This window comes from Aethina tumida, chromosome 1, assembly GCF_024364675.1.
Source record: "Aethina tumida isolate Nest 87 chromosome 1, icAetTumi1.1, whole genome shotgun sequence".
NCBI lineage: Eukaryota > Metazoa > Arthropoda > Insecta > Coleoptera > Nitidulidae > Aethina > Aethina tumida.
The window spans coordinates 79,394,784-79,647,684 of NC_065435.1; the positions used below are offsets into that span (position 1 = coordinate 79,394,784).

General features: G+C 35.5%; 18 protein-coding genes and 2 long non-coding RNA genes across 27 annotated transcripts; 12 read left to right on the forward strand and 8 right to left on the reverse strand.

Annotated features, from left to right (window-relative positions):
- Nucleotides 1-5,382: 5,382 nt before the first annotated feature.
- Nucleotides 5,383-6,830, reverse strand: LOC109604916 (cylicin-1). The gene is made up of 8 exons (XM_020021471.2): nucleotides 6,741-6,830; nucleotides 6,557-6,694; nucleotides 6,449-6,505; nucleotides 6,245-6,388; nucleotides 6,048-6,161; nucleotides 5,874-5,981; nucleotides 5,669-5,812; nucleotides 5,383-5,592 (listed from the first exon to the last, which is right to left on the reverse strand). Exons 1-8 carry the CDS (start codon nucleotides 6,780-6,782, stop codon nucleotides 5,437-5,439), a joined length of 903 nt encoding a protein of 300 aa, XP_019877030.1. The 5' UTR covers nucleotides 6,783-6,830; the 3' UTR covers nucleotides 5,383-5,436.
- Nucleotides 6,831-18,336: 11,506 nt separating this feature from the next.
- On the forward strand, nucleotides 18,337-20,032 carry LOC109604914 (coiled-coil-helix-coiled-coil-helix domain-containing protein 10, mitochondrial). 2 transcript variants are annotated; one of them, XM_020021468.2, is made up of 3 exons: nucleotides 18,337-18,484; nucleotides 19,390-19,775; nucleotides 19,837-20,032. In XM_020021468.2, exons 1-3 carry the CDS (start codon nucleotides 18,426-18,428, stop codon nucleotides 19,845-19,847), a joined length of 456 nt encoding a protein of 151 aa, XP_019877027.1. In that variant the 5' UTR covers nucleotides 18,337-18,425; the 3' UTR covers nucleotides 19,848-20,032. The 2 variants fall into 2 exon arrangements, with proteins under 2 accessions (XP_019877027.1, XP_019877028.1); XM_020021469.2 differs by lacking the exon at nucleotides 18,337-18,484 and adding an exon at nucleotides 18,909-19,090.
- A 74-nt stretch (nucleotides 20,033-20,106) lies between these two features.
- LOC109604918 (uncharacterized) lies at nucleotides 20,107-25,228 on the reverse strand. The gene is made up of 5 exons (XM_020021473.2): nucleotides 24,991-25,228; nucleotides 24,608-24,933; nucleotides 24,420-24,549; nucleotides 24,158-24,365; nucleotides 20,107-24,098 (listed from the first exon to the last, which is right to left on the reverse strand). Exons 1-5 carry the CDS (start codon nucleotides 25,029-25,031, stop codon nucleotides 20,232-20,234), a joined length of 4,572 nt encoding a protein of 1,523 aa, XP_019877032.2. The 5' UTR covers nucleotides 25,032-25,228; the 3' UTR covers nucleotides 20,107-20,231.
- A 114-nt stretch (nucleotides 25,229-25,342) lies between these two features.
- On the forward strand, nucleotides 25,343-26,476 carry LOC126265257 (non-structural maintenance of chromosomes element 3 homolog). The gene is made up of 3 exons (XM_049965967.1): nucleotides 25,343-25,724; nucleotides 25,783-25,975; nucleotides 26,029-26,476. Exons 1-3 carry the CDS (start codon nucleotides 25,452-25,454, stop codon nucleotides 26,367-26,369), a joined length of 807 nt encoding a protein of 268 aa, XP_049821924.1. The 5' UTR covers nucleotides 25,343-25,451; the 3' UTR covers nucleotides 26,370-26,476.
- A 233-nt stretch (nucleotides 26,477-26,709) lies between these two features.
- Nucleotides 26,710-37,678, forward strand: LOC109604910 (uncharacterized). Its single transcript, XM_049961099.1, has 14 exons — nucleotides 26,710-26,804; nucleotides 26,865-26,944; nucleotides 27,000-27,148; nucleotides 27,199-27,389; nucleotides 27,445-27,566; nucleotides 27,624-27,850; nucleotides 27,903-28,278; nucleotides 28,337-28,482; nucleotides 28,534-28,637; nucleotides 28,692-28,911; nucleotides 29,068-29,283; nucleotides 34,720-34,928; nucleotides 34,982-35,171; nucleotides 35,244-37,678. Exons 1-14 carry the CDS (start codon nucleotides 26,773-26,775, stop codon nucleotides 37,617-37,619), a joined length of 4,638 nt encoding a protein of 1,545 aa, XP_049817056.1. The 5' UTR covers nucleotides 26,710-26,772; the 3' UTR covers nucleotides 37,620-37,678.
- Nucleotides 29,368-31,754, reverse strand: LOC109604912 (uncharacterized). The gene is made up of 2 exons (XM_020021465.2): nucleotides 31,546-31,754; nucleotides 29,368-30,529 (listed from the first exon to the last, which is right to left on the reverse strand). The coding sequence occupies exons 1-2, from the start codon at nucleotides 31,577-31,579 to the stop codon at nucleotides 29,574-29,576; spliced, it is 990 nt and encodes a 329-aa protein (XP_019877024.2). The 5' UTR covers nucleotides 31,580-31,754; the 3' UTR covers nucleotides 29,368-29,573.
- Nucleotides 37,679-38,477: 799 nt separating the features above from the next.
- LOC126264271 (uncharacterized) lies at nucleotides 38,478-39,700 on the reverse strand. Its single transcript, XR_007547028.1, has 2 exons — nucleotides 39,007-39,700; nucleotides 38,478-38,948 (listed from the first exon to the last, which is right to left on the reverse strand). It is a non-coding gene; the product is annotated as an uncharacterized LOC126264271 (long non-coding RNA).
- Nucleotides 39,701-39,743: 43 nt separating this feature from the next.
- Nucleotides 39,744-41,187, forward strand: LOC109604913 (ragulator complex protein LAMTOR4 homolog). Of its 2 annotated transcripts, XM_020021467.2 has the most exons (3): nucleotides 39,744-39,854; nucleotides 39,910-40,213; nucleotides 40,561-41,187. In XM_020021467.2, the coding sequence occupies exon 2, from the start codon at nucleotides 39,922-39,924 to the stop codon at nucleotides 40,207-40,209; it is 288 nt and encodes a 95-aa protein (XP_019877026.1). In that variant the 5' UTR covers nucleotides 39,744-39,854; nucleotides 39,910-39,921; the 3' UTR covers nucleotides 40,210-40,213; nucleotides 40,561-41,187. The 2 variants fall into 2 exon arrangements, with proteins under 2 accessions (XP_019877026.1, XP_019877025.1); XM_020021466.2 differs by lacking the exon at nucleotides 40,561-41,187 and having other exon boundaries at nucleotides 39,910-40,347.
- Nucleotides 41,188-42,112: 925 nt separating this feature from the next.
- On the forward strand, nucleotides 42,113-42,653 carry LOC109604915 (cytochrome c oxidase subunit 6A, mitochondrial-like). Its single transcript, XM_020021470.2, has 2 exons — nucleotides 42,113-42,287; nucleotides 42,346-42,653. Exons 1-2 carry the CDS (start codon nucleotides 42,176-42,178, stop codon nucleotides 42,573-42,575), a joined length of 342 nt encoding a protein of 113 aa, XP_019877029.1. The 5' UTR covers nucleotides 42,113-42,175; the 3' UTR covers nucleotides 42,576-42,653.
- Nucleotides 42,654-47,313: 4,660 nt separating this feature from the next.
- Nucleotides 47,314-49,553, forward strand: LOC109604909 (uncharacterized). The gene is made up of 6 exons (XM_020021463.2): nucleotides 47,314-47,594; nucleotides 47,650-47,811; nucleotides 47,861-48,721; nucleotides 48,775-48,964; nucleotides 49,049-49,389; nucleotides 49,438-49,553. Exons 1-6 carry the CDS (start codon nucleotides 47,529-47,531, stop codon nucleotides 49,534-49,536), a joined length of 1,719 nt encoding a protein of 572 aa, XP_019877022.1. The 5' UTR covers nucleotides 47,314-47,528; the 3' UTR covers nucleotides 49,537-49,553.
- Nucleotides 49,554-49,606: 53 nt separating this feature from the next.
- LOC109598675 (G protein-coupled receptor kinase 1) lies at nucleotides 49,607-118,737 on the reverse strand. Of its 2 annotated transcripts, XM_020014580.2 has the most exons (15): nucleotides 118,012-118,734; nucleotides 99,440-99,516; nucleotides 80,656-80,729; nucleotides 59,006-59,107; nucleotides 58,805-58,879; nucleotides 58,692-58,753; nucleotides 56,158-56,209; nucleotides 55,738-56,095; nucleotides 55,536-55,677; nucleotides 55,296-55,470; nucleotides 55,135-55,235; nucleotides 54,919-55,081; nucleotides 54,671-54,839; nucleotides 54,369-54,607; nucleotides 49,607-53,967 (listed from the first exon to the last, which is right to left on the reverse strand). In XM_020014580.2, the coding sequence occupies exons 1-15, from the start codon at nucleotides 118,122-118,124 to the stop codon at nucleotides 53,803-53,805; spliced, it is 2,067 nt and encodes a 688-aa protein (XP_019870139.1). In that variant the 5' UTR covers nucleotides 118,125-118,734; the 3' UTR covers nucleotides 49,607-53,802. The 2 variants fall into 2 exon arrangements, with proteins under 2 accessions (XP_019870139.1, XP_049817729.1); XM_049961772.1 differs by having other exon boundaries at nucleotides 55,135-55,470; nucleotides 118,012-118,737.
- A 113-nt stretch (nucleotides 118,738-118,850) lies between these two features.
- On the forward strand, nucleotides 118,851-123,035 carry LOC109598668 (HEAT repeat-containing protein 6). The gene is made up of 15 exons (XM_049961771.1): nucleotides 118,851-119,089; nucleotides 119,145-119,393; nucleotides 119,445-119,672; nucleotides 119,726-119,941; nucleotides 120,104-120,364; nucleotides 120,415-120,602; nucleotides 120,656-120,876; nucleotides 120,927-121,210; nucleotides 121,264-121,492; nucleotides 121,546-121,706; nucleotides 121,759-121,881; nucleotides 121,933-122,057; nucleotides 122,110-122,344; nucleotides 122,398-122,691; nucleotides 122,744-123,035. The coding sequence occupies exons 1-15, from the start codon at nucleotides 118,931-118,933 to the stop codon at nucleotides 122,990-122,992; spliced, it is 3,222 nt and encodes a 1,073-aa protein (XP_049817728.1). The 5' UTR covers nucleotides 118,851-118,930; the 3' UTR covers nucleotides 122,993-123,035.
- Nucleotides 123,036-123,364: 329 nt separating this feature from the next.
- On the forward strand, nucleotides 123,365-133,466 carry LOC109598664 (protein KIAA0100). The gene is made up of 25 exons (XM_049961065.1): nucleotides 123,365-123,479; nucleotides 123,529-123,655; nucleotides 123,723-123,926; nucleotides 123,986-124,258; nucleotides 124,312-124,467; nucleotides 124,580-124,801; nucleotides 124,857-125,470; nucleotides 125,517-125,647; nucleotides 125,700-126,137; nucleotides 126,196-126,554; nucleotides 126,605-126,727; nucleotides 126,788-126,964; nucleotides 127,021-127,264; nucleotides 128,764-128,928; nucleotides 128,985-129,379; nucleotides 129,428-129,776; nucleotides 129,825-130,186; nucleotides 130,248-130,367; nucleotides 130,419-130,632; nucleotides 130,687-131,243; nucleotides 131,300-131,805; nucleotides 131,864-132,011; nucleotides 132,224-132,724; nucleotides 132,794-132,898; nucleotides 132,960-133,466. Exons 1-25 carry the CDS (start codon nucleotides 123,421-123,423, stop codon nucleotides 133,017-133,019), a joined length of 6,609 nt encoding a protein of 2,202 aa, XP_049817022.1. The 5' UTR covers nucleotides 123,365-123,420; the 3' UTR covers nucleotides 133,020-133,466.
- On the reverse strand, nucleotides 127,556-128,702 carry LOC109598674 (uncharacterized). The gene is made up of 4 exons (XR_002191502.2): nucleotides 128,332-128,702; nucleotides 128,157-128,275; nucleotides 127,765-127,964; nucleotides 127,556-127,712 (listed from the first exon to the last, which is right to left on the reverse strand). It is a non-coding gene; the product is annotated as an uncharacterized LOC109598674 (long non-coding RNA).
- Nucleotides 133,467-135,238: 1,772 nt separating the features above from the next.
- On the reverse strand, nucleotides 135,239-166,846 carry LOC109598670 (mediator of RNA polymerase II transcription subunit 13). Of its 4 annotated transcripts, none has more exons than XM_049961067.1 (20): nucleotides 166,721-166,846; nucleotides 158,880-159,228; nucleotides 142,997-143,320; nucleotides 142,650-142,940; nucleotides 142,232-142,580; nucleotides 141,840-142,046; nucleotides 140,730-141,158; nucleotides 140,493-140,673; nucleotides 140,159-140,425; nucleotides 139,826-140,102; nucleotides 139,475-139,768; nucleotides 138,818-139,408; nucleotides 137,811-138,757; nucleotides 137,556-137,745; nucleotides 137,267-137,496; nucleotides 137,015-137,206; nucleotides 136,354-136,910; nucleotides 136,013-136,293; nucleotides 135,620-135,953; nucleotides 135,239-135,561 (listed from the first exon to the last, which is right to left on the reverse strand). In XM_049961067.1, exons 1-20 carry the CDS (start codon nucleotides 166,787-166,789, stop codon nucleotides 135,429-135,431), a joined length of 6,492 nt encoding a protein of 2,163 aa, XP_049817024.1. In that variant the 5' UTR covers nucleotides 166,790-166,846; the 3' UTR covers nucleotides 135,239-135,428. The 4 variants fall into 4 exon arrangements, with proteins under 4 accessions (XP_049817024.1, XP_019870134.2, XP_049817023.1 ...); XM_020014575.2 differs by having other exon boundaries at nucleotides 138,818-139,411; XM_049961066.1 differs by having other exon boundaries at nucleotides 138,818-139,768.
- Nucleotides 166,847-167,027: 181 nt separating this feature from the next.
- LOC109598671 (39S ribosomal protein L50, mitochondrial) lies at nucleotides 167,028-168,393 on the forward strand. Its single transcript, XM_020014577.2, has 4 exons — nucleotides 167,028-167,167; nucleotides 167,321-167,418; nucleotides 167,850-168,172; nucleotides 168,228-168,393. The coding sequence occupies exons 1-4, from the start codon at nucleotides 167,108-167,110 to the stop codon at nucleotides 168,347-168,349; spliced, it is 603 nt and encodes a 200-aa protein (XP_019870136.1). The 5' UTR covers nucleotides 167,028-167,107; the 3' UTR covers nucleotides 168,350-168,393.
- Nucleotides 168,394-168,488: 95 nt separating this feature from the next.
- LOC109598672 (sesquipedalian-1) lies at nucleotides 168,489-170,103 on the reverse strand. The gene is made up of 4 exons (XM_020014578.2): nucleotides 169,843-170,103; nucleotides 169,598-169,786; nucleotides 168,935-169,057; nucleotides 168,489-168,879 (listed from the first exon to the last, which is right to left on the reverse strand). Exons 1-4 carry the CDS (start codon nucleotides 170,045-170,047, stop codon nucleotides 168,731-168,733), a joined length of 666 nt encoding a protein of 221 aa, XP_019870137.1. The 5' UTR covers nucleotides 170,048-170,103; the 3' UTR covers nucleotides 168,489-168,730.
- Nucleotides 170,104-170,303: 200 nt separating this feature from the next.
- On the forward strand, nucleotides 170,304-173,921 carry LOC109598673 (ATP-dependent DNA/RNA helicase DHX36). Its single transcript, XM_020014579.2, has 8 exons — nucleotides 170,304-170,778; nucleotides 170,830-171,182; nucleotides 171,235-171,435; nucleotides 171,569-172,103; nucleotides 172,153-172,944; nucleotides 173,018-173,301; nucleotides 173,365-173,769; nucleotides 173,835-173,921. Exons 1-8 carry the CDS (start codon nucleotides 170,500-170,502, stop codon nucleotides 173,908-173,910), a joined length of 2,925 nt encoding a protein of 974 aa, XP_019870138.1. The 5' UTR covers nucleotides 170,304-170,499; the 3' UTR covers nucleotides 173,911-173,921.
- Nucleotides 173,922-180,305: 6,384 nt separating this feature from the next.
- On the forward strand, nucleotides 180,306-229,469 carry LOC109598676 (uncharacterized). Of its 2 annotated transcripts, XM_020014582.2 has the most exons (9): nucleotides 208,854-209,081; nucleotides 209,558-209,615; nucleotides 225,168-225,714; nucleotides 225,773-226,028; nucleotides 226,086-226,268; nucleotides 226,350-226,700; nucleotides 226,766-226,912; nucleotides 226,971-227,247; nucleotides 227,302-229,469. In XM_020014582.2, exons 1-9 carry the CDS (start codon nucleotides 209,054-209,056, stop codon nucleotides 227,483-227,485), a joined length of 2,031 nt encoding a protein of 676 aa, XP_019870141.1. In that variant the 5' UTR covers nucleotides 208,854-209,053; the 3' UTR covers nucleotides 227,486-229,469. The 2 variants fall into 2 exon arrangements, with proteins under 2 accessions (XP_019870140.1, XP_019870141.1); XM_020014581.2 differs by lacking the exons at nucleotides 208,854-209,081; nucleotides 209,558-209,615 and adding an exon at nucleotides 180,306-180,679.
- Nucleotides 229,470-229,603: 134 nt separating this feature from the next.
- On the forward strand, nucleotides 229,604-232,573 carry LOC109598669 (polypeptide N-acetylgalactosaminyltransferase 3). The gene is made up of 6 exons (XM_020014574.2): nucleotides 229,604-229,866; nucleotides 230,450-230,590; nucleotides 230,653-230,934; nucleotides 230,994-231,163; nucleotides 231,217-232,301; nucleotides 232,362-232,573. Exons 2-6 carry the CDS (start codon nucleotides 230,457-230,459, stop codon nucleotides 232,500-232,502), a joined length of 1,812 nt encoding a protein of 603 aa, XP_019870133.1. The 5' UTR covers nucleotides 229,604-229,866; nucleotides 230,450-230,456; the 3' UTR covers nucleotides 232,503-232,573.
- Nucleotides 232,574-252,901: the final 20,328 nt, after the last annotated feature.

Here is a 252,901-nt window from a genome sequence, read left to right on the forward strand (position 1 = left end):
CACTTCATGTGAGGCCGTTTCGCAGTGATTTCGGCCTTCAATCGCTTCAATAATGCGCTGTTATACTAGCTGTTGATGGTTTTTCCTTTTTCGAGGTAGTCCACAAAGAGTATGCCATGACAATCCCATGGGAGGGCCCGCCGCTACTGACTTAATCGACAGTCGAGTTTCGGCCACCATGAAACTCTCGAAACCAATATTTCACGGTGTAATCTGAGGGAGCATTACCCCATAATATTTATCCAACTTTTCTTTCGTTTCCTTCGCTGTTTTGTTTCTCAAAAAATAATGTTTTATGAGAGAACAAAAATCATGATGCTAAATACGTAACCAAAAATCAACTGTCAAAACAAAATTAAGTGCTGTATCGCGCTGAAATTTGACACGTCGGTCTAAATATGAATGGGCTGGGCTATAAGGCATCATAACCTTTTTCGCGATAGCAGCGCACCTAGTAAGTCACGATTCTTTCTAAACAAAAGTTTAAATATAGTATATACGTTTGCAGGAGAAATTATACGACTTAATACTTTTTGATAGGTTTACTAATTGACGATTTATAATCAGTTATTAATGGATTTTTAATCGAATATGTTACTACCGCAATGGCTCGTTTATTGTTCACCATTTACAATTTCTTCTGAAACAACAAATAAACATTAACAACACATCTCTTGGAAACAAGAGAGATGTTGAGTAAGCAATTTTAACGGAATGTTAAATTGCAGGCTTTAAACTACATAATACAGGTTGAATTAACGAAAAAAAATGATAACACAGTTACTCTTCGTTGTTTCCAAAGAAATTACTGTTATAATTCTTAAAAAAACAACTAATTGTGTGTTCATTTGATTTGTATGGAAATGTTTATTACTAATCAGATTTTTATTTATTACTAGCTGTACTCGCGACTTCGTCCGATAGCGTGTTGAATACGATCGTTTTTTAGACGGTGATCTCGAGATTCCAAAGATTCTTGAGCCCTTAACAATGAATGATGCGGTCTATCTAATTGTAATCGTTCATTCCTCTCAGAACTACTCTCATTCGACCTAGACATGGACATCCGTAATCTACAATTTGTAAAACGACTTTCCCGTCGCAATCTTTGGCTTTTCGCCTTTCTCATGTTTTTAGAGAGAAGGTAAAAACGGAAAGCAGTAAAAGTGTAACAAAATATTTTAAATTAATATAAGATAAGATAAGAAGAACGAATCGGTGGAATTATAAAAGATAACCTAACCTATCAATCAAATCAAACTATCAATCAATCGTTGGTGGGAGGCTCCCGACGTGACGGACCAGTGGTGGCATGCGCGTGAGCTGCGCGTGAGCTGCGCGTGAGCTGCGCGTGAGCTGCGCGTGGTACTGGACAGTACTTGGACATTGCAACATTAATTTATTTTTCTAAAATAAAAGTAGTCTAAGTTACTCCTTATTACATCAACTACCTGCCAATAAAAGTCCCGTCAAGATCGGTCCAACCATTTCACAGATTAGTCGGAACAAACAGACAGACAGACAGAGAGACAAAAATTGTAAAAAATGTTATTTTGGTATATGTACCGTATTTATATTCATATGCATGTAGTAAAAAACGGTTATTTCAATATTACAAACAGACTCCAATTTTATTTATATGTATAGATTTTATCAATAAGGAATTTTATATTGTTAGAATGATAATAAAATATTTATGGAAACTATGAGTTGTTTTCTTAATTAAATTTTTGATTACATACATTAATTTATTATAAAAATAAAAAAGAAAATAATCACTTAATGACACTGATTTGTTTTGTTTTGTATTTTTACATAAAAAACTAGAAAATTACAAAATACTTGTCGTACAAGTTTTTCTTATTAAAAGTAGTATAATGTAAACGTAAACAAATATTATTCTGAAATCTATTCGAAAAGTGATAACACATAATAACATAATACGACACAATCAAATAAATTGCTATAACAATTTTCATTTAATTTTTTTGCTTATTTATTTAACGATAAATATTTGATAAAGTTACAAAACGATTATTGATTTGTTTATAAACAACACAAATATTATTATTTGATGAAGGTCAGTAATTTTTTATGATAAAAATCACTTAAAGATAATCGATTTGTCTAGTCATTTAAATATTACAATCGTAGAAACTGAAACAACACGATATTATATTGTATTATTAGCAGTTGAAAATCATTCGATAACCAAAAACCACAACGTCAACGAAATTACGGAAAATCAATCACGTTCGTCAGCCAGAAAGAAGGAAACATCAGATCCAATTAGTATTCCGTGTTTTTCCCGCGTCCCGACAATATATTTATTTTAACATTCGAGATCCGAATTGCGTCTCATTAAAATGCATCGTTATCATCCATTCGTCCTTCTTATCAACAATCAAGGACGGTCGGGCGTTTTTCCGCAACGTTCATTGTCACTTGTCGCTGTTTTTATAAGCGATACCATTATTTTCAGGTTGTCGCGCATAATTTATCACCGACGGGTGAATCAACTTCTGACAGGTCTATGAATTTTTTTTTATTTATAATATTTTATATACAGTTCACATAATAAATATTAGCTTCCTTTATTCCACGTTGGTGACGTGTGAATTTGGACTCTAAGAACCAAAGAGAAAACAATGACTAAAAGTATTTCTAAAAAAATACTGGTAGTATTCCGTTACATTCCAACTAACTAACTAATCTTTCGCCGAATTCCACATGTTCTTACTAGAATGTTGAGCCAAACGAATATACTGATATTGATAACAAAGTTAGTTATGGATTTTCATTAATGGCCACAATTGTTTGACTACGAATAACATACGAATACAAGGTCAGTGTGTTAGTACACTATCAGTTTGTTGTGCTGTAACTGTGTCATAAAATTTATTGATATGTTGTCTGTCAAGCGGATCTTGTGACATAAAATTGGTCAACCGCACGAAAAAATTTCGAACGCATAACTTTTTTTACGAAATGCATTATTCTTCAAAGTTTATTTGTGTTCCATCGCCGCGGTCATCGATTAGAACAAGTTTTAACTGTTAAAAGACAACAGATTCGTTCTTTTTCATAAACCTCAACAGTTATAAATTTATATTATTTATAAATGGTCGTTCCACATTAACATATGGGTGAAAAGTCCCGGGCCTAACATATAAATAGTGCTAGTTTTATTGCATTCACATCTTTTTTAATTAGTACTAACCTTCAAAAGACAGCTGTTAAAATTTCATGAGTGATGCTACTTTTGTTATTTTCAAAACAATGGATCAAAAACAATTTCGCGTTTTAAATTTACTCTGCTTCTCGATGGGAAAAGTTACCGTTCAAGCGAAGCAATGGCTTAAAACAACAATGAAACAATGATGCAGAACGCAGAAGACGTTCAAATGAAGCGGTAACATCAGAAAACATCAACAAAAATCCACAAAATCGTTTTGAATGATCGAAAAGTAAAGTTGCGTGAGTTAGCTGACATCGTAAAGATATCAAAAGAACGTGTTGGTTTTATATTCCATGAGCATTTGACTATGAGAAAGCTCTGTCCAATGTGGGTGCCGTGTTTGCTTACTGTTGATCAAAAACAAGAATCTGTAGATTTTGAGCAGTGTTTGACCATGTTTCAACATAACAAACTGGAATTTTTGCGTCGATATGTGACTATGGATGAAACATGGATCCATCACTTCACTCTGGAATCATCGTCATCTGAGTGGACAGCAACTGTTGAACCTTGTGCAAAGCACCTGTAACCACAACAATCGGCTAGAGAGGTTATGGCCTCTGTATTTTGGGATGTTCGTGGTGTAATATTCATCGACTATACTACTACTAAGTAGGGAAGTACCATCAACAGTGAATATTATATAGCGTTATTGGAGCATTTGAAGGCCGAAATTGCAAAGAAACGACCGCATATGGCAAAGAAAAACATTTTGTTTCATCAAGACGACGCAGCGTGTCACAAATTACATAAATTGAATTTCGAATTGCTCCCATATCCACCGTCAGATTCGTCAGATTTGGCTCCCAGCAACTACTTACTGTTCGCCGGTAAGAAATTTCGCACGAATGAGGAGGTTATCGCTGAAAGTGAGGCATATTTTGAGACAAAAGTGGTATTGAAATGTTAGAGGTAAATAAAGTACACAAACGATAAATAATACCACCACTAAATAATACTAACTGTAAATTACTTATTTTATTCGGAAATTTAAATAAAAAACTGATCTGAAATTAAAACACAATGATCGCGATCTAATTAATCTTCAATAAGGGTTTCCTGTTGGCAACGGCACCCGAACCGATTACCACAGACGCTCACACCGAAAATTATGTGTCTAATTGGCCAATTTGTCGGCATAATTAATCGGATATGTGCCGTCGATTTGAAAAACGTTAGAACCCACACCGCGCCGATTTTTCATAACAGCAAACGTAATAACTGTTCGGTTGGCATTACGTGCAAGAAACGCTTTAGAGAAATTCATGACGTAAGGACTTTCACTCATTTTTTTATATTAACAACGTTGCACGCGATCCTGTCCGATTGACAAACCGTAAGGGTTAATTTTGTTCGAAAATTTCGAATGGTGCATCGAATGGTTTTTGACAATAGTCCAACTAAATGAAGTGGCACGGTTACACAATTTGGCAGCGCAATTCAAATGCCAAGGATGTCCTCGCTCATTACTCTGATTCAGTACGAAAACAGTTGGTTTAAAAATAAATACGCTGCATCCATTGTTGATTTTTTGAGAAATGTGCGGCAACGTTTTCCATTCAGTTCTGTTGAGATCTTACCCATCGAAATGGTTAAAACATCACCTGCTTTAATTGAGTTATAACACAATAAAGATTATGTAACGCCTTAACCTTGGATTTTTTCAGCAAGTTTTTTTTTTTTAAACGAACCTTGAATATACAGTTTCACCATTACAATTGCAGTTTATCGAAAAGACTTATTTTTACTGACAAGCAAGAAGCACTACATTTAGTTGGTCGGGGAATCCAATAAATTTACAAACAAGCGTAAGTCGATTATGGGAAATCGACAGACGTAGAATCGTATAAAAATTCCCGCGTTCCGACCGCTTAAAAATAAATTCGTAGCCTCATTCATCGCTTCCGTAATAATTTACTACAATGCTACAACCACGTGGAACCAGTTTTCAATCGCGAAAATATGACTTGCGCACGTCGTATCCCATGATGCAACTCGCGGCGTGGGTTGAGTCACCGTGCTACTGCAGACATTTCGCTTGCCGGTGAAAAATCACGGTTTCTAATTCGATTTTGACCTAATATTTCTTTCTTGTTACGCAACATTTTCTCTACCATTTTAGATTTTCGACTAGAATACCCAACCAAGATGTTAAACAGTTTTATTTCAGCAAACATGCAACAGAATAAAAAATTTCATCATTTCTTCCTGCTTTCCTTCTCGGCATCTTTGCTTGAACCAGCTTGTGCATCTTTCAGAGTTTTCGACTTCACATCACTGCTGCTACGTTTGGCCTTACTCTTCGAGGATGATTTCAACTTTCCCCTGGACAATATCACCAATCCACTCGATTCCTGAAAAAATCGACCAGGTGAAATTTGACACCTATACAAAATCACAAGCTAAGCAAGTTCGGTAATAAATACGAACAGAGTCTGTCGAGTATCTCGATGGATTTATTAAACTGAGAATCTGTTCGTCGAGTGTACTGCGTCTGGTGGTTGGATCTCTTGGTACAGCCTTTTCGCTTAATTTCTCTTTCGTGATTAGTGTGTAAACGTCAATCGTATCGTCCTGGAAAATTGGAACGTTGGAACATTTTCTGTTCGTTTTATTAATAAGTATATATTTTTACTGATGCATCTGCTTCAGTTGTACGTATAACAGTCACATCCTCATCGAAAGTGCTTCTTCGTTTAACGTTTTTGCCTGACGACTCACGATCGACATTATATGCACCATGCTAAAATTTAAATTACTATGGCTAAATTTTGCAAATTCTCAGTTCAATTTTAAAATTATTACTAACAAAAGGGACGTTATATTTTTTTGAGGACTTTTCATCCTCTAAACTGCTTCTTGCCGACGAGCTTGCTCTATTGCGTGATTTGAATGCTGATTTAATGTAGTCGTCGGAATCGTCCTAAAATTTAATGTGAAAAATTGAACTTGCTTAACCAGTATTCTGGAAATTCTGCTCTAATTTTAAAATTAAGTAATACTAACGGATAAAGAGGATTTTTGTCTACGCTCCACTGTTTTTACCATCTCCTCGTCTTGCGTACTTCTTCTACCCCCTTTTTCTTTTGGCGTTGCCTTGCTTTTTAATTTATCTTTTGTTATCATGTGACGACCATCTTCTTCATCATCCTAAAATTTATAGATTTATAGATTTATAGATTTACAACGAGAGGAGAAGACTGTACTAACAGTACTACTGCGCACTTGCTCCTTCGACTTGGAATTTTTACGTTTCGGTTTTTTATTCTGGAATGTTTGTAATATATTAATTTATTTTTTAAATTCATTATACCTCACGTCATCTTGTTCTTGATCATTAAAATGAATGTTGTAATTGTTTAAGGTAGTAGGGGCGGTACATAAAGAAACCACCTGATCTAGATATTCTCTAGCATTGTATTTCAAATTAAATTTATCCTTTACGTCTCGAAATCCCTACAACAATACGATAACTTTTTAACTCATTAAATTTTAAACTAACCTGCGGAATGTAGAAACTTTGAACATCTGAAAAACAACTCATTCTTCACGAAATAATTTAATGTTATCCGTTACGTGTTTGATTCCATGATAATTTCCTTAGATGTGTGACATATGCTGTCAAGTTGACATGACACATGACACATGACCCCTGCTTAACCCACAGCTTAACCGTGACTATTTACAAACGTTCCGATTTAATCGTTCCTTTGCAGGATGCGAAGCGATTAACAGCAAGATAACCAACGATTGCACAAAGATTTGAACCGTTTTAACAAATTGTAATTTGTATCTAACCTTACACTGATCCTATGACTCACCGTTTTCTGCGGTCTAGTAGGCCGGGTCATTGGCAATTTTTTTCAATCGGCCAATATTAAACAAACGAATTAATCGGTGGCTTGATGCAATAAATTAGGCGAAAAAACTAGTTATTTTTTGATTTAAATATATTTATTGTTTAAGATCAAAGGAGATCAAAGGATTCGGTAGTCAAAATTTACTTTCCTCTGAATTAATCGAGATAGAAAAGGAAGATTCTGGTTTTCGTTATGCAAATTCAACCAGCTTGAAAAAAGTGAAACTCCTTTTGTGTCATCAGTTAATTGTGGACCAGTTTCGACTCCTTGAAGAATATCATTGCTATAATCCGAGTGGAAATGAGCTAAAAATACGCGGGCCAGAGAAAGTATGTCGGAAATGTGAAACTTTCACTTACATAACGCACATGCAATCGATCTTTTTGGCATTCGGTTAAACCTTATCAGTTCAGGAATATTAAAAAAAGCGTATGATACAGGTAGCAAGTTGGGTGTTGCAACGCTAGTTTTCTAAAATCTACAAGATTACTTAACTTTAATTTCAATTTTTTGCAACCAAACAATTAAAAGCAAATCATAAAACGGGTCGAAATTAAAAACGAATCAAACCAACATGCGTGAGTGACGAAATTTGTCTTTTGTTTCGGAACAAACGGTGAGGAAAGCCAAACTAAATTCAGGTTAGATAAACAATGACAAACCAACTGGAAATTCAGACGCCTAATTACCCAGTTAAAGGGTCGGTGGTGTGAAGTTCGATTTATTTAATGCGATAATCGATTTGTTAAGTGTGAATTAGATGCGAATCAATATTATCAGATTGTGTGGTTTCTGTCTTGTCTATGGCAATGGTAATTTGTTTTTTCTTGACTTCCTTATATTGGTACTTAATATAATTTCTCAACCTCCGTTGTACCATTGTACCGCTTAATACTGTCTTTTATTAATAGGTACTCTTATTTGGATCCAACTAACAACTAACGAATTTTTTATTCATGAGCCATTGTTTGAGGTTTGAGAAGAGATAATAGTCCGATGGAACTAAATCTGGCAAATAAGGTGGATGGGGAAGCAATTGAAGCCTTAAATCGATGGTCTTGTGTGCCGTTTTGCAGCGAAGTCCACGAAGAGTTTGCCATGATGATCACATCGGAGGACCTGCCGCTACGGACTTCATCGGCAGTGGAGTTTTGGTCACCATGAAACTCTCGAACGAAAATCATGACCACACCTAGTATAGCACATACCATATATTCTTTTAGTAATAATCAAAATTCAATTTTTAATTGAAAATAGAGTAAGTCAAAGTTCATGGGTTGGGTTGAATTATTTTTTACATTAGAAAAAAATATATTCATACTTATATACATACTTAATAAAGTGTTGATAAAAGGTTCCCTGACAAAATTGCAAGTTTATTTTTTCAAAATTTTAATTAAACAAAGCTTGTTTGCACTTTAGCTTCTTTGACTAATACTTCATTGTTAAGTAATATATTTATTTCCTTTTAATCAATCAATTCATAAGTTAATGATGATCGGAATACGAGTAATCAAATTTAATTTTCATTTTGTTGTACGTACAGCAACTTATCAATATTTGATTCTAGATCAAGTCGAATCAGATTTCATGACTCAAGTATTTTTGCATAACAGTACACATCAACAAACCCCCCCCCCCCCCATGTTCAAGCACATTTTCAATTATCTGGTTATATTTTCACATATGTAGTTATAAATAAATCACATAAAATTAATAGTCGGTCGTGCTCTGATAAATTGATAAAAGTCAGCATCATTTTAAAAAATGCTCTCATAAATATTTATGTGGGAAAAATTACTACAGATTGTCTGCGACTCAAACGATTTAATTGTCCAATTCACCTTTATAAAGTGTCTAAATGTCAGGTTCATTACTAAACAAATAGTCCAAATAATGTTGAAGGTTAACTAAAACAAAAAAATTGGTAAAATGGCGTTTTTCGATTTCCATAAAAGTAAATAAAATTGTACTGTACACCACTTATTAATGTAAACATTTAGTTGTTTGATTAATATTAATACACACAAAACGAAAAAAATGTTTGATTGCTTACTTCCGTAAGAGGCCTTGATAAATTACCCATTCGTCCAGTAAATTCAAATAAAATAAATCGTATTTGTGTTAAAGGCATGGAGGTTAATACCTGTAATTGAATTGCAAAAACTCAGTTTCAGGAGACGGTTTCTGTGCAATTAATTTATAATGGAAACGGGTAATTAATTGAATTTGTGACAATTTAAAGGTTAATGTTAATTAATTTATTTTAATTTGTCTGAATATAGGTCGTAGGTATTTTGGGGGCTTAATAATATTCACAATTTGTAAAAATGTTTTTATTATCGCATTTTAATCAATATGGTATAAATGTTTGTACTTTTGAACTAAATTATAATAGTTAAAGAACAATATATTGATGGTGATGGTGATGATGATGATGATTCTTAATTTTCCTCGTCTTCCTCGCATTCTTCCTCCTGGACTCCATCGAGCTTATCGTACATCTTCTGATACAAACTGGCTCTTGGATCATCGTGCCTTATGACAGTGTACTCCATTTTATGTGGTCTGTGATCGCCATCTTTTTTATAATACATTTTAATACTGGTACCAATGAAGACCAATCCCATTAACCCCATAAAATGGGACCCTACTACTTCAGGCCAGTCGTTCCACAAACGCATGAAATGGGTTTTAACTTTTGCCATGCTCAAACCTTCAACGCAAAATTAAGTGTCAAAATGATGATGCGTTCACAGATTGACAGATATATTCAATATTGTGGTTTCGTTGTTTGCTAGTAACAACTTGTTACCAACTTTACATGACGTTTGTTGCAATAAAGAAATTGAGGAATAGTGATAATGAAAATGCGGCTAATTCGTTTATAGATGCAATTAGAATTCGCATCGTGGAGTCTTCATTACGGACACCGCATTGTGATGATACCATTTCTGCCATATTTGTAGAGCAACGGTTGCGTAGATGGAATGGTAATGTTGTTGACATTGTGCAACTACAAACCTATATTATTTTAGACGGGACTTGAATACATCGATATAGATTTGATTCGATTTTATCGTTGTTAGGAAAGACGTGCGGTGCTTTTTACCCATTACCGAGTGATTCTCGACATCGGACGGCAAAATTGGGACGAATGTAACATTGGCACAGATACCTAAATATCGAAATTACAAATATTTATTTACTACCGTTGGGTATTTACTTCCACTCACGACTTAATTGTGTGATAGTGCTAATGAAGTACAGACGAAAGTAAACGGTTTCGTTTTTTAAATTTTATGACTGAGAGTTATTTCGCACCTTTGTTCTATTCCTATAATTTACTGAGAACTTACGTTAGATAACTACTGTGTTAGAGAGACCCTGAATAAACAAACACGTCAGCTCTTTATAAATATTATTTGTATTCTAAAATTATTCCAACAGGGAATGTGACATCATAAAAATAACATAAGCCTAAGTAAGAATTATCTACCTGTATAAATATTAATATTATTTTTTATTAGACAATGCCTTTTGCTTATTCCATCATATGCATTTATACGGCAAGCATAATACTTAGTTTTTATGCATATAGCTCTTTTTATGCCTTCTTTACTAACCTTCCACACTCAAGGATTTTATGCAAATATTTTTTCTGTGTATTTTTGATAAGCAATTACAAAATAGCATCATATAAGAAATTTAATTAACTAACTAGCAGATGTAGATGTAAAACTGTTAATTGGAAAGATTGCATAAATATAATTAATAATTTGTATTGGATATAAATTAATTTATTGCGGAAGTTCATAAAGAAGTTTATGAATTATTAGTTTCTATCAGTTTTAAGTGGTATTTCTAGATTAAAATGCAGTTAATTTTTAAGTTAAGTATGAGTATGATGAATATATATACATATATCAATATTAAGAATAACGCATACAAATAATTTTGTAAACAAATATTAATTGTTAATACAGACAGAACAGTATTATTTTTAACCATAATTTTATTAAATTTATTTGAAGCTCATTAGGTTTGTAATATTTAATTAGATCAAAATCATCCAAAATTAATGTCTGTAAATATTGTCTAGACATTAAACATAGTGTAAATAAATAACAGAATTTGTATTACACGGTTCTGTGATTCTGTAATTTACATAGATATTTGGCACAGGTCATAACAACTATTAGTCGCCTTATTAACAATTATAAAAAATCGAAACGGAAAAAACAAACAAGTCTAAAATACTTTCCGTTCAAATATATTTCTGTTATTCAAGTCTATTTACATTACACTATACAATGAATAGCTAATCTATTAATGAAATTAAAATTTGCAACTGCATTGCGTAACGGTCTTTTGTTCTTTTTACATCGCTCTGTAACAGATTTATGTTAAATATGTCGGACAAGGATTTTATTTAAAAGTATATTTCAATTCAACAAGTTTTAATAATGGTTCTTAACTGTATTTCGAAATTCAAGATACACGTCTTTAACACTAACTCAGTTTTCCATTTAACACAAAATTTACAATAGCAGTAAGCGCTTATAAACAAACACTCGAGTGCACCCAGGAGGCTGTGATGTGCTAGAACTTAAATACTCAAGATGTGATCTCACAATACCCCTTGCCGGAATTGCATATTATTCTTCCCAACATTACCTTAGAATAGAAGGGAAAATCTTTTAAAGACACCTCTAGATGCCGATCTGGGCTCGGACATAACCACAAAGTGGATATATATTAGGGAGGACTTACTTCAGACACTGTTGATAAATGAAGGGGTTAGCCAAAAAAAGGAAAGAAGAAGATCTTTGGAAAGCAACGTATAACATTATAATTATAACATCTGAATGCGGGTATTGCATGGTAAGGAGAGAGGACGAATGTAAGTACACATAGAGGGTGACACTACCTAGGGCCACAAAACACTAACACTCTAGGTCTTCCTGATGAAATTTACATTTACATTTACATTTACACGAGTAGATATAACACATATTAATTTTCATGAAAGTAAAAATATTTTTTCTTATGTAATTAATGTTTAAACTAAGCGGCTTCTTTGCTTTGGCATTTAAAAAATGAAAGTACCTACCAATCCTAAGATAAATTATAAATAACCTAAAAAAACGCACTTTCACATACATGGCGCCCGCCGGATCCGACCATATCTTTTAATGACCGAAGCAGAACAAACAAAAAAAAACTGTTAACATCCTAAGTTTGGATTGAATAGACGTGGGGATAAAGTGAATGGTAATTCAACGTTAATTGGGACTAACATTTCAACTACCTTCTATGACATAAAAAGAAACAGGTTCTCTTATAAGTAACTCAAATCGCACATCCAATTGTGTAATTCGCATTTATCTCAAACGGTTAATAAAATTAAGTCAGACGAATTAAAATCTTTATATTTTAGAAATTTCAACGATAAAACAGGCAGGTGTCAGCAATAACACAGAGGCCACTTGTAAATGCCGTATAAGATCAATAAATAATTCAGATCAACGGTCTGACCAGGCCGCACCATGCGGAAACGTAATTTTTTCAGTCGGTCACCTTGATGACCGACCCGAGCGTTTCCAACCACCGGTGGGCCATGAATAAATTTTCGAATTCGCGTCGAACATGAATTGTGTGTCTAGGTCCAGGATAATTCGACTGAAAGAAAGCGAAAGTGAAATTTGTGTCCGTGTCCAAGCGATTCAATGTCAACATTCGCTAAATTAGTTTCATTTTTGCTATTAGGAACTTTTGCGTTCTAGAGATGGCAGCACGTTGGGCGTCACAGTCTTCGGCAACCAAGACAACGTGTTATGTTACAGTGTTCTAATGAGATTCTTTAAGAAACTTATTATTTATTAATCAGACTTATTTTGCGTTGAATACAAATAAAAGAAACGTATCACGTAAATAGAACAAATAATATGAGAAACATTTATCGATTCGGATTGTGTAAAATTCCGTGAATATTGTAAACACGTGTATTTCCACATTCCCGAATTTATTTATTTGACATGTTGTAAACCTCTAAAAATAAACGACAATATATTTACGTCAAAATATGAACATCATATAAGGTTCAACAACATTTCTATTTAACTGCGTAATATAAATTAGAGAAATTGGTTATAATTGATTAATTAAAACGGTAATAATTTGTGGTTATAATATGTATCCTTTTTATCAATGGAAAACACGTATTAAAAAAGAAAAACATAGATAAATCATAGTATTTGTCCGGACGTGAGATATAACATAATATTTATTTATTTGTACTTATCAATCACTCGAATCAAATATAAATGTGCAAATTTGTTGCAAAGTTTACACTTTTGCAACTATACCAAAAATATATCAGTTACAAACATATTATTTCTAGATTAGAAAATATCAAACTTAATTATTGTGGTAGCTAAATAATCAGTTTCCAAATGTGTTTTTAAAAGTGATAGATAGCATTTTTTGTAAAATTCCAATAGGGCAAGAGAAGATGTGGAAGTAACGTGGAATATTTTAAGGATTTGCAAAAAAATAGTTGATAGTTGAGTAATACAAAACCTCTCGGAACAAATCCATTAACAAAAACTTTCCTTTTTTACATCGCCCAGAAACCAGATATTCAATTATGAATATGGGAATCGCCATTTTCTGTGTTTTTTTTTTTATTAAAACAACTAATATTTTACATGTCGTTACATAACATTTGTAACCTTATAAGTGTAACGAACTGTGCAGACCTTCGATAAACGATTAAACGTTTTTGGAGGCCGCTAATCAGAGTCCGAATTTCGGACACGGGCTATGATCTTCCAAAGACATTGAGCGGCGAAATTCTGCCTGGAATATCAATAAGACGAGCTGACTCCACGTGGTGCTCCGAAGATCCACGTGCGGGCGATATCGCGCGTCTAGTAGTAGATTTCAAGTTTTTTTTATGACTGTTGAGATGAGTCATGCTCGGTCGGAAATGACAGGAAACGAGATTCCCCACGTGGTCTGCATTTGGTTCCCACAACGGGCCTTCTCATGTTCTTGACGCATATCGACGTTCTTATCGGGTATCGGGCATCTATATACATTTGTCTATTTTTGGTAAAGTCAATATATGTTAATAATTGCATAATTTTAATTCACGGTAGATTCACGTTGATGTACATAGTAAAAAAATAAATGGCATTTGTTATCAATCGGAATTGTTTGAGGTCAGATATGCACAAGTGTGATAACGAAACTGCGTCGCAAATTTAGCCAAAATATTAATATATTGTGGTAAATCAGCTGATGGATTGTGTAAAGAGACAATCCAAACAGTTCAAAGTATTTGGACTTCTTAGAATTTTGATCCATTACTTGCAAAAATTAGTATTTATAACTCTACAAATACGTAATTCAGATTACTAATATGTATGTAATATTATTTATATTAATCATGTTCGGAATATTGTTCAATCTTTCACAGAACTAGGTCCATATCTGATATTCTCGTTCACTTTACATATATTATATCCTGATTTAATTAATTTAGTTGATCAGGAAGCATAATTTTATGTAAAGAGTACGAGCTGTAATTTAATTACTAAAACTGAAATTTTAATAGTAGCAAAAATCTGTTTGAAAGACTCATTATGAAAAAATAAGGGAGTAATTTTTGTTCCTGAGACTGATCGTCTAGGGGTTCAGTCAAATCAGAGGGTTATACGAGTGTTGAAGAACGCAAAACTTATGCACATTTTTATTATAAAAATTAATTTATTATATTAAGTCACGAATGTTTCCATTTCTTTCTTCTATTTCCAAATGTTCTTAGAAACCCATAAAATAAAAAATTCCTTAAAATCAATAAATTTGACTTGAAGCCATATGTTTAAAAAACAAAATGAAAAAACGATTTTACTGTTGTTACATTTATTAAAAAAAAAATTGTTTAATTCTACCCTTATAAAATTTCTACTTTTTTTCCTGGTTATTTTTTTTAGGCAAAATTGAAGAAATTTTACTAGCAAAATTAACTAACATACACCACTGGATTAACCACCCTCTGAAAACAATTAAAAATTATATTCTTTATTTGAATATTTTTTTTTTTAATTAAGTAGTCTATGGATTAAATTCAAAAATAGCAAAATTTATTCTATTTTTCAACAATATTGGAATATTATTCTAATAATACTATACTAATTATACTATACTTAAACTAATATTCATAAAACTTCGTGTTAGAATTAATGAATTATGTGCGGAAATTAACCCAGAAGAATTGAGAAGTATAACTACGAATTTAATAAAAAGATATAATAAATGTATTGAACTAAACGGTGTAATTTACTTACTTAGTGTAAGTAAATAAAATTTGGGTGTTAAGAGTATTAATATAAATATAGAATATTTCAATATTTCACTGTTTATTCCATTGTTTTAAAAAATTAATTCATAAGAAAAATATGATTTTCAATTTTTCCACAGAATTATATGCCTGTTTTTTATGAAATTTGGGTATATACTCATTTCAGAGGGTGCTTAATCCAGTAAAAAATTGCTAGTATGATTTCTTCAATTTTCATGCCTATAAGTACTTATTGCCATGCTTTACATTTACATACGTTGTAATCGGACAAAAAATACAAATTTTATGGAGGAGTTCCGCTTTCAAATGGGCCACACTGTATTTGCAATGTGGTCTAGTGAAAGCGTGGAGCGAGTCATTACAAGCTGTTTGTTTGTCAGGGGGCGAACTTTAGGCTTAAAAACATAGCAAACCCTCCAAATTTCTTCAAATAGAAATGGAGATCAAATGATACATAATACCTATTTAGTTTTTGAAAGTGGATCCACTGGATTTAAATCTGATAGCAAACTTATTTTTTATAAAAAATTACAAAATCAATTTTTTTCATTAAAATTAAATTTTAAATATAAATGGACCACACTGTATGTGTTTATTTCAAGAAGTCTTCAGAGTTATAAATAATTATTGTGCTTTAACTCAACAATTACCTATTTTTAAGTGGTTCATAATTTTTTAATCTTGAAATTCATATGTTTTGCACGTATGGAGTGTCACGTTACAAGATGGACATTTTTCCAAATAGACCTGTTTTAATTTTCAAGATGAGTATTTCAATAATAATAATATCGTAATATTTTTACATTCAAATTATTCAGTATAAAACGAATCGAAATATTTTATATACTTTTAGACAATTAAAATATAAAAATGAACTTCATAATTATCTAGAAGATTATTTTAAAATTTATAATTATATTATATCATATATACTGCGTCAACATAATTTCTTGAGCCTTATTTAAAATTATACAAATAATCTCTTTAAATAAAAATTAACAAACACTCTGGTCCAATCAAGATTTAGTACACAAAATGTTTCCTTCAACCTTCTGTGGCGCCAATTAATTTTTATTCCCTTAAACAGAACCAACCAACAATCCATTCATATTTGGCTCCAGTTACTAAATAACTTCGCAACATTTTCAATGTTTAATCAACCAATGACTCATTAAATGCTAATTTTGAATTTAATAAATGAATCATTCAATTTTCTAAGTTAACAACATTATGCTTCTCTCGACTGTAATGTCTTTAAACAGACTCTCTGATTTACACCATTTGGTTTGAAGCAACTGGTTGGACTAGAAATATTTGACGTGTATTTGTGGGTGTGTTACAGCGTCGAAAGTGGTAATGCATCGTCTCTATATGTCGAAAACGTATAAAACGCCGGCGAAGTTACGGACATAACGGTGAACTCATCGCCGTTTAACATTCTGCACGGTTTATAAAAAAAATGCCGAACATGGACGTTGACATGTTTCGTGGAACGGACGTAAATGGAAGATTATTAGAAACTAATGTTGGGAAACTCACGATTGTGAAGAAACGAATGATAAATTAAGCTGTTATCGGTACCTCCTCCTTAAAACAATGAAACCGGCGTTTATATATATTTATATTTTAATAATGGTTTATCGCGGTTTCAAGGATCTCCCATAAATATTTAACACATTTCAAGCTGTTTCTGTGAAGGTAATCGGTATTGATAAAACGTGAGATGTGTCATTTGCATATGGGCACATTAAGGTTTAAATAAACGATAAAATCGCGTCAAGATTGACGTCTGATTTTTAAATGAGAAAATTGAATGCCCCCGATAACTATTCAAATGGTGTACGGTTGGAATATTTAATCATTATTATGTACACTTTTCCCTCTTATCATTTTCCTGTTCGAATATTGATATTGGTAGGATGTTGTTGTAGACGTTCCATAAATATGTGAACAGAAATTGCTGTATTTCTAATAAAAGCAAAAAACGAACTAAAATATTAATTGAATTCAGATTCATTATTTTATAATTTATGAATTATTAGCATCATAAAGTGATTGATAATCATATGACAAACAAACATATATAATGTTTAATACGATATATTTAATTGAAATTAAATTAAAGTAAAAAATAAAATTAATTTTTAAATATTGTAAATGCTAATATAGAGTAACTTGTCTCTGGCGTAAATTTGAAAAATTAGGTCCCTGTGAACATAAACAATGTCTGTAAGCGTAAATATGAATGCAGCAGCGAGTGTGGAATTTTATATAACTTAATCAGTAAATAAATTCTCGAGGATTCTAAATAAATTGAACAGATGACAAAAGTGAAAGTCCTTTCTATTCAATCATTTTTTATTACTTGTTTGATATATTGAAGTTTGTTGAATTAACATTGCGAAATTGTATATTAAATATTGCCTCGCATGTGAACATACAAGAGTTAATTAAATTTCTCAAGGTGCATTATCAAATTATCTAGCCGATGGCTATTAGCATGATATTAACATGCTATTAGTTTAATAATTAATTAATTGTAATTTTTAATATTCGATAAAGCATAAATTTTAAATACTATGAAGTGTTGACACCTAGTGTCTAAATAAATAACTAACATATTTATGTTTAAAGGTTTCTGTAATAAATGGTTTTATGTAAAGAAATTTAATATCAAATTCAGTTTCAGTAGATGTCGCACCTAGATTTTAATTTAAAAAAATTTAAAGTGGTGTCATACTTAAAATTTATTTCATAATTAACCATAATGCACTGAATATTTTTTGCTTATTAATATTATTGATTTTATAAGTATTTTTCATAACTCCCTGTATAAACAATAAACGAACTCAGGGAAACTGTCATAAAAAATACATAACTACATTGTTTATATAAAATTACAAACACGTAAATATTGACTGACGTCTTTTTACACTTCCTTCAAATTCGTTACCGTACAATGGGACGCCAACAGAAGAATGCTACTACCCCCGCTACCAAACAAAGAAGGAGTTATTCGTAAGTATAATAGTATAATTTTTCACATGATCTGTTAAATTTAACAAACAAACAAATATTTACATCATCCGATGTCACCTGATTTTAAGAAAGAGAGATTGAGCCAAAAAATTCCTTGGCACATCCCCAGTTCCGTATTAGGATATGAAACACAATTCAAAATAATTACACGTGTAGTTATTTACATAAAAATTTTACTAATCATGATTTGGAACAACAACAATGTGACGAAACATATCGCAAATTATCGCAAAAACAGAAATAAATCCTATCGGATTATATTTTTAACCCTGGTTGCGCCCCTGTTTCGCGACCTTTGTCCCTTGTGACGTTCCAATAAAATTTATCCAAGAAATGATCGATATGTTCCGTCTTTGTTTGACACATTAGACAAATAGCTAACGTCATGCGTAGAACGTCCGGAAACTTTCTAGAAATTATCAGACGTTTATAAGACAGCTACCAGGGGCTATTTTTACGTAATAGTACCTCAAATCTTTAAGCGAAAGCAGGCTCTATTGTGATAATTGTTTATTAAGGTTGTGATCTAGTTAAATTTCAATAAAACATGCCAAGACGTGGTCGTGCTTCTCCATCACCCTCAAGGTAAGATTTTTTTAGGTTATGTCAATGAAAAAGTGTGGAAATTTTCGATTTATGTTACAAAAAGGTTGTATATTTTATGTTGTAATTAGATGATATTAAATATTCGTATTTACTTTTATGGCACTTCTGAATATACAGTTTTTAAGTTTCGAGTCAATTTAAATTGGAAATAAATATTTGAAATTGTCATTTCAGAATACTAAACTACAATCACATAAATAATAACATCAGTCCCATGTGATTCACATGTAATAATACATGAACATAGATGTTTATACAAAAACCCTTATTGTTTTCAGGGGTGGCAATTTGCCAGCTCGTGCACCCGCACCGGCTCCGGCCCCAGCTCCTGTTCAAGCAGCTCCAGCCCCATCTCAGGGTCCCGGTCTTTTCGGTCAAATGGCCGCCACAGCTGGTGGTGTTGCTGTTGGTTCGGCAATTGGCCACACTGTTGGGGCTGCAGTTACAGGAATGTTCAGCGGAGGCTCTAGTGAACCAGCACCTGCCCCAGTTCAGCAACAAGCCCCACAACAGCAATATGCCCAGGCAGGTGCTGGTCAAAATGAACCAGCTGGACCTTGCGCATGGGAGATCAAGCAGTTCTTACAGTGTGCCTCCACACAATCTGACTTGACCTTGTGCCAGGGATTTAATGAGGCCATTCAGCAGTGCAAAATTAAATACAGTAAGTGCCTCTATTTACACATTTTTTCTGAGTTATACTAATTTGTTTACTTTTGTTTCAGATGTTGCATAAAGTAGTAGTACTAGCTAATTTTAGTATTATTCAGATCACATTATTTTATTTAGATCAGATTGAAAGCAGACATGGGTCTATACCCTTAGTTCCTGGATTTTTTTTACTGTTTATTATATTTTGAACAAAATATTTTGTTATAGATTATGAAGGAAGATGTAATAATAAATTTCAAATGAATGTTACTTCATGTTTTATTCAACGAATCATTCGCGCAATTTAATTAAAATTAGTTTTAATATAATAAATAAAACCAATATAAAAAAATTATCATTTAATCTTAAAAATTCAATGCAAAAATATTTTACAATTAAAAAATTACATTAACTAATTCTATTATTATCACCTAATTACAATAAATTGATGTTTTAAATGTTATGTAGTTTATACATCCTCTAATATACCCTTAATAGTGTTTTCAAATGACGAAGATATTTTCTTATGAATGTGTATACTGCTTTCCAAGTCATTTACCATTGCATTGAATTCAGCTATGTCTTGTTTCATTTTTGGGGTATCTCTCTCTTTACTTAAAAATTTCGACACCTTTTCTAGAGTCATATCCAGTTCAGTGCTTACATCCAATATTGGTTGTTTAATAGGACTTCGTTTATTCTGCTCTTTGATTAGTTCTCTTTCTATTGTAGATTTAATTACTGGATTATTTACGTAATACCAATCGCCATTTTGATAGTCATTCAAAATATTTGCATCATACACAACCACATACTCTTCAAAAACAGATTTATTATAATATTCGGTGCATTTCAAAGACAAATCTAACTGGTTCAACAGTTCCAATCCAAGAACTTCTACCACATCTGTCCACATAACACATTTTACGTCATTAAAATTCTCTTTAGGGTCGAAATATCTCAATAAAACACTCATAATTTTAAAAAATACTTTGTTAAAGTCCTTGAAAACTTCTTCACAATAACTTAAAACATTTAATTCCAATTCGCTCTGCGTTTTTGGCGGCCATATAAAATCATAATCAGGTAACTTGAGACTGTCCAAAAGTTTCCCCAATCTTCCATAATATTTTTCATCTGTCCAAAAGTCTGGGAAATATTTGTAGTTGCAAGGCAAGAAATCCGGTACATTATTAGTATACTTTTTGAAAATGACTGGAAAAGCATTATACTCCTGGCAAGCCTTATTCAAAATAATTTTTCTTATATTCCCCAACCCTTCATTATACAACTTTATCACAGTTCTGGGATTTCTTAGGCAAGTTCTGTAATTCGAGTTCCATTTGGCAAAACTATTGGCTTTTTTCCAAATTTCGAAACATAGATGCTTCATAATGAAGTTTTTGAAAGTGTCCAGTTCTAATGGTGGCGGTTTTTCAATTTTGCTAGCTAAAAATATCAGTCCCTCCTCAATTACTCCCATCAAATTATACGGCACAAAATAATCTACCAAAATTACATAATCAGAGACGATCTTTTCAGTGATTAAAGCCTTCAGTTTGTTTTGACTTTGAGGATCGTACTTCTGCAAAACTATTACCACTGGTATTTTAACAAATACTCCATAACACTTCAAGACTTCTATGAGTCTTTGCTGTACATGGGTATTAAAATCATCGGCGATAAAAATAATGCCATTTGAGTCATGACTCTTAACTTCATGTCCTTGTTGCCTCTCGATACAATATGTAACGCTCTGCGAATAAGCCTTTGAATGATCGATAAGAATTTTACTGCCATCTTGTGACTTCCATTGAAAGAAGCTATCGAGCGTCTCTTCAATCCTTGTTAAACCATTATGTAATTCCTGCTCGTCTGGTAGTGAAATGGTAACCTTCCAAAAAATGTTCTTTTGCAAACTCAAGCCGAGATCATAAAAACGCTTGGCTAAAATCGTGTAGGTTAAATTCACAAGATTAATCTTGTTTATCCGTTCCTCGGCAAGCATATTAATATCATCGGCTTTGCCTAATCTGTATCTACGCATCATTTGCAACGTCAAATCCTGATTGTATGAATACAACTCGTTAGCTTCTTGTCGCACGGACTTTGTGCCAACCCACAGAGGACAATTGTCAACAGCTTTGCGTTTTCTTTTATTCTTTACCACATTCTCTCTCCATTTGTGTAACATGCCTCTGAGCAATCGATCTCGGATTCTCTTATTGATTTTCTGTAGTGACTGTGTGTGAACTATCTTTTCGACCGATAGCAACATGTCAGAGATTACCATTACCACAGTGTTACTGATTTCTAAGTTTCGTTGACGTTCCTCTTCTTCCTGGAGCAATCTTAGATGACGCATCTCCTCTTCCTTACGTTTGTGCTCTTCCTCAATAACACGTAACCTTTCAACTTCTCTGAGTCTGGCTTCCTCCAATAGTCGCTTTTGTTCTTCTTGTCGTTGTCGTTGATCCGCTTCTCTTTTCAACCTTTCTGCTTCTTCAACTTTCCTTTTCAGTTCCTCTTGCCTACGTCTCTCTTCTAATTTTCTTTGCTCTTCCTTTTCTTTTTCTAAGCGCTCCTGGACTAGTAAGTGCTGTTGCGCCACTCTTTCTCTCAACATCTTCTGCTCCAACAGTCGTTTCTCATCCAGCGTTTTCAAATGGTTTGTGTTTTCATGTGGTGGGGTTATAGGCATCCTAATTTGTGGTAAGTTGGATGCAGCTTGGGATTCTAACGAAGTACCAAACATTCCTGTAGAGGTTTGTTCTGAAATATTGATTGGAAATGCAAAACCGCCAGTTTTTGTAATAGGTACTGAAGAATTCCCTCCAAAAATGTTGGAAGCATTTGATGGCAAAGTACCAAAAATTGACTGACTTCCTGCTGGCCTAGAAAATATGTTTTCTTTGGACGGTTCTTTATAACTGGGTGCTCGTTGCGCCTGTTCTTCATATAAAGGCATTCTGGAGGACGCAGATTGTTCGCCGAGAACAGAATTTGTTCCTTTTGTTTGTGGAAAAATGTCTTTAGCAAATGGTGATTTATCAGTTTGTCCAAATATCGAACTTTCTTGCTTCTTGTCGCCAAAATACGATGTTGCATTCATATTGAAGAAGCCACCATCGCCAAAGAAGTTCTTTGTACCATCAGGCTTGTGAGAAATCCCAGTTTTCACTGTAAATTCTTTTTGTTGCAATTTTGGTGATTCTGTTTTTCTCATAAATAAACCTTTACTTTCATTACTGTCGTCTTGCGACATATCAATATTAGGTTCAAGTCGGATATCAGCCTCACTAATATATTTATTAAATATTAGATATCCTCTTTCATCAAAACTGTTTTGTGGAATATGCGTTTCATACAGTTTTGGAGGCAGGGGCTTTCCACAGATAACCTCCCCAACAGAAGACAACCTTTTCTTCTCTATCAAATCAGATCTGTCTAGAGTGTAGGGAAATTCAGGCATTATAAATGTGGTCTGGTCCAAGATCAAATATGTATCCATTTCAATTTTCAACCCATGACTGATGAAAAAATCTGCAGCCGACTCCGCATCATCGAATCCGAGGACGCGCACGAGTTTACTGAGCGGATATTGAACGCTCATAGATCTATTTGAGTAAGACCTGAGGAGAGTTTCTAAAGCTTTGTTACGAACTTGGACAAAGTATCGCATCAAAACACATGCGTTCAAATATGTGGTTGTTTTAACGAGTTTAAAGAACCTTACGTAATTGTTCTTGTCCAAAGCTGAATACACGTCCATGGCAAATTTTACTTCTGGCGACCTTTGAATATCAGGTTTCAACTGTTGTACCTCCCACATAAAATTGCCATCATTTAAATTGAGCAAAATAATGTAGGCTCTGAATTCCGCTTCGTTGGGACAAGACTCGCCTTTCAAATGTAAATCGTGGTACATGTACTTCAAAGTTTGCAAACATTTGGTTAGATTTTCAGTGTTGATCTTCTGATCAAACACTGCAGGTTCTTCTGCAACCAGTCTGGCTGAACAATGAATGTGAAATCTGGCGCATTGTTCGACCAGTTCGACGGATCCTTGACAGCACATCTCCTGTTGAGTGATGTCCTTCCTAATACCCCGGGTGCGGTCCCACAGAAAGTGGTACCAGTCGCCTACGTTCACATCGGGACTTTCACACAATTCAACGATACGATGCAGCAAGTAGCCCATAGTCATTTGCAAGACACTTACGGGGCGAAGTTCGAAAGGAAGAGGAGCTTCCTGATCAGCTGAGCTTCGAGAATACTGCTTTACAGCCAGTCTAGGAACCAGGCCACGTCCACCCTCTTGTTCATACAGTGCCACCTAAATTAATTAATAATACATGTTTTTATGTTTATGATAATGTAAATAAATATATTAACCTGATGTTTGGTTTCTCTCATAAGTCTTTCTTTCTCTGGACACATGTCGGGACACTCTCCAACTGTAGGACCACTTGATTTGACGTTTTTCTTTCTTAAAAGTACTCTGATGATTTTATCTCTTGCATCTAAACATCTGAATTTTTCCTCAATTGTTGTATTTTGCTGTTTTATCCTGTTTATCAGTTCAATTTGTTCTGCAGTAAATCTAAATAATACAAGTAATTAATTAATGTCCCTACTTACAATACACACGTTTTACCCAGATTTTTCAACAGTCCTTTTTTTAATTGGTAGTTCTAATTTAGTTATAGGTTCAAGGTTGTTCCACACTCTTTTTAATTTTGGAGCCATTCTATTCATTAACTTTTCTGAGATTCTAGACGTATCAACTAAAATTATTGTTTTTGGTACAATTTTCAGTACATGATGTTTAAATCAATAACATACCATTTGATCTGGTGATAGAAGGACCCCCAGCCATTCCATCCAGTTCCGCTTGTACATCTGTATCGTCGGTATAACGAACCGGATTGTTCAAAACAGTTTTTTTTTTCCCAGGTGATGTTTTCTTCTCTGTAGATACAGTGAAATGCTGGCCTTTATATTCACCAGCGTTTTGTAAAGCATTGTGCAAACTTTTTTCACTATCATATTCAGCAATTATTGTTCGGGACATTTTTCTAAAGGTGATTTTTTTAAGTACTCCGAATTTTCGAAAATAAGTTTTGGCTAGAGATTTGTTGGTCATGAAGTCTTCGGGATAGTCAGTTACCCTACAAAAATGTTAAATGATAACTAATATTTATAAAATTATAAATAACAAACATTACCATAATCTGTACAATTTGATAGGTTCAGGACTTTTCTCCATTGTCGATATTTAAAGGTTGTGTGGATTCGACAATGCTAATTTTGTATAACCTCACTCACTGTAGGTATTTGCACTACGCATTATAACAGTTACAGCTACATAGAACACCTAGGACTCTCAACTAACAATATTTTGATAGTATGTTCAGTTGTTTTCAATTTACGTCATTAATACTTTTGATAACGCCAAAATAAATATATTTTTCATTAATGATAAAAATATATTCTTTTTGACGCTAATATATTTGAACTACTATTCTTTTAATGTTTTACAAACTTTTCATTAACAATACTATTTTGGCGCCAGTATATCTGAACTACTAATTTTTCAAGGTAACAGAACATTACAAACTTTTTGATAATAATAACAATTTATTGGAAGCCCTTTACTGATACTTTTTTATTTGATTTGAACTATAAAATGTCACGGAAATCATCGCTTTCACAACCAACTAAGAATACAAGACATGTCAATAAAGGTTTATCACAGCGAACAATTACGAGTGCGTTTGCTGAATCAGATATCAGTGATGCCGACTTGCTGGAATATGCACACAATGTTGTTCGGTACATATTGTTTAAAGGAGCTGAATCCTGCTTTATTGGAAAAAAAGAAATACTTAAAAACGTCATGTTTAAATATGGTAAATATTTCGAGAAAGTCATGGAAAAAACTATTAGTATTTTGCACACGGTAAGTATTAAACATTTAACACTTCAATTATATATTATCATAACAGCTTCTTTTTTAGTGTTATGGATTTAATTTATTGGCAGTTGATGCTACAAGTCAAACAAAGGGTTATATACTAAGTAATGCTTTACCACAAATTAGTGCACTGAGAGATTCTGAATATAATGAAGAAATACCAGATGATGCAAACAAGGTATTATTGTTGCTCATTCTTAGTCACATTTTCATGTCCACTGAATCTGTTACAGAAGGTAATTAATTACACCATATTATTAACATAATAAATATAAATTGTCTGTTTTAGCTTCTTTATTTGGATTTCTAAATAAACTGGGCATAGACGTGAATGTGAGTCATGAAGTATTCGGAAGTGTTAAGGACTGTATCACAAATGATTTCATCAAACAAAAGTATTTACAAACTGAGGAAGATACAGTAACCAAACAATTACATTATATGTGGGGCATACGGTCTGAGAAGGAAATATCTAAAATGGATGTACTCAAATTTGTTTGCAAAATGTGTAATGATAAATCTCCTGAAACATGGGATTATCAGTATTCTGTAGCACAGCAACAACAATTTAAAAATATTAAGATTACTCAAAATGAAGAACCTCATGACGACGAAGACAACGAGTATTAAAATTATATATATATATATATATATATATATATATATATATATATATATATATATATATATATATATTATTTTATTTTAAAAGTTTAGCTAATAAAATTTTATACAAGTTGAATTGTTTTAATAATTTGTTTAGGGTTATTTATGCTGTGATTTCTGGTAATATTACTTAAGTTGGTGGAACTGTTGTGAAATGTGTTGAAACCTCTAAATTATAAAATTTTTCTTTAAAATGAATTTAAATGATAAATTAACTTATAGAGGTGGAACAAAAATAAATTTATATCAGTCAAAGAGAGTTGAAAGTTTTAAAAAAAATGTCTTGAACATAAATCTCGCAGAAAAGAAATTACCTTTGAAGGTTTCAAATAAAAAACCGTTCAAAACTGAAAGCGACTCATCCCCAATGACGTGTTTAAACTGGGGTAGATCAGTGAAGTACGCATATATTAATTGAATTAAATTTTAATATTGAATTTTTCTTGAATAAAATTTTAGCACATTCAATGCTTCATCTGTACACACCTCAGGAGGGAGCTCTAAGACATCCTCATATCCAGAGTACAAGGTTGTTGTAGGTACTGTAGGTTCAAAATAAAGTTAAACTTAAATAAATTTATTACAATATTTAAGCGATTACTGAGGGTAGAGGAGAAGCCAGATGCGAAGTAGGCCTTGCTGTCATTAACATAAACTACCCCGCTTTAATTCTTTGTCAAACCTCGGACACTCACAGTTACATAAACACCCTGACTAAAATCAACGTCTTCAACCCCGTAGAGGTCGGCACCGTACTTCCATTCGATTCATATAATAATTACGCTTTTCTCAGGTTATAGTACCCAAAACATTTATTGAAACTTTTGCCGGCAATCGATTAGTTGATGCAGTAAAAAAGTTCTTCCCCCACATTAAAATCACGACCGTCGCAAGGAACACTTACAACAAAAACCGCGGACTTGAACGTCTTCAAGAACTATGTCCTCCATCACTGAACTCCATCATCCTAATCGTTAAGCACAAGTAATTTTTGTCATATTAAGCATTTTGGGGTTGTATGAAATTGAAGTAATTTTAGGTATTACGCCCTGGCCGCTGTCGCGGCTCTTTTAGCACACACATGTATGTCCTACCACACATATTATGCAAGTGGTACTTTGAAAGTTGATTATGAGGAGTCCGAAGGATATTCTTTTATAGGTAAACAAAAACAAATCGTTTTTCCTAAATTCATTCCTGTGTGATGTGAAATTTTAGATGTTGCCACTGCAGATCGTTTAGAGCTGCTCACAAGTTCCCAACCAGGCCAAGCGACTAAATACTCGAGTCTTTTGGGCGTTCTAAATAAGTGTTTCACAAAAGTTGGCACCCGGACTCTACGGTCCGCCATCCTGCAACCTCTTTACGACGTCCAACTCATCGAAGAACGACTGAACTGCGTGACTGAACTTGTAAATAATCGCGAAATGGCGCTCTCTTTACAGGTATGTATTCTTTTTTCAATTTCTACACGTTACGAATTGTTTTGCTTTGTAGCAAGTCTTGCAAAAGGTTCCGAACATCGATCAGTTATTATCGATCGCATTAATTATACAGGACGACGTGCAAAATCCCTCAAATCGGCACCTGAACTACATTCTACTATTAAACACAATCGTAGATATAGTAAGTCCTCTGAAAGAAATATTGAGCAAGGCAAAGGAACATTTTTTTCTGAGCATTGCGCAGTTCCTGTCTGATAAGTGCTTCGTCGATATGAAGGACATGGTACGAAAAATGATACATGAAAATGTTCATCCCGTATCCGGCTCGTCGGGAATTCACCAAAAGTGCTTTGCTATCAAACCTGGAATTAATGGATTGTTGGATATTATTAGAACTACTTATTCTGAAAGAATTGATGAACTGAAAGGTTTAAAAAAAAGTATATAATAAATATATATAATAAATTAAATAACTCCTTTTTATAGATTATGTTAAGACACTAGCGGAGAAATATGCTTTACCTTTAACATTAGGAAACAATGTTGCTAAAGGCTACCATATTATTTTAACGTTGAATAAACACCAAAAAAGTACCATAAAAATATCAGATCTCCCTTCTGTATTCTTTCAAGTATGTTACGAGTTGATATCGCAGTATTTTGCCCTAAACGTGCATTTCCAGGTAAAGCGATTGTCAGGTAGTTTTACCATGAAAACAATACATTTAGAAAATTTATCTACCAGAATCGAGGATATATTAATAGACATTCTCAGAATCAGTAACACGTAAGGATAAAATCCATCAAGCTTAGTTCTGTTTTACATACTATTTATTTTTAGTATGATTTATCAAATTTTAATTGATTTAAAACAATACATACACGTTTTGCATCGTTTGTGTGATGTGATTGCACATTTGGATATGATTCAATCCCTTGCAGAGGCCAGTGTCAATTATAGCTATGTAAGACCCAAATTTTCTGAACATACGGAAATTGTGCACGCGTTCCATCCTCTGTTGGATTTTTTGTGTCCAGTCAAACCTGTTGCTAATTCTATAGTAAGTCAGTTAATTTAAGTAGTGAAATACTGGTTTGAGGGAGGGTTCATCCCAGATAGGGTAGAGATGTCATGGTAGGTAGAGATCGTAGTGGACTAGTAGAACACATAAGTTATATGCAAAATTTTTAAAAATTACAAACAACATTGTTTAAAGGTTGCAAGTAAAGAGCATAACGTGAACATAATAACAGGACCAAGTGGTTCGGGTAAAAGCATCTTTATCCGGCAAATGATGCTGCTGCAAGTGATGGCCCAAATAGGATGTTACGTTCCCGCTGAATCTGCTACTTTTCGACCTGCCGACAAAATGTTCTCGCGTATTTATCTTGAGGATGACATGGAATTTGGAGTCTCTTCATTTGTGTTAGAGGTAAGAATTGTTGAGCTACTATCCGTTATAAATGTAAATAAAATTCGTTAATTACATTTAACGACGGTGAAATAAAAGTCGATGTTAACACTTTGTAACTTTATTCAAGGAACATATAAAAATACTTCGTGGTACTCAACTCAGTAGGGAACATCATACTAATGTACAACGTCCTATTAAACAAATAAATAACCTAACATAATTTAATATAAATCAGTCTATATATAAATATTTATACAAATAAAACATAATTCCCATTGTCTCCAAGTTAGTTAAAAAATTTGCTTGCTCTACCTATTTTGCGGCACTGAATAATTATGTACATTTTGATAATTATGCGTTTGAAACATGTGTTGATTGAATAAATTGTAGGCGCTAAGGTAGTCGGCAGGAGGCATAGGGTTGTTTTTAGTCGACAACACAGTAGACTGTGGATATTTAGTCCTATTACTTTGTTGTTGTTGCTGTTGTTGTTTTGACTTTTCCGTTTGGAGTTTCCAAAAGAAGTTTTGAACAATATTCTTCGGCCAGATCATCGTGTACTTTGTTTCGGGCGGCAGAAACTTTTTAATTTCCTCAAATCCAACAACCTGACACTTCTCCGCCGCGTAGAACTCTTGTCTGATCCCTTGTACCTTGCAACAAAACTTCAGGTAGCTCAAATCCCAGCCGGTGAGATATGTCGCTTGGTTCTCCAAATATTCGGCCGCGCCTTCGAAGTAAAACATCGGCGAGTATTTGACACCGTCTACTAAAACGTAGGGCACCGGGGGCTGATCGTCCATCTGTATAAAACCGCACCGAGCCCTTTCCATGTCCACTTTGTCGTCGGCCGCGTTCTTAATGAAAACGAACAGTTCATATAACAACTCCACATCTTTCAGCTTCAACAGAAAGTCATTCACCGTAAACGGATAGTTACCGAAGAGTCCGTTGCAATGGAAAACGTTAATCTCGTTCAACAGTCTGACCTCGGCGTCGGTCAGGTGTACCTGGTTGATGCTGAAGCACGAGTACACCTCCTTGTTGCACAACACTTTGAATTGTTGCAGCAGCTTCTGTTCGGCAATCCGGATCGCGGTGTATTTCTCTCCCTTCCTGATTATATAGGGCAGATCAAATTTGTCGATTTTTTCCCATCCGAACTTTCCCATCACCGATTCCATGTCTATGCGATCGTTTAACATCTCCAGGCTTATGTTGGGCAAGGCGGGTGGTGGCATCGATCCTTTCGGATGTTTCATCTCTGAAACACATAATTATTGTTTTAATTATTTCAAATTAAAATAATTGGCGTTTTTTAATGATATAGATCGATAAATAATAATAATGTATTTGATATCGACAGATTACAGGTTACATTGTTAATGTCGCTTGGCGCCATTTGATAAATACTCTTTGATACACATGTCAAGGACGAATGTTAAACCATATTTTACAAATTTATGCTAATTTCTTGAACCGTTTTAATGGAATGTTGTTACTTTATATTGCGACCTCTTCCTGAATCTTGAGAGTTGTAGAGTTGATTTTAAATTACAGTACAATTTTCAGATAAAGAACCACATAATTTACAAATTACTTATACGTTGCGTCGAGTTCAAGACATAGCGTGATAATCTTGGAGGAACACATTCATGAATTTTATAAATATTTTACTTTGAATTGAATCAATATTTAAATAATGAACAGCGAAAGCGAATGTTTTTCCTAGTCAGGATAGTCATTTAAGAATAAGATTAAGGTTATTTCGACAGTGTTAGTTAACTTTATTAATTACTGAGAATAACGTACAAAAACTTTTTTATTTACGTTATTTTTTAGATTAATTAATATAATTTAATTGAGTAAGAAGTAAGAGTAAAGATATACACGCCATCAAAGCTTTTAGTTTTTATACTTGTATTCAATAAATTTTAATAAAATTTTAAAAAAATTCAAAAAATTCATTATTATCTAATCAAATATCTAATTATTTGTAGAATCTTTTGAAAAGTAATATTTTTTTATTATTGTGTACGCATAAAGTATATAAACAATAAAGACGCACATTAGAATTCATAACAAACGTTTAGTTCGGACTTTTGACGGTTAGGTACACAATGTCACAATCCACAGTGCCGTACGCCGCTGGCGTCGTTTTCTCAACGGCACAAAAAGTCAATAAACTTAAAAACGGTCACCAAATCCGCACTAATTTTTCAATATTTTTACTTTAAACGAAACGGGCAAGTATCAGCGGTTAATTGCACAAAGACTTACCTAAAGAGACCGCAGGCAGTGAGCCGCAAAACATGAACGAGCCGCGCGAAAACAACAACCAAACACACACGCCACTCGACCCCACGGTCAGTTCAAAACACCGACACAACGGCTACGCGGCTATGACGCAAAAACGAAACGGGTCCTCTTTATAACCTCCGGTGCCGGAAAGTAATATAGACACGCAACGCGCACTCTGTCCTCTCAAAACTATTTTCCCGCTTTATCCCTCATTTTCTATATATAGCGCCAAGGTGACCCGAAAGAGGCGATGTTTTTGGCCTGCGCGGGACCAGTGCGCAATCCCTCTCTGTCTGGCAAACGCGCGGGAAAGAGAGGTCGCGCTGCGCCTAGCAACAGCGAAAGGTGGGGCGCGGTGCGGGGAGGCGCGGCGAGGCGCGGGGGGACAAGGGCGACGCGGGGCGTCGAGGGGGGGGGTACCGTCAGCTGTTCGACGACCGGACAATGGAGGTGGCTCAGCCGATGGTCGGAACGAACCGCTCAGTGCGCAGACGCACCACCAGGAGGTTCCGGCCACTGAATCTGGTTTGTGGAACCTCAACGTTTCGATTGTGTGTGGGGAATGTTTGGGTATTTTGTCGTTACCTACAAGGGGAAGGTTGTGATCTGTCCGGAATTCTCCGGATATCATAATTTCGGTGACTGTGATACGATATTGGTTATGCGCATAAATGTATGCGCACACATAATATTTTGTGATTTCACGCAGCTGACTTTCTTTCTCATTGTTAAAAGTGACTTATATTAATAAAAATTTACCTGTATCGGATTATACTGATATAAATTAAATATATAGGTGATGACTAATTGTAACAATATTAATAACATTCTTACAATTAATCTTAAACAGGAAATAATTATTTCCTACTCATTTCTTGATTATTCACTAAAATTACTTACACCACATTTAATTGTAGTTGTAAGTAATATATAATCAACTTTTAGTTAAACGTCATAATTTCCAAACTACTGCGTGGTTACGTTTTGCATTGATTGGCGCAGTCGATATGGTACAATGTGGTACTCAATAGTTCTTTTTTTATGCATGGATATTTCCAAGTGTATTTCATGTTGTTTTAACAAACGTAACAACAATTCAATTTGTATGCATATTTCTTTGATCACAAACATCAACATCTAGCTGATTCATTCAACATTTCAGTCAGATTAATTTTTCAGTGTGCACACCTTGAAACTCTGTATTGATTTCGGTTGATGGTAAAAGTACCTGTTGGCTGCGCAGGTCTAAAACTTCAAGGCTGATCCACAGACACGATCGATACGAATTCCAAACGTTTTCTCCCCTTCTAATTACTGCCTTTGTTCCGACGACGTTTCGACACTTTTTCACTTCGCATCATCAGATACACACTGTTAAATATATTGACATTTCTTTTACTAATTATTAATAATACTACTACTAATACTTGTTGTTAGATCAACTACTAGGTAGTTGTTATTTGGTAAACATTTTTACGAGGTATGTTTAAGTAAGTTGAAGTTAGTTACTTCATAAACATTTATAACTTACTTATCTATTTTTTAATCTGTCAACAACTATTTTATTATTTTCCTTAAAAAAAATAATTAACCGTACATGTACAGCATGTGCTAATTTAAGGAATAACGTTGCATTAAAACTAGTTATTACTGCCTCGTGTACGTACATTTTTACCACATCAAGATAACAATTATTAGATATTGAAAACAGGTTCCGCTGACGCCTCGAATGCACGATAAACATACGCTTGCTATTTACAATTATTGTTTATAAACCGACATCCAGAATTCAAAGTTCACCGAAATCGTATTTCGTGTCAGGCTAAATTGCTGACGAGAAATTGTTAGACTGGCACGGAATTTGATGATGGAGGAGAAGGTTTTGCGCGCATCGAAACAGGTTCCACTCTTCAAGGTCGACGGCCCCGATGACACGTGGAACTTTGAGGCTCGATACTATTTTCGCTTTGGAATTGAGGCTCTAACAGTGTTGTTGCGTTTGATATTATGGTAATTTGAATGCTGGAGTTATAATATTATTATCGGTTGGAATTTTAAGTAGGTCAATGGTTTAATGACCTATAATATTGCGCAGTTATGTTTTCCATTTAATAACATACTGTAGCTTGTTTCTGTGTTGTGTAACGCTGAAGAAATTCACATTTTTTTATTTGAGAAATGTCTGTTGCAATGCCAATAGGCTACTCTTTTCTTATCATTATATTATAATTTGACAGGATCGTATAATTCTGACAATAGATCCGCATAGTAAATAAACTGCTAAACTTTAAATGCATTTACTTGTCAACCAAAAGAAAAAAAAAACAGTGGTGAGTCACAACGAAAATTACGACATGCGGTGCCTTGAGTCACATTGTGACCTCAATTCACCGCCAGTTAATCAACTTTCTAATCCAAGAAAACCAGATTTCAAGGACTCTTTTCCACAGTTTCACAACAAATCATAATTTATTCTTGATACCAGCCCAGCAACGATAACGAACCAATTGTATTGGTAAATATAATCGGTCGTTTGCCTAATGTGATTCAACCGTACTGATGATGTATGAGGAACAGAAACGTTGTAACGTTGTTCAGTGTCGAAGCGACAAAAGTCTGAGCTTTGATTCACATGAAAAACATTAAGCTCTCACACACACGCAAATAAACAGCCTTGACTAAAAATAAAACGAAACGCTCGTAAATTACTGTATTTGTTTTTATCCAAATCTAAAACGCAAAGTATTATTTATTCTGAGTACAATATTTTATAAACATATTAGAGAAAAAAATTAGAATGACAGAAGCGAATTATACCTGAATCTTTCATCTTTCTTTCAAGAATGATTCACCACCATTGTTCGGTTCCCGGAACTCTTTATCTAATTTTGAGATAGAAACGCTGTGTGAACCTTGAAACGTTTTCAGCTCGGGTAATATAACAGGCAGTGGCGTGCGCTGTGAATAACGAATAGATTTCAAGCATGCTAAACGAATTAAATTAGATTAAATTAATTTGTTAGAAATTGTTGGACCTACATTGTTTTCATTGTAAATATGAATTTGGATGAGTGCATATATAATGCAAAAGATTAAATAAATAAGTTATGAATGATTAAAAATTAAATCTAAATTAAAATGTGCTGTTTGCAGATGAAAGAAATTCAGTACATGTTAACCGCAATGACACCGAATTCCCTAATAATAATCGACGAACTGGGAAGATCCACCTCCGTAGAAGAGGGTATGTCAATGGCGATTGCAATCTGTGAAAAGATCGCCACTTTTCCCGCCTTCTTGTTCATCACCACCCACTTCAGCTCCCTGTCTAATATAAACGACATGTACCTAAACATTAAAACGTAAAATTCTGATTGATTACCTTAACTTCTATTATTGAGAAGTTGTATTACAGTTGGCAGATGGAGACTATAATCACGGGGGATTCACCGTCGACAACCAAGCTCGATTATAGATATAATCTGAAACCGGCTCCCACATCGATAGATCAGTATGGGGTGTATATGGTTAGGAACGTTTGGTCTGATGAAGTGGTGAACTTCGTTGAGGACACGTTACAGAATATTACGTTCAATTATCAACAAGTATGTCTGTAAATTTTACTTTAATATTTTGTGTAAATATTATTCTTTTTTCAGAATTTGAAAATTACAAAGATCGACGAACGGATACGCCTGAAGTACGATCTCGAAGCAAAATTGCGGCTATTGAAGAAAAAGGGAAAATTGACGCGGGCGCTATTGAACAAATATTTGAACGAGTATCAAAACGAATTGGAAAAACACAACTTTACTTTTGTTATAGAAAGCCAGTGTTACGTTTCCAATTCGACATATTCGACATCGAATAATTTAACATTCCCAGGGTGCAACGAGCTAAATAATACTGATGTAGCATATACTTCTCAATTCACTCAAAATTCCATAGATACAGTGCATTATCAAAATCTATCAAAATTTTTAAACGAGAATTCGCAAAATTTAGAAGTAATTATACCAGAAATCAGCCTTAGTTGCCAAGATTTCGGCCAGAAAGTTGTCACTGAAAGCAACAACAATATATTTATTGAAAACAAGAGCACAGAATGTTCTGTTGACATTTGTAACCTCGAGGCTTTTGCTCTTCCTCTATTAAGAGACCACACAAAAACGTCAACTCCACAAATTAAAGAAGTTGAAGCACCACAGAAAACCAGAATTTCAGAAACTCCTTCAAAGGACGACGTTTTTGAGGAGACCTTGATACAAAGCGAATTGGAGATTTGCAGTCAATTGCTCTCAAACTGCAGCAGTTTTGACGAGGGTATCATCAATCAAGACTTGGAAGATAATATATGTTGTAACGGATCAATGGAGAATGATCCGAATGATGATGTTTCTCAACAAGAAAAATCTTTGCTTTCATATAAGGAGAAAATTTTTGATGAGGCCATTAAACGAGCAGCCAGTTATGAAGGAATAACTCCACGGGAGACAGAAATTATTGAAGAAGAATTTTATAAATACCGTGGGCAATATGAACACCATATTATTCCAAATGTTATAATCCTGATGGGTACAAATGACAAAAGTGTATCTGTTAATAGCAATTCAGATAAGTCGCTTTATGAAAATTTTTCAAATGAAGTCAGCGAGTATAATTTTACAAAATTTAATGAATTTAATGTAGAATATAATACAGATCCGAAAAAATTTGGAAAGACAACTTCATCAATTTCTGCCAATAATAACAAATCATCCATTAAGGAGATAACAAACTTAATAACAGACACTGCAGGTTCTAGTGCAGATAACATATCTCCAAAAGAAATCAGAAATAATCTGAGCATAACTGAAGGTCTCAGTATGATTTCGAGAAAAAGATTGCTAACCAACACTGAACCCTCATTTGTAAATAAATCAAATAATTCCTTAGTCCTGTCTAACAAGAAACGAGTTAAAATAGAAAGCACACTAACAAGTTCTAAAAGTAAAGAAAATCAACTGTCATTTGAAAAAATGACCGTATTAATTACACAAGATCCAAACAAAGTTAATGGTTATACAGATCTCGTTGCTTCCACTCCGGTAAGTTCTAAAGAAACTATGCTAAAACAAAACTGGCGAACAAATGACATGAAAATCAAACAGAAAGGTATCAAAAATAAGTTTGTGCCACCGATGAAATTAACATCGAAGAATATTAAAGAACAGTTCAAGGAACAAGATAAAAAATTGTTGGAGATCAGCCCAAATGCGTTCGATTATTCGCGGCATCTTCTTAATTACGTCAATAGACCATCTGTTAAGCAAGTTATTAATCAACGTCCGTTGGTGCACGCGATGAAAACGGTAGCTGGAGTGCAAATAACGTCGGTTGAAACTAAATCGAATAAAAAGAGGAATATGGATATTCAGAAGGCCTGGTCCAATGAAAATTTTGACATAACTATGTTTAGCGATGAGAACGCTAAACTTTTCGAAGACTTCCTAAGCTGCAAAGATAATGATATACAAATGTTCAATTTCAAAAAAACTAAAGTCTCTCTATTTGCATCCAGTGGTGCAAATAATAATGTATTTGAGTATTACAACAAACATAGAGAAGGTGCACAGTCTACAGTTATGTCTAAAGATGAAGGAAGTTTGGGTTTTTATATGAAGCCCTTGTATGATGTAACAAACACAAATCTGTTTGGGAATATCAATGTTAAACGTTCCAATTCTAGTGATATTTTTGGAGAGTCGTCAGAAAACTTACCTTCTAGCGCTAATGATCACCAATTATTAAATAATATGACAACTTACCCTTCATACACTTCAAACGTATCTATAAATGTAGAAATGGCCAAACATGGTAATTCTTTGAAAAAATTGTCTCTTGAAGGTGTTAATACTGCACCAAATGATTCGCAATATGTAGCAAGCAAGCGCTACAAAAATAATATAGAAGGTTTTCACAAAATTATAAATAACTATTTAGATGATTCTGTGATGAACACAAAAAAGAAGAGTATTTTTGAAGATACTCTTGATTGTGATATGTCATTGTAATTTTCTTACACCTTTCATATTAAACGTTCATAAATATTGTAACACTTACGCTACTCGAGTGATTAAGAACTATTTAAAATTAAAGGAACATAATAATAATGTAATTTAAATAGAACAGCTTTATCATTTTTTCAATCTTCTTAAAACAGAATATAAGTATTCAGTAGTACCTTTTATGTTGTGAATATATTTGAAGCATTATTTAAAAATTTGTGTTATTTTTGATCTTAGTGGTATTACCTTTAATTATGTTACTCATATTATTTACTTACCTACTTACTTAATTGAATTGTTCATATCTGCAGTTTGTATTTCAGTACATACACATCAGCAGTGACATCGGTGATTTTACTATCACGAATCAAAACAAGTAGTGTCTGCTGGGAAGAAAATGTTCACATCATCTTTCTTTCAAAAAATACATTCTCCCTGATCTGCTACTCAAAGCTGATGTGAATTTTTTTCTTCAATATGTACATTATTAAACTTATGCCTCCAATTTTCATATGTCCTCAATGGGTAGGCAAGCTGAAGAAATATTGAGGCAAAACATTTCATTAGTAGTCGCAGTTGAACAGAAGTTTGTTCACCTTGTATAAGCAGCTACACTTTACCTTTATACGTTATCAAATTAAATAACGAATCGACAACCGGGATGAGTTGTGATCTGCGTTCCATTTTGTTTTTAAATTAAATTTAAAATTACAAATAAAATATTATATTTTCAGAATTGTATTATTGATATCTGTATTGTTACTTATTGGTATGTTTATTTATTTATTTTTTTTTTTCAAAAAAGTTGTTAATAATAGAGGAGGGGATATCACCACATCTTACCAAGAGGGAGGGAGATCCAAATTTAAGAAAAACTGAACAGATGTATTTATAAATACACACATGTAACAGAACAACAGCTCCGATGTGTAACATACTTAAGTCACGGTAGTTTGAAAGGTTCCACAGGTTGTCGGTTTTCCGCATCGCATCAAAGGAACTGTTGCACTATTTTGCAAATACCAAAATGTTCACGTCGGTTGTACGCAACCAGACTAGTTTCCAGAAAAGTGCGATACAGTGCTGTCGTTGTGAGTATACGGGACATTTGTAACAAAGCGATGCTGCGTTGCGGTATTCTGTTATATTCGTTGATTTATTTGGAATATATTTTAATTGGGGTATGCTATTATGCACACATGCCAACGACTATCGTTGCGCGTCCTCTGGTGTGTTATCAGTCTTCCGGTCATTGAAACCTTTGGTTAGTTAACGGGAGTGAATTTACTTGATATTTAAGCTGATGCACGAATTGCCCGTATCTAGCAGGGACGTCTGAAATGAAGAATTATATTTCTGAGAAAGATCAGGTGTGCGGTCGGCCAGTTCGTACCGATTTGTGCAGTACGCCGAATCCCATATTTCACTGTGCGATCCGTGAATCATACCTAGACTCCACGATTGCCCCACGATTGACATTTCCTCTTTATATAACATAACATAACATAACAGAAAACTATGACAATCTGTATGTGAAAATTTGATTACAATAAGAAATATTTACCACAATTAATTTTTAAACCGACACTAATAACACAAATGTCAGAGGAAATGCTATTACATGTAACAGACATTAAAATGTTACCTCGTACTCTTTGGCACACCCAAATGAATTGCCAATTTACTAGGGTTTAATTTCTTCTAAGAATTCTGCTTACGAATAATTAAAAATTCAACTCAGTGTAACAGCCAATTTGATCAATAGTATACAGATCCACTCTGCAAATTTACATACTCGAACTCGGCTACACCTTTCGGCATGCTGCGAATGAGTCTTTTCAACAATATCCCACATATATCGTATTCCATCTAGAATGTTTTCGATGTGTCCCTTCAATAAAGCTAAAATTGTATTGTAACGCACTGAAATTATGTTGGTAGTTCTCGCAGATTTTCTATGCGCAGGCGCATTACCATCAAGAAATTAATGCACTTTTACTGAATGAATATTTACCCCAAGATTCAAAACAATTTACATGGTCTCCCGTAATATGCACATGCGTAAGAACTAAAAAAGTAAAGAATCATTATTTCCAGTCGAAAGCAACACCGGTTATTTACGGTCGGACATTTGTGTTGGCAACAGTGACTCTCATGTTTTGACGTATGGTTGAATGTTTGACATCTGTACCATCATTTTAAGGGAAAATGAAAACATTCGTCCAAAGGCAGTTTTAACAGGTAATACTTCATGCTTCCCACAACTGCGGATTACTAATCAGCCGTAATTATGTAGTTTCGTGTGGCTATGGATCGCAAGTTGAATCACAGCGGTTATTTGGTGTTAAACGAAGAAGGAGCAGTTCTGTCATCGTCTGGAGATCTGGAGAATGACGAGCGCACCGCCAACGTCATTATGGGGTTGGTGAATCTAACATCTCAGGTTGATTCCAGTGCTTTTCCTCCTGAAGAGGGTTTCAAAAAATTGTCCTTGGTTTACGACGACCATTGTTACATCGTCTGTTTGTCCAACAAAAAGATACACATTGTCAAGAAGAGCTTGGAGAGTCCTGAACCAGTCACATTGTCTGCTTAGGACGGTAGATATGGATATTATTTTGTATTTTACTAAAATGAAGTATATGCAGATTTTTATTTTGTGTGGGGGTATATTATTTTCTTTGTATCAGTTGTATATTTTGTTTAATGAGATTGAATAAATAGCTTTTTCGAGTTTTCATTTTTAAAAGAGATTGCAGATTTTACAGGTAGGGCAGAAAAGATAAGACTGTTGGATATATTGAAAATCAAAATATTTGTATTGTTGGAAAATAATGTTATATAGTTGTCACGTTACAACATGTATATGTTTAGTAAGTTTAAATAAACATTAGATAAAATCAATGATGTTTTGTAGAATACAATGTGTCATTTTTTTATTTTACAGGCTTGGCAAAAAAGGTGGGACCATGTATAAATTAGTTGAAACAGTAATATCGGTTAGTTAAGAGTCAACAGCATCTTAAATTAAAATCGACAAGTTCGTTAAAAACATCAAATACACCTGATACTGTTTAATTTCAGTAACTAAGTATGGAATTTTTCTTATATTTAATATATAAAGATTGTTTTGGTTTAGTTATTTTCTTTGTGAAACTATTCCTCATTTTTTATGTCATGTTAATTTAATACAAATATTAAGATCTTAATTCTGAATTATTTTTAATATTTATTTGTTTTGTAACAACAGTATTGTCACATAGTTTAAGATGGAGAATATATTGTATTATACAAAAGTAAAATACATCCCAGTTTGTATTATTTGTGGGAATGTAATTCTAGCCTGGTACAACCTTTTGAGTTGGTTTGAAGGTTTATTGAAGTCCTAATTTTAGGATTGATAATATAATGTATAATGAAAAATAATAATACAACAAACCTGTATTATAACAATAAATGATATCTCCGATTTTATATAATTTAAAATCATGTTGATTTAGATCAATTTAGATATTTAATTAAATAAACATTTAGAAATATGTAAATATATTTTTAAATAAATTCATGTACTATATTTATGATTTTTAACATTGAAATAATTAAGCACGTTAGAATTATGAATTAAATTTTAACTTAATTGTGTATATTTTTACTGACGATAATTTTGTAAGTTAATATGGGAACTAATTTTGAAGTACCTATTACTGGTTTGTTTGACTGACAAAACAGTAAGAATAATTGAAATTTACATATTTTATTGTACTCTTTATTTATTTGACCTTTTGGGAATGTAATCATAGGTTGATACAATTTTATTATTAAGTTTAAATATTCACAACAAATGTTAATTTTAGGGAACACTTTAAATTTATATGAAGATATTTTTGATAAAATTTTATATTTAAAATTTATTACTTTTTACAGTTACTCAATAAGTTATAAATAATAATTTTATTATTTTTTATACTTCAACCTTGCTATATCTGTGTATGTTTAAATAAATTTATTAGATAAATTCTTGTTCAGTTTATTTTGTTGTTTAATTTATTGGGTTTTATTGGACATAATTGGTTATTTTATTACTAATAATTTTAACTTGATATTATTAAAAAATTAGTGGAAAACAAATTTTGAAGTAATAAAACTTGGCTGGCTGTTTGGTTAACAAAAATAATGTATTGAAAAAATTTAAATGTGAGGTCGTTTATTATGAAATTGATTATTTATTTGACTCAAATGGACTTGCTGCCGTTTTTCATTTTAATTGCTGTTTTTATATTATTATTCGATTTCCTAAGATGAAGAAGATAATAAAATAAATGTAATGTCACAAAATTATGAAAGTTTTAATATATTCATAACTGTCAGTCTACAATCGAAAAATAAAAAAGAAAAATTAACATATTTTGTTGTAGATTAAAAGTTTAATTTTTTAAAAGTTGTTACAAAAATTTGGAACATTTGAACTACTGTTTTCCACTTCGTGATTCTCGCATTGACAGTTGTGACATTTGCGCGTTGAGATCTTCTCTTGTATCAGTTTTACTTTGAGATTTGGCGAAATGGCTGCAATCGTAAATCACGCATTCCGCAGATACGTGCAAACTACTGCCGCCAAGGCAGCGGGCAACGTTAGGGTTGTCGGTCCTTCTGCTGTTTCCGGTGGCCACGAAGGTAAGAATGATTTGTCTCTCTTTTTAGGTTATATTATTACATAATTAACAATTTGAAGGTGGCTACAAAATCTGGAAGAAATTGACCTTCTTGGTGGCTTTCCCATCCATCGCTTTATGCGGAGTTAATGTCTGGTTAGCCCACCAAGCCCATGGTCATGAACAGGCTCCCTTCATCAAATATGATTATCTGAGAACCCGTACCAAGCGTTTCCCATGGGGCGACGGCAACAAATCCCTCTTCCACAACCCCCACACTAATGCTTTGCCTGACGGTTATGAACACTAAATAATTAATTGTATTTAATAGTATGAATATAGTGTAAACACATCTTATTATAATAAATTACATAACTTTTAAACTAAACGACTTTTTTGTTACATAGTGTTAAGTTATATAAGGATATGTTGGATTAAGGTAGGTTATTTGGTAGAGCTTTTGGTTGTGAGGAGGCAAGCAGTTTCAATGAATTAGCCATGAAGGATTTTCTTAACATCGAATCTACTTGGAATCTGACAAAGAAATGTAGAAAATTAATTGTTTTTATAGTATTGCATAATGTGTTTCAATATGAATGTATAGTATACAATTTTCCTACACACACAAGCTCTTCTGTTCAAAATAAGATTTCTTGTAATTTTGTTTTACTTGAGGCAATTATTGTTGTTCCTTATGTATTTGTTACACATGTTACTTTGCATATTTCTCGCTCATATTTTTATAATTGAATTTTATAAAAGCTTAAAAGTTGTCCCTGGGTAAATAAATACATTTATTTTTAATGTATATTTTTCATAAATCATAAAATAATAAAAATTTGGTATATTGGTAATATTGCCACGATATTCCAAAAATACGTATTCTAAAATTCTCAAATAAAATTAAGTCTAGACTAATTTTATAAATTACATGATTTTGTGATTTTGCAGGTTCACATTTAAAATATTTAAAATACAACAATCCTACTATGTAGTGATTGCTACGAACCTCTTTATTTTTCCCTTCTCTTAGGCCATGATCTTCGGATCGGTGCCCGGAGTGAGGTTTTTAGTCGGTTAGTCCGGCACTGCGTCTTGTAGATTTCCCCCTCTTTGTTCCAATAAAAAAAAAATAAACCTAAAATACTCTACAACTTTTTGCTCCAAATTCGACTTATATATATTAAACTGTTTCAAAAAAATCGACAAATTTGTTTTTTTCTTATTTATATCGAAAATCTTGTTGGAAATGGTAAAAAATCGTAAATTTTAATTTCCTGTTTAAATAAGACGGGAACGGTGTTCTCTTGGATTTTGAAATTTTTTAACTTTCGTTAGAGATAATATTTCAAAATGACCAAAACAGATTTTTATAGAAAATTTAACGCTTTACAAAAAATGTCTCTTACAGTTTTTTGATATATTCATTTTTTCAAAAGTTATTTAACATCAAAGTTGGACCGATTTAAAATTTTGACATTTTTCTCATTTTCTGACGCAACCATCAACTTTATAGGAAAATTTTATATGACATTTTTTGTAGAGAATTCAATTTGCTATAATTTATCTCCGAAAAAGTTTTAGATATTTTTTACAGATCATAAGTTACCTGCTGAAAACTAAAAATTTTATTAAATAAATGTTATTTTACTGCTTAAAATTAAGCATTTAATTTAAATAAATAAATTTTTACTAAAAAAATTGATTGTTTATTATAATCAAAGTAGTATATATCGTTACACTAACAGACTTTTACTACAATTTGGCAATTTGACAATGAAGAGCAATTACAATACTATATATAAATCATGACCAATGATCACATAATAATTTATTATCCCAATTGCTTACAACTAAAAAGTATGACTATATTTTAAAATATCTATAATAAATAATAAAAAGCATTTAGTTAATGAATTCTCAAACAAGCGAAATAATATACAACATATTTTATACAAGTTACATAATATATAACACTGATATTTTCAAATAGTTTAATGGAAAAGTAATGTTGTATATCAGGGGTGGCCAGCTCCTTGATAGTCCGAGCCATTTTCCATAATTTGAAATGTTTCGCGTATTATGCAAAAAATGTATTAAAAAAATTTGTTTACTAAAATTACACTTATTGAAAAGTACAAAATATGTGTATTGAATTAAAATATTAAAAATTAAACATTTATTTTACTTCTCTTGATAATTCTGGAATGAAAAGGGAACGGGGGTACATTTATCGAGAGCCACAAATAATCCTCCAAAGAGCCTCAGGTTGGCCACCTCTGCTATATATTAATAAAATCATAAATATCTTAGTTTATGTCAATAGGATTAATTTTAATTCATAACATGATGAGAGAAAAATAAAGAATTTTTTTTTCTAATTTTATACATTTTTATTAGTTTTTATAAATAGGGCTATTTTATTTAATTTATGACTACCTGTGATAATAATTTACAAAAACTAAGTTTCTTTAATTTAGTCAATCTCTAATTTTCTTAAGAAGTGTTTCCAAAATATGGGTTTTACGGCCTACATTTTTTTGGGGTTCTGGGCGGGGCTTAGCGAGAGAGGGTCGCAAAGGATTTTGTTTGGAAAGTGGTAATGCCATTCTGCAGCCGACTGTACAATACATTTTGTAAAGTTTGTTTTTGTCATTTGTATTTTTTAATGATATTAAACTGTCCAAATATTTTGTCAACCAATCCTCAATGAAGATTTGTAGACAATCGACTGAAAGCCGTTTACTTTACTCTTTATCAGTTCATTTCTCTTCGCAGCTACAAACACTACTTTTTGTGAAAAGAAGCACGAATGGAGTATTTTTATTTGCATGGTTTACAATTACAGGTTCTACCTCGATGTAGAGGAGTAGATGTAAGTCAACTTCTACCTAGGAACCCAAATTATGATACACTCAAAGCACAATACAGTATGTAATATACTGTAGATTATTATTAGCTTATAAATGGACATAGGTTTGGTTGGGCGAAATGTAATACCGGATGAGTAAATGCCGAATGTTTTTAACAATTTCTTTGGAAATGTGGTTTCTAACATATACGATAAAATACCAGCTGCTGAAGCAGATCCCATATATGCCATGAGTACCAAAAATATCACGGAAGTTTTCAGATTTAGAGAGGTTACATTTGTTGAGGTAAAAGTCACAATAGACACGTTAAAAAATAGCAATGCTCAAGATATTTATGGACTAAATATTGAAGTCATTAAATCTATTAAAAATCACATAGTTACTCCTCTTACCAAGTTAATTAACCATTGCACTAGAGATAGACCAGACTGTGTAAAATCAGCGTTGGTAATTCCAGTGCACAAAAAAGGTGATCACCATGATAATAATAATTACAGGCCCATTTCTATTTTACCCATTTTTTCAAAGATCTTCGAAAAACTTTTGCTGGGAGAAATTTTGAATTTCCTTGATAGAAATAATGTTTTTTGCTCAAATCAGTTCGGATCAGGGGTTGTCAACATCTGATGCAATATTTAATGTTGTTGCTAATGTTATTGAGGCCATTACTATGGTTTATTTTTGTCTGTCCAAAGAATTCGTTGCAACAATGAAACGTCTAATGAAGTAAGGATATCCATTGGAGTTCCTCAGGGATCGCTCCTTGGACCGCTACTATTTTTGATTTTTAATAACGAACTCCCTACATTCTTAAATGAGTTGGACGTTACTCTGTTCGCGGATGATACCTCTTCGGGATTAGAATCATCATCACTGATGTGGTAAGTTCTAGTCAGTAACATTTAAATCACGCTAAGCGTTGGTTTAATATGAACAAACTGTATTTAACCGAGAAACTGACCCAAGTCTCTGTTCATAACACAATTCTGGGTGTTACACTGTTTTGGGATAAATATGTGGAATCGGATCCAGGTAAACATTGTAGGAACATATACCTGCTGAGATATTTGGTCCTCTTGTTGTCTCAGTTGGTTTTGAGGTCTGCCTGTTATTCACTAGTCAATTCTCATCTCGGATACGTGGTTCTTTCTAGGGGACACTCATCGGGAACGTCCAGGTTGTTGGACTCCAGCGATGTGCGGTGAGAGTGTTGGACGGGCTTGCTTATGGGGAAGATTGCAAACATTGTTGTTAAGGATTATTTGTTGAATAAGTGTTTTTACTCAATATTGGAATATTTTTGTAATAATTTTAATGATTCGATAGAAACCTAGCTTTAAGATAATTAGTTTTATACATTGTAATCTGAATTTTAACTGCACACAACTGTTTTACGTCTGTAAACTGTTTGGATCTGATACTAATAAATTACTTAATTATTTAAATTCACCCAATGGGATGAATTCTACCTGAACCCTTAGAAAACGTCAATCTATGATTCTACCTAGGTGTGTGTTATCAACGTTTTGTGTTTAGTTTTTTATTAGAGTTCTAGTTTCAAATCTGCATGTGTGATACACCATTTTTTGCATATTTAGACAAAACGCCGAACATATCAAAAAGACAGCAATGTAGAAGAATACGTAACCGAGTTAGACAATTTGAAAATGAAGTGTCCAAGCTGAGAAATAATTCACACAATCACAGTATGAATTTCCATTGAAAACAGTGAAAAATATTCAATTATTTGAAAAAAAAAAAAATGCGAATTTATTTGTAAGTATTTAAATGCATGAAAATCGTATATTTAAAATTATTTAATTCGCATCATATATGGTAAAGAACTACTACTCTTTTTTATTCTAATTTAGCAAATTTGTAGTTATTCTCATTTTTATTATAATTTGTAACAGTCTTGTTGTTTAATATTTCTTGTTTTGTAGTCAATTTGCTTTTAATAAACATTTTTTATATAAATAAGATAAATAAACATCCCAGAAAATTTACTGTTGAATTAAATAGAACCTAGGATAGTCAAGAAATATTCCGTGAGTTTCGCATAAAACACCCTAACTTCTCTGGTAATTCCTACTTCACACTGTTACCTCCTTTGGTAGGACATTTCGCGATCACTGGGATGTTTATAGGCATTCCATGAGAAGTCTAATGTGACGACGTGTGCCGGTTGGGTTATAATCCTATACTTGTTGGTTTAATTAAATTGCCAGGAAGTCTTGTGTGTTATTTATAAACAATATTCGAAGTGGCTGATAATCCTGGCCGTGCTTTGGAACTTTAATCGATAACTAGACACGTTAAAATGTTATATCGATAACGTGACGAAACTAATTGTGGCAACGTACACTTGACAACCCAACCATTCAAATAAAATGAATGTAACGAGTAAGACCGGTTTATTGGCCAGTCCCACGAAAAAGACGAATAGGCCAAACAAAGTGAGTTACTAGTTACATGTTTACTGATTTTTAACTTAAATTCATTTTTATACAGAAGTCTATTGTTCAATTAACAGCAATTGCTAAACCTGCGCCGTTTGTTCTTAAACCGTTCGCCGGTTTATTCAACCCTTACCCGTACGGATGTTCTCTTCTTTGTAATCACCCGACAGATAACGAGGCTAAAGAGCTGCTGAAAAAGGCTAAGGACTCATGGGTAAATAACTATTAGGTTTTAGTTGTTTTTTTAATTTTTGCTCTTGTAGTTCGTTGAAGGAAGAAACGTTTTACTTGCGGAAGAAATCGAAGCAATTAAAGCAAGCTTAGAGCAACTTCAAGCGACACAAGCAATTGCCAGAAACACAAAATTACCCACAATAGAAAGCGTGCCTGAGGAACTCTTCAGAAGATACACTGAAACAGACTCTAGACCTTTAACACCGGCACCAACTTTAGCAAGCGCCGTCACTAGAGCATCGGGTTCAAGAAGATGCGTGACACCGGATCCGTTTCCAACAACTCAAATAAGAGAGAAAACTTTGCTCGTTCTTGATCTGAGAAGAAGTCACAGTCAGGAAACTTTGTCTTATTATGGTAGCTCATCGATTCTGGAGCCGCCTCTTATTAAAATCCAACACGTACACACCAGAGCGGGCAGTATTGATAAGTCTCCAGACAGTCAAAATATTGAACTCCCTTTCCTAGGTGGCAGACCGAAAAGTCCCAAAAAGTATGAAGTTGCAAAGGGAACTGAAAGTACTGAAGCCCAACCGGAAGAAAACGTGCAGAGTGAGGAGGAAGAAGAGGAGGAATATGTAAAACGTCGAGGGAAAAGACGAAGAAAACGTAGGGATGCTTCACGTGGTCCTCCGGCCTTTCAGGTGTCGCTTGATCCTGAAACGCAGGTAGGTACACATGGTGGAGTCGAGTCGAGAGGTACTAGCGCCAGACCTTCGTTAGTGTCAGGAACGCAAATAGAAGATGTTATTGAAATTGTCACTAAAATGAAACCTGCATTGATGACTTCGAAAAGTTTAGATGTTGATTCGTTTTTGGACGTGGAAATATTGAGGCAGTTACGAAGAGAACTGAACGAGGAAATTGCTGACACAGAACTTAATGATAAAGTATAATTTAATTAATTAGTCTGTGGTAAATATATATTAAGAATGATTTTTAGCGAAGGAAAGCATTGAAAGAGGTACTGAAAACTGTTTCGAAAGATAAAATCGTGTGTGAGGAATTGTCTATATTGCAAAAAGAATTGAAAATACCAGCCGTGAATGCAGATCTGTGGATTTCTCTTCCTAGAATTTTTACCAGATCTAGTGCTAGATTTGAATTGCCAATGGCTGATGCATCTTTAAATGGTATTGAATAATAATAATAATAATTTATAAATTATTTATAAATTATTATTATAATTATTATAAATTTATATTTAATTTTTGCAGCAATGACTCCAATGGATTATGTGAAAAATCACATTTACACATCTAATTCTAGAAAATTATTATATAATTGTGTTTTCACTAAATATAAAAGCGAATTCGACTTCGAATTGGAAAATGAACGAAAAATATCAGGAAGAGTGTTACAACAAGCTCTAGATTTAATGATGGGTAAACCGATGAGTGAATCTCAGAAAATTTATATAAAGGATTTACTTTGCTGGGACGATAGAGATGAATTCGATTTTAAAACATTTTGTGGTATTTCAGCGTTATGTGAGAGGCTTTTAGCACCGGAATATTGTTCGAAGTTGCCAGACAGGAACGTTGATCCCTGCCACGAGGTAAAAATGCAAAATTACACCGAATTGTGTTTAAAATAAGCTTTTCAGATTGAAATAGCAGATTTTGAGACTTTGGCCAGAAAACTTCATGGTCAGAACGCCAGTCCCAAACTAGTAGATATGTTATATAAGATTAAAACCTATTAGTTTTTGTAAATAAAAACTTACCACATTATGAAGAGTTTTATTACGACAAGGGAAAATAAATTTCAATGAGTATGAGTCTATAAACATGACTTTAATGCATTATGTACAACACTGACATCTAACAACTTAAACTAAACTTAAAGAGGTAATAGATTTCTATGTATTCTTCTCTTTAAATAATCACTATACATATATGTTTATAATTGCGAATAAAATAATACCCGATCAAAAAATAAAGTCTATTATTTTTCTGAAGTTCAGTTTGAGTCTCAACAGTTTTTAGAATACCATTTATATTTCATTCACGCGCGTATTCCAAAACAGAAATTAAAAAAGCAAAGCTCAAAAGAAAATTGGTCGGTTTAGACAACTCTTTTATAATGATGTCAATATTTTAAATTCAACACTTGTTTTGTATCACTTTGTTCGGTTAAAAATGTAATTATTTATACATTCTTAAATGGACCTTTCATTGATTATCACTCAAAAGTACCAAAAAAATTCAGCGCTTTATTAATTATTAAAATACAACATCGAAGCTTATAATTATACGAAGTGCTTCTTTTGCTGTATTCAGGGCTCTAAATACAGCAGAAATTGGCTCTTCACAACTAACATTAACACCTCTATTCTAAAATAGTAATCGGAATTACATACTTTAATAATCTATACTACTTCAATATTAAGACAATATTTGCACGCTGACTTTTTGGACTAACAGTTTCTCTAATAGAAAATTTATAAATGTAATGATATTGTTAAAGTTTAAACTTGATCAACAGAATGAAGGTTGTATTGTATTACATCAAATTTTCTAAAATCCCTACGGGGTTCTTTATTTATTCTGTATCATATAATAATTTTTAGGATTACCTGTATTAACAGCGGATCTTTTTTTATTTTTTAGATATTTGCAAATATATTATGCACTATTTTATTAAAAATTTTGCTTAAACCAACCAATTCCTTTACAATACTGATTGAATAGTTTATACTCGTATAAAAAATAATAATGTGGAATTTAAAGACATCAATTTTTAAGTAATTTTGGCCGAAATCTATGCTCTAAGATCTTTAAATTCGTTTACTTATTATATACTTTGATTTTTTCTTGTTCTTAATTTATAACCCATACTCAAAGCTTTTGTCCTTTCATATACATGTATAGTAATGATTCTTCTATCTTAAAGAATTTGTTATATAAAAAATCAAATTATATATAACAGTAACAAAAAACATATAAACTATTTGCGAATCTATACATCGAAACTAGTGATTGTTCATTTTATTTTGGAATTATGAAAATTTAAGAAAAACACTCAGACATCATCCGAGGACGAAATCGAAAATCTATTCAAAAGCATTTTAATTTTAATTTACTTTTTGCAATAGATTTTCACTTTTGTCCAAATTGGCATGGTGGAGTGTAAAATATCATTTAAAGAATTTTCTTCAGTTCAAATATCAGATATAAAAAATCATCCACTTAAGACAATGGCACAAACATTTAAATTTCACACTCTTTACAAAAATGTACATTATTTTAACATGAAACGTGACCTTATTAAAACTTTACGAATTTTAATAAAGTGGCAAAAATTAGTCCGACATCTGATCTGATATTAATATTAATTTAAATTTTAACTGGTACCTATTTTAAATGTTTTAAACTAATTATTGAATATATTGTGAATATTTATATTAATATTGCACTTTTGGTCGTTTTTCAGATGCAAAACACTTATTTTTCACGTTAATCATTTTAAGAACAAATTATTAAATGTGTACAACCAACGAATCCCTTAAGTAAATACTAAAACTGTTTTAAGATCTGCTACAATTAAATATTAAATATTTTCTTTAAACAACAACATTAATATAGTATAAAGTTTCTGTTCTAAACATGACTAACGTTTATACAAGGTTTAGAAATATAACCAAGTTATACAATATTGGCTATATTTTGTACATCTTGCAGTAATAACCTAATAAAGGCCTACAATTTTTGATACACAATTTTGCGATATAATCTGTCTAAATTGATTGAAGTGAAGGTATAAGAAATAAAGATTGTCCATGCATATTTGAATGAAAAAGGGTAATTTTACAACCGTGATATATCAAACAGTAATTTGTTAATGCGATTTAATATGTACTGATTTTGATATCACAAGTTGGGGTTAAGAAATTTTACTATTTGAAGGAAAAATAAGTAAACAATACAAAAAGTTATATAAATATTGTGCGGTGATATTTTATTATAATATTTGTAGTATAAGTATAACTTATTTTTCCCAATGATTTTAACATACTCTTATCTCTGTTATATTAATATCATTCACAGACAGATAAATATACCCTAAAGGAATCTAAAATTTCTACACCCTCAGTTTTTCAGTAACAAGATATTTTTATATAATGTACTAGTGATTATAAGTAAATGACGACAAAACTAAAATAGGCATTAAATACGTGGGAAATAGAGAGAAAAATGGTGAGTTGGATAGTTCCTTTTGAAAACATGCATCTTTTGACGAACATTTCTTTTTTAATTGGTAATTATATACAAAAATGTACAAATTATTTAGAATTTCTAAATACATGGGATATTTATTATTATTACTTCTGCAGCAGAACGTATTCGCATAACATCCAAGGCGCGCTTAACCTTTTCAAATAATAACTAGCTCATAATAAATATATTACATAAATTATAAACTCGCGCGTTCCAGATATTATGCGGGTATAGGTTGGTATTAGAAACCAAAGGAAAATACAAAGCTTATTATTTACATAGATGACTTGACTTTAAAACTAGACATACAGTCAGGGCAAATTGGAAGAAGATCGTGACGAAAGAAAGCCAAATTTTTTTTGATTTTTGATTAACAAAGAGTAGAAACACGTCACCGCAAACTTTTTGAACGGGTTCTTTCACTAAAAAGGCCCCACAAGTTTAAACAAAAATTATTTCTTGGCAGTGTTATAATATAGTTTTCTACGTTTATATTATGTTATTATGTTTTTACTATTTCTGACTATCCCAGTTTACATTTGTTCCTATACATCCGGTTTTTCAGTCAAGTACTTACAAATTTGCTGGCATAGACAAGCTAATCTATTGACTTCCATTATTTAGCTTGGTGTTGGTACCAGTGAGAACTTCTTTGTTCAGGAATATACAATGCATCCAGGGAAAATCAATTGACGATTTTCGTAGGATCAATTTGACAATATTATAATTATTTAAATAAAATGTTAACTGTTCTGTGAATCTAGTGGTGGTCGAACTGTGATCGATTGGTTTCTAGGATTAAATCTGGGAAGTTGCAAGTATGAGCAATCAAATAATTTGTTCACGTCCTTCGATTTATTGTCACCGTTCGACCCGGTTTATTTGACTAGAAACGACTTGTACGTAAATGAACAAATGCAAAATTGCATGGAATGTAGTTTCTAATTAACTATACATGTGCCTATGTGCCAATGTTTTTATGTACGACTTAAGTTAGATATAAAATTATTCTCATATAAAAAATATACATTTTCGAGTTTAAATCCGACTGTTCACAGCTCATAAATTATAATTGGGGAGTGTCTAAACAGGAACAAAATTACTCTGTATATGTTATGTATGTCTATATTATTAAATAAATATAAATAAAATAATGTTGAAATTATATAGTAGTATTAATATCACTAATACTGTATCGTTTTGGGAGACTGTAGAAAATAAAATTATCAAAAAGGATTATTCCTGTGTAGACCTTGTTGAAAAAGTGATTAATTTGTTGATTGAAAATGATCTACAACATGTGCCATTCACAGAACAGTCAATAAACAAAGATATTTCATACGTAGTCTACCGATACAAGTACCTGTAATAAAGCAAAAATCTAAATATAAATAATATAAATAATAATAATAATAATAATAATAATAATAATAATAATAATAATAATAATAATAATAATAATAATACAATACATTTACATAATTGTCATGTTAATACAAATCGTCACGTCTACGATTAGAATTCTGTGGTAAAAAAATTGGTTATCCTCTTTCGATGGTATAACAAAAATAGGGAACAATAAATACAAAATAGTGCCTAGACATTCATTATTATTCATAAAAATTTTCATGTTGTTTCCTAGAGATCCTCGCTAAAAAATTGTTTTCATATTTCTTATAGCCTGTTTAAATCACTTAGTTTATCCTACGCGAAAGACAGTCGCGTGGATAGTGGATAAACCGCCTCCATTCTTAGTTGCCGTTTGTGTTGCGGTGCGGGGCGATTATCGCATTTTTGTTGTTCGAATCGGTGCCATAGATCTTGCCCGCCTTCTTCGCCATCGACCCCAGTAGCTCCTGCGACAGTTTGTGCGCCGATTTGAGCGACTGCAACCACTCCTTTAGGCCTATTTCATCCTGAAATTCAATATTCGATATTTATTTGCATTTGGTTAATTGTTACTAGACAAAAATTAGCATTCAATTACATATCCTACGGTTAGTTGTTTATACGCTCCAATTTAATCAATCAACGAATGCAATTAATTTGATTGAATTGTTTCAAGAGATTTCCTTTATTAATTCACACCTTTAAAATGAAATATATGCGATGTACTATCGCGTTCATAAGTGGTCTGCCACTTCAATGACGTCAGGCCGTAAACGGTCACATTCTGTATTACCGTGCACTGCCGAGACGGTAGTGCACGGTAATACAGAATGTGACCGTTTACGGCCTGACGTCATTGAAGTGGCAGACCACTTATGAACGCGATAGTACTCTTTTACAGCTTCAATTCGATTTAGAAACCACTTACGGGATTCGTGAGGACTATTTTACCGTCGCGCATCCGTACGACGATGCAGTTCTCGTTCTTGACCTGAACCAGTTCCGGACTGACTTCTTCGACCTGATCCATAAACACCATTTCCGGTTTCGCAGAATCCGGATGCAATTCAAGTCGGTTTGGGTACAGTTTAGCGTAACGCATCTGCCAACTCGACGACCACGGACCGCCCAACTTTTTGATGTAACCATGTAATATACAATCGGATTCTACAAATGATTTTAATTAAATATACATAAATATAAAAACAAGTCGTCATTCTCCAAGTTTACCTTTTTCGTCCAAATCATATAATTTTTTCTGTTTCGCCTTTTTCTTATGCTCAGTTTTGTCCGCTTCGAAGTTTATCGTTTCAAAGACGGTTTCGGCAACTTCGTTCTGCCACCTCTCCGAAATTACCAGCGGGAAATTCTTGTACAATTCCTGATCCGAATCAGTTAGCTGGTAAAGAAAAAAGAAATACAAAAAATTCGTTAGTGGTGATTAAACAATATTTAACAATAATAATTATTATAACCACCTTTATTCCTTTGGTGTCTTCTTCGTCGAAGGATCCGATGTCGAAGGCATCTGCAGCATTTACTTCCCCTCGAGGCGGAATCAGTGGTGGTGTGTACTTTTGCAGATACACCTGTTGCCAATCTATGCCGGCAAAGAAAGGATGGTCCTTGACTTCGTCGGCCCTTTAAATAAATCGTATAAAAACTAATGCAAATCTAATTCGAGTAACACCTACCCGTTGCCTTTGCAACCGAGTCTTTTTTCTATGTCTCTCTGTAACAGACCCTCCAGCAACGATTTCAACTCTTTGCTAAACGAGTCCGGCAACTCAACGTTCTGTAACAGGAAAACACTGTTTAGCAACCGTGTGTTTGCGAGACAAAAACGGTGACTTGCCATTGTTAACGTCATCCTATCTATTTCATGTTTGTCTTTGGTTTTATGTTGGCGAAAAGGCGAGTGACCTTTCAGCAGTTTGTACAACATGCAACCGAAACTGAACCAGTCAGCACTCGAGTCGTACGCCGTGCCCTTTGATAATACTTCTGGTGCCATATAACCGTGGGTTCCTCTGTAAATGTGTATAAATATAAGAATAACAACTGAATAGAACAGAAGTTGTTTTCATAAACTTACACACTAGCATGGGGTTTTTTCTTAGAAAAATCACAGGCTAACCCTAAATCGGATATCCGAACATGTCCGTGTTCGTCTAGTAGAATATTTGCAGGTTTTAAATCTCTATATACAATATACCTCCTATGCATATGTTCCAAACCTGCGTAAAACAACAACATTTGAATAAACGATTCATCATCACGCAATAATTAGAACTGACCTAATATCACTTCAGCAGCATAGAACTTCATCTCCGACTCGTTGAAGACGCCGTGCTGACTGAGATGGTAGTGCAGATCGCCGCCGTTCATCAAGTCGAGTATGAAGCAGAGTTTATCGGGCGTGTGAAACGCGTACGTCATGCAAACGATGAACGGACAATCCTGGCCGGTGCTGACCAACGATAGCATGATCCGTTCGTTTAGTGCCAACGTTTCGCCCTGCTTCATCTTGATGCGCTTCTTGTCCAGACACTTCATTGCGTACATCTTGCCCGTGTCCGCTTTCCGGCAGCCGTACACCTCGCCAAAACCTCCGCGGCCGATTATCCGGTGCACGCTGAAGTCGTTCATTGTCAACTAAATCAATTGGTTTATCAGGGATGTCGCTCTTTAGAACCACTTGCTAAATTCTATCTTACCTGAATGTTTAATTCTAAATTTTTCCATTGACAAAATCTAGTATATTTATCACTGAAAATAAACGATAATTAATAGAAGATGTATTTGTAGATTTCAAATTTCATATATCTGATTTAAAAATGGATTTCAATCAGTCATCGCAACACGATATATATAAGTGCATTAAATTCTTGAAAATGGAAACATTTCAATATTATACGTTGCCAATGAAGCATACTTGGTCGCCTAAACTGATTCGATTTTAATTCGCACTCCAAATGTAATTAGTTTAATTGGCTGACTTTTAGTATTACATTACTCAGACCCAATTTCCTGGCACGTATCCAAACGACAACAATTTGAAAACTCCACATCTCTAATTTTTTTAAACTTTCAATTTAATCGTTGAAATATAATATATTTTGGGTCGCTGTGTAGTAAGTAAGTATAAAAAATTTCAACAAAGAGTACTCCTAATCTAACTAGGCACAGTCCACTTCTGTTAATTCAAACCTTCGATAATTCGAACCTCTCTATAATTCAAAGTTATCACGAGTTTCCTAGAAAATCCCCTTATATTTCGAACTAAATTAATACATTTTTATGCAGTTGGTAACAAAGCGACGCGTTAATTCGAACTCATCGGCGTCAGACACTCGACAATTCAAAGTTGCAGATAGAAAGAGAGAGACAAGTTCCAACTTGTATCATCGTGCACGAGCCTTTGTTTTTGTAGTGATTAGTTTGACGTACACTTCTTCACGAATTGGTTTGTTTAGTTAAGTTTCAGTTACTGTTACTCTTTCGTTGGTTGTATACAGATTAAATAAAAGTTTGTGTTAGTTATGAGTCTTAAAAAGTATAAATGCTTGACGTTTGCTGAAAAGAAGAAGTTAATCGTGGAAAGTAGAGGGAGGAGAGAAGAAAAGTGATGTTGCAAAAGAATTTAAGATTTCTCTGAGTACTCTCTCAATCATAATAAAGCACAAGAAGAAAATTTATGGTGCTCAAACTGCTGGTGTACGGAAAAAAACTACGAGAGGTAAATTTCGTCGTCTGGAAGAAAACCAGGTCATTTAGCTAAGACAGTGTAGAGGACAAAAAGTATCTACTAGCGGAAACTTGTTAAAGGAAAAAGTAAAAGTGTTTGCGTCTACTCTAAGCATCAAGAACGTTGCGGTAAGTGAAGGGTGGCTTACAAATTTCAAAAAGAGAAACGGAGTTGTGTTTAAAAAAGTTTGTGGGGAAAGTGGAAGTGTTAATGATGAAATTTGCTTAGATTGGCATGGTAAATTGAAGACATTGGTCTAAGGGATCATCTATAATTTTAAGACGTTCATACGAAAAAAAATTGTTAAGCTCGTTTTACAACCTCGGGTATCACGGTTCTGACGGCTATTTTATTAATTGACAAGGCATGGAGAACCGTAACACCCCTAACGATTCTCAACTGCTTCAAAATTTCCGGTTTCATAAAAGGAAATCAGGAAAATCTTCCAATAATTACGGATGATGAAGCACCAGCAATAGAACCACTAGTTGACATCAGCGTTGACATTGTTCATGTGGATGAAGATGTTGCTGTCTCAGGTTCACTAACTCACACTGGCGAAATTTTTTCTGCTACAGATACAAATGTAAAAAGAAGATGAATGAAGATGAGGACGATACATCGGAACCTTTGGCAGAGGAGTCAGTTAAGGAAGCAAAAGCCACATTTGACACCCTACAAAGCTTCTGTCTACATAACAAAAGTGATGAAAAAGCATTTCAAGCACTTTTTCTTTTAAAAAATGTTATTGAGTAGCCTGAGCAGCAGCAATGTGCTTTGAAGCAAGCATTATGAATATGTACATGTATGTATGTACCTCTTAACTTTTGTCATTTATTTGTAATATTTTAAGAGTCCCGCGAGTTTCGAATTAACGAGAGTCGACTGTATAAGATTTCTGCGCAACGAACAACTTTGTTTATTTTTAGTGTTGGTTTCAATCAGTTTCCTTTTCATATATTTACTTTGGCACATACCACAATTTCATTCTTGTACATACTTTATAACCATTTTACTGTTTAACAGACTTCAGTATAAGTAAAGTTTGATCGTTGAGCTGTTTTCATAGTTTCGTAGGGTGGTTTTTTAGAAATTCAATTAAGCACGGATAATTCCATAATTCCCGGAACATTATTACAATTTCCATTCGGTCGAATCGGACGACCGCTAATAAGATAGTGGTCGTTTCATGTTTGCCATTAATTCGATATGCGAACGTAACAAGGGCTCATTGGAATGTCGGTTTGGCCGTTTAACAAAACCGGCTCGTGTTTGTTTGTTGTTCGGGCCGGGACCGAAACATGCGTAACCAAACGATTGTTTGTTGCGATCGATGTTTGTTTATCGCAAATGGTTGCACAAACACGATGCATCAATGTCCTTTACACTTAATTTTATTACAGCTTCTAATAATAGTGTTGCGTTTCCTTTACATAATTACGTTTTATAATCTATAAACAAGTTTATTTACTTATTTTTTACCTACAAAATTGGATAACCTACCTTTCTAAAAATTTTTTGAAGGGTTCATCCCTTAAATGATTATAGATTTCTTCTATGTAAGGCTAAAACAAAAGTGACGTTAGTAAGTAACAAAACTACAAAATAATACCTACTTCAAATAAAGTAACTGGAAATTCATTTCTAATTAGATGTTGCTGAACATGTTGAAGACAAGACATTGAATAATCCTGTAATATGAGAAAATTATAAATGTATAATCTGTTCTTCAGTTTTAGCAATCTTATTAATTCAATAATTGAAAATAATGATTCGATCAAATAATCAAAGATGACGAAAAGTATCCCACAACTTACGTGTGATCTTGACAAAAGTTCCTTCATGATGAAGTTGTCGTAAATGTCCTTCGCTTGCTTCTCCCTCTCTTCTGGAGTTTCCAGCTTCTCGTACGTTTTTATCTAAAATACAAAGAAAAAGCAATGTATAAGAAAAGAAAATCAATTAAATAAAAATCTGTTTTTAACTCATTACCGAAAATCAGTTTATATAAATGAGTGTTAATGCATTTGATTAAAATGTTGAAAATATGATTTTACAGTAAATAAATTCAAAATATTTAGAACAAGTTTAATTCCAGGATTAAATGGCAGTAATTCCGGCACCTACCCTTGTCCTCAAATTTTTGCGAACGTTAATTGCTTCAGAAACTGCAAGCATCAATAATGTGATGTAGTTTTTAAAAATAGAAAATTTCTCAGCACCTCTATCTATCTTCGTTCGAAGAATGGAACTTGATTAGTTTTTAGCCGTATGCTCGTGCCAATAAAAGTTCTGACCGAAGACGGGTTAAAGAGTGGCATATGAAAGGACGTCATTAAAATGCTAATAAAGCCGTTGAATCGAAATCCGCGAACTTGCTTTCCCCGATCCCTTTTTATCGAATTAAAATATATCCGACTACCGTTGCTGTTGTGTTATTACTTGAATATGATTAAAATTAGAAATAATCAGAGTGAAAGGACAAGACTGATATTCAATTTCGAATTATTTAAATCCACGTAGACCGGCAGATTTCCATAATGAGAATTTCCTCTTAGTCCATACGGTTCATGCATATTTATTACCTGGAGACGAGAGGAAAATTGTATTTTTAGAGCCTTTCATAAATGCAAAATGGCAGAGAAGGAATCGGGATCGGAGTCTGGCAAGGTGCCGAAATTATTATCCGGTTTAATCCCGGAATGAAACTATAATTGGAAAATTGTTGGGAATATGGGGATTATTTGCTTTTGAAACTCGTTAAATTCACTTCTGTGTTTCGCAAACTATAATTATCGTCCGGATTATTATAACATTCGTCTACGCATTATGTTCAAATATTAATTAGTACAAATTGTTCGATTTAATGCTTCTACTTTTACCTTTTGAAAATCATTGGATTTATTAATCTACAACTTTGTATTTTAATCCTTCCATAAATGATTAAACTAAATGTTTATTAATTATTTTTGACTTAAATAAATAAATAAATGAATCAATATAAAGGTAATTGCCACAAAAAGGAAGTAATAAAATAACAGAATATTATAATATTCTAAAAGAATCAATTATAATAAATAATAAATAAAAATAAAACAAAATGAAAATGAAAATGTACGATCAGCTTTTCAGTGAGCGTGTGGGATTAGAAGAAAGAGTATTAAAAACTGTGCGAATGTTCAAATGTGAAACAGTAAACAAATGTTTACAGATGTATTATTGCAGCAGACTCGCATAATTATTTTTTGACAAATTGAGAATATTGTTCTGTTCACATTATGAATTTCGAATATGACGTTAATGTTTTACTGTTTTACAATTATATTTATTATTGTTTAATTTGTTCAATAACATCTAATTATGATATTATATGTTGGTAATTAAAAATTATATTCATATCATTTGAAAGAATTACAGTTTTTTTACTATATCGTATTTGTAATTAAAAGTTTATAATTTAAGTAAAATAAATAAATTCAAAATTAATATATTTCACAAAAACAAAACATTTTAATCAATAAATGTGCATTTTAACAAAATATTATGTAAACAAAAAAAATGGAGCATTAATATACATAACTACAAAATTATAAAATACAATGGGTATATATAACTATAGATCTCTCGCTGATCGTACCACATCCATTTTGAATACAGCTAAAATGTTTCTCAGTACAACTGAAATATCTAAATTTTTTATGTTTAATTTATGGAATATTTTCTAATTTCTTTTCTATTTCGGGATATAGAAGTTAAATCATAAAAAAATGAGAGACTTAAAAAATTATGTAAACTTGTTATATATTTATATTATGAAGTTTGAGCGTCAAAGTTGTATTATCATTTTGCAAACAAATCTTGTCACCCGCTATCGCTAAGCTCCGCACAGAACCCCAGAAATGGTACTCAGTAGGTCATCGAAAATTGGAAAAATATTTCTAATCTAATCTTAAATATTCCAGTGGAACCTAATAGAGCGGATATATAAAATATAAGAATATGGATACAGAAATATACTTCTTCCTAGAATTAAAAATATAAGATAAGATTAACTCACTGAGATATTGTTTAAGAAGCCATGCGACTAAAAATCGTGTACAAAATTTGCCAGAAGTGGCATGATATTTGATCAATATGGTCCAACTATGTTAAATCTATTTGACAAATAGTTTTGAAGAGAATTATTTTGTTTTGTTATCATAAAAATATTATTGCTCCTTATCGACTAAGATACAATAAAATAATTTGAATTTATTTTAACTCAATAATTAGTAAACAGTTCTGTAACATTTATAAAATAACATTAATTAAGTTAAGTAAAATTGAGATAAAATCAATGAAATAAATTAAATAAGAGTAAACTTTTATTCGATGTTATAAAATTTTATCGACTAACAAGTAAAAAATATAATTTCATGGTGTATTGTTTTAAATCAAAATATAAATACTAAGTTAGAGATGTTACACAAGTGTTATAAAACTATCGGGTTAATTTATGCGAGATCTGTACCTTAGGTTGGTAATGCCATTCTGAAAGCGACTGCACTGACTGATTCAATATGGAAAAGTAAAAAATGGACATGTGAAGTTTTCGAAACTCGAGAGACTCTTAAAATATTACGAATTATCGAGTGTTTGAAATATCAAATGGTTCAAATTTTTTTAGAGAAAAGACATAAAATTTCTAATTATTGAGTGTTGATAATCAATTATTATTTATTAACTGCTATTCTTTAAGAATGACGAAAGTTAAGAGGTACATACATACAGTCGGCTGCAGAATGGCATTACCACTTTGGAAACAAAAACCTATGAGACCCTCTATCGATAAGCTCCACCCAGTACACCAAAAAGAGGTATACAAGGGACAGATATAGTAAAAAAAGGATGAATACTAATTGCGGTAAGTTATAAAATTTAAATGAGGGGCCACCGAAATTTGGAAAATATGCTTAAAATTGGATTTGTGGAACGAAATTTTTACTACTAGTACTAGTTAGTAATCGTTAGTATTTTTAAACAAAATTAATGAAAATTTTGTACACTTCATCTTTTGGTGTAGTCGTGTTCGAAACAGTCTAATCATAATGAAATGAAATGAAAACATAAGTTAAAACGGAGAAAATTTTAAATAATCCAGTGAAATCTATTAGAATCGATATATAAAATATAAGAATGTGGATACAGATATCTCCTTTTCTTAGAATTTAAAAATTGTAATAATAATTGGGATTAAATATTATATACAATTATATATTAATTAAAACAAAATGTCTACCTAATTTTTTGAGACTCTGGCTGAAATAATTCTATTGATATAATTCAATTATACCGACACAACACTTATTTGACAAATGGTTTAAAAAACTGTTTTTTTTTATTTTATTGTATATTATATTTCGTTGTGTTACTATAAAAATATGTCTTAAATTAAAATTGTATATATTTCAAATTTAGGAAAATAATATTGCTTTAACTAAATCATAAATAATAAAATAATTTGAATTTATTTTAATTTAATAATTTGTAGAACATTTATACGATAATATTAATTTTGGATATTAACTAAAGCAGTGACAGATCAGTATTTGTTAATCTTAGTAGAATTGAGAAAAAATCACTATTACAAGTGTACAACCCAAATAATGGGGTTACTTCACCTTACAAGATGTTTACCTTAAAAATACACACCCTAACTCTCATATTCAGACCGCAAACGAAACTGGACCTTAGGGTGGTAATGCCATTCTGCAGCCGACTGTACATGTATATATGCATAATGTGAATTAATTAATCTTTCAAAAGAACTCTGTTATATTGGTTTGCATCAAAGCATATTGCTCAGACTGGTTTTTCATCACTTTAAGTGACACCTCTGCCAAAGGTTCTAATGTATCGTCCTCATCTTCATCGTAGCCTTTTTTCATTTGTATCTGTCGCAGATAAAATTTCGCCATCGGTTAGTGAATCTGAGACAGCAACATCCACTTGAAGAAAGTCAGAAAAACTCTCACCGCTGATGTCAACTAGTGGTTCTATTGCTGGTTCTTCATCATCTGTAATTATTGGAAGATTTTTCTGGTCTTCTTTTATGAAACCAGATTTTTTGAAGCAGTTGAAAATCGTTAGGGGTGTTACAATTCTCCACGGCTTGTCAATCAGTAAAATGGCCGTTAGAACCGTGATATTCGCAGTTAGCTGCTTGTCGAGAGGTTGTAAGTGGAGCTTAAAAATTTTTTTTGCGATAGAACGTCTTACACTTCCACTTTCCCCACAAACTTTTTTAAACACAACTTCATTTATCTTTTTGAAATTTGTAAACCACCTTTCACTTGCCGCAAAGTTTTTGATGCTTAGAGTAAAAGCGAACTCTTTTGCTTTTTCCTTTGACAAGTTTCCGCCACGTCTTCTTCAAGATAACGTACTCTGGCAGTTTGAGCAGCATACATTTTCTCCTTGTGCTTTATTATGGTTGAGGGAGTACTCAGAGGAATTATAAATTTTTTTTGCAACACCACTTTTCTTCTCACCTCCCTCTACTTTTTCGATTAACTTCTTCTTTAGGACTCATAACTAACACAAACTTTTATTTAATCTGTATACAACCAACGAAAACAAACCAATTCGTGAAGAAGTGTGTGTCAAACTAATCTCTCTCTCTCTCTCTCTCTCTCTACAACTTTGAATTGTCGAGTGTCTGACGCCGATGAGTTCGAATTACCAAGCGCATAAAAATTTATTGATTTAGTTTGAAATACAAAGAGATTTTCTAGGGAACTCATGATAACTATGAATTATAGAGAGGTTCGAATTATCGAAAGTTTGAATTAACAAGGGTCGACTGTATATTACTTGTAGTGACGCTAAAACTGATTCAAAAAACACTAGGTCCAGAAAAATGAGCCCATCACCTTTGTGTTTTTCAATTTTTAACGTATTACAACTAATTTATTGTAAAAAAAAAAGAATAAAAATGAGTCAACTTTTCTTAAGACATATAATCAAATGTTTCCGAGTTCGTTGGCTCCGCGCGTCGCTCATATGCATTTGTACGTCGGGCGTGCAACGACACGATGTGTTGCACGCACGCTACGACGAAATCAATTTGCCCCCACGTCTCGTATGCCACCTGTTGATTTTAAGTGGTGCAGTTTAAGGATCTGTTTGCTTTTTTAATTGAGGCGAGGTGCACGAATCGGCGCTCGGCTCGCTAATTATTTCGGTCGGGCACTTAAAATAATCCGTCGTCGTTTCGGAATGAACTAGGGTTAGTATTTAGTAAACTAGATATGGGTAATTGCGCCTGAATAAACTGGTGAATAAGTTAATTGCAGAAATATTTGCATTGTTAATTAATTAATTAAACATACAATGACATATTTATTACATGACATCCAACTATTGTATATTACAAAAGGAAAAACAAAGAGGATTCATTGGTTTTTGTTGGCCGTTTATCTTCGGTCGTGGCCTTTCTAGTTCGTAAACCTACAAGACGAGAATGAATAGTTTTCAGTGCAAAGGAGCGAATACGAAAATGGCTTTAACGCATTATATAATTGCGCCTTGTTACAATGTGCTTTCGGTGAACTTTAATGGTTCGGCTACGATCAAACTACAATTAATCTTCGGTTTTGGACTTAATATTTAGTTTGTCTGAAGCTGGAGATTACAATTTAGTTTCGTTTTTAGTTTTTATGAACCATTTTCGATAGGTTACGTATATCCTGTTGTTGGTAAGGTCATTCTTTGGATTTTCTTTGTGCACTTTCTGGAATTATGAAGAGTTTACAATAGCTTTACCGGAATGAGTTTTCAGCAACGTGAACATGATATAATTCATATACATTCTTGCAGCACAAAGGCAAAATACATTCCTAAAAACTATGCTGCAAACTCAATTGCAATTACGACCGTTGGGAATTAAGCACTTTACGAGTTATTCATTTCTCCAACTTATTTTCTTCATTTAATTTCCACTGAATTGTCCTTAATTGTTTTCTTTCTCAACGAGAGAAAGGAGAATTTGTTCACAAAATAATTTAAATATTTTGGGCATTGTACTACTAGGTGGGGTGAAAAGTAACCTCCTTGTAACCTCCTTGGGAATGAAACAATTTTTTTTTCATTTTATTCAATGTAGTCCCCTTTCAGATCGATACACATATTCCAACTTTTTGATCTTGTCCGAAAAGTAATTTTCCGAGAGGTCTGCAAAATACTCTTCCGAGAGCTGAATTTTTTATTGATGATGATCTTTTGAGGTTTGAGAAGAGATAAAAGTCCGATGGAACTAAATTTGGCAAATAAGGTGGATGGGGAAGCAATTGGAGCCTCAAATCGATGCTCTTGGATGCCGGCGCATTGTCTTGCAAAAACAAAATTTCTTTTCGTTTCATGTGAAGCCGTTTCGCAGTGATTTCGGCCTTTAATCGCTCCAATAATGCGCAGTAATACTCGCTGTTGATGGTTTTTCCTTTTTCGAAATAGTCCACGAAGAATATGCCATGCCAATCCCACCAGAGGGCCTGCCGTTACGGACTTCATCGGCTGTGGAGTTTCGGCCACCATGAAACTCTCGAAACCAATATTTCACGGTGTAATCTGATAGAGCATTAGCCCTATAATATTTATCCAACTTTTCTTTTGTTTCCTTCGCCGTTTTGCCTCTCAAAAAATAATGTTTTATGAGAGAACGAAAATCATGATGCCAAACACGTAATAACAGTAAATAGCCTTATCTAGTCGTTTTGTTATTTTTAAAAGTTATTAGTAAAAAGTTCTTATTGTAATCAATAAGTAAAATAAATAAATAATTACGCATACAAGGGCACGCAAAATAATCGACTTACTGTTGATCAAATTTCAAATCAATTCAGATTCAACCATGAAACAATTGAGTGGAGCTTTCATGGAAATTTCATCAGCTGTTACTTAGGTATTTTTCATTCGAAACGAGTTTAGTACCGTTGGATGCCTAATTGAATTACCTTTCTAACGAAATATAACTCATTTCAGTCGGGATTGATCTTCATTCAAGACACTAGTTTAAGTATAGTACATATGTGAAAAATTGGAATACACTGTTAACAGTCAATCCATAATTGGTCAGTTCAAAATTGTTTTATGTAAGGAATGTTCCATTAGTACAATATAAAATATTTGCATAATAATAAGTTTTAGTTTAATAACTAAAACATGCATAGACGTAATAATATTACGTATTAATAAGGAATGTTAAATTTCATTATTTTTCGGTAACCATTTAAATTATTAAGTATTATTTTTTGAAATAATGTTTTTCTTTACTTTATGACTATCTGAATACGTCGGTTTATCCAAATTTACAACGCAGTTATCTCAATTCAACAAAAACCTCAGTTCGATTTATCTGAAATTTCCATAATATTAAATAACATAAATTTCATAATTATATGTTAAAAATAAAACAGTATTATGTGGTTAAATCACAAATCGGTCTTTAAAAGTGGAATATGAATTAGGAGAATAATTTTTGTGATTTCCGTAGTGAATTTTATGGTAATCTAAACAAATATATGATTAATAAAAATTTCAAGTAAAATGTGAAACGGAGAAGTTTTACGATCTAATTTAGTTAAAATATGAAAACTATTATTATTATTAACTACGATAGCACGAGAAAACGGGTTTAGAAGTGGTGTTCTGGTGGTAACTTCAACCGTAAATAATTCCTCCATTCTTCTCCGACACAAAAGCCTCGAGTCTTAACATTTATCTGAGCTAAACACAAACCAAAAGTAATCGCCACTTCAGCCACTTCATTCAGATTTTCTATAATATAAATATAAACTACTACAACTACTACTAGTTGGAATTGAAATATTTCGAAACAACTCTGCGCTGAACTCTGTATATATTTCGCAACTACTTGGCGCGAGATGCTGATAAAAAGTTAATGCTACATTAACATACATCCCGCAGGACCTGATCCTGAACTTTAATAGACCGTCCCGCATTTTAAGTGAATATAAATTAAAATTGGGGCTTCGCTTCGGCATATCTAGAATTGTTCGAGCGTGCGATAATTAGGCATCGGGACGATTATAAGTCGTGTAAGTCGTTAATCAATCAATTCACAATTTGGGTCACGGTGATAGAAAATTACCAGCATTTAATCGAGGGCAATTAGTAAAATGATAATGCCACGAAAATATAAATTATGACACACCGTCCGAAAATAAAGCCGCACATTTTCTTCTGGGTTGTAATAAATTTGTCCAGAAGAGAATTATTCAACCCGACACATAAAACATTTAGACAAAATAAATAAACGTAGCCATAAAGCGGCATGCACGGATATCACACGTTTATGGATGTAATAAAGGGTGAAATAAACCGACGAATAATAACAAATTTTACGATTTGAAACCATTATCCCGATTAATATGAATGATTTGAAATATGTGAATAACGTCGATACTCACTGTAACTACACTGTGAATCGACATTTTTGTGTTTGCTTGTGTCTGTTTTGAATGAATTACAATATGAATAATTAAATAATTAAAGGACGTTTTTGACAGCATTTCATTTTAATTAATAATTTGTTCAAGGAAACAAATGTTTGACATATGAAAAATATGTTAATAAATGATTATTTTATAGATAATTTTTAATCAAGAAAGCACGAAGGTCTACATATACCGCCTTCCAAGAACAAGGCTTCCGAAACGCGAATCAATAATACGCCGTATTTATTTCTCTTCTCGAAATTATAACCTACGCTTAAGCGCACAATGAATAAATAAAGGTGCACGGAAACGGGGGCGCGTTTGATCAAAAAGTGGAAACGCTGCGCCACACTGGTTTATTAATGTCTGCGTGCCGCGAATTAGCGCCCCTTTGTGCCAGCTAAACGCCGTTGCATTTTTAATTTTCCATTATGGAAGGACGTCCCGGAGATATCGGAAGAAATGACGAAATGGGACGCGCGACCTTATCTCTTAAAGTATGTACTGCTTGTATTCAATTCCGGTATATGTAATATTAATTATTTTATCTCTTATAGTTTTATGTTTATTCTAATTTTAATCAATATAATTTTATTCTTTGAAGAACTGCTAAGGAAATGTTTTTTTATTTTTCATTGGACAAAATTATAACTTACTATAACTTTCTATCGAGTAGTTTATCAATACTCCATATTGTTTATTCAGTCGATTATTTATCAGCAGTCTTTTAGTCTCCCAAGACCGAGAGAAACCAGTATGTCTACTTGCTAAGAAATTACAGTTAAATAAGGCAGTCGTTTCCTTTATTAAAATAATTTGTCAGAATTTGAAAAACTTGAAAATAACTGAATAATTCGTCTGTTTGTCTGTCAAAAAATAGTCCGACCCTGTCGTCAACTGAAATTAAAGCCAACCTGGAGGAAATGGGACTTGCTGAAAGTAGTTTAAGGACTGTGAGAAGAGTATTTAGTGAATTTGACCTCAGATATACTAGAAAAATAGAATAAGAATATATTATAATTCATATAATACTGTATAAAACAACAATAGTAAATTAATATTATTTTAACAGTTTCTATAATAATGACCACTATCGTAATAAATTGTGAAACTAAAATATGGCCCAGTTTATTTATAAATTTTTATACAGTTATGCCACGTACCGACGGTTTCCTGCGCGCAGCAAAGGGACCTAATTATTTGGCTCCCGACCAGTGTGGACGTGTTTTTTGTTAATATGACTTTAGATTGATTAAAACACTAAATTCCAACCAAAAATATGATTTATTCCAACAAACATACATTAACTTTCGACATTTAAAACTTGACTGCTTGATTCTTTCTTAAAAACTGCCCCGTTTATATTGTCGATGATCAAATTTAAACAAATCCTTCAGATTTGTTTACAAAACAAAATAGTCAATATGAGTACGTCGCAAGTTAAATAAGTCTTAGGTAAGTTAACAGTTTAAATAAAACTTTATTTTTAACAATTTACACTGTCAAGCTTAGATGTTATTTTTCCAAAAATTTATGTCAAACTGCCATCCACTCTTTTGAATGGGCCTATTTAAAATAGGGAATGTTTACATAAACCCCATTAAATGATATTCTTAATTAGTAAACAAAAACATTCCCATGCCTGAACCACTTAGAAATAAATTTATTTAAATTCCCGCTACCTGTGATGTCGTAATACTTTTCGAAACGACCAATGCCCGATAATTACGGAAATCTAGTACGCGAATGTGTGCGACTCTTGATGAGTACGATTTGCTCTTGGGTTTCAACAGTTCAACAGACAAGTGTCTAGAAGGGTAACAAATTCTTGGTATGAAAATTTCATTTATTATACTTCTTGTTAAAATTATACCATTGTAATAATATCTATATTTATTTTATTTGTTTGTCTGTTGTCTTTTACACAATATGATCTCGTAAAACAGTTTTATTAATTTATTTATGATATTGTGTCATAATTTTAGTTCACTTCAAAATTATTATGTGAGAATTATTGTTCAGAATTATATCATTTTTTATGTTTCTGTTTACGTACGTTAAATGTTTTACATTAATTATTGAAGTATTTATTTATATACTTCTTTATATTGTCCATAAAACGTTGCAAAAATGACTCCGAGTGGATTGTTATTATGTTTATATGTTTATGTATATGCATATTTATTATTTGTGTTGTTGTAGATAACTGATTAAGAGATCTCCTTTTTGATGTTCTTCAAAATGATACATAACGATGAACTGTAACTAAATTCATTTAATTTGATTAGTTATAAATAATTATAATTAAAAGACATATTATATCGATAGACATAAACATTGTTTGTAAATTTGCTTTGCTGTTTTAAACAAATACGGGTGTGATGATATCAAATATGTAAATAAATCAAATTTGTTAATTTTATTTGTGTTATACGTATTTAGAATTGGGTTACTATTGTAGCGAGCAGCGGCTTAAGCAACAGCGCGCCAGAAAATTCAGGAGAGTCCCATCTCTGCCGACAAACGCTGAGTGCAGCGTATAAAGTTCCAGACTCGATAGAGATCGAATATCCTAGAACAACGGGTTGAGTATATAAACGCACGCTTGACCAACAGAAGGCAGAGAGTCACACTAGCAAGCGTAATAACGGGCCATTGGAAATAAATAACCATAAGGGGGTTGAAAATAAATAAATCAGTGCCGTAGATATAAATAGCTAAAAGTAGTGTGTGTTAGTTTTTAAGTAATTGTAAATATAGTTTAGTTTAATTTAGCATCGGTTTTTAATTTTCACACTGTCCGAACCCTTGAAATTGTTACACTATTATATTTCCTAATTATTTTCGTATCAAACATAAAGAGGGTTCCTAATAATTCTAGTTGATGACGTGGCCATTTCTTAGTCCTTTACGGTACCCCGATTTATACATCATGTCGATTTGCTCATCACCTTATAAAACGTCTATATACAGACATAGGTTACTCATGGTGGTCGCTCTACCTTCATTGAGACACGTCGAGGTGAATCAAATCGGATACTAATATTTAAACATAAATGATTTTTGAAAAATGTGTCCTATAATCGCTGTATATCCTTATCATAGGTAAAAAATAACGAATAACTTTAATTAGAATCTCATCTTCTTTTTTTAAACAAGACATGAAAATAATCGCGATCGTTAAATAATATGTTATTTGAATAAAGAGAAATCGCAAGAAGGTTTATTAGAAATTATCCATATCAGCGGATAACATAACCAAAATATATAAAGAAAATGTACCATTCCGACCCATCATTAGTACTCCTGAATCACCAACATATAGCTTGGCAAAGTATCTTACCAGGTTGCTACAACCTCATGTTGGAAACACCCCAACATTTATCAAAAATTCAAAGATAAGCTGGTCAGTTTCGCCGTAGTGTCACTTTTCACTAAATTTCCTATCAATGAATCCTTAAACATGATATCAGAAACATTCCCTATATTTCCGTACGTACCTTATTGAAAGCTATTTCGTTTCGAACAATAAACTCTACGAACAAATTGAAGGATTAGCAATAGCCTGTCCCCTTAATTCAGTAATCGCCAATTTCTTTATGGAAAAGTTTGAACAAAAGCGATTGAGACTTTCAAACACAAACCCTCTGTTTGGTATCGTTAGGTAGATGATACTTTCGTGATATGAAAACATAGACAAGAAAAACTAGATTAGTTTCAAAAACACTTAAACTCTCAACATAACAATATGAAATTCACAATGGAATTGGAGAAGGAGAACCAAATACCTTTTTTGGATATTTTAGTATAAAGAGTGGGTGAAAATCGAAAACCTACACACACTGATCGATATCTACATACTATCTAACCATTATCCTAGTTAATAACACGCGGTCATTAAAACACTAACAGAACAAGCCAAAAGGACATGTGGCACACACCACCTCGCTGAAGAACAAGAACACTTTGAAAAAACACTACAAGCCAACGGATACAAATGCTCAGAAAAGATCCACCTAGTGAGCTCATGATTGGTAAAGCTTTTCTTCCATACATATGTAAAGTTATCAATAGAATTGGAAAAATCTTATTAAAACATAACATCTATACTGTTTTTATACCAACAAGAAAGATTCAACAAAATCTCAAATCTGCCAAAGATAAGAGAGACCATCAAACAGCTTCTGGGATATACCGCATACCATGCTCTTACGGGAAAGTATACATCGGTACTCCAAAACGTTCAATAGGGACTAGGATTAAGGAACACAAATGAAACTGCAAACTAGGACAATCAGACAAGTCTGCTGTAGCTGAACATGTAATGTTAGATGCATGAATCATAAGATAAAATTTCAAGATACAAAATTGCTTGTCTCGGCAACTGGATGTCACAACAGAATGATTAGGGAATCAATTGAAATCCCTAAACACGGAAATAACTTCAACAGAAAATAAGAAGCATTGAATCTTGATAAAATATGGAGACCAGCCTTCAAAAACACCAAAATGGTACATCATCGACATCGACAATGAATCAAAAGTTGAAACGATGGTAATAAGTAATAAGTATAATACAATAATAAAGTATATATTGTAATTATTTACACATATTGAGATGTCGTCTATTCACATACCAGGTTTCCATCCATCTTGTAAATTGTCACAAGTATGATTAACTGTTGTTTGTTTACTATTTGTAATTATTTGTTACCTTATCTTTTACGTATTTTGGAGTACTTCTCAACTTCCAATAAAGTAACAATCATATATAACAATTTCAACAAAATCGAAAGAAAAAAATTTCAACAAAATTGAATGATCTCTAATAATGGTCTGTTTAACATGTCCCATAATATATAAATTAATTAATATCAGTATTTTATATTTAATAAAATATAAAAAATATTTGAAATATTTGATTTATTAATTGTATACAAAAATAAATAAACATCTTCGCATTCGCCATATTTAGAAGAGACTCATTTTTAAAAAATATTAGTATATCTGAAATAATTATGAACACTGAAAAAAATTATGTATATTCAATTGAAATAAATTTATCATATATGTAATTTTTAAAAGAAAATTAAATAAACAATTTATAGTTAAGTTGAGAATCCAGTAACGCATCCACCATTTCTTTAAATTTTTGCACATTTTAAAAAAAATATTTAAAAATAATCGAATTACTACTAATGTTACTAAATATTTTTCCTAATTTGTTGCAAATCTAATTTACTGCAAGATCGGTCAATTAATCACAATGATCAGTATATTCAGGTTTTTACTATTATTCATAAAAAATTAACAATAAATCAAATATTTCAATATTTTGTGGTGTAACCTTTGGCTCCTATCACTGCTTGACATCTTTTACACATATAATCTACCAGTTTCTGTAATGTGTCAACAGGAATTTGTTGCCATTGTTCCTCTATGGTTTAAAGAAATTCTTATTTACTTTTGATGTTTTTTATTCGGAATACTAGTGCTCAGTAGATTTTAGACTGAGACGACCATTCAAGTATAGTTTTTCTTTAAAAATTTTAGACGTGTGGTTGGAATTTTTGTCTTGTCTCCAGTATGACCTGGTATTGAAAACGATCTATTTTACCTTCCACTTCCATCAAGTATCCAATTTTGAATCAAGAAAAGCATCCCCAGACCATAATGTTTAATTCTAGGAATTTGACATTTAAAATAAAATCGTTGTTCCATTGGTCGTCTCACAAATGTTCTATTATCCAACCCAAACAAATTAAATTTACTTTCGTCACTCAACGCCAGGAGGTGTTTTTCTTTGATTTCCTCCCTGATTTTTTGATGTTTTGCGTGTATCTTTGAGGGAGTGGTTTTCCGTGGACGTCCTGGCATGCGTTGATTTTCAACTACACCTTGAGTGCGGAATTTACACAGAATTTTCGAAAGAGCACTCTGAGTAATATTTACGAAAGTAACGTCACATTGCGTTCGGCCACTTTCACAAAGTCAACTACTCTTTTCCTAAATTGAAGTGAAAAGTACAACTGACCGCAATTAAAATAATATTCCATACTTTTTTCCAAAGACCAAGTCCAAGAAAGCATCCAATAAATACAAACTGGCAAATTTATTTAACACCATCACAACAAATATGAAAAACCCCAATTTCTAAAAATATTCCATTCTTTATTCCACTACTGTATGAATAAAATGAGCGCATTCGCCATTTTTGCAACAAACATATATTTACTTTCACTTAAAATAAATATGAATTATTTAAAGTAATTGTATGATTATGTACATATGTAATAAAAAACAGCAATTACAACTTATTTTGATACCCTTTATATAATAATAATTCTTATTCGAATAGAGTTAAGTTAGATAAATAACGAACAAGAAATCCTTATACAAATGTGATTGAACTACCAGCTACAGGTACAAGTAACAAGTAATCGTCAAATAGAATTATTTCTGAATAGAGTGTTCTCGACAGTCGCACCAAGACAAGCCAAGACAAGCCAAGACTTCTTCTCAGCTTCCCTGATGGAGCTTAACTAAACTTAAATTTCTACGATTAAATATGGTGGTGGAATGCTTTTGTCGATTCAAAGTTGGATCCTTGATTCATGTGGAGGAAGAGATACCACTTTATTGGATATTTCAACAATAAAACAATGGCAAATTCACGTCTAAAATTATAGTAGCTGAATGGCCGAACAAAAAACACCAAAGCCAAACATGAACTTATTTAAACTATACAGGAGCAGCAGTGGTAACAAATTACTGTTGACACATTGCAAAGATTGATAGATTATATGCTTAAACGATAGAAGCCTCAGGTTATTATTAAGTATTAATAAAATATTCCACACATTCTTCCAGATCAAATTGATTCTTTATTAAAAAAAAAGTAATAACCTGTGAATATAATGATCATTGTGATTAATAGATCGATCTTGCAGTAAATTTGAGTTGTTCAAAGTCGCAACAAGTAAATAAATAATATATTCCCCCACTGTATTATATATATATATATACCGTATCAAAAATGATGAACGTGTCTACTCGCATATTGAGACGGAACATCAATACCCCTTTGTAAACAAAAAGGAAAGATATACCTGCAATTATGTGGGCGGGCCGAACTGACTGGAGGGGATCATTTGGTTTTTGCTGCGTTTAGCATGCGGTTCGTCTCCGCAGACGTTGTTTTTAGTATATTTTATTTAATTTTTGGGATACATTTTTATTTTGAAAAAAGTAGTTTATTTTTAGAATACTTATTTTTGTTTTTGATATACCCTCAAAAAATATTTCATTTTACAGATTGAAAACTATACGAAGTTACGGAATTTAAATGGAGCATCCGAAGAACTCAAACTACATCCCTACGCATACGGAGAGTTACTAAATGCATTCGCAAAGATTAATTTACATTGTGCGCCGGCGCGCACCAGCACGGCGCATTGTCTCTGAGAGTAGGGATTCTTACTACCGGGCAAAACTTTACTCTCTTTGTCGTGCATCCATCTCTTACAACAACCAGACACGAAGAGCATTTTTCGTACTGTATATATACCGTATCAAAAATGATGAACGTGTCTACTCGCATATTGAGACGGAACATCAATACCCCTTTGTAAACAAAAAGGAAAGATATACATGCAATTATGTGGGCGGGCCGAACTGACTGGAGGGGATCATTTGGTTTTGCTGCGTTTAGAATGCGGTTCGTCTCCGCAGACGTTGTTTTTAGTGTATTTTATTTAATTTTTAGTTTATTTTTAGAATACTTATGTTTGTTTTTGATATACCCTCAAAAAATATTTCATTTTACAGATTGAAAATTATACAAAGTTACGGAATTTAAATGGTGCATCCGAAGAACTCGAACTACATCCCTACGCATACGGAGAGTTACTAAATGCATTCGCAAAGATTAATTTACATTGTGCGCCGACGCGCAGCAGCACGGCGCATTGTCTCTGAGAGTAGGGATTCTTACTACCGGGCAAAACTTTACTCTCTTTGTGCATCCATCTCTTACAACATCCAGACACGAAGAGCATTTTTCGTACTGTATATATATACATATATATATATATATATATATATATATATATATATATATATATAATATGTGTGTGTGTGTGTGTGGCGTATAGACGTACATATTAGTTGCTTTGAACGATCTCGGGGTTAATGGTAATTTAACTGATGATGTTTACCACCTCTAAAAGTATCAATTGAAGCCATTAAAAATAGACAAGGGTTCAAGTTATTCTCGGATAATTGATCTACAAATAAACTAATTACACTCATACACACACATACTTGCTAATTGAATTATGTACATAAATAATTATAGGTTTTCAAACCAAATAAGTGTTTATTGACATGATAATTGTGTGTCCAAACAAATAGACACGACAAGAAATGATAAAGTTGTAAATGTTTAATTTCGAATCGTAAGTAACGTTGAAGTTGAAATTAAAATAATTTTGATCGAAAATCCGATTGCGCAACTGTAACGTGACATTTTTATCTGTGCATAAACCTTAGAACGTAGAAACGTTCCAGTTTCCAATGACAAAAGGGCGACGCCACCGTCGCCGCCCCCACATATTACATGCCACCCGATACATTCATCCGACGTTATCTGCGACAACGCGATACGGCGCCCTCCGAATAAATTCCCACAGTCTTGCGGTCCTTTTGTTTATTCACCGACTTATCATTTCATCCCGCGTGTCCGTGTCTGTACGCAGTGACGAATCGATTTCGTTCGTTCCGTTGCAACGATACAAAATTATAACTGATTCAAATATTATTAATTTATATAATTTTAAATTAAAAAATCTCAAGCCTTGTGTACTGGTAATTACCTATTTCGTTATTCGTGTTACCACGGTAAACATCGCTAATGCATATTCATGAGGAGGGTTTTATGTTACACCTCTCAAATTCTATCATAAAAAGACTAAAAATAGGTTTTGGACGTCAGAATGAATATAATTAAAAACAATGTCTGAAATAAACTATTAGTTATTTCGAGATTTTAAGAACGTACAACTTTTATTAATTAACTTTAATTGATTTAAAATTAAATTAAAAAATGTATGCTTAAGAAAAACTTTAAAACCATTGTTCATAGAAATTTTATATAGATAATTACATTTTACATGAATATTTCCTTGTAAATTCATAAGCTTAATTTCTATTTATTTGAATATTTATATAAAGGAGGTAACATTCTGTATAATTATTAGGTTAAAAATTTCTTCCATAATTTATGCTCTTTTTAGAAATGAGTATTGCTAATTATGTTTTTTAAATAAAGTTTTAATTTTATTAATTAAATTTAAATATGAAATGAATTTTGAGATGAGAAAGAGCTATTTCAAATTGAACACCAGCTAAATTACAATTCTCGGAAAATTTAAATTAATGCCCAGAGCTCATTTACACAAATCCCAATTATTACTACTTCACAATGTAACCCACGCAATATTTATAAAACAAACCGATCGGTAATCGATTCGTTGAAATTAGCAACAGGACATCAAAGTTATTTCGAGCTTTGAGCAAAACATCCAAATTCCAATTAAACACAATTTACTACAACAAATGCGTATTATATTAATTATTATACAAATCACAATTAAAATGAATAAATACATAAATTAATAAAATAAAGCGGAAAAATGACGAGAGCCGTTTATGCGATAATAGAAAGAATGCGTATCAATTTGTACGATTACGATTGGGATTAATCAAAAAACAAAGCGTGAACGAACGGAAAATATGTCCGAAATAAATAAGGCGACTCGAATTCATACCCCCGACGTCTGACCTTTAGTCAAGCGATTGACGTGTCCTACGTCGACGACGTCTCCCTTATTCCCTTATTATCGAACTCGCTTATATTCTTCCGGCGGGATCGATTGCTTCACATAATTTCGCATCGTTTTTCACCACAAACGAAACGAAGTGTGCCCAAAATGCTACTCAATAAAAAAATATAATTAAAGTGAGACGTTAACGGAAATCGTTTAATAAATACACAAATATTGGGTAAACAAACACGTACACGTACAAAACAATGTTTGTAAATATTTTTTGTACCCTCGCGGTTAATTGCGAAAGATTAGCCTTGGTGCAATATTTATCTTATCTATCGGTATTAGAAACTATTGATTTTGCGAGTCCTCTTGATATTGGCTTTATCGACGTTTAATACACGTAGTTTGAATGACTATATTGAATTATTGATTGTGAGAATAAATATATAATAAGAATGCTTAAAATACATTGATACAAACATTGATAAAATATCATAAATCTAATAAAATAAGGAACATATCAAATTATAAGTGTAAGTGTAAGTTGTTTACGGTTACGGCTTACGCAAAAGTTTAATAATCATGGTTTTGGTAGAGATTCGAAGAGTCCGAAACGTCTAAGTTTATCGTCTAGACACTCGAAACAATTTTAACGAGACGATGACGTGCCGAAAACGCCGACTTATTGCCACAGGACACCGGCGCTGGTGTTTTAATAGCTCCCCTGTCACTTCGCGATGTCGAGCTATTGTGTTATTATGTTAATTATCGGCGAGCGGACGCATAATTACGCGTTCTTGTGCGTGGCACACGAACACAACAAACAAAATCGTCGAATAGAGTCGGCACTCAAGTCGTCCCTGATGCGTTCCCTTGTCCATCCGAATCCGAATAAAAGAATAAAATAAAATAAAATAAAATAAATAAACTGGCAGGACAATTTGCCTGTAACAACATCCCGGAGATCGTCATCCGAAACGACCCAATTCACCAGATAAACGACGTTGTCCACGTTTTAATCCGGACCGGATTTTAGGGCCGGACCTACGGATTAACGCGGACCCAACTTGACTCGACGAAATTTGATGTTAGACAACATCGAACTAGAGATGAATATTTACAGTCCAGTCATCTTAGTCAAAATTATATTATTCTATACTTATATTTTGTCATCTCAAAACTTGTCTCAAAATTAACACATAATAGGATGGCCGCAACTTAAAAAGTCAGAGGTCAAAAGTCACAAAAATCGATTTTTTCAACATTTTTTTGAAGTATCCCGTTTCCTATGGGTTTTACGTTACTTGTATTTCTTATCAATATTGTAGAGAATTAAATTGTTTTCAATTTTTGTTTTAAATATTTTTTCATACGTCGAACTGTTGTCGAGATTGAAGGTAGAGAGCGCGCGGCTAGAGTATTGTTTGAGGTCAACTGGTAGTCTTGATCGAAAATACGTAGTATAGAGTTTATAAAGTATTGCTGAATATATAATTATCATTTTTTATTAATATCATTAGAGTCTGGTGCACTTGTACAATATGTTGGAGACAATGCCGATGTAAATGTCCAGACTCTTGATGGTAACAACACTTTTCATGTTATGGCGAAGATTAAAATAATAATTCTCTGTCCTCTACGATGAACGGATACAAAAATGCACAACCAAACCAAGTGTGAAAGACTTGGCAGCCATGTCACATGTATCTCTCCAAGTCTGAACAGATGACTAAAAATGACAAGTTATGTTTCTTTCTTTTATTGATAATCCCGCCAGTCACGTAGACACTATTTACACAACTTTACATTGTGCTCTCGATATTAAGTCACATGGACAAAAAACGTGTATGATTATTTTTGATCTACCCCTCTACTCTAAAGCACGTGAAATTGTAGCTGCACCAGATGCTAACTCACCATTATGTACAATAGTTGTAATATTAGGAGGATTTCATATGCTGAAGTCTTTTCTTGGAAGCATAGGGTACATAATGGACAGAACTGGACCCGAGAAGCATCAGAGGCCATACATTATTACGACTTGCATTATCAATGATAATTTTTAAAGATATGAAGACTGAAGATGGTACTTTGGATCAGTTAATAGAGCAAATAACTTCTCGAGATGTTTCCTATTAAAACATAGAAGGGTACCGCGTACGCAACTTCCTGCGACATTTCTGAACAAACTGGATGAATTAAAAGTTCGAGGTCCAACCCGGGCTTTTTAAAGAACATCTTGATGTAGTGCTCAAAATGCTGCTGTATTTTTACGCCAGTGGTCATTTCTTATACGTAAAAACAGCACGCTTATATCTTCAAGTTATGCTGAAGAAGAAACTTTGGATGAACAAACTTTTGAGAATTTTAAAAATGGATTTTGCACCGTGAAACGAACAGAAAAATGCAATTCTGGTACATGGACAGATATGGTAATTGAACAAAGTCTTATGAAATCAATTAACACAGAAGGAGGAGTACCTCGTGATCGAAGTACAAAAGAAAGTGTTTTGTGTAAATGGGTCTATGCTATGCGTGCTACAAATACTATATGTGAAAAAATAGAAATTAAAAATAGATAAGTCAGGTAAAAAATGACTGAATATAATGTAATAGTTAATAAAAAATGCTAATTAAATATTTGGCAATAATTTATAGAAGTAGCATAAAACCCATAGAAAACGAGATATTTCCAAAAAATGTGCAAAAAATGTGAATTTTGAGACAAGTTTTGAGAAGTCAAAATATAAGTTTATACGAGTTTATAGCTGAGTATCTCGATTTCCGAAGTGAATTCCCTATAATGATTGGACTATTATGTAATATTTTACCGAGATGAGACAGGACGATACGATATTATTAAAACGGCATTCAAGATTAGTTAATGCCCGTGGTCCCGGCAATAACAATCTTTTCACGAGTGGAATCATTTTCGAAGGATCGATCGCCGAAACGAGAGTGACAGCGTAATAGACCGTACGAATTGTATTCACGCACTCGATCGGGGGACCTGGGATCCGGGGGACAGTATTACAAGCGTCCTAATAAAATCTTTAGCGAGACCTAGTGGCGTGTCCTTTACCTCACCGGTTACGTAAACAATGTGTAAATGGGTTTTTATAAATATATTGCTCCCGAGCTCACCTCTTCGTAGAATCGGAGCTGCGGAACGTCTTCCTCCGAGAGGTTTTCGCAAAAATCCTTAAACAGTAAATATCCTGCAACAAAACAACAAAAATTACTCATAATTGAATTAAGATGATCGTATTAAAATAACAATAAAAATTAATTTCTAAATAAATGAAAATTCAACAAATCTAATTTAGACGAATTTCCAATTTCGAATAATAATAATAATTTATTAAATTAAATTTTCATTCAGTACGTAGATTTTAATTATATGGTTGATTTACACTAAAAAATAAACTTTAATCAATACTCACACTATCTAATTGCTACTGCATCATTTTCAAATTAATTTTATGCGGAATTCGATTTCAAAGTGTCGCTGGGAAATGTTACAACACTTTTGGATCATATAACACGTTGACTGAAAAGTCCAAGGCCTAACAAACAAAACACGGTTTTTTTTGCTCAAAATTATCTTTATTCATCAACGTAATCTCCATCAAGAGTAACGCAATCATTCCAGCGTCGCTCTAACATTTCAATAACTTTTGTAAAACGATTTATCTTTTGCCTCAAAATAGGCCTCAGTTTCAGCGATAACCTCGTCATTCGTGTGAAATTTCTTACCGGCGAGCATTTTTCTGAGGTCTGCGAATAGCCGGTAGTCGCTGGGAGCCAAATCTGGCGAATACGGTGGATGTGGGAGCAATTCGAAGTTTTGATTGATTTGTGACACGATGGGTTGTCTTGATGAAATAAAATATTTTTCTTTGTCATATGCGGCGGTCGTTTCTTTGGAATTACGGCCTTCCAATAACCAAATTCTCCAATAACCCTATATAATATTTACTGTTGATGGAATTTCCCTTCTCAAGATAGATAAAGAATATTACACCAAGCACATCTCAAAATACCGAGGCCACAACCTTTCCAGCCGATTTTCGTGCTTTCGGGCGCTTTGGACGACGTTCACCAGTTGCTGTGCACTCAGATGACGATCGTTTTGATTCCGGAGTGAAATGATGGATCCATGTTTCATCCATTATCACATATCGACGCAAAAATTCCGGTTTGTTACGTTGAAACATGGCCAAACAATGCTCAGCATCATCAACACGTTCTTGTTTTTGGTCAACAATGAGCAAACGCGGCACCCACTTTGAACAGAGCTTTCTCATAGTCAAATGCTCATGTAACATAAAGTCAACACGTTCTTTTGATATCTTTACGATGTCAGCTAACTCACGCAACTGCGTTCTGCATCATCAGTGTCTCTACGACCACGTTTGAAGTCAGCAAATCAATGTTTTATTGTTTTTTTCTGATGGAGCGGAGTCCCCATAATAGTTTTCAAATCATTGCTTTGCTTGAACGATATTTTTTCCTACCAAGAAGCAGTGTACAATTAAAACACGAAATTGTTTTTGATCCAACTACTGAACCTACTAAGTGAAAAAGAGGTAAATGCAATTTGTGGAAATTTACCTACTAAAGATTAATGAAAATCTATGTCTTTCCTTAAATAACACTAGTTTACAAATTGGAAAAAAAATCTGCTTTTTATATCCCAATTTGACATTTTTTTTAATTTCCCGTATTAGTCCACCGTTTTTGAGTGTCTAAGTCAGTTTGTTGAGAATATGAAAGGCAAACTGATTATAGTAAAACCAGTTTAATTAGTGTAGTGTAATCTATAATCTTCACAAAAAATTGTATTCATTGTGATCCGCCGGTAATATCCAATACCTAATAAAATATCCTGAAAAATAATGTGAATCGTGCAGGTGAATTTCGATTTCGACGGCCACAGTGACACTCCATTCGCCAATTATCGTGGCGGATCCCCCAAGATGAAAAGAGTCTAGGGCTCCGGAAATTTATTGCGACGGCCCTCACAATCTCACTCCGGGGGAAATGCATTTTTCAATGGATTCGGAGTACAGCTTTTTTAATATATAAACAAAAATTCATCAGCATGATAGGGATTACAAATGACTTCTTACTGTACCGGCGTCAATCATTTATTTACACATATTATATATATAACAAATTACCATCAACTTTTCGCTCGTATAAAGTGGTTTTGAAGGCGTTTCTATCGGAATTGATAAATGATATAAGGATTGCAGTGTGCTGCATATAAAATCAATATAAAAGTGAAATGGAATAAATGCAAAAGTTTTATGTGTTATCCCCTCATTTGTTACTGCCCGTCTAGAAATGGTTATCCAGTTCTAAAACTAGTTTACGTGACAGGATTTTAGTCTGTTCAATATGCCACAAAACGTGGAAACTTGTTTTATAGCTCAGTGCCACAAAATTCTATAATACATAAAAAATTACGGTTCTATTTAAATAATTATTAAATAAATTAATAAAAAAAAAAAAAAATAATTATTTATTAATTCATTAATAAATTCAAATTAATACAATATTTAGGTTGACCACTCTCATTATGAAATTAATTAATTAAGTCGTTCGTTGCGGCGAATTTTTTATTTATAAAACAATTTTAAAATAGGTTTGGAGTAATTAGTGATTAGCCGTTGGCGCGCGCATGTCGGGAAGCAACCGAGAGATTAATTAAATTGTTTGCTTTTAAATGTATATCCGATGAACAAACTAATTAAGAAATAATTATGGCTGAATTGTTTGAACGAATATTCCGCCTGTGTTTTCTAGGTAAAATTCATTTTTTCTGATACATTTCACTATGGATTCAGTAATGGAAGTTCAGTAATGTAGATAAATTGATAAAAAATGTAATTACGTGTTAATAAATATGTATTAGATCGATTATATTGGCGGAAGTAACTGTGAAAACAATTTATATGCATTATCTTAGTTTTTAATGTAACCTGAAATTGCTATATTTATGCTCTTATAATTACGTCAAATTTAATGATTTTTAAATTAAAATAGCTTAGCATTGTGTTTAAAATAGTAAATTAAATTTTAGACAATTGAAAAATAAAATAAAATAAAATAAAATAAATAATTTAACCGTCCACAAATTAATTTCAGTTGGTAGATTTTTCTTCCAGAAAGTGCATTTATTCGAATTGCTGATAAAGCACAAAGAAACTGAGTAAATTTCCACCGAAAAGCTTTTCCTTGTCGCAATGTATTAAAACCGATGGGGGTATTTATAAACTAAAGTGGTCCAAAATTTCACCCTTCGCTTTATTATCTTCTCGTTCACTCGCAGTGTGCGCCGACGCCTTGATCGGTTATTTATTTACGGCATATTTTACATACCGTCCAAAAATAAATCAAGAGTTTTGATAACACCAACCTGCTTTCATTAGTACGCACAGCATACGCGTTCGGCAGTCGCAAAAACCGTTGACGGAAGAAGATCAAAACTGTCGCTCATTAGCAGCCTTCAAGGCTGTGTAATTTTAATTAAAATTCTTTGGTCCTAAAAACATCGGCGGTTATATCTCCTCATCCATTTTGGTGTATTGTTTCAGTATTCATTGTGGGCGATATAACTGATTTGAATAGACAATTCGACATAATCTAACAACATTCACACGTTCGACCCCCGGGAAAATGTACACAACACTCTAGGTATTCCGACTGCGCCAATCCACATCCCCACCCGCAAAATATTCAATTGGTGCATTATTCTGCACTACTTACTCACGAGCCAATTTCTGGGGAACGTGCCCCCATCATTATTTCATCTCACGTGCAACTCGCCTCTCCCGTAAATGTTTAATGCTGCTGTGGAATGGAAAAAATAACGGGCGAAACGGTGTTATTGAAACGGATCACTTAAATTATTCCGGCGACTCTTTTAAAGTGATAGTCCGGGAGCGAACCGTTCATTATGCGATGCACTCCAGGGGGGAGGAAAGGTTTCACGTAGGTCGATACTAATTTTAGTATCTCTGATCTGCTGCATTGACCAGACATTTTCAACTCTCCTTTGCTGGAGGTTAGTCATAACAAGTTCAGGTAATTAACCACTTTTATCAACTCTCGATTTCTCAGTATCAATATTTTTAATCTTTTGATTTCATTTTTGGATTTTAGATTTCCAAAATCCTATTCATTCTGATTCAATCCACCTTTTCGATTTTTTATTACACATTCACATTCAATTAATAATCCAATTACATGGTTTAGTAATTTACCTCTGTTTCGACAATACAAATTTCCAGCTGGGTCTATTTGTAATAAATACAAATTACCTCCAATTTCTCATTAATATAAACATTTTGTTTGCAGGAAAATCAGGCGGCAACAGTTGAAATTAATATTTCCATTAATACAAGTTTAATTAATGGCTGAATGTGTAAATATTTATCAGAATGAAATAATTTAAGAATCGTTTAGGGAACGAATTAGAAACGTGCGCACTTGCTATTTGATATTTGATGTTCCATGTAAATTGAAAGTGAATCTGTCGTAGTGCAATCTACTTGCAATGTGCAATGATCGTCATTGTACAGCAGGTCCGCAAATCAATCAGCGATGTTGTCTTTGAACCAGTGTCACTTGCAGTTTTGGAAACAAAATAATTATTGTCGTCTCAAGAACAATGGGGAGTCGCGTGTCGGAATCGGTAATAGGTCTCGTTAACGAGCACTCGTTCGTCCCGTGATTGATGTGCCTCGCTCTCATCTTTCCATGGGATTAATCGGTGCATCCAGTCTGTGCGCGTGCATTCCGATCAATTGCCGACGGCGATGGCCGCCTTAATGGCCACGAACCAAACGATTTTAATTATGAGTTATTGCACAGTTACGCTTTGCAATTGAGATCATCGATGTTTCTTTCCACTTGGATTGTAATTGGGTGTGATTGAAATGTTTTTCATACAAACGCGGAGAAAACAAAAGCGGTTATATAAACACAAAATAATCAATGCGTTAGTCTGGTATCTGAAGTAATGTCTTGTATCGGAAATGCCCTCGGCTTAATATTTATAGAACGTAATTTCAAAACGAGAATAAATCCGCTGAAACAAACGAGCCAGTTAATAAAGAACAAACGTCGAGGTGTATTTAATAAACAGCAACATTTTGCAGCACAATGAAATGCAGTGGCTTGCACGGCAAATATGCATGCGGCATATCCTACTTGGAAGAGGGTGGTGGTGGGTGGTGGTGTTTGGTGGTTTCTCGTGTAAATGAACGTGTATCGATTTTACGTTGTTGCATAAAACTTCGTCTTGTCAAACATCAAAATAATCGTTAATCCCGTCGACGAGATGAAACTAACCGGAAAATACCAATTAGTCGGTCCGACGAAACTGATTGCTGCTACTTGGTTTTGCTTTTAATAAATCTCATCAGGATTGACGCGCCCATTTCATCAGACAACTTCCCGATTCAAATCGTTTCTCACTTTAATTCGGCGGTCGTTTGATAAACTAGCAATGTTAACATCAGTAGTCGTAGTTTTTGGACGTCCCAAACGTTCATCGTCTCCCAAGCTCTTACGGCCACGTTTAAATTCAGCTGCCCAAAATTTCACTGTGGTATATGATGGTACAGCTCTATATTCCATTTTTTCCATTTTCACAAAAACACTCACATCGATTCACTCAAACGACTGTCAACTAAAAACTGCGTGTCGAAAATGGCTGTAACATTGACGAGTGCCGCCTTCTTGGAGTTGAGGTCTGAAACTTTTCAGACCACCCTCGTATTAGCATCGAAATTCGAAGTCGCACAAGGCTTGGCGCAAATAATGGAATATTATGCAAGTGTCTGATCTGATTTGATGCCGGTTCCGTAGCCGATGCGCAAACCGCATTGGTGCCTTGATGGGGTAACGTTAACGTTCTACTTGTCGGAGCCGGTTCTTCGGTGGATCCATTCGGAGTGTTCACGATCTTTGACCCACTTCACCGTATAAAGGGCATATTAACACAAAAGCGTATTAGCCGAACAGATTGACTTTCGAAAAGTTGGAACAATCACATTATCCCATCCCGTAGTATTGTGTCACGCGTCCCACCCCACCAATCGAACCAATCCAACCGAATTCCAGTTGCGAAGGGCCACAACGGTTTAACCCAGTGTCAGTCCCGATGTTTAATCGATGACAAGACAATGGCCGACAGATTTAAACCCCCCATCGAATTTTGCGACCTGCTCCCGCCGGCCAATTAGCTGAAAGTTATTGAGTTAACGGTTCCGGCTGATGTTTACAACAATTCGGGGCCTGTTCCGAATTAATGGGGGGCGGTCGACAAACAATTAATCACATTCACACCGTGCGCCAAACTGGACCCGTTCCGTTCGAATCACTACAATCGGTTACGGTTACAATGTTGCAACGGGGATCATATTAGCACCGACTTAATTTATTCACTTCCACACTTTGACACATCCACACATCCTCTTGAAGTAAGAATGTGTTCTACAAGTGGGGCATTATCTATTATGTCATTGCTCGCCCTTCGAACTAATTCCGAACGTGCATTCAGGGTTGAAACTTGCTCAGAATCAGATATGATACGTCTAGTTGGATATTCCATTACGTGCATTAAAGCGCGAGTTTCCAGGAGCTGAACTGCACTTGATTAGTGTTTCAGATAGGATTGATTTAACGATGCACTGCATTACGCTTGAGTACTTTAATAAAGTAACTTGTAACTTATTCTTGTTCAACAAACGAAATATATGTTATGCAGTTTCCGAACTTGTGAAGGAATAGCTCAAATTGTATGTATGTTACTGTCATAAAAGTCGATTTTAAGTGCCCCTTAGTGACGACCCACATGCAAGATTTACAAATAAACATATTTTAGAAAAGCACACAGAACTTGACATGTAGATAACGTATCGATTGGAAACCATTGTCTAAATGGACGTTTATATTGTTTGGAAAAACTAACGATAAAGTATGTCTCTCTCTTCGCTACCTCCTCAATAAATTGATTATTAAGTTAAAGAATAATATCACTTTTCATTTCAGTTACGGTTTTCCATCAAACAAAACCTACAGAGGTTTCGCATCATAAACCTACATTTGGTCCATTAACCGGGAAAACTAGAAGTGCAGTTTCTTTTTAATTGCGAAAACCACAAAACAACAAATCGAGGACGATATTAAAGGAGGACCGCGGCTAATGTACTATGACTTCTCCAGAGAAAGTTAATCTCCTTAAAAACTAAGGCCATAAAACCTGGCGACTTCCCCCCAATACGCCATTATGGACCAACTTATAATTCGCCAGGGCTTCCAGAGGATTTCACGAGGCGGATCGATTACGCGGTCCATGAAATCTATTTATTTATTTTTTTCTTTCTTTTCATTTCTGACAACATTGACCCCGGATTACTTAAAAACCGATCCAATGCGACCGGATTTGTTTCCACAAAAATTTACCACTATTGCTGTGTTGTCTTTGGCGACAATCACGAGGCATGGTTCCTCCTGTCCACGCGCACACGTAACATAACATAAAACATTCCATAACAGGGTGATCCCCTAAAAAACGTATTCCCGGGCACCCGCAACTTTAAAGCTCGCGGCTTACAGATATTCGCCCTCTCTCTCGCTTGCCATCCGGCGAAGTGTGTGTCTATGGGCGCATTATTGATCTACCGAGTTAAGAAAACGTGTGACGGCATAAAAGAGACATGAAACACTGCCGGGATATTAGGGGATGATATTTTCATGTTCCCGTATAAACTATAAGTGCGATAATAGTTTGTCAACGAAACAAGATGGAAGTAGGTGGGCGTTGAAGGTCTCAACTTTTTTAACTGTAAAAATTATGTTGTTAAATGGATTTTAAAGTTTTCGATGCGGAAGAGAGTTCCTGTAATTAATAAAACTGATGTTACGGATGAATTTGTAAAGTATTAAATGTTGTGCCGCTCCAACTTAGTAATGTTCACGATATAAAGTGGCAATTAATGCCGTTAAACTAGACGAGTTCGCAGAGTCAGGAGGCACTGTATATTAAAACTGTTGTTGAAATTAAATACGGTGATAAATTTATTTCGAGTAAGTTGAAAAGTTTTCCATTTTCTACCAGATCTAAATTATTGTATGATGTTATATTTACAAAACTTAAACTTACTTAGATACTTATATATCTAAAATTCTATTTTTTAAATATCAAACACTCTGAAAATATGATATACTTTTTTATTATTTCATTGCTATTATTTTAATGTGTAAAATAATAATTTTAATAATCATTTAAAATTTATAATTTTATACATTAATTAATTACTAAAATAAATAAATCTTAAAGAACTACAGACAATTACTCAATTAATATTACATTCAAATATAAAATTTGTGATTCATATAAATCGTATTAAATCGTATTAATTATAATGAACTATTAGAACACTAGGGATTACTTAATAAATTGTTATTTATTCAAATATAACAATGAGTGGAACATTTAAAAATAAATTAAATCACAGAAATAAATTATCACAAAAAGCCATTAACAAATAGCTATAACTATAACAGCGTTCTTAAATAAATTGTATGTGTTGTCTTGTAGAGGTGCCAATATTAAAGAATTATAAATATTTGTTTTAAACATATTTTTTATGATTAAGTAGGATGAAAAAATAAATAAATTTAATCCTAGAAGTAAATAATTACAAAGAAAACGTTTAACAAATAAAACTATAACTTAGTAACTTTATCGTTTTTCCAATTTTTTTACGTTTTTGAACTTAGGTGTGGGCTACCCATATTGCTCTGAAAATGTCACATAATATTCATATATTATATTGTTGTTAAGTAGGGTTTTATTGAAAATTTAAATCATCATCATCATCTACCTTATGCTTTCGAACATATCAAATGAAGTTAAGAGTAACTTGATTTTCAGGTGGTGAGGAAATCTTAGAAGTGGGAGTGACTTCTTTCAAAAAAATTATAAATTATTTCAAATGTGTTCATTGTGATGCTGAAATACAAAATACAACAATTACAATTTAAGTTTAAGTTGCTATAATCATTACCATTTATCTGTATTATTATAATAATATATTGTACGTTGAAATGAAAACGTAAATAAATTGTTTGTTGATTTCAGCGCAATTTTTGAGATGTTTGAAAATTTATAACTCAGATCCAAGCTCGAAACCGTAGTTGAAATTTTCGAGGGTTGTTAGACTAATTTATGGCCGTATAATAACGAAATCGTGACAATTAAGGAAAAAATGCAGACATCAACAGAATACGCCCCACAAAAAATATCACCAGTTATTAACCTTGAAAGGTGTAGATTTGACAGTATTTTGAAAAAATCGGCGTCCAAATCGTTCACCCACCTGCGCACACGAACACGAATTGTAACAAAAGAAATTATTATCAATAAGAAGTTAAACCAGTCAGAATAAATAATAAATTTTGTTCCGACATACAAAATGAAAAATATACAATTTTTTTAATATCGAGAATAACTCCGCCTCTGCTTTCTATACCAACTCGTACCCTACGTGGCATACTTATTACCAGCTCATCCAGATTTTTAGATTTTGATCTGAAGCGTCCCATAATTCTGAAAAAAGCTGTCTTAATTTTCTGACAGTATGAGCACGGCGCTGGCGAGAAGTTAATGATCTTCCAAGGATATCTCAGGCATGTTCTATGCAATTCAGATCAGGCCACAAGACTTCAATTTGGACATTTTCTAAGTGGTTAAGAACATACAACCCGGCTCTGTGCGATCTAGCGTTGTTAACCAAAAATCGAAAATTTGGTTTCAAATTCCATCGATATCCTTCTATCACTAAATACGCTAAATCTGCTTTCATTTGTAAACATCAGAGTATTCCACTTTTCATACCACAATTCTCTTTTCTGAAACCAAGCTAATTACACTGCATGATGGGCAGGCTGTAAGGGTAGTCGCCTTATGGGTCTCCTGCAATGGAGCTCCGCAATTTAAAACTGTCCTTGGGCTTATATGACGTCCAGTAGTCAAAATCAGGTCTGGTCTGAGAAGTGTGCAGTTTCTTATTGGGACCTCTCGTGCTTCTCTGATTAATAATCACAATACGAAGTCTCTGCATGATAGAAGAATAGAGAGAACCAACAGAAATTGGTTGTTAATTATTGAACAGTTAAGTTAAAATCAAACTGGAAATGTTTTTCTGGGTTTGGTAGACTGGAAGTTAGACTGGTTAATGGATCACTTTGTTTACCATGACATTCTGTAGAATCATAAAACCCAGACCTCAATCCAATCGAAAACCTTTGAATTATTATTATTATTATTATTATTATATTGAAAAGCTACTAAAATCAATGAAGAAATGATGTTTAGAAGTTATTAAAAATAATGGGTATGCTGCTAGATATAAAATAAAAGAAGGCTAAATGTACGTAAGATATGAGTTACATAAGTTTCCGAGGTGTGTGAGTCTAAATACCTATCAATACTAATTTTACTAGTCCAATGCTAATATTAATATTTTTTTATTGCACAACATTTACTCGAGTTCATAGCTCACCAATAAATGACGTCGAAATGGGCCTTGGACCAGCAAATTTTTGGCTTACCCACGTCATTGCGGTGCCGGTTTAATAACTCTGGTTAATTTGAATTTCAGGAAGTTGATCACTGCGCGCTTTTGGACCGCGTTAAAATAATTGCAACGTGGCTTAATTGTGGTCCCCAGTTCTGCACAAACATCAAACAATAATGTTAGTAGTTTGTGGACTATATTGACAACTGAGAAAACATGATTTTAATGTCGACGAGATAATAAAAGGAAACAAACTTCCCATACAACACCCAGTATAATAATAGGGGCGGTAGGTGTTAAAAGAAGCGTTACGCCCGTGCGCGGGAACAATGGACCGTTCTCCAGTTTTCGAAATCTACCTCGTGTAATGACGCGATTAAAAATTATTAAGAGCTGCGAGATTAAAAATTTTTGCAGCCAGCTCCAACGGTTATATTTCACACTAAATATCAAAAACTGTAGAAAATATAGTTTCACCCAAGAGTCAAACATCTTTGTAACAATGTTATGTTAATTATAGAGCTCATTTTGTTTAAGATTTCAATAACCTGCGACTTTCCTTGAAATGATATTTACAAAAACCAGACAAGGTTTGTATAAATATTTAATCTGCTTTTTTTCAAATACTCTAGTTCGATTCAAAAGTTTGGAACTATTCCAATACGAAGTTTTTGCTATACGAATCTAAGCACACCCAAACTGAACTCATCATTTTACTTTCACCAACTTTTCAGGAGATTCAGTTTAAATGTCAATAAAAAAGTAATTGTTTTTCTTTGGACAATTACACAACAACTTTACACACAAAAGCAACTGTTGGGCCCATTAAAACAGAAGAATGATGCAACGTCCAATATTCCGTTTCTTTTAACAATTTTAATAAATTCACTCACCGTTCAAAATAAGGAGACTTCTAAACAAACTTCATCTTTATCTTTTAATTAATTCAATATGCAACTTGATAGGAAGTTAGTTATAATAAATGATGACAGTCTAGCAAAACATTTCCTTTGTAAGTCTTAAATGAAACGGGCTCGTCGTTAACACTACTTTAGAATCAACTTTTCCTCCACCTCTTACAGAATAACTTGTTAATTACTTCTTTTATTATTATTATTATTATTATTATTATTATTATTATTATTATTATTATTATTATTATTATTATTATTCATCAGCGAACAAAGTCATATATAATTAAAAAAGAAGCGACTTGATAACGTCCATTCTAACGCGTACAATTCAAATTTCCATTTTATGCACCGAAAGCTACAGCTTCCATTGTATTATTCCGCATCGCAATCGTCCCGACGGCGGTTCGTTGTTGTTTTTTTCGCATGAAAAATTTCATTAAAAATGCATTAGACAGTGTGTCAGTGTCTGCATGTGTGTGCACTCGTAATAAAAGGGCCGATGGTTGGCTCGATGCCTGACTTATTTGATTTGATGAAATGAAAATGGTCGCGGCTTGAAAGACAGGAAGGAAGGTTGTTTCCAGGTCTCCCGTTTCAGCTTGATAAAACTCTGCGTGAGACATATATCTGTAAGAAATTGTTTGCTCCTTGTGCCATTTGTCTGAACATTAATTACTCTTTATTTATTTATTGGCTTTATTAAGGTACTTAAGCTAATTATAACAATTGTACTAACGTTCCTGATTTGTCTTTATTTACTGTTTCATTCTCATTTCTTCTCGTGTTAATCACAGTTAAGTTTTACCAAGAAGGTTTGATAAGCCATTAATAGTAATATTAAAATTACCACAATTGTGATGTAAAATAATAGAATGCTGGCCTTTTCGTCGGGTGTCGCAGGTTCTAGAGGTTGGTCAGGACGAGAAGGGCATGGTGGACATCTTGAAGCTTCCATAATTATACGATTTCTTGTTTGCGTTTATAATTTATACTTTAAATTTACATTTTTTGTGTAAACGCTGAAAATTTTGACAACGGTTAGTGACAACTGACATTCAAACCTTAACAAAACAATCAGTAATGTTTAAGAAACGCCAAAAATTTATAAATGTAAGTTTAACGTCTATGTGAAATTATGTGGATAAACGCATATACTTTCGACATCATTTTCGTATTGTTGTCGCTTGCAATTCTATTTTTCATATACATTCGCATAGATCCTTGGACGGAATCTATTAATGTAACAGTGTATTAACTAACTGTAAGTGGTGCCACCAACATCTCATCTAACATTGTTGCAAAAGTCACAATCTTGTCAAAAGCGTCCAATCAAAATTCTTGATTACCAAACATGAATGCCTCTAATTGCCCCTTCAACGCCCAACCCGAGCTGACACCCCAAGAAAAATCCGTCAGATACTTGCTGATTATCCTGCTCGTCACATTGCTGATTCTGTGCATAATGATTTACGCCATATTTTTCCAAGACCAATCCTAACACAATTGTATCACCTAAGAATCTCAAAAAATAAACGATGTGACTTTTACGATGTATTTTTATTTATCATAACTAATTATTTGCCTTTGGTCCATAAGAATTGCCAGTCTCATGTCAAAAATCAAACAAAAGTGCTAGTGACAATTAGGTATAATTTTTGTCTCCAACTATGACAGGATGAATTGGATTAAAGAATGTGGTTTAGAAATAGTATTCCTATTGATATCGTTTCTGATCTTATTTCTGATGTACTATCTGACCGATTCATTTCAAGAGGAAGTTGGCAGAAAGGTGTATTGAAAGCTGTCAATCTACTAGTCAAAATTTCGACGTGAACAAGCCAAGATGTTCGATCTGTTCCTCCATCCAGACCGGCTAAGCCCACAACAGAAATCGGTGAGGTACCTGCTGACAATCCTCCTCGCCTTCCTCATCATCCTCATCCTGATGGTGTATGTAGTGTACTCAAAAGAAAACTAGAAATTAAACCGTGCAACCAACCATTTTGTTGTTTTTATAGCCTACGGATCGTTTTTCACTTTTTCCGATTTATTTTTGGTGCTGCAATTTAATTACAGGGCAGATGTTCAATCATTTTCGAACCGAGACTGTTTATCGTCTGTGACAGCAGGCAATTTGTTTCGTCCCATGTTTCACCAATACACCATTCATTACTATGAAGGGAATATTTTAATTTCAATAAATGGAAATGTTGCTCTCTCAATAAGTGTGTTTGAAGTGCTGTTGTCGATTTTAGTTAATGCAATTTAAAACGATTAAAAAAATATGATACAATAACACAACTTTTTACCTCAACTTTATCGTCCTGATTACATTTATAGCAACAAATTAAAATAGCATTTCCTGTTTATTTCCGATTAGTACAATTATACTTGTGTAACTTTTATCTCATTTCTATTTATAATTCTTCTAATAATAAAACATATATTAATAATGGAACAATGGAAAACCATGTTCACAATACTATTTTTAAAAAACTCAATCGAGTAAAGTAAATGAGGTAATGAATATTCGTCTAGGATAATCCTTGTTTCTATTGAGAACACATTTAAGAAACTTAACAGTCCAAAAAGAAACAAGTCTCATTAATGCGCCAGTCTAGACTCGTTCAATTGGATAAACACGAACAAATCCTTCTCGATCGTTTTTTCTGACTGGTTCAATACGATTTTCTCGGTAATTGCAATGTTTTGTTTTCGACTGGTCCAATACGTTTAACAAATTTACGTTTATACCAAATTCTGGCCCGTGTCCAGAAACAATCAAAATGCACAATCTATCCAAGTTGTTTACGAAAAAAACTTAATTGCATTTACAAGCTGTGGGATTATGTAAACCGTTTTTTACGCGTTACCTAATCCCACATTAATTAACACAATCCTTTTCGTCAATTCCGATTCAATTTCTTACCTCGTTCACAAATCAATTGGATCGATCACGATCGGTGCCTGAAATTAAAGGCGGGCAAATTGTCCGGGTATAAAGAGGTGCACTCTCATTAATGACGAAAAAAAGAAAGGAAAAAATCTGGATCAGACACAGTGTTGAGTTCAAAGAGATTCCTTCAAAGGGACTGGCAACGGTTTATTTGCCGCCTTCGGATTTTACATCAGAAACATTAAATTATGTGGCGCACAAGTTACGACCCCCCACAACCCCACGAATATAAGGAGAAAGAGTTAATTAATATTGAGAATCTTAAGAATAACGAATGATGCGGATTTATCAACAGGCGATGTTCATATAATATGTTTAAAACATTCTTCATTCATCTTTTCCAAGAACTTCCTTAAGGGCGGCGTCTCCCTGTGTTAAATTCCCTATACACACGCCGGCGACGACTTAGAACAAAACTCATAAACTACGGAATCAATTTATTTCAAATTTTGGGTAACATAATTTTGAAGTCGTAAATATTCTTTAATAACTCAGAAATTAATTGTCAAAATTGGGCCATTTTTCCCATGTTTGTACAGCAAATAACTCAAGAAATAAAGAATATTTTGGTAAATGGAATATGTCATGTCAAAGCTTAGATATTTAACAAGATTGTACAGTGACAATTTTCCGATAAAACGATTACGTTTTTTAGATTTGCTTCGAATTAGCAAAGTAATAAAATTTCATACGTAGTCCGAATAATCATAGAAATCTGTAAATATAAGTGATTGTGGCGTAGGAAGGGGGGTAGGAGTATGTCTTGTATTCCACTCATTATTCATAGATGACCTATTGATTGAACGTATTTAGGAATATTTCTACATTTTTATAACAGTTACCATAGCAATAAAATTTGGAATTACTTCGTTTCATAATTATGCAACCAATTTCAGTATTACAAAGTTAATTAACCATTCAAATGTATGTGATAAATATATATTTTTATTTTTATCTGGAAATCTAAAGAGAAATTAAAAACAAAACATTAAATATAATACAATATTTTTACTAGTTTACTACTGAGTAAATTTGGTTATTTGAAGGGTAATTTATAGAAGGAATGCTATGTAGTAAAATATTTTAGAAAATATGAATATTGTGACAAATACAATTAAAAATTAATTAATTATATTAATATAGCATCATAAAAATAAAAAAATGAATAAAACAATTTACCTGTATTATTTTACAACAAATTACACTTTGACATACAACTAAAATTAGACTAATTTGTTTCTCTGCTTTCTTCAATCACCATAAGCTGCTTCATAAGTGAAGCAACCAAACCCTATATTCGATACAATTGATTTTATAATTTATTTCTGTGTCCAACATCGTCCCTTAAAACTAAAAATGACTAGAAGTCACCGTTTATCAATACAAATTAAACAACAAGTTCCGGAAGGGTAAAAAGCAGAGTAAAATGGCAGTAAATTTAAATTTAAACAAATCGATCATTTCGAAGATGATTTCCAATTTTAACAGAACGTATACACCGGAAGGAATTCTGAAAATTAGTAGTACACTTTTATCAGCGCATCACGCAATCAAATAAATAAACGAAGTCAGCGTGTTGGTGAATAGCACAAAACGAAGACTAAAAGGAGCTAAAAGGTCTCTATTGTAGAAATCCTGCAAATAAGCCCTTCATTTCTGCAAATTATAGAGCACCGAAATTACTTTTTGCAAGAGAACATGTGAACTGGACAGATGGGCAATGGAAAACAATTTTGTTTTCCTATGAAGGTCGGCTCCAATTATTCAAATCTGACGGCATTTCATAAGCGAGAGGACCAATTAATGAAAGGTATAATGCCAAGTACACTAGACCAACTGCGAAGCATGGTGAAGGAGGCGTTTTTTCTGGGTTTGGCATGGGACCCCTGGATAAGTTAGACGGGATAACATGCATGTCGTCTTGTTTATCGTGACATTCTGTAGAATCATATGCTTCCATTTGCCAAAGGTAATATGAGTTTAAGGTGAACCTTCCAGCGCAACACAACACGATCCGAAACACACGTCTAAGTTAGTTAAATAATGGTTCGCTTCTCAAGGAGTACGTGTAATGTCTTGGCCAGCACAAAACCCAGACCTCAATCCAGTGGAAAATCTTTGAGAAGAAATTGATCGGAAAATCCATGCAAAAAGGCTATCAAATTTGATTGAGCTCTACGTCACATTGAAAAGTTGAACATCACTCAAATAAAATTTCGAACGATTATATTGAAAAGCTACTAAAATCAATGAAGAAAAGGTGTTTAGAAGTTATAAAAAATAATGGGTATGCTGCTAGATAATAAATAAAAGAAGACTAAATGTACGTAAGGTTGTTTTATTTTAAAGTTGCTCTACTTTTGACTTTTGAATATTTTTCAAATATTAATGAATACCTAATTAAACCCACTAATAAACAATTATATCGGTGTATTGTTTTTATCAAACATACTGCATAACTGACAATAATATGGAGATTTAAACGTACACTTTTATCAAGTGTAACAAATTGCTCTACATATAAGCAATAGTGTATATGCTGAATCGTCCCCCTCGCCTTGACCACTTAAATCAAATACTATCCGAATCGAAAAAATTCCATCTGTTTTGTTGATGTTATCACAATTTCACTTATATTTCAACACATAAAAATACACGCAGGCCATATGAATTGACTTGTATCACTCATCACTCTGAAGGTGCGAATGTATTTTTCGTGGCGTATATAGTAAATGAAAATTCAGAGCTAGGCTCACTATACTACACAATCAAAATCGAAACAAAATTACAATATAATCATTTTTTAATTAATAATTGATTGTAAATTGATATTCGTATATCATATTTATACTTGTTTATATGATAAAATGTGATTGGTTTACAACAATACGACAAAAAATCACAAACAAACTGAACATTATTATATATTTAATATATATATATATATATATATATATATATATATATATGTACTTTATAAATTTCATAATGTATTTACAACCAGTAAAGGCCTCAGAAAGGTATCGGGCTCATAATTTCAGGAAATGTTGGTACTCATAAGATACTTCGAAGCTGCAAGTTTCAGATCTTTATCTGTTACCGTTTCTGAATAAATAAAAAAATTCTGAAAATCACTTAAACTTCGAGATTTTTTTAAAACGGTACGTCACATTGAAAAAAATACTTTCCCGTTTCATGCAAAAAATTTTGCACACGAACATTTTAGAACTGAATGTTTATTTAATTTTGTGGCGGCAGCACCTTACGAGGTATGTTTTGTTTTGCATCTTTTTCTGGTCGAAAGTGTGATGATTCCTTTTGTAGTAAACGTCACTCTTCAAACCACCATTAACTAAATATAAAGTGGCAGTGAACCGTTGTCAAATTTGACGATCGCACGCGGTTTTTTCGACGAGAAAATTGCAATGTCAGCTTCGCACAATTTATGCCAACCGGAATAAAAAAACTGGGACTTGTCTGTCTTATCTAGGGCCGTTTATCGACAACAAGGGGATGAGATTTATGCGTCCGACCTCTAACTAGTTCACGTGATATTTTTCTAACAGATGAACTTAGATGAGGAATATAAAGTGTAGATATAAAAGGTAAAAAAAAAACGTTTTTAAGTTAGTTTAGAGAAAATTGATAAAAGACTTGAAGAAAGGTGAAAATGAGACGTGGAATCCATCTCGTGCACCACATTTTGAAAATACGAGACTGGTTAATGTTTTAATTCATTGTAAAACGCGATATCGCCACAAAAAATATCGGCGTAATTCTTAAAAGCCCGAACATAAATTTCTAATTCCTTTCAGCTTTATTACAGACAGATTTGTGAGGAAAAATGAACGTCCCGAGCTATGATCAACGTCGTGGATTTCGTTAGTTTTTGCTCTCCAGAAAAAGTTGATAAGTCATGCGTTTCTCCCGAGGTAACAACCAATGAGCGTGGATCGTGGATTGTAGATCGTTTCAGTTTTCTATGCTTATACAAACACAAAGATTAATTTTTATTGTCGCCACGTTGGCTCGTAACCCGAGACTTTCCTGCAGTGACAAAGTGAAAATTACGGGCGGCGTCTCGATGCCATCTCGGTGTCTCTTTATTGCTTGCAAGGAACCCGTTATCTTTATTGTGATTTTTTTATTCCCTCATAAAAACCGTCTATTCGTAAGACACCGGCGTTGTTGGTCGCAAATTGCTGCGAAACTTCAGCCCCAAAGCAGATGATGATGGGAAAAAAGTGCTACGTTTTAATCACGACGTCAACCAGGAAGACGTCGAATATCGTACTGGACACTTGCCGTACCGCGAGATTGCGAAAAGATGACCCTTAAACGGCGTGGGCGAGCAACGTACTCAAAAAATACTTGCAGGAGGTCTCAGTTAAATTAAAACACTCCGAAATGGGTCACGGTCCGCTAAATCCATAATTGCTATGAAGGTGGTGGAGGCTTACCTAATGTTTGATGAAAGATCTTGTCAAAATTCACTTCGTTCTTCTTCTCCAAATACTTGTGCATCACACTCCTCACACTGAAACAAAAGTTACGTCAATCATAAATGCAATAAATGTAAGACAATAGCAATTAAAGCGTCACGCCACCGGAATAAAGAAAGATAAACCTTGGAAACTAACACAACAAACTGGATTAAGCATAATTTCAGTCGCCCTAATAAAATAGAAAAAAAGTTAAGAATACGTAGCGAAATTTACATTCAGTTTACATTCGGCTCAGTTACAAATGGCTTCGAGCTCGGCACGAAATTAGAGAGTCCTGCGAGGTAGAAGCCAGACGCCGACGGAGCCTCCCTTTGTGCGGTTTGATATATGCGTTTTCCCGGCAACGAGATGCCGTGTCATTAGTTTTCCACGAGCGGAAAATTATGATACGTGCGAGATTATCGTCTCGCCGCGAATTAACAGTTTGAGAGGTGCGTGGGGGGTCGCGTTTAAGCCGCAAGGCTGTTTTTTATCCCGACACTTAATTGGATGAAAATTAATTCCCGCGCACCGGGTATAAACAACGTGGCGGTTTTTACATTGTTTATACATGTAAAATGGGCGGTTTGGGCACGATAAAATTTTTGCATATTAATTTGATTCTATTAAAAATGCCGTGCATTAAACGCCGCAGTCGAATCGCGTCCAAGGACGAATCGAAAGCACGGATTTAATAAAAACAGTTGCATTTAAACATGGAGCAACGGGTTAACTTTATTTGCACGTCGTTTCAATTATTTGCGAAACGCAGTTTAATTTCCTAAATGGAAATTAGAAACTTTAACAACACTCCGTGTAACTCGAGCAAATGTAATTAACGACTACTATTCATTTTATATGGAGTTAGTGTAAAAAATCTCTTTTCGAGTCTTAATTATTTTTATCAGCCATCTATTGAAATATGGGCTGTACTACTTGAATTGAATTACAGTATATGTAACTTTTTCTTTTTTACTTCAACTCTTCAACTTATTAATTCAGACTTACCAAGAGTTAACATCTAAACCATAGTTTTCTGTATTAATAAAAAAAATTAGAGACACAGGGCAAGTGTTCGAAAAAATTAATGCCAATTTGGAGGAAGTTTAATTTAAAGAATGTGAGAGAAAAAAATTAGTGGGTGACAACACAAAATGTTATACCTACACACTGTGAAACAGGGTGGTGGTTTAATTATAGACTGAGAAAGCTTCTCTACTTCTGGTGTAGATCCTGCTCATCGTATAAAAGAACACATGGACCGATTTATGTACAACTATTTAAATTAACAACAATTTGCTTCATCGTATTGAAGAAACGATGCTCCATCAATGTTTTGATACAAATTAAATAGGTCATCCAAAATGAGTTTGTTAAGAATGTTGATGAATAATCATTATTTTTGAATTATCTTATTTTTATTTGTGTTATTTAAGTAATTCATATTTTATATTTATAAAAACAAAAAAATCCGATACGTATCAATATATATAATATACACTCGATCTTGGATAAGATGAACCACGAATTGTCAGAAAAATGTGAGAATATCAGGGCTTCGAGTTTAAAGAAAACTCACTTTTTTATTTCTAATATACCAATTAAAGCTATATTTAAGATATTTCATTTGATCTCAGAAAAAGAAAAGAACATTTGCCGCATTTTTATTATACTTTCAATTTGGCCGAATAGATGTTAATTTAGTATCAAAGAAGGAGTTTTTTAATCTATTTTCAATATTTTATATCTATTAACTTGATTAATTTTATGAATTAGTTTATCTGTTCTCTTTTAATGATATCATTTAAATACTGCATTTGAACACATACACTCATCAAAATCCTTCGAACAGTTAACAACAGAATTTTGATTTTGCCATACAGTCTATACGAAATATGTGTGAATTAACTGCTAAATTATTTTAAAAAAATAGTCAAATGCTAATTTTTTTCAAAGTCATTTATAAAATTTTCTTTTTCTCAATGATTATTTGTAAGAATACGCAAAATTAAGTTACATAAGATGATTAGGATATACATAGTTACGGTAATACAAATTAACTGCAACTTTGGAAGAAGCTTAAAAAGCTAATAAAAATTTTCATGTAATTAATTTTGTGAATTTTGATGAAGTAAACATAAGTGAAGAACACAGTATAGCATATAAATTTAATGAATATTTTACTGAGAATATAAAACAACTATACAAAGTACATTGTTCTAAGAAATAAACGCACCTCACCAATAATAATTGATTGTTATAAATATTTTCTGAAAACGGAATTGAATTTCATTTGGTCCTAATTCTCCCAAACTTCGTGTAGAAAATCCTGCACATACTCTATGTTATTAGGACGGTTAGGATAATCGCCTAAACGTTTCTCAAGAATGTCCCAGATGTGTTCTATTGGGTTGTGCCATAGCATTAATCCTTAACGTCAGTAAGACAATTTCGGACAACATGGGCTGTATGTGGTAGTGCATTATCCTTATTAAGGGGCATATGGCACGGTGGTGAACCCCCACCAAATAAGGTGGTTACAAGGTCTCCAGCAAAATTTAGCAAGGCTTTGCGATGATCCACGGTTAAGGTCGGGCCTCAAGTAAGAACCAATATCTTCCCCAAGTCGTTGTGCAATAGTTTCAATACTTATTCGAACCCCTACTACCTTTTCTAACTGATACTGTAAACTTGTTGTAGTCACAAACTGGTTACCGGAAATATACCAGAATCGGTAATTTCAAATAACAAAAAAACTAAATATCTTGTAAAAACGTTTACACACTTTTTAAAAGAAAACAAACAACGTACTATTTACTTAAATAGAAAAATATATTTACAAAATTATAGGTGGTACGTTAATTTTCACTATTTACAATAGTAAAGACGTCGTTAGCAAATTGTGTATTTCCACAAAACCTTTATGTAGTGACTACAGACCTATAAATATTGTGCATACAATATTCATAAATCTGTAGTCGTTACATAAATGTGATAAGAAACCACATAATCAAATATTGTCACAAAAATAATATAACTGAAAATAATCAAAGTAGTGGTCAAAAGTATAGAATAATTTTAAAAAATTGATCATTTTTGTTAATCTCGGTTTATTGAAAATTCTTTATACCGCTTTAAGATACCATAATAGAACTGATATTTAGAAAGTGGTAAATATTTTTGTCAGGTAATGTATTGTATTTTTGATGTTGAACATTAATTAGTCTTTAGTATGTAAATCTTTACAAAAACAAATATTTATCTACTGATAAAAATTGGAAAAACGAATTGTATATTTTGGTAGTGTAGAGTAAATCAACGCCAGATTCCACATAAGAATTAGTAACGTATAGGTTTGAAAAAATATGTCCAAACGGAACCGCAAAATTCGAATGGAGTTTGTAGAAATATATCTTGGCAAACCATAAGCTGCTCCTTGCGAAAAATAATTTACCTAAATCTAATCGAACATCTATAGCAGCATCTGTAATTAAAAATTCGACAAAAAAAAAACATCACCACCAACAAATGGTATACAAATAAATCTAATGAAATGAAAAATAAATTTACATTTATTTCAAACTTTTGAAATTATATTAGTAGTTTTCCTGAATTTCAGGAGAGCTTTTGTGGCTCTGTACTTAACTAGTTTCTAAATTACTTAACAAATTGATATTAAAGATTTAAATTTAATAACTGTATTTCATCCGAATTAATAAATGAAACTGGTGTTCCACATGAACAGGGCTGGGTTTTATTCAACTTGTACAATAAATGATATTGTAAAATATTCGTATGAGTAATATTTGTATGTTTGCAGACGCTATAATATGATCTCTAAATGGATCTGCAACAAATATTTAAATATTAATCTAAGTTTATGTTGATAGACGAGCCTTATAAATTATCAATATATAATAATATAGATATTAAAATATGTTAATGATAATGAACTTGAGAAATAAAAATTAAATACCTAGATGTGGTTATAAATAACAACTTAAATTTCAAAAGAGAATTATGTTTTAAAAACAATATACAAAAAGAATTATTTATTTAGGTGAATGGCTTACAACTTATATTTTTTTTAAATAACATAATATTAATTTATAAACCAATCATTGGTCCCTAATCTGATTATGGTTTTTCAGTTTTGTTTAATGTAAGAATTATATCAATTTCAGAAACTATAAAATATATGCATTCTCACGTATTTCCTCATAATATTGAAGGCTTACAAATATACTCCAATGAAAGATATGATGGGGGATTATGGTTCATAAATTTTAAACAAAGTATTATTCTTAAAATATTTGAAATTGTTTATAAAATTAAAAACCAGATTACACCATTATATTTATATAGAAAAATAAGTTATGTTATTAGCACTAAGTAAGAAAATCGCCTTATTGGTACAACCCCGTGGCTCCGCAGCGGTATTCAGATGAGAAAAGCTGAGGAATTTCTCTCGAAAAATAACCGTTTTTTTTTATTTTTGAAATGAGGCGTATATCTTGACCGTAAAGGAAAAGCCTACATTGAATTTCAGTAACTGGGACTATCAAATCCAAAATTTTTACATGCAGAAATTTCGGGCTCTTCCCATTTAATTGTTATGGCATTTTGACGAAGTACGTGGTGCAGCTTTTCTCACCTAAGACATTCTGGTTCGACAGGAAGAAGCGACAGGTTGTTTTGACTCGTACTCAAATTAAGGAGGCAAAGAGGAAAGAAAAATTGATCGGAAAATCTATGTAAAAAGACTGTCAAATATGAATGAACTCTGCGAAGAAGTTCAAAATCACTCAAAAGAAATTTCGAAAGATTATATCGAAAAGCATTAGCTTTAGGTCAAAATCAATGAAGAAAAGGTGTTTAGAAATTATTAAAAATAATGGGTATGCTACTAGATACTAAGTAAAAGAAGACTAAATGTACGTAAGGTTGTTTTTTTTTTTGAAAGTTGCGTATACTAAATAAAGTTATTGTTATTATTATTATTTTATTAAGTCAATTATTTAGTTTTTTTTTTTCAATTAGTGAAGTATCGGGTGAAAAGTAATGTTTGATGTAATTAATTAGCAACTACAATAATTCTAGTGCACAAAATTATTGATCATACTATATTCGGTATGTTGACTAAAAATTAAAAGGCATTAAACAAATGTATTTTCAGCAAAAACAAAACTTATTATGTTTGTTATGTGTGGATGTAAATTTGCGTCGCATTTACGTTTCAAACGGCGTGAAGCTAAATTGCGGGAGTTAATGATCCGACGTGGCCGTCAAATTTCAAAATAAACAACAACGTTGGAACGGGCTAATTGTCGACGGGGCATAATAAAGTGAAAATTTTTGTTCCTTCCCGTAGAAACAATATAAAATAACAGCATACAATAAATGTCCACCCTTGTCGTGGAAATCACATATACACGCGCCAAAGGTGACGCGGAAAAGGAAGCCTCCGTTGCTGCTGTATGAAATATGTTCCCGTAGAAATGCTGGCTAGGAGAAGCCGGGGACTTATTAGGCGAAATAAATTCACTTTTTTTTTAGCACACGAGTGTGCGATAGAATAAAATGTACTCTTTTGGTTCGCAAATATGGTAATTATTAAATGGTTAATTAAATTTCTGATTGAAATATTCATGGTGAATAATAACGAATAACTAATACATTCTCAAGAGGTATTGATTACGTACCATATTTAATATAGGGGCATTTTTATTAAACCGACCGTTATTAAAATCTATGATTCTTTGGTTATCAATAGAAACGGCAATATTATGAATTTATTTATTTTTTGATAAGTTATAGATAATTTACACTTGAAACAACATCAAAACATAGCCGATTCAGATAATCCATGGAATCACTCAAAAATAAACCTAAATGATTAATTTTCTTCAAAATTTATAGCAGGAATAGAATTAACAATCATCGTTTGTCAGAACCGAAGGTAAATTTTATAAACAAACTCCATATGTTTCTAATTAAACGGCATCGATCGGGCAATTATATACACAAAAGGCGGGAGCACATAAAGCAAGATCGAATTCAATATTTATGTTGGGCAGATACAAACGTATCTATTTTAATCTTAGTTCAATAATCAAAAAACGGGTCTAATTATAGACGATGGCACGCAGTTATCCACACGGCCTCCGTTTGCAATGGAAACCTCATCATTAGCCATTGTTTCATTCTCCATGTGCGATTAATTAATTATTCATTTTTTTTCGGGTTAATATACGTTGGAAACAGGAATTACACGGAACAATTTACAGCCCAGTGTCACGGAATTGCGCGTCTTTTAGTGGCCGATAAGTTTACCGAATAATAATATTTCGATCTGATAAGGTATGCGTCAATATTTAATATTGTTGTATCAATAATGGGAATTTTCATAAGGCAAATCAACACAATCGTCCTTGGTCTTATATTTGTAACCGACACTTCCTTTTGCATTTTATTACTCGCTTCGGATACTCAATTTTTTTCGTTACTTTGCGTTTAACATATACGAGGGTGGTTGGAAAAGTTTCTGACCTAACAATGATTCAACAAGTAACAACTTCTTTAGCCGCGTTGGGCACTTTTTGGTAGGGGAAAATCTTATGGGTTCGTGTCACCGACATGCTCATGAGTGGCGCACGTGCAGTGTGTTGTGCGCTTATACCAGCATATCTGTAACTATACAGCTGAGGTATAGTTTTTGTTTGATTATTATTTGAATGGCCAAGTTCAATGATCGAAAACTCAGTACTACAAAATATAAAACGACAATCGATGCCGTTTTTACGCGATACATAGATACATTTGAATGAAACATTTTCATTTCTTACTTTAGTTACCATAAGCCTATTGTATCTTTTTTAGAACAAAGTACTGTTGAAATTAATGATGACAATGATGCAAACAATTAAAATAATGATAAAAATCAAGTACATTGAAATTTAAGTAAATACAAATACTATCCATAAATAATATGATTGTATAGTAATTGTTATTTCAATTGAATTGTATTTATATTTTGTCATGATCTTGTACAGCACGTAATATATTTGAATAATAAGAAACCACATAAACATGCATATAATTGTTGCTCGAAGTGTCAATAGATGTGAAAACCAGTTTGATGTTGATAATTTTAATTCAGACATTATGAAATTTCAAATTTTAATACTAAAAGTTCTAAGTTTTTAGTTCTATCTACTGACTTCTCCCAGCGATGTTGTTCACAAAGGTGATTCCCTCCTCATTTGTCCTCCGAGCGCAGTTTTTAGATGAGGGAACAAAAAGAGCTAGATCTGGTAAGTAAGTGGATTTTTGCAATGGCAACCACTGAGGTTCTTTTTCTGCAAATGTGGCCTTTTTTTCCTTAATTTCTGCCTTCAGGTGGCCAAGTAATGATGCGAAGTATGCCCCTGTAATGATTTTTCCTTTTTGAAGATAATCAATTAAGATAATTCCATGACTATCCCAAAAAACAGTCGCCGTCATTTTCCCAGTCGAAAAAACAGTTTTTTATTTCTTTGGAGTCGGTTCCCTCTTTGCAGTCCACTGTTTTGACTGTATTTTTGTTTCGGGCGTATAATGGTGTATCCAAGTTTCATCTAGAGTAATTAAACGGCGTCAAAACTCAGACTTATTGCGCCTAAACTGCACTAACAGAGCGTTGGAAATGTTCATTCGAACGTCAGCAAACGCGGCACCCATCGCTCGGATGGCTTTCTCATGTCTAAATCTTGATTTAATATATGACAGACACGTTCTATGGACATTTTCATTACCTCTGCTATCTCTCTCACTTTAATTCGGCGGTCATCACGTTCATCACCTCCTCGGCTTTTACGGCCACGTTTAAATTCAGCTGCCCAAAATTTCACTGTGGTAAATGATGTTGCAGAATCCCCATACACAGAGTCTAACTGATCTTTGATTTGGGTAAGCGTATTGCCTTTCAAAAACAAAAATTTAATAACAGCCGAAACATTGGTGAGTAACTACGATCACTAACTTTTACTGACGAGTGCCGCCTTCTTGGGGTCGTTTTCAACTAATAATATTTATATATTTTTATTTCTTAACTGAGTGGCCAATTTTTCTTTATAATTTGTCCCATGCTAAACAGACATTTCCTTAAAACAAAATAATATTTCAGAAATAGAACGTCACTAATCGACAACTATATTACCGTAGAAAATACATTTCATTTAAATCTTTAGACTGAAAAGACTTTTAGCATTTAGGCAAGTAACTGCCGTCAGTAAGGAACAATGGAAGTACATTGGAGTCTGAACGTGCCCAAATTTATGCACATACATTTCGTTGTTGCACGTAAAATCTCATTGAGACGATATCCTACTGCCACTCGATTTCGTTTCCTTTTTTACGTGCGACAGGATCATACAATAAATGCAGGAGCCGATTGGGATCGGTTCTTGTATTTGAACGCCGCGTCGATATTGATTTCGAGTTTCGTTACTAAAGTGTACATATTGAAATGTAATATAATCATGTGATTTATAAAAATAACTTTCGGCGCAATGTAAATACGGTAAGCCATAAAAGAATCGACCAATCTCGGAAAAATTATTCGAAATTCTATCCGTTATTGTCCCGAGATGGACAAGTTACCGCCGCAAAGGACCCTTTTCGAATGGCGAACACCCATAAATGCAAAACTGGTGCCCGCACACAACCCCTTTATATGTAATGAAGTGGTCTTGGGACGACATCGACCACAGTTATTTATACTTTTGTTTGCTCGGATTTTGTCTCTATGCGTTTTTATCTAAACCGTTAAGCGAAAATTGAATCCATCTATAGAATGATTCCAAATGAATTTAATAAAGGTAATGGTATTTTTCTTTTACATCATACAAGTATCCAGTTTCGGATTAAAAATGTCGAGACATATATTTCATTCATTATAAAATTATATCGAACATAAATCCATTCTACGGCCCGTCCCAATTCACCGAACCCACATTTCGGACAATTTTATACGCAACACGAGAACAAAGCAAGTCGAATTTGTTACTGAATTAACGGTCGGATCGCGTCAAAATCGACGGGACATAAATCGGCCTAGTCTAGAGGGGCCACGTCTCATCTACCGTGACGGCACGATGTAAATAATTCGGTCGTGGCTCGATCGCATGTCACAAAATCCCTTTTTCTCCCCCCGTGATTTCTCCAGTAATCGATTCGTTGCAATAGCAATGATAATGACAGATTTTGTTAAGGGATGGAGACATGGTAGACGTGTCAACAATAGGCAACCGAGATGGCACTGTCTTGGCTGACTTAATGAAACCATCTCCAGAAACGCAAACAGTCTCGATGTTATTTCAAAAAAAGTTGTGTGAAACAGCTATTCCGTATTGGATAAGGCTGTAATTCTAGAGGTCTAATTATTCTGTTTCATTCTCAGTTTGTCGAAGAACTAACTTAGATTTTCAAAATAAAATTGGTTAGATAACGAAATTTGAAAAAATAGATGCGACAATTATTATGATTAAGACACTAACCAACTAAACAATTTACAGTCTTTTTGCATGGATTTTCCGATCAATTTCTTCTCAAAGGATTTCCATTGGATTGAGGTCTCGGTTTTGTGCTGGCCAAGACATGACAAGTACTCTTTGAGAAACGAACCATTCTTTAACTAACCTAGACGTGTGTTTCGGATCATTGTCGTACTGGAAGGTTCACCATAGACTCATGTTATCTTCGGCAAATGGAAGCATATGGTTCTACAGTATGTCACGATAAACAAAATGATCCATTATCCCGTCTAACTTAACCAGTGGGCCCATACCAAACCCATAACACCTCCATCATTTCACAGTGGGTCTAGTGTACTTGGGATTATACCTTTCATTAATTGGTCCCCTCAAATATGAAATGCCATCAGTTTTGAATAATAGGAGCCATTAATCAATACAAATAAAACAATAAATTGTAGAAAAGTTCCGGAATGGTGAGGAGCAGAGTAAAATTGCAGTAGATTTAAATTTAAACGAATCGATCATTTCGAAGATGATTTCCAATTTTAACAGAAGGAATGAAATGGAAAAAGTTTTGAAAAGTCGTATAAAACTAAGATTAACAGAGCTGTGGACAGGAAAAAAAACCCTTGTTCGCAACACTTTTATCAGCGCATCCCGCATAAATCAAAAAATAAATGAACTCATTGAGTACCATAAAATGAAGACTAAAAGGAGCTGGTCGCTATGGTAGAAAACTAGCAAATAAGCCCTTCAATTCTTCAACCTATGGAGCAACGAGACTATTTTTTGCAAGAGAACATGTGAACTGTACAGATGGCAATGGAAAACAATTTTGTTTTCCGATGAAAGTAGATTCCAATTATTCAAATCTGATGGCATTTCGTGGGTGAGAGGACCATTTAATGAAAGGTATAATTCCAAGTACACTAAGCCCATTGTGAATCATGGTGGAGGAGGCGTTCTGGTTTGGGGATGTTCTTCTAGGTTTGGCATGGATCCACTGATTAAGTTGGACGGGATAATGGATCGTCTTGTTTATCGTGACATTCTGTAGAATCATATGCTTCCATTTGGCGAAGGTACCATGAGTTTAAGATGAACCTTCCAGCACGACAACGATCCGAAACACACGTCTGTTAGTTGAAGAATGATTCGCTTCTCAGGGAGTATGTGTAATGTCTTGGCCAGCACAAAACCCAAACCCCAATCCAATGGAAAACCTTTGAGAAGAAATTGATCGGAAAAACCATACAAAAAACTGTCAAATATGAATGAACTCTACGAAGTTCAAAATCACTCGAAAGAAATTTCGAACGATTATATTGAAAAGCTGCTAAAATCAATAAAGAAAACGTATTTAGAAGTTATTAAAAATAATGGATATGCTATTAGACACTAAATAAAAAAGGTTAATTGTACGTAAGGTTGTTTTATTTTATAGTTGCTCTACCTTTGACCCTTGAATATTTTTCAAATATTAATAAATACTTAACTAAACTCACTAATAAACCATTATATTGCTGTATTGTTTTAATCAATGGATATTTAAACGTACCCTTTTATCAAGACAAATGAAAATTTGTAAAATTGCTCTACGAATGAGCGATAGTGAGTTAACAATGATTTTCCATGTCACAAATTGTTTGCCATTGAAAAAATAACGTGATATAATTAAAAGAATTATAACAAGAGTTGTTGAAGTTGAACGAATAAATCAAAATTAAAGTTATTATCAAATAAACTAATTTGCTTTCCCTTTTATTATGTTTGATTGTGAGCATAACTTCACGCAACAAAACACCTAGCAAATCTCCAGACACCAGCCAAACAATTGCCCGACTACAACTTTAGTGCCAATCAAATCTGGAGTGAAAGAATTAATAACATTACTTCCACGTAAAAGGACGAAATTTCTTTCCTTGTCCGTTTCGCGTCCGGGGTTAAAGAGGACATTTATATGCAGGCCCGTGTAACTCGCAAAACAATTCATTCGTGGTGGCTTATAACTTCATAAATAGAATTTTAAATGAAATAGGCCGTCCCGTGGTCAGAACACCCTCGAACGTCACGAAAACAGCGCTTTCGCGCGACTAATTAAATACCATGTTTTTCCTTTTTTACGAACACATTGTAAATTATTCGTTTAACCGTAATTTAGTATTTTAATGAGTTGTGAATGAACCATCCGATGTTAATGGCCAAGATACTTCCTGAGTGTTTGTTATTTTTCGAACGACTCGTAGCTTATTCACAAATTACCTTTTATAGTGTTGTTTAATGGCCGTATTATACAATTCTTGATAAATTAAAACGTTAGCGAGTATCTAAAGGTTGTCATAACCAGGCTAAATACGGCACCAATTGCATTTTTATTACGCATGCCACAACTGGTTGTCGCAACAAAAAAATTTTCGTGCCTTTTTCTCCACCGACTCACGTTTTTTTCTGCATTTACGCATTGTGCAACGTGTGACAAACTATTATGGATTATTTTTTTCACTTCTACCGCATTAATTAATGTCACACACACACAATGTCATTTTTTTAATGCATGTGTAGTGTATCAAAAATATAAATGGAAAACACTTCAATTGCATAATAGCGTGATTATTAATCGGCCATGTGTTTAACGTTTCGATACGCGATCGCGGTTTGAGCCATCAATCCATGGGGCTCTGGATCTTGTGACCGGTTAACGCGAGACTGACGCAAATCGACGGCATCCTCGAGATAGCACAAGAGATTCCGACCACTTATGTGTTGGTAAACAGATTCTGGCAGTGTTGCCTAGCCAGTTACTCGTCAGAAATGTACCAACAATGTGCCTCCTTGTTCATTTTTCTCCTCCTGCTTCCGGACCGCACGAGTGAACGAAAAAAAAAAAAACATATTTACTGAAATATTACACCACTCGCGACACACTATTTATCCACTTTATTTGATTAGATGTAAAGAATACGGGAGGAGTTTGTTTAATTCCCCACTTACATAATTAGTCACTATTTATGGTCGAATATGAAATTTATTTTTTGGCTATATTCTAAATCCTGGAAAATATCCCCATACCATGTGTTCGAACAGACATATACTAAGACTTTTAAACAAATTAAATTTATATTCATCAAAAAAAAATAACACATTTTCATTTCGTTGATAAAGATTCCAATCCAGATGTTCAGTCCGCTACTACTAGACGGGGTGAAAAGTAACCTCCTTGGGAATGAAACAATTTTTTTTCATTTTACCCAGATCGATGCACTTATTAGTAATTTTCCGGGAAGTCTGCAAAATACTCCTTCACGAGCTGATTTTTTTATTGATCTTTTAAGGTTTGGGCCTTAAATCGATGCTCTTGTGTGCAATCGCTCCAATAATCCACAGTTATACTCGCTGTTGATGATTTTTCCTTTTTCGTGGTAGTTCACGAAGAGTATGACATGACAATCCCATCGGAGGGCCTGCCGCTAGGAACTTCATCGGCAGTGGAGTTTCGGCCACCATGAAACTCTCGAAACCAATATTTCGCGGTGTAATCTGAAGGAGCATTAGCCCCATAATATTGATCCCTTCCGTTTTGTCTCTCAAAAAATAATGTTTTATGAGAGATCGAAAAGCATGATGGTAACACGTAACCAAAAATCAGCTGTCAAAACAAAACTAAGGCGTCATAACCGCTATCGCGATAGCAGTGCATTTTGGTGGTCAAGGAGATTACTTTTCACCCCACCTAGTAGTATTCAGCCTTATAACAGGAATAACAAAAATTGATATTTTTTTATCAGAATTGTACATATAATTTGTTTCATGCAATAATCACTTTAACTTTAATCAAAAATGAAGAAAATAAAATTGCTTGAAACACGAAAATTCTGCTACCGTTCGATGATTTGAGCATTAATTTTCGGTTACGTACGTTATCTTCAATTCACTTTAAATATTTAAATAGTTTGCCGTACTCAGTTCACTTGAAATGATCTGCCTTAGATTTTACCATTATTTTCATATTTTATATATGATTTGCCCCGCTCCTAGAAACACAAAATATTGAAAATAAAAACAAACCAATCAATATTAAATTATCAATAATTAATTTCACATACTTGAGTTAACAACCTTTGATTTGATTAATCTGTTAAGAGCATTTGAAATAGTGTCGGTAGAATCAGATGAATGCATTTAAATTCTTTTAGTAATCGAATAGATTGCACTCATCACAAAAAGAACCGCATAATTTTTTAAATAGGAAAAGAGAAGTTATTAATAATAATGGATATGCTGCTAGATACTAAATAAAAAAGGCTAAATGTACGTAAATTTCTTTTATTTTATAGTTGCTCTACTTTTGACCCTTGAATATTTTTCGAATATTAATACCTAAATACCTAACTAAACCCACTAATAAATATGGCCGCAATGGCGACTTCAATTTCGTGTTTCAAGTTATGAATCGTCTTTGGATAATCCAACGGAGTTAAATCGCAGCTGCGAGACAGCCAGTTGACATCGCCGTTTCGGATTATTATGCGAATTTCGAACACAGTGCGCAAAAGATCGATTGTAACGTTGGCTGTGTGATACGTAGCGCCGTGCGTCCTGTTAAAACCACACATCGTCCATGTCATTCTCTTCAACATTTGGAAACAAATAATCTCTGAGCATGGCACGGTAACGATCGGCATGACAGTAACGGCAGCTTCTTCCTCATTTTCAAAGAAAAACGGACCAATAATGATGCACAAAACAGTCAAACAGTTGAGGATGCATTGGCTTTTCCATGGTTACGTGTGGGTTGTCTGAGCCCAAATGTGGCAGTTTTGCTTGTTAACGCCATTAACCGAAATGTTGAGGCATATATTTTAGCTTACGTCATCACCTTCACCGATTGTCCGATGCGACGTGCTCACATCTATTTAGACTATTTTTGTTTTATAAGCAAATCTGAAGTATTTGTTTACATTTAATAATCGGGGCAGTTCTTAAGAAAGAACCAGGCAGTTAAGCTTTAGATGTCGAGAGTTAGAGTACGTTTGTTGTAATAAAGCGTATTATTGTGAATTTAGTGTTTTAATCAAACTAAAAAGACAGATTAACAGTCACTAATCTATCATATATATATCATCAACTTCACCGATAGACCGATGCTACGTGCTCATCTAGTTTGTCTATTTGTTCATCGAAAATATGAACTGGGCAGTTTTTAAGAAATAACCAAGTCAGTTAAGTTTCAGATGTTCATTTATTGTAATAAAGCGTATTATTGTGAATTTAGTGATTTAATCAAACTAAAAAAACTGATTAACAATCGCTATATATGATAGATTAGATATATGGGGTTTAGATCGGGACTTTGGGCTGACCACTTCGTAAGATTTACATTATTGGAAGCAAAAAAGTCTTTCACAACTTTAACTGTGTTCCAGATCATTATCACGCTGGAAAATCCACGACAAAGGGATATTTTCCTCAGCTTGCGGCAGCATACAATTGGTAAATATATGTAAATATTGAAACTTAAGCATTATTAAATTTATTTTTACTAATGGTTCCATTCCAAACTCAGAAAATGAGACCCGCACCTTTATTCTTCCACCTCATGCTTAATTGCTACCTTGGTGTACTTAGGAGACAAACATTATTTATCGAATTCCATCTGATGAAAATAAATTAAATTTACTTTCATCAGAAAACACTACGGTTTTACTTTTTTTTTTCAGACCAATCTATGTGCTCCCGTGCAAACTGGAAATTAAGGCTTTGGCGAGCCTTCTTCCATATGAATTAGTTTGCCTTAACCTACAATTTATGGTATTATGTGAATATTTAGAGTTAGGATTTGGGCGGTTTTATTCGGGTCACTTTTGGATGCTTTTAAAAATCCTCCAATTGTCAGTAATGTTGTTTTTTTGAGTTTCAGTCGTCCAGATTTAGGAAGTGCTGCTACAGTTTCTTTGGTGTTAGAGGCTCGAATTCTTCTTGACATAATACATTTAAATCATTCGACAAAGCTCGTCCTGCAGCCATTTATTTTTATCTAACTTTACTTAGTATTAACTAATCACCTTATACATAAGTGTGATATCAATCAAAATATAAGGTACAGTATCTGACAAAAATATGGTTTGATAAGATCCTATTTGCATACGTTTTTATTAGAAATATGTCATTCGAATATAAGAAAGTCGAACTATTTTGTATTCGAATTATTTAGGCTTCGAATAGTGTTGGGAACATTGGATAATTTTCAAAAACGACTACTTTGTATTTGAAAATAACATAATCAATGTATCAAAAAATCAACAGCAGACGAAAAAGTTTGTTCGATTGATTTTGAATTAAAAATTTTGATTATTTTATGTATACCAAATTCAAATAGTTAAGTTTTTTGTGAATAAAATGCATTCCAATTTCCCTTCCCTTGTTTAATTTGTATATGAATAGTTTTTTCACTTCACATAAGAGCACTTAATTTTTATTCTAGTAAAATTTGTCTATTCCAATTTAGAGTGCAATGTTCCACAGAGAATAAATGTCGTGTTAATCAGTTCTCGTCACTAACATGTTAATTTTAACAAAACACCAATGTTATTGTCGCTAGTATATTTTTCAAAAGTTATTTTCGAAAAATCACATTTGCAACGCTTTGAGCCGTGACCGCAGCTAAAATAAATAAACGATTAATTTTAGACGCACCACAATAAACACCGACGACGAGAGAGAGGAAAAAATGGAGTACCACCAATGTGTGTGTGTGTGTATGCGTAGAATGTCGGTGAAGGACGCCGAACAATCTTTATAATTATGTGTTTATTCAAATATGATTAACATATTTCCAGCGCCAGTCATTCTATTGTTAACAATTTTCAATGAATGAGCAAGTGTAAGGCTTATTAGTTTAATTCGTTATGTTTGTTTAAAACGTTTTTCCAACATAAAAGTAACGCAGAAACACGATAACGCGGGAAAATCCCATAAATCAAGCCTGATTTTATATGAAAAATATACTATCAATCAAATATAAAAGTGCCAAAACGCTGTTAACGAAAATGGAAGAAGCAGACAGAAATGTTTATTTATCTGTTTGTAAATCATATGAAGCTGTGGAATATGAAACAACACGACTACAAACGACAAATAAGAACCCGATTCCTGGTCATTCTATACGGAAAACGGGGCAACACAAAGGATAGTGTTACCAGGAAATGTTCCGCCGTGACACCCAGGTGTGACTCTCAGATGCGGCCGGTGCGGGTTTTGAAAACTCAGCACCAGATATGACGTCAATTGTAACATTGAGCAGCGTGTTCGTGTATTCTGTTGCGGGAATGGTTTCCTGGTTGTCTCCGATTGGTTAATCACACAATATTATTATATATTTCAGTTACTTGGAATTTTAATAATTTTTAATGTGAAACTTTTTCGCGTTCTTGTCCGAAACCGATTAAAATGCAAATGTCGCGGTCGTTGATAAATAAACGAATGTGTCGTGCGCACTTTTCCCGCATGAAAATTTCAACTTTTTCTATAACTGGGGCTCGGCTAATTATTGAAATATACTATTGTGTTCGAATTTACTTTTATAATGGAACTGACTGGATTTTAAATAGATACAATATATATAATAAAATACATTTTCAATTTAGATTTTTTACAAAAACTAACCAATAATAGCAACGTACCAACTGACAACCGAATTTAAATAACAAGTAATAAAGTACTGCTTTATTAAAGTTTTTTTTAACTATTCAAAGGTATTCAGCGAATGTAGTGCACTTAATTTTATCAAATACATAATTAAATTGAGGTAAAAAGTGAAGCAATGAGAGAATTTCAGTTTGCAAAAAAACCTAACAAACGCTGACCAGTCATCTAAATTACGCGAAGGAAAAGTAGGTGAGCCACATCTGCATGACCGTTGCAACGGAGGCGGTCTGACTAAAGAAAGTAGTGATCTTTGCTTTATGTACGTTACAATTTTGAAACGATTATTAATACTAACACACTAATAGTAATCGGAGTCGTTGTCTACTGCACAAAAAACCTCGTATATTAAATGATAATAAATTTAAGTAGTACTTAAATGCATAATGCACTATAAATATAAATTCATTTTGTATATATAATTTATTAAGAGGCAAATTGATAATATAAGTTTCCAAAATATAGGCAGTTTATTTATTAATGCCTACTTACTTTTTTGTTTTTCTAATATCAAAAGAGAATTGTTGCTCTGTTAAAAATTTCAATTTAAGTAGTATATTTAAGTAGTTAAGTTTATATGTATTAATTTATATTTATAATACACTCATTCATTTTGTATAAATAATCTATTAAGAGGCTCATTGATAATGTAATTTTTCAAATTGTTCAAATATTTTATTAGTTGTTAATATAAAAATAGGCAGTTTATTTATTACTGCCTACATACTGTTTTGTTTTCCTAATAACAAAAGAGTGGTGGTTGGTCTGTTAAAAAATTTCAATTATTAAACATTCCCCCAAACATATTTACCATAACACATAATACTAGTCTAATAGTATTATTTTAGGAGCATGTTATGTTAATTGAATGAATATTTTGTTTTGCACTTAAATTAATAGAATGAAAATAGAAATATACATTTTGTTAAAAAACACGTAATTCAATTGAATTTAAATCTATCCATGATAACAATTGTCGGACTCGGGCTCGGACTCGGGACTGGGGACTCGGACTCGAAACAACGCAACAATTTGTTATCAAATAGTCAGGAGACATTTGCATGTCAATCGTCTCGGAATTTACAACACAGTGCAAAAAAAAATCAAAACAAATTATACAATTTTTTTATTGTTAAACCCGTCCTGATGGAAACGAGCGAAATTCGAACGATTCGAACGACATTTCGGAACATGTATAAAAAATACGGCGAGTGCGGAACGTAATCTGTGTCCCACCGTACGCTTTTGTTTATCCCGGGCGTGCATTGTGCGAGGGGGCCCGCGGGACCGGGAGGGGGTGAACGACCTGCCGCCGGTGTGTGAGTCACTCACCTAGGATCGGGCAGCACGATCTTCTTGCTCGCCCTCGCCGCCGGTGTGCACTTGCTCTTCTCCATAGCCATGAGGTAGCTGACATCGGCCAGCACGGCCTCCAAGTCCGCCATTTTGCCTGGTCTATAGCCACTGCACTGTGCTGAGCCGCGCGCGATCTAAACGACGTACATCACGGTCCCGCACCCCCAAACCCGACACCCGACCACTCATGCACCGGTCATCGTTACGGGGCGAGTTACATAACGCACACACGATCTAGTTCCGTTTTCGCTCCTGTCGTCTGGACAAGTGGGACTGTGTGTGTGTATGTGTGTGTGTGTGTGGTGTTGTTGTTCCGTCGCTCGTCCGCACCGGTACGTTCCTGCCGTCGGGCAACTGGCGACTGGCGACTGGCGAATGCGAGACGCTCGGGCCGCCGCTGATCATTGGCGTACTGACTGGCGCCCTCGGTAGCGATCCACGCCTCACATCGACGTTTTCCGATGAACAGGACGAACAGCTGTTCCTGATCCTTCTCTGCGAACGGCCGACATCCCGAATTATTGTCCCGTCAAATATTCTCTTTACTGACAACTGAAAATCCTATAATATATATATATATAAATAAAAAAATACACCAAATACACCAATTCAAAACCGTGCAATTCAAAAAATCTTTATAAAAAATGATTCAAAAATCCCATAAAACATTATGCAACCCATATCACCAGAAATTCATCTAATAAACAATTTTATTTATTATAATAAATATATATAATATTATCTTTGAATATTTTATTCATTTAATAAACAATTAATTTTAATTCAACATTGTTGAAGCACACAATTAATTATAACAATTTCCAAACTTCATGTTGACAGATGTTTTTCGACTTGTTCCTTTGGTTATTAGCTCTATTTCTGTCTAATTCTAAACATGGCCGCCTCTGTTGATGACGATATTTTCGACTTTCTGTGTTCCAAAATCAGTCAAGTATTCTTCGGACGCACAGAAGGCGATCGATCTGTAATAAATCAAACATTGAACAGTTTAAACGCATTAAATTACAGCACCCAATTTGTACGCAATCAAACCGTAAGAATTTTATAACCTATATCTTGCTCAATGTTTGAGTTGTTTTCTTTTTCAGAAAGCCCTCCTATTGATTAACCAATGTTGTTCCTTCATACCTACAGATGATGGAGTGTTGATACAAAAATGTAATCAATTGTTAACCAATTTAATAAACAAGCAACATGTAGTTGTTGAAGGAAGAACACTCACTGTTTCAATACAGTGGTGCCTGCAAAGTTTAACACACAATGACAGTGACGTCGTGTTAGAAGTCTTAAAATCACTGGGCGCATTAATTACACCATACAAATCAATAGAGCAATATGTAACAATATTTGACATATTGCAAAACAAAAAGTGAACTTTCAGTTTTCAGGTTATCGATCAAGTAACAAGAACTGTGGACACATTATTAACTCAACAAAATGGTCATGACATTATCCTTTTGGCAACACAAGTTTTAGAGGCGTGTACGAATGCTCCTAAAATTGGTGCAAAGCCTGACCCACAAAATTTCAAACCTCATCTTCAAATTGGTTCCAAATGGTTTATGTATTATTTAAACAATAGACCAATAAATTGTGATGAACTCATTTATTGCAAGGTGAACTTCATGTTTCAATATTTAGAATTTGGATTGTGGAATTGTTTTTTTAGATTTTATTTAATTGTTTAAATGGTCTATATAACATAATAATACAATATACACCTTTCTTGAATTCAGAATTGGGTCTGATATTAGGAATAATCAAGACCTTCATGTTGTATGGAATTAAAGGTGTAGATTTTATTCTACCTCAAAAACTAGTGCCTTCTACTTTAAGTGTTCCAGAAGTTCCATCCTCAAGTATAAGGGAGAAAAAAGGAGGAAAAGTAATTTTTTTATTATTATTTTGAATTCTATGGTACCATACATACTAGTGGTATTTGTGTTTTAAATTAAAAAGGAGCACTTTGCCATTGTTTTATTATTAACTACAAAGAAGAGTAATTTGTTTTTACAATTAATTTGTGACATTAATATTCATTTTATAGTTAACTAAACAAAGAAAACACAGATTTGTGGCCAACTATAAAAAAGAGATAAAAGATTCGGAGGATTTAGTTCCTGATAAAAGAACTGGAAATGAGTACACTCCTGCCTCATGTTCTTTTGATGCTGTCATTTCACATTACAGTTTAAAAATCAACGATTCTGATTTCTCCGACTCAGAAACTGGAAAATTGGCTAAGATTAATGCTGCCCAAGGTGGTGTGAGACAAGCATCACTTAACTTATTTCTTAGTGTTATACAGGTTTGTATATGTGTAACCTATGAATATTATTTTAAATTTATCCATTTCAGTATACTGAAAAATCCATAATGTTTTCCTATTGGTTAAGTTTTGTTCCTGAAGTAAATTTTAAGGGGAAACACAATCTTATTTTTTCTATTTTAAAAGATCCAAGTTCAAAAGTTAGAATGATAGCTTTAAATGCATTGTCACAATTTTTAACCAGTTCTAAATTATACTTGGCGCAGGCAGAAATTAGGTAAAATTATTTAGTGTTTCCTGATTATAAATTATATAATGGTATTATTTCAGTGAGAGCACAGCATTCACGCCATTTTCTCTAACACTGGGTTTAACCCTGGTGGAATTACATAAGAGTTTAAGTTTAGCGCTCAATGAAATATCAATACCTGTATTAATCCAAGTTTTAAAATGTTTTGCTACATTGGTTCAAGTCACACCATATCACAGGTTATCAAAGGGTATAATTACTAAAGTTTTAAGGAATATTAAGCCGTTTATTTATCACAGAGGTATAATATCATTCGAATCGTATATGGTTAATTAATCTTACTTTTAATAGATGCAACAATTCAAGTAACAGCATTAATAGTATTAGGGTGCATTTTGGCCTCTGAACCTGAAGTTCCCGAAACTAAGCAAGCTTTATTGAAAATGATTCCTGAAAAAAAAACGGTAGAAGCAAACAAACAAATAAATCAAAATAGAACGGATGACAAGAATATTGATTATGTGGAATTTTCTTCAGATGAAGATGAAATATCGTTTGAAAACATTGAAGAGAATCATCGATCTTGGCTATTGGACAAGTGTTTGCAGAATTTAGGTTTACAGCCACCCAAAAACGTAAACATTTTATTTTGGAATTTTGGTTTTAAATTAATTTTAAACACTTGTAGGACTTAGAGGTTGAACCAGTTTTAGTAGCGCCTCCAATTAAATTGGAATCGTTGCAAGTTATGTCGGCGATGAGTCGGAATTACTTCAGTCTGATGGCACCGCATTTGCATCTTATCGTAAAAGTACTTGAAATGGCATTGAACGATCGCTACATGGATCTACAATTGCACGCCGGACGTACCGTAGATTTTATCGGCCAAGCCATCAATCGGTCCTTAAACAGTGATGGTAAATTTGTTAAAAACAATCAAATTCGTTTAATAATGATCATATTTCCATAGAAAATGATATCGTAAGTGTAGAACAATGTCTTCAATTTTGGATAACACTGTTGAACGGTCCATTGTTAGGTCTCTTGCAGAACGATGAACATCTGGTATTGCGGGCAGTCGGTTGTAATTGCCTTGGCAGTATCGGACCGCAAATATTCGAGCAACTACCTGTTAGTAAATTCTATTACACATTAAACAATATTAATAGTCTGTGTATTGTAGAGAGATAAACATATTCTATGCGTAACTTTATTATTTTCGTGCACGAGGGACAAGAAGAACGCTGTAAGAGGGGCAGCAATTAGGTCCTTGGCCATTTGCGTGCTGTATCCATCCCTTCGTGAAGTAAGTGTTAAATAATAACGGTTTTATGTACTATTTGTAGGGAATTTTCAGGATATGGGATTTGTTGTGGACACGGCAGAAGCAATATACAGGTCGTTGAAAGATGATAATTTAATGGTCAGAATCAAAGCGTCTTGGTCTTTGGGCAATTTAAGTGATGCTTTGGTGTTGAATAAGTAGGGTTTGCTTTACGTGTGTGTTAAATAATTAATCATTGGTTTATTGCAGTACTAAAATTCATTCCGATGAAGATTTGCCCCCGAATCTGCTTTTAAAATTGCTCGAATCCGGCATTAATGGGGCTCTAGATAATGATAAGATTAAAATGAATGCTGTGAGAGCTTTGGGCAATTTGCTTCATCTCATAAATGACGATTTGAGCAAGGAGACCGTTTATGAATCTATTGTAGAAAATGCATTTACCGCTTTGGTCAGAGGATCAACAAATGGTTCAAACATGAAAGTAAACAAATGTATAATTTAGTTATATAAGTTATTTTTTGTTGAATTATTTAGGTTCGTTGGAATGCATGTTACGCCTTGGGGAAAGCTTTAAAAAACCCTTCTTTATACAAAATGTCTGTACAGTGGCAGGAGTCAGTATTCAATGCCTTAATGGATCTGGTTGTGGGTTTCTGGAATTTCAAAGTTAGAATAAACGCAGCATTGGCTTTAATGTCGCCGCCAACTCGTGAAGACTACGCACAGTTTTATTGTCCAGTGTGGGTGTCATTACTGAGTGCATTGGAAAATGCACAAAATATGCATGACTACACTGAATATAAACACAGAGACGTTCTTATTGAACAAGTGATGGATTTTAAAATTGGATTTTGCATAGGAATAAAAATTATTGTTTTAGATTTCTTTAACATTATGCCATTTGACTGAAATAATTAAGGTGGAAGATTTGGACAAGTTGGCTGTTCATCTTTCAGGATGTGCTACAGATTTAAAGGACAAAGTTCACAGGGTCCTGCAAAGACTGGTACCAGAGAAGACGTCAGTTTTGTTTAATGTAACCGGTAGACTCGCAGCAATTAAAGAAGAACCAAACGTGAATGAAAATGTTATTACTCTTCTTCAGCAAATATTTGTACACAATACATGAATTTTACTTATTGACAAATATAACAATAAATTTGTTTACACTTCTCATGTTTTATTTCTTTTTCTTTCATATTATATTACTACTTAATTTTAAGTTTGATATATATTATTATAATATATATTGTTAATAACAACTAATAAACAAGCTTGTTAATAATATGTAAATACATTATTTAAATAGGATTTTGTATATTATTCAAAACATAAAATATCCTGTTTAACATAAATATTAATTTTTATTAAATCATATTAAAATTTATAAATACCCTATATTTTGAAATTGACATGTTCGGAAATTTTTAAACTACTCCTAATTTCATCTTTGAACTACTTTTAACTGCATCTTATTGACTTGACAGCTTTGTGACAGTCGAACTTTTTGTAAATATGAGAACGTCAAAGTAACAAAATTATATTTTTTCCCAAATTATGATGGGTTTATTCATTTTTATAAGTACTTTATTAATTATTTATTTTACAATAACATGGTACACATTTATCTAACATTTATTTCAATAATTAACCTCTATTTTATAGGATTTTGCCTCATATATTTTCAAGAATCATTGAACGAAAATACAAAGTTTTTACTAGAATAGCAAGAATTAATATACCATATTTCAAATTATGTGATATTCAAATATCAAAAAACGGATTTACAATCGTAAGTTACTTTATAAATAACATTCAGTATCTAGCAAGACACTATTGATCGAACCTAAAAATTTTAGCACATAGATGAGATAGGTATTAAAAGTAGTTTTCTAAACTCAGAACTGACAAAGTTAATTACATTGGTTGTGAAAGATGTGAGAATCAACAAGGACATTAGCTTGAACGAGTTTGAAAATGTAGACAACACTAACAGTGAACAAAAAATTCCAATAGATTTTAGAAATAGGAAAGTACCACATTTTATTAATACTTTTGCACAAGTAAGTCTAAATCTGTACACAATTTCATTTCAAAAATTTTGAGACTACAAAATTTGTAGTTTATGGCTGTACACATTTACAACATATCAGCTATGTTGCTTAGATCCCAAACACCTGGTTGTTTGATACATGCAACAGCCAGCGAATTACATTTAGATGGCAGCATCCTAAAGAATGCAAAATCGCTACTAGTAACACTGAATCTGCTCGAAGCTTCTGCGAAAGTTTTGCGCCATGCCGAAAATCAAACGGAAGAGACTAAATTAGCTGAATTCAGTTTCAGAATATCAACCGAAGCGATATTGGTTGCACAAGGACCACTGTCTGTTGAAGTAAGAGACACATGAGGGGATAATTTGTGTTGTTCAACTAGAGCTTGTTACAGAAACTTGATGTGAGCATGTCGCATACTAATGCTGTGATCAATGATGGATTTTATGGGATGACCCATCAGGGTAATGTTAGGAAAAATGCGCCAGTTTCTTGCAGGACTCAGGATGATGATAATATTATACAGAGGATCTTGCCTATCATTCCAAAGGTAGATAAATACTATCTAAGTTTTATGTTATCTTATTTATTTATCTAGTTATCTTGGCAAATTTTAAAATAAATGAAACAAAAATTCATGGTTTTTTAAATGCAAATTTTAGAACTGCTCGTTACATATCGACGACACGTCAGTAAAAGGGGTGAGAGAAAACGGTCAGATTGAATACAATTCCTCTCTGAAAAAACTAAATTTGTACTACAGACCAGTTTCCAAAGAGAATAAACTGGGTGATAAAACCTTTAATTTTACCATGGCGGATTTGCAATTAAAAAATAGTCGGGAAAATTTGATATTACTCAAACGATTAAACGTCGATGCTAAGGTAAAAAATGAAATAATCATGTTATTTACAGTCACTCATATGTTGTTTAATTCAGCTTAAAAACTATACGGTAAATCTGTATTTACAACTCAACACGTTATTGTTAACGTACAACCACGACGTGATTTATCGGTGGGTTTACTGTAACTTTCTAAAAAATCAACCCGTTCTAAACCTGCCAAAGAGGAAAGACAGTTTGGCTATCCTGGAAACAATGACCAAAACTAACGGCAATTCCGCCTTGGAGAGCATCATGAAGAAACTAGTTGTTAACATGTGTGCAGAATTTTATCAGGTTTCCGCCATGGCCAAATTGAACGACGACCACCAATCTTCAGTAGGTTTCAACCGAGTCCGATTGATTTTAGAACAGGATAAAGCAAAAAGAGGCTCCGAATATGGTTATTCATTAATAAATCTTCTATTGCACGACCATCACTGGCAAATGGAGTACCTCATTGAATCGTTGTGGTGGAGCTTTCAAAATTGGAGCGAGGATTCGAACGTCTCTCCTAAAATGCATGTTTGGGGCACTCCAGTTTATTTGGAACGCGGACTGATTAAAGTACATAGTCGTGGTGAAAACGATGTTATAGTAGCCTCCTTTTTAGATAAACTGCAATTGGAATGGTCCTTGGATATGGCAGAATTTGTAGTGCTGGCAATAAAGTGAGTTGTTCAATTTTGAGGATTTTGTAATGAGCATGAGTTTCAGGAGTACCAAGGAGTACTGCGTCAATTTTGGGAGAAAGCCAGAAAAAAGAACTAGAAATAAAGACAAGTTCCTGTTTTCGGTTAATTTGGAAATCACTGAGTTTGATTGTTTTATGCAGTCTCAAAATAATGGTAAGATTTTTCCCTCGGGTAATGTTTTGGTATTTATAAATCTAATTTTTAGAATATTTTGTGACACGTTTGAACAAAGTTTCAATGGAGAACACAGTAGACAGAACATTCCTCGAGTGCGAGGAATTTAAACTGTTTAATGTCCAAAACAACGGAGCTTATTATACCTGTATCAGAACCGAAGATATTTCCAACTATAAAATTTTTGTGAAAACGGTACAGTTAGAACTTTTGAACGAAAATCACTGCAAAATAATATCAGTAAATTTCTTGGAGAAAATATATGTATTTTGGTCGACGAACTTCCACATGAAATCATTATTGTTGGTGAAAGATATAAAAGAGTTATTACTAGCTGTGAAACGAGAGTTGGGAATAAAATCTGCCAAAAACGAAGACAGCGTTAACAGAGTGATTGGATGCAACATATCTGGGAATTTAGACTTTCACATTGAGATTTCTCCCCAACACAACGCAAAAATCGCTATTGGTAATAGAGAAATATCTCTCTCGTCGTGCCTCTTAATTTTGTTACTCGTTCATTTTAGAACAACTGGAGTATTTTAATAGTCTCGCTGATACGAAATTGCTTCTGAACAAAGTGACAAAAATCGCGTTGGACGGTGCGGAAATCTTCACCTTCACCAAAATCGCTGCTTGCAGAGTAAAAGATAACGAACTGGTGAGAAGTGAACGATTGGATGCGGACAATTTCCAACTCCTTTGGAATCGAACGTGGGTTGTTTCCATTGATCAGTTCAGAGCAGTCTTTCCTTACGAACACGACTACGCTGAGGCGGTACAAAATCAATTCGTTTCTGTGTTTAAGTGGTTGAAAATCGTGCACGGTGTAAAAAAGAATCCGTTCACTAATGACAGTCCGCTCCCCAGTGATTTGCTAATTAACGTAAGGGTTTTGGATGTACTATGGAACTTGATTAAATCGTTTCGTTTTAGATTAAAGAATTTTTGTTCGAAATGAGCGATGACCCGTTCGAGGTAAAGTTGCGGGACAACTTCGAACTACTGATGGATGAATTTAACGAGAGCATCAAGAGACATGAGATGCTTAAACGAAAAGTACACAGTACAAAAATTTTAACGAAATAATTTATCTTAACGGAATATTTTAAATTGTAGATTGAAGAGATGAGCAAAACTCGCCTGCATTTGCCGTCAGGAAAACTCGAAGAATTGTATGCACAATTAAGAAAGAAGAACTCCGAAATCTACATTCAAAGATCGAAGCAAATGCAATCGGCTTCTCCGGCCAGGACAAGTCTGTTTGCTTGGAAAATGACGAATGTCGAAATAATGGTACTACTTCGAATACATATTACTAAATGTGTATGTTTTTGTAAATTTCCCTTTAGTCGTTGGCAGATCCTTCCATTCATGGGACCGACAACGTGATTAGAATAATGAGGGAAATCGATTCGGAGTCGCCTTGGCCCGAAGAACCGATGGAATTTTCTACCTTGTGGTGTCGTGTCGTTTCCTTCAAGTGTGAGGTGTGGAAAATCCAGCTGAGAGATTTTCAACAGCCTCTCCTCGACATCAAACAGTGTCTGATCTGTGGAGTTTTATGTGGCGCCGAGCAAGTTGCACCGAAAAGAGGTAAGGTTAGATGAAAGGTGTATTAACACATTTTTGATGCTGGTCAGTATAGACATGTACTTTATTGATCAACGGTCATTTATCCTGGGATAATCGATTGTATCATTTCTGCGATTTCGCCGAACGATCCAAATAGACCGAGAACGAAATCTATAAGAGTGTCCACTAAGCCGTCCATCATTCCCTCTCCCATTGACATTTTTTGGACATTCGCAATGCCCGTTTTGCGTCCCTAAAAAGTAAAATAATAAACAATGGTACATACAATAAGGTAGTTATAATTGAAAGGCGTTTCACAAAAACTCTACTCTGTATTTATTTATTTATTTATTTTATTTTATTCACATGTGTGCAATTATTTTTTGTTGCATTATAAATTCATCATATTTACTCTCATTATTTATTGTCGTCGCATTTTACTTTTAGGGTACGAAGCACCTTGGTAAAACTAAAAAAATGTCTTATATGTATTACCGTAATCATCAAATAATTATACTTACTTGTGAAGTAAATATTTCATGTATAAACACTAAATAAATATTAAAGTATTTAGTAAATTAGTTCGATATTATTGATTAGGTTTAAATGTGTTATGCATCTGCTGAAGCTTGTTAGCCAATTCCAAAGCGGCATTTAACGCTTGACCCAATTGTTGTGGGCTTGGCATTGGGATTTGTGCCGCTGTGTATCTAGATTTACCCTGTTAAAATAAAAAAATGTTTCGTTCACAACATTTAAATAGGTCAACAAATTTTTATAACATATTACTTACTGTTAATTATATTGTTAATTTTAATAATACACAACACAGAACTAACATATTATACAAAACAATTATTGTTAATTTCTTTAGTCACATTTTAGTACATAATATGTGTTTTAAAAATCTTACTTTTCTGTTTTGATTTCCATTTTGGCAGTCACATATTTCCAAAAGTATGAGGATGGTTACAAGTATCAAAAGAGCCGCCGAATATTTGCCCATTTTTCATCCGCCGCAGAACTAAAACACTGAAATTAAAAATGAAGTTGTTTGTGTTTTAAACAGCTAGATGTTTATCTAGTACAATAACAATAAAATGTTGCTGTTTTTGGCCTTGTCCATTTCAGGATGCCCATTAAATATCGTTTTTTAATGTGAGCATCACCATTTCAGTTTTTTATAATTATTGTATTAATATGTTATTGTAGTTGTACTAATTTATTTTATCAATAATTGCAGGAAGAATTGCTGCTAACGATTTGTTACATGTAGTTTATCATTTAAGTCGTGGACCACACAATGAGCAAGGCCAATTTGATTTGTTATAGAATTATATCATCATATTTCATATAATATTCGTTTTCTTATATTAACTTTTTACCACACAGAAAGTGTTGTGGTGACGGAAGATTTTGGTAACTTGTCATCATAATAAAATAAAAAAAAAGAAAAACGATTTGTTGCCCTAAAATTGTTATTAATCATTGTCTTTCTTAATTTGCAAAGTTTCTTTTAGCTACGAGGAACGTTATGGTAAATTTGGGCGAACCCTTCGAGCCTTTCATTGTGGAAAGAGGAATGCTACCCTTGAAGTTCTACCACGATTTTAATTGCGAAATCGAATCTTACAGTTACGCCTTCGGCCCTTGTTGGGAACCCGTAATCGCTCAATGTAACTTAAGTGAGTTTCAGTACATCAACCTGAAGATGTGATTACAATTAATGTAAATGTTAAAGGTTTTAACAAGATTTCGGCTCCTTCACGCGATCCTTCGCCCCCACTCCCATTCTGGGACAAAATGCGCTTGTTATTCCATGGCAGATTGACAATGGTGGTTCAACAGTTGACGGTTTTATTGCATGCTTCCCTAAATCCGTATAACACAACTGAAGAAATGGCTCTGACTTGGGAGAAAGTCGTGATGGACTGGACGAACGCCAAGTTCGTTTACAAGGGCGATCTGAATATATATGTCAGAACCGAGTCCAAATATGATGATGTGCAACTGTTGAAGCTGCCTAACTTAAAATTGATGCTGGGTATACAGTGGGTATGTTTAGGCGATCCGAACGATCATCACAATGTTATTTATTGCGCTCCCGATAGAGTTCCCGAGTATTCGAGCAATCAGGTAAGCTCTATCAGTGACTTGTTAACGATAATTTTACGGAACTTTTAGGAACATGATTCGTTTAGGGCGTTCAGGTCTCAAAATGTTAACTTGAGTATTGTATTGGAAACTAGGCCAGTATCAAATCAATCTCCGACCAATTCACCAATACTTTTACTCTATGGAAGTACTTTGAGATGGATTGAAAGTTTAAAATTAATTTTATCGGGTGTTACACGTCCCACCCGTCGCGGGAAGATTTTCAATAACCTAAGACCGAGAAAGATACAACTGAGTCGACATTACAAGAAGGTCCACTTGTTGATGGGCTTACACAAGTTCCAAGTATGTTACTGGATGTCGTTTTCCATGCAAAGGGGATGTGAACTATCTGGTGGCAGATTATCCTGTAGTTCAGGTAAATTAATTAAAACTTTCTGAAACATTTGTGAACATTTGTTCGTAGAACACACTTTGTCGTTGGTCTCCGTGGAAGATGGATTGAAACACCGCCCCAAGGCCGAATGGTCAATAGTTTACATGAATTCCGAACTGAACGATTCGGAAATTTGGCTGAAAAGCGCATTACAAGACGACACTGAATCTGAAGTCCTCTCGCCTCGGCAGCCGGTCGAAAAATACTTTTGTTTGTCCGTCGCCAAAGTTTCGTACGGTAGAGAGACGCACTTGCATAGCAGGGAACCGAACGTGGAAAGGAATAAGGACATACCCACGCACAGATTGGTGGTGTACGATTTACGTGGCGCTTGGACGAAAAGCAATCGTAACGTGGCCTTCGCATTATTTGATACTTTTATGAAAACGATGGTACATTATTACGTGTCTTATATTATCTTTGGATATTCGCGTTTAATATAAATTTTTACAGAGAATGAAAAAGAATTTGTCAACTGAAGCCCTTAAAGGATTCAGAAAGGATAACAACACGACTCCCTTAAAGAGACGAAACAACGATCCAACAAATACTCCTCCAAATGCATCTGTTCAAGTATAATTATCTGATTTTATAAAACTTCGGAATCTAATAAAATTCTCTCAGGCACTTCAGGCTTCTGCAACAGTTCCGGAAGTACCATCTCCTATCAGCAAATTACAATCAGGACACGCGGCCAACATGTTACAACAATTGATAGCTGAAGCCGACAACAAAGCTGTGGTTTATAGTGACGATTTGTCTGCACCTTCCCGCCAGCAACACTTGCAAGGTGTCCAGGCTTGCTCGCAGGACGATGTGCTGCATAAAAACTGGCAAAGTAAAAGCTGCATTAATTACCAATGACATTAGTGTACTGATATAATTATTTCAGTCGCCTTGGTGAATGCTCAGGTGCTGCTCAAAGGCTGTGAAACCAAAGGTTACGTGATATTGAGCGCGGCAAAGGCAGAGATAATCCAGAGGATACACAGACCGGCCTGGCGGGACCGAACTCTCGTCTCGAAAACAACGTGGACCGGCATTCTCGAATGCATGCAGTATTACGCCACCGTCAACCCCGGTGAAAATGATTCCGGCTACGACAACATTATGTGGTTGACGGTTGACAACATCCAGGAAAAGGAATCGGCGGAAATATCCGAGGTTTCGGAAGTCCCAAATATGGTGGGAAGCGGAGTGTCGGTAGGTGCTGTCGTCAGTGACACCGTCGGCCCTAGCAACGACCGACAGTTGCAAAGGATCGTCTCACGTTGTAAGTGCGAATTCTTCTACGCGGACTACGGAGACATTAGCGTGGATCCGGAGGCGGTCGGAGAGGTACCGCCGCCCCCTCAAGAAGAGGTCGGACCGTGGGATCGTCGAGATTCTGCCGTCGATGCTTTCACTGTTATGCATTACGACTTGGAAGTCTGCACTAACTCACTACAGGTATACCTGTACCTGTACGATATATTTTCCCCTGTTTTAATCCAATCATATTTTAGTATGCAATGCTCTTGGACATCGTGAATAACTTGTTATTATACGTTGAACCGCACAGAAAAGAAGCGCTGGAACGTCTGGCGAGGATGCGATTTCAGTTGCAACTGCACAGCGTCGAAGATCAGCGTAAACCTATTCAGGAGACCCAAAATCGCATCAGATCGACTCTCAGCAAATTGCGTAAACAAGAGCGTGATACTTATCTCGTGAATAAAGCTCTAGAAGAAAATCCTGACGATCCTGTCCTTAAACAGACCAGCGATCATCTAGATAAACAAATGTACGAGTGTAAGAAAGAATTAAATGCAATCAGCGAAGAATTGGATATGAGATTGTCGTGTTACAAAGAAAGTCAGTTGTTGGCTAACAGTCGTTTAGCGACGACAAGGAGCGATAAACCGTTGACTATAGTAAGAGCAAATGAAATTTGCTTCAAACATGCTCAGTGGAGACTGACCGAAGCCGATGGGCAAATCGGCATTGCAGATCTAGTTTTAAGTAATTTCTTGTAAGTAAATTGTTTATTAAGCCTGAGAGTCTAGTCTACAACATTAATATTCTTGCAGATATACCAAAAATTCAAAAAGTGATGATTCTGTTGAACATTTGCTAGAGTTAGGTTACTTACGCATGACAAACTTACTCCCTAATGAGATTTACAAAGAGGTGATATGTCCTACGGAAATTCAGTTTGACATGCCTATAGAACATAAGGTAACTTCTGCCAGTTAAACATAAAAAAATTTCTCAAAATGAATCATTCCGCCGACGAAAAAAACGAATTTCATTAATATTTATTATTTTAACTAAGCACTAACTCTTACCCAATAGGAAAGTGAATGATTTGGGTTCAAAATTAAAATCGTATTTGTCTGTATTTAACTAGTCAACTCGACAATATATGTTCTGTGTTTTTATAATTTTAGAAAGTACTAAGAATATTCTGCAGAGAAAAGCCTCCGGTTGGTGGAATATCTGTAAAAGAACACTTTGAAATTAACATGGTACCTCTGACAATTGGCTTGACAAAAAAATTCTACCACACCATGATGAAATTCTCTTTCCCAGAACGAGAAACCGAAACTATAGATTTCAATGATAGAGCCAGCGAAGATGGCGACAACGTTGAAATCAAAGGCAAGAAATTAAAACCCAACAGAAAACACAGGGACTCGAACTTCTATATTCATATCGACGACGTTGAGAAAATGAAGGAACGTGCGGAGAAGAATAAGCTGTTTGTTTACATAAAAATACCAGAGGTTCCGGTAAAAGTAAGTTACAAGGGTACCAAAGAAAAAAACTTAGAGGATTTGAGGGACGTTTCACTAGTCATACCTACGTTAGAGTATCACAACATGACGTGGACTTGGTTGGATCTACTTGTTGCCTTGAGAAATGATACAAAAAAAGTTATTTTAGGACAGGTAACATATCTATATAATTCTAATTTAACAAACATTTATGACATTATTTCACTGACTTGACACTTTCAGGCGATTAAACAAAAGTTGCAAATAAAAAGAAATACCGGTTCTTTGGATGAAAGTTCTACACCGCAAGAAGAAGACAAAGCTAGAATGTTATTTGGAGCACGTCATGTGAGTTGATAATTAATTAGTGGTCTTATTTACATGTATACAAACCTCTTATAATTTACAGGCTCCAGAGAATAAAAGTATTCGTAAAGGCGTTAGTGGCGTATTTAAATTCAGGAAATGACCAAGGTCGTATTTGTAATTATAATATGTGGTGGTACTAAATTAGACTAGATACATTAATTTATTTGACTGTCGTCTTTATTGTATTTATTTTTCAACTTCATTTGTGTAGTATTAACACCAAAGCATTGTTAAAAACTATTATAATCAAAATGTTAATGATGTTGATGTGCTTACAAAGTTGTATTTTATATATTTTTGCTTGAAATTTATTAAATAAAAAGTAAAATATTTAACAAACGTTTTCCTTCTTCCATAACTATTGGATATGGTATGATACCTACCACAATAATGTTTTTATATAAAAAAGAAAACAATTTTTTATTACTCATAGAGCTGTTTATTAATAATACCTAATTAATATGTATATAATTATTTATAAAGTTATTAACATTTTATGTGTTTATTTACTAATTCAACTAATGTCAATAAAATATGTACAAATTTATTTAACTATTTTCCCAATTCCCTAAAATTGACATAATCTTATACAACAGTAACTATTATTTACACAAAGGCGACTCTTGAGTCCGCCACTATTTTTTGAACAATTAACAGTCCTAAACCGTTCATTTTTTCTCATAAAAATATAATTATTTGTATGTATATCGTGTAAATTAAATAAGTATATAAATTATTTCATGTAAAAGTAAGTAATCAATTACATAAAAAAGCCTATTAAAGTTAGACCCTTAGACGAACAATTTTTACAGACCTAAAATAAATTATTGACAATAAGAAAAACAAAAAGATGATTTGCTACACATCTTTAACAATAAACAAAGTCCAACTTTCGCTGGTTAATAAAATTATGATCGACGAATACTGTTACGAAGAAAATATCCAGGAAGTTTATCATGATTGTTAAGATTTACATCATTCCAAACACACAGGCCGTGTAGTCAACTCCGAAATGACGAAATGACGCAATGACTAACCAAGAGATCTGAATGAAACTGACCGTCACAGCTTGTGTCAGAACCTCAACTAAAAATTAATTAGGTAACGAGTTGTAGGCCATTTTTTTTTTTAGAATAATCACACCCAGACACAATTTTACAAGCATTATCCATATCTGAGGCAAGATTATAGTATTAAGATAAGTTTAACCATTGGCCCCAGCAGTTTGAAAAATACATTTACAACTAGTATTATACACACAACGTTAGCAGAGTTTACAAAAACGGTCCGAGAGTGGACGTGTACTTTTGATTTCACTAGTGGCTAACGTCGTTTTTTCTGCAGCGGAAATCAATAACTAACCAGAAAAATTGACACGTAATTATTTTGATTATTATGTACAAATTGTTCTATGCAAACGTTGCTTTTTTATGGTGGTCCAACGTCCACAAAACTTTAGTGTTTAGTATGCCAAAAGTTGGTTTGGCCGTAAATTGTTAGAATTTCCACGCAATTTGATTATATTGCTGACATCATTACAAAAACAAACCGTTGCTTCGGGGCGATTTCCAAACAGTGTTTCGAGGAGATATGGAAGACCAAAACGAAACGATGATTTAAAATACTGTCTGGCGTTCTGGCATTTTCACAGCGCATATCACTATCGAGATAATGGAAGTATTTAATAATCAAACCAAATGTCTGTTAATTCTGATTGAAAACAATTCGTTAGAATGGAAGACTAAAAGACTAAAAACAATACAATAGAAAAATGTTGTAATCGTTCGAAACCGCCCCGTCAAAACTTACATAAGTACGGTAGATTTAATTCACCAATGCACCCTACTTAAAAATTTTGATAATTAATTTGCAAGAGAGCTGTAATCTCACGCATGCGTCTCACAATTTTCTCTATTCAGTCTAAATATTCTCAGTTTGTACACTCAATATTTACACAAACAAACAAAAACAAAATAAATTATTTCTTGTACAAAATTTACACAACTATACAGTGGGTAATGTGGTTAAAATTGTAAAAACATTAAAATCAAATCCAACAATATAAATCATAACAACGCACGCTTCTTGTTCTAAAGCACTGAATTAATATTTTTTGGCAGTACACAATGTTTTTCCCTTTAATAAAATATAAAACTTCGGCGTATTGTTTGTTTTCAGTATAATTACATTCATTAAAAAGTCGATTCCTAAATTATGTCCTAGTTATCACAATTTTTTTGTACACTTAAAATCATACACAAAAATTATACGAATTCGATTATGAGTTCATTCCAAATGATCAAATGAAAGTACAATGGATGGTGTTAATAAAATTTAATTTTTGACAAAGAAAATTTAAAGTTATATATATAGATAAATAAAACAACAAAAATCGGAGTTTGATCAACAAACAACCAGTAAGTATAAAAACAATAATTTTACATTTTACACACAATCCATTGTGTTTGTAACACGCAATATTGTTTTGTTGGTTAATTCAGTGGCTTCATTACAAGAGAGCGGCCGCCGTGTGGTAGAGCTGTACGAGCACCTGCATGTGAACGGGCAGACATGACAAACGGTCTTTCGTATTCGAATCGAGCGCCAACCAAGAGAGCGCATTGTAACCCTCCAGAACGTATCTAAAATAAACAAAATATAAATTGTAACGCACGTTTATTGTCTAAACAAACTACTCACCTTAAAACATCGGTGGTGAACTGCGAATCCAGTTGATGTGACGTGACCGTCGCGGACTGCTGAAACGGATCGTCCGAGTTCTGTTGCACGTTCGGACTGTGCAGGTGGAGCGCGTTCTTCAGGAAAGCGGGGCAGTTACCCTCCAGGTGCGGGCACGCCGACCAGAACCATCTCGGCATGCGACCGGTGGGGGCGGTCGAGACGAGATAACCAAGGGCCAATGGCTGTTGGAGCACGGTGCCGACCTCCTCCAGTGGTTCCACTCCTTTAGAATTCGGTCCGCCCGCGAACGGTGACCCTTGACGGCCACTACTGGGACCGCAAGTCGGACTTCCTGAAACCGAAAATGAGTTAATTTTATTGTCGAGATGGTTTTTAATGTAGTTTTGTTACCTGGGCCACCTTCTTCGCGGCGATCTTCACCAGTAGGACTTTGACCGCCCCAGAAGATATCGTTACCGAGGAACTCGTTCATGCCATCGATGCCGTCGGGCATGTCGTCATCGTTCAGCGCCCTCAGTATCTCGTAATCGTCCATTTCTGCCGTGATATGCGTCTCTTGGAAGGCCGTCTGCGACGATTGGGTCGTCGCGCTAGTCGGGAACACCAAGATATGGGTGCAACTTACATCTTGCGGTGTTTGCAGTTGGGAGTTCACCGACATTTGACTGAACCTAAACAAAACAACACACATTAAGTATGTACTAAAATTAATAAAGTCAGATGTTTCTTACCTTTCATCTGGTGTAAATTGGTCAGGCATGAGCCTCAAGGCAGAATCTGGTTCCATGCTTACTAAACAAGCACTTAGTATGCAAGGAACTGAGTTGGGATACATGATAGAACACTGGTTGCATATCTCCTTCAGGTTCTTGGAAGCCTTCAGTAGATTTTGCTTACTCAACAACCAACTCCAACCCTTCAGTTCACCGTGACCTATTCTGCCTAACCTGCCTACGACCAATCGCCACGGCCTGACGCTCTGCGACATCACTCCCAATATGAAGTTCATTAACTTCTCAAGGCCTATTCTTCTGGCTGAAGCCTTTTTCCTTCTGCTTCTGTTCGGGATGTCGATGTTGATGGTTATGGTTTCGAATATTTCGCCCCGTTCGTCGGTCGCCACGGCCAAAAGCCAGCTCTGATCTTCAGATAAACAGTAGCTTAAGTATAAGACGGCGCCTTGATCCAGCGCTCCTTTACCGAACGCTTCGGCTGCCTCCACCTTTTCCCGCATTGGTGCGAGAATGTATGGAGGCGTGTACATCTTGAATGCGGCACGATTCTTTTCCTAAAATAAATGTAATGTTTAATTTATACTAATAATTATAATACAGTAATAAATAATAATAATAATAATAATAATAATAATAATAATAATAATTTTCTTCATACATCTTTGTTTTTGAGGAAAAGATCCGCCATGGCTGCCGTCCCGAATCCGGTAAGAGATTTCACGTTGTTCGAATGCACCAACAATCGTCTGCACTGTGAGAAAATATTTAAAGCTAGCGCACGCATGTGATCGCTGTGTCTAATCTGATCTCTTGACTTATTCAATTCCACTATACTCTCCAACGATATAATCTGCAAATATCGATCACAGGTTATAGAATCAACTAGTAAATTCGTGGGTAAAGTCCTTACCTGCACAGTAATGTTGTTACGAACATTCTCGGGTAAAGACGACGACACAGATTGGAAACATCTGAGCAAAGCAAGACAGGCGAGTCTCTGTAGTTCGGGCTGGTCGGAACCAAAGGTGAAAGGTTCCACCAAATAAACTACAATAGAAGGCGTTTCTCTATCGTCGTCATCATGAGAAGTTTCAGGCACGTTCGTGGTTGGTGTTGAGTCCTTTGTCGATTGTTGTTCATCTAAAATATGACATTGAAAATGAATAATCAGTATAATTGTAATTGAAAGAATTGCGTACCCATTTCACTTTTTGGTGTCGATGGGGCTCTGTCAGGATTAATGGATTGGGACGTACCACTATTGTCTGGAGTGTTCGGAGGTGGCATTGGACTAGGCGTAGGCTTATCGTCAATTTCCTTCGGTGGGTCGAGGAGAGTTTTATCCATCGGTACTTGTTGTAAATGCGGCGCAAGATGATGTTTGCAAACCTACGAAACAATCACGTTAATTCTTATTCGATATAAAATAATAAAATGTTTATTTTATTAATTACCTGAGCATATAATTTTAACATGTCACTGGTCTCTCCTTCGCCCAACAACGTAAACCATTCTTCAACTGGTTCGTTTCCAATTTTTGATTTGGCGGTCTTGCCAACTCTCAAAATGCCATCCCTCAAAACTTTCGTGATGGGACTGTGGCGGCCGAGTTTGCACATCTCGTATGCGGTGCTCAACTCTTTGAAGAATGTTCGAACTCTCGGTAAAATTGCATCGTTGTCAGGTGCAACCACAACATAAGCCACGTCTCTGGCATAAGAATACGGTTCTAACAGAAGTGTCTCCCAGTGTTGGAGCGCATAGGGAGACAGTGACAGCCAGTCTTTGTCGTGGCCGACGATCACAGAGGGTATGGGTTGTGGCTCGCATCGATCGTCGGTACCGCGACCGGCCAAACGGTGGAACTGTCGCCACGTAAGTGGACCTTTAACTGCGGACGGGGCCTCCCACAATCTAGTTTGACATTTCTTTTGAATCGCCTCTTGTAGCAAAGGCTGCAACGATTTCATAACGCGGACGATGTCTTGGTTGCACTGTGGTCCGGACGCTCTAAGATATGGCCATCTATGCACGCCAACACTACGACTCTTCGACTTATGACCGGTATCCTCGATCTTGCTCATTCCCATCGCGTCCATGGCGTGTCGGCTTTGTTCGAGAGCTATCGATGTCACCTCATTACTATCTGAGAACTCTAGCATATTTATAGTGTTGCTGTAGACACCGACTTTCGTTCGTACGTATCTTGCCGCCCTGTATAAAGAATTAGCAGAATTCGGTACGATAACACACTGTTCCCGGACAAGTTCCAACAGACTGTGCGGTATGTTATCTAATTGTTCTCGGTCTAGTGAACTCGCGTCCATCTTGATCGAATTATTGTTCATGAGGAAGGACAGCAAAGACGGCTTCTTTTTCTCACCTGGGTCTTCGGCGATTCCTAAAATATCAGTTTGTGCAATTAGAGAGTTCCAACGACGCACCGAATCTAGAGACTTACCAGTAATTTCCATTTCGTCTTCGTAAAACAAGCCACTACCGTGAGCCAATTGTCGATTAACGACAGCCGAGAAACCACAGCTACATCGAATGGGATCTTCGTCACCGCCGTGATGGTGTTGCGGCGACAACATGCTACCGTAGGGCGGCGGTTGCTGGCCCATCCCGTGACCGTGTCCAAAGGGACTGGTCGATCGCGCCGCAGCATGCATCTTGTCGGCAGTCGAGTTCAGAAGATAAATCCCCGAGTCCGCTCCGCGAATATTGCCGACCACTTTTCCGGCGGCGTCACAGACGCAAAGCGTGCAACTGTCGAAATTGTGGTCGCGGAAGATGTTGAATGCGGTGTCGGTGAGAAGAATGTTGAGAACCAGAGAACTGGCCTCCGGCGTGCGGTGAGTGGCGGTCGGCGTGGGCGCCGCTTCCACACTGTTCAGATTCTTGTTCAAGTACGAGCTGGCCGTGGAGGTGGTGGGTGATGGCATCTCGTAAGGCGGTGGGGGAAGGCGGAACGAGCCGCCTCCACTGCCCTGTGTTGGTGCGCCATGGATCGAGGGACTGGGCGGGAATGGATTCGGCGCAGACGGAGTTCCTACTATCAATGAACGATTAGTAACGAAATAGAACATAAATTTTGGATATTCGAATACGTTCGTACCTGGTTGGAGTGGCGTCGGTGGCTGGTTTTGAGGGACGGCGCTTCCGGGTGTGTGAGGAGCGGTGCCGCCGCCTGGTTGACTGCCAGTGGCGTTCGACGAGCCGGTCTGCTGCTGCTGTTGCGACGCAGCCGTTTTTTCGGCGTGATGTTGCATCCAGGAGGGCTTATAGATGCATTGCGACGGTGTAGTGACTGGCGGCAACGACTGACTCGGCAAGTTGGTCAGAGGTGCGTATTTACTGGAGCCCACGATACGATATACTTGAGGCGCTTTGTACACGTAACTCCAATCTTCTGTAAAAGGTCAATCAATTTAAATATGTAAATAAGATAAGAAATATGACGACATACCGATATTTTCTTCTTGTGGACTGCCCATATTGGGATAAATCTCCTGTTTGATCTTGATAATGCCCAGTTCAGATTCGAAGGTGGACATAATGAGATCAGTCTGGCCACAGGGCGAAGCGATAGGATTGTGCTCCAAACTGGGTGGCGTCGGAAACATTTTAATAAGCTCTTCCGCCCGCACAATGCCCATGTTTTGACAGTTTCCATAACCAGACAATCGTTTACCGTCGTCGTGGTGATTTACAGGCGTAGAACCGGGCGGTGTTTGCGTTTGCATCTGAATTATAAATATTAGCATATAGAAAATTGAGGTTATTAAAAATTAGTACTTACTGCTTCGTCACTGCTGGTGTCGTCCGAATTGTCGAATATTTGATCTAAGTCTTTGATGGAAGGTTGAATGCCTTCACTAGTGAACAGATTTTCGGCGGCGCCTTTCTTGTCTTTCGGTTCTTCTTTTATAGGCACTTGCCCTCTCTTGAATCCGTCCATGTTGCAGTTGGGACCTCCACCCTCTTCGTCAAATTCGTAAGGGTCGCCGGGTCGTTTAACACCGTGCGGATGTGGCGGTTGACCTTGCACCATTTGTTCCGTATCCATCTGGATATTAAGAGATTAAGGTGTGTTAACTATGTTCATAAATGATATGAATAAAATAAGTACTTACGCTCATGTTTTCTTGCTTAATCTCTTGCTTGATGGTGACTTGAGAATTTTTCATGCCCGATATGTCGTTGCTAAAATTCGACGACAAAGAATTGTGATACGAGTAGAGATCCGTTTTCCCCAGACGATTTCGCATGTTCTCTCTAGTGTCAGGTTTGAATTTCTTTACGGGATGGTTCAACCTGAACGGGAAAGAACAAATTAAAATTCTAGTTTGACAATAGAATAACTTTCTTACCATGCATTGAGAGTGGAATAGTCGTAGAGCATTTCGAGGGTTTCCTCCTCTTCACACAGCATCACCTCGTACTCCCGGCTGCTCAGTATCGGTCTCTTGAGAGTCGGAACACTGGCAACGTTAGCTGAAACTTCTTCCTTGATATCAGCCGTACCGGCTGGACTGTTGGTCCTCGGGCTGTCTATGCTCTTAGGCGGCTCATCTGGCGTATGAGTCTTGTCTGCTGGTGAAGTGCACGTAACCGGTGCGTGAGGACTGAGCGTTGGCATTGCGTGGTCGATTGGCGGCACCGAAGCCGGCTGCGAGTTCGGATTGGGCAGCGGAGATGGTGCTACTGATGCGGGACTGCCGACTGACGGTATTGCCATGGATTCTTGGGTTCGCGGATAAGAGGGTGGCCCGCCCTGCGGTGTGTATGATCCAGTAAATCTGTAAAAAAAATTGACCGGTTAAATGACCGTTGTAAGCGTTTTTTTGACGGTGGACGACCTGCGATGGTGGAAATAACGATGTATTCACAAGAGTACAAGGTTGTTAATGGAAGAAAAACCGATTAATCGAATAATTAACAATTTTGTACCTCTCTTGGTAATACCATGTGGTTATTTTCGATATTACTGTGACGATTGATGATTACCGGCTAAGCAATTAGATAAAACACAAGATTTTATTAATTATTATTAATATGAAGTGCCATCCCATTCTCCACTGCCATGCCATGATTTTTTTAGTTTTTGAATATTTTGAAGCAGCTTCCGCCACCTGTTTTATAGCTAAGTGTGAATTAGTACATTATTGAGTGCAGTTACATGTGAACATCAAGGTTATTCAGTATTATGTACACTAGTTCACACATACATCACACTCGCTGCGACGAATAGGAAAACAAAATAAACATTAAATTGTAAATGGTCAAAACGAACAAATAAAACAACAAAACCAAACGATTAATCGGAAAATGAGTAGTAGCAGTGGTAGTAACAGTAGGTAGGAAGCCCATCACCCATCATATAAGCAAAGCCAGCACACAGACAAAACATTTTACATAATCGAACTGTCTTTCGTCTCATCTGTGTGCAGACCCGTGGCCGTTAGATGGTGGTGACCGACCTGTCCATCGTGGGCGATGGGGCGGGCGGCGCCGCGACTGGGGGAGGCGCCGGGGAGCGTCTGTGGAAGGGTACCCGGCCGCTCCCCGATCCCAAGCCCCTGGGGCCCTTGCCGCCTAGCGTTGCGGAGTCGCGCCATTTGCTGGACATAGGCAATGTCGCCGCACTGGTCGATAGAAGCGCCGGACATGGGACCGTCTTTCTGTGCCTAAATTTGATTCGTTTTGGAAAAAACACAACAGTATAATAAAAGAAAGTTTGAGGAACATTTGTGGAGAAAGTAGTAACAATTGTGTACAAGTGATGACTTGCATGTAAATATTGTTATCATTTTATCCACGATAATCAACAAAATATAATATACTATTATCAAGTCACATTTTCGTAACTCACTTGGAACACGTGCATGTAGCCCGTCGGGACGGATCCACAAAGTCCCAGTTGCCGGTGAACTCCGTCGGCGCCGGATTCCCACCAGTATGGGGCGGGTTCGTCGTCGTAACTCCTCCCCCTGGGGTGGATGCGGCTGTCGGGGGTACAGGAGCGGTCTGCACTACGCTGGATTGGGCTCCTCCCGTGACGCATTCTTGCCACGCCCGTTCCGGTAGTACCGTCGCCGCCGTAGCTTCGCGCGACATCGACGCCAGGTGTTCTACCGAGACTGAATAGGGACCGGGTTGTGGCACCTTGCTGCTGATCTGGATGGGCGAGGGAGGCGGCGTTTGAATCATAACTGGCGAATCTAGACAGAACAAAAACGTATTATAAATCATTAATGATGTAACGATTTAATAAATTGAATAAGACTTACTGGTTCCATTTTTCATTCCACGTTCAATCGGTGAACTGCCTCCAAGTCCAGCATTGTTGAGGATAGTACTGTTGACGTTGTCGTCCAAATCGGTGACCAGTACATAGCATGAAGGGTAGCGCATCTTGACGCCATCAACCACAACCTCAACGACGCTGCTGTCGGTCAAACTGCTGGACTTGTCCAACGGATAAAATTGACTCCAATCTTCCAAGAGACGGGAACACACTTCTGGCGACTTGAAACTTTGACCAGTTAAGGTTCCAGCCAAACCAAACGGCGCCAAAATTACTAAAGAGAAAAAAATCAATGAGTACCGATTAAGTGAAACAGGAAGTGTTACACACCTTTGAGTCCGGAAGTGGAAGAATTCGCTTGCAACATGTGGGTGCGGGACAACCTCCTCACCGGCGGATGCTGTCTGACGTCCACGCTTGCGCAGACCGACCGTTCGCCGTGCACGAAGAACGTGAACGAGAACGACAGATGGGTGGAGCCTCCCATCTCTTGCGAACGTCTTGAGGGTCCCTCGCACGGCTGTACAAACCACTTGCCCAGACGGATGAAGTCGCGTGATAGCAGGCATCGCTCTATCAGGTTATGCAACGCCTTGAACAGCAACGAACGACACTCGTACGATAAACCGTTCTCCCACGATCCCTGTTCGCTATCTGGAAGGAAAATAACAAGGTTAGCTTTCCAGAAACATAATTCATTGTGGATTCAATTTAAATCAACATTGATCCCATGATCCATTAATCGTTGGTCGTGTTCTAGTTCGCATGGGATGAAAATCGAGGGGGAACGCATCACGGCCAATCTCCATCTCATGATAAATTTAAAGGGGGTGGAAATATCCCGGGCGTACAATAACGCAGATTGTGCAGTAGAAAGTCCTAGATTCCAGGGTCGGCTCGTGGCAATTACGTAATTTCAATGTGAAAAAAGAGCAATGGGCGTTACGCCTTTACCTCGACGTGTGCAAGTATGTGTGTATGAGTGTCTATGTGTGTTCGACTTGCCGGCTTGGGATTGAGTTAACCAGCAAATAAACTCATAAAGGCTATTGTGGGATTACACGCTAAAAATACATAATTCAACATCGCTTCGAATTAACATACCGGTCGGTACATAGAGCCTCTCCTCGTGCCGCGATCAAGTAAAACCGACACAAGAACGACAGGGGCACTCGCCGGCCGTGCGACGTTGCCGGCCGACGTTGCGACAGTAACAGTTCGCGGGATCAATTCTCATTGTCCTAGTTTGATTTCCAACTGATCAGAATTGTTCAAACACCTGTTTCTCTGTACACGCATATTTTTTTAAAACAATTTTCAATTAGATCTCAACTCACATTTGAAATCTAATTGCCTTTCTTTTTGATAATCTGCTTCTAAGTTTGTCTATTATTACCATGTACTATTATCTTTTAAAAAAATATATATTTCTATAATTATTTGTTACTTGCATTGTATTGTTTTTATAATGTTTTGTGCTTTATTTATAATAATAAAATATAGCAGTTATTCAAATTATTTAAATTAGTTTTGTGGTTTATTTATAATAATAAAACAGTTAACAAAATTTAGCAGTTATTGAAATTATTTACTTTTTTTATTTCTTCTTCAACCATACCAGATCTTTTTAAAAAAGAAAAAATATAAAAGAAAAGTTCATAATTTGTAACAAAGACAATTTAAGAATTATTTAAATTACTTTTATTTTATATATTTTTTTATTATGTACACATTTTATTTTTTATTATTTTAATCAATAAACGATAAGTTTTACATTGATAATTTGTATATTTTATTGAAATATTTAATTTTAAGTTTCGCCAACCATCTTCGTAAGGTAATCGTTCCCAAAGTAAATTTAAATTTCTCGTCGAATGCGAGTGTTTCTTCTTCAGTTCAGGTCTCGGTTTTCACATTTTATTACGTACTGTATCTGGTCGTACCGAGGTCTTCGTACCCGAACCGTTGCGGTGCTCGGTGGCCATTACACGGCAACTTATTCGCTTATTCGTTACGAATTGTGTTTGCGAGGTTATCGAACTGCCTCTAAACACGCACACACACACACACACACACACACACACACACACACACACACACACACACACACACACACACACACACATATATATATACACGTAAGCTACCGCACATTCCTTACCTCATCCAGCATCGACACCTGATTAAGACGGAGTATCGTGTCTTATCTACGGACGACGCTGGATTTGATAACGATTAATATTAATTGTTAAGCAGTGCGATTGCTAAGAACAGTTCCAACTTTCTATGCAACCGGATGTGCCGTTCTTCGTAACACTTCCGTGTGATTGACACGGAGGCGAGTTGTGCGGTCAAACTTGACCCGATTTCGGACGTTTCGATTTTCTTATGAACGTTCGAACTTGCCAGAAGTCTCGTTTTTATTTATGTAGGTCGTCTGATTTACGTATTGTTAATCTGTGGTCAAAGGCTAAAGATAAAACCGCCTTGGTAACCGAGAACGGGTCGCGACTGGTTGTTTACATTGTAGTAACGACTGTTGAATGAAAATTCACCACAACAATCCGGCCGAGAAATCCACCGAATTCCTTCTTATCCCATCTCATCCAATTTCATCCAATCTCATTCCATTTATTAAATCGAGTTAATCGGTTTGAATTTTCTAGTGCAATTAAATCTTGGTATTGTGTTAGATAAGAAAAAATATTAAAAAAATTATACCACTGATTTATCAGACAAATAAAACTAATTAAAATAATAATAAATTATACGTTTATATTTAATAGCTTAATAGATGGTTGTGTAATCTAATAATCTGATAATCTGGTTGCAGTGTCGATTGAAACAAATTAAAAGTGCACGTCGGATGAGTCGGTAAGATCTAAAATTAGACGTGTGGTCGTCGCGGAGGATACCCAGAGCAGCGCTAGCGTGCGCCGCCACGTTCATAATAGAGGACCCGCCCCCGAAACGCCACCAAATACGAACGTTTTGAAGACGTCTGTTTGTTTCGCTTCGCCGTTTAATAAACACGCGTGCGACGACGGCCTCGCGATTTTGACGCCGACTGTACCCGCCGCACAGTCGTTCGTGAGTCCACGCATTGTCCGATATCGCCACCAGAATAGATAGAATGGGTATAGTAGTAAATCGAATAATCGAGTGACTTACTACTATACTACACACAAGTACACAAGTGCCATTATATTACATGTGCAATTTTAACGATTTTCGGTAAACCGTCGATACCGTCCGTACCGTACACACAACGTGCACGCAATCGAATCAATGAACAAACAATCCGACAATAAAACACTCAAATTGGAAATGAATGGAATACCGTGTGTGCATTTACGACCACCATACGCACACACTGACTCAAGGCCGTCGTGCACAAAAACCGGCGACAGTTGAGTCCAGGTGCGACCCGGAGATGGTACCCTCGCAGTGCTGGCCCGTCTGATTTTCCGGCAACGCCGCCTGGACGTAAGAACGCAGGGGCGGGGGTCCGCCGACCACCGGTCCCCCGTTTTTGCGGTCAAAGTTATAGAGGCCCGCGGATTTGCGGATCCGCGGATCCGCGGTAGCGACGTCGCCTTGAAACGTGCATACGCTGTTTCACGCGGTATCGTACAGTGGTACAGTCGCACAGTCGTACAGAGAATCTGGTTTTGATTATCCCCGCAAACCAATATACACCAGATTAATAATATGGTTCGGTTAATATTAACGTCATCACGTTGGCAAATCTTAAACAAACAACCTAATTTTCCCTTTTCTTATTCTATTCTTGTTTTGTAAAATTTTCCTCAAGATATCAAACAATTATATTCTGTATAGATACAATGTACCAATTTTTTGAAATATTAATCCAAAAGTACCTTGACTTTGTACTTAAAATAAACAATAGCACACAAATAAATATAAAAAAATGTAGTAAGTTTCCTATTATTATAGAGATAAAAAGTTGCCTAAAATTATGTCTAGTATACGTGCATACAATTAAATCTTCCAATAAAATTTTGTTTGTTTAAATTATCACTTGTTAATTTACGGTCTTTCTTTATAAGCATTTAAAAGTTTCCTGTTGCAATTAAATATTAAATTTTATAAAAATGATTAAAAATTTTAACTACAACATCAAATACGTACGAAATTTAGATATTTTAGGTTTATTTTATATTTTACATAATCTCATATAATACATTGCACCCCGAAATTATGGAATTAATACTAAAGTTTTAATATCTTTATTAACATAAAATTTTAAATGACTTTTATGTTAAATTATTAGCTCTGATACTACCCTAAAATCTTCGTGAAAATATTTGTTTTTGTCCGTTAAACAGAAAGAAACTAAACATCAACATTTCTTGTAATTTTAAAACAATCAGTTTTGTACTTGTAACAGTACAACAGTGTAAATAATCGCAACATTTCAAAAGCAAAATTATGCGGTGATCGTTGCTCTTTACGAAGAATGAAAAAGTAAAATCGACCAACGAAACGGGTACCAACGAAAGAGGACCTGAACGGGAGGGAAGAAGAATAACTTTACCACAACAAGATTGATAGTTAAAAATCCAAGCCCTTAGACAATGGTTTAAAACCAGTACTTTACTGCAGCAACAGTTCTCATTGACTTATAATGTAACAATAAGTCAGGACACCACACAGGACAGAAGGTTAAAGAGCGACAATATAATTCTATACCGTGCTGAAACAGGTCCCTCATTGACTTCAACACATCGCATTATCCGTTGTGAGTGGTTTGTTTCATTTATAATAAACAGTAGTCTCAATGACATGCGGTATTTGGATTAGTACTGCTAGAGGGCCGAAAAACAAAATTTTTTTTCGCCTTCTTGTCGACAATAAATTCGAAACATTCCAATCCTGAAGCTGCCATACGACCCGAAATTATAATGCCTTTAATCCCTCATCTTTAATGCTAATCACTCGTTTACGATCATCACAAACGTCCAATTTTACGGAATTAAATTTGTTTTTCTTTTGTTTACATATTTAGACTTAGTTATTATTCGTTAATAAGAATTTAGGAAAATGTTTAGTTAATATAATGTTAGAAAAATGTGATGGAAATGGATTTTTATTTCTACTTAAAAGAAGTTGCAGCAATCAAATATAATAAAAAAACGAGAAGTAAATATATGCATTAATCTGATGCAATAGTAATCTTTTCATAAACACCAACTTCACAATAATTAGAAATCTTGTAATCAACCCGCGATAAATCACACAAACATCCCAACAAACAGAGTGAGACAGTCTCCGGCAAAAATTGTGGGTGTTCGTGTTGCATCCGAACAAAACAAATTCAAGTGGTTTTAATAGCGATCGTGTACACGGCGATATTTTTAGACGATCTATTTTTGCTCAAGTGGTTTAGGAACGGGATGCCGTAATCGAGAAGCCATCCCGTATGTGTGTGGCAAAGAAAAGTCGTGGGCCGATGCAAATCTTGCGAATGCTGGTGGTGTGGTGAGGAGGTGGTTTTGGCGCCTGGTGGTATAACAGGTGGTTTAATCGTTGCCAATCGAAATATCACTTACACTACACAGATACAGAAATATCCATTACATTATTGTAGTGATAACAATAATTTGCCACCAACAGATTTTCCGAGAGGCCGAAATATTTTTGCGCCGACCCAGTGATCTAGTGCGGAGCACCGGAGCCGAGAGATGCTGGATTGCGGCGTGCGCGATACATTCCGCTCGCCTCAAGGTCACGTTCTCACCGGGCCCCGATTTTCACGTGCTTCCGACACCTTTTTTTGCGAACCGTGCACGAGACGACGTCGCCGGTATGTGTGTGTATGTGTAATGCACGTTCCCACCACAAAACACGTTACCACTCACTCACTCACTCACTCATCCTCCACTCACAAATATTTGCGAATCGACAACAATGCAAAAGTGCAATGAAAAATGATCTTATCCCGAGTCTCACGAATGAGGGCCCAATTAGTCGACCAATTAGCTCCACGCATTGCGGACCGTGTTTGTTATACACGTGGGAAATGTAATTTTTATTATGCTAGTGTCGATTCTGTTGTTCGCCTCCACATTTGATACATTTTCAACAATGGTAAAGACGAGAATTAAACTTTTAGAGATATTTGATGCTATTGTAAGTGTAACTTTTTGAGCCTGGATGGGTTTCTTAAATGAGCATGGTCAGAACATAAAACACAGGGGTTGAAAAGACCCGGGTCTAACAAAGAAAACACGTTTTTTTTGTTCAAAATTAGCTTTATTCATCAACGTAATCTCCATCAAGAACAACGCAATTATTCCAGCGCCGCTCTAAGATTTCAATACCACTCTTGTAAAACGATTTATCTTTTCCCTCAAAATAGGCCTCAGTTTCAGCGAAGTCTGCGCAAGTAGTCGCTGGGAGCCAAATGTGGCGAATACGGTGAATGTGGAGCAATTGTTTCATCCATTGTCAGATGGAACTATGTTTCATCCATTGTCACATATCGACGCAAAATTCGAGTTTGTTACGTTGAAACATGGCCAAGCGCTGCCCAGAATCATTAATAGGTTCTTTTTTTTGGTAAACAGTAAGCAAACGCGGCAACCACATTGAACAGAGCTTTCTTATAGTCAAATGCTTATGCGAAACGATTTTGTGGATTTTTTATGTTTTCTGGTGTTGCCGCCTCATTTGGACGTCCACTATGTTCTGCATCATCGGTGTCTCTACAACCACGTTTGATATCAGGAATCCAACGTTTTATTGTTGTTTCTGATGGAGCGGAGTCCTCATAACACTTTTCAAGTCATTACTTCGCTTGAACGGTATTTTTTCCTATCACAAAGCAGTGTAAAATTAAAACACGAAATTGTTTTTGATCTATTGCTTTGAAAATAAAAAAAGTGGCATCACTCTTAGCACAATAACTCACAAACTAATTAATAGAATATCATGAAATTTTAACAGCTGTCTTTTGAAGGTTAGTACTAACTGGAAAAGAGGTGAATGCAAGAAAACTGACACCATTTATATGTTAGGCCTGAGACTTTTCAGCCCATGTGTTACGTTTTACATAGTCAGTAAGAAGAGCCTAAAAGTAGGTATTATGTTGCTGTTCCAGTTCTTATTGAGGCAAATGGAGTTACCTTACGTCCTCTCCAAAATTAATCTCGATCTAGAATGTATCTTTAAAAATACTTTCAGTAGTATTAGGAGGAGGACATGTTAGGTGATTATATCAGATCACATATATAATGTTTCACCAATTTAAATAAACAGAAATAAATGTGTAATACTGGCAAAACCGTGAATCATCAATTCAAAATAATAAAAAGTAGTAATTCCATATTTTTATTACTCAGTTTGTTTACAAACATTAAGCGTAACACGAAGTGATGTCACTGTTGATTGGAACATTACAGCCTGGAATGTTCAAATAAGATGTAAAGTCGCAGAAAAACTTTTTTTAAAATCTTATACAGCCATCAACACAGCGACAGCAACAGCAACAGCAACAACGACTGGCCCATACAAATTTATAAGGAGAAAAACATGCGGATTAGCAGCACAACTCGTGCAACAAGTTAGCATTAGCAATAAAATGAAGGCAACAGTGCGCGCGACTTTATGTATGCAAAGCGGCCGTTAGAGGAGCGTTAAAAGAAGATATTTTTTTCACAACGTCACAAACGTTGTTGCGTTTGTTGCGTTAATGAATAATTCATAGTGAATTGCTGTAAGAGTTGGTCCTGGATGAGCGGAGAGTCAATCAGATGGTACAGGGATTTATTGCCGTGGCCGTCGATGCAGGTGCATCGTGCACACCAAGGTGGCATTCCTTCATCCCATATAAAGAACCGGCGGAGATTCTCCAAGGTTCTGTTAGAAACTCGAAACGACTCGACGAACAAAAGTTTCAATTGAAAGCAGGGCGTGTCCAGATAGTGCCAAATGCTAAATAGACTCGGAGAACGTACGAAGCCCGACGTTTTTGCAATGCACAGTCAGTCTGCGAGAGCGTGGAACGGTTCCGCCGATCAATAGCCCCATTTTTTTTTCGCACGTACGTACACACACACACACACACACACACACATACACATACACATACAGGAACGCAACTCGGATGTAGCGCGTTCCCCGCAATGGAGCAGTAAAAATCGAAGCACGACGGCTCCGGCAAATTGTTCCGGGGGTTATTCAACCGGTCGGCGGCGGCGGGACCCCGAAATGCGAATTCCCTATCGATTTTCCGATTTAATGCCGCCCAGCCTATGCAATGAATCCGACCCTTATGTGTGTTGGTTGCATACGGATAAAACATCTCGCGCTGACTGTAATTAATATTGCGGCAAATTAATAACAATTCAGCCGTCGAAAGGAAGCGGTAGTATCCAACTGAAAGTGAACGAACTATTAGCTAGCTCTCAGGGAAATCAGAAACGTTCACCGGCCAATTTATATTGTTCTGCCGGTTTATTTATTTATTATTTATTCCCTATTCCGATAATTGATTCGATAAGAAGATAACGAGAACATTCTCCCTTAGACTCGTGCTCGCTTCGGTCCATTATGCAGTCGTAAAATTTACATTTTTATCGCGGCCGGTTAATCTGAGACCGTAAAAATAACAACATACAATTTATTGGGCCATTGGGAGTTGTGTCGGAATGCGTGAACTACTCTGAGATCTTGTTATGATGAATTAATGGCTTTTCACTAATTTCACACTTCCGAATAAAAAAAACTTATCTTACCGCATTTCAAAAGATTTCTTAATGGAAAGAAGAAGCGAAAGGTATTGTATTATTATCACATATGTTATACGTAATATTTTTAATTCAAAGACTTCAGTCTCCGAAATTTACGAAAATTACACAATTAGTTGTGTTTATGATTTATGAAAACGTGTGCTCTTTTTATTATTTCTAATCCGGAGATGCAACTGTTTGTGTTTTTAATAAAGTCCTTTCGATAGGTGTTGATCTTTGAACTATCGATCTGTCGGTCGGCTTAACACGACGGTAAACACGTAAATGTAAACACAAGACCAAGTGTGGCATTAATTAGATCATGTTGCTACAAGTGTGATGTTAACATAAATCAAGTGCAATCGATCCCTGTAATTAACACATCCCGTTTGACCTTCCGACGCAATTACACAGGATGAAGAATAAGTGAAATGTACATACAGGTGATCGAACCTGAAGGAAAAATCGAAGAAATACTCGAACCCGTGTGGGAGAGATGTTCGTCCCATGGCACCTATTTGGGTCAACCGCGCGCACGTCGCCCACCCCATATAACCCCACCACCTGTGCGCCACCGGGCAATGGTGACATCTGCGTACCCGACCTGCTTCCTGCCCAAGATACCATCTGTATACACTATCGCTCATATGTAAGAGTAAGAAATTAAAAAACATAATCAATTTATTAAAAGAACAATTTTTTTTAATTTAAAGTAATTTTATAATTAATAAGTGACTAAACATTTCGTACCTCAATTTATATACGGATATCTTTATTTACATAGTTTTTATACAACATTTTATTTCGGGCAGGGTTCGTAAGTAAAGCAGCAACCAAATCCTATATTCAGTACAATTGATTTTATAATTTATTTATGTGTCCGACATCGTTCCGTAAAGCTAAAAATGCCTAGAAGTGACCATTTATCAATAAAAATTAAACAACAACGGCTACAATTATTCAAATCTGATGGCATTTCATAGGTGAAAGGATCAAGAGAAAGGTATAATCCACTGTGAAGCATGGTGGAGGAGGCGTTATGGATCGTTTAAAGAACGGTTCGCTTTTCAATGAGTACGTGTCATGCTTTGGCCAGCACAAAATCCAGACCTCAATCCAGTGGAAAACCTTTGAGAAGAAATTGATCAGAAAATCTATGCAAAAAGGCTGGCTGTCCAATATGAATCAACACTATGAAGAAGTTCAAATTTACTCAAAAGAAATTTCGAACGATTATAATGAAAAGCTACTAAAATCAATGAAGGAGTTTAGAAGTTATTAAAAGTAATGAATATGCTACTAGATACTAAATAAAAGAAGACTAAATGTACGTAAGGTTGTTTTATTTTAAAGTTGCTCTACTTTTGACCCTTGTATATTTTTCAAATATTAATAAATACTAAACCCACTAATAAACAATTATATTGTTATATTTTCGTATTAATTATTTAAAACAAAAACTTATTTTTATAAAATTTCGCTACAAATCTCTCAGTATTGTGTTATATAATGGAAAAACGACTTTTAGGTTGCAAAAATCTCAGAATAATCAACCAGAAAGAAACGTGATGGAAAAAAAACATTCTTCCACAAGACAACCGCAGAACGACGCTGACGGCGGCGGCATCGTCGTACACGGGTTAGAGCATCGATTCGCGATTTGGCGCGAGACGTTTACGGAGGCGCGACTAAATTGGGGTCCCGTCGTCGTGGCGACGGCGCTCGCCGGTGGCGGCGTCGCGAGCAACAAGCCGCACGAAAACTCGGTGACCTTTGCGGACGTCTAAAATCCGACCTCGAAAATGATTTTTACGATTGGAAACGCGGTTAGATTAATATGTAATGAGTTTTTAAAGAGTAGTGAAACGCGTGAGACCTTCGACGCCTGGCGCCACGGTGTGAGTTGTCGAGTTGTCGAGTTGTCGAGTTGTGACGTTGCCCGGCGTCATGTTGACGTCACATTCTCACCGTTCATCCAGACGAGGACGCGGCGGAGAAGTGGGACGAAAACAATTGAGCACTACGTTCATAATCCGTCTGATAAAAATGAGGAAATGGGGATATAAACCGATCAACAATGCAATTATCATCTGTTCGTGATATGTTAATTAAATATATGTAATGTAATGTAATGTAATGTAATGTAATGACCTTCCACCTCATTAATCCGCTCAGGTAATTAATTAATTTTTTCCAATTTTTACTCAGTTCGACTACCCGTTTTGCATCCAGAAGATTAAGTGCCATTTAAAGCTTGGCTGCTCGGATTTTATAATTCCATTATTCCGCCGTAAAAACATTAACGACCCCATAAAAACGGAACGCACCTCACCGCACCGTTAACGGTGCACACAGGTGTGCAAGATTAAGACGTTCTTATCATTTTCCCGACGTGTCGAGATGCGGACGTCGTCATGACGACGGCATCCTTGACAAAACAAAAACGGGGAAGCGGCCCATCCGGTTTTTTCCGCGACTCCGGAAAGTTCCGTACAACAAAGCAGACACGCGCTCCTTTACATTTCGTCCTATACCGCGCGCTCGTATGGAGAAATGCGGGTTAAAGTAAAGGGGCGATCGGCGACGGAACGCGGAAAATCAATAGCGCGGCGGGATGAACTTACATGCTCGTCTGACGGAGAAAAGCATGATTCGGTGGCCGATTGTGGGCTCCTTTGTCGTCGCCTTTGATTTGAACATGCGATGCAACAAAAGACGAAGGAAACTGCCGAAGGGAAATATCGGTTAATGAGGGATAACGAAAAGACGCTAGATTTTAGATACATGGATCGATCGATCTGATTCAAAGGATGGAAGGTGTTGTCCGTGCAAATATTGAAATCGAAAAAATAAATAAATAAATAAATAAATAAATAAAAGCCTACTTTCAAATTGAAAAACATTTCTTAAGACAGTTGTCGACTCTTGTTAATTCAAACCTTCGATAATTCAAATCTCTCTATAATTCATAGTTATTACGAGTTTCCTAGAAAATCTCTTTATATTACGAACTAAATCAATACATTTTTATGCGCTTGGTAATTCGAACGAAAAAATCGCTACGTAACAAAACGACGTGTCAATTCGAACTCATCGGCGCCAAACACTCGACAATTCAAAGTTGCAGAGAGAAAGATACATCAGAACCTTTGGCAGAGGTGTCATTCGACACCTTACAAAGCTTCCGTCTACAAAACGAAAATTTAAGTGAAAAAGCATTTCAAGCACTTTTTCTTTTAAAAAATGTTATTGAGTAGCCTGAGCAGCAGCAATGTGCTTTGAAGCAAACCTATATAACAGAGTTCTTTCGAAAGATTAATTCACATTATGAATATGTACATGCTACATGGTACATGTATGTACCTGTTAACTTTTGTCATACTTAAAGAATAGTAGTTAATAAGTAATAACTGATTAACAATAATCAATAATTCAAAATTTTAACATATATTTTTTCTCTCAAAAATTTCTAACCATTTAATATTTCAAACACTCGATAATTCATAATATTTTAAGAGTCCCTCGAGTTTCGAATTAACGAGAATCGGCTGTAATAATTTCTTCAATATATGAAATTAAATTGTTGTGGACTCTATGACTTTCCCAAAACCTGATAGTGACATTCTTCCTACTTCTCCCAGCGAAGTCAGTGGTATCCTTAAAGCCCTCAATAACCGGAAAAGTCCCGACCCAGACACCATCCCCAACGTGGCCCTTAGGAAGCTTGCTACCATTCAGGTGGCAATGCTTACTAACATTATAAATGCGATGCTCCGTCTCCACTACTTCCCGTCGGCATGGAAGGTGGCGACGGTAGTGTCCATTTTAAAACCCAACAAACCTGCCCACCTTGCTAGCAGTTATCGTCCCATTAGCCTCCTCTCTTCGCTAAGCAAGGTGGCGGAGCAGGTTATTCGGACTCGGCTTGAGGAATTTATGGCTGACCAGCACATCCTGCCGAACGCTCAGTTTGGATTTCGTCGAGGCCATGGTACCGGTCATCAGCTTTTGCGAGTGACCGAGGACATGGCTGGAAGGCGTAACAAGGGGCAGCATGGTACCATGTTGCTCCTTGATGTCAAGCAGGCGTTTGACAGGGTCTGGCACGCTGGTCTAATACACAAACTGGCTTCGTTAAACTTTCCTTCTTATCTGATCGGCACTATCCGCTCTTTCCTTTCCAACCGCTCCTTTCGTTCCAGGGTTGGAAGCGAGTTCTCTTCTTCAAGAACTATTACCGCTGGTGTCCCGTAAGGCTCCAAACTATCTCCTACTCTCTTCAATCTCTATTGTAGCGACATACCATCTTGTCCTAAAGTTACTATGGCAATGTATGCCGATGACGTTGCCTTAATTAGCTCCCACAGATGTATAGTTTATGCGGGGATCCATATTAGGAACTTCCTGCCTAAACTGCTCTGTTGGTACTCTCGATGGAGATTGAAGATCAATCCTTCTAAATCCGAAGCTATCTTCTTCTCAAATCGACGAAGGTTGCCACCTAAATTCCATATCAATGATCATCAAGTTGAGTGGAGTCCCAGCGCCAAGTACCTGGGTGTCATACTTGACAAGAAACTCACTTTCTCTCGCCAGGTCGCTTTGGTAAAGGGGAAAGCTCTAGCAGCCTTTATTGCTTTGAAATCTTTCTTCCTTTCTAAACGTCTTTCCTCTTCAGTTAAGCTGCGTGTATTTAACGCGACAGTCCACTCTCTCTTCACCTATGCTCTTCCTATATGGGGCACCGCCGCCCCTTGGCTCATTAGGTGCCTGCAAGGGACCTACATGAGACTAGTCAGGTCGGCCCTTGGTGACCCATACTATATTCGTAACAGACAAGTCTGTTTCGAATACAACATTTCCTCTCTTTTCGAGCTGCGGCGCAAACATGCCCTCAATCTCCGGAGATCTATCTTTCAATACTCTGATCCGGAGATTGCATGCTTGCATGACATCCAACCCTGTGAATCTGACAGATGCAAGAGACCTTGTCTCTTGGCTGTCTAGACCTCTGCGTCTCTTTGGGACATCTTTTCTTTAGTATGTGGCGGTTAGCTGCAAACCTCTTTAATTTTTTCCTTCTCTCTATTTTCCTAAACCTATATGGTTATACTCTTAGGCCAAACATCCCTGGTAAATGGCATTTTCATATTATAATTAAATCATCACCGTGTTTCACAGTGGGTACAAGAAACATTTTGTTTTGTAAATTGGTCATTAAAATCTACTAGGCACCATTGTTCTCTGGCCCAGTGAACGTGATCCTGAGCAAATCAAAGTCGAATCTTCACATTCTTGGTAAAAAATCGAACAATTCTTTTCACAACTCTTGAACTACGATTATTTTTTTAATTCGCTCAATATTTTTTGTAACCATCATTTGATAGATTCCTTCAAATATTTTAATAATATGGGAAACGATTGTTTACTCTGAATTATATTTTTTCTTCCATATGATACCATTTCACTGGAAACATTATTAATTAGACCTCTACTAAATAATCGACTGAAATTCACAGGGAGCATTGCTATAATTTCAGTCACTACTGTATATATTTAGAATGTTAATATCCGATATACTGTTATATTCAATAAATTTCAAATTTGAGATCGCTGATTACTAATTTTAATAATATTAATAAATATTTATGACGCCAAAACATCTTGATTTGCTTAGTTAAACTTATTCAAAAGTTTTATTCAATAGCTTCTATATAAATATTTTTGAGTAAAAATGGTAGTGAACGTTTAGCCAAAATTTTAATTTTGATCATAATTTTGTTGAGATTAAAGACGTACCTTGTAAGACATACAATGTAACTTTTTTACTTCTTGGACTATATTTATATGTATTTGGTTATTAACTTTTGAATAAGGTAACTTTGGTAAAATAACAATATTTTTGTGTCATATACAGTTGGAAAAGCGTTTGACCTGTCTGAATTTAGAAAGAGACATCATGCATGACAGAGACAGTAGAAGTCTTGCCCCATAGTGGCAGACTTTTCGTACTGTATGTAGAATTTAACTGTGATTCATTACTAAAGAGACACCCTGTATATCGCCAGTAGTTTATTAAGACATAATAATTTGAATAATTTAAACACTTCTGTAACAAATGAAATTCGCCGGGTTTTTTGGTGACGATTTCTATTGGTATCATCATCCGAAGGCGACCAATTAACCATTTAAACAGCTACCGACATATCTCGACAATAAACCGTAAAATCCCACAGATTGATAGACGTCTCTATTAACGGAGGCGCACTTACTTAATGGAGACGAAGCGAGACGAAGCGAGACGAAGCGAGACGAAGCGAGAAGAAGTGAGGCGAAGCGCGCGGCGGAGCGGCGAACGACAGAACCTGGGGGAGGATTGGTGGATCGGTGGATGGGTGAGCGGGACGTCCCCGATGCACTTTTAATCGCCCTCTCGTTCGCTCGCACTCGCTTCGTGACTATTGATCACACCGGGACTTCGATGCCGCCAACTCGTACAGTGGCACAGGATTCGCCAAAAAACCGACTGCAATAACGGACCAGACGTTGCAACGGTCGCAATTCAAATTTTTGCCAATGAAATTATTTGTTAAATGTAATTAATATCTATTATCCGTTATTAATATGAAAAATAAAAATATTACAATATTGAATTGTTCGAATATTCGATAGTGAGATAAAGTATTTCTTTTTTTATATGCATTATGAATATTTTTTAATATGAAAAATCAGAATATTTCAATATTGAATTATTCGAATATTTGAGAGTGAAATAAACAGTTTTTTTTAATATGTATCATTTATTAATATGAAAAATAAAATATTACAATATTGAATTATTCGAATATTCGATAGTGAAATAAAGTGTATTTTTAAATATGAATTATGATTATTTTTTATATATCATTATTTGATTTTTCCGGAGTGTTGTTGTTCCCACAGTGCAAAGGTATGACGGTGTTGCCGCCGTCACCGTGTAATACTGTGGATGAAATACCACCTCTTAGTTGGAGGTAAGCAACGAGGGTTGTTTTGAACAGGGAAAAAGCAGATATGAGGATTTTTAATGGAAATATTTTTTTAATGTATGTATAAATCGGAGATTAGATACGTTTGTCAAATCCGGATAAGATATCAAACCAAATTGATATAATATAATAGGACGACCTTGACATTAAAATTTTTTAATCCGATGTTTCATAAATAAATTAACAAAAGAGTGCATCCACAAAATTACCATTTTTATCATCACCCGCTTTTATTTTATATCATTAGTGCTGGTGATTTTTTTAGAGTCCCTTGGCGTTAAACGACTCGCCACCTCGTACATTCGATCGTCGAAGACCAGCACTTGACACATTAATGGTGACGGGCGCATTTGTTTTTGTACCCCGAATCGAGTCAACGAGCTTGAAAACCCGACAACGAATTGTATTAACCCATAAACTCCGATATCCTACCTGGTATGTTGAGTTCGGGTGCTACCAGATCGCCGAGATCGGGTTCCTCGCCGTACCAGAAGATCCACAGCTCCTTCGAGGCGGCGAGACTCAGGGGCGGCGGCTGGGCAGGCGGTGGCGGCGCCAGTTCGAACCCATCGGTCGGACGGGGTGTCGAGACACGCCGCCACACGCACAGTATGTCGGCGGCGAGGCAGCGCGCGTAGCTGCGCAGCACCGGATCATCGAGCGGCTCGTTGGGCGGTCCGAGACCGTGGCCGGCGCTGCCGGGCGCCCCGTGACCGTGCGTGCCGCCAGCGCCGCCCTCGCTCCACACCAGCTTACGCCATTTTATGCCGGATAGTTCAGTCTGAAACAATTACAACAACAATTAATTCTGATAGCGTTCAAACATCAACATCAGTTGTAATGATGAAACAATGAAACACCTCGAAGCCATCAAATCGTTATGCGTTATGTCAACGGGTCGTTACCGAAACGATAACAGTGTGGAAGAATAGCTGTATTGACCTGGATCGGATCGGCATTTTTCGAGCGCCTCGAATAGCACCCATGGTCGCCTCATCGATCGGCGATCGGCGATTAGCGATCGCCCCTACCACTTTCTTCCACCGGCACGACTTTCACTGGTTCCCGGTTGGGAAAAATCGCAGGTTACACATGGCAACCGAGCTGTTTGGCTGCTTGACTGCTTGACTGCTTGACTGCTTGGCGTACAATCGAGTGCAATTTTCAATTTACAAAATTCACACCCGGATCGGAACAACTTAACAGTTCGCGTTCGGAAATGCATCCAAAATGACGAACATTTCGAACCCTATGACTTCTAATAGTGTTATTCGTATACTAATGGAACAGAATGGAGAGTTATGAAAGAGTCGCACAAGAAAGCATTTGTATTCCGCAAACGGAAGCTCGGAAAATAATTTATCTCTGTTTGCACACATGTAATGGATTAAACGAAAACATCATTTTCCTAACTAGTATTAACCTTGACACACTTGTTTTATCACAAACTGATTGACAGACAGAAGAAAGCAGTTTCCATTTTGCAATAACAGTAGTGCATTTGGTGCATTTCCGATGAAGGGTTGCGAGCAAACATGTGTCCGGCTTGGGCACGTATAACCTTGCGAAAATCACAAAAACAACAATGTTTTCGTTGAAAAGGTAAAAGTAACGATTTATCAGTTCGCCAGGCTCATTGTGTGAGCTAATGGACCTTGAGAGTGCTGTTGCATTGGTCGAAACGAACGTTTCCAATTCAATGCTTTTGCACCAAACAAACCTCGGAATCTAGACTCCAGAGTTGCCGTTAAAATTGAGCAGATTTCTCATGTTCTCGTGTTATCCGGTTAAAAGGAACAGAAGATAACAAATTGTTGTCTGCATCAACATATTAGAGAGAAACATCTACCGCGTCCGCGTCCGTGTCGTAATCAAGTTTCAGGTGGTCAAAAGCGAACTGTTTGCCCGGTGTCGTTGACCCGCTGATGTATTTTTATGTGATTCGCGACGTTACAAAGCGAAAATCCAATCGACAACGTAAAAATGTAAAAATACGTCTCCGCGACCAAATAGACGAATTTCCAAAATAATTACGTGGAATTTTCCCGTTTTTCGCAACGATTATAACTCGAGCACAAACCGGGACCGATTTTTTGATGCATAGTTGAAGAGAAAGTGTGTGTTTACGGTTATGAAAGTGGCCACTTGTGCATTTCGCACAGATTTTTAGCCCGTTTCAACTGCGCCTGCCCACGAAAACCGTTTCAGTTACGTCACCAGTTTCGTACGTCAAGTTCAATGCACGAAATAGACTTATCACACTCACAATCATTTATTAACTTATTGTTTTCCATTCGAAAGAGAACGAAGAGGCCTCCGCAGGGGTATCACACAAGGATTCGACGACACGCGCTCGCAACAGGTTGTCGTCCCGGAGGGAGGATGACAACCGGTTTGCCGTTTGCCGATTCCTAATCTCAAACGACAATATCAGAACCGAAGGGACAACGCACAGCTGATCCTGTGCTGACAATTTTTCTCCTTATTCGCCATCAAATGACAACGCTAATTTATCAAAGACGTGATTCATTGTGCCAAGACGGTTTGTATGTCAATGGCGAACAGGTTTTCGTGTGCCGACTGCAACTGAAAATCCGGAGATATGCGAAAATCTTCGACGGCCTTGACGACGTGACGATCCACATTAATCCGAATCATGCCCTACCGCATGTTCGATAATCGAACCCTCGAAACGAATACGACCGTCCCTCGGCAACGACGGCCCGAAATCGATCCGCTGACAGAGAAGTCAATAGCCCGATGGCGGCCAGACCACGTGGTCAATTTCGGTCCACGTGCTTCCGGCCACCCCTCGTTACGGCGACGACGCGGCCCTTCTTGAAATGTCGATGCTACGACGACTACGTGTCGTCTCGATTATCGTTCGCGTACGACACATAAATCAATTATTAATGGTTGTTTGCGTGAAATGTTCGCAAAACTAGGTCGAATTTACATGTATTATAAATATAAACAACCTTATGGCAATCAATGTGGTAAGTGTAGAGGCATGCCAGTCTCACATCAATGCATGTCCTCGTTAAAAACATAATTATTAATACATATTAACAGATACCCGTGAGAGGTAGGAGGATGTACTCATCGAGAAACTAGAGCAATTCAGATGATCTAGTGAATTTTTAATGTTCTGGTCGCTGATAAGGTGTGCTTAGTTCCAAAACTCCAATAGCAAAAATCCTTGGGGACAATTGACAAGTCAAATGTTCAATCAAATATCCGTCAATTGACAAAACCAAGAACAACTACATTAGTTTCTATACGATATACTATAATTTAAATTACTACTGGAATATTAATATTCTATCAAAGTGTTTATGTACACTTAATAAAATAACATTAATAAAGATTGACCATTTTATTACTATATGGGGAAGATCAAAATTATATTAAACATAATGTGGTCAACACATTTAAATTGAATATCTCAAACGTTTAAAGTCCAGACATATTTTACTGTTTAAATAGAGATTGACTGAAAAATTTGCCTCAGTAACATCATTATTTTTGTATATAATATACTGCAAATATGACAGAAGTAATAGAGATGCATAGTTTACAGTTTTCTGTAAATATGTATTATTTAGAAAGTGAAATTTACTAGAAAGTGATCACATTTTACAGTTTCCTGTAAAACTAATCCTCCATCTTGTTCCCTTGTTCTTCTCTTTACATTCACATTACACACGCTCATTCAATGAATCCAATTCAGTCCACTGACTTTTTCTTCAATTTCAGAATTTAGGTGCAAAACTACACAAGGGAAAAATTCTAAGAAACGATTAAAAACATTCAGTGAGTGCCCATCAAAATAAAATATGCATATTGGTTTTATATTTTTTAATAAAACATTTTTCCTTTGTTAAAATAGCGAATCAACAAATTTTCTCGAACTATTTATCAACTAAAACCCAGTTAAAAATATCCTGTTTTTACCGCAAAAGTAACGATAAACAAAACACGTGCGACGGTGGCACATTGAAGCAACCTCAACGTTAATTACGGACGCACAACACAGCCCGACGCTACCATCTTTTGCGTCATTCGACAATCCGACAGTGAAAAGCATCCCCTACAGTCTAGACCGTTTTAACGCAGGTGCTGCGGTTAATTTCGTACGCCGAATTTTAGAAGGAACGGGAAAACAGTTTGACGGCCGCTGGACAAGTTGGCCGTCGCCCCTTTGCGTCCCCCTTGGTCGACGTGTGTATGTTGTGTGTATGTGTGTATGCGCGATGCTCCCGATAATGCCATGCAGAAACGAGAGAGCCGGCTCTATCAAGAATTCGCCGGGCGTTGCCAAGTTTACCGGTATTCTAATGCCGAGAGTTCCACGGCACCATTAATAAACAGTTTTGTACGAAAATAAATCGCTCGCTAGCAATAAGGCATCATCTAATAATCAGTTCAGTTTTTACAATTATTTATATTACTCCTTGGGAGTAAATAAAAATTCTCTGGGTGGTCCTGTTTTTGGTCGGCAATTAAACACACATTTTATTTTATTATTATTATTATTTTTTTCAATTCGTGTGAGCGACCCGCAAGCGAAGCCGGTCACGTGGCAGCGCCTTTGCCAAACCTGCCATTCAGTGAAAGTGTCAATAGTGTGCTTAAACTATTTGCACCGTTTCGATGTTAACTACGCAAACTATGTGTGTGTGTATTTGTTGTGTCAAAAGTGGCATTAAAAAATGCTTAATGCCACCTTTGACAGGTTTTCGAACCGAACCGAAAATTTTGAAATATTTTCATCTGACGTCGGCCACTTGGTCGGGCCGTCTCCCTCCGTGCTCCAACTCTCTCGCTCCCGCACACCCACCGTTTTCATTCATTATTTCCGATAGTGTATCAGCGCCGTGCTCCCGAAGTGACTGACACAGTAGGTGCACGATAGAACCGTCGGACACACACATCCCTCGATTTTGATTTAAAAGAAGGAGGAAGACGACGGACGACACCGGTGCACGAGTGTGTGCCTACCCTCTCGGTGTGAATTGCGTGCCGGCGTTGTTTTCCCAACTTGCAGCGGCTTCGATGCCGATCAATATCCGACCCGCGCTTCGGGGTGGGATTCCTCTCCCGTTCCAACTCCCGCCTGAACGTCCGTCGGATTCGCGTATAAGTGTGTCACGGACCTCGCGGATTTCGTCGCCCGTAATTGTATCGAACCCTCCGCCCAAGCCGGCAACAGCGCGCCTCTTCTAATTGCCCGCACGGACACCGGCGACGATCCGCAATAGGGGACGACAACACCCCCTTGCCTTCGCACACGCGAACCGAAGATCTAACGTAAATTCGGCGGCAACGTCGCGCGGACGCACTGACTTACTTTCGTTAAGGGACCTAGGTTTGCGTAACAGGGGGAACTATCACCCCTATCGGGTGCGCCGCAGGTAAATTAAAAATTTAACGAATTAAGAAATTAAGCGAAGCGAATTAGATTGTAGACGGGTTGCGGCAACGTCGCAGACCGACCGACCGACCGACCGACCGACAACTGTTGTGGGTGATCTTGTTTCACGTCCGAACCACCCGAACACGAAGACGGGAAGGAATTCGAACTGTTTCATGGGTTTTATGTCCGTTTTTCTGGTTGTCGTAATGAATTTAATTGGGCTTGGAAATTATGCAAAGACGTAAATCGTGAAAACTGGGTCAATGCAACGACTACGTTTCGTCGTTTCGTCGTTTCGTCGTTTCATCGTTTCCACGTTTCCATGTTTCGACGTTTCGACCTTTCGTATGCAACAGACCGACGTAGTAGAGAATTTTTGTGTTGACGAGGGGTGAAAATCAGGTAGAAAACAGGGAAATAAGGGGTTAAGATAAGATAAAAGTCGACAATCGAGATCCGTAAATCACTAAACGGAATAACACAATGGGTATTAAGTTGTTGTGCATTCATTCGGCTTTATCGGGACAGAATGCTACGAAACGGACACATTTCCTTTCGACAATGCGTCTCAGGTATTCTAAACGACCGAAACCAGATTGTGAACTGTGCGAACCGTGCAGTTTAGCTCGTCGAATTCATTCATTAATCTCATCCTGTGATACACTTTTAATTACACCTCCATCTCCAAATTTATATTACACATACAATTACGATAAATATGTATAATATTACAATAAAGTTGATAGTGAAAGGTGCATATGAAACAATACATGTTTGACAACACATTGACTGATTTGATTTATTAATAATTATATTGCTTTAGGTAGGAGAACTTGGCAACCGTGTTCTAAAATAAGTTCCAAGAAAACATCGAATGCCTTCTTTCAGGTATGCAGAAAGAAAAGTCTTGTCGGCTGCTGCATTTTAAATTCATCGGACAAATAGACAAATAGAAAAAATCGTGTTTATGTAACGTTATCGGAGAACACAAACAAGTTACCAGGTCCATGTAATTCGCCAAATTACTCAATATCGTATCATAACAATTCTGTTTTGAGGAAAGACTAATTCATATCATCAGTTGGCTGTTGCATAAAAACAGTGATTTTAGATGGAAATTCGGGTGAAATCGCTGTTACAACTGGAGCGCGAATACTCCATCATCATTCTATTTCAAAATTTAATCAAACTGGCAACAAACGAAAACGATTGCCGTTGTGTTTGTGTGACGGAAGGACACGTTTATTATCAAGTAATTTTAAAGGGAACTTCACATAACACACATTTAACGTCACGTCGTTACGTTTAATGTGTACATTGTAGATTGTTTCTTCTTTTTCTTGCTATCGTAAAACGTGTTTGTAAATATGCTATAAAAAAAACTTCAAGGTCGTTTGATACAATTATCGTAATGTTTTTCATCAATAAAAAATTGTTGCAATACACAAAATATATGAAAAAAATACATTTTTTATAATAGTTTCATTCATTAACTTTTTTTTCATTGATTTTCAATGGCAGATAACAATTGTTTTAAGTTATTTATAAAAAATTATACGTAGTTATAAAACAATCTTTTGCTATCTTTTGCACTAATTATGCTGTAACAATATTTTATGGCATCAATTTTCCTTAAGGTAAGTATATGGGAATAAGCTTGACAACTGTGCAATTAATACAACTACTACCGAATGTCATCCAAACATATTCATTAGATTAGATTACATAGTAAATTATTATTTTACTTATTGTGTTCCTTATCAAATTGATCGACATTGCAAACATTGCAAACATTGAACCAGAAACTAGACCGAATACTGACCAAATTTATAGTGTAGGTTAATCGTAAAACAGGAAAATCATTGTTTACATGTGTTTTTTTTATGAAACGTGCAACGTGCAACGTACATTGTGCAATATGCAATGCACTCATTGCAGGTGCGAATGAATCGTTTCTTTCGCCTTGCGGAAGCAAGGAATAGTGCGTACGCACAAAACTCAGTTCAATTCAGTTCTCGAACTCGTTTCGACAACAAATCAGCTGCACTTTTGCCTCGTACTGTACCACTCCTGTCACCGGCCACGTTGCCGGACTGCACCGTTCAATGTCACATATTAAATCCAAGTCGGGAGACAAAATTGTCGTTTCAATTATTACTACTACTTCTCTAGTTCGAACAGATGTTTGAGACGTGTTTGAACTTGCGACAATTCGGACGTTTTCCGGTGGAGCGTGCATATTGTCGCCGGCTTCGAGTCGGTGGTGGATTTTTTTAGAAAACGCGTTGACATAGAGAGAAGGTCGTCGTACAGAGAGAATACAGGTCCGACGACTTAGAAAACGCACACACACGCGATCTAGATATTCACGGAGGAGAAACGGGAGACCGTTACCTGCGCGAGCCGGCAACGTCGCGCTGCCGAACCAACTATGCGTTCGTTCACACGAGATCGAAACACCCGCAATGTTACCGAAGGTTTTCACTATTTTCTATTGCGTTTTCCTTCGGAAAACAACTAACGCAGTTACTTGGGAGCATACCGAACAAAATATGTTTGTTTGGGATGCCGGGCCAAGTTGCAGCTGGGGCAAGACGGATGTAAATAGGAATTTTCTTATCGGTCATCGGGTTGCGATCGTAAACACTTGTGCGAACACCTTAATTGAATCGAGATTAAATTGCACCGAGTTGCGATTGAGGTGATTGACAATTGAGGCGGGAGGGATTCATAAAACGTAAACAGTAGTTCAAATGCGTTCACGTAACAAAAAGAGAATAATGCGTCGAAAGGATTGTGACACAGTTCCCGGGTTTGATAAGTGGATTGCGGACTAACTAAAAAAACGGTGACTTACCAAAGCGAAGAAGTTAGTGTGGCAATCTTCTAAACTGGCTCCGTTAGTTTGAAAATTTGGGTGCGTCATGGCTGATCCATTATAAATGATTTCGGTTCACAACACTGAAAACCATGCACTGCACGTCACACCGCGTACGCGCGGAACGCATATACCGAAAACTCGCACCGTTTCAACAGCAACTGTAAAATGGCGGATAGGAAACAACAAGCCACACTAATTCAGCGCTTCCAATCGGGTGAAAACCAAGACTACACTTCGACATTTCACAGTTTCGCAGTATCCGTCAAGCAGAGACGTGCGCGCCGTGCGGTTGCGCGCGTTCGTGAACGCCGACCGCTAGACGTGTGTCGGTGATAGGCGCGCGCACTCCCTCAGTCTACAACCATGGCGGCGTTCGTGAGGCATGGCGGATTCAAAACAGGCCAATTTCTAACCCGAAAAAACGTAAATATTACTAATTAAATACACAACACACCGACCCAGTCCGACACTGTGTCCCACAACGTTCCAAATCAACCCGGACAAACGGCAGAACGTCCTTTAACAACAATACAATCACTGAGTGAACGCACTGGTTTTATCCGAGCGAATTTTCAGGTCCGTTTCTACGCGACGAAGGCGGAGAAGAGGAAGGGCATCGACAGGAAAACGGGCCCGAGAATGGAATCGGCAATGGAGTCTCTGGCTGCGAAAGGGTGTGTACCTCGCCTAAAGTTCACATTGAACAACTGCGTCTTGCAAGGGGAGCCATCCTTGGTCTGTCTGTCGTGTTTGGGTGGCGGGCCGCGAGGTCGCGCCACCGTACGGAGTCAATAAATCGGATGCTGCGCGTGAATTACGAAAATCGAACGGGCCGCATGCATGCAATCATGTTCACACTTTCGCACCTATTTTCGAATTCTGACGCACCACGCACTACGCACCACGCACCGATCTCTATAACTTACTATGTCAAAATTCTTGATTTTCTTGCCTTTACTGAAACCTGATTTTTACCTGTACCTTACACCTCATCTAGGTAACAGGTAAAAATATGCAAATCCTTCTCCTAAAATTTTATCCTATGAAAATATCCTCAATTTATATATATATATATATATAAATAAATATCTGTTTTATGTTCTAGATTTTTGCGTAGCCAAAATGAATACAATCCCCCGCAAGATTTGAACAATAAACTGGAAACGATTTTCACCACTATCATCGGTACTACAAAACCCGAAACAAAAATCACAGACTTGAACAAACGATTTCAATTATTCGCCGCGTGTTTCGACCAATTCCGACACAGCATTCCCAACTCGCAACTGCACTGTATTGAAACTCTAAAAGACGTCGCCGAGTTTTATGCTACCGCTATTGATGTTAGGACACCTCTGGATAAAATGAGGACGATGCATTTACCGGAAAATCTTCACGTGCAGTTCGAATATCACCGATTCCATCCAGGTGAAAATTATTATATTATTATAATCATTATATTATTATAATTAATTTTTTTCAGACACGGATACGAAATTTAAGGGACAAACAGCCTTCCCAAAGAGCTCAACAATTGTTACGGGGTTGAAATACAAGAACAAATATCCTGGACACATTCAAGAGGGATCAATTCCTGATATCTAATATTTGTTAGTTGACTGTTTGATAAATATTCGTTTTTTACAAAATCTTGGTTTTATTTGTACAATTAAAATATATGACAACCTATTATAAAGTAAAACATCCTTATCAGTTTAGTAAAATGTTTTAATTATTTAGATAATACTTGTATGTTGATTGTGGCAAAAGGTACAAAAATAAAGTTAATCTAAATACACTAATAAGTAAAATTACAGTTTTATTGCATTGTAGTCGATAATTCAACGAGATATTAAAATGTTGGTCATTAAAAAATTCACAAATTATTATACAAATAACAAAATTTATATAATTAACTAGATTCGCAAATACATGATTGAAAATGTTCAGTCAATAAATACCTAAGATTAAAATTCGCTATTAAGTCTAAAAAGATATTAAATTATCAGTTGCCATCCTTTGTTGGTGTTTCCAAATATTGAAATCTTTCAGAATAGGTCTTCCATACCAATTATGTAACTCTTTAAAGGAAATACTTGTCTTGGAGTCGACTATTCTACAATCTTCAATTCGTCCTATAAAAGAGAAAATAAATTATTAAAAAAACAAAGATAAACAAACTTCGTTTACCTGAATTTGATCTGACGCTCTGTGATCTTTGATGTGGGCTGTTATCAGGTCTGTTGAAAGGATTATGCCTTCTTGGTGGAGGAATTGGAGAATTCACGGCTTGCGCTAGCGGTAACGGTGTTTCTGTAACGTAAAATTTACTTAAACCTATTTCATAACTCTCAACTGACACTTCCATTGTTGTTTGCCTAAATTTTATTTCATGCCAGGGTTTATCATTCTTATCTAAAACCAGTGATACTAACTGTTTTGTTATTTGACTACGTTTTATAGATGACAGATCATTATGGTCATGATTTTCTTATAATCAATTATGTCATAAAACAAATTCATTTGTCTAGTAAACTTGAATAAATATTTCACTTCACATATTTGTACAGAATATTATTTTTATTTACTTCCATTATCTCTTGTCACAGATAATTTTTGGCTACTATGACGACAAGATGAAATAATTTAATAATAATATTGATAATTATACATAAAACATTTTGAGTCATTTTCAAAAGAAACAAATAATTTCAATCTGTAAATACTTGAAAATGTGCCAAACTTAAAAATCTATTTTAAGCAATTTTCCAATCTTCTACTAACCATTGTTTCTTTTCAATATTTTATGATAAAATTGGGAAATTTATAAGTAGAATGATAAAATTGATTTACCTTCAATATCATCTAGTTGCCTCTGTAATTCAGCTACCATAAGTTTCATATAATCATAGCCAGCACATGCCAAAGCCTTCATCCACTGTTCCATTGATTCCTGGGATTCAGCAGCCAGAATGTAACTTCTATTATTCGTACCATGAAAATCAATTTTAAAACTGAACTGCTCCTCATCTTCAGCCAATTCTAAACATGTAAATAAAAATTAATGTGTTTGTACTTCGATCTTTTAAGTAACATACCTATAGTGCAACCCTCAAGAATTATTACGCCCAATGGCTCCTTATCGCCCTTTTTCTCGAAATAGAACAGCAGATTGCCCTTCAACACAAAATATCGGCGTTGGAAATTCTTATTCACTTCCCCCCTTTTTGATAAATAACCGTCCTTGTCAACAGGCGTCGCCGAAACAGCGAATGCACTTAGATTTTTCTCGTTTATTTTCATATTTGTATCAATGTCACTCTTTTCATCCGTCAAATTAATAAATTGTAGAAACTTGCGAGGTTTCTCTAATTAGAGTTATCTGAAATTTGTAACAACGTACAATAACTTGATCACAGATGGAGGCAGTTTTATTATATTTTTAAATTTTTCGACTAGAAGAATTTTACTAAAAATTCACAAACTAAATTAGAAATCTACTTTACCTTCAAAGATTGATTAATCTTTCTTTAATATTTATTAAAATGAAACACAACAACAAAAAGTATTTATAAACAATATTTTTTACAATAACACCTATTGCTCAATAATGTTTAATAATATTACTAACTTCATCGATCCTTGTATGCAACCAAGTCTCATAACCTAACTGTTCTCATAATGGTTTAACACATTATTATGTGGTATAATAATCGTTTAGTAGGTAAAAAAATTTACAAACAGTTCGCATAATTATGTCAGAAAATAATTTCAATCAAAAGAAACAATATGAAAACCAAAGTTCAACCTCTCAGTATCCGAGTCGCTTCACTGAGAGAATTCTAGGAAAAACTCATCGCGGCTCGTACAAGAAAAACAAGCAAAACAGGAACAAACATGGTGAAGTTTCAGGAAGCACTGAAAACAGAATACAAAGACCACCCGGCTTAAAAGGAAAGGAGATTGGGTTGTTTTATAAAAATTTAATGCACAAAACTGATGAGCAGAAAGCTAAAATGATGAAAAATCGAACTGTAAGGTTATTTTCTTTTGTATAATATAATATTATTTTGTTCTTATTTTAGTTTGGAGAAATTCTATTGTCTGACATTAGAAAAGAACAAATTCAAAGTATTTTAAGCTGTAACACTTACAAGAATATTGATGTGGATACTGTTAATTATTCTCATATGAAAGACACTCAGTTTAAACATGAATTTGTTAAAACCATTAGGGGCAACATAAGTGATAATTTAAAACCACCAGTAAATATTGAGAGTATGCCAGAAATTGATGAAGAACTTTATAATCAACACAGAGCTAAATTGAATCAACCTAAATTTATTAATATGTTAAATATTCGTAAAAGGTTACCATCGTATGACAAAAAAGAAGAACTATTGAAAATAATTGATGAAAATCAAGTTGTTCTAATAAGGTAAATATGGAAATTATATTTTATTTATCTGTTTTTAACTAGAAATTTTTAGTGGTGAAACTGGATGTGGAAAAACAACACAGGTTGCACAGTTCATTTTAGATGATTACATTGAAAGAAAGCGCGGATCACTATGTAAAATTATATGTACACAACCAAGAAGAATTAGTGCAATTTCCGTTGCCGAAAGAGTTGCTGAAGAACGGGTCGAAAATCTGGGACAAAGTGTTGGTTATCACATCAGATTGGAGAAGTATGTTTATGAATAATTAAATAAAGTTAAAATAATAATTACTGCTTGCAGTTAAAGCACTTTGCCTGGTGCTTGTTCTTGTTTAATAGTAATAATGATAATGTAATACCTTATTTAATTGTTTTCTCTTCAGAGTTCATCCAAGAGAAAGAGGCTCTATCTGTTACTGCACAACTGGAGTAATTTTACGTATAATGCAGTCAGATCCGTGTTTAACTGGAGTTTCACACTTGATTCTCGATGAAATACATGAACGGGACGTCCTTTCAGACTTTATTCTGACCATCCTAAAGAGAGTAATCGCCGTTCGAAAAGACCTCAAGTTAATTCTGATGAGTGCCACCTTAAACGCAGAATCTTTCTGTAAATACTACAATGATTGTCCCCACATAAACATACCAGGATTTACGTATCCAGTTGAAGAGTATTATTTAGAAGATGTGATTGAGATGACACAATTTACTTATAACGATGAGAGGAGGAGAGGAGCTGAAAGAAAGTGGCGTAACAAAAAAACATATATTGGTGGTGATATTGATAAGTATGTTGATAGTTTAGAGCGCGAGAGAAAATATAGTAAGCACACTTGCAACATGCTCAGATTGTCAGAGAGTGAAGAATTTAATGTTGATTTAATCTACTTTTTGCTTTTAGAAATTTGTAAAAAGGTAATAATAGGAATAATAAAACAGAACATATCTATCTCATTATTTTTAGGGTGACAAAGAAGGTGCAATTCTCGTGTTTGTCACAGGTTTCATGGAGATCTCGTCGTTAAACACGCGCCTTGAAAAGTCGACAATGTTTCCGTCAAATAAATATTTAATATTTCCATTACATTCCTTAATGCCTTCAATTGACCAAAAAAGGATTTTTCAGCCTGCCCCACCAGGCGTTAGAAAAATAATTTTATCTACGAACATTGCTGAAACGTCTATTACAATCGATGACGTGGTTTATGTAATCGATTGCGGAAAGATAAAGATGTCGAATTACGACACAACGAACAACTCGCAAACATTAGTACCGGAATGGGTCTCTTTGGCGAATGCGAGTCAGAGAAAAGGCCGTGCCGGTAGAGTACGACCTGGAATTTGTTACCATTTGTTCACGAGAGAGCGCGAAAAACATTTGCAGCCTTTCCAAAAGCCGGAAATCTTGCGTAAACGTCTCGAGGATGTTATATTAACTGCTAAGATGTTACAATTGGGCAAAATCAGAGAGTTCCTGCCACATCTCTTGGATCCTCCAGAGGACTCCACTGTCAATCACTCTCTTGAACTTTTGGAAAAACTTAACGCATTGGATGAGAACGAAAATTTAACTCCTTTAGGTTATCATTTGGCGAAATTACCGATGGGACCGCAAACTGGAAAAATGATATTGTTCGGGGCGATTTTTAGTTGCCTTGATCCTATATTATCGGTCGCCACAGCCCTCGATTACAAAGACGCGTTTCAGTTACCTTTAGGGAAAGAACAGGAAGCGGACAGGAAAAGACGCGAACTGGTATGTAAAAATGTTCTCATTTACCTTTTCCGTCTCATCGTATCACAACATCAATGTATTACGATATTTTAAGGCTATGGGTTGGAACAGTGATCATCTGTTGCAACACATCGTCTTGGATCGATTCGAAAAGTCTCCGAACCCACGACAATTTTGCTGGAATTATTTTCTTAGTTACCCAATTCTCAAACAACAACAAGACATGAAGCGACAATTTATGGGTTATTTACACGACATGAATTTTGTCTCCAGTATGAATCCCAAAAGTCCGGAACTTAATGTTAACTCAGAAAACTTAAGTTTGATAAAAGCTGTGGTATGCGCTGGACTCTATCCCAACGTAGCGGTTTATCATAGGTAAAAATATAGTTAGTTGACAGTTGAATGTTAAACTTAAAATATTTTGAATTATTTTTGAAGGAAAAAAAAGCGTGGCGCCACTGTTAAAGGCGGAAAATTGACTGATCTGGAGATGCGAAAGTTAGATTTTCATCCGAAATCCGTACTTTCGAAAGTTTCGAACCCCGAATCCCTCCTCTTCGTCTACTATCTCAAACAACGTTCTTGTTGCAATTACATCCACGATGCCACGATGATTTCGCCTTTACCTTTAGTTTTCGTTGGGGACAAACTGACACAGTTAAAGAACGAAAAGGGACAACCTGTGTTGATGATTTGCGATAAGTTGACCTTTAAATGTTCGGAAAGTACTGCCGAATTGATTAAGGATCTTAGACAGAAACTTGATTGGTTTTTGGAGTATAAAATATCACATCCTGGCTACATTAACTGGAGAGAGGACACTTACGAAATTAATCTTCTTAGGTAACGATTTTATATGCATTCTTATATCCAGTTTTGTTTTAAAATGGTTCTTGTTTTTGTCGTAGAGCAATAATGGAACTTATTACTTGCGAGGATTTGGGTGATTATGACTCCGATTGTTTGGAAGATCTGTTGAATTAGAATTATAATATAATATTTTTAATAAATGATTTCCTTTCAATTGATTTCCTTTTTGTCTTATACACATATATGTGGCGCATCCACCATCTTTAATGTTTTGAAAGAATTGAAAATTTGATATGCTTAATTAACAGTCACTTAATTTATAGGAGAGCAATTAAATTTTTCTTTTTGTGCAATATACCAATTTAACGAATTTCAAATAGATATTGGATATATTAGACACCAACAAACACATCAAAATTGAGAACGTTTGTCAGTCGTGATTGCTGCAGATTCGAAAGATCTAGATGATAAACCGAGTGCATTGTAACGCAGTCCAGGCATTATTTAAATAATAGACTATATGCACCAGTGAAAGCAACAAGAACAAATTAAATAACTAGTTGAATCATTTAATCAGAGTCAAGTGTAAATGGCTAGTTTACAATCGCCGCATTAGTTGCAATCGCCTGGATTGAATTCAATACGGCAGGAAACCCGATGTTGAAACATTGCGAAAATTCGATTGCCACATTTCGCCAATCAAGTCGGCTATTTTGTCTTGATTTTTGTTTATCACCAATATCGCCAATTAATCATCGTCAAACGGTTCGTCCTTGATAGCAACGTTATCGTGCATTAAACTCAGTTTCAAGGGCCTCCCGAAATGCGAAATCATAATAAGATAATTCCTCGACTGTTTTGGAAATTTAATAACTGTTTAAATAGCACTTAAAAAATTAGTTGCGACCTTGGCTCCAGATTTCGCCGGTCAATGAACTTGAAATTGAATTTCATCTAATCTATTCAACTTTATAGTAGAGATAATGTAATATAAGAAATTCTAGAAAACACATAATTTTGTAAAGTCACTAATAAAATATTAATTTTAGTTTAAACAATTAGAATAATATAAAAGATACGTTAAAAAAGTATAAGATAAAATAAGCTATGACTTCATTATCCGTCAATTAGTTAGTTAGTGGTTAATTTTTCTATACTTAAAACTATAAAATTTATAATTTAATAAAACTTAATCTGTTAGAAGCTATTAATTTTAAACGGTGTTTAAAGCCGTCATGATCCCCAGTATTACATTGTTCTTAAATCGTCTGTAATTGTTAAATTATCTATATTTTCCAAGATGACACGCCACTTCGGTTAAGATCGCATTTATCAGCTCGCACACATTATACGTAACCGTCATATAATCGTCGACAAATAAAAATTAATAATTTCGGCGACAATCTCTGAATCCACCGCATTTATATAATTCCAACGTGTTTAATTCGGGCCTGCCAAAATTTGTTTACTTTCGTCCGTTGAACTCGCGCAGTGCTCTTTCTAATTTTATCCTGGCCATTGCGTAAAAACAATATTTCAATTAATTTGTATTTGCATGGGATCGGGAACGGAACGGACAAGAAATAAACAAATAAATCTATTTGGCGCTATCAATGTGCTCTGGTCGCAGGATTCTATTGTTGGACCCACAAATCATCCGGCGATATATTAATTGTCCAATCACGAAAAAACAATTGACCATTTAATCATTCTCTATATCGCTTCATTATTCAGTTAGGTAACGGGTACATTGACTCACAAACACGAGATAAGGATAATTAATATAAATAATTAAGCGACTGTGCTTGTATCGAACTAGAAAGCGTACCACTTTTATAGGTATTATTATTAGGGATGTAAAATTTCCAAGGGATTCTTATTGACAAATAACAGATCAACGAACGATCAAATTGGTTCATTGTTGTTTTCAATCATTTGTATAATTGTATTTTGTATTTTTCGTCCGATTTTGACAAACATACATATGTATTAGACAAAATGTCATGCTTTTCTGGAACAAAACTAACACTTACGGAACAACCGTTCAAAACATGGAATTTGTTTCATGATAAGCAAACATTATTTTTAATCTGCTACATATGCGACATCCAGCATTCCGCAAGAACCATCCAAGAGTTGCGTGCCCGTCTCCAAGAAATTTAGAGCAATTTTACTTCGGATGATTGTCAAACATTAGTTGATATAGTATCATATGTCGAGACGTATCCAGGCGGTAATAAGTCGAAAAGGTGTTGTAACTTAGTGGTAATTTAATTTTCATTCATTTTCTGTTTATAAACAATATTAGGGATTTTTTAACATTTTTCTTTATTTGTTACTTAAAAATATAAATTAATAGGCCAAAAGTATTCCATTATAGTAATAACACTTCAATTATATTGATAATCGTAATATTCAAATTTTATTTGGTCTGGACTAATTTGCTCATATGATTCATTAATTCATTCATTACCATGAACTTACGAAAATGATGTGATAAATGAATTAAATTGGACGGTGGATTGTTGAGAGATTGTATAAGTATAATATTTCAATATTGTTGAAAAACAATATTGAAATTATTGATATTTTTTACAGTTTATCCTACTTGACTAATAAATAAATTCATAGAATATAATTTTTAATTTTTCCACTTCAGTGGGTGCTTAATCCGATGGTATAGTTAGAGTTGCCATAAAAAATTGTATTTCATGCCTAAAAAATAATTCTGTAGGTTTTGGTTCGGACGAGGAATACAAATTTTGTAAGGGTCTCGCGCCTTCGAACGGGACACACTGTATTTAAATAATTACAGATTTTCTAAATACGGTTCTGTACATTTTTCTAATTTTTTATAAAGAGAAAACAGGTTTAAAAAAGCCATTATAAATTACCATTAGAAAACAAATAAAGGTGATTTGTATTACCTGGAAATGAAGCTGACAGTTCAATCGACCGGGATTTCGATTTCTTAGCTTTATTTGTCATTTAAATGGACAAATCTAATTTAAATAGATAAAAATGGTCTGTCTATTTTATAGAGATGATACATGTATGTTTCACTAGACTCATAAACTTTTAAATTTGTTCTCGGATTGGCGCTTAACTTTGTACTGAATGAATCTAATTGCCAATTTTACAGTTAAAGATGATACAAATATCCTTTGAGTTTGTTCTCATATTGGCGCCCAATTTTGCAATCCTTTAAAGAGTTATGTTTGTTGGCGCGTAACATTTTAACATTTAACGTAACGTTTATGAAGTTCTAAAATATTGTGAAAATAAAGTCGATTTGTATTGCCTGGAAATGGCAGTTCAATATACTGAAATTTTGATCTAATTTGTTTGAGTGTCGTTTAAATTCATTCGTCCTTATTTAAGTAGATAAAATTGAACAATTTTTTAATTTAAGATGAAATATTTATGTTTTTGTAGATTTAACGGATAAAGACCAGATTATTAGTTTTCTAAAGTTTTGTCACCCAACATTTTGATAAAATTTGTTTGATTGACTAAATTGAAAATTAATTTATTATAATATTTTGACAACAAACTCGATTTGTATTACCTGGAAATCAAGATAGCAGTTCAATCGAACAAGATATTGAATTTATTCGGGATAAATTGGTGCATTTGATTGGAATGGATAAAAATAGTTCATTGTGTGTGTTCATCTTTTGAATTTGTTGTTGTATGTTTAGAGGTGTCCAATATTTTAATCTTGTAAAGTGTTGATTCATTGGATAAATGACCAACCATATATACATTTATAATATTATAGTTTGCTATGATACATGTACATGTACGTAGCCTTTGAGGTGAATACATTGATGACTAAAATCTCATTCGAGAGATGGGGAAAATAAAATAGTTTTATTATACCTGAAAATAAATATGAGAGTTCATTCTATTAGAATTTTTATTTTATCGGTTTGTGTGTCATATGAATGGATGAATCGGATTTAAATGGATAAAATAACAATTTTATGATTAATAATGACTCAACAAACTATATATTGGCTTCGTTCTCAGATTACCGCCCCTATATAAGACTAATATGTTATGTCGATTGATTGAATCAATTTGATTTTAACGATTGTTCACCTTCAATAAACTATTTTATAGTTCAAAAAAATGATGTACAGTTTAAGATGACATGTATACTGTGAGTTTGTTTATTGCTTTGGCGCCCAACTTTTTAATCCTTTCAAGTATTTGTTGTTTGATGGCACTCAATATTTTAACAAATTTTGTTTTGTTGAGTAAATTGAAGAGTAAGTTGTAAGTTCTCGTTTTTTCTTTCGCGTTTGAAAAATAAAATTGATTTTTATTGGAATTTTGATTTGATTGGTTTGTGTGTCGTTTAAACGAGTGAGTGTCCTCAGGATGTCGACTGAGAAAAAGTTACATATATTGTTGAAAAACAATATTGAAATTATTGATATTTTTTACAGTTTATCCTACTTGACTAATAAATAAATTCATAGAATATAATTTTTAATTTTTCCACTTCAGTGGGTGCTTAATCCGATGGTATAGTTAGAGTTGCCATAAAAAATTGTATTTCATGCCTAAAAAATAATTCTGTAGGTTTTGGTTCGGACGAGGAATACAAATTTTGTAAGGGTCTCGCGCCTTCGAACGGGACACACTGTATTTAAATAATTACAGATTTTCTAAATACGGTTCTGTACATTTTTCTAATTTTTTATAAAGAGAAAACAGGTTTAAAAAAGCCATTATAAATTACCATTAGAAAACAAATAAAGGTGATTTGTATTACCTGGAAATGAAGCTGACAGTTCAATCGACCGGGATTTCGATTTCTTAGCTTTATTTGTCATTTAAATGGACAAATCTAATTTAAATAGATAAAAATGGTCTGTCTATTTTATAGAGATGATACATGTATGTTTCACTAGACTCATAAACTTTTAAATTTGTTCTCGGATTGGCGCTTAACTTTGTACTGAATGAATCTAATTGCCAATTTTACAGTTAAAGATGATACAAATATCCTTTGAGTTTGTTCTCATATTGGCGCCCAATTTTGCAATCCTTTAAAGAGTTATGTTTGTTGGCGCGTAACATTTTAACATTTAACGTAACGTTTATGAAGTTCTAAAATATTGTGAAAATAAAGTCGATTTGTATTGCCTGGAAATGGCAGTTCAATATACTGAAATTTTGATCTAATTTGTTTGAGTGTCGTTTAAATTCATTCGTCCTTATTTAAGTAGATAAAATTGAACAATTTTTTAATTTAAGATGAAATATTTATGTTTTTGTAGATTTAACGGATAAAGACCAGATTATTAGTTTTCTAAAGTTTTGTCACCCAACATTTTGATAAAATTTGTTTGATTGACTAAATTGAAAATTAATTTATTATAATATTTTGACAACAAACTCGATTTGTATTACCTGGAAATCAAGATAGCAGTTCAATCGAACAAGATATTGAATTTATTCGGGATAAATTGGTGCATTTGATTGGAATGGATAAAAATAGTTCATTGTGTGTGTTCATCTTTTGAATTTGTTGTTGTATGTTTAGAGGTGTCCAATATTTTAATCTTGTAAAGTGTTGATTCATTGGATAAATGACCAACCATATATACATTTATAATATTATAGTTTGCTATGATACATGTACATGTACGTAGCCTTTGAGGTGAATACATTGATGACTAAAATCTCATTCGAGAGATGGGGAAAATAAAATAGTTTTATTATACCTGAAAATAAATATGAGAGTTCATTCTATTAGAATTTTTATTTTATCGGTTTGTGTGTCATATGAATGGATGAATCGGATTTAAATGGATAAAATAACAATTTTATGATTAATAATGACTCAACAAACTATATATTGGCTTCGTTCTCAGATTACCGCCCCTATATAAGACTAATATGTTATGTCGATTGATTGAATCAATTTGATTTTAACGATTGTTCACCTTCAATAAACTATTTTATAGTTCAAAAAAATGATGTACAGTTTAAGATGACATGTATACTGTGAGTTTGTTTATTGCTTTGGCGCCCAACTTTTTAATCCTTTCAAGTATTTGTTGTTTGATGGCACTCAATATTTTAACAAATTTTGTTTTGTTGAGTAAATTGAAGAGTAAGTTGTAAGTTCTCGTTTTTTCTTTCGCGTTTGAAAAATAAAATTGATTTTTATTGGAATTTTGATTTGATTGGTTTGTGTGTCGTTTAAACGAGTGAGTGTCCTCAGGATGTCGACTGAGAAAAAGTTACATTTTAAAATATTGGGAGTTGCAGTGAGAATTTAGACCCCGTACGGTAGGTGGCGGGCGGCGGTCGGCGGTCGGCTGTCGGCTGTCGGCGGTCGACGGCCACCACCCCCTTGTCGATTCGGCATCCGATCAGGTGCAGGAGAGCACCGAGAATACTCTCTCCAATTCAGAGAGAGCAGATGGAGCGAGACAGAATTAAGGAGAGAGAGTGCGGGCGGCGAGCCAGTTCGGATTCGGACGAGGGAGACCGGACACCCGAACGGGCCGTTCGCCAGTTCGAAAAGCATCGTCGGCGAGTGCGGTGCGCGTCCAAGTAACGCGCTCGTTTCTGTGCACGTGTTCCTGGCTGCGACACCTCCGCGTTGGGAGAGCTGAGCGAGAGAAGTTGCGGGATGTCGATGCGGGTTTAGGGAGAGTGGGGACTGCATCCCTCCGGGTCGCGAACATGCCCTCCTGACTGTTGCCACCATTCTATCTACCTACGTATTTCATTTCGGGTCTTACGTTTAATTTGTTGTGGTGGTTGGTGGTTTTTGAATACCGATTCATAGTGCAGTGGGATTTGTTGCCATGATTATATCCAAAGATCTGTTCTTGCTGGGGGACCAAGACTACTTGAGACTCCCGAACAAAGACGAAAAGAGGCCAGCGATGATAAGACCCGCCGTTAAACCACAAAGGTAACTTAACCGAACCATTTTCATTTATCAATCATCATTTTATTACAACATAATTTCAATCACCAAGCCTCTAAGATCTTTTAACACTAAAAATAAGTCAATAGTTCAACAATTTGTGATAAAAAAAATTGTAGAATACGACCAACTGTATTCGAAATTTTATTTATGTGATTATTTTAGTTAATTCCATCACGTTTATCATTCCTTTCATCGATGACGAATGAAGACACACGAGTGTCCAAATATTTCGTCAACGGAAATTAATTGAAATACTGTTAGTTGGCCACGCACCCATCCCCGATTTGAATTCAGTTCCTGCGAACGGATGTATAATACGAACTGTGCAGGTACACACATATTTTCGGGACCGGATTTTTTCCACACAAAAACACACACTGACTGTGTTTCATTTCAATAACAATAAAAATCGAATTTGCAAACATGGTCGCAGTCCGTCGTCATTGTTTTCTTATGTCCAAAACAAGTGTAAAAATAATACCAGGTACACTTATTTTATTAATGGACGGTTCAACAATAAAAATGAAACGTTATTGGTTGTCCATCCTTGTGGATATGATTATTTTATACAATGTCTATATTATTTTTTTTTTTTTGGAAATAATGTAAAATTTTTAGATTAGATCAGATATTAAATTAAAGAAAAAGGAAAACTTATGACAGACATCAAAAGAAAACAAAAAAAAAAAAATATCTTTTTTGTCTATCATTGTATTATTTTAACACCTTTGGAAATACTTATTCTGTCTATGTTACTTTTTTAACAGAGTTTTATGAAGGGAGCAAAATTCCTGAAAATATGGTAGACCTTTTAGATCAGATCAGATATGAAAAAAAAAGGAAAACTTATTCCATCCATGTCTAAATTTTTAATGTAAAGAAAACTTCTAAAAAATTAGTATAGTAGACCAGATATTAAATTAAAGAAAAAAGAAAGAAATATGACAGACATCAAAAGAAAACAAAAAGAAAATATTTTTTTGTCTATTATTCTATCTATGTGTTACTTTTTTAACAGAGTTTTAGAAAGGAAACAAAATTCCTGGATCAAATCAGATATGAGAAGCAAAAAAATATTTAAATTATTCTATAACGTTTCGAAATGCTATATTCCAGTTTTTAACTAATTTTTAGAAATATATAATGTAGAATGTTCAGATTTGATCAGACATAAAAAATATAAAGAAATACTTATTATGTTTTTAACTTTATATGACATATGGTATGTGTACAACGAATGAAATGGGTTGGTTATCTTTCTTGGATCATGACACACTTTTACTATTTGCCAGAGTTTACAAATGTAATATTTTTTCAAAAATTCCAAAAGTTTGTCACCTTAACACAAATTTCCTTGTAACGTTTAGTTCCTGCATGTTTTTTTGTTTCTTAATATATGGGTCACATTTATTTATAAAAGTAAAATAGAGTTTCTTATTAATATTTGGCCAAATAAAACGATCAGAAAAGTGAAATTTTCGTAGTTCAGTCAATTTTTCGAAGTGAAGCACCTGCATCAGGAAAAGAGTAAACATGTTAGTAGTGGAACAACAACAAAAGTCCGGTCCTGGTCGCACATAATTGCGATAAACTGACACACATGTGGATAATGGGTCAATGCACTTTATCACGCACAAATGAAATCTACGCGCGGTGCTCGTCCCCCGCGCACCCAGACGGAAAATCGTGCCTGCGCGCGTTTTCGTTCGATTTTTTTCCTCTCGTCTTATGAAAATTTTCGGGTGTCGTTGACTCGTACGCGACCAGAGATCTCGATTTATCATCGCGGACCACATTATAAATTATGTTCAGTTCCGTATGGGTTACCGGGAAGGTTCGTTCGTTTGTTCGTTCGTTCGTTCGTTCGTTCGTTTGTTCGTTCGTTCGTTCGTTCGTTCGTTCGTTCGTTCGTTCGTTCGTTTTTGAGCAAAAAATCGATTTTTAATTTTTGTGACGTACCGTTTTAAAGAATTCCCGAAGTTCATAATTTCATCGAAAATTGAATGAAGAATTCAAAAAAAAAAAAAAAAAAAAATAGTTTTATACTTTTATCATCGTTATCGTAACATTAAAAAAAAAATAAAAATTAAGAAAATAACCTCGTTTTTTAAGGTGCTCATTTTTTTCCTAGAAGCTGCCATCATGCTCCAAAACAAACATATCCGGTATTTAGATCAATCGATTCACAAGGTGGTGAGAATAACAATTTTTATTGATTTTCAGTATTTTTTCATTTATTCAGGAACGGTAATAGAGATCTGAAAGTTGCAGCATCGAAGTAACTTATGAGTACCAACATTTCCTGAAATTATGAGCCCGATACCTTCTGGGGCCGACTCGGTATTCTTATCGTCCCATGGTCTTTTCGTCCGTTAATTAATTTAAGCGGTGAAGATCGACGAACAGCAATTTTCGGAAGACAACATAAATTTCCAATGTGTCATCAATCGGTCGAGATGAGTTTGGAGGGCGAAAAACATTCGCTACCTGCTACTGCTGGCGCACTTCATTTCTATATCATCCCGGTGCGCTTCAAGGACCCGTTCTGCGACCTCATTCGACTCGCTTTTGTTTCCCGCTAATTGTCAATATTAATACTATTTAATGCGCTTATAATTACACGAATCGAAAAACGAAAAGCTGCGTGCGTATCGCATGAAATTAAGATCCAATTAATTCGTTCACGGTGACTGACATTTTAAGAACGTGTTTTCGAAATTCCGACCGTGGAATTGTTTTCGTGCGGCGCGCCGACTGGTTTCGTTCCGTTCCGTTCCGTTCCGTTCCGTTCCGTTCCAAGCCGAAATTTCGAACGTGGAAACGGGGAAAACGCGATTTCACCGCCCACGCGCTACTATAAAAAAATCGTCCGATTTATTAATAGATCGAGTCGAATGGCTTGGATGCTCGATGCAATTTTTGTCACAATACTTACTTAAATTGGATTTCGTCAAAATTGCCCGAAATGCTAAAAATAACTGCCTCTAAAAATACGTTAAGCTCATAAATTTGAAGCATCGTTAAAACTATGTTCTGCCAATCTTTAAGCCTCGTGGATTTGTTTCTTCTCTAAAACCAACCAAAACCGATCTCTAATTTATAATTTTTGAGTTAGTGACGAATTGGCGAATTGCAGCTCCTATCCGAATAAAACAAAGCACGACTGCGAATGAGTTGCCATCGTTGATCGTTGAAATGCAGTTAAAGTATTAAAGGTAATTTTAATTGTGTTGTTTGTCCCGGGCAATTTGACGAGCAAATGCGGGGTTACGATAATATATAATGGCCACCGCAAATGACTGGCGCATTTCGCATTTCGCATTTCGCATTTCGCGACTGTAATAAATGGAATATGAATATTTCTGTGTCAATATTCATCAATAGAAATTCGTAATTAATTCTAATTTCAACAATGACACATCATTTTCTAATTATTCTCTCAATATTTATGTTGCTAAATAAAAATATTGTAATTCCGCAAGTAAAGTAAGACGGGAACAATATCAAATTAATATGATCTATCACGTAGCGGCAGCCGAACAGGCAGAAAACGGACGGGTGTTTCGCAACGATCGCGTGGGAGGTTGTGCCACAATAAATCCCGTGTGTTCGAACCGTGCGAATTGAGAAAGCTTGCACCGGCGCAAAAATATCGAAAACCCCTTCACAAACGCTAAAACGAAACCTGAATAAAGGCCGAACACAAACAGGAAGTAATTTCGTGCACTTCCATTGCTTTCCGCCCTTTCTTCGTCTTCATTTTTATTTTTTAGTCTCTGTAGAGACACATCATAGATGTCATCGTGTACAAATACAAGTTGGGGATAATGCGAAAAATATTTGACGGTGAAACGGTGAGACGGTGAGACGGTGAGACGGTGAGACGGTGAGACGGTGAGGGTTCTCGCGACGAAAACACAACAGTTGTAAAGCGGTGTTGACATTTTTTGCCGATTATTTGGGACAGTAGTAAAAGTAGAATTCCGTTATGACCGTTTGAAGCATGCCGATATGCACGTAGAACAGTGTTAGAAGTGCATTTTTGTGTCGGGCAGGCAGCCAGCAGGAAACATTGCTAGAGTCGCCTCTAAAAACCTCCAGGTTTCCATCGATACCCCGCTAAACCAGTCGCCGGTTTCGCCTTTTTCGTCCTTTTCGTTCGGTCGCTTTTAAAATAAGACATTTAATACTCTTAACCCGGTTTTGTAAACTGGCTGTTATTGCGAATAAAACCTTAACATTTGTTGCAGCGGAACGCGACAAAGGTTGCAATCAAAACAATAATTGCTCATATTTCGGACGGCAATTAAGACCCGCCGCGAAACCTTGCAACGAACGCTTCTTTGCTCTTTGTGTCTTTGTCTGCAGAAAACACACACTGCCAGATAGCAGAGTTCTAATCGAACTGGAATTCTTTCTGTCACATACGCTGACATCACAGCTCCCCCAAAATCGTTGCTTTTGTTGCTTTTGTTGCTTTTGTTGCTTTTGTTGCTTTTGTTGCTTTTGCTGCTTTTGTTGCTTCTGTTGCTTTTTATAACAAGAAATAATCTTGTGCAAATCAGTTTTAAAAACCAATTTTTGACACTTATTAAATAGAAATTTCACCTCACTCTCAATCTTGAAAAATAAAAGTTTTATCAACATGCGGAGTTTTTGTTTCCCATTTCCTGAAAAATTTTAATTAGCTATCAAATTTTAGTTAGTTGTGTCTATTTATATATAGTATAAAATAGAAATGAATGTGCATATTTATTCCATTTTTAGTATTTTATTGATTAATAATAATAATGTAATTAATATACCGAACGTAAGATGAGGACCGTGCGGTGGAATAGACCGTTTGCCGGGAGCTTGTCCGACTCGCAGGATAGTTCCCTGCGTGTCGCGGTCCGTGATCCGTGGTCCGTGGTCCGTGGTCCGTGGTCCGTGGTCCGCGGTTCGCTCGCGAGCTCCTCTCTTTTCACTTTCGATGGTCGTCGACCCGGCCGACCGACCGTTTACCGTGTGCCCCCTTTCCGCTCCCCTTTCCTTCGATGCGAGTCGCGCGCCTCCGACCGACTGACGCGCCGTCCCAGCGAAAAATCGACGTCGCCGGCGCATCTCTTCCTTCTCCTTTCTCTCTCTCTTCTCTTATTCCCATAATCTAATAATCTAATCCAATAACATTTTATATCTAAGTATTTACATTATTTTAGTAAATAATTACTACATATAGTATATTATATAGTTCTCCTACCTCCTACGCCATTAATATTAATCATATTCCCAAAGAATGTTGTTTTCATTGCATATTCAACGTACCCAAAAAACAGTTATTCACATTCCAAATTCTCGAATCAAAACCAATGTTGAAAAAAATATATTCAAGTTGACAGGAAATGGTCTCTCTCGTTAGTGTGTCCGACCAAATAAGTAACGAAAAAAAAAATTCTCTTGGGGAAGAGAAATTTACTGAAATTGTTTTTATGTAGATTACAAAATATTCGATTGACGGACGCACTCTGTTATCGTAAATCGAAAGTCTAAAATCTCAAAAGGTATACCATACAATAATGATGTAAGAAAACTGTAAAATAAAATAATTAAGTATATGTGGAAATGATTAAGTCACGATATGTAAATATATCTTTGAGAATTAGAACACAAACAGTTATTTATGCATTAGCATATCAAAATGCAATTAATATATATATATATATATATATATATATATATATATATATATATATATATGATAGATTAGCGACTGTTAATCTGTCTTTTTAGTTTGATTAAAACACTAAATTCACAATAATACGCTTTATTACAACAAACGTACTTTAACCCTCGACATCTAAAGCTTGACTGTCTGGTTCTTTCTTAAGAACTGCCCCGAATATTAAATGTAAACAAATACTTCAGATTTGCTTATAAAACAAAACTAGTCTAAATAGATGTGAGCACGTCGCATCGGTCCATCGGTGAAGGTGATGACGTAAGCTAACACGGCCTTCCTGACATGTGGGGCGTCCTCGACCCTTCCACAGTTTTGCAAAGATTCACCTGACACCGGTAATCTGTAAACATTATAACAGCAGCAGTACAAGCTCAAAATATATTCGAAGAACTAAGTCTAAACCTTATTTCATTTAACAAAATAGACTGTTATGTGGCACAGTTAACAACCACTAGAAGCTCAGAGGCGACTCAACCATCAACAGGTCTGTTACACCCATGACTCTCAAGTGCTATCAAAAGATACCATATTCTAGCCAGGAGCTCAGAGGCGGTTCAACCACTACCAGGTCTATTACCCGCTTGTCTCACAGACCCAGAACACAACAATCTAAGCCTGCAGAGCAGGGACCTTAAAAATAGCCTGCCAAGCAGGGACCTTTAAACATAGCCTGCAAAGTAGGGACCTTAAACATAGCCTGCAAAGTAGGGACCTCAAACATAGCCTGCGACGCAGGGACCTTAAAAATAGCCTGCCGAGCAGGGACCTTAATCATAGCCTACTAAGCAGGGACCTTCACATATAGCCTGATACACAGGGACCTTAAACAGCCTACTAAGCAGGGACCTTTACACACATTCACACATCAATCTTATTAAATAAATCTATATCCATCATACCTTATAGAATTTCTGTATCTGGCCAGGTTCGTAACTGTTCATGCGCTGCTATTGTTGTTCTACCTCGGCTGCCAATCCTTCGGAGTGCGTACCTCTCATTAGGTAAACAATGCGTTACCTCAAAGGGTCCGTGATACTTTGGTTTCAATTTTCCTCCATTCGACAGCTGACTATTTTCAATAACAACTTTATCACCAACAGCGTATGGTATTGCCGGCACTCTTTTCTTATTAAAGTTTGTAATTGTTCTACTGGTTACTTCGCACACGCGACTGTGAGCTTGTTGTCTAAGTATTTCAGCGTCCACATCACTTGTCTGTATTGGCACACCATTTAACAGTTCGTTAGTTGCTCTCAGACGTCGATTTTCACCAAACATTAATATCCACGGCGCGAATCCTGTCGATTTGTTCACAGTTACATTAAAATCGTCCTCAATATCAGGTAGCACTTTTGTCCATTTATTTTCGTCTTTTTCATTCAACACAGCACGCATCGCATTAAACAAACTTCTCATAACGCGTTCCACTTGTCCATTACCTCTAGGAACTCCTGTTGCAATTAGGTGTAGCTCAACAGAGTTATCATTGAGAAATTCTCGAAATTTACTCGCTACAAATGCTGTTCCCCGATCAGCTATTATTCGTTTTGGTCGACCCAATTCCATAAATAATGCATCTAATGCCTTTATAGTACATTCGGCATTTTTTTGTCTAATAGGACAAAATCGCACAAATTTAGTAAAAGCGTCTATAACCACTAAAATTTGAGTGCATTTATTAGATTTGACCAAAGGTCCGGCATGGTCAATATGCCACGTATCCATTTTACTTGAAGGTTTCGTTTTCTGTTGACACAATCCACTCCGTTTTCCAGTAAAAGATTTACCCAACACACACGATCTACAATTTGCAACATATTTGCGTACTGTTTTACCCATGCGTGGCCATATTAAGTCCTCACGTAATTTCATTAACATTTTATCAGCACCAATATGAGACGAGTTATCATGATACAGTTTCATTATCTCTAGTCGAGCTGCTACAGGTACAAAACAACGTTCGCGACCATCATTTGAACATTGTAAAAACACTAAATTGTCTTTCACTATATATCCCGTCTCATGATGCGTTTTGTTTATTATTGTCTGACAAAACACATCCTCTGATTGATATTCACAAATTGTCTTTGGTTTGTTAGCAATAATTCGTGCTGCTAAAATTCGTTTTGTCGGAGATGCTGTATTTCGACTTAAATAGTCGACATGTGCCATTTTATGTCCTGGTCTATATTCTATATCAAAATTAAAGTCCTGCAATTTTATCCACCATCTTGCAACGCGGGGGTGTAGTTCCTTTTTGAGTGCTGTAGCCCTTACTGAATTACAGTCTGTATAGATTGTAAACTTTATACCATACAGATATGTGCGAAAATACTGAGTGGCTTCCACTATCGCTAGAGTTTCCAAATCATAAGAATGATATCGCGATTCACAATCAGTTGTACGCCTAGAGTAATACGCCACTGGATGAAGCACATTATTTAAGTCTTTTTGCATAAGTATGGCACCCAATCCAAGCGAACTCGCGTCTGTATGTAGTTCGGTAGTCAGTTCCGGATCAAAAATGTTCAAAATCGGATAAGAAGTCAATCGTTTCACTAAATCCAATCGCACATTTTCACATTCACTTGTCCACTCAAAAGTTTTTCCCTTACGTAACAGTGCAGATATCGGTGCTGTCAAAGTTGCAAAGTTTTTCACGAAACGTCTAAAATATCCAGCCAGTCCTTTTTCGATCACACCTAAATATTTCACAGATGTTTGTAAAAAGTTACATTTTTGTATATTTAAGGGCGTCAATGTCCTTTCTTAAATTCTTATGACATTCTTGAATGGGTCGAGCAGGGCACAACACATCATCAACATAAACAAACGTAATATCGTCTTTAAGTGGTCCAATGGCTTTAACGATGGCGCTCTGATAATCTGATGAAGAGTTTATGAGATCAAACGGCATTCGGTTGTTCTTTTATTTCTTTCGTAACCCACTCGTCCATTCCTGACAAATTCAAGTCATATTCCTCAAATGCAATTTCTAAATCTTAAAAGTCGAAACTGCGCTGCAGCCACACTTAAACCTACTGCGCAGTCATCTTCAATGTTGCTTGAGTAGTTTGGGCGTTGGCCATTGTCGATAAAATTTCCATGTTTTGTTTTTGGAATCTGTTGTTACTTTCTTGCTGCTAGTCTCTCTCCGATGCACTTTCGGTAATGTTCACAACGTTCGGACTTACTGCGCGGTCGCGTTTTTCACTATTGTCTGCCATTGTTCGTTCACAAAGAAACACAAAAAAAAAAAAAAATATTTTTTTAGGTCCTCTCTTCCGGAAATAATTCACGAGAAGATATCCCACTTCTGATGATAGATTAGCGACTGTTAATCTGTCTTTTTAGTTTGATTAAAACACTAAATTCACAATAATACGCTTTATTACAACAAACGTACTTTAACCCTCGACATCTAAAGCTTGACTGTCTGGTTCTTTCTTAAGAACTGCCCCGAATATTAAATGTAAACAAATACTTCAGATTTGCTTATAAAACAAAACTAGTCTAAATAGATGTGAGCACGTCGCATCGGTCCATCGGTGAAGGTGATGACGTAAGCTAACATATATATATATATATATATAACCTTACCTACCATAACATTTAAAAATATTTTTTGATTATTATTAGATAGAATGGAAATCTTTCAGATCTTCAAAACACTTTGAATAGAGAACAGAGTTTCGAGACTGAAGAGAACGAAACGATGCGGCCTGCAATAATCGCATAATAGCAGTTAAATTGCAGTAAAATCCGTGGAGGCATTAGAGATTCTCGCAGACACACACACACACACACTGTCGAGAGTATGTACACATATGTGTATATACGGGACAGAGCTGCGAGGCTTCGATGCTCCGAGGCTCCCGAGGCTCCGAGGAATTACTCTCACTATCTTTTCTGGTCTGGTGTTCTTGTCCAATCGGCATCCAATCACTTCCACTCTTCGACTCGTGCAAATAAATTTGGAAGCATAACCAAAATGTGTACACACTAAAAGAACATATCATGTAAAAGAACAATAAGGAATCGGATCACGTAACATTTGAACGTTGAATTATATAAAAATGTTTGTAAACACACAAGAATGCGGGTAATTTTAGCTGAAAGTGTTATTTTTCCGGATAGAATTCGGTGTTGGGTTTCGTGATAACACACCGATACAATTTCCTCTCGACCGAGTCTCGTAAGGTTTTGCATGAGTTCACGTCGTTGATCTCATTTGTCAATAAACAATCGGGTTGTTTGTTAATTATTGCGGCCGTTACAATAAGAAACTTTGAGTAATTGTCACTGTCTGCTGAAACGGACGTAATCGATTAATAAATAAATCAAACAATTTACTGGGAAATATTAATTACCGTTCTGCAGTTGTTTCGTTACAGTTTGTTGGCATGATTTTTTTAAAAGTATTCATATATAACTGAATTACTCAAAACTACTAGTAGAGTGAAAAGTAACCTTCTTTCAGATGACTTCACAGACACTTATTACAGCGAAAAGTAATTTTCCGGAAAGTCTGCAAACTACTCCGCAAGTTGATTTTCTATTGATGAGTCTTTTGAGGTTTGGGAAGAGATAATAGTCCGATGGAACAAAATCTGGCAAATAAGGTGGATGGAGAAGCAATTGGAGCCTTAAATCGATGCTCTTGTGTGCTGGCGCATTATCTTGCAAAAACAAAATTTTTTCGCTTCATGTAAGGCCGTTTCCCAGCGATTTCGGGCTTCAATCGCTTCAATAATAGTCGCAGTAATAGTCGCTGTTGATGGTTTTGCCTTTTTCGAGGTAGTCCACGAAGAGTATGCCATGACAATTCTATCGGAGGGCCTGAAAAAAATTAACATTTTAAATTAATTAATTTAAAAAAGTAACTTTTTAAGGTTTTATAAGAATAAATATGTAGGTGTATCCGATCTGGGAGACCTTTCGATTTGAAAATGAATAGCTCGCTATTCGAGCAGAGTAAGAGAATAGTAATTTGCATTTAGCGGTGCCCTTTAAGAACCGACAATCGGGCATTCTCATTGCACCGATTGCACCGATTGTCGTATTTGCGCAACGATTCGCGGACGCGGACCGTTTGATTGTCCCATTTATAGAGATCGATTTCAGCCTCATGAATATAATAACCGATCATTATGAGATGCAATAGACTTAAACGCTCCGCGATTGTGTCCGCGATTTTTCGTTCTAATTCAGTAATTGTGCCTGCCCGATAATTATCCGAGTTTTCCATTTTTTCTTCTCTTTTTGCTTCGACATCGCAGCGTTATTGTTGTCGATAATTACGGCTTTGTGTGTTTGTTGTGCACGAAACGGGGTCGCGGTTTTTCAGGAACCGATCCGCTGACGTAATTTGAGCGCGACGCGCAAAAAGACGGCTTTATGGGCTGTAAACTGGCCGGAGATAATGCGGTCTCATAATAAAACACCTTCCAGATAACACTGTGACTTTGACATTGAGACTTTTATTGCGCTTTATCGGTTTATTGGCCGGCTACCCAGAAGGGTAAAACATTTTCAGGATTGCTACAATGTTTTGCATCCACTGCACGAAACAGTCGTAGAGAAATTGAAAAATTACGGCGACTTATCTCACGTTACGAACGTGAATTTCGCCTCTGGTTCGGTTACGTAAATCGTGCGCTAATTGCGAATCGATCGATTTCGACTAATCGAAAAATTATTACTTTCTCGCCATACACACACATACACTCACACTCATACACACACACGCGGAGACACGTACACAAAAACAGATACAAAACATCCCAGATATTCGCTTTCAATGACCAGTGCCGGAGAAAGTCGAAAAATAGAAGCGTCTGTTATTCAATCGCGAAAAATCTTTTCGGACAATTAGCGGTTTTAATTAAGATATATTTAAGATCTTGAACGGTGAACGCGCGCTTTTTTTGTGATGCGACTCGCTAACCCACTGGTCGACTGAAATTCGCACCGAGGTGCGAAAAATATACCGGGACCTTGAACCCAACGACAAATTTTTTTATAGACTTACGGCTGTAAGCTTTTTCGTCGCCGATTCCGAGAATCCAGATGACACTGGCACTTACTTAATTGCCTAAATATTATTTATTGAAAATACCACCAAAACTCACTACACTACACTACACATACTAATACCTTAATACTTTTCACATTATTGTATACGCTAGAAATGATTAAAAATGAGTTTTAGTAACCTTACCTTTATTCAGTTTCAATCTTATATTTGGTACACTATCGCTCATATGTAGAGCAACAACTCAATTTATATACGAATAATATCTTTATTTATAACATTTTATTTCGGGAAGGGTTCATAAGTAAAGCAACCAAACCCTATATTCAATACAATTGATTTTATAATTCATTTCTATGTCCGACATCGTTCCTTAAAGCTAAAAATGCCTAGAAGTGACCATTTATCAATACAAAATAAACAACCACTTCAACAATATCGCGGTCCGCGATTTAAATTTAAACAACAAATCGATCATTTCGAAGACGATTTCCAATTTTAACCGAACGAATACTCTGGAAGGAATTCCGAAAATTAGTAGAAAACCCCTAAAGACTAACAGAACTTTGGGCAGAAAAATAAAAACGCTTGCTGTTCGCGACACTTTTATCAGTGCATCCCGCATAAATAAAAAAATAAACGAACTCAGTATGTTGGTGAGTACCTTAAAACGAAGACTTAACTAAGATGTATGTTACTAGGTACTAAATAAAAGAAGGCTAAATGTACATAAGGTTGTTTTATTTTAAAGTGTCTTTTAAAGTCTACTTTTGACCCTTGAATATTTTTCAAATATTAATAAATACCTAACTAAACCCATTAATAAACAATTATATTGCTGTTGCTATTGTTTTTATTTAAACATACTGCTTAAATGACAATAATATGGACAGATGAAAATTTCTAGTTGCTCTACGTATGAGCGCTAGTGTATATTTTGTATTCAATATTTCCTCACTTCATTTGTGTTCTTTTATTAAAATCATGGGTCGTTCAAAAACTGTCACATATTGAAGCATATTAATTCAAATCAATTGCAACTGATTTGATAAATCCACAGAAGAATTTCAATATATCAGATTTTACTAATAAGTCAGCACTCTTATTCTAAAATAACTAGTTTTCAGTACGATTGTAACCCAAAACATGCATCAAAGTTTGTAAAACCGAACAACTTTATATAAAGCTGCACAAAATACATGGGTGCATATTGAACCGGTTACAATAGATAAATTGTTAAGATAAAACTTTACAGGACGAAATGCAGAAAGACAATCTTTATATATAATGTGTTACAAATAGTGCATGTACATAGAAAATTTAAAAAACACCCATTATTTTTTGAGCTGCATTTTTTTGCCATTTCTGAACCCATAAACACCCCGAAATTCCTGCATGTAAAATTTTTTGATTCGATTGCCTCAGTCCTTGGAACTCAGAGCGGGGTCTAGTTTTACAGTAAAGCTACACCCCACACTTAAAAAAAAAACGGTTATTTTCGAACCCAAAATTTTACTTTTGGGCCGAAATTAGCCCAAAAAGAGCCCGAAATAATTGTTATTTATATCGATTTGGCGAAGTGCGGGGTACAATATTTAAAATATTTTAAAGTGTTTTTACTATTTTATAAAAATCGAGCATTGTAAAATAAAAGTACATAATAATTATTAATTCTTAAGTTCTTACTTACTTATTCTCAAACTATTTACTAAATTTAAATTTACTTATTTCGGCGAAAATAGTTGTGTTACGCCAATGAGAATTCGCGCACACACACACACACACACTCGCAAAGCAGAGAGAGGAGAAAGAAGGAACGTCCTGCGAGCGCGGAGTGTAAGAATATAACAAGATTACATTCCACGTGTGTCAGACATTGAAAAAAGGAAATAAAAATAGACGCGGTGGACCTGCTGCAAAACAATGCGCCGATTTTTATTATTTTTACTTCTTGCGGTCGCCCCATTCAATTTCGATTCGGGTTACTTTTGGCCGTTCGCTCTCTCCGTGTCGGCCAGCGATTTTTTTCCCCACCCGCGATTTAATTCCAAAATTAATTTGTCACGGCAATTTTAGCGTTTCGTTCTTTTTTTATCGAAACAATAATTTATACGCGAATAATATTCATATATTCAGACTATTAATCAATACCCGAAAATACACGTTTTTTCGGTGCGCCGCGATAAAAATTAATCTGTATTCAATAAACTGTTGTTTGACTTTCCTCGTATGTATTTTAATCGTTCGGCAAACCAGTCCGCGTCCGATTTCAATAAAATAATAATAAACATGTCTTTGAACTGGCTATTTTTATTCTCTTATTGAAATCGTCTATTTAAATCAATTAGCTTGGTCAAGTTTACCTGATTTCAAGCCGATCGATTGTCCGATTGTTTCTGCATTGCGCTTCAGCTCAACTTCAACAATATCGCGGTCCGCGGTCCGCGGTCCGCGGTCCATCTGGTCGAGATTAAGTAATTTTAGATTCTAATAATATTCAGGGGAACTCTCGAAGAGCAACTGCTCTTTTGATGCCGTTTCGCACGCGCTAAACACATCGCGATCTATTTTCAAACACACACATTCAAACACATTTTTTCTATTCCATTCTAACTTTATTTGACTGCTCAATTTAATTAATACGATTTTAATTAATTGCCGTCGCCGTGTGCGCCAGTACTAACCTCAATAAGCGGGAATTTTTCATTTCGTCGTGTGGCAAAGTGCAAGGAACTAACTGACTAACTGGCCGTCGCAGGATCCGGATTTGTTTAGTTCGGTTTGAGCGTTTCAGTCGTGAAACCCGTAACTTTCTTTCACGACCGCACACTGTTTATGTAAACGTCCCGGCGAAACGGCAACGAGGAAAAGTCCTTAGACGAACGCGGTTTTATGGGATTTTTGACCTTTGCCTTTATCATTGTGCGCGAACCGAAAAAAAAAAAAATTTTTGATCTCGTAAAACGTGACTCACTCACTTGCACTTTCTCTAGTCGGTTGCTGTGTGTGTGTGTGAAATAATTTATTGTCAAATCGCGAATTCGTAATTACGAGCGGGGGTAACGAAGCATGGATGTTTAATCGTATGGCGCACCTGTTTTCCGATTTTTTAATGCACCCCGCGTGTTATTTATCGCGTCTTTCTCGCACAATTAACGACGCTCGTTACGCAATTGTTGTGTCGAACTGGGAAGTACATCGCTCATTTTCCGAGAATAATTGACCCACTGCCCAACAACCGAATAACGATTTTAAAAAAATACATATTTGTAATAAAAATTACAACGGTTATTATTCATTAATATAAAGATTGAGGCTTTCGTGACATTTGTTTCCATATTTATAGTTTGTTTAAATTATTTCCTAACGTTTCGCTAGCACGAGTGGCTAGCATCTTCAGAGCTCTGATTTAGTTCGCGTCACTTTTCACTAAAGTTCCTGTCGATGAATCCTTATACATGATATCAGAAATATTCATTCTTGATACAGTGGATCTTTTTCTTACGTGTCTTACTGAAAACTATTTTGTTTGTAACAACAAATTCAACGAACAGACTGAAGGATTAGAAATGGGCAGTCCTTTTAGTGATCGCCAATTTCTTTATGGAAAAGTTTGAACAAAAAGCGATTGACACTTCCAAACACAAACTTTTAGTTTGGTATCGTCAAGTGGATGATACTTTCGTTATATGGACAAGAAAAACTAGATCAGTGTCTAAACCACCTAAACTTTCATCATCCTAATCAAAAATAAGAGGTCATCAAATCGAAGGAGCCAAAAAGTTATGTGCAACACACCACCTGGCTGAAGTACATAAGAACACTTGGGAAAAACACTACAGGTCAACTGAGACCTCATACTAATAATAAAGTTCCCATATATATGTAAAGTTACCGATAGAATTGGAAAAATGTTATTAAAACATAACATCCATACTGTTTTTATACCAACAAGGAAGATTCAACACAGTCTCAGATCTGCCAAAGATAGGAGAGACCATCAAACAGCTTCTGGGATATACCTGATACTATGCTCTTGCGGGAAAGTATACATCGGTACCACAAAACGTTCAATAGGGACTAGGATTAAAGAACACATACGAAACTGCAAACTAGGACAATCAGACAAGTCTGCTGTAACTGAATATGCTCTGTTAGATGGGAATCATAAGATAAAATTCCAAGATACACAATTGCTTACCTCGGCAACTGAATATCACAACAGAATCATTAGGGAAGCAATTGAAATCCATAAACACGGAAACGAAGAATTTTAACAGAAAAGAAGAAGCATTGAAGCTGGATAAAATATGGACACCAGTGCTCAAAAATATCAAAATTGCCAAGTAAATAAAAACAGTCAACAAACAGAACGAAATTTCTAGAACATCAGTTGTCTAAGTACTCATTTGGTTGTCAATCAGACCTCTGAAGTTGCCAGCCACCCCTGCTAACGAAACATCTGGAAATAATTCCAACAAACCTCGACCAATAAGCCCAAACAACTGTAGATAGATATTATTCATTATTTTTTACACATTTACAACCACTGTTTTTATTATTTTAAAGAGATGTTGAGAATTCTTAAAATCTAAATAATAAGGAAATAAACAAATTCATTTTTCTTATTTTAAAAACAACAAAAGTCATTTTAGTAACAAAATATCTTTTCTAGAAGGTTTGTAGGCTAATTTTTGGAGGAACAAAAATTCTTGATTGATCATTATCAATGATAATTATTAGCAAAAAGAACCTAACTTAAACAAATTCATTTTTTTTTTTACTTTAAAACAAAAATAACAAAAATCATTTTAAGAACTTAAATAACAGAATGCTTGCCACGAATATGTCGATTTCGTTAAAAAATAAGTAACTTCTTGAATTACACATCCTTTAAACTGTTATACTCGTACAATAGTCTGAAAATTTTCTTTACAACAAAATATTCTTTCTGAAAGGTTTGCAGGCGAATTTTTGGAGAAACAATCAGTATCAATGATAATCATTAGCGAACACTGGTTATAAGAGATAAGAATAAGATGGACAAAATGTATTTGGTTCGGAATCGTTTAAAATTTGAATTTGTAATCGTCGGTTCGGTATCCATAATGTACAGTTTTATAACCACATTGTTGTGACACGTCTCGATAAATATTTTGGACCGGACCGGGCCGACTTCCATTGTACACTCGTCGAGGATTTTTTGGTATTCCGAACGCCAAATGGATTTATGTAAATCCGGACGGTTCGCATCACAATTCCGTCCTTGATCGTATCGAATTACAATTTATGGGGACGTACGAGCCTTGACCTTAATTAAAACGGTTTAAAGACTCCCCCTTATTAATCCAACCGACGCGGAAAAACAAACTGGGACAATTTGCCCGAGATAATTGCCTGTCTTACATAATGGCGAAAAACTATTAAATAAATCGACAGAATTTTAATTTGCTTGGACCGAGGCCAGAAATCTATTTTATTACTTTATATAAACCCGCCGTCCGCCGTCCAAAGATTCCAAACCCAATGATTTATCACGGACGCGAAATTGCTAAGGGAAAGAAAAATGGGGCGCACGTCACTGTGTTTAACGGCTTAAATGGACGTAGATACCTGCACCGAAGTTTAGAGCCTTGTTCCTGCTGCATGTACGACCAATACGACCGGCACGACCAGCGTCAGCTTTCCTCCGGTCGTTGTTAGACCGAACTTTATGAAGTGTGCTAAGAAAGAAAACAACATTTGTCTCACTCACGCTCGCAGATGCAAAAACAATCAATCAGTCTATGGATTATGTTTTCGGGAGATTGTTTTTTCTCTTTTTTCTTTTTTATTTTTTTTTGTTTTTGTTTTTGTTTTTTTTGTCTGTGCTCGGTTGGTTCGCATATTGTTTTGGCGGACTGAATTTATGGGCCGTTTTATCCGATTATTTCAAGTTTTCGGGTGTATGTCACTCAAACATAAATAAATTGATTCATTCACGTTTTGGAAAAATTAACAATGTTCGTTTCATCGAATTATCTCAAAGGTTTAACCCTATTACATTAGCTATTACAGAAGTGGAGAAACATATGTTTAAAATTTTTGAGACATTTCTAAAAACTCTTAAGCATTGAAACGTTTTTGAAATAAATTCGGTACACATTTAAGCCACATCAATAAAGTAGTTTTGCGACAGTTAATCATGGTGTGTGTTAGTGTGTGTGTGTGTGTGTGTGTGTGACCTCTGAACAATGTCGCGTTCGAACCTTGAACTTTCTTAGATTCGAGATTAGTTGTTAGTTTAGCAGCTGGACCGTTTCGCACCCTTTAAATCGCAAAAAGACCGATAACTTCGGTTTACAATGTATATTTAATAATCGAAGTAAATCAACGCGTTGCGATCCGTACGACAACATAAAAGAGGTACAATTAATGGGCTCATAAACGGTGTTATACACGAACAATGAATCTGTCTAACAACCACCACTATATTGTTATTAGTTCATCAAATCGTTAATGTTATTTTATATGATATCGAAAAAATAATTAAAATACGCGTCGGATAACCCAAGGTCACTCACACACATCGAATTTAATTATGTTTTAATTTAATTTTGCATAAAATATTGGTCGCGATATAACCGAAAAATATGTACCCGAATTTCCATACAAATGGGATATTTATTTAAACAACGAGCTCTCCTTATTAAACGTACGAATATATCTCTCAGTCTTGTTAATAAAACACGTGTAAAATTTCAATCAGTATTTTGTTTTATCATTTTATTGCTTTCGATGATGTCTGTAAATTCATATAAAATGTTAATTCTGTCAAGTTTGGAGTCCTTAAATTATATTTTTCCGATTTTGCCGGGTAAAATAATACAAATAATCTTATCGATTTGTATTTGTTTTACTAATAATTGGGTGAAGTCAGATAACGGCCCTATTCATTAATAAATAAATCGTTGTTTAGATACACATAATCTATATTGTTTAAAATTGAATTACTAAACTCGTATGTACAATTACCGTAATTCATTAACGCTCATATGTAGAGCAACTTTAAAAATTTTCATTTGTCTTGATAAAAACAATACAGCAATATAATTGTTTATTCGTGGGTTTAGTTAGATATTTATTAATATTTGAAAAATATTCAAGGGTCAAAAGTGGAGCAACTACAAAATAAAACAACCTTACGTATACTAACCCTACTTTTATTTAGTATCTAGTAACATATCCATTTTTTTAATAACTTCTAAACACCTTTTCTTCATTGATTTTAGTAGCAACATAATCTTTCGATATTTCTTTCGAGTGATTTTGAACTTCTTCGTAGAGTTTATTCAAATTTGACAGTCTTTTTGCATGGATTTTCCGATCAATTTCATCCCAAAGGTTTTCAACTGAATTGAGGTCTGGGCTTTATGCTGGCGAGACGTTACATGTACTCCTTGGAAAGTGAACCATTCTTTAATTAACTTAGACTTGTGTTTCGGATCGTTGCCGTGCTGGAAGGTTCACCTTAAACTCATGTTATCTTTGACAAATTGAAGCATATGATTCTACATAATGTCACGATCAACAAAACGATCCATTATCTTGTCTAACTTAACCAGCGGGCCCATGCCGAACACAGAAAAACATCCTCAAACCATAACGCCTCCTCCACCATGCTTCACAGTGGGTCTAGTGTACTTGGGATTATACGTTTCCTTAATTGGTCCTCTCACCTATGAAATGCCATCAGATTTGAATAATTGAAGCTGACTTTCATATGAAAACAAAATTGTTTTCCATTGCCCATCTGTTCAGTTCACATGTTCTCTTGTAAAAAGTAGTCCCGCTGCTCTAAAGTTTGCAGAAATGAAGGGCTTCTTTGATGGTTTTCTACCATAGAGACCAGCTCCTTTTAGTCTTCATTTTATGGTACTCACCAACACACTGAGTTCGTTTATTTCTTGATTTATATGTGTCGTGAACAACAAGCGTTTTCGTTTTCCTGTTGTAATAGTCCTCGAACTGATCGATTTGTCTAAATTTGAATCTACTGCAATTTTACTATGCTTTTCACCATTCCGGAATTTTTCTACACTTCTAGGCTTTTTAGCTTTAAGGCTTACTGGTTGTTTTACTTACGAACCCTGCCAGAAATAAAATATTGTATGAAAACTAGGTAAATAAAGATATCCGTATATAAATTGAGGTACGAAATGTGTAGACACTTAATAATTTTAAAATTAATTTAAATTACGAATTTATTATCGAAATTCCTGCTAGGACCTAAACGTTAATAGTTCGATCGAATAGTTCGTGCGAGATTCATTGTCAATATTAAATGCATTTAGTGCATTCGGAGAGAGTGCATCCATTTGACGAAATCGGTGAAATCCATATTTTTGCACTCCGACCTAATGAGGGACCGACGATAACAATTCTAGACTGGAAAAAATTCATAATAAATGGCACCCATCGGACACTTTCTTTTATGCACAACATCTGGAAGTCGGTATCAAAAAGTTTCGGCCTCAAACTGTTCTCGTAACAGACAAATATTTTTTTGTCTAGTCGATTCGTCGTCGTCGTCGTCGTCGTCGTCGTCGTCGTCGTCGCCATATAGTTAATAGTATCGAAACTAATATTGGCATTGAAAACCATTAGTTAGCAATAAATACACTTAGCATAACACTAGCAATGAATTTAAAATGAAGGTCATGAGCTGCAATCCCATGAAGATGATGAAAATCGATCTACCACAATAGATAGGAAAATGTCATCATGCATCTGTACAAACAGCAGTTCGGCAGTTCGGCAGTTCGGCAGTTCGGCAGTTCGGCGGCAAAAATTACGCTCAGATGTGAAACTGCTGCGAGATGTGATTATGCGTTTCGAAACGCAAACGATTGCCGAAACCGGGCGATGCAACACAGGAAATGGGCGCGAAGCGAGCAGCGAAACAATGAATTTTCCAAGCTCTGTGAAACAATTGACATAACGCAAAACTTTATTGCAGCCACACACACATAACGTGTCAAGAACAACGTTGCTAACGACAGGAAATGAAACGGTCACTTTTGGTCGATTTGGTGCGATTATGTCCAGACCTACCTGAACTTATAACTACACTTTTTTGCTGGCTACAAATTTGCGGGGTGCTCTTTTTCATTTTTTTTTCATCAATTTGTAACGTAAGTTTTACGGCTGCTAATGGCCTTTATTAACAACAGATGTTCTCTAGACATTGGCGTGCAAAAACTTCCGAAACGCTCCCCCAGCAAACTAGATTTTAGTTCTTTGAACTCCGAATGAAATCAAGAATTTGTTGCGTACGTGTGTAATGATCAACGCGGATTACAACCGAACGAAAATAGCCGTAAAGCGGCAACTAGTCTCGACCAACGAGCCACTTGGTCTGCGCAATTTAAAAAGGACGTTATCGGACAATATTGGTCGTTTGCTAGATACACATCGTCGCTGGGAAAAGGACGCACTCGCCCCGCAGAATAATTTAAGGCGAATCCCGCAGCAAATTAAGATAGAATCTTTTACTATGATGTTGACCTTAGGTTTTTATTTATAGCCGAGGCACTGCGGCAGGTATTAGGTACGTCTCGGGGAACGGCGTAAAAAAGTACTATCGCGTGAACGCACACCAACCGGCCGAACATCACTTACACCAGTTTAGAAATTTTCATTTCAAATCATTTCATCATCTTCTTGTAACTCTTGTAACACAAACTCACCTGCTTAACAGTGCTTAAATGAAAAATTTTAAACCTGAAATACATTGAATAAGGCACCCCGTTCCTGCAAGACAGGCACTCCGTTTATTTTGCAACAAAGTGTTTCGGACTGACTGACTGACTTTACCTGAAAACTCACGGTCCGAACGAGTGAGTAACGATCGCATCTGCAACAACAAAACGGCGACCTTTGTTGGAATTTACAACTGGTCAATGGTGGTGAATCAGTGGTTGGTTACTTGTTTTTTAAACGTTCGCCATATTTGGCGTCCACGTCACTGACTTAACTAGTTCAAAAAGGATTTTTAACACATATCGGACGAGTCGATGAGAAAAATATTAGTCACACGCCGTGGAAATTTACCCGAAAAAACAAGATTTTATTGCTGCCAGCAGGACAGACAAACAATATTTGCTAGGTATTTTTATGCTTACCTGCTAAAACAAACACATTTCCAAAAAATATTTTTCTCCCTAGACTGTAATGAACATGAATTTCGGATTCGACAGGACGAATAAACTTGTAACGAGCCGCCGCTGATCTCTCTCGTCTCAAGCCGCAAAGGAACGAAAGAAAGAAAGAAAGAAAGAAAGAAAGAAAGAAAAAAGACTTGGTATTATCGGGCTTTGTTGCGATTTTGGCGTAATTTCAGACCAACTCTTTCATCAAATTTCTTCAAACAAATCCGTCAGGCTGACCGTGCGAGAGCGGGACAGAAACGAGCAACAAAGGATCAATTTATTTGTTTTTTTTCTGCTGGCGAACCGGAGATGGAGGAACGAACGAGAGATGGAGAAGCAGCGGCGACTGCCCCATGCATAATCATTCATCTGTTTTCTACTGCTATTTGCGGTCAGGCCAGAAGTACACTACTCCCAAATAAAAACCTGTATTTCTTTTTCGTGTACTACATCGTTGTCGGTTGCAGGAGTTGCATGAGTTGCAGGAGTTGCAGGAGTTGTAGCAGTTTTACATATACCTCACATTGGTAGTTTTCAACACGTGACCGGGATTACGAGTAAACGTGAATGAAGGGTGGCCCGGAACTGGTATCTTGTCTCGGGCTTTTTACGTAACAAATATAAATTGCTCAGCGACGCTATCGAGGCTAAATCTCCAATCGATCGTTGACTGAATGGAGACAGACAGGGTTTGAAAATAATTGATTGGCATCCCTTGTTTAATTTAGGGGTGAATTTCCCTTGGTACAGTACGGGCAAGGAATGAACAAAGAAACAGAAATTTCAATCTGCATTATTTATGTATTTTTCTAATCTTCATCGAAATTAGAAAGGTTCCAATCGATTGCCCGGTTTGAAGTTCGGTCGCGTCGCCGTTGGGACCTTGAAGTGGACGATTTCCCGGTATTTGCATGTGAAACCGGGGGTACAATGGTTCGTGGAGCGAGCGTTTCGCGCGCGGGGGCAGCGAAACGTTCGTTCGGACGCGTCGTATGTGTCTCACGTACCGGGCTCCCGACCTATCCTAAGTGCCGGTTGTCATTCCAAGCACGACAGGATCTCGGGGTGAATATCCTGCGGGTCCATTGTCCAACGAGATGCGCAACAATCGGGTGTTTCCATCGAGACATGCCACCGATTCGTCTCTCATTATGCGACGCCGGATCGCAGGAATTTCGGACGGTGTCCGATGGCTCGAGGAGGTGTTTGAACGGTAGCGAAGGGTTGTGTGGTTGGAGTTTCGCTTCGGAAGGTAGATTGTGAATTGGATGTTGCGATTGCAGTGGAATGTCCTTCGATTGGATGTCATTAAATGGACGGAAACTGTACGAACGCAGTCGGAATCCAATGAAAAATGATAATAGACGTTTCGCTAGACAATCGTATGGAAATTTCGAGATATCGCCATCCGATGCATAGATATGAGCCAGTCGCCATTTAATTGGAAGTTAATGCACGGGGTGGTCCGCAACCTTGACTATCACACACACACACACACACACACACACACACTCGTGAAGAGAACCATCCGCACAGAGGCGAACTCTACGCACATTTCACGATGAAAAGAAGTCTTCTCGACAAGAAGGTTCCTGTCGAGGACATAAAGTGGTAGATGTAAACGTTGCACTTGAAATGGCGAATTTTACGATGTTACGTTCGACTTTATTAAACCGGCGGATGTCAAGTGTGCACTCACAAGCGTCTATTCTTGTTAAGTAAGTTTTCAAAGGAACTTGGAAAAAGGTCTACGGAGGAAAAACACATTGATATAAAATAAAAAGACGTAAGATACTAGATGTGGTGAAAAATAACCTCCTTGGGAATGAATCAATTTTTTTTTTTTAATTTTTTTCATTTCATTCTTTCGATTTTTCAACTTGTTCATCCCGTCCGAAAAGTCTGCAAAATATTCCTGCCGAAATCTGGCAAATAAGGTGGATGGGGAAGCAATTGGACCCTTCGATGCTCTTTTCCGGTTTTTTCTTTTTCAAGGTACTCCACGAAGGGCCTGCCGGTACGGACTTCATCGGCAATGGAGTTTCGGCCACCATGAAACAGTGTAATCTGAAGGGGCATTAGCCCCAAAATATTTATACAACTTTTCTTTTGTTGCCTTCGCCGTTTTGCCTCTCAAAAAATAATGTTTTATGAGAGAACGAAAATTATGATGCCAAACACATAACCAAAAATTAGCTGTCAAAACAAAACTAAGGGCTGTGTCGCCCTGAAATTCGACACGTTGGTCTAAATATGAATGGACTATAAGGCATCATAACCTTTTTCTCGATAACAGCTCATTTTGGTGGTCACCCCATCTAGTAAAATTCAAAAAGTGTAATAAAATATATCAGTTGTTTTAGAAGTTTTTTCAAAAATTTCATTGATAATAAACGTAAATAAACATGGCTGGTAGTGTTTTTAAAGGACCGGAAAGTGACTAACTGAAGGAAGAAGAAAAAGACAAGAAGGAATTGAAACTTAAGAGGAAGCAGAACACTCGTCGAGGAGTAAGCAAGGATGAGGTAGCATCGAAGCTGATAAGAAGAAGCGGGACAGCAGCGACGAAGACATCAAAGTTCGGACTCGAGGAGATACGAGAACGCCTATATTAACTTCTTGATTCAGAAAGAGTTCGGTGAACGGCCAGATATATGGGGAACAATCGGAAGATGAACAGAAGGAGACATCGAGAGAATGCGGCTGCTCCACGAACGCTGAAGCTGGAGCTGCAGGAATTCACCGACCGTTAGAAGGACGTTAAGCAATGTTACGTTTCGGGACGAAATGTCTTTAAGGAGGGAGCAATCTCGCGACCAGCAGGCGATGAATTGGCGCGCCCAAAAAATGCAATTTAGTGTCAGTTTTATTTTCATACTGTCCGAACCCGAAAAACTGTTACAACATGTAAGCACATGAGAACACTTCTAATGGTTATAGAAATATATAGAAAGAGAGGAACAGAAAGCAAACGATGTTAACGTTCTCTTATCAGTTGAGGTGAAGTCGTTAAATAGTATGGCGGAGATACAACAGGACATAGACAAGACAAATTATTGTTTTCGTCGACTTTATATGTGCCCACAGACATTAGAACCCGACGATAAAATTAATGAATGAATGCCATAATGATAGCGCAGCGACAGGAAGTTCAGGCCTCATTCTAAACCTGACTTTTTAATACTTCCCGGTGTTTAATAATTTTCGAAAACGTGCAATTTATTTTTTAGGGCCGTCTTCGCCTTCCAGGAAGATGAAGGCAGACCATCATCGTTAGAAATCGGTCGGGTTCCGAAACACGCGTTTATGCAACCAAACAAATTTTTGTTTTTTAAAACTTTCCTCACTCGCCTTATTATTATTTCACTAATTAGCGGAACCGTGTGTATTTTTGCGAATCTAATTTACATGTCAAACAAAAGTCTTATCGATTTGCGGACTTTCGTTTTACTAAACTATAAATAGACATGTGACTTTTCGGGATTCAAGAACTCCGGTTTTGTGACCGGTTTTGTGACAAAGTGCAATCCGACGCAATTCTGTGGCGAAACATTGAATTATTCATAATCATATAAATAATAAATTATTTGTTTGTTATTGCTAATGTAAGTTAAAATTGTTGGTGAGGCTGCGGCAGTTTTTTAGGAGTGAATTTTATGAGAGATGTAAAATGTAAAATGCTAAGCAAATTGCCTTTCTCTAACACTAGTGCCAAACTAATAGAGTTGTTGGGCAATTAAACGTCCCGATAACATTATTAATAAACCGCACGTTTATCTTAATTACGTCCCAGATTAAAATCAGCTCAACACATCCACAAGTTATGGACAAAGTGAATTAATTTAACCATTTCGTTGTGCAGGTAATGCGGAGAACTCAATTAATCGCATGATTGATAACGTTGGACTTGTTCTAAGTAGTTTATTGCATTATTGTTTTGCTTGGATTAATCGTTACGAATGTTCCGACCTCACACTTAATAAAAATTATTTTTTCCACTCGCTCAAAGACAGCAAAAACAATAAAAGCAGATGTTATTCAACTTGTATTTGCATATAAAGAGCTTTATCACAATTTAATCTTACCGGAAGCCGGTCGCAAAACAAAGGTCGAAAAAATTAACCTACCTTAACATGGTAGGTATAATTATTCGCAAAATGCAATAAAATTACGAGAGTTTTTCCTTCGCCACGAGGCAAAAAAGTGGGCTGATAAACCCGATCGTTGCACGATAACGTTACGAACGTTAAAATGCAAATTAATTTGGTCGCAGTCATTTTTTAATTGGTGCACGATCGAAAATAAAAAACGAATCAATCGCGTTTGTTTACGAAAAAGTTTAACGCTCCCGTATACATTTCCAGATCACACACATCACCCATCATTCCTTTCACAAACAACAGTATCTAAGTGTTTAGACTGTTTGTCTGTTCAAACACTTAAAATTTTCGGTGGCGTTAACCTTTTCGGCGATCCTACGTCTCAATATTGATTAAAGCCTCATCGAACCACTGTCCCATCTGTTTGATTTCCTGCAACGCGGAACGGACAGTTTCTCCGGTCTGGTGTTGCCATGGTAACCGGACTAAAACACCTGTTGAGCCCTTTGCGAATTTGCATATTGTTTCTTTTCTCTCGTGTGTGTGCGTACACAATATTGAATCCTGGCTTTTATGGCTTATTATGTGGTCTTTGTGAGCTCTTGTAACTGCGTACTCGCTTTTATGGCTTTGCTGGCTCGCACTTTTCTCCCTTTTTTATTTTTATTTTTATTTTTATTCATTTTTTTTTCATTTCTTATACTCGCCGCGGCCTCGGCGTTGCGGATCTCCGTCTCCCCGTCTCACCGTCTCTTCACATCTCCGTTTTCAGTGCGTGTTAGTCGAAAGTAGGTAAAAAACCAGACGCTCGTGCGACACAAGAAGAAATCATTTTTCCGCACGTTCACATCCTGGTAGAAATCTTGGGGGAAATTTAATATTAACATTGAAAATAATAAAGGAGAGAATGAGGTTACCAGAACAGGAATCGCGAGGTGAACGCACCCGTGGATGCTGCTGCTGCTGCTGCTGCTGCTGCCGCTGCTGCTGCCGCTGCCGCTGCCGCTGACGCTGCCGTTCTTAAGTTTAAGTTTTCTTGTGTGATCAAAGCAATTTAGTAGCAGCATTTCATAATATCATAATATTGTTGACGATGTGAAACGTCTGAGCGTCTCGGCCCACATTTCACTCCGACCATCGCCTTATTAATTTTATTATTATTCTTATTTTAATCACACCGTTGCGGTTGCATTTACCCAAGATAGGACGAAAACAAATAGTGACAGGCCTTGTTTGTTTTCACGCAACGATCCTTCTATATCGTGCGAGAGTTCGTTCACATCTAAACGTGTTTTGATTACTCTCTGTTGATTTTAAAAGGACGATAAAATCCTGTGCCAGCGAGTGTTTAATTACAAATATCCCAATAATCCTTACTACCGTAACAGAATAACAGAAGAACAGAAGAACAGAATAACAGAAAAACAGAAGAACAGAAGAACAGAAGAACAGAAGAACAGAATTGTGGTACTTGTAGTAGCAACAATTTCAACAATTAAATGTTATTGTTTTTGGTTAATGTTTTTCCTTATCCAACACTAGTTGGTCCTGCTAACTCGATTTGAGACCGGTTTACGCAAATTTCCAACCCAGTTAACTCGATTTAATAAAAATCTATTAAACAACAAGTTTAAAGGTAAAAGTAGTAGACGAGCGTCCCATGTTTTTGGTTAGTGCACGTGCCGACAGCGACGTCCGTTCGCGTTGTTTAATGGTAGTGGCGGCGCGACGTCGTACCGATCGGGCGGATCGGGCGGATCGGGCGGCCGAGAGCTTTTGGGAGAGAAACCCAATCGGAATGATCGAAACGCGGCGCTCCGCGTTTGTTGTTCTTTTGTCCAGCGGTGACGTGACAAGACGTGGATTTTTCAGCTGTTTCGGGTCCCAGCGGTTCGTCGACCCCGCCATTTTTATAATCTGGGTCAATTTTTAGCGAGGATTATTCGGCATTTACATATGTGTGAGTGTGTGTGAGTGTGTGTGTGTGTGTGTGTGTGGAGCGCGTGTGTGTGTGTGAGTGTGTGTGTGCGGCACACACCGAAAAATTATCTATCCGAATCTCGTTCGTTTCGGGCGGCGCGCCGCAGTTCGTTGACTCGGTCCATTAGTTTTGAAAATGCTTTAGAAAGTGTTCGTGTGTTCGATTTTTTTCAATTTCGGACTCAGTGTGTGCTAAGTTCCACTCTTGGACGGTTCGAACGATTCGTGCTCGTTTTCGTCATACGAACGAAACTGTCGAAACTTCCGAAGCTGCCGACGCTTCACGACATTGTTACAACGATGCGATGAAGTTTAGCTACTCGTTTTTCCACTATGGATACCAACTTGCCACCGAAAAAATGTGAGTACTCACGATACGATTTGTGATGACACCATTGACGACGCTTCTCCTCGACCGGTTCCTCTCTTACTCTCCTCTGTCATCATAAATTTTATGAACTTACAGAAATGATCGTGATATGGATAAGAACATGTTCGATTGCTAAACTATTAAAAAACATAAACGAAATGTTGGTGATAACAAAAGTAAATATTTTCTTAACTGATATCCGTATGTAATTTGATAGTTTTACCATACGAATGGAACAAACGATTTAGTTAAGAACTAGGTCTATAGATTTATTAGTAGGGAAGAATGACCTTCGTGTGTCAACAACCTACCAAGGTCGCACCTCATTTGATACGGCTTCATTTTTAAGGGCCCCCGAAAAGTAACTGTGTTCTTTTGTAATTGTGATGTGCATCCCGTCTCTCTCACTAATATTCGATGTAATCGATGTAATCGATGTAATCGATAATTGGCATCTTTCGTTCCAGGTAAAGTGACATTTCTGCAAGCTTCTCTGAAAAATCAAGGATTCGACCTGCTCTCAACGTAAGTTAGTACGAGAGATCGATTCAAATAATCGAATTTTCGGTGCGGTTTCGAACGGAATGGGTTTGGTTCGAGACCTTTGCTTGAATCGGTATGTGGGCAGTTAAATAGGTGAAAAATTTCAATACGGGTGAACGTACTCGTGACTAATGTCTGTGCCTTATTTTAACATACGAGTAGAGTTGACGCCTTCGAGTTATAAAATGGTTATGAAATCGGTTTGAAAAGGGACCGTGGAACGTATCATGGTGTTTTTAGTGTCGCCAAAGGGGAAATTGAAGATAATCTACCAATTAATGTGACCTTATCGCTCTCTAGTGGTGTACAAGGTCAAGATTTAAAACAGCATGCATACTGCTGACAATCGACGTGCCGTAGGTTAGTTACTTACTTACTGCCCGCAACGTATTCGCCACCATTTATGCAATTATGCGATTCGACTGAAAAAATACACCTTGGTCAGTCACAAATTGTCGCAACAATCGACCATTGTCTTTTTGGTCGAGGAAAAAAACAAACACTAAAATGCCATATTTGCATAACTCGGCGTTAAACGGTCGCCGATTTTTACTTTAATAATCGGAATTTGCATGTTGCCATTGTTTAGAATCCGTGTCAGTCCTAAATTTATGGAAGAAAAAAATACGCGTGTTTCGCAAATCGGACAAGAACAATAACTCCCCTAGATATGGTCCCAATGAATCTGTTCTTGTGCGCACACATTGCGGACACCTGCATTTCTGTTATTTACCATAAATTATTTATCGATTGTCTATAAATAATGTCAGAAATGATTTATGTTCATTATTATTCATCCGAACGAACACGTCTGTGGAATTTGCGCCTGGAAAAAAATCGCCTTTTAATATTTCGCACACGATTTCCACGATCGATAACACCGACATCGACAAGGAAAACCCATCTTCCCATCTTCCCATTTTCCCATCATCCCATCATCCCATCATCCCATCAATCTTCCCATTTTTCTGTCGTCGCCATTCGAAACGTCTATCTAGAGGTGAACAAACTCTTTCGCAATCGCAAACGTTGCATAGAAAAACGGATTCGGACACAAAAAGAAAACCGACAGCTTTCACGACGTACAAAATTAATTTCGTCTCCATCGGAACATCAACCGCTGCAACGCCGTCCTTACAAAACGAAAGCTTCGATCTGTTTCTTTCAATTGTTTTAAGTAGTGATTTTGCCTTCTTTCAAAACAGGATGAGTGCCGATAAATACGAAGTTAAGTTTCCTCGTGTCGGTCTTTATGCGTTTGTTTTCGACCGCCGAGTTCAACGCACGACCTTTTTTTCCGTCAGATTGCATTTACTCGTTGGGACCTTGACACACATCAAACGCGAAGAAAAACCAAACGAATAACAAATTATTGTTAGTATTGCAATTGTTCATCCAATCGAAACAGATCGAATCAAATCGAAATGCGAAACTCATCATCCGCAACAATGTGGCTGCCGCTGTCGAAAACAACCTGGACAACTTTATTTTTTGCTTCCATTTATCTCAATATTTTTTTCATCTAATAGTTTAAGTTGTTTCTTGACAACGGCACGGACCTTGTGGAACAATCTGATGATGATGTAGATGATGATGTTGATGATGATGATGGCGATGATGATGATACGTCGTCGGTGAATAGAAGAGTGTCGGATCGGAATAGAGTCACGTAGCCGTTTCGCCTGTCCCAGTAACACATCAGGCATTTATTAATTAGTGGAAAAGGCCTACGGGGCCGTTACGATCATAGATCGTAGATCATAGATAGGCCCCGAACGCGAACCGGATTGGAAAAAGTCACCGTTAAGCGGCGGCCGCGTTGCGGGCCTGAAGGGGGCTCCGGAGAAGTGCCCCGCCGTATCTAGGCGCGGATCCTAGCTGTACCTTGCGTAGAAAACGGACGCGTTTTTTATTTTTAGGTTTTATTGTCCTCCTCTTCGTCTCTCTTATTTCGGCGGAAGGCGACGGCGCGACGCGACGCGAATATCGTTCCAATTGTGCGGAGTCACCGTGCGCGAGCGACGCATCCGGAGGAACAGTGTCTTTTTGTGTTTCTTTTCTAGGAATATCGAATTTTTTACTGATGTACACGAATATCAATATATATTAAGCATGTATATCTATCTAATAGATCAAATGTATTAATGAAAAATATAAGGCTTTCGTGACCATTGTTTTCATATCTATATTTGTTTCGCAAGCACGAGTCACTAGCATCTTCACAAGTCTGTTTTTGTCTGTTCGTTGACGTTGACAACACGACGTTCTTATCTACGATAAGATTTGCGATTTTGCTGTTTTTGACCACTGGTGTCCACATTTTTTCAAGCTTCAATGCTTTTTCTTTTCGGTTGTTCTAGTTGTTTCCGTGCTTATGGATTCAATTGCTCCACTAATTATCCAGTTGTCGAGCCAAGGAATTCAATTGTGCATCTTGGAATTTTATCTTATGATTTCCATCTAACAGTACATATTCAGCTACAGCAGACTTGTCTGGATAGGAAGGTCCCTCCTATCTTTGACACATCTGAGACTGTGTTGAATCTTCCTTCTTGGTATAAAAACAGTATGGATGTTATGTTTTAATAAGATTACAAGAGAAAAGTAATAACTAATCGTGGGCTAGGCGAAACATCAGGAAATAATTCCATGTATTATCGCTTATATGTAGAGCAACAAATTAAAAAACATAATCATTCTATTACAAGAACAATTCTATAATTAATAAGTGCCCAAACATTTCGTACCTCAATTGATATACGGATATCTTTATTTACATAGTTTTTATACGACATATTATTTCGGACAGGGTTCATAAGTAAAGCAACCAAACCCTATATTCGATACAATTGATTTTATAATTTATTTTTGTGTTCGTCATCGTTTCTTAAAGCTAAAAATGCCTAGAAGTGTCCATTTATCGATACAAATTAAACAACAAATTGTAGAAAAGTTCCGGAATGGTGAAAAGCAGAGTAAAATTACAGTAGATTTAAATTTAAATAAATCGATCATTTCGAAGGCGTGTTCCAATTTTAACAGAAGAAATATACTGGAAGGAATTCCGAAAAGTGGTAGAAAACGAGACAAACAGAGCTTTGGAAAGGAAAACAAAAACGCTTGTTGTTCGCGACACAGTGCATCCCGCATAAATAAAAAATAAACGAACTCAGTGTGTTGGTGAGTACCATAAAACGGAGACTAAAAGGAGCTGGTCTCTATGGCAGAAAACCAGCAAAGAAGCCCTTCATTTCTGCAAACTATGGAGCAGCGAGACTACTTTTTACAAGAGAACATGTGAACTGGACAGACGGGCAATGGAAAACAATTTTGTTTTCCGTTGAAAGTCGTCTCCAATTATTCAAATCTGATGGCATTTCATAGGTAAGAGGGCCAATTAATGAAAGGTATAATCCCAAGTACAGTAGATCCACTGTGAAGCATGGTGGTGGAGGCCTTATGGTTTAGATATGTTTTTCTGGGTTTGGCATGGGCCCACTGGTTAATTTAGACGGTATAATGGATTGTTTTGTTTAACGTGACATTCTGTAGAATCATATGCTTCCATTTGCCGAAGATAACATGAGTTTACTGTGAACCTTCCAATGCGACAATGATCCGAAACACACGTCTAGGTTAGTTAAAGAATGGTTCGTTTCTCAAAGAGTACTTGTCATGCCTTGGCCAGCACAAAACCCAGACCTCAATCCAATGAAAAACCTTTGAGAAGAAATTGATCGGAAAATCCATGCAAAAAGATCACTCAAAAGAAATTTCGAACGATTATATTGAAAAACTACTAAAATCAATGAAGAAAAGATGTTTAAAAGTTATTAAAAATAATGGATATGCTTCTAGATACTAAATACCCTTAAATATTTTTCAAATATTAATAAATACCTAACTAAATCCACTAATAAACAATTGTATTGCTGTATTGTTGTTAACAAACATACTGCATAACTGACTATAATATGGATATTTGAATGTTGTAATGGTACCAACCTGAATATTATTAGAATTTACAAAAGTACAAAGAAATGGCCAAGTGATCAACTAGAATAATTAGGAAGCTTTGTTGTATATCATAAGAAAATAATTACGAAAATGGAGTAACTCCATTCTCAATGCGTAGAACAGGATAATCAAGGAAGGACCACAAATAACAAACACAACTAAAATTAACAAATCTGATTTATTTACATCTATGGTATTATCCATATTTATTCAAAATATATGTAACTTGCTGCAACCCTCTTTAATTTTTTCCTTCTCTCTATTTTCCTAAACCTATATGGTTATACTCTTAGGCCATGATCTTCGGATCGGTGCCCGGAGAGGGGTTTTTAGTCGGTTAGTCCGACACTGCCTTCGACTTCCACCAGAGGGCGTCTTGTAGATTTTCCCCTCTTTGACCCAATAAAAAAAAAATATGCAACTTGACTTTACTATGATTATGAATAACAATATAACTAATCAAATTAAATTAATTTAGTTATTGTTCATTGTTATGTAGACACTCTATCGAATACTGAAGCCAATTTCTTCCTGGTCTCAATTGTAGAGAAACATCTGAAGAAAGGTCTTTTAATCAGTTATCGACAACAACACAAATAAAGCATATACATATACATAAATAATCCCCTCGGAATTATCTCCACAACGTCTCATTAACAACAATATAAATAAGTATATAAATAAATACTTGAATAATTAAAGTAAAAACAACATTCAACGGACGGAAAATGACATAAGAAGCAACATAATTCTGAACAATTTTCTCATAATAATTTAAAATTAGAGAACAAAAATTATGACGCAATATCATAAATAAATTTCTAGATAGATATTAGATGTCTGAAAAACACTGCTCTTACCTAGGCCTCCAGAAATCTATACATTAGAAAAACTGATTTACGAGATCATATTGTTTCTAAATAAACAAGAATAATAATAAAATGATTGTGATTGAAAAGATGCAAATCTGACACATTTGAAGAGATCAACAGTTGGAATCAAAGGGAGCGAATCATACTAGTCAAGGGACCTACTACAACTTCTTGTTACCAACTTGAACAAAAGTGTGAAACAATGTCAACAAAGAAGAGTAACATTACATTAATTAACTCGAATCCCTCGTACTAGATTTGCGTAATTAACGGGTATTTAAATTTAAAATCCGGATCACTACAACGTACACTTTTATCAAGACAAATGAAAATTTCTAAAGTTGCTCCACATATGAGCGATAGTGTATGTGTAAATCACAAAATCTATTTTAAATCTATTATCTATTTTAAATATACATTCCGTGTATTCAATACTTCATAAGTGTAGCTTGTCTTTATGAACACATACATTAAAAGCGACTATAAAAATTTTGAAACAATGCTTTTTTTAGAAACCAATATAATTGAATAATAAGTGACGTGATCTTTTCAAAACCCTTGACCCATTTTTTCCTCACAGTATTTTGCAAAGATTTATTTTTATTTTTCACTGTACTAAATTTAAATTTTGGATAATGTGCCACTTGAATTTTATAATCATTCAGATAAGGAATATTTATGAAATGTTTTTCATTTCAAGATTGGGTTGGTTCTAATTTAATTTCATTTCCAACAGTTAGTTCGACAACGCCAACGAAGTAATTTACGAATACAGTTAAATATTTGTAGTCGTGAAATTTCTTCTGGTCCACTTTTCCCGTAACGAATATAGACCGTCACACAATAACGTTTCGGAAGACTTAAATTTCTTAACCTAATTACTTTTTAACTGTTTAGTTTATTATCTGGCCGAAAAACCGTCGAAGGTCGTTCTATATATATATATATATATATATATATTACAACAAATTCTATGTGATATTTTCGATCAGACTGAACCAGACAAACACGGTTTTTTTACCCCGGAGTGCAGAAAATGGCTCGTTACACACGTACCGAGGCAAATTTATGCAACGCTTTACGTGCACCATTCTGCTAATTTACTTTGTAATGCGGCTTTAAATATTTATTTTATGCACGCAATTGGCACTTCGCACCGTTCCTGCCATCTTCGTCCAAAACGACGCCTAGTCAGACTCCGTTTCTTTCTGTGGTGAACGAGGCGCGTTCTCGAACGAACGAACTCTTCGTTCGTTGGTTTATACTACTGCCGTTGTTACTGCTGCTGCTGCTGTTGTCACTCGTAAAGTGAAACTTATCGTATTTACGTTACTCGAGTTTCTTTCTTCCAAATTGAAATTGCCTTTGAACATCCGTGCAATCGAAACTTTTCCAAATGAGGGCTCTTCTGCCTTGTGCCGCGAGTTGCAACGTTGTCGAATCGTTTTCGTGACCTTGTTCAACTACGAGATGCCGCGCAGCATCCTTGACTCCAAGGACGATGCTCGTATCTGATTGTGGGAACAAGTACATCGTTTAAGTCGATACGACTTCACCTCCCTTCATTTTACAGTTACTGCTCTGTTCCGACGTGATTAGTTTAGTTGCCAATCAACGTTCAGTAAGTTTGTAAAACACTCCCCGACCGTCCGAATGTGTTCGTCCCGGACCGGGATGGCGCAATTGAGGATTATCCGTGGTCGTGGAGCCCCGGTGCCGGTCCTGGAATTGCGGGGGCAACGAACCCGGAGTGCCGGGACTTTCTACCGCCCCGTCCGCCCTCCCTGGAGCCCCGTGCATGAGCGCCACTGCCCAATGTTGCCGGTCCAACGAAAAATCACCTCGTCAGGGACCGATCCCATTTTCAGAAAATTTAATTTAGTTAAAGAAGACGGAAAATTTGTGTGGTTAACTGTTGGTGTTGGGTAAAACGCATCTCGGGTCCCCCGTTCTGAGATGTTAGTGGTTTAAATAATTAATTTGAGCTGTTGAATGTGAACAATTGTAGGTTTTATAAATGTAAATTGAGTGCATCAACCTATTGCACATAGTTTAATCGAAACGAAGTGACATTTTCTTTTTTGGCTTCCACCGCCGTGCTCCGGGGTCCAGAGCTGTTGGTGGTGTCCATGGGACGGTATGGGACGATATGGGACGGTATGGGATGGCGCTTAATTAAAACCGTCGCGCGTAAATCATCCGCGTAAAACGAATAACAATAAATTAAGCAATTTCACATCGCCTGTGTTTACACAATGTAATAGCCGGCAATTTATTCAAATTATAGGCATGTAACGTTATAAATCGAACCAGTGTAATTGAAAGCGATAAATTTTATTATACTAATTTTCCTCGATAAACATTTATTTTAACGGAATACTTGTTATTTGCCTTTATTATGCGAACGATTATCTTGCGCTCTCGCATACAAAACCACAATCATGTAACCACGTCCATTATTATTATTATTATTATTATTACTTATATTATTGGTATTTCTACTATTACAGCAACAAAGAAACTATTGTAGAACCGTTTCCATATGTATAGTTGTTCAGGTATATTGGTCGTCGTTTGTTGGAATTATTTCCTAACGTTTCGCCAGCACGAATGGTTAAGCATCTTCGACGTGGTGTCACTTTTCACTAAAGTTCCTGTCAATGATTCCTTAAACATGATATCAGAAATATTCCCTCCAGATATTGTGGATCTTTTCCGTACGTGCCCTACTGAAAACTATTTCGTTTGGAACAATAAATTCTACATACTGAACATACTGAAGGAATAGCTAGCAATAGGGCAGTGATCGCCAATTTCTTTATGGAAAAGTTTGAACAAAAAGCGACTGAGACTTCCAAACACAAACCTTCTGTTTGGTATTGTTATGTGATATGGAAACATGGACATGAAAAACTAGATTAGTTTCTAAAACACCTAAACTCTCAATATAAAAATATCAAATTCACAATGAAATTGGAAAAGGAGAACCAAATACCTTTCATGGATATCCTAGTAAAAAGAGTGGGTGAACATTTAGACCATACAGTATAAATTGAACGCTGAAGAACAAGACCACTTAAGACCATCAGCTGAACGTGCACTGTTAGATGGAAATCATAAGATAAAATTCCAAGATACACAATTGCTTGCCTCAACAACTGGATATCACCAGAGAATGATTAGGGAAGCAATTGAAATCCATAAATACGGAAACAACTTCCAAATCAGAGCTCTGAAGATCCTAGTCACACGTGCTAGCGAAACGTTAGGAAATAATTCCAACAAACGTCAACCAATAAACAATGGTAACGAAAGCCTCAACCTTTACATAAGAACCGTTTCCCTATAATATGTTAAACTTGGTTCATGCATAAAAATTTCTCCCAGTGAAAAATGTCATTCAACTTTGTCCATTGTTCCGACGTTCTAATCCGTTTTAATGCGTTTTCTAATCTAATTACATCGGATTACCAAAGAATTTTTTTTTTTGGGTAATCGTTAGGAAACTCGCGCAGATTTATGAAATTCCATCGACAAATTACCCAAGAGTTTACGACAACAAAAACCTCTTGGCATGACTAACCGTGTACGATATTCCGAAATTTCTTCTTTTCTCCCCATATAAATTTATCTCCATCGACCTGTCGACTTTTATCGCCAGGCATTTTGTTTTTATTGTTTCAGTCAAAACATTTTGGCAACGACACTCAGTCGATTTGGGATGCATTTCTAGTTCACTAACCCGAACCGAATCGTTCGACGATTGTTTTTTCGTCCATTGTTTTGTCTACAACGCCCGAAATATGATTTTTCGACGGTGTCCCGTTACCAGCAAACGGATTTCGACTACAGAAACGAGCACAATGAAAGAAGCCAAAGAATTTATTTAAAAAAACTGTACACAAAATAATTTGGAACAACTTAAAAATTGAACGTACCAAATTAGTGGTGCTGAAAAGCTGAATGAATTGGATTTCAGACGTAAAAATGACATCGTAAAATTGTTTACGGTCGCCATCAAGCTAATAAGCTTAATGGTATTTATTTCAAGAAAACAAAGGATTTTCGTCGTTACTAAAAGGAAATATTGGCGGAAAACGAAACGTTTAAAGGATCGTTTAATGATCACACAAAGAAGCCACAAGGCCAGCTCTAAGGAGATCTATCCGGCGAGGCAAAAATGGGGAAAGAACGTATAAAGATAATTGGCGGTTGCAGCATCGCGCCGAGTCCGAAAATTCGGTCTGGGGATCGGTCGGACGAGGCCTGGCCCAAGATGGCGCCCGGAGAGTCGCCGGTTTACTGACTGAGTGAGAAGTGGGCCGGGGTCGATGACCGTTCGCGAAAGTTTCGCGCTATCCCCGTGACATTTATATACACATACAGCACACACACACACACAGTCACATACATAAACCGCACAAACACTGCATCAATGACGACAAATTCCGAGATCACGTCTTCCTTACAGTTTCCATTTCCATTTCCATTTCTCTGTTTAAATCGTCGATTTTGATTTTGAATCGTTCAAAGAACGATCGACAGGGCCAAACTGAAAAACAATGGAAATGGCTGTAAAGAGAATAATGTGTTCGTAACAAGTAAAATTGTTTCGAGTACAATAACCTATTGCGCAATTAAGGCTTCGCTGATAAGTGCAATGCGCGGATTCTATTTATATAATGTTCGGGAATTTCTTCTTGTTTTGCGAGCGTAGAAAAAAAAAAAAAATACGTGAATGGATTATGTATGTCAGAATGTTCCTGAGATGATTTAATGACTTGATGATTTGATGATTAAACAAGCATATATGGTATAGATTGAAGAGACCAAACACATAACACAAAGAGATCATTTGAATGGGCTCATTAGCGTTCTCGTCGCCACTCGTTTTATTTGGGTCAATAAAGAAAACGGAGTGTTTTGTCGGTCACGAAAATCGCAGACGCCCGTTTGTGCCAGGATAAAAGAAAATCGGGTCGGAGGACTTGTTTTCCAGTCTGGAGGACGAAGTGGATCGTTAATCTTGACTTTTTTGCACTCATCCCCGGCTTATCTGTTGCAGGTAAGACGGGTAAGGTTTTTTGTGCGCGCCTCAAGAACCGTAAGTATAAAAGGACAGGCGATTACCACACAGAAATAATAAAAGCGAGGAACTTGCGCAACACCAAACATTATAATGGGTTAGCCAAGATTTATTTGAACGTGGTCCGTGAGCTGGATATTTAATTAGAGGACGGTCACATCCGAAACATGTCTTTTCGACGGTTCCAATGTTCGTTCGGTTCGAAATGTGTGGTTTTTTTCCCGAAACCGTTTTCTTTTGCACGCCGGTCACGAACCGACCCTGGCACTCGGCTTATTTGCTTGTTTCAGGTTTGTCCCACTTTTTTCAAACACAACAACAACAACAACAACAACAACATCAAATCAAATTTTGATATGCACGTAATTTTGTGTGTTGACCACTTTAGGTTCGAAACAGAAAACGTGAGGCCGATTTGCGCAACAAAGAAATTTTACCAATGTTCAAAGGTGTTCTGTTACTGTTAATTCTGATTACTTAAAATTCCATCGAAAGGATGTTCCTTCAGTCTTATGGGTCAACCAAATTCGACGTAGTTTCGCCCTATTATTGTTGAATTGGTCCTGCAGCCGGTAAATTGCATTCATAAAGCGCACTTGTGACTCCGTGACCCACTTGTAACGGTTTTTCGGCGTGAGTAAGGACGTCGGCGAGATCAACGGCTGTAATTTGATTTTTCCATGTCGGCCTGGGAATGAGGAAAGGACACACGAAATTACGCAAAAGTTACGCGTAACCACGTGACGTGACGTCGATTCTAATGGCGGTTCTAATTGGGTCGTCGGTACCAAAACTGTCGAAAACGTGTTGCCCAACGAGGACTCGGGCCCAAGAAGCTTTCTCGTTCGTGGTGTGGATCACACACACCTAAAATCAAAACAACCCGAAATTGGGACGCGGACGTGTCCAAAACATGCTCGAAACGTGTTCGGGTTTCGGAACTGTTTCTTCATTTTCCAAGAGAAAAAAAACAACCGGAGGACCTTCGCCGAAGAGAAATCTCAATTAACATTTCACTATGGTAAAAATTCGTAGGAATTAATCGAATTGCTGTTTCCAATCAACGTTTGTAATCATACAGACGGTTCGCATGTTTTGCCGCATTTAAAGCTTTCCCATTTTTCCTCCTCAAATGACCTATGACGTTAAGAGAATATTTAATAACAAAGACAAAGAACATTCGGATGATGTTGTTTTGAGTGTGGACAGATGTTCGAGGACAGGAAGCGAAAAATGGAAAAATCCCCCGTTATACGCCCGGGCCGGTGGCACCGTTCGAAACGACACCCGCGGAATGCCCACGAGACCGATCTGCATACGGAACGGTCCAATGAAACTCGTTCTCGCATCGTAAAAGAACAAAAACGCAACGGGACGCGACGCAGGTAGAAAATCGTCTCTGGCGTTACGGAACCCGGAGTTACAAAATGCAAACAGGATGGTCAATTACTTTCAAACTTGCACAAAAAGAAAAAAATACTAAATACGGCGAAATCATCGCCTCCGGTTAGAAATCTGAATCGATCTCGGTGTATTGATTCGTACAGGTCCGGACTGATTAATAATTTTTTTCACACTTGTTGATCTTTCGCAGACGAATCGCATTCGAAGGCGAGACGGAGAAGGGAGAACGGGACACAGCTGTTCCATCTAAAATAGTCTAGATAGATCAATAGCCCGAATATTGTATAACCAGACGTATTTTTATCGGCACCGGGTTCATCGACACCGAAATTTGTAAACAGACACTTCTTGATAATTCGTATGTCGAATTCGGGACCTCACACCAAATACACCCTTCTTCCTAACGCCAATGCAACTCATCGCAAGATTTTTTATTACTCTCTTGTTTCCTTAAAAAATCTCTGAAAAGGAAAGAAAACCACCACCACCACCACCACCAAGTTCTTCAGATAGAACGCCAAAAGATGATAATAATATAAGATAAAAATTTGCGCTAGGTTCTTGCAGGTTTTCGGAACCGTGAAGAGTTCTGGTGTTTGTGAGGCGCCCGTTCGGACTGACCCGCTTCACAAAGCGCAGGTTTAACCCACTGCTTTGGGTCGTCGACCTCCCGCGCTGCAATATCTATTTTGGTTGTCATGGTGTTTTCGTTTGTTTATGTTTCTATCGGGCCGCCGGCGAAAGTTTTGTTTAGCCGTGCTCAGGCATGCCTGTGCATTTGCCTTTACTGTTATCGCTTGTTTTCTACGAATGACTTCACGACTCCCGTCTTCCTCTGATGACGATTTTCGAGAGAAAAACTATAGAGGAGATATTTAGATATATTGGTCATTGAATCTAATTTTTACTAAATTTTACTAAATTTATGTCTACCTACACAGGTATAATGTGAAAGGGAACACATTTAATGACAGCAAAAATATGAAAATTTTATGATTCTCGTGATATTCACCAAGACAGAAGACAAAGATTTCTTCATTGTTCCTTTCAAGATTTGAAAGTAAAGTAATAAAAGTGATTAGTTTCATTCTGTAATCGGACCCAAATGTCAGCCATTAAGAGTCGATCCGTCAGCAACGAAAACAAAATAAATTAGTCGAAATTCCGCATTTAACAAACACATGCCTCGTCATCTAAGCCATGTTCCTACCCGAAATGTTCGTCGCAAGTTCGTCGACCCCTGACGTCATCGGGTTAGTAGGTTAGTCGTATTCAGGACGTGGTTACAACAAAAAAAATATCGCCTCTTCCTCCGAGGCGGACTCGCTTCTCTCTTGGCTTCTTCTAGAGTACGACAAACGTACACTTTGCTCTCCGGCAAGTTCACTGAACTTCCGGTCACTCTTTCGCAGAACAATAGGGTGTCTTGTTCGTCGGAGTGCCGCAAGGTCATCTCCGTTACCAAATCCTATTTGATTCGCAAAAAGAGGCATAGCAAGAGTGTCTTAATTCTGCGGCGCATTATTAAGTTGGTGCTACTGCGTGTCGGATTTCTCGACTCTAATTATCCTGAAATACGTTTTTGCACTTTCGATTTTTGGCGGTGTTTCGTAAGGGTCGACGACCCGACTTCGATATCTGCGGGGGGACCCGGTTTGTTTTTGTTGCCGGCGGAATTATGAAACGGTTTTTATTAGAATTGTTTCTTCTCTTTAATAGTTGTACTATCTTGCCGTACTTCCTACTAAATACGCCAACTTTTATCGCCACTAATCTAATCACTAATCCTGCTTATTAGAGAACATTTAACTCTTGTAATGTAACGAATGTAATTTAATAACACACACAACCCACAATTATAAATCAAATTTAATAAATGGGCGTGTATGAGCGAAATTTTCGGGAGCCAGTCTGGGAGTTTTGGTCTAGGCGATCGGACGATCGATTGGGGAGCACGTGACCCGGTGTGAACTCATCTGACCTCGCGGTGCAACGTACCGCCTGCAATTCATCCCCACGAGAGGGGAGAATGGCCGTCAGGCGGACACCCTTGCACTTCAGCATCCCTCATCATCTCGTCATGCGGACACTTGTTACGCGTTAAATTTGATCGGATTAATCGGCACTGAATCGCATTAAAAACACCGGATTGTTTTGCGGGAATCTAGCCCCTAATTAATTTTTAATTTTGTTTTCGCTCAATTAAAGTAATTGTAATGTAATAAGCAATGTTCCGTTGAACTCCGTTGAAAGAAGTCAGAGTATTGACACCCGTCATCGAATTTAAGTAATTGCGGGAGCATCGTTCGACATTTTTAACCCGGTCGTCCAGATGGGATAGGATCGAGTCGGGAAAGAAATAAAGAAAAAAATATGATCGGATTGTGTTACAATCCGACCACAATATATCCGTTTATAGTTGGCTGGGCGCAGTTTTGAAACCCGGGTTGTTGCACAAGTGAGGTGAACGGCTCATAACGCAGCGTTAACAATTAAAAACCTCTCTCGGTATCAATTGACCAATTTGCTTGGAACAATGAATCACCACCCAAGAATCGCAGGAAAGAGATTCGAGGCTTTAGGTCGCGCGTGCCCGTGTGATTCAATTAAGAAAAATTTAACTAACTACAGACGCCAGCAACAATTAAACAGATCGTTTCGCCAAAGACCCAAAACAGCTGCCACGAGGTCAACAATGTGCATGTGTGTGCTGTTGGGTAGCGCGATTTGCTTTCCATGCGATAAATCTCATTTTTTATGGCGGGTTCAACGAACCCAACGCCCAAAATAATGACGGATACAAAAATAAAGACGATTTTTGCGTATGGGTGCAGCAAACGTTTGACTCCTGACCCAAAAAATTGGAGAGGCAATTGGATGATGATGCGATGAACTTGACAGATGCGAATGTGGTCGATGACACTTTAACGTATGATTTATTGTCGAACTTTTTTTTCTCACTCGTTTAATTGGTGTTGCGAAACATACGCAATGTGTGTGCTGCGGCGAACGATGACTTCGCCTGCCTGAAATGATGCTGATTGGACAAACTTTCTTCTCACATTTAATTAAGTAACGGTTCTAAACGGTAAACCTTCCTCCAGTCGTCTTATCTCATTTCTGATCACTTTTATGTTCGTTTTCTAATAATTTCGTGTTTTGTTGAATTTGAAAGGTGTTTTTTTATGCGTCGTCACAGTTTGCATATGACATTGGTAAGGTTCGTGGAAATAAAAATTCTTGTGTGGCGTCGACGGTTTCCATTTAAATGAGCGTTCTCGCATTCACAAGTCGCACTGGTTTTCACGGCCGTCAAACGATCGAGCTACTGCGAAATACAGTTGATTTTATGTGGAACATCCTGCGCAAATACATCTCGCCATATTTATTGCGGCCATTCTGTGCAGGAAGAGGTGTGCTAACTCCAGATACTGGACGTATTTATGGCCGTTAGTCTTTGTAAATCTTGATTTTGGCCGTGGCGAAAAAACCGGTGCACGGCACTGGTTCGGGTGCATCTAATCAGCGCTAATAGTGTAACAGAGTACCAGCATTCTACAACTTAGTACCTTTAATTGGATCTCTTGCAAGCTCTTAATAAATGCTGGCCGCGTTCCGATTTACGGCGATCGGCACAATTAAATAAGGGATACGAAAAAAAGGTACAGCGCTTTGTTGTGGCGTATAAGGAGGAGACAATGGACCAGTCATTCATCCCTGTTCGAGAGCTTCCATGTCTGGAACGAAGAGTTTTCAGAAGGTTCAAGGACTCACTTCTGTATGGGAAGCTTGTCACACTATAAACATATACATAAGTAAACTTCCGACATGACGGGATTGATTAACAATTTTTTGGAATATCAATAAGTATTTAATTCGTCTCGGTATCAGTAAACATTGAACACGTACGATAAGGCAGGTTTAACCTTAGTCACATGACAGTTTATTATGTATCTTATGTATTACAAATATTGTCCGTGGTCAGCATTACGGACAAGTATAATTTTATCTGAAAACTCAAGTCGGAACCATCCAGTCAGAAATTGTTCATCGACATGTCCACTTATTATAAGTAGGGCCAACAACATGATTCTTTCTCTCCTCTTTCGACCATCAATTCACATCGGAAATCCTAATATTTTTGTTTGTTTCCAGGGTAGACACGACAGCGGTGCACTTTCCAAGTTTTGTGACAGACCATCGTCCACTACCTGTGCATCTGGCTTTCCGTGGTATTTCTGTTAGCGCGGGAACGCGCCAGATCCTACAGGATGTCGACGGTCTGGTCCGACCGGGACAGATACTCGCCGTAATGGGACCGTCCGGCTGCGGCAAAACCACCCTTCTTAACACGCTGAGCGGACGCTTGAAACTTGATTCCGGACAAATATTCCTCAACAGAGATCCGATGTGCAAACGATGGAAGAGGAAGATCTGCTACGTTCTGCAGCAGGACATTTTCTTCCCGGACTTGACCCTGCGTCAGACCTTGGAGTACACAGCAAGACTGAGACTGCCCGACACTATGAGTTACACGCAGAAAATGCAGTACGTGGATCATATAATCGAAGTGTTGGGTTTGGTTCATTGTCAAGACACCATCATCGGAGATTATATCAAACGTGGATTGAGCGGCGGTGAAAAGAAACGGGCCAACATTGCCTGCGAACTTCTCACCAATCCTTCCCTCATGCTCTTAGACGTATGTTCCTGATCTTAGAAATTAGTTTTTGCTTAATTTTAATAATTTAATTTTATAGGAGCCGACCTCTGGATTAGACTCACACGCAGCTCACAGCTTGATGTCGACTTTGAAAAGATACGCCGTGTCGGAGGGTAAAACGGTGGTGATAACACTACACCAACCCTCTTCCCAGATATTCCATCTATGTGATAAGCTTTTGCTGCTTTGTAATGGACAAACCGCCTACTTTGGGGACACATGCAAAGTCGTGGACTTCTTCAGTAACATTGGATTGAACATAATGCCTCATTATAATCCAGCGGATTTCATACGTAGGCGTTATTAAATGTATAAATTAAATTGAATGTATAACTTTTTGTGTTTTGCAGTGGAACAAGTAAAAGGATCTTCGGATTTACGACAAAGGATAATTACAGCGGCGCGAGAGATGAGAAAGAATAAGGATTATCCAATTGAACTCTCGGGCCACGACTGTCCTTACATCACAGAAAAATATAACGATCACAACAATAAGATTTTGCCCACACATGCAGCATATCGTAGTTTAGATCGTAAGTATAACACTTAGAAATATGGCGAGTGCGCCAGTTTATTGTCTACTAAAAATTGTCTACTACAAAATTTTCAAACAGAAGACGCATTAAACACGATGGAACAAGACGTACGACGATTATGGTTGGATACACACTCCCACGCCTCATCATCTGTGAGTTCAGAAACCAGCGACTCCGACTGCTACTTTTCTTGGCCAACCAGTTTCTGGACACAGTTCAAAGTGTTGTCTCAGCGAAACTTTCAAGAAGCCAGACCTAGAATGTTGTCAAAATTGAATTGGGTACAAACAATAGGACTGGGACTTTTGGCAGGTCTTCTCTGGTTTCAATTAGACAGAAAGGAGGAAGCTTTGCATGATATACAAGGCTGGATGTTTTTCTCGACCACATATTGGATGCTGTTTGCCCATTTCGGAGCTTTAAGTTCATGTAAGAGATATTATATTGTGTTACTTTTTGGTAGATAATGCTCATTTTTGCTTGTATTGTTACAGTTCCACCAGAAAGAGAAGTGATCAACAAAGAACGACAATCAGGTGCTTACAGATTGTCAGCTTATTACCTGGCAAAAATGGTTGGAGAATTACCTTTAACCATAACTTTACCAGCGGTCTACCACCTCATATCATACCCCATGCTAGGTACGTCGCATTCTCATCTTTGATTATGACCACAATATCTATGTGTATTTTATCGTAGGTTTTCATTCACCTGTAGTCTTCCTAACGTTATTGGGATTCCTACTGCTTAATACCATAGTAGCACAGTCAGTCGGATTTTTCATAGGTGCGTGCTGTATGGATATGCAAGTCAGCATAACTATCAGCGCTTTATACACACTCGCCACGCAACTTTTCGGGGGATATTTGGCTACAAATATTCCCGCATGGTTAACGTGGATGCGATACATGTCCATGGTGCATTACGCCTATCAAAACATGCAAATTGTCGAGTTCAGCGAAGGACATCCCATACAGTAGGTCAATATTAGTATTTCTACGAAACAGACAAAACAATTGTGTTGTTTCAGGTGTGGACATCAGTCGAAATTCGAAATTTGCTCGGATTCCGATCACATACCGGTATCGGCGATCTTGGAGGCGCAGGGTGCATATTTGCCTCTTTGGGCGAACACCATCGTACTGATGGCGTTCCTCTTCGTCTTCCGCATCCTGGGATACGTCGTTCTGCGATTCTTCAAAACACCCAAGTGACGACAGGCTTCGTAACGCGTCGAACCAATGTGATAATTACAATAGATATTAAATCAAAAAATTCTTTTTTCGTTGCGCGTAGAGATGTTCAATGGACAGTTGTGACTGCAATTTTTTTGTAAGAAAACATGAACAGGCTGTGCTTATATACTGTAATTTTAAGTTTAATTTTAATTGTTCATTCCGGCGCGCGCGATTCGGTTTCGCGCGTTTCCTTTTTAATTAAATGAAATGATGAAAATGAAAATGAATGACGAGGATGCACAGTGCCTTTGAAAAAAGATGTGCCAATTCGAAATTACATATTTAACCAGCTATGGTACTGCCACAGAAACCGAAAATGTATTAATAGTGCACTGCGTTTTAAGGGTCCCAGGAACCTCCCGACAACGGATTCAAACTATGTGGTGCTATTTTATGCGAAAATCACAACAAAATGGAAATTTATGAAAGGACGTATTTCGAGGTGAAGTTTTTACCTCCACCCCGAATGTACATAGTTTTTTTTTTGTTTTTTAATCTGGTAAATTCATATGCAGTTCGGTTGTTCGTGGACTGACTTCTTTTTATTATTATTATTATTATTATTATTATTATTATTATTATTATTCTGGAAATACATACGTTTAAAATGATTTGTTACTGTGATAGAATGATAGATAGAGTTACAAATGTTCGCATCACGTGTTCGAGCAATAAGTTTTTATGGAAAAGACTGTCTCATACGTAATTTTTCATAAATTTCCAAATACTCAAAACAAGTTTTTATTGTATATTTTTTATTTTAATCTTAGGATAATCATAGACGAGACGTGGATCTTGGCGAATTGTTGATTATTGTTACTTTGTCAGACTTATTCCAGGTGAAGTCTTTATACGGATTAGTTCAACCACTCAGTATGTTTTTAAGGTTTATTTTTTGTGTAATTCAGTGAATCAAGAAATTACCTGATCATTAATGTTTACCAATCAAAGTGTTCTACCACTTAGTCAAAGATTTGCTCTGGATTGACGCTCAGGTCGCAGTTTTTTTTAGTTTGTACAGATATATATTTATTGAGTGCGGTCCTGATCGGTCGCCAGGGTTGTAATATAACCATATAAATAATCTTTCTGCGAATATTTGCCTTTTTATTGTTATTATTATTTTTGTGTAAATAAAATTGTTTATTTCGGACCGAAAAACGCAAAAATCTTCCACGATCTTCAGGCATCGGGATGATTTTTGATCGGCTTGTTGAAAATTATTACCTTAATATCGGGGCAATTAGGATTAATGTGTCGGTTGTCGTAGTTCCGACAATCTTAGTCAAATTTCTCGTTTTGGACCAAAAATTTTTAAATGTTTAACACTCTATATGCCTTTCTAAATGTTTCGCACCGTATATACCGAACCGATTTTTGTATATATCGTCCTAATTGTTGTTACCAGGAGGCTCAATCCACTAAAAAAATCGTAGGAGATTCTAAACTATTTAAATATCTAGGATATAAACGTAATAATTTCTCCCCTACACACATGTTTAAAGGTATTGTTGGCAGAAATATTTATTGAGATGTTTTTAGAGCGTAAGTTACACGACCAAACGTAAAACTGCCATTTATTCAAGACAAATTTAAATTCTAATGCCAAGCTGTTATTAACTGAAATTTTGAAAATTCGAAAGACTTTATGTAATTAAGATATCAAATGTTTATCATATCATATGTCGCTATATTATTCTAATCTCACCTAGATCATTTTTTCGACTCCGAATCTAACGTCATCACTACGTTTCCGTTCAAATTAATCGCTTTAATTACTTTTTTATTATTTCCAATTAAATTCGAAACGTTTGATCCGGAGTCACGGTAAAGTAATTTATATACTTCCATGTATGTATATGTATTGTACAAAGACAAATCCTGTAAGTTATAGCTAGTCCTAGGTTCTCATTCTACTAGGAACTATTTATATAAATCAATAAAGAGTTTATTAATATGACTTTATTCAATTATTTGGACTCCCCGCTTATTTAAATTTTAGCCGTAACAAATAACGACGAAAATGACTTTCTTCACGGACGAAATCGGCGGAAGATCGATGTTCAGCTCGTTGCCCATTGAGAAGAACCACCTGAAGTGGAGGTGGCAAAAATGCTTCAGTTCACGGTCATCTTTCCAATAGTCAACCAGCCGGTCGCGAATGGACTCATTTCCGTTGTCGTTTTTCTCAATTCCTGTTTTATCATGGACGTAATACCTGAACGGAAAGTGTGTGGAGACAACGGAGGTCAGAAGAATTCCAGGAAATCTCTTCGAATTGTGCTTTTGTGATTGTTTGAGGAACCTGCACTGTTGCCACCATGACTACCTGTTTGCTTTTGTAAAGAAACTTTGTGGTTAGTATTGAAATAAATAAGGAACTATTGTTTATTAAAATATATTTTAACAAAACAACAAAACGTTAAACATTAAAATTTACAATACAATTTTACGATATACATTTTACATTTAGAAAAGGACACAATAACCATCTGTTAAATAAACAGCGATACGTTGTAAAGCGCAGTGTCTGGTTAGGCTATTGCTTCATAGATGACACTCTTGGGAGCTTTCACTACTTAAAGATAGATGCTGCCAATTCAAATATTTTGAATTTGAAATTAAAATAGCCTGCAGTTTTATGGTTAAATTACTGTTAATTTAATTGTCGTTTTGTTATAAGATAAAGGAAATAATTAATTTAATGACCAATCAAAGTATTATTAATTTCATTGCTGTTGTACCAATAATTACAACGATTATCGTCACATTTGCACGATTTATTTAATCGGACGGTCACTGTTTTAACAGCCTAATAATATTCATGCGATAAACAAATGAAAAGGTCAGTATAAGTTCAAGCGTGTTTTGTTTGTCCCCCAAAGAGTTTAAATTTAGTTTTGGCGAGATCGCTTTTATGTCAACACATGATGTTTTCAGACCTAATATGCTGTCAGCACCACTTCGAAAATGCAAAAGATCTTTGCCTGTGATATTATTTTTCGTCACCCTTGTTTTGGTGGCTGTTTGGAAAATACACGAAAGAAACGATAATAAAATTCATCCCAAACACATCTTCAGGTAAAAAATATTTTTTTCACGTGAAATACATTTAAAAATAATTGACTCAATAATATTTTAAGGGAGAACAATCAAGAAGAATATATCGACAGGCATGGTATTAAGGTTGTAGTTGGTCACTATGTTGGAAATCCCGTGCATAAAATTCCCAATGCAACCTACGATATGATCAACACTAACCAGTTTAATCCAATAGCAGAGGCAGGAAAAAATGGCAATCCAGTTGTCATAGAACCCAAAGACTTATTGGTAATGCAACAACTATTTCAAATCAATCGTTTCAACTTATTGGCAAGCGATAGAATACCACTCAACAGAACTCTTCCCGATTATAGAAGAAAAAAGTTTGATATTCTATTCTTCTATTTGTGTTTTTTTATTTTGTTGTTATATCATTTTGTAGGTGTGCTAACTTGTTTAAAAATTACAAAGAATACCCTAAAGCTAGCGTAATAATTGTGTTTCACAATGAAGCTTGGTCAACACTTTTGAGAACAGTTTGGAGTGTCATCAATCGCTCTCCATCTGAACTGATAGAAGAAATAATTCTTGTTGATGATGCAAGTGAACGAGGTAAGTGAGCTTCTTAAAAAGTTGGAAATTCATTAGCCACGGATTTTTTTTAGAATTCCTTAGAAAACCGTTAGAAGATTACATCAAAACTTTGCCAACACGCACAAAACTTTTGAGAAGTCCAACTCGAATTGGCTTAATAAAAGCGAGGTTAAAAGGAGCGAAAGAAGCTCTCGGTGATGTTCTGACATTCTTAGACGCACATTGTGAATGTACCAAGGGCTGGTTGGAACCTTTATTATCTGTGATAAAAACCGACCGTTCCACTGTAGTTTGCCCCGTAATTGATATAATAAACGACGACACTTTCGCATACGTGAAAAGTTTCGAGCTTCACTGGGGCGCCTTTAACTGGAATTTACAGTTCAGATGGTACACTTTGGGCGGAAAGGAATTGAAGCTGAGAAAGAACGATGCTACGCAACCGTTTAATTCACCGACGATGGCAGGAGGATTGTTTGCAATTGACAGGAAATACTTTTTTGAAATCGGTTCCTACGATGAAGGCATGAATGTATGGGGTGGAGAAAACTTGGAGATGTCTTTTAGAGTGTGGCAATGTGGAGGTAAAATACAAATCGCCCCTTGTTCTCATGTTGGACATATTTTTCGGAAGTCTTCTCCGTATTCTTTTCCTGGAGGAATCGATAAGACTTTGTTTGCAAATTTGGCTAGAGTGGCTTTAGTTTGGATGGACGAATGGGCTGAATTTTATTTTAGGTACAACGAAAAAGCCAGACTTGTTAAAGATAAGCTTAACATAACTTCAAGACTGGAGCTGAAACAGAGATTGCACTGTAAAAATTTTGAGTGGTACTTGGATAACGTGTGGCCTCAACATTTTTTTCCTAAAAAAGATCGTTTCTTCGGTAGAATTCGTAACAAAGGTGAAAATTTGTGTTTAATCAAACCTGAAAGAAAAGGAATTTCTAATCAGCCAATGGGAATGGCTAAAATTGATGCGTGTTTGAAAGACGACGTTGCTATGGAGATGTTTGTTATGACTCCTGAAGGATTTATAATGACCGACGATTCGATTTGTCTCGACGCTCCTGAAAGGGTCGTTATTGGTCCTTCGAAAGTCAGGATTATGGCTTGCAGCGGATTCACACGTCAACAATGGAAATTTGATAAGGATGTAAGTGATTTATTCATTATTCATATTGATTACATTAATTAGTTTTTTCATTATTGATAGACTGAAGAACTAATTCATGTGACGAATCATAAGTGTTTGGATATTTCTGACTCTAAGTCCTTCACTGATGGACTGATTATCACAGATTGTAACGGGAGCAAATCTCAAAAATGGCAGCTTGAGGAAGTTCCTTGGAGATGACAAAACTAATTTACATAAGACTCTACTTTTTGTACTTTGATACTTTTGTAAATAAATTAATTTTGAATAAATCGAATCGTTTTCTTTAACAAAACACGTAAAGAGTGTAAGATAAGTAATGAAATACAAATAAATACGTACACATGTAAAAGAGCAATAGAGAATTTCTTCACGGTGCGCTTGTTCTCTGCAGTGTCCCAAATGGATTGCGGAAGCCGTACGGTATTGGGGCGTGGTGTGCACACGATGGACCGAGGTCTCCTTTAAGAGAGTCGGAGAGTTAAAAGTGCACCGATACGAATGGCCTCCGGTCGGCACGGCACTCGCCAAGATCTATCTCGGGGTCGGGTCACAATCCCGTGCGAGAAGACGGTCGGACGGTCGGAGGCGCGTGCACAACATCCAAGCATCCCGGAAAGGATCATCAGTCATATGGGCAACAACCGTACTCAACACATTTTTAGGCTTCGATTGGTTTACCGTTCCTCCACAGCTTCGACGAGAATTATGACTCCGAGACAATTGACATTTCATTAAAATTCATCAAATATTTACCTAATCAAACATAAACTTTTATTAATTTATGTGAGAAAACACCAACAAATACTTAATCCAAATCGTTTCATCAACATAATTTGTCCAAAAAATTAGCATTCATTTTATTATGCAAAGAACCATCGAGACGATCTTTCATGACTTAAAACATGCGCATATTATTACATTGTGGCATCATATATCTAGATAACAACCTATTTGTATTATAATCTAGTAAAATTTTTAATAAATTACGTATTAACCAGATGTCATTTAGATAAACATAATGGTCCTCTCTTAATTGGTTGGCTCATCATAGACATATCAATTAACAACATACTCTTAACGAAATAAAATTAATTAGTGAAGAAAATTGATCAGAGCAACAGTTGATGGTGTGGCACGCATAAATCGTAGGTATTTAGTGCGTTTTGCGGTATCGCCGACGGAGCATTTCTAAAATCGGATAAGCGCTTTATAATATGTTGCGGGCCGTGTAATGTATTCAAATGACCGTCGTCAGTAGCCAGCATTGCCAATCTAAGATCATCTAGGGTCCCGGCTACAAGATACTCCACTTTAGCATAAGCTACCGTTGTAGATAAGCTCAACGACCACGATAACATGTCATGCGGTTGTTGCGCGGCCCTTTATTTATATTCCGGAAAAATTTAACGCCGTATATGGACCATATTTGTGCTACATGTGCTTTCTATTATCAAACGCTTTGCGAGCACACCAATCAAACGAAAGGAAACAATTGGAACGATTGGAACGATTGGAACGATTGGAACGATTGGAACGATTGGAACGAAACGATCCCGAACTTCTCGGGAATAATGGATGCATGTTTTATGTCGTGATTCCTTGTGACCATTTGGGAGCAATGAAACCAGAAAAAACAAGATGAATACAGAACAAGATTAAAGTGAAAAACCCACGAGATCGGGCTCGTTTCTCCATGTAGGTACGTGCAAGTGAAACATGTTGCAGTGATGATTAATAATATTAATGAGCGTCTGTAGGTTAACTTGTGATATTAAACGATCGCAGTGTATTTATGAAGTGTAACAGCAACGGCAACAGCAACAGCAGCGCTCATACAATAGCCAGAAAAAATTTGCGTTGTGTGTATCGCACACGCACGAGTCGAGAAAAAATAGGAGAACGGCCTTGTCTTTACCTAAACCAGAACGTCTGCCCAGGCAGTACAGTACATCATAAAATAAATGTCGGCTAATATGGGGACTCAGGGGATGAAAGAGAATTAGAGATAGAAATTAATTGATTCGACGTGGATTGTTTTTTTTACCTATTCGGAAGTACAAGTGATTAACAAATCAATCGTTTGAAAATATGGAAACAGCTTCAAATCTGTCCAATAATCATATTAGATAGCGAACAGTGTCATATAAATTATTAATTTTAGCTCGATGAAGTGTGGTATGGTATAATTAAGCACTTTTCATTATCGGTCTTTTAGATTTATGTATGGACAGCAATTAGCCGCGTCCATTCGAAAAAAACGCGTTATCTGAAATGTACTTTAATTGCTCAGTTAACTAATATTTAGAAAGTGCCAGTGTAAAACTGGACTGAAAAATTTATAATGATAAATTAATGCCTCGGCTAATAAGGCTTCTCTTGCCACCAAAGCGTGTGGTACATTATTATTCTTGTTTAAAACAACCAGTGATAATTCTCACGATTTACACCGCAAAGAATAATAATCGAGCATTTTTCATTTTATTTCCTATAATCATTGGCCATTAATCCTATCATCCAATCTGCATATCGTAATGCAACAATGCACTTTTCCAAAAAAAAAAACTACTCATTTTCCACGATTGTTGCAATAATTGCCCACGCAGGAAAATGACCACAGTACCTACATAATTTAAATATAATCCAATCTCACACTCAACTGAATTTATCGACGTTTCATTTTATTAATTTACATAAGAGACAGATAAGCACACTCACACGCGTATTGGCTCCAATTATCATGGTAATGTGGTGTATTTAAAGAGCTGCCCACGTACAAGCTACAGGAACTGTTTTTTCATGTCGTCTTATATTTATTTACATGGGTGTTATCGATTTACCCTTAGAATTTCGCAACTTACACTTACATCCTTTCTTACTGTCCGACAGTGATTAATTTTCATTTAACCAATACTAATACCAATTAGTAAACAAATACGCGGACGCTAATTAGTCAAAGACAGTGTACAACGATTTTATAATTGCCGGCCGATTAAAGATTTATCTCGATTTAATTAGCGCTCAGATCCATAATTAATATCAATTGGTTTTTTCTCTTTTTTGGACGCTTGGAAAAGTGTTCCACGTTATAATTAGCGATGTAAGTGTTTTGAATAAAGGTTTTATTAGTTTAGTATTAGGGACGTCGATTTATATGTAAATCAGATTATTTTTTTAATCACAAATATATATTTATATAATTTTAATAAACACGTACATATTTTTGTACATATTTTAAAGTTGAAATTAAATATGAATCATTTGAAAATTTTAAATTCAAGGAACTGCTGGCTAATTTAACGTGTTGTCGACAATTGTATTTGATTTTAAATCTATTAAGTATATTAATGTCTATTTATTAATTATTTTTTCTCATTGAAATATACAAGGTGTTTCTGAAATTGTTTAACTTAACACGAAAATCACTTTTTTATGGAAACATTTTCGAAATTTAAGCATTTTGAATTTATATTATCAAGTTTTGGAGTTATCAGTCTCAAAGTTATATAAATAAAAGTTGTATCAAATGTGAGAACATGTTGTGTCCCATGTTTCTGCCCTTAAACTTTTTAATACTGGTTTAATATTTTTAATTTAATATGATGGCATCCAAAATGTTATTTGATAATTATTATCACTGTTAATTATTGTAGTTATTATATAAATCCCAGTTATTTTGGTATATTACTGTTATGGCACCAAAAATGTTGCAAATTTTGGATAGCAAAATATATTTTCTTCTTTAATTGTTGTACCCTTATATATTCAGCCCTGTTGGTGAAGACAATGTGTAACAAAATGTTACAACGACGTAGGAGGTCGGGAATAACGACCGTAGTTTGTTGATGGACTGATTTCACTAGACTGTCTTAAAGTTAGAACGTGGAAAAAGTAAGGACTTTTTAAGGTTGGATAGGAGAATGGGAAGACGTTTTCGGATATTAGATGGCTGTCTGGATAAAGCAATGCCCCAATTGATTCCGATGATTTTTTTTATTAAAGATGGAGTGTTGTGTTCTAATTCACTAAGATAAAAAAAGAAGTTTGAAAACTTAGTTCCGTGGATAGATATAATGCAATCTCCGGGTTAGTGTGGTCAGCGATTGTTTTCTGACGACCCTTTCCTTTCAAATTTATGGTATTACATGTAGGTACTCAGAAATTTGTTAAGGGGTTATGATTTACAATATTAACTTTAAACTGAATAATATATGTAATTTACTGTTTGTGAATTAATTTAATTAACTAATTTGGAAGGCGACACTAGTTTATACTTTCCATCACATATTTGGGATGTTGGGTTACAATATTAATTGTTATTGTTGTGTTTTTCAATATTTTTATTGTTGCATTTTCGTGATTCATTTTACAAAAGTGATTAATAATAATAATAATAATAATAATAATAATAATAATAATAATAATAATGATAATAATGATAATAATGATAATAATGATAATAATGATAATAATGATAATAATGATAATAATGATAATAATGATAATAATGATAATAATGATAATAATGATAATAATGATAATAATGATAATAATGATAATAATGATAATAATGATAATAATGATAATAATGATAATAATGATAATAATGATAATAATGATAATAATGATAATAATGATAATAATGATAATAATGATAATAATGATAATAATGATAATAATGATAATAATGATAATAATGATAATAATGATAATAATGATAATAATGATAATAATGATAATAATGATAATAATGATAATAATGATAATAATGATAATAATGATAATAATGATAATAATGATAATAATGATAATAATGATAATAATGATAATAATGATAATAATGATAATAATGATAATAATGATAATAATGATAATAATGATAATAATGATAATAATGATAATAATGATAATAATGATAATAATGATAATAATAATAATAATAATAATAATAAGAACAACAACAACAACATTAATACATGTATTATTTATGTTAAAGGGATGTGGTGAATCATTTAGTTGTGTGTCGACCTTTAACTAGTTCATTACAAGTTAGAAACGAGTCGGATCCTTGAAACCGAACGAACGGGTGAAATTCATTAGAATAATTGAATTAGGATGTGCCAAACCTACCATTGGAAAGTCATATATCCATTGTTACACCTTTGCTCCGAACTATTTTACATGTGAACTTACAACAACTACGGGGATTATAATAAGCAAAGTGTGTGGGTTATGAATATCTCGTCGTGCCGATGTCCATGTCGATGTCGATGTCGATGTCGAAGTCGATGTCGATGTCGATTCTATTATGTACCATTAACATTGTAATCACATTAATGGTTCTAGTTTTCGACGTCCGTATTGATTTCCAATCTTTTCCTAATCCGGGATTACACATCGAATTTCCAGCGACCCGTCTAACACCTGAAAAAGATTTCCATTCCCACGTAAGAGCGAAGCGGACAAAAAGTCGGTTCCCACGTGGCGTTTCGAATTTACTTACCATACTGCACAGATTGTCGGGTTCGATCCCGACGCGATGTATCAAATTCGCGAGCGGGTGGCAATTGATTGTCTTCGACCACTAATTTTATCGCAACCGACGGACGATAAACCTGAATCGGAGTCGCCGCGTGGGTGGCCAACACCCTCAAGTCGAATCCTTTGAAAATTTCAAAAACCTTACCGGCCAGTCGCAGGTGGGATTCTCGATCCGTAAAGTGGATTTTCGTAAAAAAAGTGATCGATCACGATCGACTTAAGTTTTAAGTGTCACACACAGACTTTGACAAAGTACAAATTCAAGAGTGTGCGATTCCATTGTTCGGTTTCGTTGTAACGAAAAACTCGTGGGCACGTGCTTCGACAATTGCTAATAATTGATAATCGGTGTTTCAGCGCCGCGATTTCAAAGTCGATCTTTTGTGCGAGCTTTCAGGAAAAATCACTACGTTTATGGCGAAGCGCAATTATTTAGAAATGTTGATAAGTTGCCGGTGTTGCATAAACGTAATCAGCATTCATTATGGACTTATATAAGTGAGGGTTTTTTGTTGTACTTACTTGCGTTATACATTGTGGATATGACATGTATTTATATGAACCAATATTTAATTGTATAATTGAATTAAATTATTTATGTCGGTTTAGTTTATAAATCGAATTAATAAAAGCGGTCGTTCTATTCTAAAACAGAGTGCAGTTAATTACGTCGCGCCGACAGAAAGTAGTACGTTCGTACAATCTAAGAAAATAGACGAATAAAAATTCGTATAAACAGGCGATTATGATAAAAGAAACGAGTTGTAAAAATGCCGCCGACTACAACAAAGATAAGGAACTGTAACTGTCGATGTTACACTTGGTAACTTGAAACATCTTTGCCGACATCAGTGACAGGAATGGCTCCTGGCTTTTTACAATTACTTTTGTGTGTGATGAATTTCAATGAATTCATTAAAACGTTTTGAGCCGAAAAACAGTTAGTTTTTATAAAAAATGAGCAGTTTTTCAAAGACTAGTTGTGCTGCAGGATTAGTTGCGTAAAAAATTGATCGTGCCTATTAAAGCTTAATTATATCGTTCTCTAAAAAACGATCTTGACAAGTACAAATAAGTGAAACCTGCATATTTACAATTGAAATAAGAAATTTATTAGTTCCTATGTGGAATGATTACTGTAAACCATACATAGAACTTCCTCGTTCGCCCGTCGATAAATCATAATTACCTACCTAGTGCCGACCGAGAAGTCGCAACTTATTTTTTAATCGGACGTTCTCTCATTGTCGCCACTCTTTTTTTACATTTTTTACAGCTCCGCAGTGTCGGTCCGTCCGTTCGGACCGTTGCCCAATTAAAAAGAATTACACCTAATAATACGGATCATTCATTCCGATCGTTGGCACGCTGTTATTAGCGCGATTACCACACGAAGGGAGCAAAGTGTGCCAACACTCGTATTAACTACGGTAGGCGTAGACAAGGTCGAATGATGCACGAAAATTTTGATTTTTTGATTAAACAAACTTAGTTCGTTAGTTGAAATTTTTAAGCGCGTTCTGATGCGGTCCGGTCCCACGGACGAGACGATCTAACACCCCACCCAACACCATAGTGTCATGCTGCTGCTGCCGCTGCCGCTGCTGCTGCCGCTGCCGCCGCTGCTGCTGCTGCTGCTGCTGAAGCTGCTGCTGCTGCTCCTGCTGCTGCTGCTGCTGCTGCTGCTGCTGCATACTACAAGTGTTAAGTGATTACGAATTGTGACGGAAAAAATTGACATCAAACGTTTTGTTACGAGATTTCCAATTACTGGTAAACGATTTATTAAATGTTAAGGTCAAACCACCTTCGATCTGATAAAATCGCGTAAAAAATTGACTTAAAAAAGACGCGAGGCAGCCGATCAATTCCACAACCCAACAGCAACTCGAAACGAAGTCGAACACATTCACACGAACGTATTCGAACGTCAAAACGGAGTCTCCAATAAATTAATATGTACTTACATCATCTATAAATAGATGTTTCACGTTAACCGTTCGCCGAACCGAATCCGTCTTATAACAAATGCAATACTGTAATTGTCCAAACATTAACAATAGGTGAAATAGACACGAGGTGGGACTAAAACAAATAGCATCGCACCGAGAAAAGTGTATCACCTTGGTTGAACCGCGTGCTTCAATCAAAGACAACGACCACACCTATCGGGCCGATTATCAACGGTTGCGGGCATAAGAAAGAAAGAAAAACGAACGGTCAGCCCGTCGTGGATCAGTTGCATCTGTGACATCCTTGACTCAGTTGCCAGGAGAAAGAGAGACACGTTAGATCTACGTTTCCGTGGTTTTTCGAGGCGAAAAATCGTACCGAAAGGAAAAAATGTCTTCGGTTAATGATAGGCGATTCAGGGTTACAGGAAGTCGACTGCGAGTGGAAACGCTGAACACGTATCTGTATTTGTGCTGTTGCACCAACAAAGCTAATGTAATCCTGGGATTGGATAAATCACGGAAAATCTCATTATCTCATTTGGTTCGTTTCGAGATTGGGGTTTTAATAACTACGACCAAGGCCAAAGTGAATGGGATTAGGATTATTTCTAGTATTCGCAACCCACTGTGTTCGTTGACAAATCCCCGATCACAAATCGCCCATTTTAAATGTTAAATAGATCAATTAGTTAATCCGTGGTGATTTTTCAGATTGACAATTTTAATATGAAATTTATGTTAATGGGTTCATTATTCAGAATGGTTCAACACTAATGGTTGTTTAAATAATGATTATTAATTGAATTTAAATTAAATACGGCTTTTTAATTGAGTGCTGACGAAAAAACCACTCGTGACAGAACAGATAGGTATGGTTCATCACGCAGCAAAAACTGCTTTCAAAACTTGCCCTTTTCCACAATTTTCTAAACAACATTTGCATAAGTCAATCTTAATCAGATTTCACCGGCCACTTAATTTCATTTACAAATTTATAATTCAAATAACTGGAACTTTTATCACATTGATGATAAACTAGATTTTTTATGGGAGCAAGATTCAAATTAAGTTTACAACTGTAAATGTTCCTTTTAGTGTTTTTTGTATTTTCTGTGTATGTGGGTCGTTTCGGGTGGATCGTAGCTGACCGCGGTCTGTCGAAACCGCCACCTCTTGGACTTTCACTGTTGGGTTCGCGACGTGCACCGAGACGTTTCATAATTGCGGAATACCATAACAATCCCATTTGTCTCAAATTACCCGAGATCCGTGCCCGATAAACTGGACCTCCCGAGGCCGCAATAAAAATACCCGGACCCGCGATCAGATCCGTAACTGAAAAACTTGTGGCGGTACCAAAGAAAATCGTAAAAAGATGAAAAGCCGCCCGAGTACGGCACTGTGTGTGTGTATGGACGGTTGGTCTGTCTTCGCGGGCGACGGTTAATTTAAAATAATAAGAGCGCGTACATGTTTCGTTTCGTTTTTATGTCTCGGCGTAATGCGATTCGGACGATCCGGACGATTCGGGTTAAAAACGTGCAGGTCGTGAGGTGGACGCGCGCGCCTTGCTACCATTACGACCGTTCAAATTCCCCTAAACGATTCATCTATTTAATCATAGCTGCCACAAACGGTTCAGGCTCTGATGAAATGATTTTTTTCTTTTTTAACAACATTGAATGCGTCGACACCCACGCATAGGTCCTATCTTTGGTATGATAGTATTAACATAAAGTAATCGTGTTAACATTATTACAGCAGTTACAATGCACAATGAACTAATTGCAACATAACTCCGCTCCGCCATTGTCCCGCTATCCTGCTTCATTATAATACCTAAAACCCTGCATCGACTAAGAAACCTTACAATTAGTTTTTGATAACCAGATCGTTCGTCTTATTAAATCCGATACAGTCATCTGGAGTTACTCATCTTGGGAGGTATCGAAGCCTTAAAGTCAGTCAAATACATGTCAAATTTGTCAAAAAGAAGAATAAAACAAATATTGAATAATATATATATAATCGTGCTTCCGATCTATTTCTATTTCTATTAATTCGGGCACCAATGTCGGTTAATAAATTGGGTCATACCGCGGCGTCCAGCGATCGATTCACGATTCGGAATCCACGCGCTAAAACCGACTTCATTTATATCGAACAAGAGGAGTTCGTTTAATCGACCAAACGGATCCGTCACGATTTTTGCTTGGTACAAAACGAGAAATCGGCCGACCAATTCGCCGCGGGGTCGTTAGAAAATTATCACCTCTCACGTTCATAACATACCAAATTCGAATGTATTTTCATTTTTAACCACGGTCATTCAATAAAACATAGAAAAGAACAATAGATATATGCAATAATTTTCAATAAAATAAAAGGTACAAATGATTAATTGGGTTTTTGAAAAAAAAAAAAAAATTTTTTTGGGAAGAATGGAAAGATCGTATGTTTTTCCCGCAATAATTTAAAAGTTATGTTAATATCAAAATTAATTTTTGGATCCAGTACCGAAGACCCGCCGACAGGTCCCGAACAAACCCGAGCACTTGTGACGTCATAGTGTTAGTTTATAATTTCTACTTAAACTTACGAGTATTTTTATTATAAAATAAATTACTGAGTGTCTGTCTTATCTAAAGTAATATATTTACTCAGAGCAGATAAAGGAAATGCAACAGTTATAATGAAATCCGAGGATTACAAAAACAGGATGGGAGAACTGGCTAAAGATCCAACATAGAGAAAGCTGAGAAATACCAATCTACTAATAAAGAAATCATCTATTGGTATGAATGATCCGCTGTTGCGGATATACAAAAATAATTATGTCGTCTGCCCAAAATACATAAGGAAAATGTACCATTCCGAACCATCGTTAGTACCCCTGGGTCACCAACATATAACTTAGCTATGTATCTTACCAGATTGCTCCAACCTCATATTGGAAACACTCCAACCTTTATCAAAAATTCCACTCAGTTTGTTGATATATTGAAGTTTCGACGTAGTGTTACTTTTCACTAAAGTTCATGTCAACGATTCCTTAAACGTGATATTAGAAATAATCCCTCCAGATATAGTGGATTTTTTCCGTAGGTGCCTTACTGAAAGCTATTTCGTTTGGAACAAATTCTACGAACAGACTGAAGGATTAGCAATGGGCAGTCCTCTTAGTCCAGTGATCGCCAATTTCTTTATCGAAAAGTTTGAACAAAAAGCGATTGAGACTTCCAAACACAAACCTTCTGTTTGGTATCGTTACGTCGATGATACTTTCGTGACATGGAAACATGGACAAGAAAAGCTAGAACAGTTTATAAAACACATAAACTTTCAACATAATATCAAATTCACAATGGAATTAGAAAAGGAAAATCAAATACCTTTTTTGGATGTCCTAGTAGAAAGAGTGGGTGAACATTTAGACCATACAGTATACCGAAAACCTACACACACCGATCAGTACCTATATAAATTATCTAACCATCATCCTAGTCAAAAACAAGGGGTCATCAAAACACTAACCGAACGTGCCAAAAGGATATGTGCCACACACGATCCCGCAGGCCAACGGATACAAGCGCTCAGAAATACAATGAGACATCACACTAATAATAGAGATTCACCTAGTGAGCCCACGATTGGTAAAGCTTTTCTCACATATATATGTAAACTAACCGATAGAATTGGAAAAATGTTATTAAAACATAACATCCATATTGTGTTTTTATGCCAAAAGGAAGATTCAACACAGTCTTAGATCTGCCAAAGATAGAAGAGATCATCAAACAGCTTCGTACCACAAAACGTTCAATAGGGACTAGGATTAAGGAGTACAAACGAAACTGCATCTTAGGACAATCAGACAAGTCTGCTATAGCTGAACATGTACTGTTAGATAGAAATCATAAGATAAAATTCCAAGATACACAATTGCTTGCCTCGACAACCGGATATCACAAGAGAATGATTAGGGAAGCAATTGAAATCCATAAACACGAAAACAACTTCAACAGAAAAGAAGAAGCATTGAAGCTGAATAAAATATGGACACCAGTGCTCAGAAACACAAAAATCGCTAAGCAGATATGAACGGCCAACGAATAAAACGAAATTTCTAGAACATCAATTGTTTTCACTTAGTTGTCAAACAGATGTCAAAGTGGCACGAACCAAATCAGAGCTCTAAAGATGGTAGCTATTCGTGCTAGCGAAACGTCAGGAATTCCAACAAATGTCGATCAATAATTTCAAACAACTAAAGATATATTTATTCTTTGTTGTATTTGTACAGTTTTTGGACCAAAATACTAAACTTTTGTTAATGAGCTTGTGTATGTGCATCATCAATTTTAATATTTTAGCAACAAAAAAGATAACTTTTTATTTTACCAATACATTCATTAACATCTGTAATTGCATTTGAGCATTACACTTCAAGTTTACTTTACCTTTTGGTAAATAGTGTCCAATGATTTTTGACTGGAGGGACATTTTTCTTCAATAATCGCATTACTAGTCATTCCATCAGATGTTGCAAAAACTGGATGACTAGATGCAAGATAAATCCCCGGACACGTAATTTGTACTCTTAATTCTTTCTCAAGAACTTCAGTTACGTCTTTTTGTAATTCTTTTCCTCGTGTCATAACACTTGTCTTATGAACTTTACTGCCACCAATGATTTGTTGAACTGGTCAACCATTATCAGTTTTACAATGAGCAGCTTCATAAAACTTTGATGCAGTAATACATCATCCATAACGAAGTTCATGCTAAGTTGCACATTCACTTTGCTGTTTGGATAGTTGTTCAGCTTCTTGACATATAGCTTCTTCCATTTGATCTTTAGCGAACTCTAAAAATTTTTCAACTAGCAAATCAGTACTCAGATTTAAATCAAAAATAAGTCGATGTAATGATGAATTATAAACTTTTTTTGGATTCTACATCAAAATTTAATTGCCCAATTTGTGAATTTATTTGTTGATTTTTGGCAAATTGAATCACTTCTTGTAAAAATGTACTATACTAGAGGTTCTTTTTTTGTCTATTTTTCAGCTTCAATATATTTTATAACCCTTCCAATAGCTGATAACCGACACTTTTTCCAGTAACAGAAAACTTCCGTAGATGTCGGATCTTCACTTCTGCAATGGATCCACATAAGTAATGCTAATGCATATTAGCAACCACCTGTACATACAATATTAAAAATGATTGATGAAATAAATAATTATATTCAATAGAGAATGAATACTATATTTTGATTTATAATATTATTTTTTAACAGAGTTACTTTGACGCCTTGACACCTCGAACTTCAGCAGAATTAAACCGAACGTCATTTTTTAAAAAATTGGTTATCATAAATATATTAACATCATGAATATTATTATTAAATTTGCAATATTTTTGTCAAGTAACACTGTACTGTAATGAAATTGCTTTAACATTATGACGTCACAAGTATGGTGACCAATCGTGGTACGTTTATAGTCACGTAATTTTTTTTTTTAAATTTTATCAATTTTTATTGATTATAATTAATTGATTTTTTTTATTTTTTAGTTTTCCGTATTAAATATCAATATAATTAATAATAAAGTTTTAAAATATATGAAAAAAATCAATATTTTCTTTTTTCAAAATCCAAATTAGATTAGAGATTAGTTTTAAAATACATAAAAAAAATCAATATTTGTTTTCAAAATCCCAATTAGATGATGAACATTTATAAATAACAAAACAAATTCGAATTTCTACTGAAATTATTTGAAAACTTGTTATATTGTTATATGAAAATTAAAAAAAAATGGTTAGTAGTAAAGAAGAAAGGTAATGAAGAAAAACAAATAATTGCGGTGACAATTTATCTCTTATCAAATCGATAAGCACGAGATAGAAATGGATTTATTAAGGAAACGTCTGGAACCCAACTAGTAATTATCCCATACAAACATATAGATACACACAATCGGTCGATCGTGAGTACAATTATGAAATTGGTAATGGGGTGTTGTAACGGAATTCCAATCCATTCAGTCATCTTGGATTTTTAACACTTCTTTGTTATTAAACGATTTTATTAACCAAATCGATTAACAATTTCAGTCCGATACAAATCGATATTGTGTACGCAATTAAGTGTTCATTATTTCTTTTTTAATATTCATTACTCTATTTTAATTGGATCGTGAATGACGTTTTAAGAAGCGCCAAATTTAATAAGTAAATTAAACTGGTAAAAAATCTCTTAAATTTTTTCCTTGCTACGATTAATTTTACACTTAGTCAAGGACTAGTCAGACAAAAACTAAACCTTGAATCGATGTAAACACAAAATTCTACTTTGAATTGTACCAGAGGATAATTAAAAACAGTCAACGTACAATTTAAAATTATGAATGAAACATGAGTACATCATAAATCCCTACAAACATTAAGATAATGCTGTTTCGTATATTAAACGTAAAGATATGAAATCTTCAGATTTATCTTCGCATTTGTATGGTAAATTAGGTCCAGTTCATATTTATTGTCCGGGGACATTATGTAATTATATTCGTATTTGGTGCACTCAAATGTCTGGACCATTCGTCTTAGACCATCGTTTTTAATAAGACAGGACGAGTACACATTGTTAGTATGTATTATGTTACAAGTGATGCCTGACAATTTGTTTTATTTATTGTTATATGTTTAAATTGTGCAAATTTTTCATAAAATAAACTAGCAAACTAGTTTGTTGGTCGAAGAAATTGGAAAATAGATTTCTCGAAAAATATATAATTGCAAAACATTTTTATTTGACGACGGTAAATCAACTGAATTTTCTCATAAGTTTAATTAACTAGTATCTCGAGTTTAATAATAACGTTTCCGCGTGTACGCTTTTGCATCCATATTTTAATATCAATTCAATTATGGACCAATTAATGCGCGAACATTGTATATAAATTATCTAGATATATTGAACCTAATTAACCGACACTTTGCATTGAATAATGCATAATGCGGCTACACACTACCACATAAAATTATTCAGTTCGAGGAAATTATTGAATTTATCGCACCGAGTTTCCTTTTGATGTTCGCCAATGTGGCAGGATTCACAAATCAGTGCTGGATGTACAGTTTTAATGAGAGAAACTTAATACCAACTCTCAATTAAGTCGTAAACATTAACTGTTTCAAACTGTTTAACAAATTATTTTAAAATATCTTTTATAACAAAAGGAAAACTCAGAAAAAAATATATTAGTTCTGAAAAGTCACTATTTTACGACAGGATTTGGTGAGTTATGTTCATAAGTGTAATATTCAATAAATTAAGTATTAAAGCACAATTTCTAATGATTTGTGTTTTTTGTTCTTGTTCTGCAATTAATGGTACCGCATAAATGTGAGGAAATCTATATTAAAACGTAAAATAGTTCACATAGGCTGTGCGAGTGATTTCTAACTAATTGTAATAACAGTTCAATTAGTGGCCGGTCGCCGTTACATCAATCCACACTTTTTTATTATTTTAACATCAATCGAACTGATAGAGTTTAAGAATTAATTGATATAATCATATCTTTTTCGCGTTAATGCACTGACATCTCCTTTGAGGTGAGGTGATTAATAACTCCATTTACTTATAATATATGTTACAGTTATAAAAAATGAATCAACACTCGCAATACTTTTTTATTTAGTACAGTTATTCTTCTAGGTTGAATAGAAAACCTTACAATATTGTTAAAGTAAGTTGACTTGTATCTTTAACAACCTCCATAAGTCTAGCAGTACTTCCTGATTTCAGTGGAGTTAGTAGGCGACAAGTTCAGTTAAATGGAGCATAAAGCAAGAAGTAAAAGAAAAGAAAAAAGAAGTTGCGTGTGTAATCGCTGCCTCTGCCAATGTAGCCATACGTGTAGGGAGTGAATTAGACGATATACAGAATGTATATCGTGATCGTGTCGATTTTTCCGTTTCTATATTAAATTTTTGTGCGAATGTAAATGTGTGCCATAAGGAAACACCGGCCATTAGAGTTAGACGCCCACGAAACTGGGGACTTGTACATGGTCAGCATGTGTAACGCTCGGCTTTTGATACTGTCAATCCGATTTATCTTTATTGTACGGCTTTTTTATTGTTATGGGTTCTGTTTTTCTGAATTTGGCGTTGTTTATGGTAGTCGCGAGTGATGTGTGCTCTGATAACGACCAGGAACAAACACGCCTAGAAGAAAACTAATTCAAAAAACGGGCTGATAAATAAAAACTTCGATGACTGAGTGAGTAAAACCGTGAGATAATAAATAATACCGATCGTCGGTGCATTAACATATGTCGGTCGAAACTAATAGCACCAGAAATTCCTCATTTATTCAATGTCATACATCAAGAATCTGGGATTTTTTCTCACACATTTTAAGCTTACCACAACATTATGTCATACTATTTAGAAAAAAATCATCAGCGAATCGACAGCTTAACGATCAAATTAAATTAATGGGTACGAGTCTGGTGTTTCGGATCCCACATTATTTCCCAACATGTCCGAAAAATCGGTAGCCGAATCCACACACTCACACACACACACACGTTCAGTATGAGGAACTAAATTCGGCTGCATATTTTACATATGAGAAGGCGTCGTCCTTGTCTAATACTTTTTTGATGCTTAATTTAAGTTCATTTCATTAGCAAGGTTACTTATTATTTTCTAATTAATTATATAGAGAGTGTCATATTGTTCGACAATTTTATAAAGAGCGACAAGTTTACCAATGTTAACTTATTCGTTGGTGTCATCATTGAGATGTTATCTTAATAAGTAGCCCTCTAAATTCAAGAATTTAATTATAAATGCATGTTTAAGTACACTGTTGTTTAGAAAACATAATGTTTTCGCAATATTTTATAACGAATTCAATTATTTTTTTTTCTATTCTAAACATCCCTAAAAATTACGAAATAAAACGGCATCAGTAATTTATATTTTATTTATTATTAGGGTGATATTAAAAAAATACAAATATACAAATTAAAATTGTCATAATACACATACCAAAAAAATATACAACACCATTTTCAATGGTCCCTGTATGTACATTTAAAACAATCAACAAAAAATGACTAAAATTCCATTTCTAGTAAAATTTAACAGTTGGTAACCATGAATGACTAACACATTCTACTAATCTTATCTTACATTATGGCTTAGAACTTTGAACTTACAGCAAGTCTTTACGAAATATAAACGTATATATATATATATATATATATATATATATATATATATATACACATATATATATATATATATATATATATATATATATATATATATATATATAAGTAATTGTACACGAATAATTTACAATTTCATCACTATAGTCTAATTAAATCTAAGGACAAAAGGTAACTAGGGCAAAATTGCACAGAAAACATTTCAACATGTTTTTAGGAACACAACAATTTAAATAAAATTTCTACACTGTACACAAAAGTCAACAAAAATAAATTCGCGTAGGAGGGACGGATTTAGTTTCGTGGTACAGCATAAACTTATAGGATAAAAAAATAATAATTAGTCGTCACTTATGTTAGGTTAGACGTGCTGATGTTAAATAAAAAATTATTTAAGTGCAATCTTAAAAATACGAGCCTAAAAACAAAGTGGATTGAAGAATTTACATAAAAAAGGAACAAATCATCGTTTAAATACTGATTATCTATAATTATCAGAGATCACTACTTTCTTAGGGTGCGCCCGACAATTCGGAAACACTTGCGATCTATTTGGCAAATTTTGAGTGAATAAAATAGGAAAGTTGGACCGATGCGAAACGTTCTGCGTGGACATTTACTGAAATTTATGCGAGAAAAGTACCCCGTATACCCCGTATTTAAACAGTTACTCACATCTTACTTGTCTGTGTTCTTTTTTAAATCGAAAATGGAAACAAACTAATTTAAAGGAAGTCAGTCGATTGAATCGAACGGGTCACCAAGGCCGAGGAGGACAACAAAAAACGTTACAGTTTTTCATTTCTCGGATTATAATCCGAAGATCGTGGCCTTCTGAATTTATTGCTCAAATATGTTTTTGTATTTTCTCGGAATAGAAACATTCTATTCGGTTTGTTGGGTATCCTCTTTAAAAACATCTGACCTTATCTCAATAAACAAATTCAATGTGGTCGGGATTATTTTTTGCTGCGGCAATTATTATCAACGTTATCTTGTAAATTAATAGTTTTAGCTCGTGTTTGTAAGAGAACCGGTAATTAAATACGTATTAATACTACGAGCACATTAAAATTGTTTAATATAACGGTTATCCTTGTAAAATTTCAAGGAGGAGAGAGAAACGCCTTCGCTTCCAGCGATTTGTAACTCGTTTTTTCAACTGATGCATGTTCAAGTATGCAAGTATCTTGGACACATATGAGAAGCATTAAGTATTTAGGTTGGAAAAGAGAGAAGAGAAAAAGGAAGGAAATAAAAATGAAATGATTAAGCGAAGGAGAAAAAGGTACTGTAGGTCGAGTACGGTACTGTTGACGGTGCGGCGTGTGCTATAGGTTCGGCCTCATAACATTGGTAATGAGATGATACACGTGAAGATCGTATCTGGCGATTATTATATACACACACAGGCGCACAAGATGTTAAATTAATGAAACCGAACATTTATGGCTGTGGAAACAATATTCGAGTTTGTTTGTTGGTCGGTCGATTGTGAAACAGGCGCAATTATATCGAGATCAGTTGTAAAAATGTTTGTGTTTAGTGCATACATTAACCTTTTCAGCGGCTTCGGAAACACAGATGGCAACACTGAATTCCTAATAATATTGTTTACGGCAAACAAATCGATTCAGATTCGAACCGTACGTTTACTGTTAACCATTAAGGTGAATTAGTGTATAATAACAAGGTTTGAATCGTGAATCGTTCGAATCGCGCTCGGACGGATTAATTGAATATAAATAGGGCGTGCATTCAATTCCGACTTGATTTTACTTCGATTCTCTTTTACAACAATACAACTTTGTACAATTAAATCATTTTCAATAATTGTTTTGTCTTGTTGGTATAAAACTGGCTTTGTATCACTCATTAACACCTTTTTAGAACAATGCACAGAGTGATTTGTTGCTGCTAAACCTGAAGGCTGTTGTCGATCACGTTTTTAGTTTTAGACTCATTTTTGCCCACAATTTCCCACTTTTTATTGTTTCTACGTGGTCGTGGTTTAATTGAGGTGATCTTACAACAGTGGCATTGTTGTATTCAAACAGATTCGTACGAGTTTCAGCACGATCCGGTCTTGAAACGGAAACCTAATTATCAAATCACCGTCGTGACCGAATCTCAGCTTTACAGAAACTTTTACACAGTCCTCTGTTAGGATGAAAATAAAATGGGAGTTTGTGCATGATAAAATTTAGATAAATTACCGAAGCAATTAATAATAAATAAATAAATAAATAAATAAATAAATAAATGAGCATTATACAGATTAATTTAAATTTTAAATGAAGCGGTTGGATTTGTTGAGAGCAGCAATTGATTTCGTGTGATGATTAATCATAATTTTTCCTTTCACAAGTCGATAAATAATTCCGAAACTAATTATCGGTCCCGCAACCGCAAAAATGCACACGCGCTTCATCTCGATCGATGTGCTGTGGCATTGCATCCAATCAAACTTGACCCAAATCTGATTCTGAATGATCTGAAATTCGTACGACCTTCGATCACGCGAAAAAACGAATCTTGTGGAGTATTGTTTTGTGAGCACAAACTGCCGACTTTGTACAATTAAATTTTCTTTCTAATGGCAGTTATTAGAAATTGCTTCTTCGTATCGTGACCTTTTCCATTTTCCAATTCGTCGCATACGCATACGCATACGCATACGCATACAAACCTTTTGCACAACGAAAACCGCGTGCGAACCGCCCGAGCGAATGGAACGCCTCAATTAAACAAACAATTAATTCACGGTACAAACGAGCCAATTAACACGCGCATTATTTTTTTCGGACACGCCGTATTTGTCGCTTTCACCGCGTCGCCGATTCGTTTTTCTTGAACAAATTGAAAAATTACCATCGATGGTAATGGATGGAAGTTCGCTTTAATACGATTAGAAAGTTAAAACGGGTACCGAAAAAATCGAAGCCGCAGGGAAGATTTTTGCAACGGTGATGCAAGTTGTTTTTTTGGTGACCATTGTGTGGTAAAAAAGTGATTTAGATGTTGCGAGATGCTATAAAATTTAATGACAGATCTATTATAGACATTTTATGATGTTTGAATAACTAGATCAGACGTTGACGATCAGTCACTGAAAATATTTGCAAACTTTTTGACTGTGGTGTGGAACATTGAACAATCGTAAGCCATCAGGTTTGAAATAATAAATTTCCTCTGCTCTGCTAGAGTAACTTTTTGATTTATCTGTGAAACATCTGGGGAACATATCATTTACGGATTGTGTTAAAAAGTTGCCCCGGGACGTTTGCCAGTTAGAATACACCCACTTCCTACTAGAGAATCTTGCCCGTTGAAAACTCTCCTCATCTCAAATAACTCTTTACCTCATTTTACGATGTTATCACAAATTTTAATTGTGTGCAAGTCATCGAGAGACTTTAAGAAGGAGATTCAACGAACGAATTAATTGTGAATTGAAGGAAGAGCAAAATGGGGATTGTATTGTTGTCGTTAGTTGCAGGTCTGGTTGTTCAGCGACCACATCTGAACTAGTTTGAATTTTATATTCCGTAGTGCCAATCTTTTGACCTCACACAACAAGGTGAAATAGTTACAAGCGCCTCATAGAAAATGATTTAAATGATAGAAAGAAGGTCTCGTTGACCGTTCCCAGGCGTTGAAAAACTGAATTTATACTTCCATCGTATATTATGACGGATCCGCTTTTCCGTCCGTCTTTTTGTAGATGCTGGCCGGCCAAACGAGATCTTCCATTGATGGGAACTCATACCTAACATACTTCACAATCGACCAGTTCTCTTCTTTTACTCACGCACCATCCTCCAAAATTGACTAATGTAGCAGAACTTAA

Coding starts and splice junctions, on each gene's coding strand:
- LOC109604913 (XM_020021467.2), top strand. CDS start 39,922: ATGGATCGCAAGTTGAATCACAGCGGTTATTTGGTGTTAAACGAAGAA.
- LOC109598668 (XM_049961771.1), top strand. CDS start 118,931: ATGGCCGCCTCTGTTGATGACGATATTTTCGACTTTCTGTGTTCCAAA. Junction 120,877..120,926: donor GCCGTTTATTTATCACAGAG/GTATAATATCAT, acceptor TACTTTTAATAG/ATGCAACAATTCAAGTAACA. Junction 121,493..121,545: donor TCGGTCCTTAAACAGTGATG/GTAAATTTGTTA, acceptor ATATTTCCATAG/AAAATGATATCGTAAGTGTA.
- LOC109604918 (XM_020021473.2), bottom strand. CDS start 25,031: ATGGAGAAAAGTCCTGAACCTATCAAATTGTACAGATTATG. Junction 24,366..24,419: donor AGGACTGTTGAAAAATCTGG/GTAAAACGTGTG, acceptor TGTATTATTTAG/ATTTACTGCAGAACAAATTG. Junction 24,099..24,157: donor TGAGAGAAACCAAACATCAG/GTTAATATATTT, acceptor TAATTAATTTAG/GTGGCACTGTATGAACAAGA.
- LOC109598670 (XM_049961066.1), bottom strand. CDS start 166,789: ATGACGCACCCAAATTTTCAAACTAACGGAGCCAGTTTAGAAGATTGC. Junction 140,103..140,158: donor ACACCAGCAGTGACGAAGCA/GTAAGTACTAAT, acceptor TTTATAATTCAG/ATGCAAACGCAAACACCGCC. Junction 137,207..137,266: donor GTAACAACATTACTGTGCAG/GTAAGGACTTTA, acceptor CGATATTTGCAG/ATTATATCGTTGGAGAGTAT.
- LOC109598672 (XM_020014578.2), bottom strand. CDS start 170,047: ATGAAAATAAACGAGAAAAATCTAAGTGCATTCGCTGTTTCGGCGACG. Junction 169,787..169,842: donor TCTTGAGGGTTGCACTATAG/GTATGTTACTTA, acceptor TTACATGTTTAG/AATTGGCTGAAGATGAGGAG. Junction 169,058..169,597: donor GCAACTAGATGATATTGAAG/GTAAATCAATTT, acceptor TTTACGTTACAG/AAACACCGTTACCGCTAGCG.
- LOC109598676 (XM_020014581.2), top strand. CDS start 180,570: ATGATTATATCCAAAGATCTGTTCTTGCTGGGGGACCAAGACTACTTG. Junction 180,680..225,167: donor CCCGCCGTTAAACCACAAAG/GTAACTTAACCG, acceptor GTTTGTTTCCAG/GGTAGACACGACAGCGGTGC. Junction 227,248..227,301: donor AGCGAAGGACATCCCATACA/GTAGGTCAATAT, acceptor GTGTTGTTTCAG/GTGTGGACATCAGTCGAAAT.
- LOC109604915 (XM_020021470.2), top strand. CDS start 42,176: ATGGCTGCAATCGTAAATCACGCATTCCGCAGATACGTGCAAACTACT. Junction 42,288..42,345: donor TGTTTCCGGTGGCCACGAAG/GTAAGAATGATT, acceptor AACAATTTGAAG/GTGGCTACAAAATCTGGAAG.
- LOC109598671 (XM_020014577.2), top strand. CDS start 167,108: ATGGCGGCGTTCGTGAGGCATGGCGGATTCAAAACAGGCCAATTTCTA. Junction 167,419..167,849: donor GAGTCTCTGGCTGCGAAAGG/GTGTGTACCTCG, acceptor TTTATGTTCTAG/ATTTTTGCGTAGCCAAAATG. Junction 168,173..168,227: donor ATATCACCGATTCCATCCAG/GTGAAAATTATT, acceptor AATTTTTTTCAG/ACACGGATACGAAATTTAAG.
- LOC109598669 (XM_020014574.2), top strand. CDS start 230,457: ATGCTGTCAGCACCACTTCGAAAATGCAAAAGATCTTTGCCTGTGATA. Junction 230,935..230,993: donor CCCGATTATAGAAGAAAAAA/GTTTGATATTCT, acceptor ATCATTTTGTAG/GTGTGCTAACTTGTTTAAAA. Junction 231,164..231,216: donor TGATGATGCAAGTGAACGAG/GTAAGTGAGCTT, acceptor GATTTTTTTTAG/AATTCCTTAGAAAACCGTTA.
- LOC109604914 (XM_020021468.2), top strand. CDS start 18,426: ATGGGACGCCAACAGAAGAATGCTACTACCCCCGCTACCAAACAAAGA. Junction 18,485..19,389: donor AAACAAAGAAGGAGTTATTC/GTAAGTATAATA, acceptor TATTGTTTTCAG/GGGTGGCAATTTGCCAGCTC.
- LOC109598675 (XM_049961772.1), bottom strand. CDS start 118,124: ATGGCGGACTTGGAGGCCGTGCTGGCCGATGTCAGCTACCTCATGGCT. Junction 80,730..99,439: donor GATCTTTCATCAAACATTAG/GTAAGCCTCCAC, acceptor GTTTTGTTGCAG/GATATTTACTGTTTAAGGAT. Junction 56,210..58,691: donor TTCAAAAAATTTTTAGAAAG/GTAGGTTATCCA, acceptor GTTTATTTTCAG/TGATAAATATACTAGATTTT.
- LOC109604912 (XM_020021465.2), bottom strand. CDS start 31,579: ATGTTTTGCGGCTCACTGCCTGCGGTCTCTTTAG. Junction 30,530..31,545: donor ACTGCCTGCGGTCTCTTTAG/GTAAGTCTTTGT, acceptor TATGTGTTTCAG/AGATGAAACATCCGAAAGGA.
- LOC109604909 (XM_020021463.2), top strand. CDS start 47,529: ATGAATGTAACGAGTAAGACCGGTTTATTGGCCAGTCCCACGAAAAAG. Junction 47,812..47,860: donor AAAAGGCTAAGGACTCATGG/GTAAATAACTAT, acceptor TTGCTCTTGTAG/TTCGTTGAAGGAAGAAACGT. Junction 48,965..49,048: donor GGCTGATGCATCTTTAAATG/GTATTGAATAAT, acceptor TAATTTTTGCAG/CAATGACTCCAATGGATTAT.
- LOC109604916 (XM_020021471.2), bottom strand. CDS start 6,782: ATGAGTTGTTTTTCAGATGTTCAAAGTTTCTACATTCCGCAG. Junction 6,506..6,556: donor ATGATCAAGAACAAGATGAC/GTGAGGTATAAT, acceptor CAAACATTCCAG/AATAAAAAACCGAAACGTAA. Junction 6,162..6,244: donor GACAAAAATCCTCTTTATCC/GTTAGTATTACT, acceptor ATTAAATTTTAG/GACGATTCCGACGACTACAT.
- LOC109598664 (XM_049961065.1), top strand. CDS start 123,421: ATGATGGGTTTATTCATTTTTATAAGTACTTTATTAATTATTTATTTT. Junction 128,929..128,984: donor AATCGCTCAATGTAACTTAA/GTGAGTTTCAGT, acceptor TAAATGTTAAAG/GTTTTAACAAGATTTCGGCT. Junction 130,633..130,686: donor GCTGCATAAAAACTGGCAAA/GTAAAAGCTGCA, acceptor TAATTATTTCAG/TCGCCTTGGTGAATGCTCAG.
- LOC109604910 (XM_049961099.1), top strand. CDS start 26,773: ATGACGTGTTTAAACTGGGGTAGATCAGTGAA. Junction 26,945..26,999: donor AGAGTACAAGGTTGTTGTAG/GTACTGTAGGTT, acceptor ACAATATTTAAG/CGATTACTGAGGGTAGAGGA. Junction 35,172..35,243: donor TTACGTTCAATTATCAACAA/GTATGTCTGTAA, acceptor AAAATTACAAAG/ATCGACGAACGGATACGCCT.
- LOC126265257 (XM_049965967.1), top strand. CDS start 25,452: ATGTCACGGAAATCATCGCTTTCACAACCAACTAAGAATACAAGACAT. Junction 25,725..25,782: donor CTATTAGTATTTTGCACACG/GTAAGTATTAAA, acceptor CTTCTTTTTTAG/TGTTATGGATTTAATTTATT. Junction 25,976..26,028: donor CACTGAATCTGTTACAGAAG/GTAATTAATTAC, acceptor TGTCTGTTTTAG/CTTCTTTATTTGGATTTCTA.
- LOC109598673 (XM_020014579.2), top strand. CDS start 170,500: ATGTCAGAAAATAATTTCAATCAAAAGAAACAATATGAAAACCAAAGT. Junction 170,779..170,829: donor AAATGATGAAAAATCGAACT/GTAAGGTTATTT, acceptor TTCTTATTTTAG/TTTGGAGAAATTCTATTGTC. Junction 172,104..172,152: donor TTTTAGAAATTTGTAAAAAG/GTAATAATAGGA, acceptor CATTATTTTTAG/GGTGACAAAGAAGGTGCAAT.